General features: G+C 43.8%; 4 protein-coding genes across 7 annotated transcripts in view; 1 reads left to right on the top strand and 3 right to left on the bottom strand.

Annotated features, from left to right (window-relative positions):
* Positions 1 to 26,158: 26,158 nt before the first annotated feature.
* Positions 26,159 to 127,626, bottom strand: smarcc1a (SWI/SNF related BAF chromatin remodeling complex subunit C1a). 2 transcript variants are annotated; one of them, XM_084335690.1, is made up of 28 exons: positions 127,404 to 127,626; positions 126,178 to 126,297; positions 121,967 to 122,052; positions 117,407 to 117,488; positions 113,233 to 113,325; positions 112,240 to 112,309; positions 111,812 to 111,881; positions 102,642 to 102,717; positions 101,861 to 101,986; positions 101,411 to 101,529; positions 100,808 to 100,932; positions 98,547 to 98,597; positions 98,264 to 98,301; positions 97,747 to 97,868; positions 86,537 to 86,608; positions 83,565 to 83,678; positions 82,914 to 83,067; positions 81,887 to 81,997; positions 81,074 to 81,133; positions 80,659 to 80,917; positions 79,464 to 79,625; positions 68,554 to 68,609; positions 61,854 to 61,998; positions 61,112 to 61,320; positions 57,256 to 57,390; positions 43,596 to 43,896; positions 40,722 to 40,847; positions 26,159 to 27,832 (listed from the first exon to the last, which is right to left on the bottom strand). In XM_084335690.1, the coding sequence occupies exons 1-28, from the start codon at positions 127,587 to 127,589 to the stop codon at positions 27,741 to 27,743; spliced, it is 3,360 nt and encodes a 1,119-aa protein (XP_084191816.1). In that variant the 5' UTR covers positions 127,590 to 127,626; the 3' UTR covers positions 26,159 to 27,740. The 2 variants fall into 2 exon arrangements, with proteins under 2 accessions (XP_084191816.1, XP_084191817.1); XM_084335691.1 differs by lacking the exon at positions 40,722 to 40,847.
* Positions 127,627 to 153,167: 25,541 nt separating this feature from the next.
* Positions 153,168 to 166,682, bottom strand: gpatch4 (G patch domain containing 4). Of its 2 annotated transcripts, XM_084336253.1 has the most exons (9): positions 166,550 to 166,682; positions 165,841 to 165,919; positions 165,538 to 165,611; positions 161,519 to 161,611; positions 161,308 to 161,421; positions 160,988 to 161,100; positions 159,504 to 159,554; positions 158,985 to 159,391; positions 153,168 to 153,702 (listed from the first exon to the last, which is right to left on the bottom strand). In XM_084336253.1, the coding sequence occupies exons 2-9, from the start codon at positions 165,917 to 165,919 to the stop codon at positions 153,560 to 153,562; spliced, it is 1,074 nt and encodes a 357-aa protein (XP_084192379.1). In that variant the 5' UTR covers positions 166,550 to 166,682; the 3' UTR covers positions 153,168 to 153,559. The 2 variants fall into 2 exon arrangements, with proteins under 2 accessions (XP_084192379.1, XP_084192378.1); XM_084336252.1 differs by lacking the exon at positions 153,168 to 153,702 and having other exon boundaries at positions 157,757 to 159,391.
* A 16,914-nt stretch (positions 166,683 to 183,596) lies between these two features.
* Positions 183,597 to 285,542, top strand: pear1 (platelet endothelial aggregation receptor 1). 2 transcript variants are annotated; one of them, XM_084336022.1, is made up of 22 exons: positions 183,597 to 183,734; positions 228,923 to 229,033; positions 241,291 to 241,392; positions 241,774 to 241,874; positions 244,495 to 244,587; positions 254,327 to 254,573; positions 256,815 to 256,920; positions 257,061 to 257,197; positions 258,696 to 258,908; positions 259,281 to 259,455; positions 260,262 to 260,382; positions 260,867 to 261,030; positions 262,218 to 262,320; positions 268,969 to 269,121; positions 273,338 to 273,469; positions 273,636 to 273,761; positions 273,999 to 274,217; positions 276,484 to 276,593; positions 277,633 to 277,759; positions 278,209 to 278,277; positions 281,331 to 281,525; positions 284,282 to 285,542. In XM_084336022.1, exons 2-22 carry the CDS (start codon positions 228,927 to 228,929, stop codon positions 284,425 to 284,427), a joined length of 2,946 nt encoding a protein of 981 aa, XP_084192148.1. In that variant the 5' UTR covers positions 183,597 to 183,734; positions 228,923 to 228,926; the 3' UTR covers positions 284,428 to 285,542. The 2 variants fall into 2 exon arrangements, with proteins under 2 accessions (XP_084192148.1, XP_084192149.1); XM_084336023.1 differs by lacking the exon at positions 183,597 to 183,734 and adding an exon at positions 195,288 to 195,311.
* LOC311245982 (lamin-A-like) overlaps positions 285,265 to 288,358 on the bottom strand; it is a 99,720-nt gene continuing 96,626 nt past the window's right edge. The window contains exon 13 of the mRNA XM_084336024.1: positions 285,265 to 288,358. This exon is cut by the window's right edge and continues 1,655 nt beyond it. The gene's annotated coding sequence lies outside the window, so the exon portion shown is untranslated.

Genomic DNA, 288,358 nt, shown 5'->3' on the forward strand with positions numbered 1-288,358 from the left:
ATGAAGGTAAAGATGTTCTTCTAGAGCCTAACGGTACGCGATTTAACATAGAGGTGTACAAGAGAATGTATTATCTACAAACAGAGTGTAATGATAACGATATGTGTAATGTGACTGTCAGTCATGATATCCAGACATGGCATGAGATCATGGGTCATTGTAATTACGAGGATTTACTGAAACAGAAGGCATGCACATTAACGGTGAAAAGCATAGACCGAACAAAGAATGTGAAGTATAAAGGAGAAGTTCACTCAATCGAGGAACAGACGTCCCACGGAAAAATTAAAGGTACCACTTGAGCTAGTTAACACAGATCTAGCCGGTCCAGTAAGCAACGAGTCCATAGGTGGCTTTAAATATGTACAGTATTTTACAGATGTGTGTACAGGGGCAGTGTTTGTTTACTTTCTCAAAGCAAAGAGTGACACATTCCAGGCCACAGAGAAATTCCTTGCAGATGTAGCCCCTTATGGCAACATAAGATGCTTGAGGTCCGACAACGGAACCGAGTTCAAAAATAGATAGTTCCAATCACTGTTGAAAAGGAACAAGATAAGACACGAGATGTCATGTCCTTACTCCCCGCACCAGAACGGGGTAGCAGAGAGGGAAGGACGTACTCTTTTCGAAATGGCTAGGTGTAAGCTGATAGATGGTAACTTACCTAAGAGTCTATGGCATTATGCGGTACAAGAAGCCGCTTAAACCAGGAACAGGTGTTTTAATAAGCACACGGGCACCACCCCATATACAGCACTGACAGGAAAGAAGTGTAATCTAGCCAGAATGCAAAAAATTGTGTCAGTGTGTTATGCTTACCAGCAGGACAGAGGAAAGCTCTAGTCCAGATGTGAAAAAGGACTCTTTGTAGGGCACGACAAAGGAAGCCCTGCTTTTCTAGTCTATTATCCCGGTAAACGGAATGTGCAAAACCACAGGCTAGTCAAATTTGTCACAAAGACAACATGTGAGAACGAGGCACAGACAGAGAAGCCAGAGCTGGACTCCAGAGTAAGGTGTGACAGACACCTCAGCCTAGTGTACTGAGCACAGACATGCAGACAGACAGTCAACAACCCCCAGAGGACGATGACGAGGAGCACCCGAGGGTGACGTCACGTGCCTCATGCATAGGGTGGCCAAACATCCCGATTTGTGCGGGACAGTCCCACATTTCAGCCCTCTGTCCCGCATGCCGCAAGAGAAGATCAATGTCCCGCATTTCAATAAGTGTCCCTCATTTCAATAAACAATTATTATTATTATTATTAATAATTATTGTTTTTGTCCTCTCATTAATCCCCAAAACATGCACTAATGCACACACCGTAAGTACTACATACGTAACGTTATGTAACATAGCCTATAGTCTAACCAGCAGGAGCGCATTATATAGTACCTGGCAGAGCTGTTTATTTCCGGTCGCTCAAGTTGCGCGGCAATAAACAGCTTGCGCCAGGTACTATATGCAAGCTGCTATTGGTTATTGGTTATTGGGGGATGACGTGACTGTATGCGAGGTCTACCCCATCCTCTCTACCATGGCCGCCTAGTTATAGTTGAAAGTGGGGGTGGACATTTTTTTTTTTTTTTGACAGGCAAACTGGTTTGGAGGGCGTCCGGCACGACCCCCTCCATGGCAGACTTTTTTTTTTTTTTTAATGAACCTGTACGTGCAATTTCCTGCAATATAGAGCCTTCAATCTTGACCAATAAAGCTGCTCTTTTCACTATAAAACTCAGTTTATATTGCAGTATGATAGCCAATTACTATAATAATAATATATTATACTGTATATACACTGTATATTGATTTTTCGCTCATTCATTTTTATTAAATCAATCTCCTTTCAAATATGCCAAGTTTTTAATAAGAAAGAGAAAAAAGATATATTTCCATTACCTGTAAATCTTGTGTCTCTTTCTCTCCTTCTCTGCCTCCTCCCTGAGTCTGCAGTGCACAATCATGACATCGATCTCAAAAATTAAATTTTTTTTTAAAAAAAAGTAAAAAAAAAGAAAAAGAAAAAAAATGGAGGCCCCTCGTCACTATAGGCCCACGGGCCGCGGCCGTCATTAATCCAGCCCTGCTCGTCTGCCATATAGATAGCGTTAACGTTTGGAAATGAAGTCAACGTCATCCAGCTCACACCACATATCTAGATAACGTTAGCTAGCGGCTAGCACTAAAGCTAACGCCAACCAGAGAGGGAAACGTTATTATTATTTATTCGAGAAAACCGTATGACCAGATCGCAATTCGGGACCGTGAAACACTTTTATTGTATTGCGTGGTAGAACCGTAGAAGTTCTACTACCACTCAATAGTAACTTATGTCTAACATAATCCTTTTATTTGAACAACTTACTGGAAAAGCCTGCCTGCCTGCCACCAATATTATGACACACTCTGTGGGCTTTGATTTACACTCAGCCTACCTGCAGCCAGACTGCAGCAGCGCTGTGCTCCAAGGTTTACGCGCTGGAGATGGGAGGAACTGGATCAAACCATAATGGGGCAGGGGGGGGGGGGGGTTCGCAATCTTTGGAAACTTAAAAACGTGTTATTAAGTGTCATTGCGTATTATTAATTTGATTGAAATTACGTAGTTATGGTTAGATTTATATATTGGGGGGGGTATATCATATTTTTCATATGATCAAAAAGTGGTGGGGCAAGATCATACCCTTGCTCCCCCAAGTTCAATAGTGGGAGAGCAGCTGCTCCGCGTGCTCTTAAGGCCAGGCGCCTATGCTCTCTACCCTGCGTGGGAAACTCCAGCAAAGGCTCACGGATTCCTTCTTTGGAACAGAGGCCAGTGTCCTTCTCCGCCACTTCCCAGATGCGAGAGCGACAAAGACAAGAGCAGACTTCACATCGTTCTACAGGTCTGCCATCGTCTACCTCGAGAAGTGGTTTGATTTCTCAGATGATAATGATCTCAAGGCTCTTTCTGTCATGTCTCTAAAGAGAAAGGTCAGCTTCACTGACCTGCACGCTACAGCTGAAGCCCTTAAGATCAACGGCATGTTATACATGGATGCGCTCTATGAGGAGTTTTGTTTAATCGTTCCACGTCAGAAGGAAGTGGTGGAGATGGAGGCGACTGTTGGAGTGAAGTGGGGGCTGCTGTTGAAGGACATCCAGACCCCCCAACCTGACCCAGCTGGCTTCATTCTTCCTGAGCATCCCGGTCACGAATGCGTTCGTAGAGAGGTTGTTCTCCCTCATGACAGGCGCGCCGTGGACGGACCAAAGAAATAGATGCAGTGTGGAGCTCGTGAAGAGAGAAATACAAGTCAAAACTAATTTCTCTCTGACATGTGCAGCATTTTATAAATATGCTCTTGGTCAGAAGGCTCTACTGGAAGCTGCACGGTCCAGTCATAAATATAAATTCCTCAAGCACTAAGGCATTATGGTGCTTTCCATGGGGCTGAACATTTCAGAGGCACATTCTATGTTCGAGACGCAAATCGCGCAATGCGAAGGCCATAGTGTTTTTCAGCCATTTGCTTAGCCTATCCTACTGTTCCCCATAGGATATATTTTGTATAGTTGTTTCCTGTTGTTCACTGCTGTTTTCATTTGTATATTATTGTTAGGGTTTGAAACCGACCTCAACAGCACGGCACAGACAGGTAGTTCAGAGTTAGCCAAACACTAGGGCGTATTTATTACAGAATCAAAAAGAGCCAAATAACAAATCTGAATCAACAAAAAAGGAGAATGCCTTCGGCAGAGTTGTCTGCGGCTCTGCAGATCCTCCCGGTGTTAGAGGTGGGGAATCGGCGTAGGCGCCGCTGCGGCTCTGCAGATACTCCCAGATCCAACTCGGAGTGGAAACGGAGAGAGAGAGATAGATCAACAACAGTCCAACAGTACACAGAGGCAGTGCAGTTCAGTCCTCCCTTAGCTGAGTCCAGTATGAAATACAAGTGACTTGATCTTCGGTGTAAACTACACACAAGTTAGCTGAGTCCAGTACAAAACAAAACGGTACTTCTTCAGTGTTATCCAAACACACAGTTTAGCTGAGTCCAGTACAAAACAAAACGGTACTTCTTCAGTGTTATCCAAACACACAATTTAGCTGAGTCCAGTACAAAACAAAAACGGTACTTCTTCAGTGTTATCCAAACACACAAAAACAGATAATCCAAAAAGGTTTGTTTCCAAAACTCACCAAAGTGCAAACGCGTAAAGCGGGCAATGAGGCGCAGCTCCAAACGGATGATCAAGATATTCACCAGCGGCGATCCAAAGATGTCCTGGAGGGAAAGTAGACTAGGCACAACAACGGGGGGAAGACAGGCAGTAGCAGTAGTAATCAAAACGACCCGACAACGATTGAAAGAAGGTCCGAGTATATGAAGCCTCTGGAGCGCTAATCACAAACTACGACAGGTGCGTGATGGAATTGGTAATCGCTCCTGAAGCGTGTGGCGGGGAATGCACCAATCAACACAGTACCTTGAAGAAGCATGTGGCGGGGAACGAGCCAATCCTCACAGTACCCCCCCCTCCACGGGAGCCACCCGGCGACCAGCCCGACCCGGCTCGTCCGGATGGGAACGATGGAAGTCGGTGATCAGGCCGGGGTCCATGATGAGCTGGCGGGAGACCCAGCTCCGTTCCTCCGGGCCGTATCCCTCCCAGTCCACCAGGTACTGGAACCCCTGACCCCGCCGTCGGACGCCCATCAGCTGGCGGACTTGCCACTGGGGGTGTCCGTCCACCATCTCGGGAGGAGGCGGGTCCGGAGCAGGAGGCATCAGGGGACTGAGAGAGACAGGCTTAACCCGGGACACATGGAAAACGGGGTGAATGCGCATGGACGCAGGAAGCTTAAGACTCACCGCCGCCGGACTGAGTACCTTCAGAACCTCAAAAGGACCGACGAACCGGGGGTTAAGCTTCTTGGCCGAGGACCGAAGCGGAAGGTCCTTTGCGGACAGCCACACCCTCTGCCCAGGGTGGTACGTCGGCGCAGGGACCCAGCGCCGGTCAGCCCCACGACTGGCACGCTCCGATGACCGGAGCAGCGCAGTCCTGGTGATCTCCCAGACCCGACGGCACCGGTCGAGATGGTCCTGTACGGAGGGAACTGCCACCTCCGACTCCTGTACAGGGAAAAGAGGGGGTTGGTAGCCCAGGGATATCTCAAAAGGTGAGAGGCCGGTGGCGGAACTGACCATGGAGTTGATGGAGTACTCGACCCAGGGAAGGAACCGGCTCCAAGAAGCGGGTTTCTCGGCAGCCACACACCGAAGAGCAGACTCCACGCTCTGGTTCATCCTCTCCGTTTGTCCGTTAGTCTGGGGATGATAACCAGAGGAAAGACTGACCGTTGCCCCCAATCCCTTGCAAAAAGCCTGCCATACCTGGGAAGTGAACTGGGGCCCCCGGTCCGAGACAACGTCCTGGGGAAACCCATGGAGGCGGAACACGTGGCGTGTCAGGAGGTCCGCCGTCTCGGCCGCCGAGGGAAGCTTGGGAAGGGCCACGAGGTGAACCCCCTTGCTGAACCGATCCACCATGGTCAGTAGGCACGTGTTCCCCTGGGAAGAAGGAAGACCCGTGACGAAGTCCAACGCCACATGGGACCAAGGGCGGCTCGGAATGGGAAGCGGCTGCAATAGCCCGGAGGGTGCCTGGTGGGAGGCCTTGCTGCGGGCGCAGACCGCGCAGGCCAGTACAAACTCCTTGACGTCGTTCCTCATGGTGGGCCACCAGAATCGACGAGCCAGGAAGGAGAACGTGCGATGAATGCCTGGGTGGCAGGCGAACCGGCTGGTATGGCCCCACTGGAGGACCCGGGACCGGACTGAGTCGGGGACGAAGAGGCGATGAACAGGTACATTGCCGGGAGCATGATGGAAGCGTAGGGCACGCCTTACCACCCCCTCGATGCCCAAGGTGACCACTCCCACCACCCTGGCCTCTGGAAGGATGGGAGTCGGGTCCTCAGTGGTTGGAGCCCCCTTGGAGTGTAACCGGGACAGGGAGTCGGCCTTCGTGTTGCGGGAACCAGGGCGAAAAGTCAGCGAGAAGTCGAACCGACTGAGGAAGCTGGCCCATCTTGCCTGCCGGCCGTTGAGGCGCTTGGAAGCACGGATGTACATCAAGTTCTTGTGGTCCGTCCAAATGGTGAATGGTTCCTCGGCCCCCTCTAGCCAATGACGCCACTCCTCCAAGGCAGCCACAACCGCCAGCAGCTCCCGATTGCCGATGTCATAGTTCCTCTTGGCAGGGAGGAAACGACGTGAGTAGAAGGCGCACGGATGTACCTTCTGGTCCGTTGCCGACCGCTGAGACAAGATAGCCCCTAGTCCAGTATCCGAGGCGTCCACCTCTACAATGAACTGTCTCTTGGGGTCTGGGTGGAGCAAGACCGGGGCGGTGGTGAACCTCTTCTTGAGGGAACGGAACGCAGCACACGCCGCTGGGGACCAGTCGAACGGCAGGGCGGGAGAGGTTAGCCTGGTAAGTGGTTCCGCTACCTGGCTGTAGTTCCGGATGAATCTTCGGTAGAAGTTTGCGAACCCGAGGAAGCTCTGTAGCTCCTTCCGAGAGGTGGGTTCCGGCCACTCCTCCACGGCCCGGATCTTGCGAGGGTCAGCTCGGGTCAAGCCGCTCTCCACGATGAAGCCCAGGTAATCGACGGAGTCGGAGTGAAATCGGCACTTCTCTGCCTTGACGAAGAGACGATTGTGGAGGAGGCGCTCCAGCACACGGCGGACATGCTGGATGTGTTCCTCGAGGGTCTTGGAGAAAATGAGGATGTCGTCTAGGTATACCACCACAAACTCCTCCAGCATGTCACGAAGGACGTCGTTCATGAGCGCCTGGAATACCGCCGGAGCGTTGGTGAGGCCGAACGGCATTACCAGGTACTCGTAGTGGCCCCTGGGAGTCTTGAAGGCGGTCTTCCATTCATCGTCCTCTCGGATACGGACCAGATGGTAGGCACTCCGGAGGTCCAGCTTGGTAAAGATGGTAGCCTGGGTGAGAGGCTCGAAGGTGGAGTTCATGAGAGGAAGAGGGTACTTGTTCTTAATGGTGATCTCGTTGAGCTGGCGATAGTCGATGCAGGGTCGAAGGTCTCCGTCCTTCTTCCCAACAAAAAAGAAACCGGCCGCCACCGGGGAGGAGGAAGGTCGAATGAGGCCTGCTTCCAAGAACTCAGAGATATATCTATCCATCGCTGCCTTCTCAGGGACGGTCAGACTGTAGAGGCGGCTGCCGGGAAGGGGAGCCCCTGAGCGGAGGTCGATGGCACAGTCGTAAGGCCGGTGAGGCGGAAGGGCCTGAGCCCGGGACTTACTGAAAACCTCCTCGAGGTCGTGGTACTCGGGGGGTATAGTCGAGAGGTCCGGGGGCGGCTCACAAAGGGGGCTCCGGGGCGAGGGACAGGACGCCGCCTGAAGACACTGGGCATGACAGGCGGAGCTCCACCCCCTGATGGTACCGGAGGACCAGGCGATGTGGGGCTCATGCAGCGCGAGCCAGGGCCTGCCCAGGACTACTGGGACAAGAGGGGATCTGGTGATAAAAAACTGGAGTCTCTCAACGTGGTTACCAGCAATGGTGAGAAGGACTGGACAGGTGCGTTGAGTGATGTCAGCCAGGTGGTGCTGGTCCAACGCGAACACCTCCACGGGTCTCACGAGGTCCTCTAGCGGAATGTTGGCCTGGGTAGCAAACTAGAAATCCAGGAAACTCTCGTCAGCACCTGAGTCAATGAGTGCCTCCACCATCGCCCGTTGGTCCGCCCAGGCCAGGGTGACGCTCATCAGATGGCTAGGTGGTGCACGGTTCTGGGAACGAGAAAAACGGCTCACCAGGATCTCCCGGGGTCCCGGCGAGCCTGGTCTTTTGGCCGGGTGGGGCAGTTGGAGATACAGTGCCCATCCCGGCCGCAGTAGAGGCAAAGGCCGGACCTGAACCTGGCCTCCCGTTCAGCCGGGCTAAGGTGTGAGCGTCCCAGCTGCATGGGTTCCTCCTCGGACACCGAACGGGAGGGGAAGGAACCACCAGTTGTGGTGGGAGCAGGACGGACCGCAGTACCGTCACGAGTGCGGGGGGTCTGGGGAACTTCTGGGGGTCCCAGTCGGGCTCTCTCACGCCTTCTCTCCCGGAGGCGTCCGTCGATGCGAATGGCGAGGTTGAATAGGTCCTCGAGGGACTCAGGCTCCTCACGTGTCGCGAGCTGGTCCCTTACAGCGTTGTTGAGCCCCCTCATGAAAGTGAGACGAAGCGCTTGATCGTTCCAACCGCTCTCCGTTGCGGCCAGTCTGAACTCCAGCACGTAGTCGGTGACCCCGACACTGCCCTGCCGGAAGGTGCCCAACCGAGCTCCTGGGTCCTGGCCACGGGCTGGGTGGTGGAAAACCCTGCGGAGCTCTGCCACGAAGTCTGGGTAGGAAAAACAAAAATCAGCCCTCATTGCCCAGGAGGCAGTAACCCACTGTGCTGCCCGGCCTGAGAGCAGGTTAGTCATGTAAGCCACTCTGGCTCCCTCTGAAGTGAATCGGCTGGGTTGATGAAGAAAAACCAACTCACATTGCATGATGAATGTGGCACAATCCTCGAAGTTACCATTGAACAACCGTGGTTCGGAGAGACGGGGCTCCCGAGGTGCGGGATCGGGAGACGCGGGGCCCGCCACGGCTGCGGGTGGTGCTCTGGCCGAGACTCCTGAAGCAGGTGGGGTTACAAGCAGGGCGTTAAATGCTTCACTCAGAGTTTGTAATTGGTGAAGAATATCAGCCTGCTGATTACCCTGGGCTGTCTGCAGGGTAGCCAGAGAGCCAAGGGACTCCTGAATAGGCAGGACCTGGGCTCGGAGCTCCTGTACAGCAGCCGCAGCCGCACCTAACTGTAGGCTGTGGTCGTTGGTCAATTCAATCTGGACCACCAACGCTGTTCTGACTCTGTCTGTGTCGGCTGAGGTCGTCATGGTCGGGTTGTAATGTTAGGGTTTGAAACCGACCTCAACAGCACGGCACAGACAGGTAGTTCAGAGTTAGCCAAACACTAGGGCGTATTTATTACAGAATCAAAAAGAGCCAAATAACAAATCTGAATCAACAAAAAAGGAGAATGCCTTCGGCAGAGTTGTCTGCGGCTCTGCAGATCCTCCCGGTGTTAGAGGTGGGGAATCGGCGTAGGCGCCGCTGCGGCTCTGCAGATACTCCCAGATCCAACTCGGAGTGGAAACGGAGAGAGAGAGATAGATCAACAACAGTCCAACAGTACACAGAGGCAGTGCAGTTCAGTCCTCCCTTAGCTGAGTCCAGTATGAAATACAAGTGACTTGATCTTCGGTGTAAACTACACACAAGTTAGCTGAGTCCAGTACAAAACAAAACGGTACTTCTTCAGTGTTATCCAAACACACAATTTAGCTGAGTCCAGTACAAAACAAAAACGGTACTTCTTCAGTGTTATCCAAAAACCACAAAACGCCACAAAAACAGATAATCCAAAAAGGTTTGTTTCCAAAACTCACCAAAGCACAAACGCGTAAAGCGGGCAACGAGGCGCAGCTCCAAACGGATGATCAAGATATTCACCAGCGGCGATCCAAAGATGTCCTGGAGGGAAAGTAGACGAGGCACAACAACGGGGGGAAGACAGGCAGTAGCAGTAGTAATCAAAACGACCCGACAACGATTGAAAGAAGGGTATACGAGTATATGAAGCCTCTGGAGCGCTAATCACAAACTACGACAGGTGCGTGATGGAATTGGTAATCGCTCCTGAAGCGTGTGGCGGGGAATGCACCAATCAACACAGTACCTTGAAGAAGCGTGTGGCGGGGAACGAGCCAATCCTCACAATTATATGTATTTCACTTAGAGGATAACACTCTAGGTCATAACACAGGCCTACTAATGCTCATGTCAATTCATCCTGTATATACCCATTTACATTTAACCTGTTAATTAAAGTTTACAAAAATTAAATGTATATATGATAAAAAAAACTATTAAAAGTATTATCATTTTAATAATTGTACAATTTTGTCAGATTATCATTGAATGAAAAATGAAATGTTTGTAGTGTTCTGCACATGTTTAGAATCAAGGAAGCCACTACCAGTGTAGACAATGAATACATGTATGCACTTCAGTATCACATTACAAGAGAGATCACAGGGTTCATGTATCTTAACTCTATAGCCATATAACCGCTAGGAGTCGGTAGGTAATTTAACAGCATGTTGGATTGTGGTATTCTTCTATACAGTGATATAGAAGTTATAGTGATATAATAAGCAATTAAGACACAACACTATTGTGTTTTTAATACATTAAATGCTTATATTTGGATCAAAATTAATACATTATGTAAACATGATTATTGTATAAAAATTCATTACTGTCCCGCAATTTCAACAAATGTCCCGCAAAATCGACATGCTGTCCTGCATTTGGATCATATGGATTTGGTCACCCTACTCATGCAGTGGGAGGTATCCCTCACGGGAACACAAACCCCCAAAGTATCTGAAAGACTATGCCCAGAGAGAAAGTGACGAGGATGACAGTACACTTACCAGCATTGCTTACTGCTACAGAGTAGTGAGTGGAGTACCTCAGACCTTTAAAGATGCCATGGTGTCCCCTGAGTCAAGAAAATGGGAGAGAGCAATGGATGAGGAGATGAGGTCCCTAGAGGACAACCATACCTTTACTCTAACCAAGTTACCAGAGGGCAGACAGACCGTGGGAGGAAAATGGGTGTACTCAATCAAGGAGGGTATTGAAGGCCACGACAAGTACAAGGCCAGGTTTGTAGCTAAAGGTTACAGTCAGAGGGAAGGTATAGACTACGGTGAGACATTCTCACCCACAGCCAATCTGACCAGTGTACGGGTAGTGATGCAGAAAGCAGCTGAGGACAGTTTGATTTTACACCAGATGGATGTGAAGACAGCCTACCTGCACGCACCCATAGATAGGGAGATATATATGGAACAACCTGAAGGTTACGAGAAGAAAGGAGAGAAGCTAGTGTGTAAGCTAGAAAAATCCATTTACGGCCTGAAACAGTCTGGGAGAAATTGGAACGAGATGCTTCATACATGTCTCATTGAAGATCACTTCCTACAGAACCCAGTAGACCCCTGTGTTTACTCAAGGGAGTCAAAAGAGTCAGGAAAAGTGATAATTATGATTTGGGTGGATGATTTAATCATCGCAGCGGACAACACTAGAAACCTAGAGCAGGTGAAAAGTATGCTCTCCACCAGATTCAAAATGAAAGACGGCAGACGCCACAGACAGAAGAAGTACCACAGGGTATTGTGTGAGTTTGAACACAGACAGCTCACTGGTTTCATGGAAAACAAAGAAACAGCCCACAGTAGCACTGTCAACTTGTGAAGCCGAATACATGGCTCTATCTATGACAATACAGGAATGTATTTATCTAGAACAACTGCTCGAAGGAATGGATACCTATGTATATAAGAAAACTGTTGTTTATGAAGACAACCAGGGAACCATTGCAATTGCTAGAAACTCTGTGTGCCGACAGAGGTGTAAACATGTGGATATAAAATATCACTTCATCAGATCTGTCATCAGAGAAGAAAGGATGACACTTGTTTATTGTCCTACAGATGACATGGTAGCAGATGCTATGACAAAGCCTGTCTCCAAACTGAAATTGAGAAGATTTGCAGAGGTCATGTTTGGTGTGTAAATATTGCCTGTTATGTAATATTGACTGCCATATTCTTTTTGATGTTCTGAACTGTATTCTTTTCTTTGAAAGATGTTTTTGAAAAAGTTGTACAGTATACACGACAGCCATAAGTGGGAGTGTTGAGATTATGTGTTATGTATGATTGCATGTGTAGCAGGGTGGATTATCCCTGCTTTATGGGAGTGGATGTACACAGCCACCTGGTAGTGAGAACGCAGCAGAGCTGGGTCTAGCTGGGTCCCCGACTGTAGGCCAGGAATGTTGAAGTGGAGGTCGAGCAGCGGGAGTGGATGGGGCCTAGGATTCACTAACCTAGGAATGGTGCGCTGGTCCTTCTTGCCCTCCAGGGCGATCAACAGCAGCTCCCCACACACCCACACTTCCCCCAATACTTCCTGGGCCCTCCCACACCCGATGGCAGTAAAGATGGATGATATATTCACTCCCCAAAGCAGTACCCTTCCCGAATGATGAGTAGAGACCTTTCACAATGAACTATAGGCAGGGGGTGGGGAAAGGGTTAAATTGTAATGAACATTACCCGGAAAGGAAAGGGTTAGGTAAGATGCACATTAACAGACACGCACACAGTGGTCCCATTTACTTTGTCCTTTACTGGAAGTCTGATGCACGTTACAAATTATTACACCTTTATGAAAGTTATTTCCACACTGGGCACCTAGTGCTCTCGCTCTATACTACAGATTCAAGTTCTTCCCACACTGGGCTAGACACAGTAATAACACCTTCCCTTTAAGGGTCTATATACTGTTCCGCTTCTCCATAGGTGTGGAGAGAGGGGAGGAGAAGGATAAAGGGCTACTGAATGGGAATTTTATAAAAGAACACACGTTATTATCACACTCAAACCCAATGACAGCGGGCCCACGTTACAAATAAAAGTCCTATCTATAGCCGGCTTTTCCCCAAAATAATAAATGGTTGGGGCGCCCCTAGACATTGTCAGTTCAAAGCACTGTTTTCTCTTCGCCCTTAGAGAGCCCGCGCCGCTGTGAGAGAATGTCTACCGATAAAGTTTCAGCACTCGGAGCGCTTGCTGTACTTATCCAAATGGCGGGCCCGCTCCCACCACCAACCGTCCGTGTGGTGAGATGGCCGTCCAGAGGTCCCGTGATAGCAGGCAGCCGGGTTGGGCAGGTGACTGCTGGGGCAACGGCTCGGAGGGGCTGGAGGAGCGTGCAGTGTAGTGACGTCCGCTGCTGGGCTGAAGGGGTGGGGCGACACGCAGGGCTAAACTGTGGTGCTAGCCTAACTGAAGCTAATCTGTGGGTCGTGGTGAACCCCCTGTCATGACGCATATACTTCAGCTAAAACGCAATGTGGGCAATATCTACCACGCTCTTCGGCAGTCGCTTGTCTGCTGCTTCGCTCTCAATGTCTCTTCCGCATTAACTAAATGCTAAACTATCGCATACTCATTACTAGGGCTGACCCCTATTAATCGATTAGTCGACTAATCGGTCGAAAGGAGCCGTAGTCGACTGGACAACCTCTTAGTCGAATATAATAAAAAATATTAATTCTTTATTTATTAAATTTTTTTCATTCTTTCCAAAAGAAAAGAGGCCTAGAAGCGTGGCCAACGCTAATGGCACGCATACCAGAGGCTAACTGCCTACGAAAACAGGCACAGAGGCACTGAAAGAGGATTTCACCCATCTAATGAACACACTAGACTAGACAAATATCAAGATGTATCCATCAGTGGACCAATTGCATGCTTTTGCAGAGGACAAGAAGCCTTCAGTCGACTCCTTCAGACATTAAGCACCCCCCACAGCCCAAAAGGAATGATAAACAATTTTTTTTCTTTTTTTTTAAATATTATACTTATTTTATTATAATTTTTTTTATGTCGACCAATAGTCGACTAACGGCAAATTTTGGCCAATCCTAGTCGACCATCCAAATCCTTAGTCGGGGACAGCCCTACTCATTACTAACCCGCTTCGTAACTGGGTCTATATCTCGCGTGCTCGAGGTCCGGAGCTCCAGCTCCGTGCGTCCTCTTCCCTCTGTGGAAAACGATGAAGAGGAAGTGCCTCCGTCGGCGCCGCGCCCTGAGCCCATCCTTCTTCACCTGTATCTCCCTGCCCAACGTCGTCACCAGCTCCCCCTGGCGGCACCTGTATCCTGTCCCACTATGAAGTGTCAATGTTAGGATAGGGAGGATCAAGAGAGGTAGCAAGTTAAGTGTCAATGTTAGGATAGGGAGGATCAAGAGCGGTCAGCCGGTTACACAACTTCCTCGTGAACACAGGAATTAGCGTTAGACACATTGAATTATTGTCAGACATATTCAGGTGTCTGTAACTGCTTAACTGTTTCCACAAGAGGGCGCTGTAGGCGCAAGGAGACGTAGCCATTGATGCTGACGTCAGGTAAGAGGTATAAAAGGAGTTGTTACCTTCCCCTCGATCTCTTCCTCCGTCGCCTCTCACAAGAGAAGGTCTCATGTGCATAATGATGTGTGAATAATAAACCACGCCAAAGGCTAAAGAGAGGAACCTTGTCGTCATGGCCAAGTTATTATTGCTCCACAGGTGACTCTGTCAACACTATCTATCTATCTATCTATCTATCTATCTATCTATCTATCTATCTATCTATCTATCTATCTATCTATCTATCTATCTATCTATCTATCTATCTATCTATCTCTCTGTTCCCTGTCACAACCTACTCGGCACGGTGGTGTAGTGGTTAACACACTGTTGCCTCGCAGCTAGAAGGTCCAGGGTTCGATTTCCGCTTGGGGACCAGGTTTCCGCGTTGCCAGGTACCCAGGTGGGGTATCTCCCAGGCCTTTCTTTTTTTTCATATATCTTTTATTGGTGAAACATGTGGTACAGAGAACCAAAGGTTGTTTATCAATATTTAACATATCACCATGATTCTTTTTTTTGCTTTTATGGGACATGACGAGACATGGACAGGACTGAAATTGACCAGGAACAACAAAAAACAACAAAGACAAAAACCAAACAAAATCGAAAACAGGCAAAAAGAAAGTATTTTATTTTAATTAAAATAAAAAATGATTAATAATAATAATAATAATAATAATAATAATAATAATAATAATAATAATAATAATAATAATAATAATAATAATAATAATAATAATAATAATAATAATAATAATAATAATAATAATAGTAATAATTGTAATAATAATAATAATAAATAACCAAGATACAATGTACAGTGGGGCGGAATTTACAACAGAGTATCTGAGGTGCTCACCTCAGAGAAGGAGTATTTCTTTAGGATCAGGATCAGTCAGGGTCAAGGGATGTGAGTGTTTATGAATGTGATTAGAGGTTGCCATCTATCATAAAATTGCAATTGAGGCAATTGAGCCTCTTAGAGAGTACTTTACCTTTTCCGATGAAAGATATGACATCAAGTCCTTGAGCCAGGAGGTGGTGGACGGTGGGCTTGGGCTTTTCCAGTGCAGGAGGATACATCTACGGGCTATGAGTGAGGCGAAGGCTACAACGTCTAGTTCCTTCCTGGAGAAACCAGCAGGTGTGAGGGGCACCCCAAAGATGGCTACCAAGGGGCATGGCTCTAGTTGATGTTTAGGGCTTTGCCTAGCGTGTTGAAAAAACAAGACCAGAACTCAGCCAGCTCTCCCAGGCCTTTCTGTGTGAAGTTTGCATGTTCTCCCCGTGCTCGCAAGGGTTCCCCCCCGATAACAGAAACCCAATGGAAAAACATGCACAGATCGCTAACGCTGTCGCGTCCCTGACGAAGACGGACAGGAGCACTTGGATTGGTCGCGGCCCCACGCCGACGCCCTTATCTGCTCCCGGCTGCCCTTGGGGGGGAAGGACGATGGGATGGTTCAAGTGCAGAGACCAACTAATTGCATGTGTGTGTGTTCCTGTGTATGTGCCGCCCATCGCATGTGTGTCTGCCTGCATGCCGAATAAAGACTTCTCCAAAGTCCAGTTATTAATATTATACTTCCGTCACAACCTACTCTATCTCTATGTTCCCTGTCGCTACTACCTACTCGATCTCTCTGTTCCCTGTCACAACCTACTCTATCTCACTGTTCCCTGTCACAACCTACTCTATCTCTCTGTAGCAGTACTGTCTATCTGTATGTCATGTATGTCATATATGTTATGATGAATTGAAAATGGGGGACCCTGATGTAAACAAGACGAAAGTCTTTCTCTGGTCTGCATCCCCTTAACAATTGTATGTATTGAGCTGTACTGTACTGTACCCATTCTGCAATCTGTTAATAAACTTTTCAATCAATCAATCAATCAATGTTCCCTGTCGCTACTACCTACTCTATCTCTGTTCCCTGTCGCTACTACCTACTCGATCTCTCTGTTCCCTGTCACAACCTACTCTATCTCTCTGTTCCCTGTCACCACCGACTCTATATCTCTGTTCCCTGTCACAACCTACTCTATCTCTCTGTTCCCTGTCGCTACTACCTACTCTATCTCTGTTCCCTGTCGCTACTACCTACTCTATCTCTCTGTTCCCTGTCACAACCTACTCTATCTCTCTGTTCCCTGTCACAACCTACTCTATCTCTCTGTTCCCTGTCACAACCTACTCTATCTCTCTGTTCCCTGTCACAACCTACTCTATCTCTCTGGTCCCTGTCGCTACCTACTCTATCTCTCTGTTCCCTGTCGCTACTACCTACTCTATATCTCTGTTCCATGTCACAACCTACTGTAAGATTCTGATCAAACTGGCCAGTATCACGTCTTCGTCTGTTTGGCTCTCCATCCAATTCCTCTGCGTTGTGTACTTTTAATGGTCCTGACGTCTCCGATACTGGTAGATAAGATCCTTATCTCCCCCCCGTTAGTGCAATCCGTAAACCATAATACTTCCCCACCTCCGTAAGAATTTGACACTTCGACAACGTGAAATACCTTACAAGGAAAAGCATGGTTTTATTTCTCTAAACAGAAACCTCAGCTCAGATGTTAACAGATTGTATTGTCCTTGAAGAGTATATTTCTAATGATCTTTCGGTGTGTTCATATTATCGTCCTTTTGCTGTTCAGTCCAATAGTGTTCAGGCCTGTTCGTTAGCCTAAAACCATCCTCGTGGTAGCCGAAGCTACTGGTGATGTGCCATTCTCCCCCCCCCCCCCCCCTCTCTCTTGTCGAGAGGAGAGAGTCTCTTCTGGTTTCTTCCCTCTTAGTCTCAGTCAGATTTTAGTCTGCTCAACACCCGGAAACACCGTTCGACTTATAGATGTTCGTCGTCGCAACGACGGCCCCGCATTCTGGTTGTCATGTGACGTGTTGTCATGACAACTGCATAACCTTTAACACTAATAAACTCACGTTTCATTAAGATGAACCTCTCTCCCTCCTGTCCTGGGAGACAGTACACTCTAATCTCAGATGTTCTTCTAAGGAATTCATAACAAAACCCTCGCTGACGCGGCCTCTGCCTGTGAAACCACTGGTTCCACCACCGTTCTATCACCGTCTCCTGCTTCCATGCACATTTCGATCTACCATTTTAGCTGTGGTCATCTCTCCCCAATCTATACATCACATACATTGAAAAAGCACCGTTTTCTCTCAATCCCCCCTTGATTCTTATCACCCCTCAGAATCATAAGACTACTTGGTTTTTCAATTAATTATACACAAAAATAGACTCATAACAATTAGGGCCCCGCCGTCTGCTGTTTTCCTTTTGTTTTCCATTACCCGCATCACACCCAAACCAGAAAGGATAAACAACGGTCATGGAGGAGAGAGAGAGAGAGAGACAGAGAAAAACACAGATTGCAACTTTTCAGACGACACACCTAAACCCTTCGGCCCCCCTATTCGGTACCCCACGTCCAAATCAGAGCGCTCCCTTCCCTCTCTTACAGTACACCTCCCATCTCGGGCCGGTCCCATCTTCTAGGGCAAGGGCCCCTTTCAGTGACGGCTCCTTTCCTGAGCTGGTCCCCCTTCCAGGGCGCGGTCCCCTAGGCAAAAATGTCCCCCCTGGTCTGCTACTGCTCAGTGTCTCTGGCTGTCCTCTCCACATCTGCTCCTCCACCGCCGCCGTCTCCTCCCTCTCGTCGTGGATCATCTGTGTACCAGGCTGCGGTGCCTGGCCCCTGCGGCTTCCTCCTCCTCCAGTCTGTCTCCTGGTCATCTCCATCGCTGTCGGTGTCATTCCCCCCTTGAAAGCAGAAACACAACACCGGCAGTCGTCTGTACATCGATTTCCCTTGTTTTGCTATTAGTCTACCGTGGCTTTGGGCCTGCAGCTCGTTCTCTATATATTTTTTTCCTCTGCAAGCCCCTAGTTGTTCTCTATTAGTCCCCCACCTTCTCAACACCCATATCTAATCCTACAGGGCTGTTCCCTGTTTTGTTGTCTTCCGGCGTGACACCAGCAGCTAAACGATACCCACTCGGCGCTCTACGTTTGTCCCACGGTTGACCCCCAGCGCGCGCCAGTTCTTTCTGGTGACGTGTCCCCTCAAGACTCTGCCTATTTATTAGGTGTGAGAAGGCCCCACTGGAATTCAAACTCCCTCTTTATTCAATTATTAACCCATTCAAATAACTGCACCATCTTTCTGTGCAATTCTTATTTAATCTCATTAGATTCACTATTGAATCACTCCCCCACTCCGCCACTAGATGGTAGTACAGGCCTCTATCTAAATATTCCCCTATGGGTAATGAAAACTCCCCAGCACTACCCCCCCTCCGCCACTAGGTGGCGACCTACTCCTCCTCCATGGTGTTTTAGTTGACGTGTCACTTCCTGGTTCTTTATCTGTTGTTATCTCCTCGTGGTGCTCACGGCCATTTTGACTCGCTCATAATGGCTACTCTCTCACAAACAAAACGAACGCTGCCCCTCCTTCCAAGGCCTAAAAACACTGCTGTTTTCCTCTCTTTCCTATCCATTATCAGGGGACGCTTTCTCAGACTAATACTCTTGCCTGATCGGACATAATACACACTGGTACAATCTCCTTTCGACTTTCCTTCTGTTATGAAAACAGTCCCGCCATAACAATTTTTCGATCTGATTCAAGCGCCCCCCCCCCCCTTTCCTCATCTCGCATTTACCCTCCTTAAACCAAAACTGTGCAGCCTGCCTCATTTGCTTTTCATTCTCTGTAGATAACACCCTCGATTTTCACCATGGCTCTCTGCTCATATTATTACAGCTGGCATTCTCTCTCTGTGTCAAACTAGAAATGTTTACGTTTACGGATTCACTATCTGTTCGTTTTTATTTGGCTATAAAATCAAAACAACCGTGTGCACAGTGAACTCACATTTTTGATCGGAGCGCTGTTTCCCCTACAGCGCTGGTTCGCCTCCTGACCGCTCGACTCGCCGCTCTCTCCCAGGGCTGGCCGGCCTTGCTTCGATCATGATTCTCCCACACATTGATGACTGTTGTCCACTGTCGCCCCATTATTGAAAAAGTCTTTATCCGTTGTTCTTATCTCTTGCAAATCCGGCTGTCATCAACAACCAACTGTTCCCGTTGTTTTAATCTCTTGCAAATCCGGGTCCCAACGGCATCAACTGTAAGATTCTGATCAAACTGGCCAGTATCACGTCTTCGTCTGTTTGGCTCTCCATCCAATTCCTCTGCGTTGTGTACTTTTAATGGTCCTGACGTCTCCGATACTGGTAGATAAGATCCTTATCTCCCCCCCGTTAGTGCAATCCGTAAACCATAATACTTCCCCACCTCCGTAAGAATTCGACACTTCGACAACGTGAAATACCTTACAAGGAAAAGCATGGTTTTATTTCTCTAAACAGAAACCTCAGCTCAGATGTTAACAGATTGTATTGTCCTTGAAGAGTATATTTCTAATGATCTTTCGGTGTGTTCATATTATCGTCCTTTTGCTGTTCAGTCCAATAGTGTTCAGGCCTGTTCGTTAGCCTAAAACCATCCTCGTGGTAGCCGAAGCTACTGGTGATGTGCCATTCTTCCCCCCCCCCCCCCCTCTCTCTTGTCGAGAGGAGAGAGTCTCTTCTGGTTTCTTCCCTCTTAGTCTCAGTCAGATTTTAGTCTGCTCAACACCCGGAAACACCGTTCGACTTATAGATGTTCGTCGTCGCAACGACGGCCCCGCATTCTGGTTGTCATGTGACGTGTTGTCATGACAACTGCATAACCTTTAACACTAATAAACTCACGTTTCATTAAGATGAACCTCTCTCCCTCCTGTCCTGGGAGACAGTACACTCTAATCTCAGATGTTCTTCTAAGGAATTCATAACAAAACCCTCGCTGACGCGGCCTCTGCCTGTGAAACCACTGGTTCCACCACCGTTCTATCACCGTCTCCTGCTTCCATGCACATTTCGATCTACCATTTTAGCTGTGGTCATCTCTCCCCAATCTATACATCACATACATTGAAAAAGCACCGTTTTCTCTCACTACTCTATCTCTCTGTTCCATGTCACAACCTACTCTATCTCTCTGTTCCCTGTCACAACCTACTCTATCTCTCTGGTCCCTGTCGCTACCTACTCTATATCTCTGTTCCCTGTCGCTACTACCTACTCTATCTCTCTGTTCCCTGTCGCCACCACCGACTATATCTCTCTTTTCCCTGTCGCCACCTACTATATCTCTCCCTTCTCTCTTTCAGCTGAAGTAGAGGAGAGGAGTGAAGTGGGAGAGGAGGAATAGATGAATACAGGGCAAGTTTAGAGGGTGGTGATTTTCAAACATCATAACTAATTCAGAGCACCATCCACTTACAGTAGCCCTCCATCAGTGGCCTTCGCTCTGCATATTCTCAGTGTGTATGTGCAGTGCACCACTTACTCCCGAGGAGAGTAGCCTACTTATTCACACCGCAGCTCACATATTTTTAAAAGCATGTGGCTAGGTGTGAGTGCACTGGCTTTAATGCATGGACCGCAGTGGTGGCTACATTGAAGATTAGTAGGAGCTTCTTGTACACCAAATGACAGAACATCTGAGACACGGAACACTTAGCACAGCTGGTGCATAATGATCATAGATGGACTGAATGTAAAAACATTCAACATCAACATCCACTAAACCAACCTCAGGGTCGGGCCCCCAATAAGATCCTCTAATATAAAAGTGGGGTTGCTAGAAAGAAACGTTTGTGGTCAAACTAAAATGATTATTATAATATCTTTGACGGAAGGCTTTTAAACTATACCGATAGCGATAGCCATGCTAACTTACTGGCCTATGAACAGATAGTTCAACAGGCAGCTCAGAAGAACTGGTTACATTTCTATCTTCCTAAAGCTATGAAATGTTATAATAATAATAATAATAATAATAATAATAATAATAATAATAATAAAATAATAATAATAATAATAATAATAATAATAATAATAATAATAATAATAATACATTCGATTTATAATGCACTCTATATCTGGAAAACAAGTCTGAGAGTGCTACAGAGTAAAAACAGACTTTAAAAACATAGGCAATTAAAGAAACAAGACATAAAAGCATAAAAATTGATAAAACACACAAGGTATAGCACTGCAATGTATAAAAAGGTTAAAACTAAGGGAAGGCTTTCGTGAAGAGGTATGTTTTAAGTACTCTTTTAAAGGAAGCAGTGGTCTGTGGTGCTCTGAGGTAGTCAGGGAGGGTATTCCATAGGCAAGGAGCAGCCGAGCAGAAGGCCCGGTCGCCCATGGTGCGGAGCTTGGTCCTGGGGGGAAGGAAGCGGTTTGTGTTGGGCGGAGCGAAGGTTACAGGTGGAGGGTTCTGGGGTGAGGAGATCTTTGAGGTAGGGGGGAGCATTTCCGTGGATGCATTGATGGGGCGGCACGGTGGTGTAGTGGTGTCGCCTCACAGCAAGAAGGTCCAGGGTTCGATTCCCGCTTGGGGACCAGGTTTCCATGATGCCATGGTACCCAGGTGGGGTATCTCCCAGGCCTTTCTGTGTGGAGTGTGCATGTTCTCCCCGTGCTCGCAAGGGTTTCCCCCCCGATAAGATAAACCCAATGGAAAAACATGCACAACAACAGATCGCTAACGCTGTGGCGTCCTTGATGAAGATGGACAGGAGCACTTGGATTGGTCCCCTGGCGCGGCTCACGTTGACGCCTGTCTGCTCCCGGCTGCCCTTGGGAGGGAAGGACGACGGGATGGGTAATCGCAGAGACGAATCGCATCGGCGATTCTAAAGAGACAATGCATGCATGTGTGTTCCGGTGTGTGTGCTAAAAAAAACTAACCGCTGTGTGTGTACCGCTAAAACATTGAGTGTCGTTGCATGCCGAATAAAGACCTCTGCAACAGGTCCTGCATTATTATGGGTCAGAAGGGATATTTTGTATTCAGTCCGGGTGGTGATGGGGAGCCAGTGAAGTGAGTGGAGGATGGGTGTGATGTGGGGCGGCTTTGGCTCAGGGGTAGAGCGGGTCGTCCAATGATCGAAGGGTTGGTGGTTCGAATCCCGCTCAAGCCCATGTCCATCCCATTGCCGTTGTGTCCTTGGGCAAGACACTTAACCTACTTGCCTCGTATGAATGTGTATGCATGTGAATGAATGTTGGTGGTGGTCGGAGGGGCCGTAGGCGATGATTATTCGCCACGCTTCTGTGAGTCTGCCTCAAGGCAGCTCTGGCTGCAATTGTAGCTTACCACCACCGGTATGACTGTGTATGAACGAATAATGGACTCTGTGAAGTGCTCTGGGTGTCATGAAGAGCGATATATAAATCCAAGCCATTATTATTATTATTATGTGGTCGTACTTACGCACTCTCATCAGGATCTTAGCAGCGTTGTTCTGAATGTATTGGAGCCTCTGGAGACTCTTGCTAGGAATCCCGATGAGAAGTGCGTTACAGTAATCCAGCCTGGAGGAGACAAAGGCGTGGACCAGTTTTTCAGCATCTGGGAGGGTGAGTGTGGAACGGATTTTTGAAATGTTCCTGAGGTGGAAAAAGGAGGGTTTGAAATGTGTTTGATGTGGGTCTCGAAATTTAGGTGGGGGTCAATTTTTACACCAAGGTTGGTGACGGTGGATGAGAGGGGAAGGTCATGGCCTGAGAAGGAGATGCTGGTGATGGGGGAAGATTGGATCTGGTGGGGGGTACCAATGAGGATGGCTTCTGTTTTTGAGCTGTTTAACTGTAGGAAGTTTGATTTTATCCACGACTTTATCTCCTCCAGGCAGGAAGTGAGGGTGGATGATGTGGATGATGATGGCAGGGCTGCAGATGATGGGGGTGGTGATGGCAGGGCTGCAGAGGGGGGAGAGTCCGTTTTAATGTACAGTTGTGTGTCATCAGCGTAGCAATGGAAAGAGATTCCATGCTGGCTGATGACATGGCCGAGGGGGAGCAGGTAGAGGGTAAAGAGGACGGGGCCGAGGACGGAACCTTGGGGGACACCACAGGTGACAGGGAGGGTCCAGGATTTTTTTCCTCCCAGGGAGACGTAGGATTGGAACCAGTTGAGGGTCCAATGGAGAGTAGACGGTTTAGGAGGATTTGATGGTAAATGGTGTCGAAGGCTGCGGTTAAATCAAGCAGGATGAGGAGTGAAGGGGAGCCAGCATCAGCCACCATCATGGTGACCCTGACAAGTGCTGTTTCAGTGCTGTGGGCAGTGCGAAGCCAGACTGGAACTTCTCTGTGATATTATTGCGTTGGAGATGGTCATGGAGCTGTGCAGCTGCTGCTTTTTCCAGGACCTTGGAAAGGAAGGAGAGGTTTGAGATGGGTCTGTAGTTTGCTAGGACTGCCGGGTCCGAGGTGGGTTTTTTGAGGAGGGGTGTGATGATAGCAGTTTTTAGTGCGGAGGGAACATGGCCAGACTGGAGGGAAAGGTTTATGATTTTTGTGATCAGGAGACTTATGGCACAAATGTTTGATTTAACCAGGGCAGTGGGAAAGGGGTCCAGGGCACAGGTGGAGGGTTTCATCTTGTTGATGGTATCTTCAACCTCTCGCTGTGTGACGATGGAGAAAGAGCAGAGAGGCTGGGCGATTGCTGGCTGTGGGAAGGCAGTGGAGGTGGGTGGAGTGGAGGGGCTGGTGCGTAACAGTAAGAAGCATTTTGTATAAAAGTATTCTGTACTTCTGTATGACAACTATTAAAGAAACTTGAAACTTGGTGAGAAGGGACCATGTATTCAATATCATGTTGAATCCGTTAGCTGTAAACACACAATTCTTGGTAAATTTAATTGTTGAGGTGGTTATGGAATTGGTCCTATCTTAAATTAAGGTCACTTCCTGCTAACCAGCGCTGATCATGTCACCAGTGAGGAAACTTGAAACACAACACTCAAGCCTGCCAACTTCAAGTGGTCACTGGATCAGGTTTTGAATGCTCCCCAGCACTGGAATGCACAAACATCATATACAATTTATACAAATCCTTTATTGAAGCATGGATGAGTCTGACCAACACGGTTCGTCTCCTGAAGCGTCTTCATCAATAAAGGGTTTTTAATTTAGTGCCTCGGATTCTCTGCGAATCTATACTAATAGACTTCCTCAACAATTTGGACAATCACTATATTTAATCCTATGTTAATTGTCCTATCCTTGAAGAGCTCCTTCAACATTACCAGTATTGTATATTTTCTTTTACACAGTGCAGTACTCTTCCCGGCTATACTTTTATTTAAGTGTAATTTGGAGGGAACAGCAGTTTCTTCCCCCTCAAATGTATACTCTCTTTTTAGACTCTTAAACAGTACTGTATATTTGTAGATCTGGTGTGTCATAAATGTCTAGATGTAACAGTACTGTCTATCATTTGAGGGGGAAGAAACTGTACATTGGAGGAGGTTGGGTAGGTGCAGTGGGGTGGGGGGGGGTTGGGTAGGTGGGGAAAACTGTACATTGGAGGTGGTTGGGTAGGGGGACTACTTTGGGGGCAGGTGAGAGTATAAGAGTCTGTTTTTTTTAGCTCTGGTTTAATTAACCTATAGTATTACTTTAAGCATCCATTATTCTTCGTTGAAAAATAACCAAAGATGTCTTTTACTGAAAATGTAAGTACCTATTTTGCTATTTTGGACATTAGGTCCTATTTTCCGCAGGTTACTTTGTTTCTAGTGTCCTATATTATATGTTACTTTGTTTCTCGCATGTGCAGTAGTGCACTGCACAGTACAGGCCCCGGGCTGCGGCACTGCAGATTTACCCTACTCGATCCACCAGCCAAAATTCACTAGTGAATTCTGTCTGGGGCTGGTAAATCTCATGCACCCAACCTGTATTAAAATCATGTCTTTTCTTTCAAATCCACTCCTGAATTCTCCACTAGTGACTGTAGCCCATTGAGAAATAGTTCATGACCACCATAGAACCATTTGAGACGAGGATGCTCTAGGTTTATCTCGGGTCCCGCTCATTTGGCCCACATCCCCCCCATCCAATAAAGGAATAATCACCCCTCATCCCTCTCAATAACATCCTCATGGTCAATCTCCCCATGCAGGGAAATCCTCCCTCTCGCCAGATTACAGCACTGGCCGGCCTGGGATTATGGCTTAAGTGACAACAGGACCATGTTATTCTTATAATTTTCCCTTTCATATTCACATGCAGATGCTCCAGCCAGGGGGGCTGAGCAGCAAAAACAACCCCAACAAAGAACATCTTTTGCTGCCAGGTTCCATCCAAACACCCCCACATCCTTTTAGTGTTACATAAAGGTGACGTTTTACTGTCTTATTGTTGTCTCACTGTTCTGTCCTGTCTTGCACTTTACTTATAATTATTTATTTATTCACTGTTGTATATTCTTAATTGTGGGGGGGAAAAAACATCAAATCACGTTCCATTTGTACTGCAATATGGTGAATAAAGTAATCTGATATCATGAAATTATAATATTGAACTTAACATGAACCCATCAATTTAGACAGCACGTGGTGTAGTGGTTAACAGCTAGAAGGTCCTGGGTTTGATTCCCACTTGAGGACCTGGTTGCCGCGTTGCCAGGTACCCAGGTGGGGTATCTCCCGGGACTTTCTGTGTGTACTTTGCATGTTCTCCCCGTGCTCGCAAGGGTTTCCCCTCCCTATAACATAAACCCAATGGAAAAACATTGCAGAACAGATCGCTAACGCTGTTGCGTCACTGACGAAGACGGACAGGAACACTTGGATTGGTCCCCGGGCACGGCCCACACCGCAGCCAATGTCTGCTCCCGGCTGGCCTTGGGGGGGGGGAAGGACAGCGGGATGGGTCAAGTGCAGAGACATTTCATCAGTGACTAAAACGCATGCTCTAAACAACCCTTATTTCAACAACCACACTTATTTCACGTACATATCTACCCATTAAAGGATATTTTCAGGGTGAATTACACAGACAGTAATTAGAACTCTGAGGCTATCAATTGGTATTATTCTATGGAAACAAAGTAAGAAAAGAGCAAAAATGCAGACATCATCTTCGTACAAAAAGAAACAATTTTATTTAACAGTGTTCAGGTCCAAGTATCAACAGACCCGATACCCCAAAAAGAAAAGAAAAAGAAAAAAGGGAACAAAATTTGCTACAAACTTCCAAGGAACAAAGAGAAATCGATCTACACAAAAAGGTTTATTCTTAAAAATACATTACCATAAACACACAAAAAGAAGTAGCCATAAAAGATATATAAGTAAGGGAAAGGTTGGGGGGGGGGGGGGTCCCATCATTATCATATGATACAACAGCCTGGAAAGATCTCGAATGGGAGATGTGTGTGTGTGTGTGTGTGTGTGTGTGTGTAAGTGAAAGAGTAATGTACTGTATATAAATGGTATAGTCTTCCACCTGAGGGGGTGTGTGATTGAGATGCAGCAGTCACGTGGGCAGAGAGAAGAGAGGGGGGGGGTACTAGAGGTAGCAGGTGCAGCTAAAAAAGGAAGAGCTCTAGTAGAGGTAGCTATAGCAGACGAACCAGGAGGTAGCAGAGAGATAGTAACAGTGCTAGTGAAAAGAGGGCGGGTTGGGTAGTTTGGGGGGAAGGGGGGTGAGTGAAGCGAGGTAGGCAGCGCTATAGGCAGGGGGTTGGGGGGTACATTATCAGCACCTAAAAGACAGCTAAAAGCCCACACCACGCAGAGAAGAGAGCGTTGTTTAGGGGGTTTGTTTTTCAACTGGATCGCAGCTCCGGCATCTCTCTCACTCTAAAGGCTGTATGAAGGTCAGCAGGAGATTATGTCTGTGTTGTGTGTGTGTGTGTGTGCATGCGTACTCGTGCGCACGCGTAGTCTCCAGTGCATTGTGGCAGGGTCTAGCTAACGTTTATGTGTGTGTAAGCAGCCTCCAGTGTGTGAGCTGGCTTAAGAGTGTGAGTGTGTGTGTGTGTGCTAAGAGTGCCGTACGGCTGGCTGGCGGTGGCAAGGAGGCGTTATGGGGTTTCGGGGCGTCCGCCAGCTATCGGTGATCTGACCCATGAGACGGCAGGGGAAGGGGGGGGGGGTCAGGCAGGGCAGAGCAGCCGAGCAAACGGTCATCAAACACCGTCTCTCTCACTCACACACACGCGCACACACGCACGCTATCCTGACTACAGTGTATCGTTTCAAAGAGGAGGAGCGAGAGGTAGATTCTCAGCGAGACAAGAGAGTTTGAGGGCCGGCTAGATCCCCTCCGTGCGCATGTATGGGTCACGTGTATGCAGAAAACCATTCAGTAACACAAACACAACAACAACAACAACAACAACAACAACACACACATCCCTGATACTATCTAGCCCTCGGGTCTGACAAGCTCCCCATGGTGTTTTCATGTGGAAAGACATATTAAGAGGTTTGTGTTTGTGTGAACCAGTCACAACCCATGACTCACCGCTGTGCCCTGAGAGGACGTGTGTGTGTGTATGTGTGTCTTGGGTGACCCTTGCCATTGAGCCCAGAGTGTGTGTGTGTTACTATGTGTGTGTAGCCTGGGATAATTTTGGGAGTTGGGGAGGGAAATACAGCCAGTAGCGAAGGCCATCTGAGTGTGTTTGTGTGTGTGTTTGTGTTGTGTGTAGGTGTTAGTTGTCAGCCACTCGTCCAGCGGAGGCAGCTGCAGGTCCCACAGTGGGGGCAGGAACCCCTTCAGGCTGTGGGGCAGCTGGACCAGGGACTGGAGAAAAAGAGAGGACCATACTTAACAAGTTCAATTTCAATTATCACAGTCAGCACTGCCCTCAACACACTCACTCTCATGACTGACTTATACACTTAAAAGAACACAGAAACATTTGGGGAAATTAGCTTACAGTCTTCTCCAGAGAGAGACAAGAAGATAGATACCAGTTTCCTCTCTGTGCGTTCAGTAGAAAGCTATCTGGCTGCATGTTAGCCTAGCTTAGCACAATGAATGGAAGCGGACATGGTCGGTTAGCCTAGGCATTGTCCAACTAACACCTCTCCCGAAGGCTAACCGGCCATGTCCGCTTCCATTCATTGTGCTAAGCTAGGCTAACATGGAGCCAGATACAGGGATTAAAGCAAAATAAAAAAAATCTCCTGACGGCACTTTTTTTTCAGGCCAAGTCATATTCTTATTTTAACCTCCACTATATATATTTTCTTAATAGCGTTAGCGTTTTAAGGGAACTAGATTATTTTTAACATCTTTTCTATTGCCAGTTTGCTTTTACATAATATCAATGCCGTTTTCAATTCATTAAATAAAACTGATTTATTTGGCAAGGGTTGACTCTGACTTTGTCATACAAATAAATAAATCTACATACTGTAACTTTTCAGTGCATGTTTTTATTTACAGTACATTGTGACAACTGAACAAGCTTATGACTTGAACAAGGGACTAAACAAGGGAAACGGTGCTTTAATAATACATAATGCAATTTTACAACAAAAAAAGTGCAGCTTACATACAGAAAACTCCTAATTCTGGGTTTTATGCACACATAACATAAAATATAGATTTCAAATGTATGTGTCTTGTACTTAATCCACAAGTCTTCTGCATCCAGGGGTTCCTCTAGTCTTTGGACTATAGACCATTGTGTTGTAGCGTCTACTGTCCTGACTGTGACTACAGACCACTGTGTTGTAGCCTACTGTCCTGACTGTGACTACAGACCACTGTGTTGTAGAGCCTACTGTCCTGACTGTGACTATGGACCCTACTGTTGTGGTTGTCGCGCCAGGCAGGGAGGCTGTGTGCTGGAGAGCGCAAATGCAAGTCTTGTGGCTAGCTTCTGATTGATGGCGAGCTAGCACCCTTTTCCCATTACTGCCATACTGTAATTTCCTATGGCATACGTTGCAAAAACACACACCTGGCTCTTTTAGTTTTTTGCACCATGAACTAAAAGGCTTGTTATCATACCCCGTTTCGTAGAGCCAAGCCCATCTCCATTTATTTCTCACGCTTTTATCTACCTCCGACACATCGGAGCCTTCTTTTAGTATGCGCACGTCCATGCTTATAGCATTACTAGCTAAGCGGAAATCAAGTTTCCACGCTCATACGGGCTCCGATGAGTATCAGAGGTAGATCAACGCGTGAGAAATAAGTTTTGTTTGGGTTTTGTCAGCTAAAGTAGGCCTAATGCAGGATTTGTGCACATGTGTTTTCTGACACATGTGAATGCGTTTCTGCTACTGGATCTACCTGCCTGTTCATTGTCTATGTATGCTGAAGGTCGATCAGAAGTAGGGATGGGACTTTCTAGCAAAAGTGCTATTTGAAAATTCGTGTTTCATAAAAAAAATACGCATTTTATTAAAAAAAGAAAAAAAAGAAAAAAAAATGCAGAACGAATATTCGATTGGAAAAAATTTAAATTGATCTTAATAACAGAAACGACTATTCTAATATTCGGTCCCATCCCTAATCATAAGTTTAAAAGAATAAAAGTGATAAAATCTATTACCTTTGTCCTGTAACATGTACCGGTATATGTTTGAAGAGAATGTAGCGTATATAAGCCTATGATTTATGGTAAAGTCAATCCCGCGGGAATGGGTGGGTCATATAAAAAACATCTGACTTTTTTTTTTCAGGCAAAGTCATATTCTTATTTTAACCTCCACTGTATATTTTTTATTTAATAGCGTTAGCTAAAAGGAAAAGACAACCCGTATATCAGGGTCTGACAGCACTACAATTACATTTTCATATCATAATATCATAACAGGCTGAGTCTTACCGGTAGAGCCGTCATGCTAACCCTTCGATAAGCTTTGTAGTCCAGGCATAAATGTGTCCATAAATCCATTTAGTTAGATCCAACACTGTCTGAATGTATCTTGCAATTATTATACATTTCCGACGACGAACTATTAGCGTAATCCTGTCTCTTGAGTCGCTGCGTCCATTATTGTTCGTCAATATCAGTCCGTGCACCCCACACCAATGCTGCGGTAGAAAGAAATGCCCTTTTTCATCATATTTGAAGCCGCTGATTGGCTCAATTTAGTTGCAATCGGTATGCCATTTACAAATCATATTATACCAGGTAGCCAATTGGCAGAAAATCCGTCACGACTCCAAATAAAATTGACGGAAATCTATCTCATGACGGAGCACTTTAATCTCTGCAGATAGCTTTCTACTGAACGCACAAAGAGGAAACTGGTAACTTTCTTCTTGTCTCTCTCTGGAGAAGACGGTAAGCTAATTTCCCAAAATGTTGGCGTGTTACTTTAACTCATTGAGCGCCAATAACAAGATATCTCGTTTCTGAGAGCCAACGCTTGAGCACCAATAACGAGATATCTCGTTTCTGGTACCTTTTTTTCATTATTATTATTCTAAACACTCGCACTGGCCTTTGTGAGTGTGCCTGGGACCTGCAATGACGATTGAATCCCGACAGGTGGCAGTATCGCCTACCTTATGAACTGCATGGGCCAGTTTAGTGTGGGCCGCCCCACGCCACAGTGAGCTCCCAAAGCACTAGGGAGCGAGCAGCAGTGAGCAGTACAGCCAACTAGGGCTGGGCGATATGGCCCCTAAGGTCGCTTTCACACAGGGGCTGTTTGGTCCCGACTTTCGGACCAGAATTCGATAGTCCGGTTTTTCGGGTTTGTGTGAATGCGCGTCGAACTCGGTTCGCGGACCAAACAGGCGAACTCTGGTCCGCCTGAAAACGTAGGTCTCGGTTCGGCTTCAGCGGACCAAACGCGAACCAAATATAGGAAGTGATTATTATTACCACTGCTCGCAGCACTCACTGCAAAACAAGCACACTGCATCTAATCTCTCTATCTATCTATCTATCTATCTATCTGACTGTGCATCTTGGGAAGAAGGAAGAAAAAACGCGGCTTATTATTATTACCGAGGCGCACGGCAATGGATCAATGCCACGTCAATACTATTATTACCTTACCACTGCTCGCAGCATTCATTCACTGCAAAACAAGCACACTGCATCTATCTATCTATCTCTCTATCTATCTATCTATCTATCCATCTATCTATCTATCTATCTATCTATCTATCTATCTAGTATATATCTGTGCATCTTGGGAAGAAGGAAGAAAAAACGCGGCTTATTATATTATTAATAAAACAGCTAAAAACACCGTGGTCTACAAGTTGTTTAGCGAGAGGATGGTGGTAATGTGCTTCAATAGAACAATGGATCAATGCCATGTCAAAATTCGCCTCCGCTGATCTGGAGGGCTCGCAGACAGTCCACACACGGGCTCGCAGCCACACACACATTTCCACCGTCCAATAGACAAGCGCCCTTTTCGACCGCGTGACATTGTTCAGAAGGTCTCGGTCCGCCTCACAGATTTCCATGTGAATGCAGGCGAACCAAATGAAGAATGCAACAATGTTGCAACTTCACCCCCAGAACCGCACCGAGTCCTCCAAAACTATATGTGAAAGCGACCTAAATGATATTGCGATATGTTTTGGCCATATCAGGGTACACGATATATATCACGATATTTTGACATTTCCTCTAAAGCACTTAAAGGGGAACTATTTGACTATTTCTTTCACTATTTGGGCACTTTTACACAATTCCTGTAAGTTTATGGAACACCTCTGTAATTTTTTTTTTTTTTAATTCATTGTTTTGTATTTCTAATCAAGTCCTCAAAAACAGCATTTTTCTACCTGAAGATCTTAAGCTGTTTTGAGGCTGGGCTCCTAAACCACTGTGTGGCCTTCGAAGCATCTGGGACATTAAGGTCGCTTTCACATATAGTTTTGGAGGACTCGGTGCGGTTCTGGTAGTGAAGTTGCAACATTGTTGCATTCTTCATTTGGTTCACCTGCGTTCACACAGATATCTGTCAGGACCGAGACCTTCTGAACAATGTCACGCGGTCGAAAAGGGCGCTTGTCTATTGGACAGTGGAAATGTGTGTGTGGCTGCAAGCCTGTGTGTGCGCGCGCGCGCGTGCGTGCGTGTGTGTGTGTCTGTGTGTGGACTGCGGAGCCCTCCAGATCAGCGGAGCCGAGTTTTGACATGGCATTGATCCATTGTTCTATTGAAGCACATTACCACCATCCTCTCGCTAAACAACTTGTACACCTCGTTGTTTTTGTGAGTACCCACATTCCCCACAAGCAGCTGTTTTATTTGGTCTTCAGCCCCCCAAGTCTGTCCACGAGACATGTTTACACAGTGTGCTTGTTTTGCAGTGAATGCGCGCCGCGGTAATAATAATAATAACAGCTGTGTTTTTTTTCTTCCTTGTTCTACCCCAAGATGCACAGTAGATAGATAGATAGATAGATAGATAGATAGATAGATAGATAGATAGATAGATAGATAGATAGATAGATAGATAGATAGATAGATAGATAGATAGATAGATAGATAGATAGATAGAGATAGATAGATGCAGTGTGCTTGTTTTGCAGTGAATGCGCGCCGCGGTAATAATATACCCAAGATGGTTTATCAGGTGACTTCCTACGTTTGGTTCGATGAAGCCGAACCGAGACCGACGTTTTCAGGCGGACCAGAGTTCGACTGTTTGGTCCGCGAACCGAGTTCGACGCGCATTCACAGACCCGAAAAACTCGAATTCTCGAATTCTGGTCCGAAAGTCCAGACCAAACAGCCCCTGTGTGAAAGCGACCTTACATGCAGCGGTGTCTATCTGACATCACAAATCATCACATTTTCAGATGACTCAGTTCAGTGAGGGTGAATATTGTGAGAGGAGAATTGGAAGAATGCGCCAATATGAGAATTAGAGACATAGATCATATTAATATAAGTCCACATAGCTAGGAAACGATGCTAAACACTGAAAAAGGCCATTTATAAGATAGTTCCCCTTTAAAGGTCCTGTCTTATAAATGGCATTTTCCAGTGTTTAGCATTGTTTCCTAGCAATGGGGGATTATATCAATGTGGTATGTGTCTCTAATTATCATTTTGACTCATCAGTCTAGTCTCGAGTTCACGAGATCTTCCCTCACTCAACTAAGCCATTCTGATTTGACTGTTTTGCTGACGTGAATAAGGCAATGGTTGTAGTCACCGCCCACAATCAACAATTCGCTCAACAACAGAGCGAGTGGAATTACTTCCTCAAACAGAGGGTGCCGACAGACAGCCGAAAACGAGAGAGAGATAGAGAGGGAGAGAGAGATAGAGGGGGACACACACCTCCCGACCGCGCGGGAGTGTGTGTAAATGTGTGCGCTGGGATGGAGCTTCTCCCCCGCAGTCGGGAGCACTCTCATATCACTGTCAAAATATCGTTGCGCACGGCACGCCCATATTCCGATCCGTGCAATAATATTCGCAGGGGTATATATTGTCATTTGAAACAAGTTACCAATGCATTGTCCTGTTGGATTATGCCCCCTGCGGCGAAATTAATTAGTATCCCCCTCAATCTCTTTCTATCTCTCTCTCTGTCTGCCAGTCGCAGACTGTGGGTGACTGTCACTCAAAGCGCGTATGGGCGGAGCCCAGCACAAAACAGCTTGAAATCTTGAAGTGGAAAAATCTTGCTTTAGAGTACTTGATTAAAAATATAAAACAATGAATTTTAGGGGAAAAAATACTTTACAGATGTGTTCCATAGACTCACAGGAATTGTGTAAAGTTGCCCAAATAGTGAAAGGAATAGCAATGCATGTCCCCTTTAAAAATGCTTGATTTAACCCTTTGATGCATACAGTCACGCCAATATGATGATTATAATAGTGCCTGCAACATACGTTTGCATTATTAAACCATGAAGATACTTTAAAAAAATATTAAATGAAAATGTAATAAGAGTAGTCTACTGACACTAATTCAATTTTTTTATTTTTTTATTTACAAGATTTAAGCTACAAGATTTAAGCTACAAGATTTACTCAACGCTGAATTACAAAAAGTAGATACCTGGTTTAAGTGCAATAAATTATCACTAAATAAAATTGTATTTCGGGACGGTTCTGGGACGGTGGTGAAAAAAGTTAGTCTGGAGCCCTGGCGCGGGGCATGGGGGGCATGGCTGCTGCTTGGTGCTGCTCGGGCTGCTGCTCGAGACAGACAGACAGACAGACAGACAGACAGACAGCCCAGACAGGAGAGATACACGGTGCTGCGCGCGGGCTGCTCCTCGGCCGCTGCTCGGTGCTGCTCCCCGGGCTCGAGACAGACAGCCAGACAGGAGGGATATACACGGTGCTGCGCGCGGGCTGTAGGTTACACTGCAGTCCGACAGTCTACTGCGCATGGGCGGTGAGCAAAAACGGCTCCGCGCAGATTACACGGCCACGTTGTCGCAGAGTTTTGGCGAGTATCCAAAACGAAAACACCTTTTCAGCGTTCCCGCTAGGGCAACGCGTTTTCCTGCCAAAACGACATTTCTATGTAACAGGGACAGCAAACGTATTCATTTAGCAACAAAACGAAAACAAAAACGCCCAGTGTTAGGCCTGAAACTGTCAAAATCCATCACAACCTTCAAAAAATCACTGAAAGAGGAACTGCTTAAATCATATCTCATATTTAGGTATATGAATTGTCTGTATTTATGTATCTATGTTGTAGGTTTGTTAGTAGGTAGGTGTGTAAGCCTACCCACGTTGTATGTTTTTTTTGTTTATATTTGTAATCAGGCTCCCTCCAAAAGCTTTAAATAGCTTCTTGGGAGACCTGGCACAGGCACACAATCTCGACAATGATGTTTTCACATGAAGATATGTATATGTAATATATCGTGTGTGTGTGTGTGTGTGTGTGTGTGTGTGTGTGTGTGTGTGTGTGTGAATAAATTCATTCATTCAAAAAAATACATCCAAGACTATTTATATAAAAACTCTTGGGTGCCTAAGACTTTTGCACAGTACTTTGGTTTTCTATCCACTTTAGCCAAACACACACACTACTGTGAGAAAATAATAATCACACACAAAGGGATAATGGCTTATAGCAGACTTAATGATTTTAGAATATTTCAGATAATGAAATTAAATGTTTATATCAACTATCCAGTTAGTATTTATACTGTAACGTTTGGCTACTTTAAATCATTGAATGTAGAGAGAGAGCGAGAGCACGCGCAAGAGAGCCAGCCCCCCCCCCCCCCCCCCCCGGGTTTTGTTCTAGGTTTGCGCTTTGAGCGTCTAAGCTGCCGTAGGTGATGATGTCACACTCAACACGTGAACAGTTGAACACACGGAGATGGAAACTGGATGCCCGATATAAAGAAACGAATAACCAATAAATATGAAGTTATCTTTTAACCTCTGTTGTCAAGCCTCATCAATATAACCCCACCTCCTTTCCTCACGAATGGAACTGGTGTCGTGGAGTCCCCGCTTTGAGCGTTTCCAGGGTTAGCGGCTAACGCTAGTTAGCTTAGCCTAGTTATGGGATAACTTAGTTAGCAGCTAACGTTAGCCCATTGCTTGCGTCAATTAAATTGCATGTCATTGCTGGTCTGTGTCTAATGAAATTACAATTGCATGTCATTGAAGGTCCGCGCTGGTCTGTGTCTATAATGAAATGAGGAAAGCTCTGCGCTAAAGCAAGTCTCATCTCAGAGTATACTCGATATATCGCCCAGCCCTACAGCCAACTAACGTTCGACAATGGCGATCGCCTAGAGCGAACTATTGGATATTATGAAGAAGACACAACGGATTATATGGATGATGATTATGGATGATAAGGTGCTTTTTCACCAGACTGTTCAGCACTTCTGGTAAATCATAAAAATACTATAGTCAAACCGGCCGATGAGGAGACATATTCGGCTCCGTGGTATAGTCTGGCCCGAGCACACAAACGAAGAAGAAGAAAATGGATGAGGGCCACCTAACGTTATATGTATTGATCCTGTTCTGATTGAAGACACTTGGAGCGAGAGTGGAGTACCTGCTGACAAGGGTAACGTCTATTTTACCAAACCCATCATAAAACATGCTTTTGTAATGATCGCAGCGTCCAAACCCCCCCCCCCCCCCCGATGGCTTTGTGAAGAAACATATGGTTGTGTTGACCTTTGACCTGGCAATAATATAGGTTTCAGGCGAGCAGCCACGAGATTTGCACATATGCGCACAAAACACTATATCTCACAATCTAGAAAACCAGCCTGGATTATTGTGAAAATGGGGCGATTTTTTGCGTGGTATAGCGCACAAACAAAGGTACCGGTATGTAGAAACAGGGGAGGAAATTTACTTTTTGGCTTACCAGCCAACTGGCGAGTATCTGATTTTTTTTACCAGCCAAACAGATTTTTTACCAGCCAAAAAAAATCACTAATTGTGATAATTATTTGTATGTCTTCGTCTAAATTGATTTTCAATCATAGTAATAATCACACCGTGTCTCTACTCTTTAAAATATTTATTAGCAGGGCGGCTAGGTGGTGTAGTGGGCAAGGCACTCGCCACCAATGTGGAGACGCTGGGTTCGCGTGTTCGAATCCAGCTCTCCACATTGTTTTCAGTTTGGCTGGTCGTCCGTACTAATACAATTGGCAGTATTAGAGGGTGGGAAACTGATGGGTGGGGATCGGACGTTGTGGACAGCGACTCCTACAGGTCAGTTGGTGCGCCTGCGCAGTAGAATCAGGAAGTGTCGGGGGCAGCGTGAGCCTCCCACGCGTTACTCCTCGCCACTGAGAGATCGAGCTGCGCAGGTGAAAAGATGCGACTCCTGTTACCTCAAGTACCGGAGGGGACTTGTGCTATGTATGACTTAGTCCACATTGCAGCCGGCTTGTGGGAGGCAAGAAACAGCGTTCGTGACAGGGGAGGGTTGAATTGGATGATACGAAATTGGGATGGGAGAAAATATAGAAAACTAGAAGCTAACTACTGTATACAGTTCCAATAGACTAACATACACCTCTGTGATTTAAATGTGTCCTTGCCTTATACTCGGGGGTTGTACTAGGGTTGGATGCAGTTCCCCGTTGGTCAGTCTGTCTGTTTTCCATCTTCTGCTGTGTTTAACGTTATCTGTTTGCAAGTGCTCCCTTGACTGATTGTTAGTACCGTGGGACTTTTATTAAACATTCTATATGTCCGCGGCAGGGTTTCCGTTGTCCGGTAATTACCGTTTTTTTACAGGGGAAATCTGTTGAAGTCCGACATATTTAAATATCTCCGGTCATAATGTCCTGTGAAAATAATTCCCTCTAAGCACAATTTGAATTGTATTAAAATAGTTACATTTGTTTTATTGTTGCTTCACCAAGCATGTCTAATAATGACAACGATGTCTCAGCGGGAGCTTGTTGCTGGATTTGCGAGAAGCATGCAACTGCAGAGCCGCAGAGCTCACAGAGCTGTGTTCGCACAGTGCAATACTCCAATTCAGCCATTGGCAATTCAGCTGTTGGGTGGGTGGCGCTGCTGAGCGGTCCCCAGACCGGACCTGAAAGCACCGCTGGCTCTGCAGCTGCACACCACTGGGACTCGTCCATCGCCTCGCTGGGAGGCGGAGATCGGCATTGGTTTCAGCGATCACTAGGGATGGGTACCGAATTCGGTACTTTTGAGGTACCGAACCGAAACACACCGGTACTACCGAGTATCGAATCAAGTGAGATACCGAAAGAAAAAAAAGAAAAAATATTTAACCTTTTTCTTTTTTTTATATATTTTTTTTAACTTTTTTCTTTTTATGTCAACGTTCACACGCGCAATATATGCTTACCTAGGATTTGACTTGATTCAACAACAAAGCAGTCGGAGCAATGGCAAGCCGAAAACTGTCGAAATTGTAGTTATTTGACGTTTGGATAATTTTTTTTCACGACTCAGGTAGGCAAATAAAATTTCTTGAGACTAAAGTACAGAAAAAAGGTACCGTTGGGTACCGGTATCGATTCACAGGTACCGGTACCGGTATCGGTTCAAATGTGAAAGGTACCCATCCCTAGCGATCATGCAACGTTGAACCACACGATAATGTTGCCGGCTCTCTCTGCTTTCTCAGTTCTTCGCTTGATATAATTAATACAAATGTCCAATATAACGGAATTCGTTAGCTCATAAAAATGTGATTATAACAGACTGCCGTTTAGTGTCGGGCCGACTGCCCACAGACAGTCTATTTTATTTCAAGTCAGCAGCAGCACTAAGTCTCGAGGGACTTATTTTATTTGGAATATATTAATGACTGTATACGCAAAAGTAGCCTAGTTTAAGTTAAAATATTATAAATCTACATGCCTTGAGGATGTCATTCTTTATATAGCCTGCCTATCAATTGTTTTTAAGCTCAATAAACTCTGACCGGAATTGATCCCATTTGTCCGGTAGATTGAAATCTTGCAGGACACAGAGACCGGCAACAATTTTTTCTAACGGAAACCCTGGTCCGCGGGTTGGCCAGTACTGTGGGAACTTTTATTAAACATTATATATGTCCGCGGGTTGGCCAGTACTGCGGAAACTTTTATTAAACATTCTATGTTTACATTACATTTACATTTAGTCATTTAGCTGACGCTTTTATCCAAAGCGACTTACAAGTTCTGTACGACAAGACAGCAAGAAGGGTACAACTCTATCAGCTGAGTAACAATGTTCATCAAAGTGTTGCATGTTACAGTGTAGGTTAGTTTATTAGGACAAGTGCATGACAGTAAGGTTAGTCAGGGTTAGATTTTTTTTCTTTTTTATATCATTTCAGATAATGGTTGAAGAAGTGAGTCTTTAGTCGAGGGCGAAAGATTGGACGGGTTTCGGCTGTCCTAACTGGGATGGGTAGTTCATTCCACCATTGTGGGTCAAGGACTGAGAATAGGCAGCTTCTCTTTGATGACCCTCTGGGAGCTTGGATAGGAGTAGGTCTGAGGCGGCCAGAAGATGCAGAGCGTAGGGGTCTTGAGGGTGTGTAGTTAGAGACCATTGACCGGAGGTAGGCGGGAGCGGTTCCGCCGGTCTTGTGCAGTACTCGCCAGACTGGCGAGTGGTCTTCATGAATCACTCGCCAAACGTAAAAAATACTCGCATTTGGCGAGTAAAGTGGCCTAATTTCCTCCCGTGTAGAAATAAACTGTTTTGTCCCTGTTTGAGTATAAATAGTGCCTGTCGATACTAGCCATACTATTGTCTCCATAGCTATAATATAGAATATACGATGGGTCCGGAAACATCGTGAAAATGGTCAATAACGCTGGTGCCAGGGAGTAAAGATAGAAAAACAGTGTGGCAGTCAATGAGTTAAGGGCCCCAGAGTTTACACTGAATTAGGAATTTTTTTTTTTTTACAAAACTCCATACTTTAGTATCCACTGGTCAGTTTAAATCTATAATGGCCAACCATTAGTTGTTTTAATTCATTTAAATTACTATATTACTATATAACTATATTACTCATACTGAACAGCTCTGGGAGTTAGGGGACTATATTACATACTGAACAGCTCTGGGAGTTAGGAGATTATATTACATAATGAACAGCTCTGGGAGTTAGGGGACTACACTGAACAGCTCTGGGAATTAGGGGACTATATTACACACTGAACAGCTCTGGGAGTTAGGAGACTACACTGAAAAGCTCTGGGAGTTAGGGGACTATTACACACTGAACAGCTCTGGGAGTTACATTTACATTTACATTTAGTCATTTAGCTGACGCTTTTATCCAAAGCGACTTACAAGTTCTGTACGACAAGCCATCAGGAAGGGCACAACTCTATCAGCTGAGCAACAATGTTCATCAAAGTGTTGAGTGCTACAGTGTAGGTTAGTTTATTAGGACAAGTGCATGACAGTACGGTTAGTTAGGGTTAGATTTTTTTTTTTTTATTGTTTTTTTTTAATTCAGATAATGGTTGAAGAAGTGCGTCTTTAGTCGACGGCGAAAGATTGGACGTGATTCGGCTGTCCTAACTGGGGTGGGTAGTTCATTCCACCATTGTGGGGCAAGGACTGAGAATAGGCGACTTCTCTTTGATGACCCTCCCGGAGCTTGGATAGGAGTAGGTCTGAGGCGGCCAGAAGATGCAGAGCGTAGGGGTCTTGAGGGTGTGTAGTTAGAGACCATTGACCGGAGGTAGGCGGGAGCGGTTCCCTTTGCCGCACGGTATGCTAGGTCGAGGGCCTTGAAGCGGATTCGTGCAGCAATGGGGAGCCAGTGCAGGTCCCTAAGAAGTGGGGTGACATGGGCCGACTTCGGTAGGTTTGAGATCAGGCGGGCCGCTGCGTTCTGAATGAGTTGAAGAGGCTTAGTGGCAGTGGCCGGGGACTACACTGAAAAGCTCTGGGAGTTAGGAGACTATATTACACACTGAACAGCTCTGGGAGTTAGGAGACTACACTGAACAGCTCTGGGTGTTAGGAGATTATATTACATACTGAACAGCTCTGGGAGTTAGGGGACTATATTACATACTGAACAGCTCTGGGAGTTAGGGGACTATATTACACACTGAACAGCTCTTGGAGTTAGGGGACTAATATTACACACTGAACAGCTCTGGGAGTTAGGAGATTATATTACATACTGAACAGCTCTGGTAGTTCGGGGACTATATTACACACTGAACAGCTCTGGTAGTTAGGGGACTACACTGAACAGCTCTGGGAGTTAGGGGACTACACTACTCACACATGCCGTTGGGCGCTCCAGGGTGGCGGGGGCCCATCATGGGAGGCATGCTGCCGGGAGGGGGTCCTCCGGGAGGCGGGCCGGACATCATGCGCCCTGGAATGGGCTGGCCTGGTCCCATAGGTCCTGAGCACCAGAGGGAAGGGGCTTGTTTTTAATTCGTCTTTTTTTTTTATGTACCGATTGTTAACACATTGGGCGCCGGGGGTTGTGCCCATCAAAGTACCCAGTCTGCCACCGTTGAAAGCCTATGAAGATGTTTACCTTCTTTGCAGGGCTATAACTTTTTAAATTGTATTGCTATATTGACATTACTATGGCCCATTCAACATCGATTATCTATCGTTCAGGATGTGGGAATTCCAAAAACAGTAGTTATAGGCCCTGAAGCATATGATAGATTATCGATTGGCGTTTCTTTCCTATACACGCTATATTAAAAAATTCAAATGTATATGATCGGTATACATTATGCTTCATCATGCGTGAAGGAAAGGGGGGGGGTTCGTTTATAATTCCTTGATAGTCAGTAACGGCTTTATTTAGTATCACCCCCGTCCTCATTCAACTACACTGGCTCCCTGTGCACTCGGATTGATTTCAAAAACCTCTTACTCACCTTCAAAGCCCTCCACAATCTAGCCCCCACCTACATCACTGACCTACTCCAAGATTACACCCCCTCCTGCACCCTCCGCTCATCCTCTACTGGACTCTTATCCATCCCCAGCTCACACCTCAGTACCATGGGTGCCCGAGCGTTCAGCTGCTCGGCTCCCAGACTCTGGAACTCCCTGCCCACACACATCCAACAGTCAGACTCACTCTCATCATTCAGATCACAATTGAAAACCCATCTGTTCAAACTTGCATATTCACTATAACCTCCATCACTGCCCAATACCACCTGCTGTTTGTTTGTCTGTTATTTTAACTTCACTGTTTTTTATACTTCTTGTTGTTTATCTTATTCTTTTCTTAACCTCGTCTTTTAACTGCCTTGCTTACTGGGCATACTCAATATAACTGCACCCTGTGTGCCACTGTTTTATATTTCATACGTTTACATTGTTTGTCTTGTTTTTAACTCCACTGACACTTTTGCAAAGAGCATCGTTTTAATCATGATTGTTCTGTTCTTATGCCCTGTAAGGTGACCTTGGGTGTTTTGAAAGGAGCCTCCAAATAAAATGTATTATTATTATTATATATTGATCAGATGGTTTGCAGTGAAATGAATAAACAATCAGGCTGAAAATAACATTACTGTCCTCTTACCGTTCGCCGATGAGACTGGAGGAAAAAGATCCCAATTATTTGACACCGATCTCCTAGATCCATTTCCGGTTTGTGTGGCGCAATAAACGCCGAAATCACATCGATTATTAAGTTTAGAAAGCGATCCAAATGCACTATAGTGTTTGTCTGGATCCACGTAACAAGATATCACTGCCGGAGGGATTTCCTCGACGCACCGATCGGCACTTCCGGTTTTGGCGAGAGTGTAACTCGCCAGACAATCCACCAGGCGGCGGTATTGAGGCGTTGCAATCTCATACAGGGTCCCACTGCAGTCCGGAGGTTGGCTGGATGAATTATGAATGCCATGGCGAAAAATTTTTATATTGACCCCAAAAACGGCGTAAGTCGTTCTTGCCGTTCAACGCATGGCGGGCAAAAATGGCGTAACTCGTTCTTGGCGACCAAAGTGTTAATGCCATCCTCTTTGAGTGTGATTATGTACAGTGTCCTTGGGTGAATCGAAAGCTTTTACATGCTTCCCCCTCAGTCAGATTATACGTCACTACGGACTCAACTTTCATCGTTATGCTGATGATACTGAGCTCTATATCAGCACCTCACCATCCTCCCAGCTACCCCCACAGTCTGTAGTCAACTGCCTCCACGCCATAAAAACCTGGATGTCAACCAAATTACTGAAACTCAACAGCAAAAAGACAGAGCTTGGTTGTGGCCCCCAAGGCACTGCTCGGGAAGGTTGGAGATCTCCTCCTCCACGTTGGCGGCTGTTCCATCTCCCCGTCTCTCGAAGTCCGTAACCTGGGCGTCACCCTTGACTCCACACTTTCATTTTACTCCCACATCAAATCCGTCACCAAGTCTGCCTTCTACCACCTCAAAAATATCTCCCGTCTCCGACCCTCACTCTCAGACTCTGTGGCTGAGACCCTGATCCACTCATTCATCACCTCCCGGTTGGACTACTGTAACGGAGTCCTGTTCGGGGTACCCAGCAAAGCCCTGGACAGGCTCCAGTATGTTCAGAACTCAGCTGCCAGGGTTCTCACTCACACCAAGCCCTGGCAGCACATCACCCCCACCCATCTCCACTGGCTCCCAGTCAAGTTCCGCATCACCTTCAAACTCCTGCTCCTCACCTACAAGTCCCTCCATGCCCTCGCCCCCCGATACCGGTCTGATCTCCTCCACCAGCACAGTCGATCCCGGAACCTACGATCCTCTGATCTAGGTCTCCTCTCCATCCCTCGCACCAGGTTACGGACTTTTGGGGACAGAGCCTTCAGCGTGGCGTCCCCTACCCTCTGGAACTCTCTCCCCCCCGAAATCCGCAACGCCCCAACCCTGGACACCTTCAAATCTGCTCTAAAAACACACCTCTTCACCAAGGCTTTTCCCCATCAGTTACCGGTAGTTTAGATTAGATTAGGTCCATTATCCCTTACTTTCCCTCATCCCCTTTTCCCCCCCTATTTCCCTAGCCCTATTTTTTGTCCTGATTGTGAAGCGACCTTGGGTTCTATGAAAGGCGCTATATAAATTTGATCTATTATTATTATTATAAAGATGTATATGTACAGTATACATGCATGTAAACATGTCATGTTCCCTCACCTGTCGGGCCCGGGTGGTGGGGCCCCATCGTGTGGTGGCCCATTGCAGGGTAGCCGGCGTGCATGGAGCCAGGCGGGGGAGGGCCTCCGTGATGGGGAGAGGGTCCGCCGTGGTGCATGGCCGGGGGAGAGGGCCCATGGTGGGGACCGGGTCCAGAGCTGGGGGTCTGTCCCTGGGCTGCTGCAGCAGCGGCCGCGTGTTGCTGCTCCATCTGCTGGCGGGCCTTCATCTCAGCGTACTTCAGCTGCTCCATGTGGAACGCCTGGCGCTCCGTCAGCAACTGCTGCCTCTGAAGCTCCAACTGGACAGAGAGAGAGAGAGGAACAGAAATATAGGAGTTATCATTTAAAAGACGTTTAACTATTCTAAAAGTTGAAAAGTAAGCACTTCAGTAACAGTGAACTGTAGCGTCTTGGGGAAGACTCACTGGGGAGACAACCACCAGATCAAAAGACATAAAGACACCAAGTGAAGGAGCCTGAACCATTATTTAAGTGAAATTTAGTCTATTCTAATCTATTCACCCACTACTTTAGGGCTCAGGTATGCAGTAAGCCATAATACTGCTATTCTTAAAGTGTTGCAATACCTTAAAAAAGGACCATAGTGGTAGCGATAAACCTATAGCTTAAATCTATCACCAGGTCATGCTGACAAAGATGTAGCCTCTAATCAAAGAAATCCATGTAATACGAGTTTCCCTCTGTTTATCTTTTATCTGACCACAGTATAAAGCAGAGATCATATTCAAATAATTATAAAAAAAAAAAAAAAAAAAAAAGGACCACATCAGTGTTACTACTACATGTCACAAGTTACGTAATTGAATACCCTAGTTACAGTACAGCAAACAAATTCAACTGTATCAAGTCAACTGACAAAAAAGAAAGGATTTTTCAAAAAATAAGCTGTGACCTGTTTTGACCTGCACCTCAAAGAATCGGAATCGAGAATACGGTAGTTTAGAACAGGAATCGAAATGAAGAATCGGAATCGTTCAAATCCAAACGATGCCCAACCCTACTCATGGAGTCAGAGGGGGAGAGATGGGAAAAAGCGGGCGGACAGAGGGAGTCCATGTCTAACTTTGTTAGTGAGATTAAGTGAGGAAAGAGCTAAATAGTACAACAGCAGTGTGTGTGTGTGTGTGCATCTTTTCCTCTGCTTGTAAATGTGTTTCTGTTTGACAAAAACAAACCGTGTGCGCATGTGTATGTATGCGTTTTCTGTCTCTCTCTCCATCTATTTCTCTCTCGTCTTCCAGAGAGGAGGTTATGTAAAGCAGGAGTCTGTTTTCATGCACTTTACAGCTGCTAAACTGGGCTGTGCTCCTGTCGCTTCTGCCACAAACAGTTTTACACTCTTGCTTAGTGTCTCCGAGGACACACACACATGGACACACACAGAGCTGAGGGCTGTTCGTCTGGCAGGTAACAGTTTGACTTTCCCGTTTTCCTTGCTCTATAACAACTCTTACCTTTCAAGAAATAAATATATTCTAGTGTAGTAGTTCACTATAGAAGCGGGCCAGGTGGAGGCCTAGAGTCAAAACGTTGTATATGCTTCAGTAAAGATATGATAGGAGCATAAGCAACAACTAAATAGTTACACATGCACTAGGGTAGGTGTAAATCATAAAATGTCACAGAATTATACTTTTCTGCCACACAGAATAATTTGTCCATTAATTACCGATAAAGGCTCGGCCTTAGTGGTGCAGAATAAGAGTTCCTATGTTGCTGAAATAAATAGACAATTAGCAGACACAGATGTGTATATTCCTTTAAGCACAGATCAAACTGTTCGGTTCTCTTTTGAGATCAAAGAGGTTCTAAAGCGCCTTCTTAAGGAGGGTGAGATTTCTGAGAAGGAATTTAAGTTCATGGTGAATGATCAAGTCAAGTCAGTCAAGAGTTTTAATTGTCACGGCATACAAGTATACAATGAAATGCGGGTGGTCTTGCCCGCAACGATGTGCAATACACATGGTGTGACATCTCGGTATCTGTACATAGTTATTTACAGAGCATATAGGACATGCTAGGTAGCTTTGGTAGTGCAATACACTGTTCCTGTTATTCTAATTTAAAGTGGCCTTTCCTTTTTGCCATAAGTGTGCGGCATGAGTGTGTGCCCGCTCATGTTAAAGTGTTAAGTGGCTGCTAGTGTGTGAGCGTGCACAGCGTGCGTGTCGTGTGTGTGTTCATGTGTGCTTGTGTGTGGATAGTTCAGTGTTCTGTGGCACTCAATGTTCATTGTGTGGCCTGGGGGAAGAAGCTGAGCCTAAGCCGCTCTGTCCTAGTAGCTGGGGTTCGCAGGCGTCTGCCTGACCTCAGCAGCTGGAACAGGCTGTTATTGGGGTGGTGAGGGTCTTTCATTATCCTGCAGGCTCTGGATTTGCACCTCTTGTTGTATAGAACCTGCAGGGGAGGTAGTGCAATACCCGTGGTACGCTCGGCTGAGCACACCACTCTCTGTAGGGCCTTCTTGTCTTGTGTCGTGCTGTTTCCATACCAGGCAGTGATGTTTCCGGTCAAGATGCTCTCTACAGCTCCTGAGTAGAAGGACTGGAGTATCTTCCCCGATACTCTGAACTTCCTTAACTGTCTCAGGTGGTAAAGGCGCTGTTTCGCCTTCTTTACTACTGTGTCTATGTGTGTTGACCATGTCAGATCCTCTGAGATGTGGACCCCCAGGTACTTAAAGCTGCTCACCCTGTCCACGGTAGCCCCGTTAATCATCAGTGGTGTGTGTGTGATGATAACCCAGTAAGTCCTATTATTTACACGTTGCCCAAAATTCACAAGGATCTTCATAACCCACCAGGTCGACCTATTGTGGCTGGTATCGAGTCACTTACAGAACCTCTCTCAAAGTTTGTTGACTCACACCATAAATAACTGGCTGCAGTGCCACCAGGGGGCGCACGACTTAGTGCTTGAATGCCACCATCGGCGCCAATATTAACGTTAATATCGCCTAATCTATGTTTTAAATTATGGCTATGTGTCTAATCTGCCCGTCGCTTATCAAAGAATCATTTTCCAGTCAGTGTTGTCAAGGCAGATTGGTTTTTTATCGCTTCATTTCCGTTTGAGAGCATTTTGAAAAGAACTCGTTTTCAGGTGAAAAACAGCCCATTCTGTGATAATCGCCTTTTACTGGAATATTCCAGAACGTTGATATTTGTCGGCCTATTTATGAATCGTTTTCAAATAAACGCTAGATGATCAATAGTATACGTGCACGCACGCACATTCGAGGCGCGCGCTGATAATAGCTGCTTTCATTTCATTCTCATGGATTTTACAGTGAAACAGCTGGAGCACATATCACAAAAAAGCTTATATCTTCATGAAAACGAGTCTGATTATCCTAACACTGATAACATAGATTCCTTACCTGACATCAGATGGTATCCAACTGGTATATTCCAATTCCTGATAACCATTCGAAAAAATCGATAAGTGTATAGATCTAATGTGTATACAGTAGAACTCATGATCCGCGGGGCTCAGAGCCCCCTGAATGAACTCTGGTACTCCGGCTGCATGGGTGAGAAGTGAAATGTGGACTGGAATATTTTTTTTCCCCATCCATTTTCATTGAGTCCACTCCAAAAGGGTGATTTACCATCTGGGAGACGATAGGGGGCACTTTTTTCACATCTGATCGCCGGCGGCCCCTGGGTAGGCTAGGGTAGGCTCGCGTGATGCAATATGATTTCAGATTGGTTAAAAAAAAATAAAAAAAATACGAGAAATCTCGTGAGTGGCTTTCAACGTCACAATCGTAATCCCGAGATTAGCCGTGAGTGGCAGTCAAAGTGTTAATAAAAATTATTTTCGTTTTCAGGATCAATATTATTTACAGAAAAGAGGCCTAGCTATGGGCAGCCCGGTAGCGGTTAATATGGCCAACTGTTTTATGTCAAAGTTTGAGTCTGAATGTATTTTTTATAATAATCCACATGTTGGACCGATTAAAGCCTATATATATATTGATGATTTATTTTTTGTATGGTCAGGCACTAAAGAGGCTCTGGAAGAGTTCCACTTGTTCAACTCTCAGAGAGAGACTATTAAGTTTACTTTGAATTATGATTCACATTCCATAGCATTCTTTGATGTATTGGTGAAAAAGAGACTGATCGAAATTAGTTTCTCCATTATAGCAGTTATCACCCGCCAGAGCTCAAGAGGAGCCTTCCATTTAGTCAGATTTTGAGATATAAACGTATTTGTAATACAGATGAAATTTTTGATACAAGGCAAGGAGCTTTGTCAAAACTTTAGATCTAGAGAATATAGTGAGGCCCTTATTGAGAATTCTCTTAATAAAACTAAACAGATAAACAGACAATCCGTTTTTACACATAAAGACAAAGTAAAAAGCAACTCAGTAAAATTGGTGTCCACCTTCAGCCCTATTTCTAGAGATATGCGTGATATTGTGAACAAATACTGGTACATTTTAAAGTCAGATCCTAAGATTGGAGGTGTGTTCCAGGAACCACCCAAATACTTATAAAAAAAAAAACGGCAACCTAACTTAACACTTTGAATGCCACTCACGGCTTTTCTCGGGTTTACCCCCCGACCGTTGAATGCCCATCACGAGATGTCGCGTTTTTTTTTTTTTATTTATTTATTATTAGCGATCTGAAATCATATTGCATCAAGCGAGCCTACCGTTGGAGATCCAGGCACCGCCGGTGCTCAGATGTGAAAAAAGCACCCCCTATCGTCTCCCAGATGGTAAATCACCCTTTTGGATTGGACTCAATGAAAGTGAATGGGAGAAAGGATTTCTGACTCCACATTTTACTTCTCACTGATGTAACCGGGGTCTACCAGAGTTCATTCTGGAGCCTTGGTGCCGCGGCGAATATGTGTTTTACTGTATACGCAATGGATCAATCAAAGATTTTTTCGAATGTCGATCGGAAATTGGAATAAACCATTTGGATACCATCTGACCTCAGGTAAGGAATCTATGTTATCAATCTTAGGATAATCAGACTAGTTTTCACGGATATATAAGCGTTTCCTATAGCTGTTTTGACTGTAAAAGCCATCAGGAAATAAGAGCAGCGATTATCAGCGTGCGGCACGAGCGTGCGTGTGCACACATATACTATCGATCATCTAGCGTTTATTTGAAAACGATTCATAAATAGGCCGACAAATGACAACGTTCTGGAATATTCCAGTAAAAGACGATTATCATAGAATGGGTTGCTTTTTCCGCGAAAACGAGTGATTTTCAAAATGCTATCAAACGGAAATGAAGCGATAAAAAAACAATCTGCCTTGACAATGTTGACTGGAAAATGAGTATTTGATAAGCGACGGGCAGATTAGACACATAGCCATAATTTAAAACATAGATTAGGCGATATTAAGTTAACATTGGAGTGGGTTTGGGGATTCAAGGGGGTAAAAAGGAAAACACGGCTGGCTCCCAAAATGTTAAGGGACCAGTTAGTTAAAACAGATTTTCCCAAAAGATTTACCCATTTTATGGCTAATATTCCAAATGGCAATTTTCAAGGTTTTCTTGTACCCAATGTCATGGCATGATTAAAGAGACATTTTATTTACAACCAAGTACAGGTAGGAGTATCGCTGTTAGAGGCCGGATCACCTGTAATTCTGATTTTGTGGTTTACTTGCTTAAATGTCCTTGCAACCTTTACTATGTTGGAAAAACAAGACGTTTTAAAAAACGAATTTCTGAGCACAAATGTTCTATAAGAAGAAATTACGAGAAGTCTTCAGTTGCAAGGCACTTTAATAAGTTAGGCATGATATTTCTGGCTTAAAATACATAGGTTTAGAGCAAGTCTTGAGACCGCCAAGAGGGGGCGACAGAGACAGGCTCTTGCTACAAAGGGAAAGCTTTTATATTCACTTTCTGGATTGTTTAGAGCCTAGAGGCCTCAATGAGGAACATTTTTGACCGGTTTCATTTGATTATTTAATTTCATTAGATTGTTTATTACCGGTAATTATTTTTATTTATCATTCCTTATATTTATAATTAAAAGACGGCTACTATGGGGCATGAGTGTTTATATTTCAGTAGTTTAAGATGTAGGCCTACTCGGTATAATATATTTAGATATTTTTGATTTACATGCTTCTGAAAAGGTTGTGCTTGTAAGTGGTATTTTGTACTTTTTTGCAGATGTCTTGTTCCTATGCTTCCTATGCTGTCACTTCCTGTTTGACTTGTATAAACTTGGTCACTTACCCTTCATGCAAGCCATTCTGAAGAAGGTGTGTTCACACCGAAATGTCATATGATTTCAGGCTGCCAATAAATGTGAAAAACCTGGTGTGTGCCTGGACTTGTTTCCCTATTTGTTATCCATTAATTACATGCCATCCTGCAACACCGTAACCCAGTACAGACCTACCGTACTTTTCGCACTATAAGCCGCACCTGACTATAAGCCGCAGCAGCTAAATTGAATGATGTGTACATATATAAACCGCACTGGACTATAAGCCGCAGGTGTTTTAATGTTTAATTACCATATGTAATTAGCATTGGGACACAATACTGTCGGACAAATAACAAGCATTAACTCATTTACAAGTTGTATTAAGTTTAGCAAATAAGGGAACAGATAAATAACATTTCAATGCAGTCAAAAAAGCAATATTTAGATGTTTACATTTTCGAGTTTGGTCACGTTGAGTCACATATAAGCCGCACCGTTATATAAGCTCTTGTTGTATAGAACCTGCAGGGGAGGTAGTGCAATACCCGTGGTACGCTCGGCTGAGCACACCACTCTCTGTAGGGCCTTCTTGTCTTGTGTCGTGCTGTTTCCATACCAGGCAGTGATGTTTCCGGTCAAGATGCTCTCTACAGCTCCTGAGTAGAAGGACTGGAGTATCTTCCCCGATACTCTGAACTTCCTTAACTGTCTCAGGTGGTAAAGGCGCTGTTTCGCCTTCTTTACTACTGTGTCTATGTGTGTTGACCATGTCAGATCCTCTGAGATGTGGACCCCCAGGTACTTAAAGCTGCTCACCCTGTCCACGGTAGCCCCGTTAATCATCAGTGGTGTGTGTGTGATGATAACCCAGTAAGTCCTATTATTTACACGTTGCCCAAAATTCACAAGGATCTTCATAACCCACCAGGTCGACCTATTGTGGCTGGTATCGAGTCACTTACAGAACCTCTCTCAAAGTTTGTTGACTCACACCATAAATAACTGGCTGCAGTGCCACCAGGGGGCGCACGACTTAGTGCTTGAATGCCACCATCGGCGCCAATATTAACGTTAATATCGCCTAATCTATGTTTTAAATTATGGCTATGTGTCTAATCTGCCCGTCGCTTATCAAAGAATCATTTTCCAGTCAGTGTTGTCAAGGCAGATTGGTTTTTTATCGCTTCATTTCCGTTTGAGAGCATTTTGAAAAGAACTCGTTTTCAGGTGAAAAACAGCCCATTCTGTGATAATCGCCTTTTACTGGAATATTCCAGAACGTTGATATTTGTCGGCCTATTTATGAATCGTTTTCAAATAAACGCTAGATGATCAATAGTATACGTGCACGCACGCACATTCGAGGCGCGCGCTGATAATAGCTGCTTTCATTTCATTCTCATGGATTTTACAGTGAAACAGCTGGAGCACATATCACAAAAAAGCTTATATCTTCATGAAAACGAGTCTGATTATCCTAACACTGATAACATAGATTCCTTACCTGACATCAGATGGTATCCAACTGGTATATTCCAATTCCTGATAACCATTCGAAAAAATCGATAAGTGTATAGATCTAATGTGTATACAGTAGAACTCATGATCCGCGGGGCTCAGAGCCCCCTGAATGAACTCTGGTACTCCGGCTGCATGGGTGAGAAGTGAAATGTGGACTGGAATATTTTTTTTCCCCATCCATTTTCATTGAGTCCACTCCAAAAGGGTGATTTACCATCTGGGAGACGATAGGGGGCACTTTTTTCACATCTGATCGCCGGCGGCCCCTGGGTAGGCTAGGGTAGGCTCGCGTGATGCAATATGATTTCAGATTGGTTAAAAAAAAATAAAAAAAATACGAGAAATCTCGTGAGTGGCTTTCAACGTCACAATCGTAATCCCGAGATTAGCCGTGAGTGGCAGTCAAAGTGTTAATAAAAATTATTTTCGTTTTCAGGATCAATATTATTTACAGAAAAGAGGCCTAGCTATGGGCAGCCCGGTAGCGGTTAATATGGCCAACTGTTTTATGTCAAAGTTTGAGTCTGAATGTATTTTTTATAATAATCCACATGTTGGACCGATTAAAGCCTATATATATATTGATGATTTATTTTTTGTATGGTCAGGCACTAAAGAGGCTCTGGAAGAGTTCCACTTGTTCAACTCTCAGAGAGAGACTATTAAGTTTACTTTGAATTATGATTCACATTCCATAGCATTCTTTGATGTATTGGTGAAAAAGAGACTGATCGAAATTAGTTTCTCCATTATAGCAGTTATCACCCGCCAGAGCTCAAGAGGAGCCTTCCATTTAGTCAGATTTTGAGATATAAACGTATTTGTAATACAGATGAAATTTTTGATACAAGGCAAGGAGCTTTGTCAAAACTTTAGATCTAGAGAATATAGTGAGGCCCTTATTGAGAATTCTCTTAATAAAACTAAACAGATAAACAGACAATCCGTTTTTACACATAAAGACAAAGTAAAAAGCAACTCAGTAAAATTGGTGTCCACCTTCAGCCCTATTTCTAGAGATATGCGTGATATTGTGAACAAATACTGGTACATTTTAAAGTCAGATCCTAAGATTGGAGGTGTGTTCCAGGAACCACCCAAATACTTATAAAAAAAAAAACGGCAACCTAACTTAACACTTTGAATGCCACTCACGGCTTTTCTCGGGTTTACCCCCCGACCGTTGAATGCCCATCACGAGATGTCGCGTTTTTTTTTTTTTATTTATTTATTATTAGCGATCTGAAATCATATTGCATCAAGCGAGCCTACCGTTGGAGATCCAGGCACCGCCGGTGCTCAGATGTGAAAAAAGCACCCCCTATCGTCTCCCAGATGGTAAATCACCCTTTTGGATTGGACTCAATGAAAGTGAATGGGAGAAAGGATTTCTGACTCCACATTTTACTTCTCACTGATGTAACCGGGGTCTACCAGAGTTCATTCTGGAGCCTTGGTGCCGCGGCGAATATGTGTTTTACTGTATACGCAATGGATCAATCAAAGATTTTTTCGAATGTCGATCGGAAATTGGAATAAACCATTTGGATACCATCTGACCTCAGGTAAGGAATCTATGTTATCAATCTTAGGATAATCAGACTAGTTTTCACGGATATATAAGCGTTTCCTATAGCTGTTTTGACTGTAAAAGCCATCAGGAAATAAGAGCAGCGATTATCAGCGTGCGGCACGAGCGTGCGTGTGCACACATATACTATCGATCATCTAGCGTTTATTTGAAAACGATTCATAAATAGGCCGACAAATGACAACGTTCTGGAATATTCCAGTAAAAGACGATTATCATAGAATGGGTTGCTTTTTCCGCGAAAACGAGTGATTTTCAAAATGCTATCAAACGGAAATGAAGCGATAAAAAAACAATCTGCCTTGACAATGTTGACTGGAAAATGAGTATTTGATAAGCGACGGGCAGATTAGACACATAGCCATAATTTAAAACATAGATTAGGCGATATTAAGTTAACATTGGAGTGGGTTTGGGGATTCAAGGGGGTAAAAAGGAAAACACGGCTGGCTCCCAAAATGTTAAGGGACCAGTTAGTTAAAACAGATTTTCCCAAAAGATTTACCCATTTTATGGCTAATATTCCAAATGGCAATTTTCAAGGTTTTCTTGTACCCAATGTCATGGCATGATTAAAGAGACATTTTATTTACAACCAAGTACAGGTAGGAGTATCGCTGTTAGAGGCCGGATCACCTGTAATTCTGATTTTGTGGTTTACTTGCTTAAATGTCCTTGCAACCTTTACTATGTTGGAAAAACAAGACGTTTTAAAAAACGAATTTCTGAGCACAAATGTTCTATAAGAAGAAATTACGAGAAGTCTTCAGTTGCAAGGCACTTTAATAAGTTAGGCATGATATTTCTGGCTTAAAATACATAGGTTTAGAGCAAGTCTTGAGACCGCCAAGAGGGGGCGACAGAGACAGGCTCTTGCTACAAAGGGAAAGCTTTTATATTCACTTTCTGGATTGTTTAGAGCCTAGAGGCCTCAATGAGGAACATTTTTGACCGGTTTCATTTGATTATTTAATTTCATTAGATTGTTTATTACCGGTAATTATTTTTATTTATCATTCCTTATATTTATAATTAAAAGACGGCTACTATGGGGCATGAGTGTTTATATTTCAGTAGTTTAAGATGTAGGCCTACTCGGTATAATATATTTAGATATTTTTGATTTACATGCTTCTGAAAAGGTTGTGCTTGTAAGTGGTATTTTGTACTTTTTTGCAGATGTCTTGTTCCTATGCTTCCTATGCTGTCACTTCCTGTTTGACTTGTATAAACTTGGTCACTTACCCTTCATGCAAGCCATTCTGAAGAAGGTGTGTTCACACCGAAATGTCATATGATTTCAGGCTGCCAATAAATGTGAAAAACCTGGTGTGTGCCTGGACTTGTTTCCCTATTTGTTATCCATTAATTACATGCCATCCTGCAACACCGTAACCCAGTACAGACCTACCGTACTTTTCGCACTATAAGCCGCACCTGACTATAAGCCGCAGCAGCTAAATTGAATGATGTGTACATATATAAACCGCACTGGACTATAAGCCGCAGGTGTTTTAATGTTTAATTACCATATGTAATTAGCATTGGGACACAATACTGTCGGACAAATAACAAGCATTAACTCATTTACAAGTTGTATTAAGTTTAGCAAATAAGGGAACAGATAAATAACATTTCAATGCAGTCAAAAAAGCAATATTTAGATGTTTACATTTTCGAGTTTGGTCACGTTGAGTCACATATAAGCCGCACCGTTATATAAGCCGCAGGGTCGAAAAATGGGGAAAAAAGCCGCGGCTTATAGTCCGAAAAGTACGGTAATTTATTGATATATTTCAATATCGATCTAGCTCACTACGATGTGCTACCCGGCCAAGTGGCTCATGCCAGCCGAATGTGCACGGTAACCATGACAATGGAACTCTGTATCTTTGATCGTTGATTGGCCACTTGCGTTAGTTATGACTTTACGTCCAAACTAATTAGGTTATGCCCCAAGTAATCGTGGTGCAACCAATTTTAGTAGCCGATGTAGTTCCAAACTAACTAGTAGTTACTAGGGCTGACCTTGACTAGTCGACTAATTGATCGAAAGGAGCCGTAGTCGACTGCCAACCTCTTAGTCCAATTTTTATTTTATAATAAAAAAGAATCTTATAATATTTTATTTAAAAAAAAATGTGGGATCATTCTTTCCAAATGCAAAGAGGCGCTGAAAGAGGATTTCACCAGTCTAATGAACACACTAAGAGTAGACAAATATCAAGATTAGGGCTGTCAGTTTATCGCGTTAATTCGATTAATTAATTACACAGCAAATGATCGCGTTATGAAAATGTATTCAAAATTAATACAAATAAATTATATATTTTTTAAAATAATTTTTTTTAATATTTTTTGACTGAATAACACCATGCTAAAATTGACCACACCTGAAAAATCTAAGCAAATGAATAAAGGGAAGATGATTAAACAGAAGGTTTTGTAGATACAGTACATGCAATTTGAAATATGATTATAGAATATAAAATATCAGGCCTAAAATGGTTATGCGATTAAAATGCGATTAATTAATTACAAATCCTGTAATTAATTAGATACAAAAGAAATTATCGCCTGACAGCACTAAACTAGATGTATCCATTAGCGGACCAATTGCATGCTTTTGCAGAGGACAAGAAGCCTTCAGTAGGGGCGGCTGGGGTGGCGCATCGGAGATTGCGCTCGTCACCAATGCAAGAGACTCCGGTCTCGAATCCGGGTGTCAGCATTGCCTCCGGCTTGGGCCAGCCGTCATACTAACTCATTGGCAGAGTTAGAGGGTGGAAGTCGATGGGTGGGGATTGGACGTTGTGGACAGCGACTCCTACAGGTCGGTTGGGGGACGCCTGCACAGCAGAGACAGGAAGTAGCGGGGGTAGTGTGAGCCTCCCATGAGTTACACCTCACCACTGAGAGTCCGCGCTGGCAGGTGAAAAGATGTGACAGGCTGCCTCCTCGTGTACCTCCCCCTTCTATTTTTCTCCTCAACGTTCAAGACAGGGGAGGGGAGAATTGGAAATACGAAATTGGGATGGGAGAAAAAGTGGATTAAAAAAAAATAAGCCTTCAGTCGACTCCTTCAGACATTAACACTATGGTCGCCAAAAACGCCGTAGGACGTCTTTCCTCGCCATGCTCATTCTGCCAAAGACGCCGTACCACGTCTTTGATATCAATATTTCAAAAATCTGTGATCGAAATCATATTTCTCCCCCGGAGACTTGAGATGTACTGTTGATCCCCTCTCAACTCTCCAACGGTTCAAGAGCGCCATCTGGTGGCCGATCGGCGAATCGCCCAGAGCGGAAACAGGAAATGGAAGCTGGTGCTCATTTCAATTCGGTCCGATCACTCGGTAATAGTCCCAGGACTCGAGCTAGACACAACAGATAGCAATCCGTTACCAATAACTCGATAAACAACATGATTTGGACGTATATACTATTATACAACCTGGAAATGGATCGCATATTTCTACATCCCATAATAGGAATATTTCTGTTCCACACTCATCGCCCAACGCTATGAGGAAGCTACGGTAAGATTCAGCGTTTTTTTTTAACGTGTTCGATACTAACTGCTCTAATGATCATATCACCCACACTAGATGAATAATCTAACGTTGGCCACAGAATTATAAACGACCCCCCCCCCATCCGGTCAACATCAAATGATCAGTAGTAACTTCTAGAAGCACGTCCATTTGACATTTTTTATCTCGCGCAGATTCCTATCAAACTGTATTTCATCATCAATATAATGCATTTGGGGCTATAAATCACGTTCTGGAGAAAGCTGCAGAAAACGATAAAAACATACTTATACTTTAGACCGTATTTTAGTATGAATATGTGAATGAAAAAGTATAACGTTGCTACACCCTGAACAATAGATATAGGACGTTGAATGGGCCATAGTAATGTCAATTTAGCAATACAATTTAAGTTATAGCCCTGCAAAGAAGGGGAACTTCTCCATATTAAATAGGGCTGGCGGAGGATGGTAAATTATGAATTTAAGCCTGGCGATCAAAGTGTTAAGCACCCCCCACAGCCCCAATGGAATGATACAAAAAATTAATATATTTTTTTTTCTTCTTTTTTCGACTATCGGGAAAATTTGGGCCAATCAAAGTCGACTATGCAAGTCCTTAGTCGGGGACAGGCCTAGTAATAACCCTCTAGTGTCTGCTTTACACCCTAACTTAGGAGAGAACCTACACATAGCTGGTACGGCCCAGTGCTGACCACACAGCATGTTAAGCTAAAGAACAGAAGACGGTTCTAGAGTAACAGGTGTTTGAGTTAAAAACGTACAGCCTCCTTCTCTCGGTCCATGATGGTCTCCAGCTCCTCGAAGTGCCTGAGCTTGATCTCCAGCTTCTTCATCTGGGTCTCCACCAGCAGAGCCACGAGAGACTTGATCTTCCTCTCCTCCACCGCTGCCAGGTGCTGTCAGGAAGAAGAGAGGGGGGAGAGGGGAGAATGGGGTGAAGAGGACAATGAGATGTAAAGAATGAGTGAGAAAGACATTTATTACAGAGGTGTTGGTTCCCATTATGACGGAAAGCAACATCGCAAAACAAATTAATTTGTCAGGCCTCAGGCGGCCATATTAGTGTCAGTGGTACCGATTGGAAATAACAAAACTTAAAATCTGGCAACTCTGCCCCTGGTGGTGGCTCACAGGAAATGCACTTCACACCCATGATGCATGTCCCTGTATTGAGTGACTAGGGACTGTTGTGGATTGTCTTTGTCTAGTGTTTTTTTTTTTACATCCTTCCTGTACTGTAATTGTTTCGTCGTCATTCTGGAAAAATTATTAAAAAAATTTACACACACACACACACACACACACACACACACACACACACACACACACACACACACACACACACACACACACACACACACACACACACACACACACACACACACACACACACACACACACACACACACACACACACACACACACACACACACACACACACACACACACACACACACACACACACACACACACACACACAAATATACAGATCAATATTCATTTTGAAAACGGATCCAGCAATGCCACTTCCAGTCCGTACTACTACTGTATATTAGGGGTGGGGGGGAATCAATTAGGGCTTCAAGATAAAAAAAAATATATATATTATAATTTTTTCTTTTTTTATGTTGTGGGACTTGTACAGCACTTTGGTCAACGTTGTTATTTTTAAATGTGCTCTATAAATAAAGTGGATTGGATTGGATTAATTAATTAAATGAATAATGAGTCTGGAGCTGCGCTGCCTGGGCGGCTGCTCTCCGTTACACAGCCAATTACATTACATAATTATGTTGCAACCTTCGTCTATAAAGAAAACAATTATATAAATATTTATATGTAGTTAATGGAGACAAAGGCAGAATTCGACTAAATTTTTTATTAAGACATGTTTTTATATGGGTCGGGACACTATAAAAAATACTATAGAGAATTGTCAGTGCTGTAAAGTTTAAACCTTTTTTAATCTTAGACAAACGATACACTTTGCTTTCCTGAAATATTGTAAGCCGTCATTTGAGGCTTTATAAAAGCAGCACAATGAACACAAATCTGTCCGTGCCGAGTCCGACCTCATCTTAACTCTTTAATTGCCAACGGCGAGTTTACTCGTTATAGCCCGCCAATCGTTGGACGCCAACAACGAGTATACTCGTTATTATGATCGTTGTTTATTTTATTCGATATTTCCATTCATAAACATGCAGGCAGCTGTGTTTTATCACTGGGGATGGGTCTGAGATAGCAAAAGCCTAATACCGCCGCCTGCCACCTTGCAGCCGCTATTGCACTCCATTTGAAACGATGTGGCTTGGTGTCTGGGCCGATCTGCGGCCAGCGGGCGGGGTCTAACTACTCGGGCAGGGCAAGCGCTTGCATCGCATGCATTGACGAGGGTCGGACCCCCCGGGTTCATGTTCATTGCTGGATTACGTTGGAAACACGATCGCGATCAGTACTTGGAATGGCGATCAGATAATTGGAATATTCTTTTCGGGACAGATCCTGGTCAAGGTAAGGGCTAAATGGTATCAATATTGCGTTGATCCGGGCGGCTACGTGGTGCAGTGGGCAAGGCGCTCACCACAAATACTGGAGACGCTGGGTTCGCCTGTTCGAGCCCAGCGCTCCACATTGCTTTCAGTTTAGCTGGTCGTCCGTACTAATACACATTGGCAGTATTAGGGGGTGGGAAACTGATGGGTGGGGATCGGGCGTTGTGGACAGCGACTCCTACAGGTCGGTTGGTGCGCCTGCGCAGTAGAATCAGGAAGCGATGGGGGCGGCGCCCCTCCAAAGCGCAGACCCCCGACGCTGAAAGATCGCGCCGCGCAGGTGAAAAGATGCGACTGCTGTTACCTCGAGTATCGGAGGGGACTCGTGCTATGTATGACTTAGTCCACATTGCAGCCGGCTTGTGGGAGGCAAGAAACAGCGTTCGAGACAGGGGAGGGTTGAATTGGATGATACGAAATTGGGATGGGAGAAAAATAGAAAATGGGAGAAAAAATGGATCAAAAAAAATATTGCGTTGATCCAAAAATCCCTTCATGCAATCGGGAGCGTGTGTGTGTGGCGTGTTCCGTTGGTAGCGATCAAAGCACAGAGGGGCGGAAATTACACCAGACCGCCCTGAAACTACACTCATATTCACAACGGTATAAAACGGAAATGTATGGATAGAAAAATTATCTGTTTTTTGCATCTTGACCAGAAGAAACTCAATGACAATCGACTATATTATTAGATCCATAGCTATAATATAGCTTTAGGCCTGCAAACACAGCCACGTATCCCCATGTTAAAAGGCGATGGCATTTCAACGGAAGGTAAACAGCGACCCCTGGCGCTGAATGAGTTAAATAAAAAACGGCATTGCTTGTTGTAGTTAACAAAGAGAGGCAGAGTTAATGATGCGTATGACTGGGGGCGGCTAGGTGGTGTAGTGGGCAAGGCGCTCGCCATCAATGCTGGAGACGCTGGGTTCGAATCCAGCTCTCGGCGTTGCTATCAGCTTGGCTGGTCGTTCATACTAACACAATTGGCAGTGTTAGGGGTGGGGAAGCTGATGGGTGGGTCCTGGGCGTTGTGGACAGCGACCCCTACAGTTCGGTCGGGGCGCCTGCACAGCGAGGGTAGGATCTGGAGGGAGGTAGTGTGACCTTCCACACGTTACACTCTCCCGTGAGAATATGCGCTGCCAGGCTGGCTGCCGGCTGGCTGCACATGCGTCGGAGGAAAGCATGCGACAGTCTCCGGCCTCCCGGACCAACAGTAGGGGGGAGTGCGCAACAACCAGGAAAGGGGTTGGGAATTGGCATAACGACTAACAGTGGGATGGCAGAAAAATCGAAAAAAGGAGGGGGGAAAAAAGATTAAAAAAATAAATAAAAATTATGCGTATGACGTCCCTTGCATTGGAGGCACAAGATTTTGCAGGCAAATTATTATTTTTTTTTATATATTCAAATTTTATTTTCCCATTCGAATCCCATGCCCATCGAAGGAAGCGTTGAAGTATTTAAGACAGCCCTAGAATCAATACAGCAATATATCGCAATATTTTGCGAGCCGATATTATATCGATACACTGATGAAAAATATAGAATAATATAAGAAAATGTCCAGCTTGACAATCCCATTTAGCTGCAATAATAATGATTGGAGTGAGGTGAACAGACTGAAAACAGGGCAGTATTTATATTCTTATAAGTTTTCCGTTGGGACATAATTTGCAGTTGAAAAAAGGTAATAAATAGCAATATATCGCAAAAAGAAATACAGTACCGTGATAATATGGCATCACAGGGCCTCTGGTGATTCCCACCCCTACTGTACATGCCTTCCTCCTGAGACTCAACTGAGAACATGTGTGCTTCTTCACAATGTTGCCTTCCATTAATGTACTGCTATACTGGAACTGGAGCTATAGACATACGGTACATACTGGTCATTAATATTGTATAACATGTTATATGGGAGAGGGTGCATTATAAGATCTCCTGGGTTTCAACCTCATCACAATTACGAAACCTTTCTGGGTCATTAGAAGTGCGTTTCTCTCTTACTGAATAAGTCTACGTAACAGTGCGTCCCTGGCGGCGCGCGGCACCTCACCTTGGCCTTGGTGGCAGCAGAAGCCAGGGCGGCGGCGGCCGCTGTGGCGATGTTGCCCTCGCCGGCCTCGTGCTCCAGCTTCTTCCTCTTCTCCTCCGCCGCCTCCTCCTCCTTCTCCTCCTTCTCCTTCTCCTCTTTCTCCTTCTCCTCCTTCTCCTTCTGCTCCTGCTCCGACGGCGACGACTCCATCGCGTCCTCCTTGTCTGTGTCTGGCGAGACAGGAAGGACGGGGGAAGTAAAAGAAATGTAAAGAGTTTCAAAGAAATGTCTTGAAGCTACAACACGCATTGAATCCTGAAGAAACGTAAACCATCCTTAGATAATAAAGTGCTCAACCTCTACTGTCTTTAACTATGAATGAACACAACACTTTAACTTACCATCCTTAGATAATAAAGTGCTCAACCTCTACTGTCTTTAACTAGGAATGAATACAACACTAACTTACCATCTTTAGATAAGTGCTCAACCTCTACTGTCTTTAACTATGAATGAATACAACACTCTACCTTACAATATATTTGTTTACGATTTCTTTGCATTGTCCCTGACAAATACAATTTTAAAAAGCATAAGATTTTGATAAGATGGCTAATAATGACCTGAAGCTGGGCGCTGCTGGACTAGAAATATAGAATGAAAAAAAATAATAAACCCCAGGTAACTATAAATTTATGAAATATATAGGACTGGATTTTAAATCATTGGGTACATGAGAGGAGGAGGATCCATTGAAATATACCTGCCGTCTTATCTCCTCCCTTGTGGTCGCTCTCCTCGCGCTCCGATGGCTCCACGCTCTCACTCTTCACCTTCTCCCCTCCCTCCGCCTTCTCGCTCTTCTCAGCCGATTCGCTGGGCTTCTCCGCCTCGTCCTTGGACTCCGCCTGAAGGACCACACACACACGATGACTGGTGGGACCAAGCTTGTAAGGCTGACTTTGAAGCTTTTGGGCGGAGATTCGATTTTAATTCGAAGCTTCGAGATATAAAAAAATAATAATAATAATTTTTTATTTTATTTTATTTTGTATCTTATGTTGTGGGACTTGTACAGCACTTGTCAACTTTGTTGTTTTTAAATTTGCTCTACACAGCCAAAGACATTACATTACATAATTATGTTGCAACCTTCGTCTATAAAGCAAACAATTATATAAATATTTATATGTAGTTAACTCATTGGACGCAGACAACGTTTATATACGTGTTTGTCCGACAACCATTGAACGCCAACCACGTATATATATACGTTATTTGATAGTTTTTTTTCTTTTATTCGATATTTCCATTCATTATCCATTCATTTTATTAAGACATGTTTGTATATGGGTCGGGACACTGCTGCTGACTGGGTGTCTTATCAAACACAGGTCAAACTAAAAATACTATAGAGAATTGTCAGTGCTGTAAAACCTTTTTAAATCTTAGACAAAAACGAAACACTTTGCTTTTATGAAATATTGTAAGCCGTCATTTGAGGCTTTATAAAAGCAGCAAGTTGTATTCAACAGAGGAGTTAATGAGGAATATATGTGCTTGTTGTAGTTAACAAAGAGAGGCAGAGTTAATGAGGCGTATGACATCCGTTGCATTGGAGGCGCAAGAGTTTGCAAAGTTTTTTTAATATTAGATTGAAGCTTGATACCAAAAGAGGTTTTAACACATTGGGCGCCGGACCCGACTAAAGTAGGGTTAACTCGCCGAACGTTGAGCGCCAGGACCCCCGAAAACCTGAGTATACTCGGGTTTTCATCGTTATTTCTTTTATTCGATATTTCCATTCATAAACATGCAGGCAGCTGTGTTATCACTGGGGATGGGTCTGAGATCGCAAAAGTCCAATACCGCCGCCTGCCGCCATGCGGCTGATATTGCGCTCCATTTGAAACAATGTGGCTTGGTGTGTGGGCCGGCCTGCGAGGCGGGCGGAGTCTAACTAGCAAGGCAGGCGAAGTGCTTATAACGCATGCATCGACGAGGGTCGGGCCCCCCCGGATCATGTTCAGTGCTGGATTACGTTGGCAACACAATCGACAGTAATTGGAATGGCGATCAGATAATTGGAATATTCTTTTCGGGACAGATCCTGGTCAAGGTAAGGACTATATGGTATCAATATTGCGTTGATCCGATAATTCCTTCCCCGCGATCGGAGCGTGTGTCTGTAATGTACTGTGTAACGTATTCCGTTGGTGACGATCGAAGCATAGAACCCACCCCCCCCCCCCCACCCTTTCATGCATGCATGATGAAACATAATACCGATAATCTAGCGTTGATTTCAGATTGATTGTTGATCCAAGGAATGGCACGATTCCTAGTGAAATGCACTAAAACACTGTTTAGCGGCGTTTCCTGGGATTACACAGAATTACCGTAATTTTCGGACTATAAGGTCGCTTTCACACAGGGGCTGTTTGGTCCGGACTTTCGGACCAGAATTCGATAGTCCGGTTTTTCGGGTCTGTGTGAATGCGCGTCGAACTCGGTCCGCGGACCAAGCAGGCGAACTCTAGTCCGCCTGAAAACGTAGGTCTCGGTTCGGCTTCACTGCAAAACAAGCACACTGCATCTAATCTCTCTATCTATCTATCTATCTATCTATCTATCTATCTATCTATCTATCTATCTATCTATCTATCTATCTGTGCATCCTGGGAAGAAGGAAGAAAAAACGCGGCTTATTATTATTACCGAGGCGCTTGTGGGCACTCATAAAAACACTGTGGTCTACAAGTTGTTTAGCGAGAGGATGGTGGTAATGTGCTTCAATAGAACAATGCATCAATGCCATGTCAAAACTCGGCTCCGCTGATCTGGAGGGCTCCGCAGTCCACACACAGACACGCGCGCGCGCACACACAGGATCGCAGCCACACACACATTTCCACTGTCCAATAGACAAGCGCCCTTTTCGACCGCGTGACATTGTTCAGAAGGTCTCGGTCCGCCTCACAGATATGTGTGAACGCAGGCGAACCAAATGAAGAATGCAACAATGTTGCAACTTCACCCCCAGAACCGCACCGAGTCCACCAAAACTATATGTGAAAGCAACCTAAGCCACGCCTTTTCCCCCCATTTTTCGACCCTGCGGCTTATATAACGGTGCGGCTTATATGTGACTCAACGTGACCAAACCCGAACATTTTTTACATCGAAATATTGCTTTTTTGACAGCATTGAAATGTTATTTATCTGTTCCCTTATTTGCTAAACTTAATACAACTTGTAAATGAGTTAATTCTTGTTATTTGTCCAACAGTATTGTGTCCCAATGCTAATTACATATGGTAATTAAACATTAAAACACCTGCGGCTTATAGTCCAGTGTGGCTTATATACAGTGATGCCAGTAACGCGTTACTAAGTAACGCGTTATTGTAATCTGATTACTTTTCCCCGAAAATAGTAATCTAACGCGTTAATCTTTAAAAGCCAGTAATCTGATTGCAGTTACTTGTCCAAGTGGCTGTGCGTTACTATTTCGTTACTATCTCATCATAAATTCATAATGCAGGCGGAATGCAGTATTTTATTTCGTTTTCGACAGTCAAAAATACATTTTGAGCTGTTTTTCTTATTTGGGAGTGACGTCGTGTGGCAGTGAAAGGGTTAAATACACAATGTGTCCCGCGGCGTGACTGGACCCTCTGTCTGTGAGTGACTCTGCTTTGGTCCAATCACATTCCCCATCCACAGTCTGCGAATCAGAGGCAGAGTAGGGCGGGTCTTTACAGCACGTCATGTGACATATGCGCCAATCGTGTGACAGCAGGGCTCCGTCGTTACAGCCTCGTCTGCAGCACGGAGAATTCCACCCCAGAACGCTCGTCTAAACGTAGCCTCAGTCACTACTTCACGTTTGTGTCAGCTAAGCCGGGTGAAAAAAACATTCATATGCGGAGGAAACAAAATACTGTCTACCGCTAAAAACAGCACATCCAATTGCATTGAAAGCATCTGGAATCACAACACTAGCCGACGCTTCGACTAGGTACAGGAGGACTCAGAGGCCAGCCAAACAGCAAAAGAGAGAGATTGTTTCTTTCCCTTTTGATTAATGTATATTTGATGGTGGCAGAGCAAAAGCTCTTATTTGCCAGATTTACAGTTAATTTACATGTTAAAGAGAGACTGATTGTATGTTTATAGAGAGACATTTATAAAAACAATTTAATAGTTACAGTTGATATAATTGAATAGTTCAGCCTGCATTTGTTAGATGTGATACACTGGTTTTGTAAAACCACTGGCTGGCTGCTCTAATGCTGTGAGCATCATAGACTGTTGCTTTACCATACTTGATGGTACAGAAGCTGAAGCACTAGTTTAACAATTTACGTTATGTGCAGAGAAACAAGTTAAAAACAATTTATGCACTTTCAATAAAGCGTTTAAAAAAAACTGTTGGGGGAACGACGACGACTTCGTAACCTAGTTACTTTCAAAGTAACTAAGTTACTCTGATAATCAAGTAATCAGTAAAGTAACTTGGATTACTTTTTAAAGGAGTAATCAGTAATCAGATTACTTTTACAAGTAATCTGTGGCATCACTGCTTATATATGTACACATCATTAAATTTAGCTGCTGCGGCTTATATTCAGGTGCGGCTTATAGTGCGAAAATTACGGTACTCTAAAACTATACTCATATTCACCATAGGGCTGGGCGATATGGCAAAAAATCATATCGCGATAACGATATGATAATGTTATCATATTTCTCGAAATTGTTATAAGTAAAAGATTTTTTTTTTTTTTTTTTTTTTTTTAACAACAGATTTATGTTTATTTTGCAGCAATTCTTTGTCCTTGCCGCCATCTTTAGTGTTACATTCCCTCACACTCCAGTTCTCAGGCTGCAGCTGGTTTAAAAGCGAAAGTAAACCGGCTTCTCTGCTGGCTGTGGCTCCAGGGGAGTTGAACAGTTCTGGCTCTGCTAGTTTATTTTCGATCTTTTGGCGCTTTTTTGGTGGACAAACCACTGCACATGTGCACCGTGACTGGAGTCTAGCTCTGCTAGCACACATAGCCTACTGTGTACAGACGGTTTCAAACTGTATTTTAAATTAGAAAGCAAACAAAATAAATGGACAAGAGAAAAATAAATCTCAATTTGGTCAGTATTGTCATTTGGACAAGCAAAGATATATATTTTTTTCGATATTAGATATCGATTATTAAAATATATCGCGATATTTATCATTATCGTTATATCACCCAGCCCTAATTCACCATGGTATAAAACGGGAATGTATGAATGGAAAAAGTATCTGTTTTTTGCATCTTGACCGGAAGAAACTCAAGGACAATCTACTATATTATTAGATCCATAGCTATAATATATAATATAGCTTTAGGCCTGCAAACACAGCCACGTATCCCCATGTTAAAAGGCGATGGCATTTCAACTGTAAGGTAAACAGCAACCCCTGGCGCTGAAAGTGTTAATGATCTTCCTTCTGATTCCCTCTGATAACGCAACTTAATTATGGCAAGATCTGGACAGGGAGAGACAGAGAGAGGTGTAGATTTGGACAGGGAGAGACAAAGAGACAGAGGGGGTGTATATTTAGAGAGGGAGAGACAAGGAGAGACAGAGGAAAGTGTCGATTTAGAGAGGGAGAGACAAGGAGAGCCACAGAGGGAGGTGTAGATTTAGAGAGGGAGAGACAAAGAGACAGAGGGAGGTGTAGATCTGGACACAGAGAGACAAAGAGAGGTGTAGATCTGGACAGGGAGAGACAAAGAGAGACAGAGGGAGGTGTAGATTTAGAGAGGGAGAGACAAGGAGAGACAGAGGGAGGTGTAGGAAAGACTAATACAACAGATTAATAGCCAATATGCCAGTAAGGTGTAATATCTATTTGTATATCCTAAACGACATGGACGTACGTGCGAGAAAACTGAATATTGCAAGTGTCGCCATGGAAACGGAACTTAGACTAGAAAACCCTACTATATTGGCATTCCCCATATAGATAGCTTATTGAGGTTTCTCATTACCATCATACAGAGATAAAAGTGGGTAAAGGGGGGAAAATCTGAAATTTTTTGAAGAGTGTGTTGAAATTCATGAAAGGTTCAGATAAGTTTAGGCTCATCACTTAGGTCCTATAGTTATGTCAAGGTCAACTTTATTTATATAGCACATTTAAAACCAACCGAAGTTGCACCAAAGTGCTTTACAATATAAAAACAGAGAAATACAAGAAAATACTAAATACAGTATACACAAAATCAAAAGTTACAATACATTAAACAATCACGGCACGACCGGGGATGTATGGCTTAACAAGTCTCAAAAAACCAATGAAAAACAATTGAGTCTTCAGCTGTGCTCTAGGGTCTGGACAGACCTAATTTGCAGTGGAAGACTGTTCCACAACTTAGGGGCAGCCACCGCAAAAGCTCGGTCACCTTTTTGTTTTTAACCTAGACCTTAGGACATCTAAAATAAATGTATTGGATGACCTCAGTGCTCTAGCTGGGGTGCAAACATGGAGAAGTTCAGCTAGGTACTGAGGGGCCAGACCATTCAATGCCTTGAACACAAACATCCCAATTTTAAAATCAATCCTGAAGCGAACAGGGAGCCATGTCATAGCAACTCCAGACCAGAAATGTGTTCAGAAATTGTGATAAGAGAAAATGATGTTTCCCTGATATTCTCTATCGTCTTAACTGTGAATGTGTCTTGCATGAGGCTGTGACACGGCCTCATAGTGAATGGCAGAGAATGTTCAGCCAGTACACCAAAAATCACCCCCTGTAACAGCCTAATTATTTAATAAGCATAAACACAAGTAAACTAAATCAAAACAACATAGTCATAAGACTTGAGTAGACAAAATATAATGTAGGCGATCCCAGTTGAAAATGTGTTAATAATAATAGATTTTATTTGTAATGCGCTTTACAATTGCGGGGCAAATCTCAGAGCGCTACAGTTAGTGTTAGCCTACCATAGGTCTAGATTAGATCAGCTGAAACAGTAGCACACTGGCGCGTGTGACATCATTGAACCCTCCTGATCTATGGCCCTGCTGTAACAGATGGCTGCACTTATGCTTGCTGACGTCAGAAGCTGATGGATGTCTGTCCGATTGGAGACATCACATTGTGCTATAGACTGTACACAAGTGCATCTTCACGTTGATTGGCTGCTCAGAGGTGAATCGGGGGTCAACACAGCTGTCCGGATCAGACCAGGATCTTCTAAGAGGATCTCATTTGTCTATGGGTATGTCAGTGTGGTTTATCTACGCCCCCCCTAAGAAAACCTGCAGATTTACATTCATCTCATAAATGACCATTTCTGGAAAGAAATAAAAAACATGGAAAATTGCAGATCTGCAGAAGTGTAAAATAAATAATAATAAAAATAAAACGTAAACACTTGCATTACATTTACACACTTTTGGGCGGTCTCACCTTGTCTGGTTGCTGGGAATCTGAGTCCGTGTCCATCTTCTCTGGCTCTGTGATTTCTGGAAAGGGTGAGTGAGACACAGAGTGAGACACAGAGAGGACGTTAACACATCCGTAACACATCCATCGCCAAAACGGCGAAAGTAGTTATTGCCCGCCATGCGTTGAACGCCAACAACGTCGTACGCCGTTTTTTTAAATCAATATTTCATTTTTTCGCCATGGCAGTCATAATTCATCCAGCCAACCTCCGGAGCTGCAGCGGGACCCTGAATGAGATTGCAACGCCTCAATACCGCCGCCTGGTGGATGGTCGGGCGAGTTACACTCTCAAAACCGGAAGTTGTGATTGGTGCGTCGAGGAAATCCCTCCGGCAGTAATATCTTGCTACGGGACTACAGACAAACACTGGCGTGCATTTGGATCGCTTCCATAACACAATAATCAATATGATTTCGGCGTTTATTCCGCCATACAAACCGGAAATGGATCTAGGCGATCGGCGTCAAATAATTGGGATCTTTTTCTTCCAGTCTCATCGGCGAACGCTAAGAGGACAGTAACGTTAGTTTCAGCCCGATTGTGCGTTTCTTTGTTTGCAAACAGTCTGATCAATATATCAACCCATACTACATAAAGCCGTTACTGACGATAAAGGAATTATAGACTACCCCCGCCCCCCCTTTCCTCCACGCATGATGAAGCATAATGTATACCGATCATATACATTTTCATTTTTTAATATAGCGTGTATAGGAAAGAAACGGCAATCGATAATCTATCATATGCGTTTGGGCCTATAACTAGCGTTTTTGGAATTACAGCAGAAAAGCTTATAAACACTTATATTCAAGACGGTATTAACACAACAATGTATGAATGAAAAAATATAACGTTCCCACACCCGGAACGATAGATAATTGATGTTGAATGGGCCATAGTAATGTCAATATAGCAATACAATTTAAAAAAGTTATAGGCATGCAAAGAAGGTAAACATCTCCATAGGCTTTCAACGGTGGCAGACTGGCTATATTGATGGTTATAATGGCTGGCAGTCAATGTGTTAAGGTGGTCAATTTGCACATGTAAATCCAACCCAATCCTAAGTAAGAGTTAAAGTAGGGATGATGTAAGGATAACTAGTATCAAACACCAGGCAGAATAGCCTTATGAGTGTATTATACTATAAACGTTGCCGTTTCTTGCCTTGACCCGCTATTATTCTCAAATCAAATCTATATCATAGGTATTATGTTTCATCATGAATGCATGAAAGGGGGGGGGGGGTTGTTTTTTGATGCTTTGATCATCACCAACGGCATACGTTGTGGAGTAACGTTACACACACGTTCGGATCGATATGAGGACATGGTTGGATCAACGCAAGATTGATATCATATAGCCCTTACCTTTATAGGATGTACCCCGAAAAGAATATTCCAATTCAGTGTTTCCCCTAGGATTTTTTTCAGGGGGGGTGGTAGGCCCCCCAAAACTACTAGTGTTGTCGCGGGGCATGCGTGTCACGGATACGTGGTGTCAACAGTGTCGTCATAGTGGTGCAGTAAAGTTTAAATATCAACATTGTCTGGCCATCCTCAGTAAATATCAAACTTTCCAAAGACCAGAGTTGAGACAGGGACGCACATACACACACACACACACAGAAAGGGAGAATGGCTTATATCAACTATCCAGTTAGTTTGTATATAATTTAGCTAGCTCGCCAACGTTACTGTGATTAAAGCAATAATTGGCTTAACGTTGAAAATAGTTTTTTTTTTTTTTTTTTTTTTTAATCTTTTTTCCCCTCCTTTTTCCTCCGATGTTCTCCCATCCCAATGTTAGTCGTTATGCCAATTCCCAATCCCCTTCCTGGTCGCTGCGCACTTACCCCCCATAGTCGGTCTGGGAGAGTGGAGGCTATCACGTGCTTCCTCCGACACACGTCTAGCCAATCAACCGCTTCTTTTCACCTGGCAGCGCGGACTCTCACTGAGAGGGTGTAACGTGTGGAAGGATCACACTACCCCCCTTAGATCCTATCCGCGCTGAGCAGGCGCCCCGACCGAACTGTAGGAGTCGCTGTTTACAACGACCCCGACCCACCCCGCCAGCTTTCCCACCCTCTAATACTGCCAATTGTATTAGTGTGAACGGCCAGCCAAGCTGGTGACAACGCTGGGAGCTGGATTCGAACAGGCGAATCCAGCGTCTCCGGCGTTGGTGACAAACGCAATCTCCGCTACGCCACCTGACCGCCATAAAATAGATCGTCTTTTAATATACTTGTGCTGTTCAAGTTGGTCATGAGCAGTAAAACTCCTGTTTTTATACATAAGATTGTTTTTAGTAATACTGTGCACGAGCATTACACTAGACTAGAGGTTCCAGTAGTGGGCAGCTTGAATTGCCAGGTCCTAGAACCAGCGCTTTGGGGAGATCTTTTATTTTTAGAGCATTAACTCTTTGGAATGGCCTGCCTCGGAACCTCTGCTGCATTTACAGTAGATTCACTTTTTAAAATAATCTTAAATAGTTTTTAAATTGTTTTTAACACTGTAAAGTCATTTTTTGTTTTTGTTTTACACTAATGTAATTTTAGCTATCTTAATTGTTACAGTAGTTTCATTATGCATTGTGTGTACTGACTTTTAATAATTTTGTTTTTGCAATAGTGATTGTTTTTGTATGTTTTTTTGTGTGTGGACCCCAGGAAGACTAGCTGGTTGCTATCGCACCAGCTAATAGGGGTGTAACGGTACACAAAACCCACGGTTTGGTACGTACCTCGGTTTTGAAGTCACGGTTCGGTATTATTTTCGGTACAGTAAAAAAATATTGCTTTTCATTTATCTATTTATTTATTTAACTGTATTAAATCATATCAAACTAATTGGCCATAATTTACTGAGCAAACGAATGCTTACTGCTGTAACCTACTAATACCACTTAATGTAAATCTGAAGATTATTATATAGCAGATGCCTTGGACAACTGTAGCGTGTGCTTGTTTATATAGAGCCCCTTTCATGAGCAAGCCCTGCTTGAATACAGGGGCAGGGCTTGCTACAGTCACGAAAGAAGCTAGTTTATACAGAGCTGGTATGACTTGCTGGCTGAAATACGGAAGAGAGGGAACTAGGTAGCGGGGCTCTATTACTTTTAACATGTGCTTAAACCCTGTGTTCTCGACAACAGAGTATGGTCGCAGATCTGCTGCTATAAAAACACATATGGCGTTTGTTATTGCTTTGGCCCGGTCTGAATTAATAGCGAGAAGCTGCTTGAAGCTGGGTTTGCTTCTTCGGTGTACCAGTGATATTCACATTAGGGTGATGCCGTTTCAAATGCGTGATAAAGTTCGCAATAAAGTTGAACAATGCCGGCAACGTAGCCCCTTTCGTGACTGTGATGCAAGGCTTGCATCACAAGTGTGCATCAGTCACGAAAGGGGCTAGCCGGCACGTAGCTTTAGTGCGATCCACCAGTCTTTGTCCATTACTGTCGTTAACTGGGAATCCGAAATTATCCCAAACGGGAGACTTGAATGTTGTGGGAGCATCTTCTAGCTCTGGCTGGTCAGTTAGTATTGACTTGCCATACTTAAGGCTAATATGCTCTGCTGAATTACAGCTATCGTTCAGTGTAGCTGCGCGCTGCGTGTAATGAACAAACAACATCCGGTTAGTTGTGCACGTTATATTAGGGCCGGGGGGATTTAAGTTCTGCAAAAAAAGGTTCCATACCATTGCAATCGTTCGGTGCACAGCGCGTACTGTACCGGAGGACCACATTGAGGCGGTACAGTACGTATCCGCATACCGTTACACCCCTACCAGCTAATGGGGATCCCTAATCAAATCAAAGCAAACGTAAAAAATTTAATTATAATAAATAATGTTTATTTTTAATTTTCATAATATATATATTTTTATTATAATTTTTTCAGGGGGGGCGGGGGGTCCCTTTGGCCAAGGCAATGGTAGGGGAAACACTGCAATTATCTGATCGCGATTCCAAGTATTGATGTCCATCGTGTCGCCAACATAATCCACCACAAACATCAGGGTTTCCGTTGTCCGGTAATTACCGGTTTTTGACCAGCAAAATCTGTTGAAGTCCGACATTTAAATCTCTCCGGTCATAATGTCCGGTGAAAATAATTCCCTCTAAGCACAATTTGAATTGTATTAAAATAGTTACATTTGTTTCATTGTTGCTTCACCAAGCAGGTCTAATAATGACAACGATGTGTGTTCTATTATGATGTGTGTAGTGTTCTGATAACGACTATTAGTGAAGCGATGTCGAGATTCATTTGGTTTGGCAGCGGGAGCTAGATTTGCGAGAAGCATGCAACTGCAGAGCCGCAGAGCTAACAGTTGTGCGCGCACAGTGCAATACTCCAATTCAGCCATTGGCAATTCAGCTGTTGGGTGGGTGGCGCTGCTGAGCAGTCCCCAGACCGGACCTGAGAGCGCCGCTGGCTCTGCAGCTCTGCAGTTGCATACTATTGGTATGTTCTTCGTTGGGACTGGGAGGCGGAGATATAATAGTCATCACGCAACGTTTATATTTCACGATAATGTTGCCGTCTCTCTGCCAAATTTCTCAGTTATTCGCTTGATATAATTAATACAAATGTCCAATATAACGGAATTCGTTAGCTCATAAAAATGTGATTATAACACACTGCTGTATTTAATGTCGGGCCGACTGCCCAGAGACACCTATTTGATTTAAAGTCAGCAGCAGCACGGAGTCTCTGGACTCGGTGGTGTAGTGGTTAACACTGTAACCTCACAGCAAGAAGGTCCAGGGTTCGATTCCCACTTGGGGACCAGGTTTCCATGATGCCAGGTACCCAGGTGGGGTATCTCCCGGGCCTTTCTGTGTGGAGTTTGCATGTTCTCCCCGTGCTCGCAAGGGTTTCCCCCCCGATAAGATAAACCCAATGGAAAAAACATGCACAACAACAGATCGCTAACGCTGTGGCGTCCTTGACGAAGACGGGCAGGAGCACTTGGATTGGTCCCCGGGGCGCGGCTCACGTTGACGCCCTATCTGCTCCCGGCTGCCCATGGGGGGGGGAAGGACGACGGGATGGGTCAAGTGCAGAGACTCAATCGCATCGGCGACTGAGAAAAAGACAATGCATGTGTAGGGATGCACCGATATGAAAATGTGCCACCGATACCGATTGTTCAACTAACACAATCGGCCGATACCGATATTTGTGGCCACATTTTTTTTTTTAATATTACATTTTTTTGTAATTTTTTTTTTTTTTTTTATGAAACTACTGTATATTTGTTTTACAAATTGTGCTCACCGATATGAACATGGGCCTCTTTACTTACTTAAAAAAAGGAAACATCAAGAAATAGCACTATCTCTCTCCCAGTATGTTCTGCAGGGCTGCAGCTAGATACTAGTTCTCCCAGCATGGTCTACCTGCTGGGCTGCAGCGAGATACTATTGTCTCAACCAATGACATTTTGATTGACAGTCGATTCTGCCAATTACGTCACACACCGCTTGCACCCGCCTCTGCTGTTACCACCAATCGGCAAGCGTGTTGCATTTTTTACTCCTGCTTTTGTCCGCCATTGATTTTGACGAGAGGTTTTCTAGAACAACAACACGGCGCGGCCGACGTTTAGCTTTTAGCTCCGCAGGATAACTTAAATGAGGCATAATGATTTTACTGCAACTAATGTTATAATAAAACAAAGCCTTTCTATACATGTGTCCGATTGAAAACGTTATTAACAGATTGCAGAATGGGTAAAACTCAGGGCTCTGAGCAACGGAAGGAACTGAGCTAGTATGAACGCTTGCTACGTTCGGGTAAATAATATGCTGATGTTATTGAACGTGTAACACTAACTATATAATGTTAATGCCACAAAACGAATGCCTTGTTAATCATAAGTAGTGACTTTGATGCAGTAGCTTGTGTGTGTGTGGGCCGGGGGCGGCGTTGTGCAGGTAGGTCGCGAGTGAACTTTTTTTTGTCTCGACGCTACACAAATTGATGGATATTTATCGGCTACTGCCATCGGCACATTCAAGCTTATCGGCCGATAGGCCGATTGCAGTCAACAAGGCACTTATCGGCCGATACCGATACGTGACCGATACATCGGTGCACCCCTACATGTGTGTATCCCGGTGTGTGTGTGCCGCTCCAATTGCATGTCCAGTTCGTTGCATGCCGAATAAAGACCCCCTAAAGAGGTCCTGCATTATCATTATCATGACTTATTTTATTTGGAATATAATGACTATATACGCAAAAGTAGCCTAGTTTTAAGTTAAAATATTATAAATCTACATGCCTTGAGGATGTCATTCTTTATATAGCCTGCCTATCAATTGTTTTTAAGCTCAATAAACTCTGACCGGAATTGATCCCATTTGTCCGGTAGATTGAAATCTTGCAGGACACGGAGACCGGCAAAAATTTCAATCAAATAACGTATATATACGCACTAGCCGATATTGCGATTGATGACATTTTGATTATTTGTTGAGTCCTACTCTGGACCAGTTATTTATTGAGTCCTACTCTGGACCAGTTATTTGTTGAGTCGTACTCTGGACCAGTTATTTGTTGAGTCGTACTCTGGACCAGTTATTTGTTGAGTCCTACTCTGGACCAGTTATTTATTGAGTCCTACTCTGGACCAGTTATTTGTTGAGTCCTACTCTGGACACATTATTGTTGAGTCCTACTGTTGAGTCCTACTCTGGACACATTATTGTTGAGTCCTACTCTGGACACATTATTGTTGAGTCCTACTGTTGAGTCCTACTCTGGACACATTATTGTTGAGTCCTACTCTGGACACATTATTGTTGAGTCCTACTCTGGACCAGTTATTTGTTGAGTCCTACTCTGGACACATTATTGTTGAGTCCTACTCTGGACCAGTTATTTGTTGAGCCCTACTCTGGACACATTATTGTTGAGTCCTACTCTGGACACATTATTGTTGAGTCCTACTCTGGACACATTATTGTTGAGTCCTACTCTGGTCCAGTTATTTGTTGAGTCCTACTCTGGACCAGTTATTTGTTGAGTCCTACTCTGGACACATTATTGTTGAGTCCTACTCTGGACACATTATTGTTGAGTCCTACTCTGGACACATTATTGTTGAGTCCTACTCTGGTCCAGTTATTTGTTGAGTCCTACTCTGGACCAGTTATTTGTTGAGTCCTACTCTGGACACATTATTGTTGAGTCCTACTCTGGACCAGTTATTGTTGAGTCCTACTCTGGATTGGCCGATGCTTGAAGGGTTAGGCCTACATGGAGTGTTGTGTACGTCCACACGAGCATGACAGTCTACATAAATGAACACGCTGAGTGAGAAAGCATGTCATGCATGAACTAAATGCTTGATTATTGACTGTGTGATGTGTGTAGGGAGAGTGCTTTAGAGGGACACAGCACTGAACTCATTCAAAGCAGCTTATTGATTGTGATGGCATCAGTAGAATGTACAATGTATTCATTTAGGGAGAGAGAGAGGAGTGATATAGAGAGAGGAGTGATAGAGAGGAGAGCAGAGAGAAATAGAGGAGTGATGGAGCGAGAGGAGATAGAGATAAGAGAGTGAATAGAGAGAGGAGGAGAGGAGAGAGAATAGAGAGAGGAGAGCAAAAGAGAAGAGGCTGTGGCACATGGCAGAGTGCGCTGCCCCACTTTTTAGCCCTTCCCCATCTGCCACTACGGTTTTAATCCACACACACACACACACACACACACACACAGCTGTAGTGCCCTCCATTGGTGTGTGTGTGTGTTCTCTGTGAATGCCAAGATAGGATGTACAGTAGTCATCTTTGGGCTTGATATGCAGGTGAGAATAGACAGCAGGCTATATTCTATTATTTTTTATCCACGTCTGAGTGGAACTCAATCTTCAGATGATCTGGTTTATCTTAGTGGTAGTAGGATAAAACATGCCACAGAGGAGGCTTCACCCACCCACACACACAAAACACTACTGACTGCTGCCTGGTAGAGCACAGTGCCTCACCCTGCCGGTTAGCCAACACACTATTAATATTAGTATCTGCTGCCCTCCGGTGGCCAAAAACACAATAACACAAGAACTAAAAGCAGAATCTATGGAGCAACCTCTATTTCAGCGGTTCTCAAACTATGGGTCGCAACCCAAAGTGGGGTCGTGGGTAGGTGACCGTGGGGGCGCACATTTAATGTTCTGGCAACATATTTTGGCTAAATATGCCTTGTTTTATAAATGTGTATTGATAACATAGTGCTGTAATTAAATGGTTCTAATTAGGGATGCACCGAAAATTCGGCCACCGAAGATTATCGGCCGAAAATGGTTAAAAAGGCTCTTTCGGCGGTCAGGTGGCGTAGCGGAGATTGCGTTCGTCACCAACGCCGGAGACGCTGGATTCGCCTGTTCGAATCCAGCTCCCGGCATTGTCACCAGCTTGGCTGGCCGTTCACACTAATACAATTGGCAGTATTAGAGGGTGGGAAAGCTGGCGGGGTGGGTCCGGGTCGTTGTAAACAGCGACTCCTACAGTTCGGTCGGGGCGCCTGCTCAGCACGGATAGGATCTAAGGGGGGTAGTGTGATCCTTCCACACGTTACACCCTCTCAGTGAGAGTCCGCGCTGCCAGGTGAAAAGAAGCGGTTGATTGGCTAGACGTGTGTCGGAGGAAGCATGCGATAGCCTCCACTCTCCCAGACCAACTGTGGGGGGTAAGTGCGTATTGGCATAACGACTAACATTGAGATGGGAGAAAATCTGAGGAAAAAGGAGGGGGAAAAAAGATTTATATATATACAAAAAAAAAGCTCTTTCGGCTTTCAGGGTTTTAGCACCGAAAATATATCACTGAATGTCAAAGAACAGGGTTACGTAACGTTCGTAATCGTAACCTAAAGTGTTGTTGTGATGACGTAATCAAAACGTGCAACGTGAGCAGCTTGGCAGCTCTTCCTGCGTTCTGCAGCCTGTGATAACTAACTCCTCTTGGGAGTTGCGCTGTTTCTATAAACTCTGCGAGCAACGCATCCAATAAATGCGTCATTAACATGCTTTATATCCTCGCCATTACTATATGCCCGTCGCGGTTAAAACCTTTTGAACTAACGTTAGTGTTAAGATAGCTAACGCTTCCATTCCTCTTTGACCCGTCTCTCGTAAGCTACGTCATCCCCCGCTAAGAGTCATGGGAGATGTAGTAAATACAACAGTCCTGTGTGTGTGTCTTTATGCAGATCGTTATGCAGTTTTAAAGCACCTTGGCTTGGTTCTGAATGCACTTTGTTGTAGTTATCCTACAGAGAAAAGAAAATGCACTTGACTTTAATGCACATTTTGTTGTATGCAAAGAGAAAATGTTTAAATTGTACAATCTTTCAGCAGTCAGTCTGGAATTAATGTATGCATTCAAAAGTGCTGAATAAATGTTTTATGGGCCCATAATAGTGATTATTAATATTATTTAAGTTAAGTTTTGCCAAAATCATGTATTTTGCCATAATCAGGTAGCAAAAATAAAAATAAAAATACATTATATATATATTTATTTATATTAATCATTTTCGGCCTTTCGGCATTCGGTTTTCGGCCAACTGTTTCCTATTTTCGGTATCGGTTTCGGCCAAGAATTTCCCATTCGGTGCATCCCTAGTTCTAATAAATATGCATATGATCAAGTTCAACAACGTGTGGTTTTATTTTGATATTCCTTAATTCCATGTTGAAATTACGCGATGCATTAAGTGTGGTGTCGCCAAAACAATTCCTAAATAAAATGGGGTCGTGGTTAGAGCTGTGAATCTTCACTGGCCCCATGATTCGATTACGATTCAGCTGTCCACAATTCGATTCTACAATGCATCTCGATGCAGCTCAATAATATATTACATCCTCAATTTTATAATCTATATTACTGCACATGGCTAATTTTTCATCAATTAATACAAGGAGTCCGATAGATTTACTTTTATTTAGAAAGTTCTTAAATCAGAATGTCAAAATAAATGTCTTTACTAGTGTTGCATGATACAGATACTAGAAAGGTATCTCGATACCCAGCTGTTAAAAACGGTTCAATACTCATAAGCGCTACATTGTAAAAAAAACATAAAAGTTAGCTTATTTTAATAATCGATTATGTTCCGTCACTGCATCGATGCTGAATCGTCCACGTCCGTATCGCGATGCATCTTAGAATCGAGAAATTTCCACACCCCTAGTCGTGGTATAAAAAAGTTTGAGAATCCCTGCTCTATTTTAAAGGCTACTTGGGCCTGATAATGATCAGTATTGCTGCAAAGTATATAGAAATAACTTTTTACAATGTCACGTCACTTTCAGCCGCACTTACATGGTGGGGGAAAGGTTTCATAGACAGTTTCAGTCAAATGTTTTGACATGTCACGAAGAACCAGCCAAGACTACAGTTGATTTCCTGTTGCAATGTTTGTCAATACCAACAATTGTCAGTTTTACAATGCTGGCTTTATGTTTGCTTTTGTTGTCGAGCTGAAATCGTAGCACCATGTCATAAAAAATGTCTTCTCCCCAATGTCTGACATCATTCGTTCCTCCTACTCTACAGCCAAACGCTGCACGGTGTCTGGTTCACTTAGCTACAAACAAATATTATTGAGCGAGGAAATTACAGACATTTAGGAATATATATCATATTTGGTAGCTACCATTAGCTCTAACATTTGGTTGTTAATATTCAAGCTACCGTTTGCCAATGGTAGAATTGGAAGTCGTGTTCGCTGCTTTGCACTCTGCGGTAGACCAGGAGGACCAACACCGTTGTTAGCGCTCCACATGGAATTCTGATAGGTCACAGGTCACACAGCTACAGCGTTAGCCCGTTTACTGACCGGTCTTCTCTGGCTCCTCGGGGGCCGTGCCGGCGATGCCGCTGCTCTCCAGGCCGTAGGCGGGGTCCACCTTGCCGGTGCTGCGGGCCGCCTCCTGCACCTTCTTCACGTGGGCCTCCACCAGCTCCGCTGGCACCTCCTCACGCACACGGGAGAACTCCTCTGCAGGGGACCCAACACAGCAACGTTAGGCAGGACAAGGCTTTCCACAGGGTCTATATGAAGGACTGTACCATAGCTTACATCCATCACCTGGTTGTGCAAACCCAACCGATAGTGTCAAAGGAATCGCTATGCACATTGGATCAGAGAGGACCTACGGAAAGCGCTGAGTTTCTGAATGTAAACAAGGGAATACATGCACAGAAAGAGAAACAATTCATGTTTTCTAAGGAGCTTCATCTTCATTAGTATGACCAGGAGATCATGTTTGGGTTGGTTTCTTCTGTATAATTCTATTGGTTTATCACAAGAACATTATAATTTTTTAAACAAAGAAAATAAGAAAAAAATAAAGAATTTCTAAATTTCTAAAAGTAAGCGATGCTCAGGACTCAGGAGAATGTTCAGGGGTCATGTAGAACATTAGGGGTGAGAATAACCGAGGGCGGCTACGTGGCGTAGTGGGCAAGGCACTCGCCACAAATGACGGAGACGCTGGGCTTGCCTGTTCGAGCCCAGCGCTCCACATTGCTTTCAGTTTAGCTGGTCGTTCATACTAATACACATTGGCCGTATTAGGGGGTGGGAAACTGATGGGTGGGGATCGGGCGTTGTGGACAGCGACTCCTACAGGTCGGTTGGTGCGCCTGCGCAGTAGAATCAGGAAGTGTCGGGGGCAGCGTGAGCCTCCCACGCGTTACTCCTTGCCACTGAGAGATCGAGGCACAGGTGAAAAGATGCGACTGCTATTACCTCAAGTACCGGAGGGGACTTGTGCTATGTATGACTTAGTCCACATTGCAGCCGGCTTGTGGGAGGCAAGAAACAGCGTTCGTGACAGGGGAGGGTTGAATTGGATGATACGAAATTGGGATGGGAGAAAAATATAGAAAATGGGAGAAAAAAGTGGATAAAAAAAAAAAGGGTGAGAATAACCGGAGGCCTTGTGAATTCAAATCAAATCGTGGCCGTCTTCACAATACACATTTCACTTTTCTTTTCTCTTCATATAGTGATATTTCATCAGGCTCACCGAGGGCAGCCTTGGCGGCGGCAGAGGCCACCCGGGGGTCCACCACGGAGGCCAAGAAGGCCACGGTGCTCATGACGGGGTTGCCCGACTGGCTGAAAGGCACGGGCTGGTAGGCCAGTGGTCCCAGCGTGGCCTCGGTGCTCTCCAGGTAGGGGTCCTCGATGGGCAGCCGCAGGAAGTGCAGGATGCATTCGTCTTGGGTGCGCGAGCCCACGTGCTCCGACACCTTGTTCCAGTCATCCTTGTACATCTCCAAGGCCTGGTGGAGCGAATGAGTGGAGGGAGGGAGGGGTGAATGGTGGGAGATGGGTAGAGATGAAGGGATGACCAGCTGTGACAGCATTCTTAAAACTTTATTTATAATAATCACGGTCAGGTGCAGAGCTTCAAGTTTCAGTTTCAAAATGTACTTTACCTCCAACAGCAGTAGAGTCTCCTGCTCCGTCCATTCCCTGCCAGAGCCAGCGCCTTTACTCTGGAAACAAGTAAACATTACAAGATGTTTCACCCCCCTGTTCCACTTCATAAGACGATTCTACATTCACTGCCAGAGCCAGCGCCTTTACTCTGGAAACAAGTAAACATTACAAGATGTTTCACCCCCCTGTTCCACTTCATGATAAGACGATTCTACATTCCCTGCCAGAGCCAGCGCCTTTACTCTGGAAACAAGTCAAAATGACAAGACTATTCTTCATTCACCCTCCTGTTCATGATGAGACTATTATTCCTTCACTCTCCTGTTCATGATAAGACGATTCTACATTCACTCTCCTGTTCATAATGAGACTATTATTCCTTCACTCTCCTGTTCATAAGACTATTCTTCATTCACTCTCCTGTTCATAAGACTATTCTTCATTCACTCTCCTGTTCATAAGACTATTATTCCTTCACTCTCCTGTTCATAAGACTATTCTTCATTCACTCTCCTGTTCATAAGACTATTATTCCTTCACTCTCCTGTTCATAAGACTATTATTCCTTCACTCTCCTGTTCATGAGACTATTCTTCATTCACTCTCCTGTTCATAAGACTATTATTCCTTCACTCTCCTGTTCATGAGACTATTCTTCATTCACTCTCCTGTTCATACGACTATTATTCCTTCACTCTCCTGTTATACGACTATTATTCCTTCACTCTCCTGTTCATGATAAAGACTATTCTTAATTTCCTATTTCCTCTTAATTTACTACTTATCCAGCAGTGAAATAATTGGGGTACCTTGGAGTTTTTCTTTGAGTAGAGGTCCGGGCGAAGGCCAAAGTTCTGCAGGTCAGTGGGCTTGTCTTTGCCTTTCTCTGGGAAGTTGAGCATCTGCTGAGCTGGGGGGATCTGGAGGAGAACAACAATGTCAGTTAATCATGCAAAGGTACAATACGGCAAAGTGAGCAGTGGTCTACACATCATGATTTTATATAACACTCTGATGCCCTGCTCGTGATGGCCTCCAACGCAAGCTCACTGGGCATAAATACAATGAGACATCAGCTTCTGTACCAGGCAGGACCAAGAACTGATACAAAAGACAGGTGCCAAAAAGGTAGTAGGTAAAACGTTTGCTGCTTCCATACGTGAAGAATCCATGAGGTAACACATACATACACACTGTAAAACAGTGACATTTGTGTCCGATGAAGGTCCTAGTGACAAGACACATCACTGTTTTAACTAGGGGTGGGGAGAAAAATCAATACAGCACTATATCGCAATATTTTGCGCATGGATATTATATCGATACAGTAACACCAACAATTATTTTCCCTAGACAATCCGATTTTGCTGCAATAAAAAATTAACTGGAGTGAGGTGAACAGACTGACAACGTGATCTTATTAAATAAAACTGATATAGATATTTTCATTGCAGATGTTGACAAGGTTTTTCACTGAGGACATACTTTGCATTTCCCTCCTCCATCCATGTGTGGTGGGGGGGAACAAGAGCGTTGGAGCCCAGTGGAGCTTCCATGTGGTGTGTCAGGGTTCCCACAGACATTGCAAAATATAAGGACTTTCAAGTCCTTTTCCAAGCACTATTTTTCATTTTAAAAGGGCATTTAAAAGGATACAATTCACTTTTAAATGCTGTTTTTATAGAAAGAAAATCGGATCCAATATTTATGGGTTAAATCAATTTCCGACAATTACCGGTAGTTACACTTTAAATTAAAAATAATTACATTTCTTGATTCAGAACAATTTTATCATGGATGAACAAAACTTGTAATGCAAATGATTGATGTTATTACCTGTGGCGGTCGGTGGTGCAGGGGCATCAGGCCTGAGGGAGTGTCGGCCAGCACGTTGAAGTGGGGGGTGGGCGGGGGGCCCATGGGCAGCGGGCGGCTCTCCGAGTCCACCTGGTAGTTCACCAGACCCCACTGCTCCAGGAACGCATGGACCCTGAAAACCAGAGACGGACGAAAAAACACAATTGGAAGCGTTCGTCTCCCCTCCCCCATTTTATTTTTAATATTTTTCCGGGCTTCAGTTTTTAGACAATGTAGATTCATGGTTCATACCGTTTGTCCAACTTTGACTAATAGGCTGATGATATAGAATAGAAAAGAATAGAAATACTTTATTCATCTAGAGGCAAATTTGACACTACAGATCGCTCACAGTAAACAGTAAACATGTCACGAATAAGAATGAAAATACGGTCCGGGATATACATTTTCTATGTTATGTATATACATGCTATGGTATAAAATAAACAGTCAAAATATACAGAATTATTTTATAATAATTATTATTATTATATTACTATTATTGAACTTTGAAAAAAAGAAAACCTGTGAGAAACACCTGGATCCAGCCCCAAGGATCACTAGCTTGATTAAACTGATGTTATTTAGGTAGGTGACTAACCTCTGACCCCCCCCCCCCCCAGCCCTCACCTCATGACAGCGCAGACGTCTCCCGTCAGGTTCCTGCGACAGGAGGTAGAGGTCAGGTACTCCTGTGGGTTTAGCCGGTAGGTGTCGATCATGAAGTTACGGTAGGCCAGGTAGCTGATGGGAAATAAAGGCATCGTTATTAGGAGTGTAATGACTTTGACTTTAGATTTTAAGGTCAAGATTAAATGTTCCTCTCACTCCATGCTTTGATGGCTATGTTCAGGGTTCCTGCTGGTTTTAGCAAGTTACATTTAAGACTTTTTCAGACCTTTTAAGACCACTTTGAATATAATTGAATACATCATGGCAGAAATGTAAGAAGGAAAATGACTATGCAAGAAGTAATTCCATACAAATGTAAACATGACAGAAGTTATGGCAACAATGGTGTAACTTCCTAATCCCAGTGTTTCCCCTACCATTGCCTACTAATCAGATAAATCAGAAAACGGGAAAATTAAAAACAGAGAAATCCGAAAACAGGAAAATTCATATCCGAAAACAGGAAAAGATAAAAACGGATTTCATAGGGCCCTAGTTAAGGTGAGTTAATAAATTCACTCTGAAAATCTGCTCCGTTCTGATAAACTGACTCTTGGTCAGAGCATCCAGTGTGCACTCTGAGCCCTCAGAATTTCCGAACAACTTGAGTGCGCTCGCTCTGACACTGGTTGTAAATAGTTCAGAGTGTTGTATGTGCCTCCCTGTATTGTAAATAGTTCATATGTGTGTTGTCACTACTGTATGTATAATTGTAAATAAGTTAATTTATGTGTTGTAAATAAATATTGTTAATATTTATTTACCTAATTTATGTGCAATCGTTTCATTTCAGCTCAGTGTAGAGAAATGCACCGATACTAACAACCGCCTTACTGCATGCGTCTATGACGACACTGTTGACACCACGTATCCGTGACACGCGCGCCCCGCAAAAACACTAGTTGTTTTGGGGGCCTACCACCCCCCCTGAAAAAAATCCACATTCGGGGCCATTTGGGATGCGTCTAATAAATCTCTAGAGGACCGGCAAATGTAAACAGATGTGGGGCTGTTTGTAGAGCTAAATCTATACTTTATAGTATTGCTATCTGTCCATTCTCATTCAATTGGGACCATAAACCGTCCCTTCAAAATGGATTAAAGAAAAAAAAATCATCAATACGTTCTCATTTTATAGCGCCGTGAATATACGCGTTATACGGGATTTGGTCTAGTATATTTCCTGGAAGGCGAGATAAAGGGCTAATAGTTACTAACGTTATATCCAATGGCATTTCCGTTATACAGATGCTACAGTTAAAACTCAAACTGCATATGATCGGCACGATCCTCAAGCATGTATGCATGAAAGGGGGGGGGGGGCGGGGGACATCGTTTCTTATTATTGATTACCAATAACCGTGTTCGTCTAAGTAGCCACATAGGCCGATCGTATCGTATCATAACAAGGCTCGATCGGGCTGTAATTTACGTGAAAAAGATCTTACCATGAGCCGGTTGGATCCCCCCGAGCATTTCCCCGTTATAGATCGCCATCTGGTAGATCGCTATGTCCATTGGCTGATGATAAATCCCCTTATTGCATAGTGAAATCCACAATCCTAAACGTAATCCAAGCTACATGCTGCACATCCAGAATCCAGCTAACTGAAAACTCCATTGAAAGTAAAAAGAAGAATGCTCCGTTCAGCCACAGGGCACACTGCATTATCGCGATAGCGCCCCTAAGAGGATCTGGCCGGTATTGCACTCTCGAATTCAAAGAGTAGGGTACATCTGCAGTGCAGCTCGGCGACCTTGAATAGGTTATTAAAATGGAATAAAAGCCAAAACAACTTGCCACGGATATATCCGTGCTTCTGTCCACAACGGGTGGAATCGAAACAGAGATATCCGTTGTTCGTCCCCATTGTGTTAAGACCTATCAAATTCAAAATCATAAGACCTTTTAACTTATTCTGCGCCACGGATCAGGGCGCCAGAGGGCGCTAGAATTCCAGCGCTGTAAGTCAATGGGGCGCTTTGTTCACTTGCGAGTGCTTAAAATATATCTTATATTATAGCTATGGGTCTAATACACCCGTCGATTGTCAGCGAGTTGCTTCCAGTCAACATTCACAAAACAGATGATCGGTACATTTCCGTTTTATACCGTTTTGAATGAGAGTATAGTTTGTGATTCTTATTAATCCCAGGAAAAGACGCAATAATAGCCCTTTAGTGGAATACACTAAACACGTTGTCATTTTTCGCCCGATTATCGAATCTTCTTGAAATCAACGCTAAATTATCATTATTATCCTTCCTTATGCATACATGAAAGGGCCCTCGTAGAGCGACGCTCCCCCCACCACCTCCTGCACTCAACGGTAAACAGCCACACACACACACACAGCTTCGATCGGGGTAGAAAGAAATATCAGATCAATGCAAGATTTTATATATAGAGTCCTTACCTGGTATCTGATGCAATGCAAAAGATATAATCCAATTATCTGATCGCCATTCCAAATACTGCTCGTGGAGGTCCGTCCCACATTGCCCGGCATCGCAGATGTAACGTTGTAAACGCTAGTCCTGCCGCAGTATTTAAACCCCGCCCGCACAGCTCAGATCGTCCCAGAAAAGAAACTACACCATTTCGAATGGAGTGCAATACCAGCTGGAAGGCGTAGGCGGTGGTATTTGCCCTTTTGCGAGCTCAGACGCATTCCCAATGATAACATCAGGCTGGATGGATGAAAATGAATGGATATAGCTAATAAAAGAAATAACGATTAAAACCCGACTTTTCTCGTGACTGGCGCTGAATGAATTAAGGCCTAAAATTCTGATTATTACATTCAAGACTTTTTAAGACCCCGGGGGAACCCTGCATGTTGCTTACTGGTGTGTGTGTGTGTGTGTGTGTGTGTGTGTGTGTGTGTGTGTGTGTGTGTGTGTGTGTGTGTGTGTGTGTGTGGACTCACATCTCTGGAGACTTGGACTTATTCTTGCCGTTGAAGAACTCAGGCAGGGCTCGCCTCTCGATTTCATGGATGCTGGGAGAAAAGGAAAGCAGCAAAGCGTTGACATACACAAGCAGTAAACACAAGTAGGTATCATCATCATCATCCTTCCACAAACAAACATGAGAGCTAGAATTAAGACATTCAGCAACACCACTCTCTCACTGCTAATACTCAAGAGTATGTCACTTTTACTAGACAATACAGACTTAGACCAGTAGATTGGAATCCTTGGGGGAACAATACGTGGAGCTCACATCAAAAGGGGCCTGGTTCCGTTGATGTTGACAGTGCTGTTTGGGGGCTGTTACCATGTAACACATCTAGTGTGTAATTTCATAGTACAAGTGCTTACAGGCATGTCAGACTTCTTTTGGCAATGGGATTGGGTTTCTTCATTGAGCTCGGATCCTTGTCATTAGGGCACAAGTAAGTAAGTTGTGTTTTATTATAAATTAAACTGGACAATACAGACTTGGACCAGTATGGTTTGGAATCCTTGAGGATTTCTTTTTTCTCCATTAGGAGAGACCAAACATCTCCTATGCTTGAAAATGTCAGAAGAACCATGGGACTGCCGATATGGCTCTTGGTATTTAGTTTTAGCACTGGAGGAAATTCTACAATGATGATACCCCTTGACTACTAGGGATGGACCGATCTGACTTTTTCAGTCCCGATACAGACACTTGGGTTTGGGTATCGGCCGATACCAATCAGATACCCATTGTTCAAACTTTTGTTCTTCAAAAAAGTAAAAAAGAAAAGAAAAAAAAGTTTAAAAAAATTTTATATTAAAATATATTTAGTTTTAAAGAATTGTAAAGGATCACAAGTGTGTTTTTGATTTGTTGTAAACAAAGACAGAAAATAAACTTCATTCATTCAATTAATAAACTGTATGCCTCACAGCGCAAACACACCAGTCGCAGGCGAAGGCAGGCAGGCGAGCGACCAGCACTTCACTTTCGCTCGCATGTTAACGGACGTAGCTGTGCCCACCGGCCGCGCGACTCGCGGGGTGGAAGCGATCGTTTTCGCTTTGGTTGGATTCAGAGGCGTGCGCCACTCGCATTTTCACAGAAATACATTCCATATCTGCATTATTACCACACATATAGATGTTGTTCAACCAGCTAATGTGTCTATCTTTCCCAATACAAATAAACCATATTACTATACTTTTTCAGGAGTACAGTCACACTGATCATCATTCTAAAGTGAATTCTAACATTCTAATTAATTATATAATAACTGGTTATACATGCAAAATGGACAATAGAACACTGGAACTGTAAATCTTAAAAAAATCTTCAAACGGGGACTGACTTCGCAATAGACTAGGCATTTACAGCTGTTCCAATGTAAATCCGCTTGATAAATTTGGAAGACGAACAAAGTGTGGGATTTGTCAGAGCACATTCCACTGGGTGAAAGATTGCCCAAACAAGAAAAATATGTAAAGGTGACGGAAGAAAATGAAGAACCAGATGAGGAATCGGATACGGATATATTCATGGTTGAGGGAACGGCCGTCATTGATACGGCATGCGCGTGGACTGTATGTGGTGAGAAATGGCTGGATAACTATGTTGGGGGACAAGATGAGAGACAAGTCAAAGGATTGGTTAGCACAAAGAGTAGCAAACCTTTCAAGTTTGGGGATGGGCGAGTTGTACATTCTACAAAAGAGGTCAAGATACCAGCCAAGATAGGAGAAACAAAATGTTGTATTGAAACCGAAGTGGTCTCATCTGACATCCCTTTACTGCTTAGTAAAACGTCGCTAAAGAGAGCAGGAGCTGTGTTGAACCTGGAAAATGATACAGCTATAATGTTTCAGAAACCAGTAGCTCTGGAGTTGACTTCATCTGGACACTACTGTCTGAACATACTGGATAAAGAGTCCCCAAGTGAAGCATATGAGAATGTGGTCCTGGCCATCACAGATAATATGACCAGTGTGGAAAAACACAAAGCTTTACTTAAACTTCACAAGCAATTTGGACATGCATCAGTTGATAGACTAAAGAAGCTGCTGACAAATGCTGGAAACACAGATGATGAATGCACTGCTATTCTAGGGGAAATAGTAGGACAATGTGAGATATGTCTCAAGTACAGCAAGGCTAAGCCCAAGCCTGCTGTTGGTCTGCCCATGGCCTCCAGGTACAACGAGACTGTGGCAGTTGAGCTACATGAGCTAGAACCAAATGTGTGGTACCTACACATTATCGACCACTTCACTCGCTTTAGTGCGAGTAGCATCGTGACCTCAAAGAAGCCAAGTGTGATAGTGAAAAACGTTGTACATTCCTGGATCAGTGTCCATGGTCCACCTGAGCGTCTCTTCAGTGACAATGGCGGAGAGTTCAATAATGAGGAAATAAGAGACATGGCAGAGAACTTCAACATCGAGATCAAGACGACTGCTGGCTACAGTCCATGGAGCAATGGTTTGCTGGAACGCCACAACCAATCCCTTACAGAGATACTACTGAAGGTAAAACTTGACAAAGGACTTGACTGGAAAACGGCTCTTGATTGGGCACTCATGGCAAAGAACACAATGCAGAACGTGCATGGCTACAGTCCACATCAGCTGGTGTTTGGACAGAACCCGAACCTTCCCTCTGTGTTTGTTGATCAGCCACCTGCTTTGGAGGGAACTACAATGAGCGCATGGGTGGGAAAGCACATAACAGCATTACATGCAGCAAGGAAAGCTTTCACGGAGGCAGAATGCTCAGAGAGAATCAGACGAGCTCTTCGAAAGCAGTTTCGTCCAACAGATGAGAAGTATGAAACGGGAGACAAAGTGTTCTACAAAAGGACAGACTGTGTTGAATGGAAAGGGTTTTGATAGGGCAAGATGGGGTGGTGATTTTTGTACGTCATGGTGGGACATCGTCAGGGTTCATCAATCTAGGCTGCGAAAAGTGCACCCTGGGGAAAGTAATACTGTGGGCAATATCGATGTATCTGTTACTGATAGTGATGTGCCTGTTACTGACAATGATATGAATGTTGATATGAATAGTAACAGTGGGGACATGCCCGTTACTGATGGTGATATAAATGGTGACATGATAAAGGTAAAAACCGGTCAGACAATCAGCTTTGTGGATAATGTAACAGGTGTTCCTCACACAGCTAAAGTGATGGGACGAGCAGGAAAGGCTACAGGAAAACACAGCAACTGGTACAACCTACAGTACTTAGAACCGTTTGACTGTATCACCGGTACTATGGGGTCAGCTAATCTTACTAAAGTAGACAATCTTCAGGTTAAGCCACTAGATGGTGTAGAACTAAGCTCTGATATGCAGGAAAATTATGTATTAGTAACAGAGGGTGTATCATTTGATAAGGCTAAACAAGATAAAATCAGTAGCTGGAAGAAAAATGAGGTGTTTGAGGAGGTAAAAAATGTGGGTCAAAGACAGGTGTCAACGAGATGGGTGTGTACGCCTAAAGAAACCCCTGATGGTATCATACCCAAAGCGCGGCTAGTGGCTAGGGGTTTTGAAGAATTCAACACTCAAAATCTACAGAAGGACTCGCCTACATGCTCATCAGAGTCCCTTAGATTACTCATGTCAGTCCTGTGTCAAAAAACATGGACATTGAACTCTATGGACATAAAGTCAGCTTTTCTTCAAGGAATGGAGCTGTCTCGGGATATACACATCCGCCCTCCTCCTGAGGCTAAAAGTGATGGGACACTGTGGAAGCTGAAGAAATGCGTCTATGGACTCGCTGATGCCTCCCTCTACTGGTACAACAGAGTAAAAGCAACGATGATCGAAACAGGGGCCACTATGTCACAAGTTGATCCTGCTGTATTCTACTGGCTTGATGAAAACTGTAGTGTGACTGGTGTTCTTGCCTGTCATGTGGATGATTTAATCTGGGGTGGCTCACATGCATTTGCCGCGACGACCATCCCTCATCTCAAAACAGTTTTCCAGGTGGGACGTGAGGAACAAGACAACTTTCGCTACGTGGGGATGGAACTCTCCACAGTAGGTGGAGAAGTGCTTGTGCAACAGGAGATCTACATAAAGAACCTTCAGCCCATTCTCATAGACCCATCAAGAGCGTTGCACCGTGATGCTCTTCTCACAGAGTGTGAGACTGACAACCTAAGGTCAAAGATAGGACAACTCTTGTGGGTGGCTAGACAGAGTAGGCCAGATATCATGTTCGATACATGTGTCCTTGCAACCAATCTAAAACATGTTACTGTGCAAACCATGCATGAAGCAAATAAGGTAGTACGAAAACTGAAATCAGAACATGTCACCCTGAAGTTTCACAATTTAGGAAAAGAGGACTCTTTGAAGCTTGTTGTTTTCAGCTACTAGGGCTGCAACTAACGATTATTTTGGTAGTTTACTAATCTAACGATTATTTCTGTCACACCCTCCATCTCTGCTTCCTGTGGGTGCGGCTCCTTTTCCGGGCTCTTAGCAGACTTCTTAGTAAGTAAGTAAGTAAGTAAGTAAGTAAGTAAGTAAGTAAGTAAGTAAGTAAGTATTTATAAAGCACCTTTCATACATGTTATGTAGCTCAAAGTGCTGTACACAAACATAGGCATATATAACGATAAAAGTAATAAAGTCACAGTGATCAGTTAAGATCAATGTTTAGAATAAAATAAAAAATAAAGATAAAAGTAAAATAAAATAAAAGCATCACATTAGTAAGACAACAGTAATAAAAGTACGGCAATAGGCAAAGTACAGTAAAATAACGTTTCAGTAAAAGATCAGTACATAAAAAATAAAAACAATAATAAAAACATTTCAATAAGATACTCGCTTTCCCTAAGGCATGGTACACTATTTGTAAGCTAGACTGTATAGGTACGTTTTTAATTTTCCTTTAAAAATGTGTATGGAGCTGGCGTTTCTGATGTGTGTTGGTAATGTGTTCCATAGTTTTGGGGCATAGTTGGCAAATGCCATACTTCCTATCCTCTTTTGGTTTCTGGGTGTGTCTAGTTAACCTGTAGTGGATGACCGTAGCGTTCTTGAGGGCAGATAACTAACTAGGGAATTTGCTATGTATTTTGGGCCTTGCTCATTAAAGCCCAACGTGCAGGTTAAACCCTACTCTGCAATTATGGGTAGTTTACATCATTGGTATCTAATTTAATTATTTATTTATTTCCATTTGACACCGGAAATTTCACTCAGAAATGGTTAAAAAGGTCCACGCACGAATAACATGCACAAGCAAATCTAAAAGCTTATCAGACGCTAGCACGGCCGTGACGTCACTTCAGGAAACGTATGCCTTATGCCCGTCCGGGTCATAGTACTACTGTATATATGGCGCTGGCTAACGTTAGCATTATGTCTACTGTCGTGAACCATTTTAGATCGGGGCATGTAGAGGAGTTTGGGGAACGAGTAAAATCATGTGCAGGTCCTCTTCTCAGACCTGTGTGGCAAAGCACTGCACACGCATCATGCAAGCTACACGTCGCTGCATGTTGATCAATGGTGGCCCACTCGGTGCATCACAGTGGGCTACTATTGTGCTAACAACGTGCCGCGGCGTCCGGCTTGTCGGCCGGCATGAGTGCCCGATTTGGGGTGGTTCTCTCCTCTTTGTGTGCCCCCGTTCTCGCGGGTGTCGTGCCGGGGAGCTTGTGGACGCGACAACAGCGGCGGCCGTAGGGTGTTTGAGCCTGTAGCGTTAGTTAGCTCATAGCTATCGTGTACCACTAGCGTTACGGGCTCGAGCACCCTACGGCTGCCGCCGTTGTCGCGTCCATGGGCTCCCCGGCAGGGTACCCGTGGGGACGGGGGTGTACAGAGAGGAGAGAACCATTTTGGGTCGGGCGTTCATGCCGGCCAGCGAGCCGGACGTCGGGATATGTTGTTAGCACAATAGCTACCAAGCTAAGCTATGTTAGCTTCTAACGGTGTATACACAATATGTACAACGACACAATGATTTACATTATTACAAATATGGTAACGTGGTTGTGGCTTTTACAAATAGTGGTTAGCTTTAGAGATGGATGGCTATGATCACGGAGCAATAGTGTTGTTAGGTGAAACAGATACATTTTCATTCGGCTAGTAGTAGCAAGGCTCTCTGCCTGCAGTGCCTGCCACTAGCTGTGTGTGACTCTTAGAGCCCCCTAGGTGCCCTGCACCTGTTGTGACGACATAATTTCGATTACATGCGAACGTTATGAACCATTGATTAAAATATCCACGTGCGTGGTGATTGTGTTGGGCAGACAAAATGTTTGATAAAAACGCTAAAACTGGGTCAATTTCAATATTTTTTTTTTCCTTCTTCATGAAAGTCACCGTTGGCCTATTCCACATTGTTTATTGAACAAAAATACAACATGCAAGTTGGCCTTTAAGAGCTTTATATGTCAGGAAAAGGACCTTAAAATCAATTCTATGATTTATTGGAAGCCAGTGCAGAGTGGCTAGGACTGGAGTGATATGTTCTCTTCTCTTTGTATGAGTTCGTAATCGAGCTGCAGAGTTTTGGATAAGCTGAAGCTTCCCAATGGTTGCTTTGGGAAGACCAGTGAACAGTGCATTACAATAGTCAAGCTGGCTTGAGACAAAAGCATGAATCAGTGTCTCGGCATCCTTTTTATTTATGAAAGGTCTTACTTTCGCTATGTTTCTTAGGTAAAAGAATGATGTTTTCATGGCTTTATTAATATGAGACTTAAAGGTCAGGTCTGAGTCCAAGATGACACCTAGACTTGTAACCTCAGTCTTTACATAGGATGACAGACTCCCCAGGTTTTCACACAGCACTTCCCTTTTCGCTTTTGGGCCGATCAATAGGATTTCGGTCTTGCTTTCGTTTAATTTTAGGAAGTTATTGTTCATCCACTTGTTTATTGCTAAAAGACAGTTTGGAATGGACTGTATGGCTGTAGTGTAATTTGGTTCTGCGGAGATATATAGTTGTGTATCATCAGCATAACTATGGAAGCATACATTGTGGTCTCGAATGATGTCCCCGAGGAGCAGCATATATAGTGAGAAGAGTAATGGACCAAGGCAGCTTCCTTGTGCAGCTCCAAAGTTGCTGTCATGTTTCTCTGATACATTGTCTCCAAGCTTAACAGAACTTTCTCCCCTTAATGTATGTTATGAGCCAATTTAGTACATGATCGGAAAAGCCAACCAGTCTTTCAAGACGACTGATCAGGATATTATGGTCAATCGTGTCGAATGCTGCACTAAGGTCCAATAGGACAAGAATTGAGACTTTGCCAGCATCGGAGTTTAGCCTGAGGTCGCCAACTATTTTAGTAAGGGCAGTTTCAGTGCTGTGATTTGTTCTGAAACCTGATTGTAATTCCTCCATGATGTTATTATCTTTAAGAAAGGAGTTTATTTGTATTGAGACTATCTTTTCTAATATCTTGCTGATAAATGGAAGGTTCGATATTGGCCTATAGCTTTTTAGTTCATTTACATCCAAGTTTGTTTTCTTTAGTAGTGGTTTTACTACAGCCGTTTTAAATGCATCTGGAAAAGTGCCTGTTTGAAGCGACATATTTATGATTTCAAGGACATGATTTGAGACAATATCGAACACCCGCTTGAGAAATGCTGTTGGTATAGGATCAAGGCAGGAGGTGGCGGAATTACACTCGGAGACAATCTTACAGAGGTCAGGTAATGTAATACATGTGAATTCCCCCATAGTTATCTCAGGTGGGTTTCCACTCACAGCCAGATCTATATCAGAGGCAATGCTTGCTCTAATCAATGATATTTTTTCATTAAAGAAAACTGCGAACTCTTCACATTTTGTGGCTGATTGCTGCGGTATATGGGGGGGTGGCATGTTAATCAGCCGGTCGATGGTGGAAAAAAGTACCCTGGAGTTACCCATATTTTCTGAGATCATTTTGGAAAAATATTCCTTTCTCGCAAGTTGTATTGCCTTATTGTATGCGCCCATGGCATCTTTGTATAAATTAAAGTGAGCTGTGAGTTTGAGTTTCCTCCATTTTCGCTCGGCTATCCTACATTTTCTCTTGTTATCTTTAACATTGGTTTTATTTAGGGCGGCTACGTGGCGTAGTGAGCAAGGCGCTCGCCACGAATGCGGAGACGCTGGGATCGCCTGTTCAATCCCAGCGCTCCACATTGCTTTCAGTTTAGCTGGTCGTCCACAGTAATACACATTGGCCGTATTACGGGGAGGGAAACTGAAGGGTGGGGATCGGGCGTTGTGGACAGCGACTCCTACAGGTCGGTTGGTGCGCCTGCGCAGTAGAATCAGGAAGTGTCGGGGGCAGCGTGAGCCTCCCACGCGTTACTCCTCGCCACTGAGAGATCGAGCTGCGCAGGTGAAAAGATGCGACTGCTGTTACCTCAAGTACCGGAGGGGACTTGTGCTATGTATGACTTAGTCCACATTGCAGCCGGCTTGTGGGAGGCAAGAAACAGCGTTCGTGACAGGGGAGGGTTGAATTGGATGATACAAAATTGGGATGGGAGAAAAATATAAAAAAATGGGAGAAAAAGTGGATCAAATTAAAAAAAAATTATTTTTAAGTTTTATTTAACCATGGAGAGATTCTATCAGTTTTTACCCTTTTAACCTTCAGAGGGGCGACAGTATCTAACACTGTTGACAAGGTGCTGTGGAAGTTTTGCACTATCTAATTTAAGGAGGATTCACTGCATTGGTCATATGATTGCATCATACTAGAGAATTTTGGTTCAGCTCTAGCGTCCAGAAGCCTTCTGTGAACTAGGAATTCGCTTCTGGTCCTATGTAATATTAGGCTTGTACCATAGAACACACAATAATGGTCAGAAATTGGAATTTGTTTTACGGATACATTCTCAATGTTTAGCCCTGTTGTTATTAGTAGGTCCAGAGTGTTGCCATGTTGGTGGGTGGCCTCGTGAACATGTTGCATCAGTCCAAAACTGTCCAGTAGGTTCAGAAACTCGCAACCCCTGGGGTCATCCTTTTTGTTGATATGAATGTTTAGATCTCCATTAAGAATGATTCTATCATACCTGGTAATGCAGATCGATATGAGTTCTGAAAATTCCTGTATGAAGAGTGGCGAGTACCTTGGTGGTCGATACAATGTCACACATACTACTGGCAGTTCTGTTTTCAATACAATAGCAAGGTATTCAAATGATAAAAAAATTCCCAGGTCAATATCACTGCACACAAATTGAGTGGAGATGATGGCTGCTATTCCTCCTCCCCTCCCACTCTGTCTGTTTGATTGATAGAATTTAAAATTGGAAGGGCAGGTCTCAATTAGTGTTGCTACACCAGTGATGTTGTCTAGCCATGTCTCTACTAAAAACATACAATGTACACCATGTTTTACTATGAGTTCATTTATCAGAAATTATTTTTGTTTCAGCGCTCTAACGTTGAACAGTGCTGGTTTTAGCTGTACGGGTTCTGTAGTGGGGCGTGAGACAGTCTGTGGTTGAACACTGATATTGATGAGGTTCGATTTACATATGGGACGTGATAATGAGTAATTGATTAGTCTTCTGGTGGTCAGAACCGGGATGACACTCAACGTGTTTCTTTGTAGCTTAGGCTGCTTCTGTAGATGGTCTACAGAGCCAGATAGGCTTGGTTGTCAGGCCAGTGATGCTACACATTGTATGACGTTATGCTTTAGCACATTTACCCCCGATATGTTTGGATGGATGCCATCGGGTCTGTAATGGTCTTTCCTGGACCAGAGCAGATCAAAGTTATTTATATAGCAAAGTCCTGTAGCAGTACAATAGGTCTGTAGCCACTGGTGCAACCAGAACAGACGGCTAAATCGTTCAGATCCACGACCTATGGATGGAATGGGGCCGGACACAATGCATATTTTGCCCAGACTCTCTTAGCTTAACATAACAGACTGACAGTAAGTTTGGGGGAACTAATGGGATAACTGGGGTTGCAACAAAAGTGCAACTAGGGCTAAAAACACAATGAAATAAAATTATAATAATAATAATAATAAATAATATATCCTTCTTAGCAGACTTCTTAACTTAACATCCCAGGGAACTAATGGGATAACTGGGGATGTTGTTTGCTCCTGACAAGAGTCTCAAAGTCTGGGGTGATGGTAGACAAAGCAACTCTGAGGTCATGCTCAATGTCCAATCTGTTCCTCTGCATTGTCTTCAGCTGGACCAGAGCTGAGAAGACACTTTCACAAAGATAGGTAGTGCAAAAAAAAAATAAAAAAAAAATACATATATATATATATATATATAATATTTGAATACGACGCATCAACGAAAAAATTCAACGTCGACAAGTTTTTATGATCGACGTCGTCGATTATGTCGACTAATCGTTGCAGCCCCATCAGCGACGCATCCATGGGAAACCTCCCAGATGGGGGAACACAAGGAGGGCATCTCATCGTTCTGATGGGTGAGAAAGGACGATTCTCTCCAATCTGCTGGAAATCAAAAAGGATCAGAAGAGTGGTTCGGAGCACGCTGGCAGGAGAGACACTAGCCCTGGCTGATGGTATTGATAATGCCATATTTTTGTCCTCCCTCTACTCTGAACTTACCACAGGTATGGTCAAACAGCGCACCCTACCTGTGATGTGTGTTACAGAAAACGTCTCCCTTGTGGAGACTATCAAATCCACCAAGTCAGTGACTGAGAAACGACTGAGACTGGAAATAAGTGGAATCAAAGAACTTATCCAGAACAAAAGGATCCAACGGATTCTGTGGTCTACTACGAAGGACCAGCTGGCAAACTGTCTGACCAAAAAGGGAGCATCTTCCCTTGTACTGCTTAAAGCACTGAAGAATGGACAGTGGAAGCTAGATGACTGAATAACTGGTTATGACTGAGTTTATTATTTTTTTTAGTTTTCTTGAAATATCCTTGCAGTGTATTTTTGTTTAAAAAAAATAGAGTGACATTGTTAAGTTAACTTCTACTGCAGCCTTTACGGTAATCTGTGAAGAGGGGAATGGGCGCTGTTGTTGTGCGTCACTTGTTCTGGAATGTTCGGAGGCTGTGGCCACGACGCTGTGGAGCATGAAATAAACTTGAGTGCAAATAAAACTGTCGTCTTATTTGCAGGCTAACACCCACGCCAGCACCAGTATTGACGGGTGGTCCTTAGCCTAGCAGTGTCCTCTCCTCACCAGTTGTAGTCGAACCAGGCAGCGTAGCTGGGGATGATGATGTGGTGGGTCTGTTCAGTCACATTGTCTTCCCCGGAGTCTATCAGACGGTTGATCTCAGTCTTGCCCTGCTCCTCGTCCTCCTGCAGGGACACCGGTCAGAGACAGAACCAACAAGTCATAACCCCCTTCTTTGCTTATTATACAGTATTATTATTCATCATTATATATACACATACATACATACATACATATATAATATATATATTAGGGGTAGGGCATGATAAGCTTAGGCTTCTTCCTACTCCTTTTCGAACAGTGATATGTATATTTTTCGTTGTTTGTCTTTTTTGATTCTTTGTTTTTAAAATCATGTTCGAAATAAAAGATTAATTCACTCACTCGTATATATATATAAATATATAGTATATGTGTGTGTGTGTTTTGTTTGTACGTGTGTGTGCGTGTGTGTGTGTGTGTGTGTGTGTGTGTGTGTGTGTGTGTGTGTGTTCAAATAGCAGAGGGAAAAAGCTCTTGCCTTTCCACCAGACAGCACAGAGTCATCCTCCAGGTCATCTGACAAGAATAGAACACATTATATACATAAGACAAAGTATGACATAATGTAACACTACTTAAAACTAGAATACTAACAGTATTTTATACATGTAATCAAACATGCTCACAGTTAATGATAACACAGAATATGTATATTCCGTGATTGATCAATAACCATTATTAATTAAAACCAACACATAACCTCCCAAATAATTCCACATGGCAACAAGATCCAATCTACATCACATCATGAAGACACTTACCCAAATCCCCCCCCTTCACCGGAGTGCTCTCGCTGTCCTTCTTTGAATTCACTGCAGAAAGAAAAGGGAAGCAAATTAAAGGAAAGGATGGAGAGAGAGAGAGAGAGAGAGAGAGAGAGAGAGAGAGAGAGAGAGAGAGGGGGGGGGGGGGGAGAGAGAGACAAAACGCATTGACAATGTAGTTTAGCTGTATGCAGAGAGAGAGAGAGCAGTAATTTTTCAAAAGCAGACTCTTAAAATATAAATGGTGGGAAGAAGGAGAAGAGAGGAGAGAATAAGTAGGACATTGCAGCTGGGACTTGGTCCAATAATTTTTAGTCCTGTTTGGGTTGTAAGAGCTCCTCCAGGCAGATCAAACTAGAGCTCCATTCAACCCTGGTCGCTAAAAGAACATTCCTTCAGGGCTGTCTGCTGCTTCCTATGCTGGGACATGAAGGGGGGGGGGGGCGGGGGGTGTTTGTGTGTGTAAACTGAGTGGATTCCAAGTCGACGATCTCAGCGAGATAGAAAAAATCAAACGGATTAAAACGAGACAGATTCTAACAGCGGCGCAGTGAGCAGGCAATCAATGTAATGAAGTTGCTCAAATTAAATATGCTTGCTAGCCGCCATATCCTTCTGGCATCCAAACAAAAATTGGAAAAACTGTTCTTCAGTTAGCTGTCGTGATTTCATCTGAGGTGCCATGCTGATGATTCCCTGCATTGTATGGTTTGTTTAAAGACAACATGTAGCCTAAATACTGAGCAGCAAACATTCACGGATGTTAGCAGTGGTAATTGCACTTAGCGCAACTTCAAGGCTAACGTTTATCTACTTCTATTTTCAAAGAGGATATGGCAAAGCTCCTGTGTGGTGGTGAATATAGCCTGGTTTCTGCTATACATGATTGTCGAGACACATATTTATCCCATTTATTTCCACAAATGGAATGAATAGTCATCATGGCTTGATAGTTGATAGGCAGCTCAAGAGCTTGGTGGCTGGCAGGGCTAGCTGTTGTGGCGTCAATGAAATCATCAGCTTTTCAGCGTCAGTGAAATCCAGCTGTGATTGGTCTACTTTTGTGGGGACAGACATAATAGTCAATCATACACAGTTTTTTCTTCCAACTTTGATTTAGTGTGAGCACACAAGCATGAGGGGTGGAGACGCAGAGAATTATGGGGAAGCCAAAATTAAAGAGAAAAGGAAAATGAAAACAGCGATGAGAGAGGAAACCCAGAGATGGTGAAACTAAAATCTAAAACAGTATCCTATCGATACTAAAACAATACTTTTTTTGATACTCTATAGTATTGAAGCAAATTGATACCATAAAAGTATAAAATATCTGATTTCGATACCCAGCTGTACCCATGAGTTGTAGTCTGAGAAACCCAGAAGCTCTTGCTAGAAATGATTGTATTGTACAAGTGCTTCTGGGGACAGTATATTGGTGCACATGTTTTCAGAAGTGTAATAGTATGCTCATATACAACACAAAACTGAATTTAGAGGTGGCATGAATGCACACAAAGTAAATGGAAGGCGGCGAACGGAAGCAAACAAACAGCTTTCTTTGAAAAGGTGAGTGAGAAGTTGGCCAAGCGTGACAGAGAAAGTGTGGGTATATCTTCACAATCAATATGAAATAGACTATAAACGTTTGGTGGCCCATTGAAGGTTACATATTTTTGTATACGTCGTCAACAACAAAACTACTGTTGAGACTAAACAAGCTAGCATGTTGTGGTGGATTATGATTAATCAATTATATCGTAGATATTATATTATAATGTTTACTGTAACGTTGCAGTGAGTTGTCACCGATAAGAATGCATTAGCTCAGTGTTTAAACACTACTCTGCCGTTACCGGAGAGAACTTGGGCGGGTGACATCACAAACCACACAGATTTGGCACCTTTTCCTTTAATTTTGAGAGTTTCTGCATGGTTTGTCGTTTCTCGTACACGCAACCAGTCAACATCCGTGGGGTTCTCGAATGCTGCGATATTGAAACCTCCTCTATGCAGCTGTTAGATAAGCTCATCAGACTCTTAATGTTAATACAAGAGCATGAGTATAAGATGCCATGATCTGCAATTGTGGGGTTGAAGCGGACATTGGTGGTCAAATAAGATAAGATATTCCTTTATCATTCAGGAAAATGTACAAGGTTGTAGAGCCGTGTAGCCTACTGTACGTCTATCAAGTTTCCTGTTAGCTCATTTCAAACAATTAAATGACATGCGACAGGGAACTGTGGTTGAGACCATACCGTTCTTGCTGCCCTCCTCCATGCCCTGGTTGGACGAGGGGTCGTCTGTGTCCTTGCCCATGTCCTCCTCTGTGTCCTCCTCCTCCCCTCTGTGGCCACGCCGCTTCCAGTGTGACCCCGGGTTCCTGCGACGAGGGGAGGGGAGGCGAGACAGTGAGTCATACGAGATACGACAGTCTTTCCGTCATGCTAAAACCCTATACCACGTAGATGGAAAGCTATGGGATGTGCTACACAGCTACCAGGGCGTATGAACAATAATATATTGCTAGCTGAAAAGTGGGAGCTGTGCATTTACATCGGAGGCCACTTACAACACAGTCCAACAGTAGAACGGTCTCAAATCTTAGTCACCAAAACATCAAGTAGTCAAAATGAGGACTACTGAGTCGACCTGTAGTCTATAAGCCTGTAAGTTGCATAAATAGCTTAAATGGGTATTTCAAGTTTCAGCAGTCTTACCATAATCTACATAATGTGCATCTACTTAACTTATATAGTAAGGGGTAGTAAGAATGATGAAATTCGATTATGTTCTACTAAGGGAAATATCACATTTCAAGTAGCCAATAAATGGGTGTTGTTGCCCGGGGGCTGCCTTACCCCTTCTTGCCTCCCTTCTTGCGGGACTCGACAGGGGTGCTGGGTGGCGACGGGGAGCGCCTCCTTTTCTTCCCGGCAGAGTTGGCCTTGCGCTCCTTGCGATCGGGCGTACGGGAAGACTGATCAGACAAACCCAGAGCAGCGCATGGGGACGAGGGATGGAGGATGAGAGAAAGAGCCAGAGAATGAGAGGATGGAACGGTCACACACAAGGAAGGGAGCTGGGGGGGGCAGGGAGGAGGAAGAAGAGGAGGGTGGGGGGTGGGATGCGGTGGCGAGAGGAAGGCAGGAGGAGACGGAGAAAGAGCACGAGGAAGAGTTTGGAAAGGATGGGTGACAGACAGATAGACAGACAGGCAAGACAGACGGAGGAAGACCAAGCACATTCGACAAGACGTAGGAACGTGTTGCAAAAATACACACAACACACATAACACCACAAACACACACCTCCTCCTCTCTGGGGAAGATCCTCTGGCGAAAGCTGACAGGCTTCTTGTTCTCGTCCACCTCGTAATCCTCCTCATTCATCCACTCGTTGAAGGCGTCCGTGTCCAGCACCCACTTGGCGTGTACCTGAGAGGCAAGGCCACGATGAACCACAGGACTCGCTCATCCTCGTCACCATGCTAGCGTCTCCGCAAGCAAGTACAACTCTTTTAAGTTTAACACGTTTTTTTTTTTTTTTTTTCAGTACACTAGTTCTAAATCACATCACACAACGTTTAACTGGCCAAGAGGAATTCCAGGATTGTTGATGTATGATATAACATCACTGGAACATATACCTAAATGTTTCACTCCACTTTTGTTTACTTTCAGAGCTCATACTTAACACTGTATAACAGACTGGTGTAATGATCTTTGGCTCATTGGCAGCCTTGTGCCTCTAACATACAGTGCAGACACGCTAATACATATATATTATGAATGTGATATTGCATGTGTGGTCAACTCAGCTTATAGTACAATATTGGGGTTCCTGCGGGTTTCTACAAGTTAAATTTAAAACATTTTAAGACTACATTGAATATAATTGAATACCTATTTCACGGCCATACTGGCAAGAAAGTATGAAGGAAAATTACTATGAAAGAAGTAATTCCATGTGAACTGATGGGCTATTACTGCACTGCTTACTTTGCAGCACGGACATTTCCCTACGGCCTAACATTCTGATTATTAAATGTACGACTTTTTAAGACCCTGTGGGAAGCATTGTGGCCCTCACCTTCCATGGCTTCTCTGTGCTGGGCTGGTCCTCCACGTCCCCGTCCACCTCGCTGGCAGACACCCAGGTGTCATAGCTGGCCATGCAGAGAACAAGCACCAGTGGGTTAATGGCGAGTACGCTGTCGATGAATGGGATTCACTGTGGCCCACTCACTTTCTAACCCGCACCAAACCCTGGCAGCACATCACCCCCACCCTCATCCACCTCCACTGGCTCCCCATCAAATCCTGCATCACCTACAAAACCCTCCTGCTCACCTACAAATGCATCCACGCTCTGGCACCTCAGTACCTCACTGACCTCCTCCACCCCTACACTCAGTCACGGTCTCTGCGATCCACGGACACTGGTCAGCTCTACACCCCCCGAACCAGACTGCGGACCTTCGGGGACAGAGCTTTCAGTGTGGCAGCTCCCACCCTCTGGAACTGCCTCCCTGCAGAACTCCGCAACGTCCCAACTCTGGACTCATTCAAAAAACTCCTCAAAACCCACCTCTTCAACTTGGCCTTTAACCCCTAATTTCTCACTTTGTATGTTGTGTCTGTCCACTATGTTTGCTACTTTTGTTATTTCCCCTCCCCTATGTAAAGCGACCTTGGGTCTTCTGAAAGGCGCTATATAAGTTATTATTATTATTATTTTCACTACAAGAGAACTGCCTTAATACGGGCGGCTGGGTGGCGTAGCGGAGATTGCGCTCGTCACCAATGCAAGAGACTCCGGTCTCGAATCCGGGTGCCAGCATTGCCTCCGGCTTGGGCCAGCCATCATACTAACTCAATTGGCAGAGTTAAGAGGGTGGAAGTCGATGGGTGGGGATTGGACGTTGTGGACAACGACTCCTACAGGTCGGTTAGGGGACGCCTGCACAGCAGACAGGAAGTAGCGGGGGTAGTGTGAGCCTCCCATGCGTTACACCTCGCCACTGAGAGTCCGCACTGGCAGGTGAAAAGATGTGACACGCTGCCTCCTCGTGTACCGGAGGGGACACGTGATGCAAGGCTTCTATCCTCCCTATAGCCGACCAGTGGGGGGCATAGTCGAGCAACGTTCAAGACAGGGGAGGGGAGAATTGGATACACGAAATTGGGATGGGAGAAAATAAGGAGAAAAAGTGGATAAAAAAAAAAGAGAACTGCCGTAAAAGGAAGATGCCGTCAGGTGGCGTAGCGGAGATTGCGCTCGTCACCAACGCAGGAGATGCTGGGTTTGAGCCCAGCTCTCTGCGTTGCCACCAGCTTGGCTGGCCGTTCACACTAATACAATTGGCAGTATTAGGGGGTGGGGAAGCTGGCGGGTGTTGTGGACAGCGATGCCTACAGGTCAGGTCTCGGCGCTTGCTAAGCGGGGCAGGACTTGGTGGAGATAGCGTGCCCTCCCACGCGTTACACTTCACCAATGAGAGTCCTCGCTGCCAAGTGAAAAGACGTCACTGGCTGTCGGTGCACGTCTCGGAGGAAGCGTGCGATCGACTCGGGACGCCCTTGTACAGACTCGTAAGAGAACATGCATACAGCAGCCAGGTAGGGGAGGGGGGGAATTGGCACAACGACTAATTGGGACAGGGAGAAAATCAGAGAAATCAGAAACAGAAAAAAAAAAGATGCCAACGTTTTGGGAAATTAGCTTACTGTCTTCTCCAGAGAAAGACAAGAAGATAGATACCAGTTTCCTCTCAGTGCGTTCAGTAGAAAGCTATCTGGCTGCAGCCTAGCTTAGCACAATGAATGGAAGCGGACATGTACGGGTAGCCTACGCATTGTCCAAGTAACACCTCTTCCGAAGGCTACCCGTACATGTCCGCTTAAGATTTAGCTTTATTGCTAACCAGAAAAAAAAACAGGGTTATTATAATGGTAGAATTTGGAGACAGGCAATTTATGGATTTTGGCTTCCAATGATTATGAAAACAAGAAAATCTGCTTTTAGCCAAAGTGATGTTTTTGAGCCAGGTCAAACCGTTTCTGGTTTTCAGTTTACCGGTAATCATATTTAAAGTTCAAGGAAATCCACTGTTAAAAATAAATGTTTTTTTAAGTTAAATAAAATGCATGACGTTTCCAAAAGCAGTGAGTAATCGTGTTAAATACACATGATCTCAATATTGAAAAATAATCGTGATTATGATTTTTGCCATAATCGAGCAGCCCTAGTAGAATTAGTCGATATTAGGGGTGTAACGGTACACGTATCCGTACCGGTTCAGTATGCGCGGTGTACCGAACGAATGTACCACCAATGTGCAAAACTTTTTTTTTAGCGTGAAGAATTTTATTCAAACTCCAAATTCACCCCTTCCCAAAATATAATTTGCGCAAAGGGCCGGCTGTTGTTCGTTCAACCCACGCACAACACGGAGAGATTACCTATAATTTAGCATAGCTTCATAGTGTGGCGAACACACACACACCCTCTCTCTCTCAGTGCGTGAGGTGGAATAGACCTGTCGCTAAACCACGGCCCCAAATAGAATTTGTCCAATCATATCACAGCGAAAATCCTTGCTTGGAGAAAAGTCGGACAACAAGAGAAAACCCATTTGTGGGGCGCATCAAACCAGACGGCTGTGATCAAAACCACTGTGAAGAGTTCAGTTTATATGTTATTATCTACCTAATATCCGATGGTGAAACGCTGTGCGTGGAGTACCTGTAATTCAGATACCAGGTACCCTGAAAGACTGGATGGAGGAGTATATTTCATACCTTTTCCGAAGCCCAAACGAAAACTCGAGAAATGCAAGTGGTGGATTCTGTTGTGTCGTCGACCACATACACAACTTAATGTGAAGACCATAACCAAGGACACTTATGTTTGCTCAAAGGTAAGGTCAATTCATAAAGACATAATATTTGACTGCATGTATTAGAAACGTAGACCAAACTATTAGTTTGCTAACGTTTGACTTTGACTGCCAACTAGCTAGCGTATATCGGGGCTCTCGTGTCTGCTCCGAAAAGACACAGACCCTCACCCAAAAAAAGGTAACTTTACCGCAAGCCAGGTGCATAACAGTGGAAATGATGACCAACAAGGACAGTTATAGTTATAGATGTAATGTAGTGACCACCATTGATAGTATAAAGAACTGGCTAACAGACAACAGGTTGTCACTGCATCTAGGCAACAAGACAGAATCCATATTAATGGGTTCAAAAATAAGGCTAAGCAGGGAGGACAAACCACCGGAGGAACCTCTGGTGAACGATGAGTAATGTCTCTATGCACTTTGTTGATGAAAAGAATTGTTTTTAATGCACAAATTATGCTTTTTTTTATAATTAAAAAGAAAACTGAAACATGAATGAACATGAACATGAATGAACTGAAACATGAATACTACTACATGCACTAAGAATGCTCGATGCACTTCAGATGCCATAGTGCCACTTGAAACCAGTAACAACAGGGACAACGATGTAAATAAGTCCTGGACTTTTCGTTTTATCCCTGACAAGGCAAATACAAATGTTGATCTGTCAAAGTTGTTATGTTTGTTGTCAATAAAATCCACTTTGAGCTGCATTTTATGTATGAAAGATGCTCCATAAATGAACTATTATTATTATCCGTCTATGCTTAGCTAATACTCTGCTTTTTGTGTTTTTTTCACAGAATGAGGTGTGCTGGAGATGTTACTGCCCTCACAGAGACGACACAGGTCAACCCAAGACAGGACATGAGTGACAATGAATCTCTCCTCCCCTCTTACTCCAGATGAGGAGTGCCGGCCTGTGGAGCAGGCTCCCCCAATGGAAGGTGGACAAGAGGAGCGAGATGAACGATTGAGAAATCAACAAGCACAAATCGAATCACTGACGAGTAAAAATACTGTTCTGAGACATAATCAAGTACCAAATAGATTAACACCAGAGGTCTTGCAGCACAGCCGTGTACCAGCCTATTTCAAATATGCCACTGGATTCACTTATGATCAATTCAATAATCTATGTACTGTGTTTAGTATACCTAGCAGTGAAACAGCACAGCAAACTAATGTAGCTGGTACTGTAGCTACTACTGTAGATGGTACTGTAGCTACTACTTAAGTAAAAGTAGAGAACTATTTGATATTGAATGTACTGTATTAAGTTTCAAAAGTAAAAGTACAGTACATATTCTATAGGGTGTTCTTGTATTTCAGTGCATTCAACCCTCGATATATTGACCTGAAGGTTGTTAAAGTGGTCCAGTTAGGGCTCGCGTCCACCTGCCTCACATTTATGACCACACGCGTCTTTTTTCAATGTATTCCAATGGGGAGGGAGCGTAGGAAGTGCGCTGCGGTCTGCTTTTTTTTTCACCGCCTTTCAGATTTTCTATGCGGCCGCATACAGCCTAGAGAGTTGAAACGTTCTGAACTTTTTCTCACCGCATGCGCCCCGCCCCATTCTACCGGGCGCACTGCCAGCATGTTTCAGCTAGAAATATGCGCCAGGTGGACGCGGGCCCTTATGCTGCTCTGTGTCCCTCAGATTGCTGGTTTAAAATGTTAAAGTACTTAATCTTCATCAATTTATGCCATGTCTTGTATGCTAAATCTTTTTTGGGGGAGGCTCAGATAAATGTAGTTGAGTAAAATGTACAATATTTACTTTGAAATGTAGTGGAGTGAAAGTACAAAGTTCCCTATAATGAAAATACTCAAGTAAAGTACAAGAACATTTATTTAAGTGCAGCCCTGACAGGAGGCTGAAGTCCTTGCTATCATGGCCGACTTGTGTGGCTAATAGTGTTTGAAGAGTTTCATTCCAAAATAAGGCTTTAGTAATGCAGTCAGTAATTTTATTTTATTTTACTGGGTAGATGACGGAAACAACAGTTGCTGATGATACATGATATTGTTCGCTATTCCAGCACCGTTTGTATTTTATATCGTACATCAATTTGTGTAACTGTAAATCCATGTATATTTATTGTATATATTAAAAATAGTGGCTATTTATGTACACTTTAGTTGTGGGTTTTCTTTTCTAATCAGAGTGATCTATCTTGAGAATGTGTTGTCATGCATTTATTTATATGTATATTAAATATAGGAAAAGCTATGTCCTGTACCCATATACTGTGATTTACAGGTATTTTGGTAAATGGTAAATGGCTGTATTTATATAGCGCTTTTATCCAAAGCGCTTTACAATTTGTTTCTCACATCTTACCCATTCACTCACACACCGACGGTGGAGGCAACCATGCAAGGTGCCAACCTGCTCATCAGGAGCAATGGGGTTAAGTGTCTTGCTCAAGGACACTTCGACACGCTGCCCGGGAGGAGCGAGAATCAAACCGGGAACCTCCGGATTACCAGACGACTGCTCTACCTCCCAAGCCACTGTCGCCCCCTATTACTAGGTCTATTTTATTATTAGGTATTTCTACTTTGGTCTCTATCACTATACATTTATAGTTAGTGTAATCAATCATTTGACCTGATGTACACTAGAATGTGCAGCATACCATTCTCTGACATCTCACCCCTTTATGGAGGAGGATTGTTGGCATATTTACCTGGGTCACAAAATAACCAACATAGCATGTTTACAAAAGAGGTGGATTATTCTGGTTGCAGAATGACAGCTCTCACTTTTTTCCTCATTCGCTCCCCCATCTAGTGACACAACTGTCGGGTCTAGCTTGTATACTGCGTTGGACCACTAGCCTAAACTAAATGTATCAGCAATAGTAGTAATCATGGATTATCGTCATAGTTCTTGTAATCTTCAATCAAGTCAACTGTAAGTAATGCTTGAGATGTTATCTATAGCTAATGCTTGCATCACCATGGAGGTCTAAGGTAATAATGTGTTAGAAATTACTACCCCGCGGCCATCATCAACAGTCATTCACAATCGGCTTTGGTTGTCAGACTTTTCAAAGGGGCGGCTTAGCGACAGGTCTATTGGTGCTAGATTGAGAAGGGGTGGTCTCTCGGAGATCAAATTAATGATCGTTCGGACATTCTTATACAGAAACGCGTCAATAATGTTTTACCCTGAGGGATGATTTACAATAAAGTACAATAAACAGAAAAGTTGCCTACTTACATTCTTGACGCTAGAACTCCCAAAATAACGTTAGCATAAAAAAGAAGGTAGGCCAGCTGTAGTTTACATAGCTTGCATAAAACTGTCTCGAGGTTCCACAAGTTAATCAAAATCAAAAAGTATTTCCAACCAGGGCTTGAAATGCTCAGAGTGCAAATCACAGATGGTCGCGGTTGTTGTTGTTAATTTATTGGCACGTTCTTCAGCTCAATGACGTTGCGTGTCTCCTATCCGTCATGCAGCGCATTCAAGTCGATTATTAATTTGAATATAGAATATTCATTGACAGCCCTACTTAACAGTTACTGCACATTATACAACGGCATGCAAATTTCTCGATTCTGATTGGCTGAAACAGTCCATTTACACGTATGTATAGGGACCATTCTACGCTCCTGGTCCCAGGACCCGCCCACAACCGAATCACATCACTCCGCCAGGATCACTCCGTCGGCAAAAACAAGATGGCGGACAATAATCTTTAACAAATGGATATGTTGATAGAGTCATAACGACTAAATATAAAGCGATTCTGTCACGGCAAATGTCTTAGTCCTTTAAACAATGTTGGATGATGTAATTGATGGGTCATGAGTCATTTTAGAACAAAAGAAAAATTGCGGATTGATTGATTGATTATTTGCAATTTTATTTTAAATGTCTTGTTCCTTCCCCCTGACTGCAGCGCTCACTCTCACACTGTCCGACGCTGGCGTACCCACCCACCCACCCACCCACCCCCACACACACACCTGTCTGCAACGGCGGGGGAGAGTCTTGCTCCGACACACACCTGACTGTAGAAGCAGCTGAGTGCTGCGCTGTTCTAAGTGAGCATGGCCTATGGAGTTGATTGATTGATTGCTAATTGTATTACTGTACACTTGGTTTCCAACTGGTTAAGTTTAGGCCCTCTACAGTAGGTTTAAAAAAAAAAAAAAAAAAAAAAAGGGCGAAGAAAACTTTTTTTTCCTATAGGGCAAAGAAAACTTTTTAATTTGTTTTACCTACTTTCTATAGAAGCATCTAAGAATGAAGTTCTATAGAAAGTAGATCTGCATCCCCTTAACAATTGTGTGTATTGAGCCGTACTGTATTGTACCCATTCTGCATCTGGTAATAACATTTTCAATCAATCAATCAATCATTCCAATAACAACCACTAACTTCATAATTAAAAACTAAAGAAAAGTTGGATGTGTTATGTTGGTTGGATGACTTAGTTGAAAGGCAGTTGGATGTGTTAGTTGGTTGGATGTCTTAGTTGAAAGGCAGTTGGATGTGTTAGTTGGTTGGATGCACTTCCGAGCTGCTTCCACATGAGGCAATTTCTCTCAATCATTCCAATAACACACAGTTGGATGTGTTAGTTGGTTGGATGCACTTCCGAGCTGCTTCCACATGGAGGCAATTTCTCTTTTTTGTTGTTGTGGGAACTACTTTTTCTGGCGGATGGTTTTTCCAATAAATCTTCGATTAATGTGTGTTTATTGTATAGGAATAAGGTTGGCTGAATGTGGCAGTTGTATAAAAGCATTACACCACTTGCAGTCGTGATTTGTGAACAATAAACCATGCCTAGGGGGGTCTAACGACCACCCCTAGGCATGGTTTATTGTTCACAAACCACTCCTGCGCGTGATGTAATGCTTAACTACATCACCCGAGTGGAACATGGAAAGCCAAACTTTCCCCCACTGTACCGAAAACCCGTACCGAACCATGACTTCAAAACAGAGGTCATGGCAAGCACAGAGAGACTCAGAAGAAGCTTCTATCCCCAGGGCCCAGGAGTTCAAAACATTGAATCCCTATATTGAATCAATATCAGGATGCTCAATGACAATAACAATATGTAACAAACCATCAAATACACTCAACAGCACACACATCCACATGCACACACTCACTTTAAACAAACAACTCACTGCAGCACCCACTTTACCCACTTTAAGACACTTAACACACTTTATATTTATTGGTAAAGAGATTTGCACGTACAACTCATACCTCAGCCTTCATCATTTTCGGGCGGATGGCTGAAAACGTTTTGTGCGCTATAACAACTTGAAAATAAAAACAACGATATTCCGAGTGCGGTCCCTACCTCCTTTTTTGCAACTTAATTAATGTTGGACTACACACCTGTCTGAGCGCAGTGGTTACCCCCCTTGTTCTACTAAATGTACAATATGCCATTTTCTGCCTGATCATCTGATCATGCCCCCAAAGAGCCAATCGACCAATCACATTGCGATACCGGAGGCACAGCAGTTCGTCACGCTACAGGGTGGGTTAGGAAGGGGGTAAAGGGGATTTCTCACGGTTTGATCATTGTTGGAAACATTTGGGATAATGTAAGTACACAACTCAACTAAATACATAACATAGGTCTAGTTCAACATTTTAATGCAGAACTCATGTTCACTGCTTAATATCACCAGAGAGCAAACAATTACACCCTCTAAAATTTTACTTTGTTACATTATTATTTTACGCTCCAAGCAAATGTATTTAGGATAGTCGACAAATTCTCATTTAGAGTGCAACTGTTTTTTTTAAATCCACTTTTTCTCCCCATTTTAAATTTTTCTCCCATCCCAATTTCGTATATCCAATTCTTCCCTCCCCTGTCTTGATCGTTGCTAGACTATGCCTCCCACAGGTCGGTTGTAGTGAGGACAGAAGCCTTGCATCACGTGTCCCCTCCGGTACACGAGGAGGCAGCCTGTCGCATCTTTTCACCGCAGCAGCTCGAACTCTCACTGGCGAGGAGTAACGTGCGGGAGGTTCACGCTGCCCCCGTCACGTCCTGCTTCCGTCGCACCGGCGTCACCAAACCGCCGTCCACAACGTCAAATCCCCACCCACCGGCTTTCCCACCCTCTAACACTTGCCAATTGTGTTAGTATGAACGACCGGCCAGCCGGTAGCAACGCCAAGAGCTGGGCTCGAACCCAGCGTCTCCTGCGTTAGAGGCGAGCGCCTTGCCCACTGCGCCAATCAGCCGCCCGGAGTGCAACTGTTCAATTTATAGTGAGCTCTGAAATCCATTGAGGGTAGTGGCTCGAGTGTGCACTAAAAAGGGAATAAGGGTGGAGAATTCAGGTCAGTCCTCACCTGTCTGGGTAAGTGCCCCAGTGCACGAGCACCTGCTTGTCTTTCCTCATGACTGGACGAAGCCACTCCTCTGCAACACACACACACACAATTACAAAGCTAATACACACCGATTAGTAATTATCATGATATAACAAAACCAAGGTTCCCACTTGAGGAAATACTTTTCCAGATAATTCCCAGAATATTAGTGATCAAATTGTGTATGTTTTAACTGTTTTAATAACTTAGAATTGCCAATTCCTGGTGACTTGTAAGATAATTACCAGAAATATTCTAATTTCCTTCTTATTTACATATTCCATGCCAATTGATTCATGTTCTCAATTTCCATGAGAATTTCCAGACTGAAGCCTTGAAATTCCCTTTTTTTCCAGCATGGAAAATCAAAATATGTTGTGGAAGTAAAATGTTCCAGGCTTACGTACCATCGTCCTGCTGGGATGGAGAGGGGTAGATGTGGTGGGTGGCCTTCGACTTGTCCTCTGTGATGGAGCCCTGACAGAACACAACCACAGAGAGCAGGGGAAAAAACAAAAGAGTTTTTATGATGATTGACCAGCCTGTTCTGTTTGAATCCAAGTCCAGACCAATCCTGCCTGGTCTGTTCAAATCCCAGTCGAGACCCATCCTGCCTGGTCTGTTAGGGCTTATCCTGCCTGGTCCGTTAGGGCTCATCCTGCCTGGTCCGTTAGGGCTCATCCTGCCTGGTCCGTTAGGGCTCATCCTGCCTGGTCCGTTAGGGCTCATCCTGCCTGGTCCGTTAGGGCTCATCCTGCCTGGTCCGTTAGGGCTCATCCTGCCTGGTATGTTAGGGCTCATCCTGCCTGGTCTGTTAGGGCTCATCCTGCCTGGTCTGTTAGGGCTCATCCTGCCTGGTCTGTTAGGGCTCATCCTGCCTGGTCTGTTAGGGCTCATCCTGCCTGGTCCGTTAGGGTTCATCCTGCCTGGTCCGTTAGGGCTCATCCTGCCTGGTCCGTTAGGGCTCATCCTGCCTGGTCTGTTAGGGCTCATCCTGCCTGGTCTGTTAGGGCTCATCCTGCCTGGTCTGTTAGGGCTCATCCTGCCTGGTATGTTAGGGCTCATCCTGCCTGGTATGTTAGGGCTCATCCTGCCTGGTCTGTTAGGGCTCATCCTGCCTGGTCTGTTAGGGCTCATCCTGCCTGGTCTGTTAGGGCTCATCCTGCCTGGTATGTTAGGGCTCATCCTGCCTGGTCTGTTAGGGCTCATCCTGCCTGGTATGTTAGGGCTCATCCTGCCTGGTCTGTTAGGGCTCATCCTGCCTGGTCTGTTAGGGTTCATCCTGCCTGGTCCGTTAGGGTTCATCCTGCCTGGTATGTTAGGGCTCATCCTGCCTGGTCTGTTAGGGCTCATCCTGCCTGGTCTGTTAGGGTTCATCCTGCCTGGTGGGTGTGACTCACCTGGTGCCTCTTGATGATGTCTTTGAGCTTATTGGTCTGTTTCTGCTCTATGTCTGACGACAGGAAGACTGTGGGCCGCGTCAGACAGTTATTCTGGAAGCACACAAGGACTGGGTTAGAATGGGCTACGAGTAATATTAAGTGCATTTTTATTGATATAACAATCAATCATGAGGGTCAATTATAGGCCAAATGAAAAGATTTAAATAACCTTGAACATTTTGTCTGTTATGTATGGTTGTGGTTATGCCAGGTGAATGAGCTTCGCATTTTGAGAGACAATTCAATTGATTCCATTAATTTGTTCAATCAAAGAAATGCATGGGAAAGAACTTCAGATAGTATCCTGACAAAACAAAGCCTTGGTCCCAGTTTCCCAAAACCCTCTTAGCATTAAGATCAACTTAGTGTTGTTCCGAGTCAACGGGCTAAGATGTTCTTGGCATTAAGATCAACTTAGTGTCATTCTGAGTCAATGAGCTAAGTCGTTCTCAAACTATGGGTTGCGACCCAAATTGGGGTTGCGGGTAGGTGACAGCGCATTGAAAAAAAATATATATATATTTAATCTTTATTTTTTTATGTTCTGGCAACATATTTTGGTTAAATAGGCCTCATTTTATAAATGTGTATTGATAACATAGTGCTGTAATAAAATTTTCTAATAAATATGCATGATCAAGTTCAACAACGTATGATTTCTTTTGCTATTCCTTAATTCCACGTTGAAATTACGCGATGTGGTGTCCCCAAAAAAAATCCTAAATAAAATGGGGTCACGGTATGAAAAAGTTTGAGAACCCCTGAGCTAAGATATTCTTAGTGCTACAGTACTTTTGGGAAACTGGGCCCTGGTGTGGTTTGCTTCATCACATCATATTAACTTCAATAAACACCTGTTCACCACCCTTGCAGACAGTTTCTGGGTTTTAGTACATAACTTGCTAACCCAATTGCTAGAAATACAATTCAAAAGCATTACTAGAATGCACCAAAAGCTCCATGGGAGTGTTCGTGCACTGAAATTCAAATCATGGTGTATAACTTAGATGAGAAGTCTAAAGTGTTTAATATCTATTTCGGGAGCTATTGGGAGAGTCACTTTAAATAATAAAAAATAAAGGTCTGATAGAATGTTATTGTTATTGTTAGCTACAGGAATTTAAAAAAATGTATAAGGAGTAAAGTCAGTATTTCCCTTGAAAGTCAGTGTTTCCCCTAGAATTTTTTTTCAGGGGGGTTGGTAGGGCCGCCAAAACTACTAGTGTGTCACAGATACGTGGTGTCAACAGTGTCGTCAGGCGGTTGTTAGTATCGGTGCATTTCTCTACACTGAGCTGAAATGAAACGATTGCACATAAATTAGGTAAATAAATTAGGGATGTCCGATATTATCGGCCTACCGATATTATCGGCCGATATCGGTATATCGATATATTAAAATGTGATATCGGAAAATATCGGTATCAGTTTAAAAAAAAAATCAAGTTTGGCATTTGTTTTCGCAAGTGCTGGCTAGCGTTGGCTAACTAGCTATCGCTCGTGAACTAACGTTAGCTACCTAGCTAACGTTACTGTTTAAACAAAACTACACAGTCAACTATTCACTTTAGTTTAATACATGATGCATTGTCTAACTGGCTAGCTACTGATAGCTCCTGATATCAACAAATGCGCATTTCAGTTTAAGAATGATAGAGATGCCCCGTGCCGATCGATCGGCCAGCATGAGACCTCCGTTAGCTAGGTAGCTAACGTTAGCTCACTGTTTTAACTAAATGACCCAGTAAACTAAATAGTTCACTTTATTTTAATACATGATGCATTGTCTAACGCAGTGTTTCTCAAAGTGGGGGGCGCGCCCCCCAGGGGGGGCGCAGAGGCATGACAGGGGGGGCCTTGAGATTTATAAAAAAAATTAAAATAAAAATGAAGTTTTTTTTTTTTGGATTACAGAAAATTTTCACTAAAGTGCTATCTGTTGCAGCTGCACTGTTCTCCATGAAAATACCATTTCTCAAAATCTGAAAATCATTATTTAATAAAACACAGAAAAGGATCACCAAGTTACTCTGGATAAAAAAAAACTTTACAGACAACATTGAGACAAAGCTTCCTGACACATCTCCATCCAAACTCTTGGAAGAACTCTTTGAAATCTCATCTGATACCACCTGGAGAGCTAGTTTCAGAGTGTGGTGCTAAGTACCAAGTATCTCATGATGCAGCAGTTAAGGTGTTGATACCATTCAGCACCACATACAGTATCTGTGTGAAGCTGGCTTTTCATCCATGACAGCTCTGAAAACAAAATATAGGGCCAAGTTGAGCCTTGAGGATGACATGCGTGTTGCCTTAACAGCAATAAAGACTGTTTGCTTATTTCCTATGTTCGCTTTGTAAATTCCCAGTCACTGAGTGAAGATCTGCTGTTTTGCAAATATGTCAAAAACAGAGCGACAGCTGATGAGCTCTTCAAAATGATTGACAGTTACCTGACAGAACATGGACTGAAATGGGAGAGCTGTGTGGGCTTTTGCTCTGACGGTGCGCAGGCCATGGCAGGGAAAAGGAGGGGGCTACAGGCGCACATCAAAGGGGTCTCGCCAAACGCGCAATGGACGCTCAGACACTGAGTGAATTCTGGCTTGGTGTGGAGAGGGAGCATCCACTCATAGGGCAGAGGGCTGTGGGCATCCTTCTTCCCTTCGCCACATCCTATCTCTGTGAGATTGGATTTTCAGCTGTTGCTTCACTGAAGACAAAGCACAGGTCTAAGCTCAACATTGAGCATGACTTGAGAGTGGCAGTATCAAGCCTGCAACCTCGTTTTGAAAAGATGTGCAGTGCAAAACAGGCTCATTGCAGCCACTAATGCTGTGATGACTCACATAATTTTAATTTTAATAATTTTTTAAAGCAGTGTCCTTGAATTGTATTGCAATGTTACAAGATGTCTCTATTTTTGAAAAAGCAGTCTTGAGTGTCCATTGAATTGTATTGCAATGTTACAAGATGTCTCTATTTTTTTAAAAGCACAGTCTTTGAGTGTGTATTGGACTGTATTGTTATGTTGTTGCACAATTGCACAGTTGTAAAGTGGTTGCACAATTTGAAAGGTCACGATATTGGTGTTATTTCAATAAATTTAAACATGGCCCATTTCATGACTATTTTGTTGGGGCGAGGGGGGGGGGCCCAAAATATTTTGGTCCGCCAAAGGGGGGCCTGACAGAAAAAGTTTGAGAAGCACTGGTCTAACGTCATCTAGCCGGCTAGCAGTAGCTACAGATAGCTCCTGATATCAATGTCTTATAACTAACTTATAACTTTAATATTGGCATTAAAATGTGATATCGGAAAATATTAATAAAAAAAACGTTAATTTTATTTTTTTTAATTACATTCCTATAACCTTTATTTACCTAGGCAAGCAAGTAACAAGAGATATGGAATGTTAATTACCTGAAATTATTTTGTTTTTGGGGGGGGGGAAACCCTGCATATATCGGTATCGGTTGATATCGGTATCGGAAATTAAGAGTTGGACAATATCGGTATATCAGTATGGGTAAAAAAGCCAATATCGAGCGTCCCTACTTATAACATAATTGACATTATTCGTTTTTGCAGCTGAACATTGGCTAATTAGCTATCATGCTTCATAACAACACTGCGAAGATGGCAATGCTGAATGTGATTTGACCAAAGCAGAGTATACACACAGACAGTGGAGCCGTTTGCAGATAGCGAGCATTTTGACTTGTTGCGTGGTGGCGATGTCTCGCAGATAATACAACTACAAAACTGGCAAAAAACGTCATCGGGGCATCCCTACCAACAGCCAATAAATGTGAAATTATCTTAGAACCTCTGTTGTCATGCCTCGTCAATATACTGCCTCCCCCCCCTTCCCCACTAATGGAACTGGTGTCATGGAATCACTTCGCTGTGAGCGTTTCCACGGTTAGCTTGCGGCTAACGTTAGCTCCACGAGCTAACGTTAGGTAGCTTAGCTCGCGGCTAACTTAGTTACTGCCTCTGCATCCCAATAACCGAACAATACACACATGCACTGAACCGTGGAGGTCGTACCGAACCGTGTGCGGTTCGAATGCGTACCGTTCCACCCCTAATTAGCAGACAGTCTGTAGGTGAGGACCACAGCACATACCTGGACCAGGGTCTTCTCTACATTCAAGAACATTTCCACGTTTCGGTCCATCCGAGACGGGTTCTGGAGGTCAAACCGGCGCCTGGGTTGTGGAGGAGATACAGGAGAAAACAGGCAGAGATGAGGGAGAGAACTAACTGACGCCACAAGAAGGTCTGTTTGTTTACATATCAGAAGTCTGTGGGCGACGAGGCTTTGGCCTGGAGGGAAGGCTCTTGTTGAGGAAGATAATGCAGGGATGCTAACTGCTAGCATGCCACAGGGCTATCGTTCTAACTAAGGATGCACCATGTGGTTTTTTGAGGCCTATAGTAATATCAAAATGTTCCCTACCTACTAAAGATATTTGGACATTGACAAGATTTTCACAATTTTGGCTCTGTACACCACCACAATGGACTTAAAATGAAACAATCAAGATGTGCTTTAAGTGCAGACTTAATTTGAGGGTATCCAAATCGGGTGAACAGTGTAGGAATTATTGTCCATCTGCACTGTGAAGCGCCATTCAATGAGTTCTGAAGCATTTGGCTGAATATGAGCAGATAATATTGCCTGAAACACTTCAGAATTCATCCTGCTGCTTTAGTCAGCCGTCACATCATCAATAAATACAAGGGAGCCAGTTCCATTGGCAGCCATACATCAGGGATGTGATTGCGCCTTAAGAATAAAAAATGTAAATGTTCTAAACAATATTATTTTTTTTTTTTTTTTTTTTATATATTTAACTGTTCACAGGGAAGAAGAAGGTGGGAGAGGAAAGGGACAAAGAAAATGAATCAAATATATCAGTGTCCCCCTAAAGAATTTAAGTCATCCTGGCTCAAACACTAATAATTATAATAATAATAATAATTATAATAATGCAGGACCTGCTCAGAGGTCTTTAATTGGCATTGGCAATTATCCTCAACACACACACACACCGGAACACACACGCATGCATTGTCTGTAGGATCGCTGATGCGATTCGTCTCTGCGATTAACCCATCCCGTCGTCCTTCCCCCCCAAGGGCAGCCGGGAGCAGACAGGCGTCAACGTGAGCCGCGCCAGGGGACCAATCCAAGTGCTCCTGTCCGTCTTTGTCAAGGACGCCACAGCGTTAGCGATCTGTTGTTGTGCATGTTTTTCCATTGGGTTTATCTTATCGGGGGGGAAACCCTTGCGAGCACAGGGAGAACATGCAAACTCCACACAGAAAGGCCTGGGAGATACCCCACCTGGGTACCTGGCATCATGGAAACCTGGTCCCCAAGCGGGAATCGAACCCTGGACCTTCTTGCTGTGAGGCGACAGTGTTAACCACTACACCACCTTATCCTTTCTTCTTTGCAACCAAATTGTGCAACACCTGTAACCGCCTCCTCTCGATGTCTTGCCTACTGCGAAGGGCTGCAGTTGGACTAATGGACTCTTTTGCTTTTCTTTTGCTCTCAGGTAGATTTTGAGAATGAAGGTGGTGACATTTCTTCATCTCAGCTTCTTGGTTATGTCTAGGTTGGCTTCTGTACCTCATGCTTGAGAGTTTGATGTTTCTACAGAGCTTCGCATTAACTGGACAATGCTTGCTCTCCCTTGAGTAGTGTTGAGTGGCAGACTGCGGCACTGCTTGCAAGTAACCTTCCCTGGTTGGTAAGTTTTACAAAGGCAATCCAGTGTTAGTGTGTTTCCTAGTGTGTTGACGTCTTTACACTACACGACTAAGGTACCCATGTACATTAGGGCTGCACGATTTTGGGAAATAATCTAATGGCGATTTTTTTGGACAGATATTGCGATTGCGATTAAATTTGCGATTATAATAATAATTATTTTTAAGCAGCCCCACAGAGGTTTATTGTAAAATGTGGCTTGCATCTGGCCTACGCGGTGGGTCTGTTCGGGACGCGTGAATACTTTCGGCAGCCAACATGCCCTTCCGCGTTGCTCTGATTGGCCGAGCGCGCGCATGCGCGTGAGCCGCGACGCGCTCCTCAGGCAGGCAGCAATACTAAACTCTGCTTAACGCAATGTATATGCATGGAAGTATTGATTACGCCGTAACGAATCATTAAAAAAATATACCATTAACGGGAATATGTTGTTTCTTTACACATATGTTGGATTATGTAATTGGTTTGTCATGACAAACCAATAAAAAAATCGCGAATTAACCGGTGGCTACAACAACACACAGTAACTACATGCATCATTGTTTACAATGAACGGTGGGGCTAATCTCGAAAGGACTAACCTAAAGTTAGTTGTTCACCAACAATCTACAGACACAAACAAACACAGAACCGGACTGTTATATTAAATTAATTGATTGCCGTTTAACACGTCCGTCCGTGTCCAGTCCTTTCGAGATTAGCCCCACCGTTCATTGTAAACAATGATGCATGTAGTTACTGTGTGTTGTTGTAGCCACCGGTTAATTCGCGATGTTTTATTGGTTTGTCATGACAAACCAATTACATAATCCAACATATGTGTAAAGAAACAACATATTCCCATTAACGGTATATTTTTTTAATGATTCGTTACGGCGTAATGAATACTTCCATTTGTATAAATTGCGTTAGTGGTCCTGCCTGGCTGAGGAGCTTGTCGCGGCTCATGCGCATGCGCGCGCTCGGCCAATCAGAGCAACGCGGAAGGGCATGTTGGCTGCCGAAAGTATTCATGCGTTCGGGACACCTGAACGTTTTTCTTTTTACCTGGGTACAGTTACCCCCCCCCCCACCCCGCCCCCCCAACCCTGATGTAAACAAGATGAAAGTCTTTCTCTGGTCTGCATCCCCTTAACAATTGTGTATATTGAGCTGTACTGTATTGTACCCATTCTGCAATCTGTTAATACAATTTTCAATCAATCAATCAATCAATTTACAGCATCTCGCGCCACTCAACAAAACTGCTAACATTATCGATAGCCAATGAAAATCTGTTACGCAAGAATAGCAGGTCTGATAAATGATGCTTTCACGTTTCACTTAGACCAGGTGGACAAATAATCAAAACATAAAAAAAAATTTAATTTAAATTTATTTCTTTTTTTACCCTTTAAAATTTTTTATTTATGAATATTTTTTTATCGTGATTTTAGGTCAGAAAAACCGGAAATCCGGTTAAAAACTGAGAAATCACATCCCTGATACATGCCCACGCCATAACACTAGTATCACCGTGCTTTGAATCATGAGCAGATCTTTTCCTTCTCCATACTCTTCTCATAATTCTCGTACAAGCTGATCTTCGTCTCATCTGTCCATAGGATGTTGTTCCAGAACTGTCCAGAAATGTATTTTTGGCAATCTGGTCTTCCTGTTTTTGAGGCTCACCGGTGGTTTACATCTTGTGGTGAACCTAGGCCTGCCGTGGTAACCGCATAACCGCAATACCGGGTTGTGTCAAGGTACCCGCGGATGGAGAACATACCACCCGACAACTGCGGTTGTTAAAGAAATATATATATTTGTTTTCCATTTAATTATTAAATTAATCATATTCGATGTGTAGCCTATTTGGTATAATCATGACTAAACTCATAATGAAAACAACACTTTAGGGCTATAATGAGTGTTTTCACTTGGGATAAATTATCCTATTTTCGTGGTCCGTCCGTGACCGCATTTTCGCGCCTTCAGTAGTGGCGCGAAAGTATAGTCCATTAATGGACCATCCATAGGGGTGAATTATTTTTATTGGAATTAACTAGCCTATATATTCTTACTATGCGTGTTGTGTAGGCGTATAGCCTTACATAAACCAATTGTTCTAAATTGAAATAAGCGAATAAACTAGCCTAAATAAATACAGGCTTCCGTTGTCCAAGTACGATTTCAATAAGTTATTTTCGTTCACCCTTCGCTCACTCTAGAATGGTAATGTCGCTGTGAGATGAAGAAGAGAAACAAACAAGGATAAACATGGCTTTAGTTGCTAATCAAAATGTTACCTCGTCGATTTGGGCACATTTTGGCTTTCTGCCAGGCGAGGAGGGCGAGCCGGCTAATTTAGATGAGGCTGTATGCTGCATTTGTGGAAAGAAGATCAGTGTAAAACGCGCCAACACTTCTAATCTCCAAAGTAATCTTCGAGCAGTGCATCCAAATGCCTATGCTCAACTCGGAAAAAGCAGCTCGCAAACTTCAACAGCTGGCACTTCTACCGGGACGGCCGACAGTTGGGAGTGGCTGAGGCCTTTTCCCGAATGACAAAATACGGCCGCGACAGCAACAAGCATAAAATCCTCACAGGATCGTTTACCAAGTATCTGGTGGAAGATATGGTGCCATTTCACACGGTGGAGAAATCCGCATTTATCCGCAATGCATGTTCTACTTTTCTAATGCTACCAGAGTGGATGTGCATGTTCTACTTCTCTAATGCTACCAGAGTGGATGTGCATGTTCTACTTCTCTAATGCTACCAGAGTGGATGTGCATGTTCTACTTCTCTAATGATATCAGAGTGGATGTGCATGTTCTACTTTTCTAATGCATCACAAGTTCTAATACCGAGAGAAACAACCCGATGGCAACATTCAGGAAGGTGACAACAAGCCTACTCACCATCCCTGCTCGCTCTTGAACTTATAGGCCGAGCCCAGGATGTGACAGAGAGCGCCCCCTGCCTTGAAGTCCAGGAAACTCTTGGTCTGAAGAAGGAGAGGAGTGAAGACAAGATCAATGCCATGTCTGAAAACCCCTGTAGGCATTTTTTGGGTATCCCTTCAGCCATCTTAAAATTGTCGGATGTCTATCGTCTTCTGGGTTTCATGGTTAGCATGGTTACTTTCAGGAAGTGGATTTATACTTCACTCCCAAAAATGACAATAAAAGGTGCAACTTCACTGACATGTTCTACAATCAACAGGGTAGGTTTCAAGTTCAATTTAAGAGTTACGAGTTTTTTTAGAGCTAAATACCAATTTCACGACCATGCTACCAAAAGAAAAAACACATAGCAACACTGAACTGGCGGCTGTACTTCCACGCCAATTTAAAAATTCTCTCGCCTGAGGGATTTCAGACACAGCCAATATTTGAATGAATGAATGAATAAATGACTTATTTATATAGCACCCTTCACAGCCCGAATGCACAGGGTGCTTTAAAGTTTACACTACAGCTAGTATATAAAAAAATATCTGAAATAAATGACAACAACAGACAGCAGTTAAAAACAGTGAAACCAAATAAAATAGAATAAAAAAATTTAAATAAAATCATCAGTCACTAATTAAAAAAACAAAACTATAGGAACAGTGAGGACAAAAAAGGGTGCCTATATATGACCAAAGGCCTGTCTAAATATTGTGTTTTTAGTTTTTCTTTTTTTAAGAGTTTTCTGAGGGGGCAGTTCGCAGGTCCAGGGGGAGAGCGTTCCAGAGCCTTGGTGCAGTCACCTTGAAGGCTCGACCACCCCTTGTTTTGAGCCTGGACCTGGGGACGCTGATCGGATCTGAGTGAGCGGGTGTTGGTGTAGGGATGGATGAGTTCAGTGATGTAGATAGACCGTGGAGTGCTCTGAAAGTAAAAGTGAGGACTTTGAAGTGAATTCTATAGTGTACCGGGAACCAGTGCAGGGATGCCAGAATGGGAGTGATGTGACATGATTTTTTTGACCTTGTGAGTAGCCTGGCTGGAGCATTTTGGACCATTTGTAGTTTGTCTGTGGATGATTTGGTGAGACAGGTGAAAAGTGAGTTGCAGTAGTCAAGCCTAGAGGAAATAAAAGCATGCACGGACAGTTCTAATTCAGAGTGCGATATGATGGTGCGTAGTTTTGCAATATTTCTGAGGTGAAAAAAGCAGGTGCATGTGAGTGTTTTGACATGTTTGTCTAGGTTCATGGCCTGGTCGAAGACAACACCCAGGTTTCTCAGATGGGGGCATATGTTGTCTTTAAGGGACCCCAAGTGAGTGGCCACCTTAGCTGCAGTCTTCTCTGCTGCTACGATCAGCACCTCCGTTTTTGCAGCATTTAACTGGAGGAAGTTACTCCCCATCCAACTCTCAATGCTGAGCAGGCACTCCTGGAGAAGGCTGAGTTTCTCCAACTTATCTGTTTTTTTAGTTGACTCAAACACCTCAAAGTGAGATCTTAACTTATCCGTGTGTGAAAACAGTACGTTGTCTAACCGTGAGCAGAAATCTGCTGTTCATCACTGAGTGATTGTTGTATGAGCTAAAAATCACAAGCCCTGACATTTTAACTTCAGAATTTGGAATGAGGACCATGTACACTCAATCTTTTTTTATTGTTTTCAGGTACATAAAACAGTAAGGGGGAAGCAGCGATGCGGCCAACGTGGTAAGGCTGAACCCGAACGTTCGTTTGTTACGCTGGCGTTCGGATTTTAATTAATGGGTTCGAACCTTCGCAAAAAAAAAAAAAAACCTGAGTTGCGCGAGTCGAGTCGAGGTGAGGAGGTGTGTGTCACCGCTCGGCTCAATTATTCAGCAGCTGTAACGGCAAGAAGTGGGAAGAAGTCACCTGTGTGGAAACACTTTAAATAGGCTGGGCGATATGGAAAAAAATCATATCGCGATAACGATATGATAATGTTATCATATTTCTCGATATCGATAATTAAACTTTTTTTTTTTTTTTTTTTTTTTTTTTTTTTTTTTTTTTTTTTTTTTTTTTTTTTTTTAACAACAGCTGTATGTTTATTTTGCAGCAATTCTTTGTCGTTGCCGCCATCTTTAGTGTTACATCCCCTCACACTCCAGTTCTCAGGCTGCAGCTGGTTTAAAAGCGAAAGTAAACCGGCTTCTCTGCTGGCTGTGGCTCCAGGGGGAGTTGAACAGTTCTGGCTCTGCTAGTTTATTTTCTATCTTTTGGCGCTTTTTTGGTGGACAAACCACCGCACATGTGCACCGTGACTGGAGTCTAGTTCTGCTAGCACACATAGCCTACTGTGTACAGACGGTTTCAAACTGTATTTTAAATTAGAAAGCAAACAAAATAAATGGACAAGAGAAAAATAAATCTCAATTTGGTCAGTATTGTCATTTGGACAAGCAAAGCCTTAAATTACTTTAAGTTGCAGGCAAGAAAGACAAGTATGTCCACTGTCTCTGGTTTTAAAACTGCCCTGTTGCAGGTACATTTTTTTTTTAATTAATTTAAAAAAAAAACGATTTTTCGATTTTTTTTTAATTTCGATATTCGATATCGATTATTAAAATATATCGCGATATTTATCGTTATATCGCCCAGCCCCGCCGGAGGATAAAGGAAAGGCTGTGTGTCAAATGTGCGACAAGCACTTGGCATTCCACGGTGGCACATCAAATCTGGCTGCTCATTTAAAAAATTTAAGTAGGCCCTCTTGGGCGCTAATTAGAAGTATCTCCATTCGCCATGTGCAGGCTGCTGCGCGATGCCCTGTTGGCCTGGCCTCAAATAAATGTAATAAGAACAAAATGATATAGGCTAATAATAATAACAAATTCATTATTTTAGGTACATAAACTGGATCTGGACGGCGGGCCCACCTCCTCAACCTACTACTGCAATTTGATAATAAACCAATGAGCGAGAAGAGAAAGAAGGAGTTATTGGACTTCATTGCTTTGGACATCATCAGACAGTCACAGTACTGGATCTAACCAAATGGATTTATGGATTGGATACACATTTATGGAAAGTTCAAGCCCGCCAGACCAGAAAGCTTCTGGGAGACATGCGACGGCTATTCCAATTCATACGGCGATGTTCTACCGGGCCGGCGGCAAAAAGTGAGTCTGCGTTATATGATATTATGTCTGACTGCTGTCGGACCCCGATACGGGTCGTCTTTTCGCTTTATTTTCTTCTGAGTGCTTTGTTTACATGAACAGCCACCACTGTAAACAATTTTTTTTTCACCGATAGACTATGCAATGCCGCCCCCCGTAGGATCTATAACGATAAAATGAATTCATAAAAAAACGAACGTTCGAATGTCCGTTCGAAAAACCCTAGCGAACTCCGAACCCTAAAAACAGGGTTCGGGGACAGCCTTACAACGTGGCTGCATTTCGGAGGTCGTAGCGGGCTCAGTTTTAAAGATAGAACAATTTAACCCTTGCACTAAAGAACCATAAGTTTGATTTGAAATGTCTTTGGACAGCCCATGTATTTGCAGTTGTGAATGCAATATATCACAAGAAAGTACTTAACCTCTATTGTCTTAGCTATGAATGAACACAACACTCTAACTTACCATCTTTAGATAATGAAGTTTGAAAACATTGTTCCTTTGAAAACTTAAAAAACTAACGTATATGGTTCTTAGTCCATGGTACTCAATTATAGACATAAGACGACAACTTGGGAAAGGAGGAAGATGAACTGAGATTTATGATCATTTGAAATGAGGACAGCGTAGATTCGACCATGTATAATTACATGGAATAAGCATGTCATTGTGCATGGTTGGGTCTAACCGGTCCTCATTCCACCTGGCCGGGAATGAGTACCTTGTAGACTCAACCACTACATTCTTGGTTCCAATTGAGTCTAGACGGTCCTCGTTTCATATTATCTAAAACCGTTGTTGTGCATCTTTAAGGCTCATTATGGCTGGCCCTCAATTTGTAAAGGGTCTCTATTGTGTTTTCTGGTTAGGTTAAGGGTAAGGAGTTAGGTTAATGTTGGCGTTAAGGGTTAGTTTTAGACAGTTATCGGTATGGGTTCACTTGAGGGATAGAGAAGGTCCTCACAAACACTGTACATTGTAGAAATACACCTTGTCTGTGTATGTGTGTGTCTAGTGAGTCTGTGTCCTCACAGGTAGCTTGGTGAGGGCAGGGTTGTTGACCCTGCGTCCAAAGGCGTCTTCCTGGAACTGTAGCAGCTGCACCACCAGGCCAGCCAGGGACTTACTGGAGGGAGAGTCCGTCTGGACATACTGGAGCAAGACAGAGAGGGAACATAAAGACACACACACACCAACAGGTCAAACTTCAGACGTGTCTATTTCCAACAAGGAGACCTAGACTGGGCCTTGAAAACATACACAAACACACCTCAATAAAATACAATATTATTCACACAATAATCTGTCTTGTTTCCAGTCACATCCCCATTAAAAGTAGCCATGCTGCTTATGCAAACAGAATTCATTCATGAGCCAAAGCACAGTCCTTTCATTTTGCCTTATTCTAATAACATGAGAAATAATCTCTATTCTTCAAAATCGCCGCTAGAAACTAATGGGAAGTGGTCTGGAATAGTGTGTGCGGTCTGAGCATGAGAACACTTGTCAGTCGGGAGACATTCTTTGTTCAGCATGTTACACACTACCTTGCGCGCAGTGTGTGGTAAGCTGCTTTGTTGACAAATTACAAAACAAGCTAGTTCCACACAGCCAGAACAGACGTGCAACGTCCAAACAGGGCTTGTTTTCGTAGTACAGCCTCTTATAGATATTCTTACTGCGATGTCTAGGTTATGTTCAATATTGTGTGGCAAGACGTTCGTGTATCCCGTGACTAGCTCCGTGCTACGGTACCCTGAGTCTAGATGTCCATCAGTGGCAGTGCTCAGAGCTACATGGCTCAAATAACAGACAGTCAGGGGCGACTCCGTGGAACAACAACAATAGTGTGCAGCAAATACAGCATGTGTGAAGTTGAACAATCAGAACGGACCAATTCATTTGTAAACATTAGCTATTAATTTGTAAACATTAGCCTAACAGTAGTTTGCATTATACGGCGTTTAGGGCCTCTCGTTCAGACTAGCGTTTAGCTTAACCAAGTTATCTCCGAACCTCTCGACCTCATTGCACTTTTTTAGCTTGGTTGGATTGGAGACGTACTGGGTGTTATGACCCACAAAGACCTCGCTGGCCAGCTAACTATCTGTCTGAGCGGGCAACCAGGCGATCGAGCCCCTTGGTGACATGATTCTGGGTCGCTGATCACGTTAGCTTGGCTAAGCTAGCGCTCCATTGTGCCAGCAGCGACGCGGGCCTCGGTGGGAATCAATGGAGGAGCCGTGCAGCTAGCTTACCTTTTTGTAGTGCTTCCCGATCCACGAGCGTACGGTCTCGAGCTGAGATACGGTTTCTGAACTCTCCCAGTATTTCGAGGTCGGCCCACCGTCTTTCTTTCGTCCGACCGCGGTACCGCCGCCAACGGGACCGGCCGCCGGTCCCCCTGAGCCCGTTCCGCCCGCTGCAGTTGCCGCTGTCGCCATTGTTTTTTGTCCGCTTGGTTTTCTCTCTCTCCTCCACGGCGTCCCTCACCGTGCGAGTTTTCGAATGATATTGCGCAGCCGCAAAAGTTTCCGATATTATTCAAGTCTCGCGATAAATAACGGACTTGTGGGAAAGGTAGTCCTTTACCGGAGATCAGTCACTTTGGCCATTTACATCTAGTAATTTAGCTGAATGAAAACTTTATTGAACAGATTGCAGAATGGGTACAATACAGTACGGCTCAATACAATTGTTAATGGGATGCAGACCAGAGAAAGACGTTTGTCTTGTTTACATCAGGGTCCCCCATTTTCAATTCATAGTGTTGCTGACACTTTTAGCCAAAGCAACTTACAGATTTTGAACAACAAGTCACCAGGAGGGGTACATCTCTGGCAGCTAAGGGTCAGAGGACCGAGAATAGCCTGCTCCGCTTTGATGACCCCCAGGAGCTTGGATAGGAGTGCCTCTGCGGCAGCCACAGCTCACAGTGAGCTGTGGTGTTCCACAAGGAAGCATACTAGGACCGCTACTATTCCTAATTTATGCAAATGACATGTCGTCAGCTTGTGACTGCAACTTGTTCCTGTTTGCGGACGACTCAGCCCTGCTGGTCTCTGACAAGAACAAGTTACAGGTTGAAAAAGCCCTCAGCTCGGAACTAGGCAAAATCTGCATATGGCTCGCCGACAACAAACTATCATTACACATGGGCAAAACAGAGTCCATTCTCTTCGGTTCAAATAACAAACTCAGCAAGACTGACGACTTCTCGGTTACAGTGGGTGACAATATTGTCACAAGGAAAGATGAAATTACCTACCTGGGTTCCATCCTAGAGGCTAATCTTTCCTGTGACAAAATGGCATCCAATGTAATAAAAAAAGTCAACCAACGAACGCGATTCTTGTACCGGATCTCCTCTCTGGTAAACAAGAATACCCTGAAGACTCTAGCAGGAGCACTCATTCAAGGGTACTACGACTATGCTTGCACCTCATGGTACCAAAGCACCTCAAAGGCACTAAAAAACAAATTACAAACATCTCAAAACAAGCTAGTCAGACTACTACTTGACCTGACTCCTAGAACCCACCTCACCCCTGCCCACTTTGACAACCTAGGATGGCTTAGAGTAGACGACAGAGTACAGCAACTTGCAATGGGCCTGGTCTACAAGATACACTACGCGACCAAGGTACCCATGTACATGTCAAAATACTTCCCAAAGGTCAGTGAATACCACGATCACAACACCAGAGGGAGCTCCACAAATCATGTAAAACCCAGATTCGGCTCAAACAAGGGACTAAACACGTTTCGCAATTATGCCACATCAATGTGGAACGCCCTGCCTAAAGCTGTAAAGGAATGTGAATCACTACCCACCTTCAAAAACACTCTCAAAAAACACCTACGTGAGACTGCAATTCGAAACTGGCCCCTACAAATGTCCTAACCTAGTTGTACAGTAAATGACCAAGTAAGGCTTTGTCAACATTCCAATGTACAGTGTAAAATGTGTGTGTCCCCCCCCCCCAACCCCCCCCCCCCCCCCCCCCCCCCCCCCCCCCACCTCCAATGTACAGCCCTCACCCAACCACCCAACCCCACCCCACCAACCTCCTCCAATGTACAGTTTCTACGCCAAATGTATATACACTCCTTTTCTGGACACTTTTGTATCACAAACAGTACTGTATTTGCAAATCTGATATGTCATAAATGTATAGATGTAGCAGTACTGTCTATCTGTATGTCATGTATGTCATATATGTTATGATGAATTGAAAATGGGGACCCTGGTGGAAACAAGACGAAAGTCTTTCTCTGGTCTGCATCCCCTTAACAATTGTATGTATTGAGATGTACTGTACTGTACCCATTCTGCAATCTGTTAATAAATTTTTCAATCAATCAATCAATCAATGCAGAGCATAAGGGGCCTGTTGAAGGTGTGTAGATAGAAACCATTGACTGGATGTAGAAGGGAGCCGTTCCTTCGCTGCATGGTATGCAAGGTCAAGGATCTTGAAGCCGATTTGTGTGGCAATGGGAAGCCAGTGCAGCTCTCTAAGAAGTGGGCTGATTTTGGTAGATTAGATTGGAGATCAGGCATCAGGCTGCATTGACCTTACTGATCCGTTAACCCCACTGATCAAAAATAAACTTTTCTTTTCTTTAGATCAGTGCTTGACCCATCAACAAATTTGTTTGTTTTATTATAACTTATTATACCCCTGTAAATACACCCAAATCTGGCACAACCCTGACTTTCAACTCGGCAAATCACCCATATACATCCCACATCTTCACAGACAACAGCCTAATCACTTATCAAGATTTGACTGAAGGATACGGCATTGGGACAGACCAACACTTCCAATTTCTACAGCTGAAATAAATTTTGAAATCTAAAATTAACACTACACAGAATGATCTTGAACCACCTCCAATTATATTAGCAATGAATAAAATAACATCACAGAAGAAAATATTTTCAAAAATATACAAAATACTGGCAAGCGCAGACACATTCCATCTCCCCTTCACAAAATGGGAACAGGACTTGGCTTTCTCTCCCAATGCCGTATCCTGGGAACAAATTTGCACCAACACATTCACAATGACTAACAACACTAACCTTCAATTAATCCAATATAAGGTGTTACACAGAGTACATATCACACAGCACAGGATGTTTCAAATGGGATTTGCAAGCACAGATGTATGCTCCCACTGCACCCTCAACACCCCAGACAACTATTTCCATGCCACCTAGCTCTGCCCACCTGTTCAAGACTTCTGGAATTCCGTCATCAATACACTATCCCGGGTCAGGAGCTGCAGCATTCCTCTCTCCCCCTCCCTCTGCCTACTCAGGGATACTACTGCTATCAATTTATTAGTCCAGAACACCAAACCCCTGCTCGTTTCCCGTTGTTGCCAAGAAAACAATCCTCTTAAACTGGAAGACAAGAAAAAACGTGAATACTGGGCAATGGTTGGGCCTTCTCTCAAATTACATATCACAGGAAACAATCTCAACCATGGATCACATCGAAGTCTCACAATTTAATAACATCTGGGAATTGCTTGTGGATAATCTAGGCTCCTAATCACAGGAGGTTGACCTGTGAGCCATCCACTTCACAACCACCCTTCTCTCACTCCCCCTCCTCACCCCCTACTTTACTTACTCCCCTCTCTGCCCCCCCCCCTCCTCACCCCCTACTTTACTTACTCCCCTCTCTGCCCCCCCCTCCTCACCCCCTACTTTACTTACTCCCCTCTCTGCCCCCCCCCCTCCTCACCCCCTACTTTACTTACTCCCCTCTCTACCCCCCCCCCTTTCCCTTGTCATGTGTATTCGTTGTCGTCCTTCATTGTCCTTAGTTGTAATTTGTTTGTCAATGTCTAGTCTGAGTCCCCCCCCCTCCGAGAGGGCAATGAAATGTCACTATTTTTCTTATTTTACTACACTTTTTATTTTATTTTGCACTGTAAATAGTTAAAACGTATAATAAATAATAAAGTTGTCCCCCGAAGAGTTCAAGTTCAAGTTTCTTTATTAGTTGTCATACAGAAATACAGAATACTTTTGTATGAAATGCTTCTTTCTGTTTTGCTCCTGAGAGTGTGCTAGATAAAATATATAAATATGAAATAAGTATAAAATAGAAATTCAAGTACGTAAACAAGTGTAAACAAAACAAAAAATTTCAATATACATATATACAATGCAGAGTAGAGAAGGTAACTGAATACAATACAATATACAGTAGTACAATGCAGAAATGGATGCAGATGAGGTACAATTTAGCTTGTGGTGCCACCTTGTGGTGGTAAGGTGCAATGAGGTACAGTGAGGTACAGTGAGGTATGAGTTTTAGTGCAATCTCTTTGCCAATAAATATAAAGTGTGTTAAAGTGTCTAAAGTTTGTAAAGTGGGTGCTACAGTGAGTTGTTTATTTAAAGTGAGTGTGTACGTGTGGATGTGTGTGCACTGTGCTGTGAGTGTATTTGATGGTTTGTTACATAGTGTTATTGTCATTGAGCATCCTTCTGAGTCTCTCTGTGCTTGTCATGAGACTCCGGTATCACTTGCCTGACCGCAGCAGTTCAAAGAGTGGGAAGCCCACCTCCAATTGTGCGTTCGGCTGAACGGTCCACTCTCTGTAGTCTGCTACGGTCTTGTGCGGTGCTATTCCCAAACCAGGAGGTGATATTGCCAGTCAGGATGCTCTCTATTGTGCATGAGTAGAAGTTCTTAAGGATCTTCTGACTCACGTCTAACTTCCTTAGGCGCCTAAGGAAGTAGAGGCGTTGTCTTGCCTTCTTGACTACACTGCCAATGTGTGTGGTCCATGTCAAGTCCTCGTATATGTGGACTACGAGGTACTTAAAACTGTTCACACTCTCGACCGGAGCCCCGTCGATGCTGAGGGGGCTGTAGTCCCTGACCCCCGACCTCCTAAAGTCCAAATCTCTTTTGTTTTGCTGACGTTCAGGGAGAGGCTGTTCTCCTGACACCATCCCGCCAGAACCTCTACCTCTTCCAGGTAGGCCCTCTCATCGTTTGCAGAGATCAGGCCCACCACTACTGTGTCGTCAGCAAATTTGATGATTGTGTTGTTGTTCCGCTGTGCCACATAGTCGTGTGTGTACAGGGAGTAGAGGAGGGGAGTCAGAACACAGCCCTGGGGGGCCCCTATGTTGAGGGTGATGGGTGAGGAGGTGCAGTTGCCTGCTCTCACCACCTGGGGTCTGCCCGTCAGCGTTTATGCTTTTACCAACGAGTTCGTGTTTCCAGGTTCCCGTTTTGTGCTCTGATTGGCCACTGACCTACGCTAGTACGCCCCCCTCGCTATGGTAGCAGGACGGTGAAATGCAAATGCGTATCACAGTACTGCCTCCAGGAACAGCTGTGTCCATGTGACTTTATCCAAACGCGATTAAATATTGTTTCAAATAAAAAGCGAAATGCTATTATTTTGTGTGTCATGTTTCCAAATAAGATTGGCCACAACGAAATGCTTTCTACTTTAATTTGTTGGTTAGAATAGATTACCTCTGTTGAAACTTCACTGAGACTAAAAGTAAAAGACAGTCTTTATTTTTTTTGTGAGCTCCGCGCACAGACGTGATAATAATAATAATAACAATAATAATAATAGTGTAGCGACCCTGGGATTTGGGTCGGGTTGGTCTGTTGAGCTGTCACTCAACACTCCGCCATCCCGGCGCTGGCGGCGTCCCTATTGGACGCGCCAGCTGCGGGTTGACAGAGTCGAGAGTGCACGGGCTAACCTGGGGAGGTATAAGTGGGTGGGGCACCCAGCGTGCACTCTCTCTCTGGGCATGGGAAATGGTAGCAATGAGTATATACCGCAACCTGTAATGGAGAACTGTGAATAAAGACTTGCACTGAGAACTACCAACCTGCCTCGAGTCGTCTTATAACATTGGAAACCACGAACGTTACAATAGCTTCATTTTATATAGCGCCTTTCAAGAGACCCAAGGTCGCTTTGCATAGATAGGGGGGGGGAATAACAAAGTAACACACATAGTGGACAGACACAACATATAAATATGATGATGGGATTCAAGTTCGCGTTTCTATTGATCACATAGGCAGGCTATACGTTACATGGCACGCCGCACGGTCCATCGTGATATTGTAGATGGATCGAGCAATAGACTGTTACTACGCCACCCGCATCTTTTACTTTTAGTCTCAGTGAAGTTTCAACGGAGGTAATCTATTCTAACCAACAAATTGAAGTAGAAAGCATTTCGTTGTGGCCAATCTTATTTGGAAACATGACACACAAAATAATAGTATTTAGCTTTTTATTTGAAACAATATTTAATCGCGTTTGGAGGTGGGTGTTCTGCGTCTGCCCCCGGTGCCAAACAAGCAGGCCAACCTCTTGTTCGCACGTGAGCCCGTTATAATTACACTACTGTCGCTATTTTACAATGAACTATAATGAATTACCGGCATTTACCGGCATTTCTAAGCACTTTAAACTTGAACTTTAGCGCACATAAAGTCACGCGGAAACAGCTGTTCCTGAAGGCAGTACTGTGATACGCATAGGGATGGGTACCGAATTCGGTACTTTTGAGGTACCGAACCGAAACACGTCGGTACTACCGAGTATCGAATCAAGTGAGAAACCGATTTTTTTTTTTTTACTTTTTTTTTTTTTTTTTTCATGTCAACGTTCACACGCACAATATATGCTTACCTAGGATTTGACTTGATTCAACAACAAAGCAGTCGGAGCAATGACAAGCCGAAAACTGTCGAAATTGTAGTTATTTGAAGTTTGGATTTTATTTTTTACGACTGAGGTAGGTAAATAAAATTTCTTGAGACTAAAGTACCGAAAAAAGGTACCGTTGGGTACCGGTATCGATTCACAGGTACCGGTATCGGTTCAAATGTGAAAGGTACCCATCCCTAGATACGCATTTGCATTTCAGCGTCCTGCTACGCTCATAGCGAGGGGGGCGTACTAGCATAGGTCAGTGGCCAATCAGAGCGCAAAACGGGAACCCGGAAACACGAACGCGTTGGTAAAAGCATAGGCGCGTCCCCTGCATGTTTTCAGAATGCAGTTATTGTCCCCTGCACGATAATAAACGGTGACGCGAGTGATAGGACCACATGGAAAACGGCTGCTTGTCCGTCTCTGAGCCAAAGTCCAGTAGCCAGGTGAGCACCCGGCTAAGTACTACCGACCACAGCTGTCTTTGCACAACAACAGCGGACAGCCCAGTCTTCAGGTGTGCTCAAATAGGCTACATAGCACGCCTCCCCTCAAGTTTGGTGTGAAACTGTGAACGATAGTCTGTGTGACTGACATTGCCTGAGTCTAGGCTGTTGTTTTATACATTGTAGATAATAAATAGCGCGATCTCTCTCTCTCTCTCTCTCTCTCTCTCTCTCTCTCTCTCTCTCTCTCTCTCTCTCTCTCACACACACTACGCAGTACGCACATTCCGAGACTTGCGCAGCATTATGACTTGTCATAAGTGAATTTTATATAGAAACAACTCACCAAAATGGACTTGCACTTGCACAACTGATCTATGAAAAGGGGGGACCCCCCCACCCCCGCGACCATACAACTATACGTAGCACCCCTCCGCCACTGACCACGTCCCCAAATGTGTCCCCTCCACCACTGACAACAAAGTTACGCCCTTGCTTCGCGGGGCTCCGTGTGACATGCCTGTGCCATGCTGCGTTATGCGCAAATTACTGTTGCATAATGTAGGCTATGCATATTATATAATTTATATAGGCTATACCTAATACCGACATCAAAATAGATTGTATGCCTCTACAAATCATATTAAACCATGCAGGTAGAAAATTGATTTGGAATCAAATTGACGGAGATTGATTGATTGATTGAAAACTTTATTAACAGATTGCAGAATGGGTACAATACAGTACAGCTCAATACACACAATTGTTAAGGGGATGCAGACCAGAGAAAGACTTTCGTCTTGTTTACATCAGGGTCCCCCATTTTCAATTCATCACGGAGAACTTTAATCCCTGGACCCTGGGTAATCGAACTTTAAAAGAACGAAACGAAAAAGGGCATTCATATTCCAGCATGGTTATTATTAATGACACCAACGGCAAACAGTGGTTAGTGGTCTTTATTAGTGTTTGCGCTGCCCAGGCAGCAATGGTCTTTAAGTTAATAGATATCATATGTCAGCCTGTCGCGTATTTCTCCCACGCGTTCGCTCGGTTTAGTCCACTTTTCCACATTTCATGGGGGTGTTTCATTACCGTATATGGTTAATTATGGGCGGTTATATATGCAAATACTTAAAATCATGCACAAGCGCGGAGCGTAGAATAAATGGTATTTATCAACACAGAGTGTGCGTAGAACCTGTGTACGTACGTTTGATAAATCCCGATTTTTCTGTGCGTACACACATTCAAAATTCTGTGCTTAAGAACGAAAATAGAACACTTTCTAAGCATTGTTGATAAATGAGGGCCCACTGATTTACCTAATAGCCAGTGTGGCTATCCTAGCTCTCCGGCTAACTGTTCTGCAAATTCTCTGTTGTCTTCACGCGTTCGTCGGTTGACCGTCCTCTTCATTAGCACGTCGACTCGATACTATACTTGTTCTTATAACACTTACGGCACGTTGTGTTATATCTAAATACTGGGTCACATTATTAGCCTGTGGCTCATTGGGCCTCATTCAACAATACTCTCTTATTATTTTTCTTATATTCTAGCGTACCTGTCTGTTAAGAGAACAATAACAAAAGCCACCGCAACATTCATCAAGCCGTTCTTAAAGTCCAAATCTGTTCTTACCCAGGTTTTTTGAATGGTGAATCCCACTCATTCTAAACTGGATGCGCGTTCTCGCGCAAGTCATTTGCATACAGAGACACGCCTCGCGGGCTCATTATAATACGAGAGCCGTGGGTCTGCATTGTAATATACAATACAATCATATATGAGCGGATCCCCCGGCCGTATTCAAGCGCTGGAGCGCTTTGCGATGGATCAAAATTAGATAGGAATCAAATGTATTGTCATCATACAGCACCTATAGCTATATAGTGGAATAGACTGTATTAATATAGTAGTAATATAATAGTAGTTGGCTAGTTGCACGCTTCTGGCCACCTCCCGCAGTGCGCGCATACACACGTACTGTATACAGTACGTGCTAAATGAATCGTTCCAGCAAAGTACTGTAGGCTTTGTCAATACTGAACGACTGTGCGTTGTCAAGAGCCAATCGCACAGGTTGCCTCATCTCATCTGGCTCTGCAAATAGATCTAGAGTCTGAATATCTCCGCATAGCCTGCTGATGACTGACACATCTCTCTCAAATCCATTCTGAGAACGGAATGCAGGTCTTGATTGATTGATTGATTGATTGAAAATTGTATTAACAGATTGCAGAATGGGTACAATACAGTACAGCTCAATACACACAATTGTGGGCGGCTAAGTGGCGCAGTGGGCAAGGCGCTCGCCACTAATGCTGGAGGTGCTGGGTTCGAGCCCAGCTCTCGGCATTGCTACCAGCTTGGCTGGTCGTTCATACTAACACATTTGGCAGTGTTAGGGGTGAGAAGCTGGTGGGTGGGGATCGGACGTTGTGGACAGCGACTCCTACAGGTCGGTTGGTGCGCCTGCGCAGCAAAATCAGGAAGCAACGGAGGCGGCGTGTCCCTCCCACGCAGACCCTCGCCGCTGAGAGATCGCGCGCTGTGCAGGTGAAAAGATCTGACGGCTGCCTCCTTGTGTACCGGAGGGGACACGTGATGCAAGGCTTCGTCCACATTGCAGCCGGCCAGTGGGAGGCATGGCTTAACAGCGTTCGAGACAGGGGAGGGTAGAATTGGACAATACGAAATTGGGATGGGAGAAAAATAGAAAAATGGGAGAAAAAAAGTACATAAAAAAAAAATACACACAATTGTTAAGGGGATGCAGACCAGAGAAAGACTTTCGTCTTGTTTACATCAGGGTCCCCCATTTTCAATTCATCATAACATATATGACATACATGACATACATATAGACAGTACTGCTACATCTATACATTTATGACATACCAGATTTACAAATCCAGTACTGTTTGTGATACAAAAAGAGTAAAAAAAAAAAGTATATACATTTGACACAGAAACTGTACATTGGAGGAGGTGGGGGGGGGGGGGGGGGTTGGGTCGGTGGGGTGGGGTGTGGGGGGGGGGACTGTACATTGGAGGTGGTTGGGTAGGTGGGGTAGGCGGGGTGGGGGTAACTGTACATTGAATTATCGACGAAACCTTACTTGGTCCAAGAAGAGGGTCTTGTGTATTACTGGGTTTAAGTCAGTTGTTTATTTATTTATGTTTTACTGTTTGCATACGAGGTGGTCCGCAAATGTTCTTGATAACAATCTAGTGGTCTGCATAAAACAGAAGTTTGGGAACAACACGATCTCTAAATATGCGTTCTATGCTACGTATACAGTACTGCATATCTGTATGTCATGTCATAAATGTCATGATATATATCTGTATATCTGTATGTTGTGTATGTCATAAATGTCATTATGAATTGAAAATGGGGGACCCTGATGTAAACAAGACGAAAGTCTTTCTCTGGTCTGCATCTCCTTAACAATTGTGTGTATTGAGCTGTACTGTATTGTACCCATTATGCAATCTGTTAATAAAATCTTCAATCAATCAATGGCCTGGGCGGCCAGAGCATAACTGTTATTTTTTTTTATCTACTTTTTCTCCCCATTTTTTCTATTTTTCTCCCATCCCAATTTCGTATGATCAAATTATTCCCTCCCCTGACTCGAACGTTGCTAGACCATGCCTCCCACTGGTCGGCTGCAATGTGGACAAAGCCTTGCATCACGTGTCCCCTCCGGTACACGAGGAGGCAGCCGTTGCATCTTTTCACCTGTACAGCGCGATCTCTCAGTGGCGAGGAGTAACGCGTGGGAGGCTCACGCTGCCCCCGATACTTCCTGATTCTGCTGTACAGGTGCACCAACCGACCTGTAGGAGTCGCTGTCCACAACGTCCGATCCCCACCCACCTGGCTTTCCCACCCCCTAATACTGCCAATTGTATTAGTATGAACGACCAGCCAAGCCGGAAGCAACGCAGAGAGCTGGGCTCGAACCCAGCATCTCCTGCGTTAGTGGCGAGCGCCTTGCCCACTGCGCCACTTAGCCTCCCTAGAGCATAACTGTTCTAACAGTAATATATAATCCATTTCAGACAGAACGCACGCAATAAGTTATAATAATAATAATTATTATTATTATTGAAAAGTTCTGTATTTTTTAAGTCGTATTTGGGGGCAATTAACCAATGGTTGTTGTATTGGGGTGTTTAGGAGAAGTGTGTAGGATTCAATCGCAGGACAGAGAAGGGTGAGAGAGACGAGGCATGAGTCGACGTTCCAAAATAATAGGCTTTACTGAGCAAGTCACGAGGATACACGTTACAAGCACAGGACATAAAAGGTGCAGCCGGGCTGGCTCGGAGGAGAAAACATAAACAGGCTAGAAACGGACTGAGACTCGAAAAACAAGAACACTAAAATAAACAAGCGACAGGGAACATGGCAGGATAAACGGGGAGCACGACAGAGTAGCAAGACACTGGGAATACAGGGTAAACAGGACAGCACAGAAGGGTACTGGGGTGAACAGAAAACAATGGCGCAACACTGGTAACAGGGAGGGCGAGATCCTAAATGCTAAACAAGTGATTGCTAAACAGGAACAGCTGGGGAACAGGGGATACAGAATACTGACACAAGAATACAAGGGAACAAGACTAGACAAATTAATACAAGGACAGAATGAATACCACAAGACAAGGACACTAGACTAACAGGCAGGAACAATAGAAACACATAATAATAGGCAGCAAGGTCTTGAGCCAGGCAGGGATTAAACATTGTAAACATAACAACACAAGGACTGAGGCCACAGTAGACAGGAGGAGTTCATTCCCCGATAAACCACAAGGTGGTGCCAGAGGGTAATGTTTGGAATTGTTCAGAGAGTTCCCGAGTCCAAAGGGCAGATTATGACAATGGTATGCTTTTTTTATTTTATTTTGGGTAAGAGTTTCTTATTTCGGTAAGAGTGCTCTCGACCACTCTTATCATTTGTTCTTGCCTGAGAAAAAAGCAACAATAAGAAAACTTTGCTGAATCCCAGGTAAGAACAAAGTAAGAGGAAATGCTAGTTAAGAACGAAATCTGTTCTTATATCGCTTCATGCATGATGCCCATTGTTCTAGGCTGAGCTATCTTGCACGCGTCTTCTCCTTGGCGTTCTTGAACCTGTCGCCGTTCTTCTGACCACCAGCCTGACTCCCCCGCAGCTCCCCCTAGTGCAGGTCCATAAGGAAAACCTCAGAGAGTCTTATCAGACACATTCAAGTGTCTACACTAGGGTTTTAAATGGTAAATGGCTGCATTTATATAGCGCTTTTATTCAAAGCGCTTTACAATTTATTCCTCACATTTTACCCATTCACACAACGATGGCAGAGGCAACCATGCAAGGTGCCAACCTGCTCATCATAAGCAATTAGGGGTTAAGTGTCTTGCTCAAGGACACTTCGACACACTGCCCAGGGCCCTATTCCCCGTACCTGGTTCAACTAAGTCGATCAAGAGTCCCATTATCCAGATTCAATTAACCCGATGTTTGAATCCGGGATTTTCCTGTTCCTCGAAGGTGGATTCAGTCTCGTTCATTTGAACCAGACTTGAGACTCCGGATAATTGCGCGCGCCCGCCTCAGCTGAAAAGACAGCAAGTGTCGATAGCAGAAATCCTGATCTTCTAACGGCATTGATTGATTGATTGATTTAAAACTTTATTAACAGATTGCAGAATGGGCGTGCCTGCTGGCAGTATAGGCTTATGGAATGAATAATCAAATGAGATCTTGCTAGCGAAAATAATTAGTTCAGCTCTTTCAGAATAACGATACAAACAAGCCCAAATAGTATATCTAATTGATACGAATTATATCATGAGGATATCTGTATGTGCTTAGGTATTAATATTATGTACTATATAAATACATGGTTTCCAAAGAGAGGCTTGGAGGGAGGCTTGCAGTTACACTATTAATCAGGTTTTAATCTGTTTCGGACCTAATCCATACATGCATTGAATTGATTACCATTTGGTTTATACCAGTGACACCTCATGTTCATCATCAGATAACAGTGCTTGAAAAGATAAATGCATTTTCTCGAATTCATTCATCAAAAACGTCAAAGGTTCATTCAATTTATCAAGTCACGTCACGTCATCAAATCCATCAAACAGCGCATCTCCTCATATATTTTAATCCCAGTTACAATATCACAATAACGTGTGACACTATCACAGTGATACAACTATATACAATCATAATTCATATCCACAATCCGCGGATAGACGCTTCAGCTTGAATGAAACGCATCCGGGTGCTCCGTTAAGCAAATACACAGCGAAGAATATTAAACTAATCAGAGCCAAACACCCGATAGGTTTCATTCATTAAAAATATCCCAGCGGGATTCACATTTGCAATGATCCGTTTAGTGTGTCGCGACTCGCGAGCGCCGTATCCGTATAAATATGACGTGCATTATATTAGGACAAAGTAAATTCATAGGCTGAATATGATTTATTATCAGCGTTACTGCAGACATATTATTTTACATTTCAAACGAAGCACAAGAACATAATTCAGAATGGTATAATGCAGATCTAGACTGTGAGAATCATTTCAAGAAGCGAGCTGGCATTTCTTTGCGGGGGCGTGGCCATGGTTCATCCAGATAACTGAATTTAACCCTGCTCTCGACCAGGCTCAAACTTTTTGATCTGTTGTCATAGTGATTTAGACAATCGAGCGTCGGGGAATTGAAAGGTCTGGCTTAAGTCAGGCTATGCAGGATATTATCCGGCTAACTCAGTTAGCCAGGTACGGGGAACGGGGCCCTGGAGGAGCTGGAATCGAACCGGAAACCTCTGGATTACCAGACGACTGCTCTACCTCCTGAGCCACTGTCGCCCCCAATTTTTTATTTCCTCTTTTGAAAGCAGAAGTCCACAGAACGAGTCACAGGAACAGGAAATGCATTTGACAGCTGTGTAATGTAGGTGCAATCTTAGCCTCTGAAACCTTGTAGTCAACACTCGATACAACACTTATTGTATTCGGTATAAGGTTGCTTTTTTTACCGAGAGCAGGTGAATGCTGTCTGTGCCCATCTGAAGGATGGGGGAAGAAGTGAATTACTCAACAGTGATTTTCAAGTCGCATGGTATTTCTCCACAGGGTGAGTCATGCATATTCTTCTTCTATGAATCCTGTTTATGATGGTATATTATTTGGCATTTACCTCTAAGCCATTCCAAATCTTTTATTTGTATTATTTTTACAATATTTCATCGGTTTCATTAGCAGCATTCATTTGTATTTCAAATAATATTTAACAGCATTCATTCATAATTATATGAATATTAGGTATTATTTGGATTCTGTATCCATAGGGCTGAAAAACACTTTCTTCTCATCACAATGACTATGAAACTGTCAAAACATCTGCTTTTGACATTGTCATACAGCTTTTGTGCTTTGGCAGCCTTCAATCTCTATTGTTTCCATTAGGAATTAATCCCCAAATCACCACTAACACCTATTTACATTATTTTATATCAGCTCTGTACATTTTTCTTTATTTCTTTTAGAGAGAAAAGACCAGGAAACAATCTACGATGAAGTCAAACCTAAAGACCATGCATGTGATGCAATTCCTATAATATCAGGTTATGAAAATGTGTTAAATATACTGTATACGCACAATGTAACTTTCATGGCAAACGAGAAAAAAAATCCTCAAGCACGATAACTTGTGTCTTTCACATTTATGCTCTAGATTCTAGAAATTAAACTGCAGTGTATTTGGAAGAGAAGGTTTTGTGCCGGTCAGGCCCAACCAGAAGGTGCTCAACTGGGCAATTCCACTGGGTTTCATGCATCACCGATGGAAGGGTTTTTTCTTGTTCAGCCCAAGTCCATTACAGTGGACTAGACTAAAGAAGCGATATTTTTCCATGAAAAAGTTACATAGTGCAGGTTTAATTGTCTAAAGAAGAAAAACATTCATCTGATGTACATATTGATGCTGCCAAAAGTCTATTATAAATTAATTGTTTGTGATTTTTGGCGTAGAGAGTGGGAAGACACCTGCCTCCTCCGGTACTTTTCAACTGGGTTTGGGGACTCTCTGTGTCACATTGCTGTTAATCACCATAGCCCTCACTATCTACTGTGAGTAGCCTATTATGAATTCAAAATATTGGATGGATTTCAATGCAATAATATTTTTCGCGCCCACCAAAATGGCTTATGTTGTGTTATGTCACTTCTCCACAGTAAACACAGTCACAGCTAAGCACAATACATATTACAACAACCTGACGGCAGAAAACCAGGAGCTGAAGTCAGAGAGGACCAACTTACAGAGACAGATGGCAGAACTGATCAGAGAGAGAGACGGTCTCAACTGGACTCTCGGGGTCATCCTTGAATTTGATCACTTTCCAGTGAAAACGTTCTGCTCACAAAATGGTAAAACAAACAAAGAAAATAATAATCACTTTCTGTGTGACCAAACAAGCTTAAAATTACCTAAATATAGTTCTAACACATCGTCAATATTTGTCTGATATTTATTTTACAGTGTGTAATCCTTGCCCGGATGGCTGGGTACGATTTCAGTCCAGCTGCTACCTGTTCAGCCAGGGATCGTACACCTATACCTGGAGAACCTGGGACGAAAGCCGGAAAGTGTGCCGGAATTACAACAACAACGCAGATTTAGTGGTCATTGGAAGCCAACAGGAACAGGCAATATAGATTTATTTAATAAAAAATGTCACCACTAATGTTTAAGAGAGAACTATATTTAACATTATTGTTAGGCTTCACTAGACCTGTCTATTACAAATATGACAGAGATAACTAGATTTAACATTATTGTTAGGCTTCACTAGACCTGTCTATTAAAAATATGATAGAGAGACCTAGATTTAATATTATTGTTAGGCTTCATTAGACCTGTCTATTAAAAATATGATAGAGAGACCTAGATTTAACATTATTGTTAGGCTTCACTAGGCCTGTCTATTCGAAATATGACAGAGAGAGAACTAGATTGTTCTTGATTGTTAATATATGATTTATATTTAGGAATTCATCAATAACCACATTGAATACTACCATGATGCACAACATGGTTATTGGACTGGTCTTCTGACCGACAAAGCTACACCTGGACAATGGCTCTGGGTTGATGGAAGTAATCTCACTGTGAAGTAAGCATCACTCTATATTCAATTATACACACACAGCAAACGGTAGAGGAATTTTTTTTGCTCAGTCATGGGGTGATTTTCATGTCAGCTGTCATGTTTCCCTCCTAGGTACTGGACGACAGAACAACTTGGTTCCGGCCGTCACTGTATGCTGAGTCTCCCAAATGTGGATCGTTTGGCCAACTGGAATGCTGCAGGGTGTATGACAAAGACCAGATGGATTTGTGAGACTAAAGCCTTGATCAAATCAGATTAGGTAGCAAGTGTTGCTATTACTGTAAAACCTATATTTCTGACTGAAAGGAATGTTTTTCACTCTACTATTAACAGTATTAGTCATCTGTTGCGGTTACTTCTAATAAAAAGTCCTTGCATATCAAATGTGACCAGTTTTGCACTCTCGTTTGAGCCAGCCGACACTGAGAAGAAAGTAATTCATTCACTTACCCTGCCCTGACTATCTTGCCATTCCAGGGATTTAACTCTGATCAGAAGGCAACCTATCTAACCTCTCCACCTCTCCCCCATTGATCGACTGATGCCTCCATTGATTGGAATGTGCTAAAAGGAAGGAGAAACTAACCCCCCCCCCCATAATCACGAAAACTATTGTTTCTGTTCAGTACTAACATTATACGGTGTATGATTATCTAGTTATGTATGGTAACTCCCTTGTATGGGAAACATGACACAATAATTCACGTATCAGCGATAACCCCTTCTGTAGCAACAGAGACACTAACAAATTAAATAGAGGGTGTATCCCAATGTTTATCCTATTGTGTTACTGGATGGAGTCAGGCTTCACAGTCAACCCTCAAACCCATCACGTCACTATACAAACAAGCGCTGAAAATAATAGATCAGAAACAACACCACTATTATTTATAATTCTATTATGTATAATTCTATTATGTATAATTCTGAAATATTACAAGTTGCTCGGTTATGACAGCTTTATCAAGTTTTCTTTAATCAAATTGATTTGTAAATGTGTGAACAACCCCACACCCCAGCTCAAACATTTTCGCTCAGTCATCTTTTTCAGTAAAAGGGACACATCTTTGGAATGCCCTACCAACTGAAATAAAAACACATGCTGATCTGAAAACCTTTAATGAAAAGGTGAAACACTGGCTGAAACAACCAAACTTGCGATCATTGACCATCCCACCACCTTGACAGGCCCCACGGGGCGGGATCAGAGAGACATGGACAGGGGTTAGAGAGCTCCCGTGTTCTCAGTGGGCAGACATAGGAGCAATAGAATCAAAGTATATAAGAAAATTATTAAATTAAAGTAATAAATAGAACTAAGAACAAAGAGGCATAGGACTACAACACTAGTATACATGATGAGATACAAGAAGATGGCTTAGGGGCATAAGCAAACATGGGCGCAAATAAACAGACATCCTAACTGAACTAACTAATAATTATTGTATGATCATGTAAATAATGTCACTATGTACTATGTGTTCATTTTAACTAATGTACTTTTAGTAATGATGATATGTAATGACCATTGTTTTGTTTTTTTTATCCACTTTTTCTCCATATTTTTCTCCCATCCCAATTTCGCCTCGCCAATTCTCCCCTCCCCTGTCTTGAACGTTGCTAGACTATGCCTCCAGGGGTGTAAAGTACTTGAGTAATTGTACTTCGTTACAATACTTAAGTACTGTTTTGGGGGATTTGTACTTTACTCGAGTATTATTAGGTTTGTATACTTTGTACTTTTACTCCATTACATTTCAGAGGAAAAAAACATACTTTTTACTCCTTACATTTAAAATGCAGACCTACAAAGTACAAAGTACAAATCTCACAGGTCCAACCATTTTAATTAGTATATTTGAATTGTTTATCAGGCCGAACTAACATTAACGTTAGTTATATATTCTATTGTATATTTCTCTCCCACCCACCCCCTCCTAATATACAGTCTCCTTCCCACCGTATGTATATTCTCTCCCCACTGTATGTATACTTCTCTCCCACCCACCCCCTCCTAATGTACAGTCCCCACCACATCATATCTATATACTCTGGCAGGATCTATGGGTAACAGTACTGTATATTTGCATGTCGTATATGTCACAAATGTAACAGTACTAAATACCTGTATGTCATGTATGTCCCTATGCCATAAATGTCATGATGTCATGTATGTTGTGTATGTCATAAATGTCACTATGAATTGAAAATGGGGGACCCTGATGTAAACAAGACAAACGTCTTTCTCGGGTCTGCATCCCCTTAACAATTGTGTGTATTGAGCCGTACTGTATTGTACCCATTCTGCAATCTGTTAAATAGTTTTCATTCATGCATTCATTCATTCAACGTTATTAATCCTGTGACCGCAGGTAAACAGCCAATCAAATCCCCATCAATGGAAAATGAACCCGCCCATACCCATGCTGATTGGTCCTTGTGCAAAACTAGAAAGCGGGGATCTTTGATTAAACACCTGCTATCAGAAGAATAGACAGTCAGATCCGCATTATGCTGTGGTTAATATTGTGATATTATTCAGGGTACTCCAGTATTGTCTTTAATATTGTGATATTATTCAGGATACTCCAGTATTCTGTCTTTAATATTGTGATATTATTCAGGGTACTCCAGTATTCTGCCTTTAATATTGTGATATTATTACATGGCGTTTTCACATTCGCCGAAATGCTTGCTTGTGATTGGTCAACAGCCCCCCGACTGCGGTCATTATTTTTCAATAATGACCGCAGATTTTTCAATAATGACCGCAGAGCGCAGCTGTTCGCAATCAAGCCCACTGACACACTGTTTCAGTGCAATTAGACACTGCCGTGCCGGCGATGACAGGGGGCGGAGCGATGAGGAACACAGCGGAGCCAGAACACAGAGGCTGCCCGCGATAATAATAATCACTTTATTTGGGCTGACAGAGCCACAGAACAACTGCGATTTGTCAAATGAATTAGGTATATTGTTAGTAAGTTAGCCATGTAATAAGCGGGATAATGTATAGCCTACTCGGTCATTGTCGCAAAATAATTGACCTTCACTACGTTTAAAACACCTCGGCGCGCGGCGCCTCGGTATTTTAAACTCTGTGTCGGTCAATTATTTTGCGACAATGACCTCGTAGGCATACATTAACCCTTACTTATTCAGGATAATCCAGTATGCTGTGGTTAATATTGTGATATTATTCAGGATACACCATTCTGTTTTTAATATTGTGATATTATTCATGCTGTGATGTGAATGCCGTCCATGTTAGTTTACCTTCAATGGAGAAGTGCATTAAATAATTTTAATGCAAAAAAAGTGTCCTCTGTTCTTTCATTTCAGCATGGTCTATCACAGAACAAATTCCATTGTGGGCAGAGTGTATATACCACTACACTTCCGCGTTACATTGAAATCAAGGAGGAGATTGCGGGGGGTCAAATGAATGGATGTGGACGAGAGCCGTGATGGAAGTGGTTGCCGATACGGCTGTGGGGGTGCTAGAGACATGATCGAATAGACGTTTATGCGCCTCGCTCTCCTGAACACGGCGTGACCCATAACTAATCGATCAGAACTAAATCGGCAGAGAAAAAGCCCATTTTAAAGCACCTATTCCGCTTGGACATGCGCAGAGTGCCCATGGAGTCTGGACGACGCGGGATGACGCTCGAATGAATGTGGACCGTTCTATCAGAGGGGGGAGCTTCGGTGGCCAGCCGAACAGGATAATGAAAAAATGATCCCACTAAATGGCCAGACGTGTCTTATGGCGACATCTACAATTACCCCATTGAGTCTCCAGGTAGACTAATGTTTATATTTAAGTGCAGCGGTCTGTAGCCACTGTGGTAATATTGCCTTGGAATTTCATAATTAATATGTGTGAATAAATTGGAGAACCATAAATATAAAGCCAGATGTACCTTTCAATAGCAGAGTGGACTTAGTGGCTAAACAGTCTCAACTGTCAGTTGAGACAGCTGCATCAGATAACAGCTGCAACAGTTACTTCAACCCCCACTCAAGCAATGACTAAATTAGAGAACTAACGACACCTTCTCGAACTGACTGTATGTAAATGCTGATCAGAGAGAGCTGGGTTGACCACAAGGCAGACCAGTTTAGACTTGTTGAAGCATGGACACTAACTCACAGACAAAGTAATCTATTAATCAACTGTTTAGTATCAAAAGGTATCATATGATGTCTGGTATCAGTCTTAGAAAGCACTGACTGTACTTGGATGATATTAGACATCTATAGCCATATAGAAGGAATGTTAAAGTTATATATTATTCATTTAAGAGGAGATTTCTGTAGGGACAGACCCAATCAGGAAGACACTGACGGGGGCCACTAGCGTCCCCCTCTGGGTATTGAGTCAAGATCCACACGGGAGATCAAAGGGGGGGGGCAGCCAGCCTCCCCCCAGAGAAACCCAGAGGGAGGGGCTGCCAGCGCCCACCGGACACCCCCACAAGAAGACGCCGCTGGATTGGACCAGCCATATGTATTATTGGCTAGAAATGATAGAATATAAGGCCCTACATAGGGTTATTCAGGAGCTCTCAGGCCGGAACCACCGAAAAGGGGCCTGGGGGCTCCCCCACCGCTTCGAAACCACCCAGAAACAACTGTGAACTGATTGCATTCTACGTGAGTAAAATCATGGGAAACACCAAATGGTTGTTTATAGATTAGAGTAATGTTGTACAGATCCCTGATCTGTAAACCAGATTTACTCATGTATAATGTGTACAGTAAACCATGTATGTTCAAATTATGTTAACCAAGTGACTGTTTGATGTGCAGTATTTAGGTTTGGGATGCAAACCTGATTGTGATATTTCTGTACAACAGACAGCTGTTAAGGTTATCTGATCATCTTTTGTATGTAGAAGTCAACCTTCTATTCACCTTGGACTCCTGGCTCTGATCAAATAAATCAGCTGAGTTGAACTACAATTCTGGTTTGTCTGGCGTACACGTTTTATTCTTCATCTGCATTAAGCCAGATGAGGAGACCAACCATTCTATCAAGTATGAATCTTTCCTCCTCCGTCCAGATAATCAATCTCATTGTAATTGTGCTACAATAACCTCAAATTATTGTAGGAAGTCTGTGGGATTTTACTACACCACTTACATGACCATCGAAGCTCCCCCCTCTGATGGAACAGTCCACATTCATTCGAGCGTCATCTCGCGTCGTCCAGACTCCATGGGCACTCTGCGCATGTCCAAGCGGAATAGGTGCTTTAAAATTGGCTTTTTCTCTGCCGATTTAGTTCTGATCGATTAGTTATGGGTCACGCCGTGTTCAGGAGAGCGAGGCGCATAAACGCCTATTCGATCATGTCTCTAGCACCCCCACAGCCGTATCGGCAACCACTTACATCACGGCTCTCGTCCACATTCATTCATATGCACCCCCCGCAATCTCCTCCCTGATTTCAGAATCCCGGAAGTGTTACGGTGGTCTATGCTTGGTTTCATTCCAGCCTTGCCTAAACACCAGCTGATGATTTCACTAATTGGCTCACCTCTTCAACTAACTCACCTGGTGCAATGTGTAGTTAAAATGAAAACATGGCCCACGATGGAATGAGTTTGAGACCCCTGGTATTACCCTTTTAAAAAAATTTACTTTTACTTTTTAGTACTTAAGTACATTTAAAAGTAGGACTTTTTGACTTTTACTCAAGTGTGTTTTTAGCCAGATACTTTGACTTTTACTTGAGTCAGATTTTGAGACAGTACCCATACTTTCACTTAAGTATAATTTCTGGGTACTTTTTACACCCCTGCGGCCACTGGTCGGCTGCAGTGAGGACCAAGCCTTGCATCACGTGTCCCCTCCGGTACACGAGGAGGCAGCTGTCGCATCTTTTCACCTGCACAGCGCGATCTCTCAGTGGCGAGGAGTAATGCATGGGAGGCTCACGCTGCCCCCGTTACTTCCTGATTCTGCTGTACAGGCGCACCAACCGACCTGTAGGAGTCGCCGTCCACAACGTCCAATCCCCACCCACCAGCTTTCCCACCCCTAACACTGCCAATTGTGTTAGTATGAACGACCAGCCAAGCTGGTAGCAACGCCGAGAGCTGGGCTCAAACCCAGCATCTCCTGCGTTAGTGGCCCTTGTAATGACCATTGTTAAGTAGAAAAGTCAAACCAGGGACAGGGGTCGCAAATTAGCCATGGCTAGAAATCCTATACATCTGTATCTTGTTATTGTAACTTGTTACAATGTTTTCTTTTGCATTGTCCCTGACAAATACAAAATTAATGAATTAAATAAATAATCACAAAATGACCTCAAAGTAGATGGTGGTTTTTGATTTGTGGTGTGTGTAAGCACATCCTCTTCCCAATCAACCACATTTGCATTGGTTGAATACAGAATCCCGAAATATACAGTATATTATTTGCACCACAACTTGCTAAATTTCTGTTTCCGGTGTTGCACTACAAACAGGAAGAGAGAGAAGTCATCAGTCTCTGTTGTGCTAATATAGAGCAATAATATGGCTGACTATACAGTAGGGTTAAGGCCCATTCATTGGCGTGATTGCTGGTAGTTGAACTAAATTAAAAACACGTCAGTACTTATTAAAGGTAGAATCTGTAATACAGCGACCTCTAGGCAAAAGAGCCTTGCTTGGTATTGCACTTTGTTTACATATTTTGTTTTGCTCTGATGTGTGGGTTGGATTTGAGTGGGTGTAGGGGGATTGATTGATTGAAAACTTTATTAACAGATTGCAGAATGGGTACAATACAGTACGGCTCAATACACACAATTGTTAAGGGGATGCAGACCAGAGAAAGACTTTCGTCTTGTTTACATCAGGGTCCCCCATTTTCAATTCATAATTTATGACATACACAACATAGATATATATATACATGACATACCGTAATTCCTCTATAGTGACCGGTATTCAATTACAAACCGGGTCTCTATTAATGGCCGGGTGCGCTCTTGAGCTAAGCAATTATAAGCCGACCTCCTAATACAAGCCGGGTTACTAATATACTGAGCTGCTAAGGTAAAGTTACTTGATTTCACTTTGAAAACGTTGAAATGACCAGTGACCACCTGTAATTGCACTGTTTACTATTTCATACAGTACTTGGTTTCAATAAATGAACCCAGTACATTTTACTGGGTTCAAACTGACACAAAATGTTGATTTATTCATTATGATCTGTTTGAAAATTAAAAATATATGCCCCTCTCTTATACATGCCTCCTCCTAATAAAGGCCTGGTACCCGCTACAGTTTAAGCAAATACAAGCCCGGGTCACTATTAGAGGAATTACGGTACATGACATACAGGTATACAGTACTGTTACATTTGTGACATACAAGATATGCAAATATACAGTACTGTTAAACAGAGATCCTAACAGAAAATATATATATACTGTGACGAACCTGATAGGATACAGGTTCGCCACGGTTCAAATACAAACAAATGTGAATGTCCACACAAGAGCAATATCAATCAATACAGGTATTTATTGAATTTAGGGTGAATCCAGCGGGAAAAGCAATAGAATGGTTGTGATCCGGTCCAGGGGTCAATAACCCAAAGCAGGCTCGCCGACAGAAAAAGGGATTGTTCACAGTTCAGGGTCGTTGTCCAAAGGTCAGTTCACAAGGGGGTATCTCAGCCAGTCCAGTACACAAAGAACACCTATCTTGCTTTATCCTCTCCTTCTACTTCCTCTCACCGTCACAACTCTGAACACAAATCTCTCTCACTCTACACAACTACTCCAACACCTTACTCCGCTCAACTTACTCCTCTCAATCTCATTGTTAATGTAGTGGGTGGGACCATTGTGGGTGCACGTGAGGTGTGTGTCTACTAATTATGTGCAGGTGTACTATATCAGTACTAATCAGCTAGTGTGTGTGCATGTGAAGTGGATGTGCCTAAATGCTGTGCAGATGTGTTCTATCAGGGGGACCTGTAAACAAGACAAACGTCTTTCTCTGGTCTGCATCCCCTTAACAATTGTGTGTATTGAGCCATACTGTATTGTACCCATTCTGCAATCTGTTAAATAAAGTTTTTCATTCATTCATACTAATCAGCTACCTAAGTGGCGGATATATCTCCCACACTTCACGTATCCAAAGAAGGGGGGAGAGATCTGTCACAATACGATGGGAAGGAAACTGTATATTAGGAGGGGGTGGGTGGGCGGGAGGGGGGGTTTGGACATTTACGGTGGCCAGTTTCGAATTGCAGCCTCCTGTAGGTTCTCTTTGAGAGTGGTTTTGGTGGGTAGGGATTAAAAAAAAATTGTACGGCTGTGGGTAGTGCGTTCCACATTGTTGTGGCATAATTGCAAAACGTGTTTAGTCCCTTGTTTGTGCCGAATCTGGGTTGAACATGATTTGTGGAACTCCCTCTGGTGTTGTGGTCGTGGTATTCACTGACCTTTGGGAAGTATTTCGACATGTACATAGGTACCTTAGTGGTGTAGTGTATCTTGTAGACCAGGCCCATTGCAAGTTGCTGTACTCTGTCGTCTACTCTAAGCCATCCTAGGTTGTCAAAATGGGCAGGGGTGAGGAGGGTTTTAGGAGGAAGGTCAAGCAGTAGTCCGACCAGTTTGTTTTGTGATGTTTGTAATCTTGTTTTTAGTGCCTTTGAGGTGCTTTGGTACAATGAGGTGCAACCATAGTCGTAGTACCCTTGAATGAGTGCTCCTGTTAGAGTCTTCAGGGTATTCTTGTTTACCAGAGAGGAGATCCTGTACAGGAATCTAGTTCGTTGGTTGACTTTTTTGAATACATTGGATGCCATTTTGTCACAGGAAAGATTTGCCTCTAGGATGGAACCCAGGTATGTAATTTCATCTTTCCTTGTGACAGTAGAATCCACAATCGTAAAGTAGTTTTTTTGTAGTATTTTTGATAGAAATCTACCCCCATATGACTACGGTATTCTGTTTTGTGTTTTATGTGATGTATTGTATACATGTACTTTTATTGTGTTCTTGTGTGATGTATCGCACATTTTATTGCTGTGTGATGTATCGTAAATGTTATTGCCGTTATCTTGGCCAGGTCTCCCTTGCAAAAGAGATATTGTATCTCAATGGGACTTCCTGGTTAAATAAAAAGGTTTATATTAAATTTAAAGAAAATTATTAAAATAAAAAAGGATCAACATGCAGCATCTAACTTGGTTGGGCGTTACATCGTTTTTGAAGAACAGACAATAAGTAAGTTAAACTACGGATACTTGAAAGGCGCATTGTCGGCATAGGGGTTTAAATTGACCACTTCCGTGATTGTCCGATTTGGAAGTCGTGCCTTTTATTGTAACTTTTGGGAGTTTGGGAAATCTACTTCCTGAAAGTAACTAACTAAGGAGACTCAATAAAACCTGGAAGACGGTAGACATCCAGTGATTTTAAGATTACTGAAGGGGTACCCAAATAATTCCTACTCAAATCATCATGAAAATAAAGACTACCTCCGTACTGAACCGCCCATACTGCAGGGGTTTACAGACACGGCAACATGACTTCAAGCCCCCTTCAGGTGACTCATGATGTTAGCTTCCTGATCGCTTCTATACTTTAAGCAAGTGGCTTGTCCTTCCGCGTTCCCGTTTTGCGCTCTGATTGGCCACGCACGTTTCTGGTCATGTGACATGTGCGCCAATCGTGGGACGGCAAGTTTTTGGACGGTTAAGCTTAGGCGCTCTTTCGAAGTTGGTTAAGGTTAGAGTTTGTCTTAGAGCATGGTGATAGAACGCCTGCCCTGATTCCAAACTCTAACCTTAACCAACTGCAAAAGAGTCGCCTAAGCTTAACCAGTGATAAACTAGGCGTTAGGTAGTTTGCAGGCTGTTAGGCGCAGAACTTGCTGTCCCACGATTGGCGCACATGTCACATGACCAGAAACGTGCGTGGCCAATCAGAGCGCAAAACGGGAATGCGGAAGGACAAGCCACTTGCTTAAAGTATAGACGCTTCCTGATCAGCCAAAGCAGAACAACACTCGACTGTCCCTTTCAATCCTGCTCCATCTTCTGTTGTTTGGATTTCTTCTTCTTTGGTGAGAGTGCTTCTTTGTTTCCACTGTCCTCTACACAGCAGTGGTTCTCAAACTGTGGTACGCACTTGGGCCCCCTGCTGGTGATACTCGGAGGAGTCCCTGAAATAGCATGTTTTTCAAAAATGAAATAAAATCAATTGTAAAACATATGTTGTACAGTAATACTAGCAAAATACTACAACGAATGAGCTTGAGATAATTGAAATTGGGGTTTAAAATAAGTTCTACATTTATTTAGTTGTTTTTAGATTTAGGAACAAAATAAGTGTTTGTTTCCGACGGAGTCAGATGGACACTTCACCTGTGTCACGTGCATGATTAGCTAACGTTACATCAGATCAGGCTATTGGTGATGAGGGAGGGATGTTGCGAAATCAGATCAGGCTATTGGTGATGAGGGAGGGATGTTGCGAAAGTGGCTCAAGACGGGAGACACTCGAAAGAGGGCTGTGGAGGAGAATATTTCCAGTAGCAATGCAGTTCAAAAAGTGAACGAAGAGGATGACTGTGAACCGTTACCGAGCACAATCACAGGCTCCGCCAGCAGTGCAGGGGCAGCTGCGGTATCGACAGCGCCTTCCAGCGCTGAATGTGCTGCCAGTGCAGCTAGTGGCTCCGTCGGCACACGTGGGAAATCCACAAACGGTACAAAACAGTATGCAAATACAACTCCAGTTATATAAAATTTTGATTAAACTGCGGTGGGACGGAGGAAGAGCCCAGGCCACAGTGCGTTATTTGTGGTGAAGTGCTTAGCAATGAATCCATGAAACCATCGCACCTTCAACGGCACCTTACAACCAAACACGCTTTGCTGAAAGACCGATCCGAAGACTTCATAAGAAGCCGGGATGGCCTGAATAAGCGCAAGGCCACGATTATATCCTACTCTACACCCACAGCACAAGATGCCTCGTATCTTGCCAGTCTCCGCATAGCGAAAGCTGGTAAGCCACACTCTATTGGCGAACAATTGCGTCTACCATTAGCCAAAGAAATGACACAAATCATGTGTGGTGAGAAGGCTGCCAAACTGTTAAACTTGGTGCCGCTTTCAAACGACACGGTGTCACGGAGAATAGGAGCCATGGCAGATGACGTTAAACATACACTGATTGAGCGCATTAAAAGTAGTCGCTATTATTCCATCCAGTTGGACGAGAATACTGATGTTGCAGATTTTGCCAATATGATGGTTTACGTTCGATATGAACATGATGGTGCAGCTCAGGAGGACATTCTGTTCTGTCAACCACTGGAGACCAGAACTACAGCCAAGCACATATTCCAGCTCCTGGACGCGTTTGTGCAAGAGAATGGGCTTGAATGGAGAAGGTGTGTTGGAGTCTGCAAGGATGGCGCAAGGGCTATGACCGGCCCCCACAGCGGAGTAGCAGCTCGGATTCAACAGGTAGGCGTATGCCAGTTTAGCCAGGTTGGCACATTTTTCCAAAGTTGGTTGGTTATTATTCTATTATTAATGTTAATGTGTGTGTGTGTGTGTGAGAGAGAGGGGAGCGAGGGAGGGAGATAGTGTGTTTGGATGAAATACTGTACAGTTGTTAATTTTTCCATAATGTTCTTATTTGCTGTGAGACATTTTTTGTATTTATTGGTTTAAAATACAGAGACAGTGCATATTAAGGAACGTTTACTGTAAATATGCCAGTTTAGCCAGGTTGGCAAATTTTTCAAAAGTTGGTTGGTTATTAATGTTCTCACTGTGTGTTCAACAGGTGGCACCAGAGATGCAATGGAGTCACTGCAGCATCCACCGTGAGGCGCTGGCGGTGAAGAAGATGCCAGATGACTTGAAGTCTGTGCTGGACTCTGCTGTGAAGACTGTGAACTTCATAAAGTCCCAACCGATGCAGTCTCGCGTATTTCAAGTGCTCTGTGATGAGATGGGCAGCGCGCATGTCCAACTCTTGCTTCATACAGAAGTAAGATGGCTATCAAGAGGAAAAGTGCTTTCGAGGCTTTTTGATTCCACAAAGAGGTCCAAATCTTCTTACAGGACAAACACTTCCCCTTATCAGATGTGTTTGATGATACAGTGTGGCTCAGTCAGCTGGCATACTTGTCAGACATTTTCTCCCGTTTAAACGACCTGAATTTGGGACTACAGGGACTCTCCATCAATGTGTTTGATGTGCATGACAAAATCAACACAATGCTGAAAAAGTTCTTTGAATACAATGTCAAGGTATGTGATGTTTCAGCTTTCCCCGCTTTAGAGAGTTTTCTGTCTGACAACGAGCTGGCCCTTGATGATGGAGTGAGGTACAACATGGTTGCACACCTTGTCTCGCTCAGACAACAGTTCCGCCAGTATTTTCCAGTGATGACCAAAGCCAACAGCTGGATGAGAAGCCCATTCAGCATGGAAGCCTCTGAAATGCCAAAGGACTTAACTGTGGCTGAGCCAGCGTTTCCGTTAGCCGGTAATTACCGGTATTTGACCGGCAAAATCTGTTGAAGTCCGACATATTTAATCTCTCCGGTCTTAATGTCCGGTGAAAATAATTCCCTGAGTCTAAGCACAATTTGATTATTTGAATTGTATTAAAATAGGCTAAAATTAAATAGCCTATGCGATGAACGAAACAATCATTACATGATTTGTTTCATCGTTGCTTCTAATAATGTCAACGACGTTGTCAGCGAGAGCTTAGTGATGGGTGTGCGAACTTTTGTGAAGCTGCAGAGCCGGAGCAACAGCAGCACAATGCAGTACTCCAGCAGTACTCCAATTCAGCCATTTTCAATTCAATGTTGGGTGGGGGGGCGCTGTTGTGCGGTTCCCAGAAAAGAGCCAATAACAGCTGAATCTGCTGCTCTGCAGCGCCATACTCTCGCAAATAAGTCATTGGGAGGTGGAGAGAGAGTCGTCACGCAGACCCACGATAATGTTGCCGTCTCTCTCTGCCAAATTTCTCAGTTCTTCGCTTGATATAATTAATACAAATGTCAAATATAACGGAATTCGTTAGCTCATAAAAATGTGATTATAACAGACTGTTTATTAATGTCGGGCGACTGCCCACAGACACCTATTTGATTTAAAGTCGGCAGCAGCACGAGTCTCGGGACTTATTTTATTTGGAATATAATGACTTTATACGCAAAAGTAGCCTAGTTTTAAGTAAAAATATTATAAATCTACATGCCTTGATGATGTCATTCTTTTGTTTTGTTGTCATTCTTTTGCCTATCAATTGTTTTTAAGCTCAATAAACTCTGACCGGAATGTCTCTCATTTGACCGGTAGATTGAAATCTACCGGACACTGAGGCCGGCAACAATTTTTTCTAACGGAAACCCTGGGCTGAGCAGGAGAGTTTAACACATTAACTGCCATGGAGTTTGATCATCTTATACCATTCTCTGCCAGCACTGTAAGTCTATGGAGATGTTCACCTTCTTTGCAGGGCTATAACTTTTTAAATTGTATTGCTAAATTGACATTACTATGGCCCATTCAATATCGATTATCTATCGGGGGGGGGTCGTTTATAATTCTGTGATAGTCGTTGAATGCTTTATGTAGTATGGGTGATATATAGATCAGAGCAGTTTGCATGGATAATAATAAACAATCAGGCTGAAAGTAACGTCAGCCTCCTCTTACCGTTGGGCGATGACACTGGAGCAAAAAGATCCCAGTTATTTGATGGGGATCGAGTAGATCCATTTCCGGTTTGTATAATAACAATACACGCCCAAATCATGTCGATTATTGAGTTATGGCAGCGATCCATATCCACGGTGTGTGGCTAGAGTCCTGCAACGATATGCAAGTGGACGGACGTATTTAGGAGACGCACCGATATCCAAACGGGCATTGCCGGTTTGGCAACTCGCCGATCATCCACCAGGGGGCAGTATTGAAGCGTTGCAGAGTTGTGCCGGCTCACACAGCATCAGACCAGGCTCCGTAAGGGAAATATGAATACCATGGCGAAAATATGAAATATGATCTCAATAACATCGTACGCCGTGGATTGGCAGAATTCACATGAACTTGAAACACGTCGTACAACGTGATTGGCGGGGAAAGTGTTAAGAGTTGTCTTGTGATGAAACACTGAAGCCAATAGAGTTGTCTTGTGATGAAACACTGAAGCCTGCTTTCAGAAAGCAGTCTTTGTTGGGACTTTTGGATGAAACAACACAGAGAATACCCTGCCCTGTCTGACAAAGCTGTGCGCTTTCTCCTTCCTTTTGCGACCACATAACTTGTTGTCATCAAAACCAAATACAGAAGCAGGCTGAATGCTGAGCCAGACCTGAGACTGAAGCTGACCTCGATTTCCCCAGACATCAAAGGACTGTGTTCACAGACACACCCTTCCAATTAGGCGTATGTGAAAAGTTTGATAACCACTGCTCTACAGTCTGTTCATCCTCTTTACACTTTCTCCTCTTTCCTGTAGATTCTCCCTCCCCTGCTGCCTCACACTACGGATCCTCTGCACTTGCAACATCCCTCTTCTTGGGCTTTTTTGGAACAGGATCCCGAACCGGTTCTGACCGGCTGGATTCCGTATCATTACATTGTTCGTCCTCCTCGGGCACCGCGGGATCTTTGCACCGTTTGGAGGACGACTTCTTCTTCTTCTTCATCTGTTGCTTAGGGCAGGCCTTCTCCTCCGTCACTCCTGCACTCTCACTCTCTGGTGCGTGGGCCGCAGTCGTCTCCTGCACTTCTTTGTTCTCTTCCTTATTCTTTTTCTTCTTTTGCTTCCTCGTAGTTGTGAGAGAATGATCCGCCTTACCTTGCTCTGCAGGGTTTGATTCCTCCTCTGCGACAACTGTGGTAACAGTTATTGGTGCGTGGGCCGCAGTCGTCTCCTGCACTTCTTTGTTCTCTTCCTTATTCTTTTTCTTCTTTTGCTTCCTCGTAGTTGAGAGAGAATGCTCCGCCTCACCTTGCTCTGTAGGGTTTGATTCCTCCTCTGCGACAACTGTGGTAACAGTTATTGGTGCGTGGGCCGCAGTCTCCTGCACTTCTTTGTTCTCTTCCTTATTCTTTTTCTTCTTTTGCTTCCTCGTAGTTGAGAGAGAATGCTCCGCCTCACCTTGCTCTGTAGGGTTTGATTCCTCCTCTGCGACAACTGTGGTAACAGTTATTGGTGCGTGGGCCGCAGTCTCCTGCACTTCTTTGTTCTCTTCCTTATTCTTTTTCTTCTTTTGCTTCCTCGTAGTTGTGAGAGAATGCTCCGCCTCACCTTGCTCTGTAGGGTTTGATTCCTCCTCTGCGACAACTGTGGTAACAGTTATTGGTGCGTGGGCCGCAGTCCCCTGCACTTCTTTGTTCTCTTCCTTATTCTTTTTCTTCTTTTGCTTCCTCGTAGTTGTGAGAGAATGCTCTGCCTCACCTTGCTCTGCAGGGTTTGATTCCTCCTCTGCGACAACTGTGGTAACAGTTATATCCTCACTGGCCTCATCGGAATTGTCCTTTTTCCTTTTCTTCTTTTTGGGTTTAGTGTCCGTTTCGCCGCTTTCGGAGACCATGTGAGCGTTTCCCACAGTCACGTGTTCGTGGGAGTCCTTGACGGATTTTTTATTTTTGGCCTTTTTGGATTTCTTGCCCAGAGACTCTGGATCCATCACCGCCTCCTCCTCCCTCTCAGGACTCTGGGCAGCTGATTGGACGGTGGGTGTGGCACAGTTTGGTGAGGAGATCCCCAATTGGCTCTTCCTCACGTACTTAGCCATGAACTCGGCCTCCTGCTGCTCCAGCCTGGCTAACTTGGCGTTCATGGTAAGGCCGTGCCTGGCTCCTCTGGTGGAAGATAAAATAATAGCATAGGGCGGAGGGGGGGTTGTTAATATCGAGACACTCATCATCCTTTTTAGGTCACAAAAACATACTAGTATTTCACCAGACAACTTACTTGTGAGCGGTGCGTCCTCCGCAAGCCTTCATTAAATCAGCGTCTGTAAGCCTATTGAAAGATGGGATAAAAAGTGATTTATTAAAAAACATTGAGCATTCACATCCACACTGGTAATCAGATGTAGGCAGAGATACATGTAGGGTGAAAAAGAGAGCCATCTGTAGCAGTAGGGTCTGGTCACACACACAATCTTCGGTTGGTTGTTTCCATGTAAAATGTACATTCATGAAAATGACCACGATTTCAGGATAGTTTAGGTTTATCGGTCAGGTTTTACAGTTATATTCTTCATATTACATTTCTAGAACATATCAAAGGAGGCTCATTACGGCCATTAACACTTTGGTCGCCAGGCTTATATTCTTAATATACCATCCTCCGCCAGCTCTATTTGTCTATGGAGAAGTTCCCCTTCTTTGCAGGGCTATAAATTGTATTGCTAAATTGACATTACTATGGCCCATTCAACATCAAGTATCTATTGTTCAGGGTGTAGCAACGTTACTGTTTCATTCACATATTCATACTAAAATACGGTCTAAAGTATAAGTATGTTTTTATCGTTTTCTGCAGCTTTCTCCAGAACGTGATTTATAGCCCCAAATGCATTATATTGATGATCAAATACAGTTTGATAGCATTCTGCGCGAGATAAAAAATGTCAAATGGACGTGCTTCTAGAAGTTACTACTGATCATCTGATGTTGACCGGATGGGGGGGGGGGGGGGTCGTTTATAATTCCGTGGCCAACGTTAGATGATTCATCTAGTGTGGGTGATATGATCATCAGAGCAGTTTATATCGAACACGTTAAAAAATAACGCTGAATCGTACCGTAGCTTCCTCATAGCGTTGGGCGATGAGCGTGGAGCAGAAATATTCCTATTATGGGATGTAGAAATATGCGATCCATTTCCAGGTTGTATAATAGTATATACGTCCAAATCATGTTGTTTATCGAGTTATTGGTAACGGATTGCTATCCGTTGTGTCTAGCTCGAGTCCTGGGACTATTAGCGAGTGATCGGACCGAATTGGAATGAGCACCAGCTTCCATTTCCTGTTTCCGCTCTGGGCGATCCGCCACCAAATGGCGCTCTTGAACCATTGGAGAGTTGAGAGGGGATCAACAGTAGATCTCAAGTCTCCGGGGGAGAAATATGATTTCGATCACAGATTTTTGAAATATTGATATCAAAGACGTGGTACGGCGTCTTTGGCAGAATGAGCATGGCGGGGAATGACGTGGTACGGCGTTTTTGGCGACCAGTGTTAATATTGCTGTGGATAATGCATTTAGCTTACCTAGTACATATGGAGAAAACTGTTGCCAATTTCCCCCTTCATAGCTTAAGTGAAAGGAGTTTTTTTTTATGTTTTATTAGGGGGTATCAAAAAGCAACACGGCTGCACTTAGACAACAAGGCTGCTTATAAAATCAGTGGTTCTGTGAACATGTAGGATGTGATGAACTTCTTACTTGGTGGTGCTGGAAAGGTCCAGTTTCTGGTCCTCGTCATCGGAGCTGCTGCTGTCGCCTGAGCTAGAAGCCTTGGGCTCGGGCTGCTCCTGGCCAGACAGCAAGGTGGCTGACTGAAAGAGGAAGACATGAGATAATGAGTCCATCCAACTGTTTGAGCAAACTTGTGAACAGTCACTAAAATAATAAAATGTGGCTACATCATAATAAACAACATCCAAGGAAAATAGAGCAGGGAAAACCCAGCGGCTTTTACGAGTTGACTACCATCAGGCAGGTTCTTCTGCGCCAGCTCATATTGGCCATATATAATACTGTACCTTGACAAAGCATCCATACAGCTTGGCTCTATCCAGCGTGGCTTTCCTTGGTTTCTTATTAGAGATAATCCCCTCTTCCTCTTCCTCAACAGTCTTCTTAATTGAAACGCCATTCTGGACGAGACGAGACCCAACACAGTTGTCAATCTGAGTTTGTGCGCACGCAGGTGTAGGTGTGTGTGTATAGACACGGCATAAAGATGTTGTCTACCTGGTCCGATTCCACTTGCAGGCTGGCAGAAGCTTTATTGAAGACATGATCCCACCAATGGAAGGTGAACTGCTCCCCTTGCTTGTGTCCCACCTGTTACAGGGAAGCATATGTCCATCCTGTTATAGGAAGGCATCCTTTCAAAGCTGCAGACCCTCAAGTTCAAAATGAGAATATCTTATTTTTATCACATAAAGCCAAATGTATGATTTATTGATTGAAAACTTTATTAACACAATAAAGTACAATACAGTACGGCTTAATACACACAATTGTTAAGGGGAGACCAAAGAAAGACTTTCGTCTTGTTTACATCAGGGTCCCCCATTTTCAATTCATCATGACATTTATGACATACGACATTAGGGCTGCAACGATTAGTCGACATAATCGACGATGTCGATTATAAAAAAATCGTCGACGAGAAATTGTTGCGTCCATTAGTCATTAAAAAAAAATTTAATTTTTTTTTTTTTGTGCACTACCTAGCTTTGTGAGAGTGGCTTCTCAGGGTTCCAGACAACATCATAACATGATGATCCCATAGCAAACTTTGGACATTGAAAACATTGTTCACCTGCAGGAGATGATGATCAGACTAGACACACAATACATTACACACGCACTCCTCTCACTCACACACAGCCATCAGAGTAAGACACACACACATACACACTCCTCTCACTCACACACAGCGATCAGAGTAAGACACACACACATTCACACTCCTCTCTCTCACACACAGCAATCAGAGTAAGACACACACACATACACAAATTACACAGTACACACCTCTCACTCACACAGCGATCAGAGTAAGACACACACACAAATTACACAGTACACACACTCCTCTCACTCACACAGCGATCAGAGTAAGACACACACACATACACACACGGACTCCTCTCACACACAGCAAACAAAAGACCTAGAAGCCTGTCTGATCTGACTCATCCCCCTCTCCCCTTACAGCTGTTCCACGTCACCCTCCTGGTCCTGGACCAAGTTACAGCCCCATCAGCCGCGGTGCTGGGGGCAGATGCTGCTAGTTATTTTTCTTTTTTATTATTATTTTTTTAGTTATTTAAAGTACACTTCCACTTTAATTTGTATTATTTAATTTATTTATCTTGTTATGAGTGATTGTTGTATTGTTCTTCAAATACATTTTCATTTAAAGTGGCTTAAGATCCAAATTCAAATGTTTCATGAGTCTTTATTTTAATTTGCTATGGGATCATCATGTTATGATGTTGTTGTTTGGTCCTGACAAGAGTCTCAAAGTCTGGGGTGATGGTAGACAAGCAACTCTGAGGTCATGCTCAATGTCCAATCTGTTCCTCTGCTCTGTCTTCAGCTGGACCAGAGCTGAGAAGCCACTTTCACAAAGATAGGTAGTTATATCATTATTTTTTTTGTTTGTTTACATAATTGGTTTTCGATTAGTCGACTAATCGAAAAAATAATCGACAGATTAGTCGACTACCAAATTAGTCATTAGTTGCAGCCCTGCACGACATACAGTACTGTTACATCCAGACATTTATGACATACAAGATATACAAATATACAAGACAGAGATCCTAAAAGAAAATATATACATTAGAGAGGGAAGAAACTGTACATTGGAGGGAGTTGGGTGGTTGGGGTTGTTTGGACATTAACCGGGGCCAGTTTAGAATTGCAGCCTCCCGTAGGTGCTCTTTGAGGGCGGTTTTGAAGGTGGGTAGGGATTCACATAATTTTATGGCTGTGGGTAGGGCGTTCCACATTGTTGTAGCAAAATTGCTAAACATGTTTAGTCCCTTGTTTGAGCCAAATCTGGGTTGAACATGATTTGTGGAACTCCCTCTGGTGTTGTGGTCGTGGAATTCACTGACCTTTGGGAAGTATTTCGACATGTACATGGGTATCTTAGTGGTGTAGTGTATCTTGTAGACCAGGCCCATTGCAAGTTACTGTACTCTGTCGTCCACTCTAAGTCCTTCTCCTTCTTACATACAAAGCTCTAAATGGACAGGGACCTAGCTACATCGCCAACACTTTTAATAAATTACAGGCCAGCAAGAACACTGCGATCATCAGCTGCTGGACTACTAGAGGCTCCCAGAAACAGTCAAAAGAGGATCGGTAATGCAGCCTTTATCAACTATGCCCCAAAACTATGGAACAAACTACCCCCAAAACATCAGGGAAGCCAACTCGCTAGACATCTTCAAAAGACAACTTAAAACCTATCTCTTTGCTCAGGCATTTAAATGAAACATCAGGGATATCCTGACACAAATTGTACTTTACCTGCACTATTCTTACCCTACCTACACTTTCTATCAAATTCATGTGTCGGTTCTATGCACTGTAATTTTAAGAGCACTGCTCTGTTGTAATCCAAAATTGAACTATTTTGAACACACTTTTTACTTCTTACTGATGCACTGCTCTGTTGTATGTTAAATACCCTGTTGTATGTCCATTCTATTTTATATTTTTTTGCCTACTTTTAAACTGAATCCAACGCACTGTTTTTACTCTGTCTATTCTATTTTTATTATTTGTATTACTGAATGAAACTGTAAACAGAAAGGCCTATTGGGGTGCTAGATCCTAATGTGAAACACTGTGATTTACCTTACCTTGCTACCTCTCTTATCTTTTTCATGCTAGCTTATGCCTGTATTTTTTACTGTTGTGAAGCACTTTGAACTGCAACTTCTGTATGAAAAGTGCTATAGAAATAAAGTTTATTATATTATTATTATTATTATCCTAGGATGTCAAAATGGGCAGGGGTAAGGTAGGTTTTAGGAGTAAGGTCAAGCAGTAGTCTGACGAGTTTGTTTTGTGATTTTTTGTAGTCTTGTTTTTAGTGCCTTTGAGGTGCTTTGGTACCATGAGGTGCAAGCATAGTCGTAGTACCCTTGAATGAGTGCTCCTGTTAAGAGTCTATATAGAAAGAATACAGGGTATTCTTGTTTACCAGAGAGGAGATCCGGTCCAAGAATCTTGTTAGTTGGCTGACTTTTTTTATTACATTGGTTGCCATTTTGTCACAGGAAAGATTTGCCTCTAGGATGGAGCCCAGGTATGTAATTTCATCTTTCCTTGTGACAATATTGTCACCCACTGTAACAGAGAAGCTGTTGGCCTTGCTGAGTTTGTTATTTGATCCTTAGAGAATGGACTCTGTTTTACCGAGGCGTAATGATAGTTTGTTATCAGCGAGCCAGGTGCAGATTCTGCCGAGTTCAGAGCTGAGGGATTTTCAACCAGCAACTTGTCCCTGTCAGAGACCAGCAGGGCTGAGTCATCCGCGAACAGGAACAAGTTGTAGTCACAAGCTGATGACATTCCATGTGCATAAAGTAGGAACAGTAACAGTAGTGAATACAGTTGGGATGCACTGATAGTGACGCTGGTATTACATATCAGGCCGATAACATGCTACTAGGGGTGGGGGGAACAATCTCAATCTATTTCTGTTTGCCGATATTATATCGTTACAGTATTGGGATTTCTTTGGGGGGGGGGGGGGGGGTTGCTTGATAATACCATTTCATTTTACTACAATAAAAATGATTGGAATGTGGTGAACTGAATGAAAACTGTTTTATTGAGGTCTCCAAGTTTTCCATTGGGACATCATTTTAATCGCAATATTGTGACTATTATTGTGATAATATGGTATCGTGTGGCCTCTGGTGATTCCCACCCCTACACGTTACTACAGGTTATTTGCAGTACTGGAGAATTTCCTTTACAACTAAAAGTGTCAGAAATCAAAGCCAAGCGTCTGTAACGCCTTACATTTATTTGGCACATAGAAGCATGTTAGACCTGTCTGACGGAAAGAAACCTCAGTCACGTTACATCTAATTTAGAAGTGTAGCTGTTCAATGAAAGTAATGGGTCAGATCCATACTCTACCAAGATTAAACTTAAAGAGTTCAGGACTCAGAAATGGACATGGACAGTGAAAAAGGGACATCGATGCGTCCCTAGAACACAGATGTACTTACCCCTCCCTTATCACATTTCACTTTCACTTTGATGGCTTCCACAATCCCGTTCTCCGCTCGCCCAAGTCCTTTACCTGAGGGCAGAAAATACAGAATTGTACAGCTGTTGATGCCGTCACGGTTAAGTGTAGATTAGATTGTTGCATACGCAATCTGCTGCCTATTTGCTCTCTTGGTTATGACTTGCAAACAATACTTTTCCTCAGAAAGATTCATAATTCTAAGCCTCTGGGATGATACATTTTTATTTCCCATCTGGCAACACAACTCCCCCTGTTGATAATAAAGTTTCTCTTGACCTACCATGTTCCCAACCATGCCGCAGTAGCTGTCGCTCTGCGAATTTCTGACCATGACTCTTCTTTTGTTCAATTTCTGCCATCTGGGGGGGGGGGGGACAGTTAGACCAGTTGTTCTTTTCACACAATTATATGGTGGGGGGGGGGTTCTCAACTAGATGAAGATGATGAAAAGTAGTCCTGGGCATCTCCTCTACTGTAGCATTCATGGGGTCAACAATTCCATGTTATCCTAGGAAGGAACTTTTCGGAGTTCAGAGTCAGACCACACAGATCCAGTGGGCTCTCTAGTCCTAGTTTCAAGGATTGCTCAGAGCAATATTTTTTTACAAAATTGTGCAATTACAGCAATGATTAGCCGATTCACACCACAGAACTAATGCAATGGACCACGCTGCACGCTGTAGGCATTCATACTAGGGTTAGCTGCATGTCAGAATAGAATGTCCAATGGAAACAGTGTTTACCTCGTTGCTATGCAAAACCTAGCCTCGCAAGCCAGACGGATCTCGCATGATTTCACAGCGCAAAAGAGACGCAATCAGAAAACAACAGACTTTACGCAAAATGCTAGTTGAAACACCCTAAATAAACCAAGCTCAACTGAGCAAACCAGCCAAAGCCAGCGAGTTTTCTAACGTTCTAATTGTTATTATCTTAGCTAGAGACCATGATACAACGCTAACAGTAAAGCGATGGAAGACAAATTTTACCTTTTGCCGTATTTTACTGGAATGACATCCCTGTAGCAGCTGGGTGAGATGACCGCACAATAAAGTCACCAACAATCACGCTCACGTTCTCAGAGAGAGAGCTGACATGATGCCGGAAATACGTCTTCTTCTCCTCCTTCTTCGTTGGTTTTTAGAGGCGGTTGGGCGGTTGGCATCCAAAGTGGCGTTATTTTTTCCGTAGCTGCATTTTGCGGAGACGCTCTCTGATTGGCCACTGACATGTGCGCCCAATCGCTTGACGACGAGCTGCGTGATTACCAAAGGTAGCCGCATTTCTGGCAGACGTTTCTGGTCATGTGTGACATGTGCGCCCAATAGCGTGACGAGCTGTGTCTTTGCCCATTTCCACGTCAAACAGCCTGCAAACTACCTGGCGTTCTATCGCCATGCTCTAAGACAAACTCTAACCTTAACCAACTTCAAAAGAGTGCCTAAGCTTAACCGTCGAAAGAACTTGCCGTCACGCTCTAAGACAAACTCTAACCTTGTCCTTAACCAACTTCGAAGAGTGCCTAAGCTTAACCAGTGTAGAAACTGGCGTCGGTCAATCAGAGAGCGTCTGCCAGAAATGCGGCTACCTTTGGTAATCACGCTGACGAGCTGTGTCTTTGCCCATTTCCGCGTCGAACAGCAGCAAACTACCTAACGCCTAGTTTATCACTGGTTAAGCTTAGGCGACTCTTTCGAAGTTGGTTAAGGTTAGAGTTTGGAATCAAGGCTGGTGTTCTATTAGTTCGTTTGAAACCAAAATCGAAAAAACGGGGAAAAACTGAAATACGAAGCTGTTTTTCGTATTTTGGTGTCAGAATCAAATGAAAAAAGAGTAAATAATGGGCCGATTTTGGTCCGTGTACTTTCAAAAACACTCAAAAAACACCTACGGGAGACTGCAATTCGAAACTGGCCCCTGTAAATGTCCTAACACAACCCCCTCCAATGTACAGTAAATTACCAAACATGGTCTTGTCAATATTCCAATGTACAGTTTTGTTTGTACAGTTGTACAGACTGTCCCCCACCCACCCCTCCTACCCAACCTCCCCCCACTCCTACCCAACCCCCCCAACCACCTCCAATGTACAGTCCCCCCCCCACCTACCCAATCCAATGTACAGTTTCTACGTCAAATGTATATACTTTTTTTTCTGGACTCTTTTTGTATCACAAACAGTGTGTATTTGCAAATCTGGTATCATATGTCATAAATGTATAGATGTAGCAGTACTGTCTATCTGTATGTCATGTATGTCATATGTTACGATGAATTGAAAATGGGGGACCCTGATGTAAACAAGACGAAAGTCTTTCTCTGGTCTGCATCCCCTTAACAATTGTATGTATTGAGCTGTACTGTACTGTACCCATTCTGCAATCTGTTAATAAAGTTTTCAATCAATCAATCAATCACTTGCACAACCTGAAAGTAGGCACTTCCGGCTGACTTCCGGTTGCGAATGGTACTTCCTGTCCCATCCAAATACATTGGTTTTAGCTACTTTTCTCCCGTTATTTAAACAACTTTGTCGTCACAGAGAGGCAATGAAACGTTTGTATTATTATAGTATAGAATGTATTTAATAAGCAAACATTTGTCAGCAGGGTTTTTGGGCTGTATTTCATGTAAAAACGTTCACTGTTAGTTTACTTGCTCACGCTAATTAAGGCTAATGCTGGCTAACAGAAGCTAGCGCAAGAAACGACGCCGCAAAGTAGTTTCAAGTTTCAAGTTTCTTTAATAGTTGTCATACAGAAGTACAGAATACTTTTGTACAAAATGCTTCTTACTGTTGCGCTCCAGAGACTGTGCATGACAAGATAAGTATGAAATAAAAACATAGTAAAAATTAGAAGAAAAAAAAGAGGTCACAGTGTTCAGTTTAGACATATGTACAATGTTCGTAGACGTAGTTACCATACAATATACAATACTGTGCAGTGTACTAATATACAATACTATATAGTGCAAGGCATAAATGGACAAGGTGCAGTTTAGGTACAATTCACAGTAGGTGTACGAGTTGTAGTGCAAATCCTTTATCAATAAATATAAAGTGTAAGTGTGTTTGTGTGATCTAAAGTGTGGAGAGTGGGTGCTGCAGTGTGTTGTTTGTTTGAGTGAGTGTGTGTGTGCGTGTGGGTGTGTGTGCTGTGTGCATTTGATGGTTGTTGCATAGTGATTATTGTTCGTTTAGCGATTATTGTTCGTTTAGCAGCCTGATGGCCTGGGGATAGAAGCTCCTTCTGAGTCTTTCTGTGCTCGCCATAAGACTCCGGTATCGCTTGCCTGACGGCAGCAGTTCAAAGAGGCAGTTGTTCGGGTGGCTCGAGTATTGTTTATAGTGCATTTCTTGCCACCTTATAGCATTTGTACATTTGTATGACAGTCTATAATGCTCCCGTGAGGTTTTTCCGGACGTTTTGGTAATGATTTTCACTATAAAATCATATTTCTAAATGACAGGAAGTTGATGAAAACTGGCCGGGATAGCTTTGAGCTAACGATCTTTTCCATTCTAAACGTAACGTTAGTTGTTCAAAACATTACCTGTCTATATAATTTGTTCCTCAACGTTATATAGACAGGTAATGTTTTGTAAACTAACTGCAGCCTGCTACAGTTAGAAGCTAACGTTAGCCAGCAAGCTGCAGCCTGCTACAGTTAGAAGCTAATGTTAGCCAGCAAGCTGCAGCCTGCTACAGTTAGAAGCTAACGTTAGCCAGCAAGCTGCAGCCTGCTACAGTTAGAAGCTAACGTTAGCCAGCAAGCTTCTAAACGTAACGTTAGTTGTTCAAAACATTACCCGTCTATATAATTTGTTCCTCAACATTAGCTTCTAACTGTAGCAGGCTGCAGCTTGCTGGCTAACGTTAGCTTCTAACAGCACAGCCCGTACTGTACCGGAGGACCACATTGACGCGGTACAGTACGTATCCGCGTACCGTTACACCCCTACTGTCTATATAACGTTGAGGAACAAATTATATAGACAGGTAATGTTTTGAACAACTAACGTTACGTTTAGAATGGAAAAGATCGTTAGCTCAAAGCTATCCCGGCCAGTTTTCATCAACTTCCTGTCATTTAGAAATATGATTTTATAGTGAAAATCATTACCAAAATGTCCGGAAAAACCTCACGGGAGCATTATAGACTGTCATACAAATGTACAAATGCTATAAGGTGGCAAGAAATGCACTATAAACAATACTTTGCGGCGTCGTTTCTTGCGCTAGCTTCTGTTAGCCAGCATTAGCCTTAATTAGCGTGAGCAAGTAAACTAACAGTGAACGTTTTTACATGAAATACAGCCCAAAAACCCTGCTGACAAACGTTTGCTTATTAAATACATTCTATACTATAATAATACAAACGTTTCATTGCCTCTCTGTGACGACAAAGTTGTTTAAATAACGGGAGAAAAGTAGCTAAAACCAATGTATTTGGATGGGACAGGAAGTACCATTCGCAACCGGAAGTCAGCCGGAAGTGCCTACTTTCAGGTTGTGCAAGTGGAGTTCGTTTTTCGTTTTTGATGTGAAGAATGGAGAACGGAAACACGTGACAAGTACATTTTTCAATGTAAAAGCCATGCACGATCTAACGTTAACGAATATGTATAACGTTATGAATAAATACATCTATCTATCTATCTATCTATCTATCTATCTATCTATCTATCTATCTATCTATCTATCTATCTATCTACTCATATTTCAAAAAAGAAATTGCATCACATAGGCTTGAGAACAAGAGGCCTTACACTGTAGCCTACACGATCCTGGAAAACGTTATCAGGCATACCTTCAAATCAAAGTGTAACATCATAGACTTGGTCTCAGGTCTTTCATTGAGGAATTACATTACTGTAATACGGAAATACGTCACAGTTTCCTGTTTTTGCGAGTTTGCAGCAGACTATATGGATCTTGGGCTTTTTTTGCTTGACCTCAGGAAAGTTTAATCGAAAGATTATTATTATATGTATTGACCCACATGCAAAAGAAAGGAATTGCTCCTATATTTGGAGCAAATCACATAGCAGCTTCTAACCCTCCTCACTTACGTAGTAATAAGGCTCCCTGATCACTTGCCCTTTCTATTGTTCCCCTGGCTCTGTGGAGACTAGTCATAATCACAGGCCTGCTAATGCCTCTCATATTATGCTATCACACATGAACAAAAATGGACTATTTGGAACCACAAGTTTTTTCCAGTGATGCCCTACTTATGTAACTCCAAGACAATAATAGGACCCACCATATGTAGTTGGACTTTGTGTCTAACTGCATACTTTCTTTGTTTTAAACCTTACACTGCCCTTTTTTGTTAACATGCAGTATAGCCTCAAAACAACTAAACACCTTGAAATACGGGTAGGCTATAATAAGCCAAGTCATAACACTTTGGAATGTTGTTGTATGTCCGTTGGGAGGGGAGGGGGAGGGGTATACTGTTTTATAAGAGTCTATAATCATCCATAATCCTATAGAGGCCAAACAATTTTATTTTAGGCAACACATGTGTGGTTATATTCAAAGGTTTTAGATCATCACAAAGAATGTAATGAATGCTCTACCCTACTTGTGCAGCCCGAATTTCCCCAAGGGGATCAATAAGGGAATATCTTATCTTATACTGTCAATACTGAATTATGCCTATTATGGTTGGTCTCTACTGTATGAATACAATCACAGACACACAGTGATACTGTGGCAGAATAGTCCCCCCCTCAAACAATCCCCCAGCCATGTTTCAACCCCCCCCCCCCCCAACAATTACCATTCACCTTTTGTCTCTCACCTTCAACCCCCCCACCAGCCCCCCAAACCATGTCGTCGTCGTCGTCCCCCCTTCCTCCTAACTCCCCCCCCCCCCCATCCAATCCAATTGTCTCCCTCACCTGGACACCCCCATCTCTATGACCTATATAGACCATCGTTTCCCCTGTCTCGTGGAGCCCGTTACGAGACCCCCGCCCCGGCCAGGGACTCGCCGGGTCTCTCCAGCCTCCTGGGTTGTAAGCTTAATAAACCTTATCAACTGCGTCTACCTTTGTCTGAGTAAATCCTTACTCACATTACATTCACCTACAATACCCATAACCAATAGGCAAATCTGCATTCTGCCATAATAATATACTAGTAATAGTATTAATAGAAACCAATCTCTGTATAGGAGCACACCTCCTTATTTCTATTATGTCAAGAAAATGATTGTTAATAAGATTAGAAACACCCAGCACAGCTCACATCAACAGGTTGACTTCTGTCCAGTCCAGTCCCAGAATCTAGTAATAGTTTTCTGGTAAAAGTACTTGATATTAAATGTAGGCTACTCAAGTATCATAAGTCAAAGTAGCAGGCTATACAGTACGTGTCCAACACCATGTTCTCCTATGTTTGTATAATTATTACACATTCCGTAGCATTAATGTCTATAGGTTAAGCTTAAAGAGTTAGTGATCCATATGGTTGACCCTGACGGGTTCCTCTTTAAGTTGGGTGACTTAAAGTTGAAATAAGAAATACTTGAGATAAAATAAAGAGTTAATTATTCTTAAGAATTGCTATGCCTTCTGAGAAACAACATCACGAGAAACAATAATATTCACTTATTGATCATCATCATCAATAAAGGAATATCTTATCTTACCATTTCCTTAAAAGTAACTAGTAGCCTACTTGCAGTGTTACAAATACATGTAGTGTGGCAAAATGTTATTGCCTTTGCAATGTAGCCTAGAATAACAGCAACATGGAGAGTGATAGCCATGTTAGCCATCACTCCATTATTGAGCTCGTAGTTTTGTATTTTTGTTTACATAATTGAGTGCAGAAGGACAAAATATTGCCACTTTCCAGGAATCGAGAATTTGGAAGAAAATTCTATTTTAGTCCAAATGTTTTTGTCATTCGGTCCATCCAGTCACTAAGAATTTATGAGACAAAAAAGTTGTTTTTCACAGTTTCTTAGTAGGGTACCGAGTTACTTTCCACCCCTGTGTCTGGAACTGCAGGAAACCATTTTATTTTTCCGCTGCTCCCAGTTTCCTCCCAGTGACAAGGATGTGTGCTCCATTAGCCCCACCATGTCGACACTCGGCAGCAGGAGAAACACCGTCCTCACCGAGGCCACAGTCTACTGTCTGAAAGGAAGCCCTCCTGTCACTAATACACAGTCCCTGGAGGTCGATCAGGTACCAGCCACGCAGACCGACACTTCTCTCAGCAAGGAAGTTATTGCACTATTGTGAGCCAGAAATTCTCAGGGGCAATACAATTTATGTGTGTGGTACATTTTTACTTCGACCTTGAAATGTGGCAACACAAGGCTGAACAAAACAACTGATACAGATGCACGAGAGAGAGAGAGAGAGAGAGAGAGAGAGAGAGAGAGAGAGAGAGAGAGAGAGAGAGAGAGAGAGAGAGCGAGCAAGCTTTTGGGGTTTGTTTATATAGAAAATAAATGCTCTAAAATGATCACTCACATTTGTACATACCACACACAAGGCTAGTTTGAAATGTAGATCTAGTTTTAGACTATCAGTATCCAGTATGGAGGGCATCTGACCAAATTAGTTCTTATTGAAAATTACAATATATTGAATTACAACATACAGTGAAATATGTGCATACAGCAGTAAAATCATAGGTTCACATAACTAAATAAATGGGCGGCTACGTCTTTCCGGAAGGTTGATGCCTTAGTACAGGGGTCAGCAACCTTTACTATCAAAAGAGCCACTTTTCCCCCCTCCCACAAAATAAAATGCTCAGGGAGCCGCACAACCTATTTACCCTTAAAATGAAGATAACATTGATTGATTGATTGATTGATTGATTGATTGATTGATTGATTGATTGATTGAATGAAAACTTTATTAACAGATTGCAGAATGGGTACAATACAGTACAACTCAATACACACAATTGTTAAGGGGATGCAGACCAGAGAAAGACTTTCGTCTTGTTTACATCAGGGTCCCCCATATAACGTTTTATATATCCCCAAGCATACCCCACATTTAGCATAAAACGCCTGACAATTGCATACCCAAAGTAATTTGCGATTATACTTTATACTTATAGCACACAGTTTGTTGCATTAATGGAATTATAAAGCAACAAAAAGAAAAAATTTGACTTTTTATTGCTGTTTTTACCTGTTATAACAAAGGAAAACCTCAAACTCTTATGAAGAGGAGAAAAAATACTGGCTGTGTAGACCTATTTTTAAATAAAACACAGAAGAGGAGACAAAACACTGGTGTCTGTAGACCGACTTTGAAATAAAACCCTGAACTATTCAGGTATATTTGAGTCCTTCCCTTATTTGTGGAACATTTATAAAATAAAAAGTAGTCCACTTTGAAAAAAGACCACCATGTGTAGACCTACTTTGAAATAAAATACAGAAAAGGAGAAAAAACACTGGCATCTGTAGACCTACTTTGAAGTAAAACCCTGAACTATGCAGCTCTATTTGAGTCCTTCCCTTATTTGTGGAAAATCTATAAAATAAAAAGTTAGATTTTCGTTGTTCGCCAATTTCGCACCACATATCAGGCATACAGGTAAGCCTGCACCGTTAGTCGTGAAAGCAAATTAATCTGTCCACGCTGAATTAAACCCTCTATTTTCCTCAGACTTTTCTTTTTTTGGATTTATCCATGGTTAGCTTACTGGGGGGTCAGAAACTCAAGATTAGCCACTTGCAGACGGCAGGGAGAGGCGCGGCGTGTGACGTACTGTATATTTTAGTTGATGAAATATTTTTGTTGACTAAATATTTTAGTTGATGAAATATTTTTTAATTTCAGTGTCACAGTATGACATCGATCTCCAAAATAAGAAAACAAATATATATAAAAAAAACTTTAAAAAAAAGGGGAGCCGCAGCTGATTAGCTAAAGAGCCGCATGCGGTTGCCGACCCCTGCCTTGGTGTAATTATAAGAAAAAATAATACTGAAAGAACAGAAAGAACGTACATTCTAGTGGTAGGCTTTGTGAGGGGAAAAGTGGTTGTAGCACAATGATAGTAATGCTTGTTGATGGAACATTGATCATTTCAAGAGTATAGTTTTGAGGAGAATAATTACACATTCATAGAACATTTAGATTATGTAGGTGGGGATACAATTAAAACTTTGAAAGCATTGATGACATATTTAAAATCAAGATCCCCTGAAACTGATTTTTGTTTTTCCAAATAAAGTTAAAGAAGATCTTATTCACTTCATTACAAGTCAGGTCATTGACAAATAGTGAGAGCCTCCCAACAGCCAGACATGAAACACAGTTTAGTTCTCATATCTCTTCTGGTTGGGTACGAGATCCAAGAAAAGCTACGGTTTCATTTCGAGAGCATGAAATGTGAATGACACAAATGTAAAACAATGCCCAAAGTTTGCTCTAAGAAATGTATTTTATGTTGCAATTTCCTCTGTTTAAACACTGTGCAGTTACCTCTCATGGCCACAGGGTGCCAATATTAGCTTGAATTGAAGATTATATATATAAATATTTATTTTGTAATTTTTAGAGCATTTTTGCTTTAGGACAGTGAGTGAAACTGTACATTGGAGGTGGTTGGGTGGGGAGGGGGGGTTGGGTAGGCGGGGTGGGAATTGTACATTGGAGGGGGTTGGGTTTGGACATTTACAGGGGCCAGTTACGAATTGCAGTCTCCCGTAGGTGCTCTTTGAGAGTGGTTTTGAAGGTGGTTAGTGATTCACATTCCTTTACAGCTTTGGGTAGGGCGTTCCACATTGATGTGGCATAATTGGCGAAACGTGTTTAGTCCCTTGATTGAGCCGAATCTGGGTTTAACATGATTTGTGGAGCTCCCTCTGGTGTTGTGGTTGTGGTATTCACTGACCTTTGGGAAGTATTTTGACATGTACATGGGTACCTTAGTGGTGTAGTGTATCTTGTAGACCAGGCCCATTGCAAGATGCTGTAGTCTGTCGTCTACTCTAAGCCATCCTAGGTTGTCAAAGTGGGCAGGGGTGAGGTGGGTTCTTGGAGTAAGGTCAAGCAGTAGTCTGACCAGTTTGTTTTGAGATGTTTGTAATTTAGTTTTTAGCGCCTTTGAGGTGCTTTGGTACCATGAGGTGCAAGCATAATCGTAGTACCCTTGAATGAGTGCTCCTGCCAGAGTCTTCAGGGTATTCTTGTTTACCATAGAGGAGATCCGGTACAAGAATCTAGTTCTTTGGTTGACTTTTTTTATTACATCGGATGCCATTTTGTCACAGGAAAGAGTTGCCTCTAGGATGGAACCCAGGTATGTCATTTCATCTTTCCTTGTGACAATATTGTCACCCACTGTAACTGAGAAGCCGTCGGTCTTGCTGAGTTTGTTATTTGAACCGAAGAGAATGGACTCTGTTTTACCGAGGTGTAATGATAGTGTGTTATCAGCGAGCCAGGTGCAGATTCTGCCGAGTTCCTGTCAATCACAAGAGTAGTTTGGACACGTTACAACTTTGCCAAACCGAAAATGAAGGTTAACATTGATATTGTTAAGTATGTGATATTGTGATATTTATGTTTAGCTATAGTTTAGAAACATGTGTATTAACCTTATTAACATTAACACACTCTGTTGGATACCTATGTGCATCTGTGTATACGCATGTACACTGTGTGTGTGTGGGGGGGGGGGGGGGGGCTTGAAGTATCAGCAGGACTGCGGCTGAGAGCCTCCAAAACAAAACAGAATGTGGTAGTTTCTTGCATCACAGTCGGCTGCTCTCACCCAGGTTCTCAAGGTGGTAGCACATCCCACCTATTGAAGAGGTGGGAGTAGTTAACACTGTGTGTGTGTGTGACGGATCATACTGGGTCTGCGTTGTGTTTGATGTTAAATGAGAATGTCCGGAGGGGGAGTAGAACAGGGGGCTCCCGCGTCCACGGGCGACGACACAGGCCGCTGCACTAAGAAGTGAATTCACTCCTAACTACCGTACCTATGCGTCTGTTAACCCTGTTATGGGGAAGTGAGTTTAATTTACCAGCCCGCACTGCCACAGTCACTCGTCAACACACCTGTTTCCGTGACTGTGGACATACCCACGGGCTTCCCCGTTACATGTGCGTGTGTGTATATACCTTTACACAGTCAGGCATGATAGAATAGTGGTCTACGTTAATACTGTTCAGTAAAGGTAAAGAAGTGGATTGGTACTCATCGTTTTAATCTGTTGTTACATTGTTATAAAGGTAATAATATACCATAGTATGGTTTTCAGGTCATACCGCCCAGCCCTAACCAATGTCCCTAACCCTAACCCCAGCCCTAACCAATACCACTAACCCTAACCAATAGCATTACCCTGAACTCTAACCAATACCACTACCCTTAACCCTAACCAATACCCCTACCCTTAACCCTAACCAATAACACTAACCATAACCATAAACCAATACCACTAACCCCAGCCCTGACCAATACCACTAACTCTAACCCTAACCAATACCACTAAGGAGGAGGTGGTGGCGTCGGCCACGGGATATTACAGGCTGTGGGCCAGAATAGATGGTGGCAATGGGGACCCTCACTGCAATGATGGCCAGAGACGCCACCTCTGAAGTCACCACGGAGACCGCTGACTCTTCTCACGGATCTCTGGCAGCAGTGATCTGGGAATGCGAGGTTCCGACGTCCCTGCATCTTCTGACTGGACCTGCACTTTGGCAGATCTCTCCCAGTGTGGTCCTGAAAAGGACCATTGTTTTGCTGGAAGCTTGTCCATGTTGAGAATGGCACTTGAAGACAATCATTGTTGCTTGAAGGTGCTTATGAGCTTATCCTTACAGCATGAAAGAGCAGAAGGGGGATTGTAAGGCACACACCTATCCCTGGTCAGTGATAGCTTGACCTCACTGTAAATAATTACCTATTGTGACCTCTATGACAATGCCTTATGACATTTTCCAAATAAATAAATAAAAATAAATAAGTACGGTACAACAAAATTAAATTGGCATCTAACCAGAGTGCAAGGTAACATTGAAGTGCAAAATACAGGGTAACATGTGAGTATAGATAGAGTATATGACAAAGCTACGGAGTAAATATGCTAAACTAATGTATGTATAATACAGTGTGTAAGACAATTGTAGGCAGTAGACAAGTATGGATTGAATATTGGCATCAGAGTTACGAGTTCATGGAGCGGCTGGGTAGCGCAGTGGAGAATGCACTCGCCTACCACCGCAGAGACTCTGGGATCGAATCCAGCTGTCAGCGGTAGCTCCGGCTTGGTCAGTCGTCCCTACTAACACAATTGACAAGTGTTAGTGGGTGGGAAGCCGGCGGGGTATGTGTCCTGGTCATTGTAAACTGCGGTTCCTACTGGTCGGTCGGGGCGCATGTTCAGCAGGGAGGGGATCGGGGGGAAATAGCGTGAACCTACGCACGCGTTACATTCCCCCAGTGTGAGAGTCCTCACTGTCAGGTGAAAAGACCTATGGTATAGGTTGAGTATATGCAACAGAGTTCAGAGTTTGAGTTTGAGAGAGATTGTGTCAGGGCAGTGGGGGGACTCACCGTGGTGCAGAGTTCAGCGAGATGACAGCTGAGGGGACAAAGCTGTTCCTGTGCCTGCTGCAATGCTGCATGGTCCTTGAACTGAGATTCCTCAGTCTCAATTGCAGGGAGTGGTGTACAGATGATGCGTTGGGCGGTTTTCAACACCCTCCGCAATGCTTTCCGAGGCAGAACAGTTGTCATTCAGAGAAATGAGGGGGGTTTCTGAGCAATTTTCAGAACAGAAATGCTTGCCATCAAATCACTGATAAATACAAATCTCCAGTTGTCAAAGGTCTTTGGCAGCATAGATTTTTCTAAGGTTTTTCAGCAAGGTATTGGTGTCTTAACCCTTTCACTACCACACTACAGAAGGTTAACCTTTCACTACCACACTACAGATGGTTAACCTTCTGTAGTGTGGTTGTGAAAGGGTTAACCATTTGTCATGTGGCAGTGAAAGGGTTCTTATGTATTGTCACAGTGAAAGGGTTAACAGTTTGGTAGTGTGGTAGTGGAAGGGTTAAAAGAAGATAAAGAAATGCAATAGAATACAAGTTTATTCCTCATAGGTGTTAGGGATCGGTGTTGTGGAGGACCCAATAGCAGACAGGATGAGGAGAAAGCAGGCAGGATGAGACAGAGTGTACTTCAGAGGAGAGCTTTACTCAACACAAAACAGGAACTACAATCAACAAACAAACTGCAACACGGAAACAAAACCTAACATAAACTGAAAACTAGACTTACTGAAAACAAGGCCAAGGAACACGAATGGGAGCAAGAAACATGAGGGCAAGACGATAGCAATACATGTAACATCCAGTAACAAGAAACAATAAACCAACAAGGAAGGCAAGGCAGGCACAACATATATACACAGACTAATTGACACATGAGGGCTGATTGGAAACAAGACACACCTGGGATAGGAACAGACTGAACAAACTGGGGTACAAGACTAAATAATAAACACAAGACAAGACCAAACACACTGGGGACAAAATACTAAAGACAAGAATAATACCTAAAACAGACAAGGGAACACAAAGGGTAACAGGCAGACAGGGAGACTTAGCAATAGGGAAATGACAGAGGAACATAGAATATCTAATCATAAACAAGTGCACAAGGAATCCTAGTGAGGTGTGCTGTCCAGTAGGTGGGGGGAGAGGACCATGAATGAGAGGACGTGAGGGGACTTGTCCATGAGAAGGAGAGGGGAGGTGGGGTGCAGGGATAAGTCTCTGAATAGGAGGGGGTAAGTGAGCAGGTCCAGGTGGATCGTAACAGTACCCACCCCCCCCCCCCCCCCCCTCAAAGGACGGCTTCCAGACGGCCCATAACGGGAACGGGCAAGGTGGGGGGTGGTAACTGAAGCAACTCCCCTGAGAGGGGGGAACCAGGGAAAATCCGGGGAAAGAGGCCAAGATGGTGACAAAAACCCAGGAGGGGTATACATTTACATTTAGTCATTTAGCTGACGCTTTTATCCAAAGCGACTTACAAGTTCTGTATGACAAGTCATCAGGAAGGACACAACTCTATCAGCTGAGTAACAATGAAGTGTTGAGTGCTACAGTGTAGGTTAGTTTATTAGGACAAGTGCATGACAGTAAGGTTAGTTAGGGTTAGAATATATTTGTTTGTTTAAAAAAAATTATTAAATGAGAAGGGGGGCTGAGGAGAGGGGCCGGAGAGCGGGCTGGAGTAGGGAGGCTGGGGAAAAGGACCAGTGGGACTCGGGCCGGGGACAGGGGGGCAACGAGGGGAGCGAGGGGGACTGGAGCAGGGGGGGCGGAGACAATAGCCCAGGAGTAGGACCTGGGGCTGGGGACCTCCTCGGGAGTAGGAGCGGGACCAGGGACCTCTTCGGGAGTTGGAGACACCGACCAGGGCGGTGAAGATGACCTGTGGTGTCGGGAACCCCATCTCCCCCTGGGGCTGTGGCATCGGGAACCCCGTCTCCCCCTGGGGGCTCCACGGCGGGCCAGGTGACTTCCCTCCCATGGGTACGCCTGGACTTCAGGGGAAGCTCTCTGCTGCTCCGTGCCAGGAGCAGTAGCTGGGTTGGCACCCAAGGTTGTGCTAGCAGTTGGAGCCCACCTAGCCGAAGGAGCGACTCTGGTAGCATAGACCCTCCTAGCTGAAGGGGCAGTCCTAGCTGTGGGGAATATAGTACTAGCTGTAGGGAGCAAGCTAGCAACAGAAGCTAAGCTATTAGTCTTACTAGCTGCAGGAGCTACACTAGCAGTGGGGGCCTGGCTAGCTGCAGGAGCTATGCTAGCAGTGGAGGCCTGGCTAGCTGCAGGAGCTATGCTAGCAGTGGAGGCTTGCCTGGCTGCAGAAGCTACGCTAGCAGTGGGGACTGTACTAGCAGTAGAGGCCTTACTAGCAGTAGAGGCCTGGCTTGCTGCAGGAGCTACGCTAGAAGTAGAGGCTTGCCTGGAGACTGGTGGCTGGAAAATAGTCTTGATCCATCTTCTGCCATACTCCTCCACCAGTGGGGCCAGCTCAGGGCTCCATTCTCTGATGGAGTAGAGCAGTCGAAGGGCGGCCTTCCTCTCCTCCAAGGAGGAGGAAGGAAGGTCAATCCTGGAGAAGGCCTCCAAAGTCTGCAATGCCTCCCTTGTCCTGTTCGCTGGGTCCAAATCTGATCGGTTAATTCTGTTAGGAGAAAGCAAGCAGGACGAGACGGAGTGTACTTCAGATGAGAGCTTTACTCAACACAAAACAGGAACTACAAACAAAACACTATCAACAAACAAACTGCAACACGTAAACCACAACATAAACTGAAAACTAGACTTACTGAAAACAAGGCCAAGGAACATGAACGGGAGCAAGGAACACGAGGGCAAGACGATAGCAATACATGTAACACGAAACAATGGAGACAAGGAAGGCAGGGCAGGCACAACATATATACAGAGACTAATTGACACATGAGGGCTGATTGGAAACGAGACACACCTGGGATAGGAACAGACTGAACAAACTGGGGTACACAACTAAATAACAAACACAAGACAAGACCAAACACACTGGGGACAAAATACTAAAGACAAGAATAATACCTAAAACAGACAAGGGAACACAAAGGGTAACAGGCAGACTTAGCAATAGGGAAATGACACAGAGGAACATAGAATATCTAACCATAAACAAGTGCACAAGGAATCCAAGAAGTAGTGAGGTGTGCTGTCCAGTAGGTGGGGGGAGAGGACCATGAGGATGTGCAGGGACTTGTCCATGAGAAGGAGAGGGGAGGTGGGGTGCAGCCTAGGGATAAGTCTCTGAATAGGAGGGGGGGAGTGGGCAGGTCCAGGTGGATCGTAACAAAGGGGGTTTCACATTTTGGGCAGGATCAGATGGGATGGTAGGCTACTCCAGGGGTTCCCAAACTTTTCAGGCCGGGGCCCAGAAAATAAGGCGTCAGAGAGCCGCGGCCCAATGCACATCGTCTGGCTTTTTTTTGTCATGCGACCGATTTTTTAAGCCAAATATCACTTGATTGATTGATTGATTGATTGATTGATTGATTGATTGATTGATTGATTGATTGATTGAAAACTTTATTAACAGATTGCAGAATGGGTACAATACAGTACAGCTCAATACACACAATTGTTAAGGGGATGCAGACCAGAGAAAGACTTTCGTCTTGTTTACATCAGGGTCCCCCATTTTCAATTCATCAGGACATATATGACATACATGACATACAGATAGTCAGTACTGCTACATCTATACATTTATGACATACCAGATTTGCAAATACAGTACTGTTTGTGATACAGAAGGAGTCAGGAAAAGGGAGTATATACATTTGACGTAGAAACTGTACATTGGAGGAGGTTGGGTGGGGGGGGGGTTGGGTACACTGGGATATTGACAACCATACTGGGTAATCTACATTGGAGGTGTAGATTTATGAGAGGGCTAACTTGTTGCAAAATAATAATGATAATAATAATAGCCTCATTAAAATACTATTGTTGCTTCGGTTGTTTTCAGCGTTTTATGTGCATAATCTGTTATTTAGTTTGAAATGTTCGTTGAAATAAGTAGATTTTTCGTTTTTGTTTATTTATTAAGTTAATATAAAACCATATAGTCACATTTTAGAATACTATAGAATAGAATTTTAGAATACAACTAGAAACACTGTCCTGGCCTGCTTCTAAGTTCAGTGGCCTGACAAAAAAAATAAAATAAAAAAATAAAAAATAAATAAATAAAAATAAAATTTTTTTTTATTTTTTATTTTTTTTTGTTTTTTTTTTAAATCATCTCGCGGCCCATCCGTGGCTGCTCGCGGCCCACCTTTGGGTCGCGACCCCGACTTTGGGAACCACTGGCTACTCAACCATCATTATTGATGGTGGGTTAGGCTTTAGCTTCATTGGGAGGACATTACAGTGGTCATTAAATTATGTCCCACCTTTGCCCGTCTCACCTCCCAATTTTCATTGTCAAAATAAATTTAGATGTGCAAAATATATAATAAGCATATTAATTCCTCAATTTATGGAATTAAGCCAGCTTGATGACATCAGAACGTTCCATTTAATTGCATTCAGATGCTCGCCTAACAGAATCCCCATTGAGCCCAATACTTTTTGGATTAAATTAGATCTATAGGAATTTTCAAAATCTGACTGCAAAATAAAGCTGTGCAACGAGTGGACCTACCGGCAAAGAAACCACACCTGAATTACCTTTGTAAAAGAGTTTTTGTTGTGGACTTTCAATCTGAGCTGGTTTATGAAAAGCAAGTGATCCAAGTCTCCTCTCGAATAAGCCCCATGCATTCATGGTCCCACACTTGCTGCTCACACTGCAGGATAGAAATCTGTCCACCTGCACTCAATCAGGCATGCAATGGAGTTCCCCTGCTTTCCATCAGCTGTTATCCCACTGGACTCATCCTTTTTATACTCTGACCCACAATTATTTACCCCCCCCCCCCCCTCCCACACACGCACACAACTTCTTCAACATCTTCCCCACGCTACAAAGTTTAATCAACAGTGTATGCCACTTGAAGCCACCCCGGTACCAATATATTTCTGCTCACTGCCGAATATACAGCCATGCCATTCGAATTACTGTAGTTATAAACAATCTTTCTCTCTGTCTTGCCAAACAACCCTCCCCCTACCCTACCCATCCACCATCACTACCCCCCTCCCAAAAAAACGAGTCCCCTGTCGCAGTTTTTCCACTGGTTCTCGTGGCTCTCTTCTCTCTTCTCTCTCTCTCTCTCTCACTCTCTCTCGGCTCTCTCTCGTCTCTCTCTCTCTCTCTCTCTCTCTCTCTCTTCTCTCTCTCTCTCTCTCTCTCTCTCTATCTCTCTTCTCTCTCTCATCTCTCTCTCTCTCTCTCTCTCTCTCACTCATCTCTCTCTCTCTCTCTCTCTCGACCCTCCCTCTCCGACCTTGGAAGCGGCGACACAAGCCCGCGATGCTCTCTGAGCACTGTAACTGTTGACAGCGGTTGATGCTTTCTGAAGTGTAGACTATGTGTCTCTGAAGGAGGGGAGCGCTTTCCCCCCTCGATCTGCTGCTTTTCAAGTTGACGAATATTGGAACGAAATATAAACTGGGTGGGAATTCTCGGCCGCAAGGTGAGTAGAATAAATTTACTAAACACTATAGTCATAGAAAGAAGAACCATAGCCTTAACCAAACTATTCTGGGGGTTAAATTATGAAAGTTTGATGAAAGAAAAAAACACGTTATTGCATGAAGGCTGTTTGTTCGTTCTTTAGTATTTTTTCATACAATGAAAGCTAATATTTTTAGATACAGGAGGCTAGTTGTCAGCCTTTTATTTGCCCTTTCTAGCCATATACCAAAAATTGTTTGATTTGTGCAGCTGAAAAATTACAGAAATATTTTTTCTAGTTATGTAAGGAATTACCCTCGCTGTTGTTAAAATCAAGATTTCGTCGTAAAAAAATTACAACAATTTGTATGTGGATACTAGCCAGGCTACGTCAATGTACATTTTATGTTCTCGTTTTTCTGTGCTAGATGAATGATTTTATAAATGTAGCTAGTTGAGTTGAAGGTACAGCCTGGTGTGAGTTTTAAAGTAAAAGTAAAGTTCCGTAAAGAGTAAACACAAGTAGGCCTATAGGCTACAAGTTAGTGATAGACCGAATCGGTCCGGCTGATTAATCAAGCAGCTATCTGGCATTTTGATATAATGGGCATCACTTACTAAATGTTTTAGTGCTCCCCCTTGTGTCAGTTAATACAAAAATAAATAATAATAATAATAATAATAATAATAATAATAATAACAATAATAATAATAATAATAATAATAATAATAATAATAATAATAATAATAATAATGCATAAAGATATATTTTGTATCAATTTATTTTGTTTGATACATTTGTTGATTTAAAATAATATTAGAGTGCAGATCTACTAAAGAAAATGATATATTTTTGTCGAATCTATTTATTGACAAATGTTTTATTTGTTTATTATTAAATTGTAATTTTTATCAGATGCAGAATCATTATATCTGCATTATATTGGCCACCCCCTGCTCCCTAAATATCATATTGCATCTACTAAGTAGCCTACCTCAAATGTGTACAGAGCTGCTTACATGCCAGCATAAATACTTAGTTAGTTACTTTCCAGCATAATCACTTAGTTACTTTCCAGCATAAGCACTTGGTTACTTTCCAGCATAAGCACTTGGTTACTTTCCAGCATAATCACTTAGTTACTTTGCAGCATAAGCACTTAGTTACTTTCCAGCATAATCACTTAGTTACTTTCCAGCATAATCACTTAGTTACTTTCCAGCATAAGCACTTGGTTACTTTCCAGCATAAGCACTTAGTTACTTTGCAGCATAAGCACTTAGTTACTTTCCAGCATAATCACTTAGTTACTTTCCAGCATACATACTTAGTTACTTTCCAGCACTGTATTTATGTATGTGCATATAAGCCGCCTCCTACTGAAAAGTGGAGGAAAACAGGACTTGTGAAGTAGGTCACCTTACGTTTGTTTTTGTAGGACAGGAGCTGCACGTTGGCACACAAGGCTGTGGGAGGTTGTTGCTGGTAGTGACTGACTGGGCACTAAGCTATGGAACTGTTTGGATAAATTCAGTGGGTCCAACATGTGACGTATTCTCTCCCAAGAGTCTGTTGCTTTTTGCGTCTTTGCTTTTGTCTGCTTCTGAAGACAAAAGCGTCTTCCTTTTTTGTGTCCTATCAGATGTTTTATTGTGTATAAACGCATTGTCAATATGCTATTCCATCAACAGCGGTAACAGGTAACAGGGTATCCACAACTCACAATGAATTCTATGGCACAATTGATTACATGTCCAGGTATCTATTGGTTATTTATAGGCCTAAATCAATTGTTCCCATATTGGCGGTCAATTACCACAGTATGCAGGTGTTTTCGTTTTCCAATGAAGTCTTGGCATCTTTGTCTCTCCTATGTAAACTTATCAGACACTACAATTGACTTGTGTATCCGGTCAGTGGCTGTAAGTCAGTTGTGCCAGTTATTTCCTGGCAGTCAGTAATGAAGTTGCTCTACTTTCATTTCTGGCATCTTTTTGGCTTTCCTATGTAAACATATCAAGAACTATCTTTGAGTGTGACTCACAAAGGCTTAGCATCTCCATTGTAGAGTCATCTCAGAGGAAGTCAATGGGAGTAGGTCTCTGTGGTTGTTTCCTCACGCCAAAGGACACGCCCCCTCCTCGTCCACCCCTGTTGTGTTTGTGTTTCATCAAGCGCTTGGGGATTATTCCAAGATATTAATCGGCCTTGTGGCTGCGTTGTGGCCAAAGCAGATCTCTGACTCACGGCTGTGACATGTGGCAATGAGGTGGCTGTCAGTTGTACAACTTTGATTATATCTGTGTGACGTTATATGAGTCAGCGTCCATGTGTTGTCTGTCACGTTCATCTCTGACTGTGAGATGTACGAATGTCCCAACGCATCCCGATGTCTTTCATGCACAAATACTGTATCACGCACCAGAATACTATGACAGGAAAAAGCATGGTTGTTTTTGACATTCAGATAAACGGCTCCACTCATCATGGCGGAATATGAGTCAACACATGCTTATCCTTCCTTTCACTGATTATCTTGGAATAGTACACATTTCCGACACAGCCCTTGGCCCTGTAGTTCTAGTCTTCAGGGCAAAGTTTAAACCTAGTAGTCTTAGGCCCTGTTTAGACGGAAACGCTAGCAGGTGAATCCGCAAAAATATTTTTTCGGATGTGCCTTTTGTTTATACGGCAACGGCGTTTTTACGGGGAGAAACCGCAAAAAAGTGAGACCACCTTCCTGGGTGGAATTCCTAGAAACGATAAACCTTTGCGCTATCATCTAAACTGTCAAACCGCATAAAACTATGACGAAAGGGTTCTCAAGGCTCTCGTCGCGCGTACTGCTTACATCACAGGCATGCGCCAGTAGCCTAGAAGCGTAAACAAAGCATGTCTGATTCTATCCATGGCGATCACCTGAAGGCTACATTGGCAGTACTTTTAAATACACAAGAATCTGTCCCGCGGCTATCGCAACTATTAGTGACTGGAGCCACTGTCTGTGAGTGACTCTGCTTTGGTCCAATCACATTCCCCCACCCACAGTCTGCGAATCAGAGGCAGAGTAGGGCGGGTCTTCACAGCATGTCATGTGACATATGCGCCAATCGTGTGACAGCGGGGCTCCGTCGTCTCGAGTCTTTACAGCCTCGTCTGCACGCAGAATTCCATCCCAAAACACTAGTCTAAACGCAACATTAAAAGTGAGACCGCAAGTCGACTTTTGCGGTTTCTGTTCAGACTCTCTCCGTCTAAACATGGCCATAGACTATTTTCCTTTATTTTTCTTCAAAAAGGAGATTCTCCATTGCAACGTAATTTCAATAATTTTGTAAGTATAAGCTACAGAACTTTTAAGTTGTGAATGATGCAGTGTATAGAAAAGATGAAAAGTGCACACATACCTCAAAATGACTTTCTGACACTGTATTTGGATACACTATTAAGTACTCTAGTTTATGATTACAATTAGAGTACAATATTACAATACACAATATACAGTACAGAGTAGTATACCGTAGGCTTATACAGTAACTAAGAGCACTCTTTTGCTTTATTTCCACAAAAATACCCTATTTTCATATAACTTGCATTCAGTCTCATACTACTATTATAATCTGCACCATACATTCCAATCATGAAGATTAATTTCACTAAATTAAAGGGTAAGGCGCGTCTACAGTAGGTGGGTTCCTCCCCCGCCACGTCGGCCCTGTTGTGCTGAGGGGAACCAGGCACCATATACAGCATGTAAAAAGAAACCCAGAGGAAGGAGATACACCTCTGACACCTGGTTGACAGCTTCTCGCCTCCCCTCTGCTCTGCTGCTGCTGTTGGGCCAAAAACCTCCAGGAAGACAGAGGGCCTCTCTCTTTCTATAAAAGTTAGAGAAGTTGTAGAAAGTAGAAAGAAAGATTCAGTAGTTCTTTTTCATACCGGTTCACAAGATTTGCTTCTGTTGAAAAGAGAGCGTCCCACTCGACATCATTCTCTCGTACGCCTCCAGACTGTTTCAGCTATCAGTGGTTTGATGATGATCTCTTTTTTGTCTGGTCCAGCAACAGACTCACTCTTCCACATCAGACAGCTGAAGATTCTGCATTGCATTGTCTTTGTTTGCCTGACTTGCCATCTGTTTGTCCAGGAGAGTGCATGTGGCCTGATGAGCCTCTGCATATGCTTTGGTTGGTGGAGACATTGGCCAGAGGTACAGGAGCAGAGGTAGAAATAGAAGTGAGGTAAGAGCGCTGTTAGCATTAATCTGTTTACACGAAGTCACTGCAGCACCATATAGAGAAGCAGGAGTTTCTGCAGGTTCTCTTAGAAAAGGCCAGAGGCAGGCCACACAGCATTTATTGAAGTGAGATCATGGCTTCAGGTCCTCTGTTGTATTGTTCACTGAAGTCACTTATGGACCCGCACTTGAGAATTATGCCCAAAGGGACTTGATTGTAACCTGTGCTTCAAAGGAAATTCCAAACCTTCTCCTTTCCACACTGATGACTCATTTAACTTTTAACAGTCCATTGGATAAACAATTTGACCGTTGACCAGTTTCCAGACCTCTTATTTTTGGATTGCAATGAAAAACACAAAAGAACGGAGCGTGTTCAAAAGAAGACGACATGGATGGAATCTACCACAGGCTTATATAAGCCTTTCAACCCCATGTGCTCTGCAGCCATGCAAATAATTTGGAGCAGATTCGGCTGCAGCCATGCGACCGATGGTTTTGGGTCGGTTTCTCCACTCTGGCCCGTGGAACATGTACTGGTTTCAGTACGCTCCGGCTCAAAGAACCCACCGTAAAAAGAAAACAACAGAGGTTGACGGGTTTGGAGCCGAAACAGTAGGAGGAGCTGGAAGAGGGCGACGGAGTGACCGCAGAGGCGCAGACTGCTTGTTACCGTGGTGAGGGTCTTTCCTGAAGCTGCTTGTATTGTTGGTCGGTGGGCGGTGCTCGGAGAGGAGGGTGGAGCGCAGCGATGGAGACATACTTCATTATGATTTCGGGGGCCCGTTCTGGTGCCTCCAGCTCGTTGTGGTGTCTCTGTGCAGGGCGACCGAAACCGACTGAAACTCAATATCTGAAATGAGGGGATACGTAGCACCAAACCCACGCTCCAGAGGGACTCTCACTTTCCCCCTGTCTCCATGTTGTTGTTTCTCATCTAAATCCATTGTGCAGATGAAGCAGAGGTCATCTATTTAGCTAACTACGGGACAAAACGTTGTGCTTTTTTATCATACATAATGTGAATTCTGCATGTGAAAGACAAATGGCCATTATGTCATGTTTGGCAACAATGCTTGACGTGAACCGTTTGAATCCAAGTTTGGTGTTTTTCTTGATTCCGACCCCAGATCCAGTCCTGCAGCTGTTTTTAGCTGTTTTTAGCTATGACTCCTTGGACCGTCCATCATGCATTTCACGAGAGTCGTCTCCCACTTTCAATCATCTCCATCTTTGAGGTCACCATTGACAGAGGGAGTTGGGGAAATGCATTAGAAAAGGCAGAATAATTGGACGTCACGTGTCGACATCTTCATTATTCAAAACCGTACAGTTGTGTCTGGAAAAATCAACCCCGTCCCACCCCGTCCCATACTTTGCTGTTGGAAAATATGGGTAGGCCTATGGAAAATAGGGCTACTATAATGTAGGTTAAGGACCTTCCCTTTTATGTGCCCGTATTCCCATCACCTCACTCGTGTTTGTTTACATGTTAGAAGGAGAGAGAGGTTGGGATGCAGACCCGGCGCCGCAAGCAAGATGTTTCCTAGTGGCTTCCTATTATTTGTCCTCCTGCTTGGCGACAGCGAGAGGAAAGAGGAGGATGTGGACCTGAGGGACTCTGGGGGATTTTTTTTCTTTTGGTAGGCAGGGTTTTGTTTTCCGCACTGTCAGAGCAGCAGAACAGTTCAGTGTTCTTCTTTCGCGCCATAGCAGAGAAACTGCGCAGAGCAAATCCAGTATCTGGGTCAGGAAACGACTCGGCCCTGCAGCTCTGTTTAGACGTGAACTCATGAGGTGTGGAGGTTCTGGTTGCCGCTCTGTAGCAAAATCAAATAAATCCTGCTCACCTTGTTTTCAAGAATATCTCCAAGATGTTGAAAAGAGACGCCGCAGTAAAAATGTACTTTTACTGTGTGTTAACAACAAGAGAATTGCTGGGTCTTTAGTCGATAAAATAGTTGTATTTAAACCGATCCATACCTGCCATTTAAAATTAATGACTTCCACAGCTGTTATTGAAAACTTTCTGGGATTCTGGCAAGTCATAGTTCACATTCATCCAAACCCATACAGTAGACCCACTGTGCTTTCCCTGAGCCACGCAGTTCACCCACCGGGCTCAGAGAAACAGAGGAGTCTTACCCACAGTTTCCCCTTCACTTTGTTTTCTTGACTGGTAGACATCATACCCAAACAGGACGACATGACCCCCCACCCTCCCCCTCTCTTCCCTCCTATCCACGGCTACCCACTGAGCGGTTTTCCCAGGATGTCCTGTGTGGTGGCTTGTCTCTGGCCCTTGTCTCCCGTTGTCCCCTCTCTTCCTGTTGTGTTGGCCAGACGCACAGGTGTCATACCAGAGAAGCTCCCCCAGCGGCTGGTGCAGAGGTTGATGCAGAGATTCCACGTTGCTTAATTTACTTTTGCTCATCGTTAGTTTGCAAAGGCGTCCCGACTCCTAATAAGTAAATATTTTAAGAAGCCAGTCCAGCGCCACCGCTGTGAAAAGCACAGGGACTCAGGAAAAGTATAGGAACATTTCCAAGGGTTCAGCTTCAGGGTAGCACATGTGGCCCTACTTTCTGAGTGAAGAAAATAGGGCTTTAACTTCCAGATGCTTGCAGGACAAGACCCATCTGGAGAGGGAAGGAAAAAAGGAAAAAAAAGAAAGAAAAGAGAGAGAGAGAGAGAGAGAGAGAGAGAGAGAGAGACAGAGAGACAGAGAGACAGAGAGAGAGAGAGAGAGAGAGAGAGAGAGAGAGAGAGAGAGAGAGAGAGAGAGAGAGAGAGAGAGAGAGAGAGAGAGAGAGAGAGAGAGAGAGAGGAAAAAGCTGCAAAATGATCACATTAATAAGTTGCAGGTTTCCACCTTGTCCTCCAGAAAGGCAGCACACCATGTGCCAGAGGCAGGCCAGTAAATCAATGGGGTCTAACTTGGAGGAATTTACTGGCTCATACTGGACTTCCTGGAAATAGAGAGAGAGATAGATAGAGATAGAGAGAGAGAGAGAGAGAGAGATAGAGAGAGAGATACAGAGAAAGAGAGAGACACATTGATAACTTAAGCCTCTATACCTGTATCATGGCAGTATACTCCTGCAGTTGCTTGTGTCATAGTGCAGTTGAGCCTCTGTTGGCTTACTTACACACTCTGCATGTGTCTGCATGTGTGTAGCTCTCGGTTGGCTTACTTACAACTACACACTGCATGTGTCTGCATGTGTGTAGCTCTCGGTCTCTTAAAGGATTTTACTTAATGACCAAACCACACCGCAGGCAGAAACACTCAAACCTTAAGTGTCCAGGTGTGACACCATCATTATTCCTCAAACAGGAAATGGTGCAAGGTCCACCCTGTTAAAGAATAGTGGCGACAACAACAACAATAACGACAACAGAAAAAAATATATGCCAGCACCAACCCAAATGGGTTCCAGTAACAGCTCTCCCCACAAGCTGCAAAAAGATTGCCATCCCATCACATTAGAAGTGTTGTCTTAATGGAAACCAGATGCTGCATGGTCCTAGTCTGTTACCGTAAATTACACTGACTGTCATAGAAATATGACTTAAGATTATTGTAAAAAAGCACATTCTGTGATTGCAGTATGGCCATGTGTCCTCCCACTACCGGCTTAATTTACAATGAAGATAAAAAGACAAGTTATTAAGTCTGTAATGTATTGTCCGGGCCTTTGTATTAAATTAATCATGAGTTTTACACGATGTTCGACATGTTTGCATTTGGAATGTTTGTTAACATTGCAGTAAAAATAGACCTGTACTTTAGTTAGGAAGGTTTTAAAATCCTTAAGTCAAACTCTTTGAAACCTTTATTTATTCATTTTTTTTCTACTTTTTCTCCCCCTTTTTCCGTATTTTTCTCCCATCCCATCCCATTTAGTCAATGTCAATTCCCTTCCTGGTCGTTGCGCGCTTTCCCCCCCTACTATCGGCCTGGGGAGGGAGAAGACTACCACATGTCTTCCTCCGATACATATGGAGTCAGCCAGCCGCTTCTTTTCACCTGACAGCGAGGACTCTCACCGGGGGAGTGTAACGCGTGGGAGGATCACACTATCTCCCCCAGATCCCTTCCCTGCTGAACAGGCGCCCCGACCGACCAGTAGGAGTCGTTGTTTACAACGACCAGGATACATACCCCACCGGCTTCCCACCCGCTAACACTGCCAATTGTGTTAGTAGGGACGACTGACCAAGCCGGAGGTACCGCTGACAGCTGGATTCGATCCCAGAGTCTCCGCCCCAAACCTTTATTTATTCTTGAAAAGGAACATTGAGGTTTTACCCTCATTCGCAATGCCGTCGAGATTACAAACAAAGGGGGATTAAATACATTTGCATAAATAGGACAAAAACACAGGTGAAAAGAGAAGAAAAAAATAATATAAAAATATATATTAAATGAAAAAGGTAGGGAGGTTTGTGATCATGTTCTTAAATTGTCCATAGGATAGTGGGGTATTGATTTTGAGAGTGAGTTGAAGATCATTCCAGGAAGATGGTGCATTGAAACAAAAGGCAGCTTTACCATGTTCAGACTGAACCTGTGGGACCTTAAGTGTAAGCCAATCATTTGAGCGGGTCAGATAAGGTCCATTCTAGCATCCTTATGATATACGGTGGCAATTTTCCCAAACTATGCCCAAAATGTATGTGGGTTTTGTCCACACAGCATAATATGTTGTTCTCAAACCCTGTGTCCTAGTAAAGGAATGGATGTTTTTTCTCCTATTAGTGAGATTCAGCAGACAGATCAGTATGTTACAGTCAGAGCATCTCCACGCACACTCTGGGGACTTGGTATCTTCCCCAGCATCTCTCAGCATCACTCACCGTGAACAACTGAAGTTGATACACTAAATCTACTGAATCAAAACAGCATGCTTTTTAAGCAAGAGAGCATTCTTTCTAAGCAAAATACTACTACTACTGCTACTGCTACTGCTACTACTACTACTACTACTGCTACTGCTACTGCTACTGCTACTACTACTACAACTACTACTACTACTACTACTACTACTACTACTACTACTACTACTGCTACTGCTACTACTACTACTACTACTGCTGCTGATAATGATAATAATAATAATAATAATAATAATAATAATAATAATAATAATAATAATAATAATAATAATAATAATAATAATAATAATAATAATAATAATAATAATAATACAAATTCATTTTGTATTATTACCTAAAGCTGTAAAGGAATGTGAATCACTACCCACTTTCAGAACCATTCTCAAAGAACACCTACGGGAGACTGCAATTCGAAACTGGCCCCTGTAAATGTCCTAACCCAACCCCCTCCAATGTACAGTAATTTACCTAATATGGTTTTGTCAATATTCCAATGTACAGTTTTGCTTGTTTGTACAGTGTTCACCCCCCCCCCACAAACCCCCTCCAATGTACAGTAAATTACCTAGTATGGTTGTCAATATTCCAATGTACAGTCTTGCTTGCACAGTTGTACAGTGTCCCCCCCCCCCATCCCCTCCTACCCAACCCCCCCCACCCAACCCCACCCAACCTCCTCCAATGTACAGTTTTTACGTCAAATGTATATACTCCCTTTTCTGGACTCTTTTTGTATCACAAACAGTACTGTATTTGCAAATCTGGTATGTCATAAATGTATAGATGTAGCAGTACTGTCTATCTGTATGCCATGTATGTCATATATGTCCTGATGAATTGAAAATTGGGGACCCTGATGTAAACAAGACGAAAGTCTTTCTCTGGTCTGCATCCCCTTAACAATTGTGTGTATTGAGCTGTACTGTATTGTACCCATTCTGCAATCTGTTAATAAAGTTTTCAATCAATCAATCAATCAATCCACAATCACTAGATTGAAGTAAGCTCATATTTGGACTCTCTAGACACTGCGGCTCTGTTGGCGTTTGTGCTCCATGTTAGGCTTTAGCGCTCTTCAGTGGAGGGACTGCAGCACCCCTACGAACGGGGTCAAGCCCACAGGAGTAAGCAATCTGTACGGGCCTCAGCCAAGATCATAGCGGGATGGAAAAAAGGTGTACGTGTGTACGAGGATGTAGAGCACGCAATGTCCCCGTAAAGCCAGGTCTCTGTATGCACATCTGTGTTTATGGCGGTCGGCATCGGTTCAGCATTTTTCCCTCTGGTGACAACAATCTGCTCGCCTGTTTCCCTCTGCGAGAAACTACATGTCTGAGGAGCGAACGGAGTGCTGCTGCTTGCCACACTGCGGACAGTGATTGATTGGCTGAAGACTGTAAAATAGATTCAGAGTGTTTTTGCATCTGCCACCACAGTTGTACTAAATCCAGATGTGCGCAAGGCACGTGAAGTTCAGGTTACAGTACATTCACGACAGGCGTACCTCACCTATGGTTCTCAGGGTCCATTATAGCTAATGCATAGTTACTGGTTGTTGTTTGGGGGGGGGGGGGGGGGCAGTCTACTTGGCTGAGTAGCTATTTTATTCTGAGGCAGTAGAAAGGCTGAGAAGGAAACAGAGTAGGTAAGACACAGGAGAAAAGGTTTTCTGACCTGGGATTCGATGTATGTACATGTGATTCTAGAGGTTGGCGTCACAGTTGTTGCCTCACAGCAAGAAGATCCTGAGTTCAAACCCCAGCAGGGGGGGGGGGCTTTCTGTGTGGAGTTTGCATGTTCTTCCCGTGTTTGTGTGGGTTTCCTCCAGATACTAAGGTTTTCTCTCACACTGTTAAAAAGATGCATGCATGCTAGGTTTCCTGGCATTGCCAAGGTACTGGCATTACAACTGGAATTGGTCTCTGGGTGCTGCACTATGTGTGGCTGCCCTACTGCTCCTAAATAGTTAGGATGGGTCAAATACTAAAATCTTCTTAACCACCTCCACACCATGTCTGGGCGCTAGTGTGATTCTTGATTAAGTAAAGTATGATTATTACATCTATAACACCATAACTGCATACCCACAGACAATTCCAACTTCGTTTTAGCTTGCAGACTCTTAAGTACACTTTTCTTAATATTTTTATTTATTTTTATATCAAAGGGGCCTCTGTGCTCAGAGACAGTGCTGCTAAATCAATGCTTGGTTGCAAGAGTTGGGTTGGGGTTTGTTTTTGTTTCCCCAAGCCTCTCTGAAGATTTCAAACACTCTTGACCCTATAACCTTCCTTGTGTATGTTTGAACAACTCTGTCCACCAACTAAACAGGGACGAGCAGCAGCCTCGTCCGGTCCGTCACCAGAAGGTCATCTCGACTGCTTCACAAATCTTCCAATAGAGTTGGTGCGCTTTCCCACATCATTTTGACCCCGGAGAGGAGGACAGAGAAGATTTCTGTAAGCGGACGCTGAAGGGGAAGAGGAATACTTGCCAAGTTGAAAGTTGTGATTAAGGAAATGATGGTGCGGTGAAATGATGGTGTGGTGGGGCAGGGGGAAATGAAAGAGCACGGCGCTCTGAGAGAGGAGGCAGGAAAACACGTCAGAGGGGTATATGATGATATGATTACATGTTGGTAGAAATGATGAAAGACCGACTAGAGGGCGCCAGCAAAATGTTGTGCAGCGGTTTTCATACTTGGGCTTTCTTTCCTGTGAGAGGTGCGCCCGTGTATTGTTCACGTGACGCTCAGTGTTATTACATCCAGCCCGCTGTGTACATAACTGCTCCACCTTATTTACAGTGAAGTTGGCTTGTGTTTGGGCTGCGTGGCATGTATGCGGGGTGTGACAAAAAAAACGAAAACGTTTACTATTATGTACTTTGCCACTATCTATGTCTATACTACCTCCTTCAAAACCGCTCTCAAAGAGCACCTACGGGTGGCTGCAATTAGAAACTGGCCCCGGTAACTGGCCCCGGTAAATGTCAAAACCCCCCAATGTCATAAATGTCTTGATGAATTGAAAATGGAGGACCCTTATGTAAACAAGACGAAAGTATTTTTCTGGTCTTTATCCTCTTAGCAGTTGTTAGTATTGAGCTGTACTGTATTGTACCCATTCTGCAATCTGTTAATACAGTTTTCAATCAATCAATCAATCATACTGTCTACTATGTACTATGCTACTATACCTATACTACTACCTAGTACCAATATGCTAATATGTCTATACTATTACTATGGTACTATGCACTCCAGTGTTTCCCCTGAAAAAAATTCAACAGCGATGCTGTGCTGCGCGCACTCTGCCGGAATCCATATTTGTGCATGCACACGTGCCGCCGGAATCCATATTAGCGCACGCTGCCGGAGAAATAATTTTAAACTACCTTAGAATTGTTCGAGATAGGTTATTCATGTTCATGTTCATGGAGTCATGTGCGTGTGAATTTGCTAGGATGTTTTTGGTGTGTCCGCTGACACTAGAAGTTGTTACGACGGAGACAGGTAGGTTCCAGTTGTGGAGTAATAAGTAGAAGCAGAGAGGGTGTTTACTCGTTAACGGTGGTTCTCTTTATTTGTAGAACGGTACACCTAGAGTAATAGCAACAGATAGTACACTGACGCAGGGCGTTTCTGAGAGAAGATAATAATGATAACTATAAAGACAGCAACGTCCAGTGTCTGCGGTACCGCCATGTACTCTGCAGGAGAATGAGAAGATCCGACAACTGGAAGTAGAGAGACAGGGGTTTAAGTACCAGGGGCGTTTTTAGGGTTAGAAAACATTGGGGGCTTCAGCCCAGGGGGGTGGAGGGGGGTTTCCCCCCCCCCCCCCTTTTTTTTTTTTTTTTTTTTTAAACACAGTAATACGCAATTTTAGAGTAATTAGAGATGAATACTGAAGAACTAGAATCATTAGAGGTTCTCAAAGTGAGGTCCATGTCCATGAGAGGGATCTGGGCAGTCCCCATAGAAAATTCAAAGTTAACAGGACCAAATCATCAGTTTCTTATTTATTTATTTAACCTTTATTTAGCCAGATAAAACATTGATCTGGTCCAAGAGGCCCCAACAGGAGTACAAATATACATATATACACATATATATATATACATATACTGTACATACATACACACATATACACCAATAACAAAATAAAAACAGTTAAGAATCATACACATAAGCAAATAAACAAACAAACAAACATATGCACAGCCTATGTACAAAAGAAATAAACAGTTAATCTCTAGTCTTTACAGTTTTCTTCAATTGCATAAACACTCAAATCAAAAGTATTACACAATTATCAAAACATTACACTCAAGGAGCAAAACATAGGCCCAGATTTGCACCTCTATAAGCACAATGTCAGCCTCACACTTTTTGCAAAACAATACACAGAGCAAAAAAGTATCTTGCCAGATCCAGCTAGGCAAAGAGATAATGTCTAGTATTTTCTGTACTCTATTTAAATTTTTTCAAAATTGTTTTTGTTTTACTGTAATTTTAACCTGTAGGCCTACTGGATACAGTATTTTATGTTTGTCTGATATTTGCTGAGCTTACAGTGTTATGCACATAGTAGCATGAAAACTGGGACATGTTTTGTTGTGATTCTCCATGTTGAAATGTTGACTGATTTGGTTATATGGCGAGAAAATTTATATTTTCATCAGTCTGCATCATTGATTTGGGTATATGGAGAGAAAATGTTTTTTTTTCCAGCAGTCTGCATCATTGATTTGGGTATATGTAGATAAATAAATAATATTTTCATCAGTCTACAGCATTGGTCTTGTGTAGTGTTTGGTGAATTTATTGTATATTTGCACATTCTCTGCGTACTTCACTTACAGTACTCTAATCACTGAGAAGTAGAATAGCTAAATGTGTTTTAGGTTAAGCACAGCAGTGTGAGTAACTGGTTCAAACAGAATTAAGTCATATAAAACGTGTGTTTCATATAGTAACAAAATGTAGTTTTTTTAAATTAGTGTATGGTTTTGACAAGTGTTTAATTTAGCAAAGGATCTGAGGTGTTCTGATAATTGTGTGTGTGGTTGTGCTAATTGTGTGTTTTGAAACACCGGGCCCCGTTTTAAAAATCATGCTTAAGCAATCGAAAAAAAAAGTCTCATAAAAAAGATATTAGATTTTGGGGTATTTTCCTGCCTTTGGTCCGCTTTGCATTCACATCTCAAATGCAGGGTTCACTTGCAAGAGTGAATGAGCTTTCACACCACCCCAAACCAACCGGACTATCCGAGGAAATGAACCAGGGTTCGATTAAAGCTTATTATAGTTTATCACAGTATCATGAGCATGTCTTTGTCAGTGGACACTGGACATGGGTATGGAGGCTCCAGGTCAGTGGCGTCGTTAGCCCTGGGCTTCCGGGGCTTTAGCCCCGGATGTTTTTCTCCTAGCCCCGGATCTAAAAAAGAAAAAAAAAAAAAAAAAAAGTTTACACTTTTTTTTTTTTTTTTTTTACTTTTTTTAACTTTTTTTTTTTTATGTCAGCATCCCCATTGTCTTTGCTGAATGTTTGTTAGTGTTTGGTATTTTTTGTTGGTTTTTAGTACTTTTAAACATTTTTAGTAAGTAGTTTTCATTTGATCCTATAATTTTTCATTCACCGATTTGTGGACTTTTTTTTTAGTGTCCTGAAAGGCGCCTTATAAATCAAATGCATTATTATTATTATTATTATTATTATTATTATTATTATTATTATTATTATTATTATTATTATTATTATTATTATTATTATTATTATTATTATTATTATTATTATTATTATTATTATCATCATCATCCAGGAGGGAAAAGACACTTTGGATAGTAGGGACTGCATCTCTGCCTGTCCTGACCAGGAAACACTTTGCAACTGTGATCTCCTCTGGCAATAGTTGGATATTGTAATGTGTGGCGAGGGGTTGCAGCAATTCCACTGAGAGAAACTGGTCTGAGGCTGGATAACATGCCTGTATGCCTCTCATAAGTTGTTATCCAACTCATGAGAACCTGCTCTCAAGCTCTGGATAGAACAGTCTCTGTCTCAGCTGATCTCCTGAGCTGAGGTCTGAGCTTGTGCCACAAGATGCCATTACATATGGCCTTTGTCCTGTCATACATGTCCACTGCCATCTCTGAGGTGCGATAACCTTTGAGTGTGTCCTGCACTGTGCTTTTAAATAGTACAGATAGGTATTGAAGATGTGCACTTTAACGCAGCAGTAAGTACGACCACATTCCAGACATACCAAGCGCACCAACGTGACGACCAATCAGGAGACCCAAACAATAAGTGACAAGTGACAGGGAGACAAGTGACAGGGAAGCCGAGTGACAGGTGTCAGAATGGTGGGTGGTTCTCAGGCGGGGCCAGAAGTTACAGAAGTGCTCTGGAGGCCCAGGGAGCTGCATATTTGTACACTGCAAAAAAAGAAATCTTATCAAGTGAAAATATCTTGTATTTGGTACAATAAGTCCAATATTGAGTATAATTATCTTGAATTATCTTATTCCACAGATAATTTTGCTTATTTCTTTCTTGCTTTTGGTCAATTTAATCTTGTTTTAAGAAAATGTTAATCTTGTTTTCTTAAAACAAGATTAAATTGACCAAAATCAGAAAAAAGCTAAATTATCTGCCAGTGGGATAAGATAATTCAAGATAATTCTACTCAATATAGACTTATTGTACCAAATACAAGATATGTTCACTTGATAAGATAATTTTTTTTTGCAGTGTAGTTGTAATCAAAGTAAATGTCAAGATTAATGACATGCCTCAACACTATTTGTATTGAACATAGATATAGATGATTTAATCGATAATATAAATACTAACATACACAAATCATAACACTACAACAGCACTTTACACCTAAGAAGTCTCAGTGGCATAGGCTACATTCAGCCTTAGAGCATTTCATTTTCCTGGGCTTTTGAAAGAAAAGCTCCAGGGCTCTTTGGTCGGGCAATCCACTGGTAGGGGAATCCACTGGTAGGGGAATCCACTGGTAGGGGAATCCACTGGTAGGGGAATCCACTGGTAGGGGAATCCACTGGTAGGGCAATCCACTGGTAGGGGAATCCACTGGTAGGGGAATCCACTGGTAGGGGAATCCACTGGTAGGGGGCCCATTTATGCTGAGACGCATACAAGCGGCCAGATGGTCTCCCTGCAGCCTTTTGCTCAGGTCAGTCTTTTACATTAAGCACCCCCCACAGCCCAAATTAAATGATAAAAAAAATATATATATATATTATACATATATTTTTTTTTGTATTGGGAATAAGTACAGTAGGGGCGTTATGGCATCGTCATGGTGAAGTAATACAACAAGATTGCAATTTCAAGACCCAAAGATGATTACTGGGGAGTCAGAGTCTCTGCAGCACTTCCTAGGTGTCGGCTGCACCATGTCAATGACAGTGTAGCAATATGTCAGGAAGCGATTAGGAGGAAGTGCTTCTAAATAAACAAACTAATAATGATTCATACAAGAAACAAACTAATAATGATCCATACAAGAAACAAACGAATAATGATTCATACAAGAAGAACAATCCACATTCCAACACATCATTCAAGCATCATAGCCGTCGGAATATCTTGGTCAAACCATTCATTATTACGGAGATGATGTTTCAAATAGGTTGGCCGTGATGTGTCATTATTTGGTCAAATAGTTGTGTTGTGTGTCATTTTGTGTGTCATGAAAGAATTACAAGTGGCTTTGGAGAGAAAATCTGACTTATTTTATTGAGCTTTATTCCTTGAGGTGTATATGATTACCGGTAGTTAATATTCTACAAATATTTTCATACGTGATTACAGTATTAATGACTGATGAAGTCACGTTGAGCAAGGATGGTTTTGCGTGAAGTTCACGTAAAGTAAGTTATTTGTTATGGTTTATTATAAACTACTAAGCGATGGTCCTGCGATGATGTGTGGTGTGTGTGGTTTTTCCCCTATGTCCTTGTTGCAAGCGTTTACAATGCAAGGCTGTGTTTTCTGGTCATGGTTTTTGAAAAGGCTGTTTTTCTTTACAAGACTCCCATGTGTCCTGAGTACACATTATGATCCGCTACATATAATTACAGAGCTGTATGGTCATGTCCCTCTCAAACCTCAGCCAGGGCCTCCATTTTGGGTTTTCCACCATTTCACTCACTTAAGCCCATATAAAACATCGGGCTCGTTCAAAAGACCGATGGTGATTTTCAATTAGATGTCCGTGTCTGTGATTGTATCCACTTAACAGAACACATGGCAGGTTTGTGTTTGTCGCAGCGAGATGGCTTTTGAGTGTTGACTTTGTTTACGCCGACCCTTCCTTTCTCTGACCAGTGAAGCCACAGCCACCCTGCCTGTGGTCATGGTCTGGTCTGTGGGGGAGCGAGAGACAGCTTGCGCTGTGGGGCCTGAGCACAAGAGCGTGTGCGCTGGACCCGCCTTCCAGGACGATACAACAGGAGTGAAGAGGCCTCGCGCTGGCCAGAGGCCCAACACAACAAACACAAGAAGAATGTGTTTCCAGTGCGTCGGCTCTAAACACATTTGGATTGGCCAGGCAGTCCTATGTAGCCTAGCTTTATCATATGGATGTATTTGGTGGCCGGTGCGTCAGACAACTTTCAGTATACTATATTAACTATTAACGCCAGGCACGTATTCCACGGCTTATGGCTCTGCGTCGGGGAGAACTTGTGTTGATGTTCTCACATGGCCCAAAACAACAGTGTAACCATAGTGACCTTATCAATTTTCCCTGACCTTTGTTATTCATGGGCTCTGTTCTCTGTCGCCGAGGTGACACACTGGCTATGACCCAAGCTCTCTGTCCCAGTGCCCCATGAGCAGGATCATGACTCCAACACCTCCAGCTCTCGGCTTATCTCGCTCCTATAGCTGCCGTGCAAGAGGAATAGGTGTGACCATAAGGCGTTCCTGACCCCCCTGTCATTTTTAACATTCTTCTTTATCTCTTTTCTCTCTTGTTCCCTTTGATGTTTCAACATGCCGGTGACCTCAGATCTGTCAGCCAGCGAATCTGTTGGAGCTAGCGAATGTTGGTTCCCCCGTGGAACCTAACGTGGTTGGCTGCATAGCACGGGGAGTTTCAAGGGGGGTACACACATCCTGTTTTTCTCAGCAGAGCAGTGGGTCCAGGGCACGAGGCCGTCGTATGGATGACATAGAGTTGACACAGGGTGATTTTATTCGTTTTTCCATCGCAACTCTCCTAATTAACGACGCGTTTCAAGTGACTCAAACTCTTGAGATGGATTGGCAGACAGACTCCAGTGGGCATCTGTCAATGTAATTAAGAAGCTGTTGCTGAGAACTGTTCTTCATCCAAGGCATCCAGAATTATGTCTGTGCTTTTACTGGAAACATGCACAACGATACAGGGACAGACTTTCTAATATAGTTATTGAGGCATGAAGGGTTTCATTCCAAAATAGGATACATTTTGGGGGAGAGACATCTCAACATTATCATATTTTTTATTTTTGATCTTTTCCCCCCTCCTTTTTCCTCCCCTTCCTGGTCGCTGCGCACCTACCCCCTACAGTCGGTCTGGGAGAGTGGAGGCTATCACATGCTTCCTCCGACACATGTGTAGCCAATCAACCGCTTCTTTTCACCTGGCAGCGCGGACTCTCACTGAGAGGGTGTAACATGTGGAAGAATCACACTACCCCCCTTAGATCCTTTCCTCGCTGAGCAGGCGCCCCGACCGAACTGTAGGAGTCGCTGTTTACTACGACCAGGACCCACTCACCGGCTTTCCCACCCTCTAACACTGCCAATTGTGTTAGCACGACGGCCGGCCAAGCCGGAAGCAACGCAGAGAGCTGGGCTCGATACCAGTATCTCCTGCGTTGGTGGCAAGCGCCTTGCCCACTGCGTCACCCAGCCGCCCTAACATTATCATATTTTAAGCTAACTTTAATGTACAGTAGATCATAACTTTTAGATAATAACTTTAATATACGGTAGATAATAACTATACGGTAGAAGATAAGTACAAATAATAATAGTATTTCATCATCTGCTTTACTGCGTTTTCATGCTAATCATTTTATGAAAGTAGACGTCACTTCTTATTTTTCTTTTCAGAACAGTAGATAGCCATCTCATTGTGGAATGAAACAAACTACTGTAAAATAGTGAACTGGTCTGCAAAACTAGACAAAAGAAATGGTCATCAAAAAGGTTCAACGGTGTCTGGCTGCGTTTTCCCCCCAAAAGCTCAAAGGTCAAAAGTTCAAGATGCTGCCATCCTCTCGCATCAGTCTTGCGAGGTAGCGAGCCCTGCATACAGCTCACTCAGCAAAGTACAGTAGACCACCAACACCCCCCCCCCCCCCAGATCATCCCCCTGTCACACTACTCCCACGGAGCCGTCAGCGAGCATATGAGCTTAACACTTTCCACTCAGGACTTTTTTCCAGTGTGAGGGGGAGTTAGCTCTGCGGTTCGCTACCACCTTTTTCCCGTATACGTTTGCCTCACTGTAAACACCATTAAACGTGTTATGATTGGGGGAGTTATAATCCATTGCCGGGTTACACTTGGTAAATCAACAGTTGGTGTGTGCCACGTCTCAGATATTGGAAGGAACAACGACGGCGTTTCTTGAGTTTAACGCCATGTTTTTTTTTGTGCAAACGAGCTTGACGTATTGGGTGTGGCGTACGATTGTTCCTCAAAGTCCCCCCCTCCCAGTAAGTCATTATGGGTCTCTGCTTGGCTCTACCCCCTTCTCCCTCTTGGGACATGTGGCCCCACAGCTCGGGGAGCGTGTACCAACCTAGTGTGGTGGAAGGAGCCAAAGCACTGTTACTCTGTACCAAGACGAAAACCCAGATGCAAAGGCTTATGGGTTTTATATTGAGTTTACAGTAACTCGGCTTTAATGGGTGTGGGGGTGGGTTGGGGAGAGAGGTAAAGGGGCGGGATGGGGGACTAGGGGGGAGGGTAACTGTAGCTGCGGTCGATGTGTCACATGGAGCACTGCATCTAATTCATTCCAACTGGTTGTTTCTGTCAGTTTCAGCCTTCTATAGGTTTTATGAATTTGTTATTCTAGCAGTTGAACTGTAAATTGATGACACAAGCCTAAGCCTGACGACGATCACATTCTCCCTACGGGGCGTTTTGGGTAACGTTATTGCCGGTAACGATCACAATCAGTCAGAGGTCTGTCAGCGGTTTAAAATGACATTAGTGCTGCACCAATAGTATCTGTGGTGTGGGGTATCGGCGCCGATCCGGCTCCTAAGTAATCGGATTGGTGAATGAAACGACCCCGATACTGATACTTTAATTATATGTACATTAAGCACAATACAAATGTTCTTTTTTGGTGGGGAGAAAGAGTTGCCAGTGCTGGGATTCTGTAGAGATTGATGAAGCTTATACCAAAAACTGTCAGCTGTGCCAAGGCTGGGGTCGGGTCAAAATCTAAATAAATTAATAAATAATAATAATAATAATTAACTCACTTGTTCCAATTTTTTTTTATTACTGGCCAATACTATTGGGCCTGAATGATGATAGCTATACTCAGATTGCTATTCAGGTCGGCCAATCAACTTAAAGGGGAACTTACTTTTGCACATAATCTCACCCAACAACTCTAAATAGTTTTGCACACATTCATTTAGTTTGACTGTTATTGAGATTAAATGAGTTAAATGAGTTTGAATATGGCCACCAGTGATGTCATCGGGGACATTGAATCCTTGTGTTATTTACAGCTCCATGAAATTATAAGGTAACAGTCCCTATAAAACAAGGTATTGCTATTTTTTCAACAACATAATTTCACTGTGCTGTAATTAAACACAACACAAGGATTCAATGTCCCTGATGACATTGGATGTGTGTGAGAGTTTTTGGATGTGTGTGAGATTATGTGCAAAATGAATGAACCAGCATTGTTTTAGGTGAAGTGCCCCTTTAAAGCACTCATAAGTGTGATAAAGCAAATTACTCACACTTATAGGCGTCGACATTGAGATTTAATTACCGTTACATTTTGATAGCATGAAACAAAACAGAATGGAACAGGAGGTCTTGACTCAGACAGCTACGCCAAACCACTGTGTTGCACCCTTTGTGTAGCCCACTCAATTGTAATTCAGAAATGCTACAGTAGATTTTATTTGACCTTATACATGCAAATTTCTCGATTCTGATTGGCCATTCACACGTCTTTATTGGCAACAATCCACGGTCCTGGGCTCAGGACCCGCCCACAACCAAATCACATAACCCTCCCCGGCTCACTCCGGGAGAAAACAAGATCGCGGACAATAAATGGTTATGTTGAAAGCACCATAACGACTAAATATGAAGCGATTCTGTCAAGGGGAATGTGTTAGTCCTTTAAACAATGTTGGATGATGTAATTGATGGGTCTTGACTCAATCTAGAACAAAAGAAAAATCGCGGATTGATTGATAGATTAATTGATTGATTTAAATTTCTTCCTTCCTACTTTCTACTGACTGCAGCGTTCTCTCTCACACTGTCGCTGGCGTACCCACAAACACACACACACACACATACACACACACACACACACACACACACACACACACATACACACACACGCACACACACACTGTGACACACACACACACACACACACACGCACACACACACACACACACACTCCTGTCTGCAACAGCGGGGGAGTCAGACTGAGAGAGAAGCAGCGCTGTTTTAAGTGAGCATGGTCTATTGAATTGATTGATTGGTTGATTGCTAATTTTATTACTGTACCCCTGGTTTCCAACTGGTTAAGTTTAGGCTAAAATAAATAAATAAAAAAATAGGGCGAAGAAAACGTTTTTTTCCTATAGGGCAAAGAAAACGTTTTAATTTGTTTTACCTACTTTATATTCTGCATCTGGTAATAAAATTTTCAATCAATCATTCCAATAATACACAGTTGGATGTGTTAGTTGGTTGGATGCACTTCAAGCTGCTTCCACATGAGGCAACTTCTCTCAATCATTCCAATAATACACAGTTGGATGTGTTAGTTTGGTTGGATGCACTTCAAGCTGCTTCCACATGGAGTTGTGGGAACTACTTTTTCTGGCGGATGGTTTTTTCAATAAATCTTCGATTAATGTGTGTTTATTGTATAGAAATAAGGTTGGATGAATCTGGCAGTTGTATAAAAGCTTTACACCACGTGCAGTCGTGATTTGTGACCAATAAACCATGCCTAGGGGGGTCTAACAACCACCCCTAGGCATGGTTTATTGGTCACAAACCACTCCTGCGTGTGATGTAATCGCTTAAATATTTTCTCTCTCCGGTTACCTTCAGTAGCCGTTTTAGGTGGGAGCCTTCCAATAGTAAAAAAAAAAAGAGAAAATGCTCGGTAAGTTGTATGCACAATTATTGGATCCTGTAAGAATGATGCTGGATTCTTTGAGGCCAAGAGAATCTCAGGAGAGGCTTTGAGAAATAGCTGCAAAATTGTGACTTTGTATTTTCTCTGTAGTTTCTTTGTCTCACGCTGCCATTAGCTCCCCTCAGCTCCCTTCAGCATGAAACCTAGTTGTACTGGGCATCACTCTCTCTCTCTCTCTCTCTCTCTCTCTCTCTCTCTCTATCTCCTTTCTCTCGCTCTCTCTATCTCTCTCTCTCTCTCTCTCCTCTCTCTCTCTCTCTCTCTCTCTCTCTCCTCCTCTCTCTCTCTCTCTCTCTCTCTCTCTCTCTCTCTCTCTCTCTCTCTCTCTCTCCTCTCTCTCTCTCTCTCTCTCTCTCTCTCTCTCTCTCTCTCTCTCTCTCTCTCTCTCTCTCTCATTCTCTCTCTCTCTCTCTCTATCTCTCTCTCTCTCTCTCTCTCTCTCTCTCTCTCTCTCTATCTCTCTCTCTCTCTACCACTGCCCAGCCAGCCAATGTGTTGTTCCCTCTATTTTATTTTCCTTTCCTCTGTGGACCCTCTCCTCCAAAGAGTGACTAATATTTTCTGAGAGAGAAAAAAGAGAGGGTTAAGGGGAGAGAGAGAAAGAGAGGGTAAGGGGGGGGGGGGGGAAGAAACAATTTGATTAGTGCCATGTGCAGTGCCTGGAATGTCCTGATGAACCTCAGTGAGAAAATTCTCTGTTATCCAACTTAACAACTCTTTATGCCAGGATCTATCTATCTATCTATCTATCTATCTATCTATCTATCTATCTATCTATCTCTATCTCTATCTCTATCTCTATCTCTATCTCTATCTCTATCTCTAGTTTCAAGTTTCTTTAGTTTCAAGTTTCTTTAATAGTTGTCATACAGAAGTACAGAATACTTTCATACAAAATGCTTCTTACTGTTACGCTCCAGAGACCTGTGCTAGACAAGATAGTATCAAACATAGTATACATGTAATTTAGAAGAAGAAAAAGAGGTCACAGTGTTCGGTATAGACATATGTACAGTGTTCTGAGTTACCATATAATATACAATACTATGCAGTGTACTAATGTACAGTACTATCTAGTGCAAAGCAGAAATGGGATGAGGTACAATTTAGGTACAATTTACAGTAAGGTGTACGAGTTGTAGTGCAATCCTTCATCAATAAATATAAAGTGTGGGGAGTGGGTGCTACAGTGTGTTTGTTTAAAGTGGGTGTGTGCTATAAAGTGTGTGGAGTGGGTGCTACAGTGTGTTTGTTTAAGTGAGTGTGTGCGTGTGGATGTGTGTGCTATGTGCGTTTGGTGGTTGTTGTTGTGTAGTGTTCATTCATTGTTCGTTTAGCAGCCTGATGGCCTGGGGATAGAAGCTTCTTCTGAGTCTTTCTGTGCTCGCCTTGAGACTCCGGTATCGCTTGCCTGACCGCAGCAGTTCAAAGAGGCAGTTGTTCGGGTGACTGGAGTCTTTAATGATTCTCTTAGCCTTGCCCTTGCAACGCTTGTTGTAAATGTTCTGGAGGGTGGGGAGCCCCCCTCCAATTGTGCGTTCGGCTGAACGTGTCACTCTTTGTAGTCTGCTTCGGTCTTGTGCAGTGCTATTCCCAAACCAGGAGGTGATGTTGCCGGTCAAGATGCTCTCTATTGTACATGAGTAGAAGTTCTTAAGGATCTTCTGACTGACTTGGAACTTCCTTAGGCGCCTGAGGAAGTAGAGGCGTTGTCGTGCCTTCTTCACAACACTGTCAATGTGTGTGGTCCATGTCAAGTCCTCGGATATGTAGGCTCCGAGGTACTTAAAGCTGTTGACTCTCTCAACCGGTGCCCCGTCGATGCTGAGGGGGCTGTAGTCCTTGACCCCCGACCTCCTGAAGTCCACAATCATCTCCTTTGTTTTGCTGACGTTCAGGGAGAGGCTGTTTTCCTGGCACCATCCCGCCAGGACCTTGACCTCTTCCAGGTAGGCCCTCTCGTCGTTGGCAGAGATCAGGCCCACCACCACTGTGTCGTCAGCAAATTTGATGATTGTATTGCTACTCCGCTGAGCCACACAGTCGTGTGTGTACAGGGAGTAGAGGAGGGGACTCAGAACACAGCCCTGGGGGGCCCCTATGTTGAGGGTGATGGATGAGGAGGTGCAGTTGCCTGCTCTCACCACCTGGGGTCTGCCAGTCAGGAAGTCCAAGACCCACTGGCAGAGGTCATAGTTCAAGCCCAGGTCCCTGAGCTTGGCTATGAGTATGGAGGGGACTATGGTATTGAATGCCGAGCTGTAGTCGATGAATAGCATTCTCACATAGTTCCCCTGCCTCTTGTCCAGGTGTGATGCTGCTGTGTGCAGCACATGGGCTATGGCGTCCTCCGTGGATCTGTTGGGGCGGTATGCAAATTGCAGGGGGTCCATGTTGATGGGGAGGGAGGAGCAGATGTAGCCCTTTACTAGCTTCTCTATATCTACACTCTATCTTATCTATCTCTATCTCTATCTCTATCTTATCTATCTTATCTATCTTATCTATCTTATCTATCTTATCTATCTCATCTATCTCATCTATCTATCTATACAAATGAATGTATTTTATAATCATACCAGTCTCAGGTTAGGGTTATGATAGCGAGTCGTGTGTCAGTGCGGAGGAAAGGTTTATGTGGCAAAAAGATATCCTATGCATGATAATGAAATGAAAATATTGTTTTCTAGTTGTCAGCGCTTATGTGTTTTCCAAAGACACTGTGATTAAGTCTGAATACGGTAATAACATGGATACGAGTGTCTTGTGAGATTAATATAAAACCAGAGAACATCTGTTTTCATTTGGGCCATGTTTTCATTGAAGGCCCTGTGTGGTTCTGGAAGGAGCGTTGCGGGGCCCGCTTGAAAAGCACAGCATTCTTCAGTCGGTACGAGCCGCATACGCGTGGGCCCCTGCTTTGGGTCTGGATATTCGTGAGAGCCAAGAGGAGCCCAGTGAATTAGCGCCATGTCCTCAGATTCTATAAATAGTCTCTCTCTGTACTCGTTTCAACGTATGGGACAAATTTTGTGTGCGCGTGGAGTGTCTCAGGAACATGGAACAAACTATTGGTCCCTGAAAGAATTAGAGAAAGAGAGAAAGAAGAAGAGTGTGTGTTTTGCATCATATATATGTGTGTATTTGTGTCTGCCTGTGTGCTTGCATGTTTTGTGTGTGTGTGTGTGTGTGTGTGTGTGTGTGTGTGTGTGTGTGTGTGTGTGTGTGTGTGTGTGTGTGTGTGTGTGTGTGTGTGAATGTGTGTGTGTGTGACTGTGTGTGACTGTGTGTGTGTGTGTGTGTGTGTGTGTGTGTGTGTGTGTGTGTGTGTGTGTGTGTGTGTGTGTGTGTGTGTGAGTGTGAGTGTGAGTGTGTGTGTGTGTGTGTGAATGTGTGCTTGCGTGTGCTACTATGCCTATCCTCTATTGTTTTATTGGGCCACATGAAAGTTTCACTGAGCTGGATGAGATTTTCTGCTTTTCTCATTCAGCCCCAGAGTGTAAGAACTGTAGCACAGAGGGTTCACTGCTCCTGGTCCAGACACTAGCTCCTTTATCCAGACACTACCTCCTTTAGTTAAGTCTACTAGCTTTAGCTCCTTTATCCAGACACTACCTCCTTTAGTCTACTAGCTCTAGCTCCACATCCAGACACTACCTCCTTTAGTCTACTAGCTCTAGCTCCTTTATCCAGACACTACCTCCTTTAGTGTACTAGCTCTAGCTCCACATCCATACAGTCATTCCATCCAGACACTAGGTCCATCCAGACAGTTCCTCCATCCAGACACTAGCTCCATCCAGACACTAGCTCCATCCAGACACTAGCTCCATCCAGACAGTTACTCCATCCAGACACTAGGTCCATCCTGACAGTTACTCCATCCAGACACTAGGTCCATCCAGACACTAGGTCCATCCTGACAGTTACTCCATCCAGACACTAGGTCCATCCAGACACTAGGTCCATCCAGACAGTTACTCCATCCAGACACTAGGTCCATCCAGACACTAGCTCCATCCAGACACTAGGTCCATCCTGACAGTTACTCCATCCAGACACTAGGTCCATCCAGACACTAGCTCCATCCAGACAGTTACTCCATCCAGACACTAGGTCCATCCTGACAGTTACTCCATCCAGACACTAGGTCCATAGACACTAGGTCCATCCAGACACTAGGACCATCCAGACACTACCTCCATCTAGACACTAGGTCCATCCAGACACTACCTCCATCCAGACACTAGGTCCATCTAGACACTACCTCCATCTAGACACTAGATCCATCTACCTCCATCCAGACACTACCTCCATCTAGACACTAGATCCATCTAGCTCCATCTACCTCCATCTAGACACTAGCTCCATCTACCTCCATCCAGATACTACCTCCATCCAGACACTACCTCCATCTAGACACTAGATCCATCTAGCTCCATCTACCTCCATCTACCTCCATCCAGATACTACCTCCATCTAGACACTACCTCCATCTACCTCCATCTAGACACTACCTCCATCTAGACACTACCTCCATCTACCTCCATCTAGACACTACCTCCATCTAGACACTACCTCCATCTACCTCCATCTAGACACTAGATCCATCTAGCTCCATCTACCTCCATCTAGACACTAGCTCCATCTACCTCCATCCAGACACTACCTCCATCAGACACTACCTCCATCTACCTCCATCTAGATCAGACCTGGGCATTGTATCCGGCCCGCGGGATGATTCTGACCGGCCCGCGAAAGATTACATGATAATTTTTTTTTTTTTTTTTTTTTTTTTATATTTTTTAATATTATTATTATTTTTTTTGCTTGTTTTTTTCATGTCAACGTTCACACGCACAATATACGCTTACCTAGGATTTGACTTGATTCAACAACAAAGCAGTCGGGGCAAGCCGAAAACGGTCGAAAGTGTGGTTATTTGAAGTTTGGATTTCTTTTTTCACAACTGAGGTAGGTAGATACAATTTTTAGAGACTAAAATACAGAAAAAAGGTATCGATTCACAGGTACCGGTACCGTATCGGTTCAAATGTGAACGGTACCCATCCCTACTGAACACACAACTGCAGGGCAAGGGCATTTTTGCTCATGAAATGCATAGCCATGTGAAAGCCTTCATGACAAAGTTGCAATTAATTTCAAGGCAACTAGGCAGCAACAATCTCAAACACATGAAAACCCTGAAAGAAGTCAAACCATCAGCTGATCACCGGCACAGGTACTCATCCATGTTGGGAGCACTGCATGATGAATTTTCAAGGCGTTTTCAAGATTTCAAAAAGGTTGAGGATGAAATGCAGCTGGTTTCCTCTCCCTTTACCTGCAGTGTTGATAGTGCACCCACTGATGTTCAGCTTGAACTCATTGACCTGCAGTCTGATTCACTACTGAAAGAGCACTTTAAGTCAGCATCACTGCTAGAGTTCTACTCTGCTCTCAAGGAGGAGAACTTTCCAAACATGAGGAGACATGCTCAGAAGATGTTGGTTCTCTTTGGATCCACCTATATGTGAACAGACATTCTCAGTCATGACGTTTACCAAGTCCAGGTACAGATCCTCTCTCACTGATGAACATCTGGCAGCTGTGCTTCGCATCTCCACCTCAGACATGCAACCTGACTTTGATGGACTTGTTAAAGCTCAACAGAGACTGGATTTATCACACTGAATGAAAGAAAAAGAGCTGAAGAACACAAAAATGTGGAAATATAACAAGTGAAATGATACACTTGATATTTATTTATCTTTTTTTTGCACAGTTCTGAAAACATAAAATGTTTAATATAGGCATGTAAAGTAAAAAAGGCTACTGGGACACTTTTCTTTACACAGTTCAGTGACAGTCTTGTTTATTTTGGCTATAAGATGATGTGATGTCTTTAGAAAGCTAAGAAAATCCTTGTTTCAATAGTATATGAAACTCAAAATAATAACTTTATTTGTATAGCACTTTTTCATACATGCCCTTTGTTATTAATGTTTCACATTTTGTTTATCATTTTGGAAATAAATTCTATTTGAATAAATGATATTTTTGAAAGCTAACCTCACCTTTTAATTGCCAAATAATAACATACACTCTTACCAGGGGTCAAAACAATGCCATTTACTGCTTTTTATATAGAAATAAAATGTATATTATGCATAATTTTGTTTGGAATTTTGGCCCGGCCCTCCAACATATTTTCAGTTGCTCATTCGGCCCCCCGGGGAAAATAATTGCCCACCCCTGATCTAGATTCTAGACACTACCTCCATCTACATCCATCCAGACACTAACTCCATAGCCGGTGGTAGTGAGCTGTGGAGGTGTGCACACATTACGGTTCAGTTAGCTGTTATAAAACAAATACAGTCATCTCTGGCTATTGACGTGGTGGTGTTGCATGATACTGGTGCTCGTAGCTGAGGTTGTTTGAGTGGAAAATAACTGAACAGATGCCAGGAAAACAAAATAGATATTTTAAAAAAGACTAGAGGGAAAAAATAATGATAAGTTAGGGCTGAATGTGACAAGGTTTGAAGCCTATATATATAAAACAGAGTAGAGGGCAGGAATCAATCGATCACAGTGGTGGCGGAGCTTCATTGAAACACTCTCTGCACCTCAAGGGGTTTGTCACCTTGTACCTACAGTAAGCCGGCTTTGCCAGGCGATGACCTCTGAGCGCCAGACGTCTACCTAACAGTAATACCGCGCAAAGTGAAGGTAACCGAAACATGTAATGTGAACTACCACTGAGCTCGACTTCAAAACAACTCCTTGCGTCTGTCTTTGCGCTCATTAACCAGGCATAGCTGCACCCTCTCTTTCTCAGCGCTTAAGAATTCCCATGCGGTTTGAAGGCTTTCTCTAATGAAGCACAATTAAAAAAATAAAAAGAAAAGAAAAAAGTAATGAAAAATATTTACCGCCACCAGTCCAAGTAGCTGGTAAAGTCGATTGCTCTTCATAATAAAAACCATACGCCTTGCTCTTATAAAATACTGTTTTTGTGGTGCGAGCTTCTTAGGCGTTAGCGTCGCTGCCAGAAAGTGAATTAACTCCCGACGGTGGATAGGAGGAGGGCAGTGACCAGGCGATACATCGCAACATGCCAGTGAGCGCACTGTGATGTATGTAGCAGGCCTCGCCGTGCCAGAACTCTCATATTGTCATAGCTTGCAGTCGGTCAGCTGGAGGTAGGACTGATTCATGCGGTAGTTTGTTAGGGGGCAAGACTTGCAAAAGCCCAAGAGAAATTCTTAAAGTGACTTATGGAAAAGTAGAAAAATAATATTAAAATGTTTAGTTTAAGGGGAAACGGTCCCCCTTTGTTAAATTGAAATGGTTCAGTGCACTTGCATTGCAAATTATTGGGAAAAAAAGTGACAAGGTGTTTTTTCTCATGACACCTAGTGGCACACATGCTTGACCCAATGATAAAACACTTGGGGCAGGATCCACTAAGAATGTATTGCGCGTGGTAATTGCACCCTTAACTGCAAGCTCTCCACAAAGGACATTGTGCGGATGAGATACCAGCGCAGACACGGCCATTATGTGTGGAGTTTTTCCCTGATCTGCTCCAGCGCAGTTGGCTCGCGGAGCACTCTGCACCTGACAGCACTGATAGGCCTTTCACACCGGCCAGGCTCTGTGCTGGAGCCGGTTCCCGAATGTAATCTTGCACCGGCCAGCGCGTTCACACCGGGATTAATTGGTTCAGAACGTGACAAATCGGTGCTCAGCTGGCACCGAAAAATGTGTGGTTTTTCCTCGCGAACCGTGACATCATCAGTGGGCGTGTCATATTCTAGGCTATGAAGACGAGAACGGGGGAAGGTAGAGAGTTGGCAATCGGCATTGCACTGCATCGATCCATTCGACAGGAAAACGTGAGTCAGAAGATCCTTAAGAACTTCTACTCATGCACAATAGAGAGCATCCTGACAATATCACCTCCTGGTTTGGGAATAGCACCGCACAAGACCGTAGCAGACTACAGAGAGTGGCCTGTTCAGCCGAACGCACAATTGGAGGGGGGCTTCCTAGGGCTGGGTGATAAAACGATAACGATAACTATCGCGATAAATTATTTCCTCGGAATAAACATGAAACGTGGTCGCAAAGTTTCGATATATCGATTTTCCAAGCTTGGATATGAGCACACGCACTAACAACTAGGGATGCACCGAAATTTCGGCCACCGAAAGTTTTCGGCCAAAAATGGCCAAAAATGCCCTTTCGGCTTTTGGCCGAAATAGTTTTTTCACCGAAAATATATCACCGAAACAGAAACAACCTGTAACCTAACGCGTATTGTTGTGATGATGTCATCAAAACGCGGCTTCAGTCATTACATGCTTAACGTGAGCTCTTCAGTCCTGCGTTCTGCAGCCTGTGAAAACTCCTCTTGGGACTCGGGGGAGTCGTGCTGTTTCTATGTAAACTCTGCGCACAATGCTTTATATCCTTTTTTACTATATGCCCGTCGCGGTTAATCACTGAGTGATCTAATATGCATATTCTTCAGAGCGAGAGGGGGGGGGGTTGTGTTTCTCACATTGATGCTGTCTGTCGTTGATAATATAATCTGAAGAGCATTATTATTATTATCATTCTCGAGCATACACGTTGCGCGTCTACTGTGCCAAAGTCAAGAGAGCACATTCATCTGGGGACTAGAAAGGTGCGCTCAGTAGAGCACAGATGTCCACATGTCTTCTCTCTCTCTATCTATCTATCTAGCTACCTCTCTCCAGTGGCGGCCCGTGGATGCTTCGCCACTAGGGGCGCTATACCAAACATTTTGCAAACATGTACAGTACCACGCAACCGACTCATGGCAAGACGTGAGCGATTCGACTCACGCTCACGGCAATGAATCGGCTCTTATGAACGAGTCGCTCAGCTGTTACTACAACAACACACAACCAGTCAAATAAAGTATAGTCTAATTCACAACTTGAAACACAATATATAAATAGAAAAGTTAGAAACAAAACTCGCTCCGTCTCCAAACACACGCAGATCTCTCCCTCTCTCCTTCTCTCTCTCACACACAGCGCGACGTGGAATCGATTCGTTACACAATCAGACCTATTATATACCAAGAATAACTTCAGTATGAGTACAGGGCTGTACACATATTTTGCATATTGTTAAACGAGCCAAGGCTAGCTATTAAACTATCGATATGAATCGAAAATCTGGGACCCTGATGTAAACAAGACAAACGTCTTTCTCTGGTCTGCATCCCCTTAACAATTGTGTGTATTGAGCCGTACTGTATTGTACCCATTCTGCAATCTGTTAATAAAGTTCTCATTCATTCATTCATTCAAACATAGACGATATTGAACAAGCCATAATCCACGTATTTTCAATCCAAAAGCGAGAGAGAGAGACTCACTGTTTAGTTGACACGTCCAGGGCAGGAGGGCTTGCCTTGATAAAGTAGTGTATAATCCACTGTTGATGTATTCCAGACCACTGTCCACTGTGTCCAGACTGCATCCGCCATATAGCTTGTTAGCCAAGTGTTAGCTTGTTACTACACAACACAAGTACTTCATTCCTTTGTCCATTTCCGCTCGAACAGACTGCAAACTACCTGGTGTTCTATCGCCATGCTCTAAGACAAACTCTAACCTTAACCAACTTTGAAAGAGTGCCTAAGCTTAACAGTCTAAAGAACTTGCAGTCACGGCACGCTCTGCTGCCTGCATCTCACAACAACACAACAACACAACAACACAACTATCTCTCACCAACGGACCAACCTAGGAATAAGCTAGAATTGGAACATTAGAAATTGGATTCGGCCAATCAGAGATCGTCTCTGTGAAATTCTGCTACGGAAAAAAATACTGGCGTCGGCCAATCAGAGAGCGTCTCCGCGAAATGCGGCTACAGAAATTCTTGACGCTACTGGCTAGACCGCTTCAAATCGCGCCCGGATTCCAACATAATAGTCATATTTCAACGCACAACGCGTTATGCACTGATTGGCTGTGACGGATACAGCGATCAAACTGTGACGCGCACTCAGAGCGCTATCGCGTCTAGCCCGGGCCGAGAAATACGAGAAAAAAAAAATAAATAAAAAAAACGTCACTTCCTGCTCAGGAAAACGAGTGTTTTTTTATTTTAGATAATAACGTTATATTGTGCATTGGAAATACAAACATACTTAAAATGAGTAAATATTATTCATTTTAAACATGTTTATATTATTTATAGGGCTATAAAACAAAAAACTAAAAAGTTTTATTTTCTTCTTCTCTGATTTAACAGCAGGTGGGGCGGCGCCCGTGCGCCCCTAGTGGCAGAGCCGCCACTGCCTCTCTCTCTCTCTCTCTCTCTCTCTCTCTCTCTCTCTCTCTCTCTCTCTCTCTCTCTCTCTCTCTCTCTCTCTCTCTCTCTCTCTCTCTCTCTCTCTCTCTCTCTCTCTCTCTCTCTCTATCTCTTTCTTTCTCTCTCTCTCTCTCTCTGATTGATTGATTGATTGAAAACTTTATTAACAGATTGCAGAATGGGTACAATACTGTACAGCTCAATACACACAATTGTTAAGGGGATGCAGACCAGAGAAAGACTTTCGTCTTGTTTACATCAGGGTCCCCCATTTTCAATTCATCAGGACATAATATGACATACATGACATACAGATAGACAGTACTGCTACATCTATACATTTATGACATACCAGATTTGTAAATACAGTACTGTTTGTGATACAAAAATACCCATAATAGTGATTATTTATTATTTAAGTTAAGTTTAGCCATAATCATATATTTTTCCATAATCAGGTAGCTGAACAACATTGGTAAAAAAAATTCTATTCTATGAATCATTTTCGGCCTTTCGGCATTCGGTTTTCGGCCAACTGTTTTCTATTTTCGGTATCGGTTTCGGCCAAGAATTTCCCATTCGGTGCATCCCTACTAACAACCAATCAGTGAAGGAGATGGCCGACAGCGGAAGGAGACCTCTGGGTAGAGAGGTAGGACTCAAGTAGTAAACAAGGCTGGCTAGGATAATTAGCTTGCACGGCGCTATTTTATAGTTTACGTGCAGAGTGGATATGTGGCGTGAATTCTGAGGCCACGGTTATAGTAGTGTGGGGTATACGGTGGATGTCGTTGCAATGTATTGGGGCTGTTCTGAAGGTCCAGATTAACACATAAAGTCCACGTTTATTATTTTGTATACCTTATATATTGTTTATGTATATAAGTTATATATTTTCACGTCAACAGTATGTATCATTCGCCTCTTTGCATATGTTCCATTCTTAACGCCGTAGGCACGCGCGCATGCACCTGTAGACAGCGTGAGCGCATGCGCGGGTTTTAGGACATGCCCGGGCATAGTGTGTGAGAGCTAACGTTTGGCGCAGTTGTAAACAGACCACAACGTATCTTGATAGAGAGCTGGGCCCTATTCCCCGTACCTGGTTCAACTAAGTCGATCAAGAGTCCCATTATCCAGATTCAATTAACCCGATGTTTGAAGCCGGGATTTTCCTGTTCCTCGAAGGTGGATTCAGTCTTGTTAACTCGAACCAGACTTGAGACCCAGGATAAGTGCGTGCAGCCGCTTCAGTTGAAAAGCCAGCAAGTATCGATAGCAGAAATCCTGATTTTCTAACGGCATTGATTGATTAATTGATTTAAAACTTTATTAACAGATTGCAGTACGGCTCAATAGCCTCGCCGACAAGTTAAATGCATAATCTATAGGCTAATTTTAAGTCCCTCATTACCCCAATCAATCAGATTATATTTCTTTAAACTTGCCTGCTGGCAGTAGGTTTATGGAATGGATAATCAAATGAGATCTTGCTAGCGAAAATAATTAGTTCAACTGTTATACAGAATAAGGATATGGCTCTCTTACCCATTGATTGATGTATGGTGGATGTTTTACTTATCTGCACTGTGGTGTGACGGTTTGTCGTTTTGACTTTCACGCAGACGACCCGCGTTCGAATCCCACTTCTTCTAGTCTTTTTCTTCTTTTTGCAATGTAGGAATAATTCAATTTGGTGCATGTTGAGAGCTATATAAAGAATGACATCCTCAATGCATGTAGATTTATAATATTTTAACTTAAAACTAGGCTACTTTTGCATATAATCATTAATATTATATTCCAAAAAAATTATATTGGAAACGCGGGGTCTCGAACTCGGGTCGCCCGCTTGCCAGGAGCAAACACTGGCCGTTGCACCACTGTGCCAGACGGGATATATCCATTGTGTATATATATATATACAAGAGACCCGTGTTTCGAATATTTTTCTTTTGAATGAAGTTTTATCTCTTTATTCTCAAATGCATTAATGTGACGTCAACGGCTCATTCAATTTCTCAAATCCGTCAAACAGCGCATCTCATCAGACATTTTAATCCCAGTTACAATATCACAATAACGTGTGAGTGATGATACAATTCAACAATCCTCAGAGTCCTCGTAATTCATAATCCACAAAAACCACAATCCACGCATAGACACTTCAATTTTATGCTTGAATGAAACACAATCCGGGCGCTCCGTTAAGCAAATCTACAGCGGAGAATATATGAAACTAATCAGAGCCAAACGGCCGATAGGTTTCATTCATTAATAATATCCCTGCGGGATTCACATTTGCAATGCGCCGTTATTAAAATAACCACATGCAGCGTGTATCGCACTCCGAGCGCCGTATATGAAGTGCATTATTTTATTTAGGACAAAGTAAATCTATAGGCTGAATATGATTTATTATCAGCATTTAGTTCTATTATTATACATTTCAAAAGCCCCCTCTAGGAAAACGAAGCACAGAAACATAATTCAGAATGGTATAATGCAGATCTAGACTGTGAGAATCATTTCAGTAAGCGAGCTGGCATTTCTTTGCGGGGGCGTGGCCATGGTTCACCCAGCTAACTGAACTAAACCCTGCTCTCGACCAGGCTCAAACTTTTTGATCTGTTGTCATGGTGATTTAGATTTAGACAATCGAGCGTCGGGGAACAGAAAGGTCCGGCTTAAGTCAGGCTATGCTGGAAATTATCCGGCTAACTCAGTTTGCCAGGTACGGGGAACGGGGCCCTGGACGGCTAGTTAGATACAACAACAATATTGTCGAGCCACCATTGGCAGAGCAGAGTGACTTGGTTTGAGCGAAGTGAAGTAAATAATAATCTCTATAGATTTGCAGACGGGCAAATAAGAAAGTAACGTTGAGAGACTTTGGGCTGAACCCAGCGGCGTTCTGGATTCAACTAACTATTACTGACTACATGCGGGTTAGCCTCAGCATAAAAGGGCTAACTAGCTAGTGACCATGCCATCGGGCGTTTGGAATATTAGCTATTAAACCTGCCATCGGGCGTTTGGAATACAGAAACAGATCCGTACGAGACCCCCTATCCAGCCCACGTTGGTCTGCAGCTCTCTGGAGTAGGAACTCCAGAGAATATCGTCTCCATCCGCCATCTTGCTCCCCCCGTGCTGTTCACTCCGTCTCACTCCTTTCAGAGCTCCAACGGTCGGGTACCAGTAGTTTAGGAACTATACTTACCTCGGACATTGTTGCATTGACATTATATTAGTAACAGGAGATCTGTGATATATAATATGTATGTTTGGCTTTAACATTAAAGTGATTATTCAACTTTGTATCACTGTCCCCTCACAGTTAATAGAGTGTCCGCCATTTTGTGTACATTTAATGTCTGGCTAATTAATATTTAGTAGTGGTCGAACCTATCCTTTAAATACAGTCAGGGTCGTGTAGCCCCTTAGCTACAGGGGCGGAACAGAGTATTTTAGGGTGATATTTAGTACATTGGAACAAGGCTGGCTAGGATAATTAGCTTGCACGGCGCTATTTTATAGTTTACGTGCCGAGTGGGTGTGTGGCGTGAATTCTGAGGCCACGGTTATAGTAGTGTGGGGTATACAGTGGACGTCGTTGGAATGTATTGGGGCAGAACAGAGTATTTTAGGGTGATATTTAGTACATTGGAACAAGGCTGGCTAGGATAATTAGCTTGCACGGCGCTATTTTATAGTTTACGTGCCGAGTGGGTGTGTGGCGTGAATTCTGAGGCCACGGTTATAGTAGTGTGGGGTATACGGTGGACGTCGTTGGAATGTATTGGGGCGGAACGGAGTATTTTAGGGTCATATTTAGTACATTGTCATGGGATACACCGCTTGCTCTGGCTAACTGCTAACGTGCGCGGACTGATGACGACATCAACTCGAGACATTCGCAGCAGCAAAACAAGTCTATTAATAGCCCGTCCATCGGCGCCGGGCATAAGAAGTTAATTAAACTTGACAGACATTATATCGACGATAATTATCGATATCGAGTTATATGAAAATAATTTTATAATTTTATCGCGATAACGTTTTTGGCCATATCGCCCAGCCCTAGGGCTTCCCACTCTCCAAGGCATTTACAACAAGCGGTGCATGGGCAAGGCTAAGAGAATAATCAAAGACTCCAGCCATCCAAACAACTGCCTCTTTGAACTGCTGCGGTCAGGCAAGCGATACCGGAGTCTCATGGCAAGCACAGAGAGACTCAGAAGGAGCTTCTATCCCCAGGCCATCAGGATGCTCAATGAACAATGATTGCTCAATGAACAATGATTGAACAATGAACAATAACAGGCCAGCAACACACCCACAGCACACACACACTCACTTTAAATAAACAACACTCTGTAGCACCCACTTTATCACACTTTACACTTTACACTTTATATTTATATTATTGGTAAGGGAATTGCACATCTCTCATTCCTTATTCCTTATTGCACCTCACCACCACAACGGTGGCACCACAAGCTAAGCTATACCTCACAATTTTTGTACCAGATGTACATACTGTATATAGAGGTATACTGAACAATTGTTGTTTACACTTGTGTTTACTTGACTTCTTGACTTCTATTTCTTACTTATTATACTTATTTATACTATCTTATTATTATCTAGCACACTCTCAGGAGCGAAACAGAAAGAAACATTTCATGCAAAGTATTCTGTATTTCTGTATGACAAATAATAAAGAAACTTGAAACTTGAACTTGAAACTTGAACTTGAGGAAGCGATTTGCGACTGATCTCAAAACGAGATCAGATTCAAATGTATTGTTATGATACAGCACAAGTACAATACACCATCCAACCAGAGTGGATAAAGAAATGCTCCAGAAATGAATATGCGTAGGGAAAGGCTTAGCGAGTCAGCGCGCGAGCGCACACACAAAAGAATACACGAACACACACGCTGTATACGTTTGAAATGAATCGTTCCAGCAAAGTAGGCTTCTATTATTCGAATTACTTGTTTTAATTGGTATCATAGTAGTAAGGCCTACTGTAGAACATGACATATTAGCATGACATCTGATTTATTAATGCCAATACTGGACGACAAGCGCAATTGGCACTTGACAAGTGTAAATGATGGATTAGTCAATAACAGTTCACGTCGGACCGTTTAGCAGGGTTAGTGCGCCTGCATGTCAATCCTGTCATCCTAGGTTCAAATCTCTCGGTTGTATTTTATTTCTTTTGTAACGTTAATTCATTTATCCACTCTGGTTGGATGGTGTATTGTGCTGTATAATGACAATACATTTAGGCAATTTCATTTAGAAATTGCTACCTGTTGAGTGGATCACAACCATATGAACACGACAGTGGCGAAATGATTATGTGCCATATATAAAACAGCTTCGGAGGTACGCATTGCACGGCTTGCACCATGCTGATCCACTTAACAGGTAGCGATCTCAAGACGAGATCGGCTAGGGCTGGGCGATATAACGATAACGATAAATATTGCGATATATTTTAATAATTGATATCGAATATCGAAAAAAAAAATATTGTTTTTGTGTGACCTGCAACAGGGCAGTTTTAAAACCATGGGGCAGTGGACAGACTTGTCTTTCTTGCCTGCAACTTAAAGTAATGGCTTTGCTTGTCCAAATGACAATACTGACCAAATTAAGATTTATTTTTCTCTTCTCCATTTATTTTGTTTGCTTTCTAATTTAAAATACAGTTTGAAACCGTCGTACACAGTAGGCTATGTGTGCTAGCAGAGCTAGACTCCAGTCACGAGTCACGGTGCACATGTGCGGTGGTTTGTCCACCAAAAAAGCGCCAAAAGATCGAAAATAAACTAGCAGAGCCAGAACTGTTCAACTCCCCTGGAGCCACAGCCAGCAGAGAAGCCGGTTTAGTTTTGCTTTTAAACCAGCTGCAGCCTGAGAACTGGAGTGTGAGGGGATGTAACACTAAAGATGGCGGCAACGACAAAGAATTGCTGCAAAATAAACATACATCTGTTGTTTAAAAAAAAAATATATATATAAATGATATATTATAACAATTTCGATAATTATCGATATCGAGAAATATGATAACATTATCATATCGTTATCGCGATATGATTTTTTGCCATATCACCCAGCCCTACGAGATCCAATTCAAATGTATTGTCATTATAGAGCACAAGTACAATACACCATCCAACCAGAGTGGATAAATGAATTAACGTTACCAAAAAAAAAATGTAACCAAGAGATTTTTACCTGGGACGACAGGATAGCCAGCTAGATATAATAATAATAATAATGGATTGGATTTATATAGCGCTCTTCGTGACACCCCAGTGACCCCAGAGCGCTTACAGCATAGGTGTCAAACTCACGGCCCGCGGGCCAAATCCGGCCCGCCACGTCATTTGATGTGGCCCCCCAAGAGCTCAGGTAAAAAAAAAAAAAAAAAAAAAAATTTTACATTAATATTGGGTTAAAAAATAGCAGTGTTAAAATAATTGTGGGTTAATGCGTTAATAAAGCTTTAACTTTGACAGCCTTAGTTATTACACATTCTTACACATACATGTATGTTGAACATCTGAGGTAACAAAGGAAAAAAGCCAAAAGCACTTACTCCTCAGACATTCTTTGACAATTTTTCAGCCCAAAATACAAAAAAGGTCCAGGCGGAATAGGTAACAAAGGGTTGAAGAAATATTGTCTGAACTGTCAGATGCAAACTGGTTGTGTGACATAACCGAGCATCTCGCTCAATTGAATAAGAAGCTGTAGGGACGCAAACAAGTCCCACCCAAAACTTGAGCAATATAGTTGTGAACTGAGACAACCCTTATTTTGTTATTTTTGAGTACAGTTACAGTTGTGTGTTCATGCAGACACATAATAGCAATTTCATTACGAATTGAAAATGGGGGACCCTGATGTAAACAAGTCGAAAGTCTTTCTCTGGTCTGCATCCCCTTAACAATTGTGTGTATTGAGCTGTACTGTATTGTACCCATTCTGCAATCTGTTAATTAAAGTTAATTAAACTATCTGCCATTAGTTGGATGTATGGCCTCTGCAAGGTTGTGTGCAGCCATTTGTTTTTGTAACATCTGCTACATCTGTCCCACGTGTTCTTTGCAGCTCAGTTGTTAGTTCTGCCCCTCTTGACTGTGACAAAAAGGTTTTGAACAAACTTAATGTCATAGCTTGTATTTGATGATATTCTTCTTTGTTATTTACTTGAATGGTTTGATCATTGATTGGTAGAGTAATATGGGGTTCTGATAAACTAAAACTATTTGTTAAAATAACATAAGTTAACATATATTTTTACATTTATGCAAATGAATATGCAATATGTATAACTTGAATAAGTAATAAATACAGAAACACCATGTTTAACAATATGTAAATGTGTAGCTACATTTACATATGGTCTTTGGCCCTTTGAGGGCAACCATAATGCTGATGTGGCCCTCTGTGAAAATGAGTTTGACACCCCTGGCTTACAGAGTCCATTATTCGTTCATACACAGTCATACCGGTGGTGGTAAGCTACAATTGCAGCCAGAGCTGCCCTGAGGCAGACTCACGGAAGCGTGGCGAATAATCATTGCCTACGGCCCCTCCGACCACCACCAACATTCATTCACATGCATACACATTCATACGAGGCAAGTAGGTTAAGTGTCTTGCCCAAGGACACAACGGCAGTGGGATGGACATGGGCTTGAGCGGGATTCGAACCACCAACCCTTCGATCATTGGATGACCCGCTCTACCCCTGAGCCACGCCGCCCCACAACGTTAGATAACGTTAGACAATGCCTCATTAATTAAACTAAAATGAATAGTTTACTGGGCCATTTTGTTTAAACAGTAACGTTAGCCAACGGAACAACGATAGCTAGTTAGCCAACGCTAGCCAACAGCTGCGAAAACTAATGCCAATGATTATATCAGATGTTGATATCAGGAGCTATCAGTAGCACTAGCTAGCCAGCTAGATAACGTTAGACAATGCCTCATGTATTAAACTAAAGTTAATAGTTTACTGGGCCATTTTGTTTAAACAGTAACGTTAGCTAGGTAGCTAATGTTAGCCAACCGAACAACGATAGCTAGTTAGTTAGCCAACGCTAGCCAACAGTTGCGAAAACGAATGCCAATGATGATATCAGACATTGATATCAGGAGCTATCAGTAGCTAGCCAGCTAGATAACATTAGACAACGCCTCATGTATTAAACTAAAGTGAATAGTTTACTGGGCCATTTTGTTTAATGCTTCAGTTATGTTGAAAGAGGAGCTGCACTCGATTCTTGCCAGAGGGTTTGTTGACAAGACGGGTCTGTGAGGGGGAGGGGCAAGGCGTGCACTGCAGCAGCAGCGTGTTTGTGCCTGAGAGAAGACAGCGAGCGAGAACTCGCAATCGGGGCCTAGAAAGCATTATCGGAATTCCCCAATCTCATATTTATACTGCTATCTGCCGATACCGATCGCTGGCAGATCGATCGGGGCATCCCTACCCTTGGTATCCAACTGCATTGACCTAAAGCATGCTTTCACAAACTTACTTTTATAAGGTGACTGGACAGTTATTTTCTTTATTGAGACAGTAGGAAAGATGAGAGGGAGACAGAGTAGAGGAGACACAGGAGAGAAGGTTCTTTATTGAGACAGTAGGGGGGCTGAGGGGGAGACAGAGTAGAGAAGGTTCTTTATTGAGACAATAAGAAGTCTGAGAGGGAGACAGAGCATGTATTTTATTGACACAGTAGGAATGTTGAGGGGGAGACAGTAGGAGAGACACAGGAGAGAAGGTTCTGAGGGGGAGACAGAGTAGAGAAGGTTCTTTATTGAGACAATAAGAAGGCTGAGAGGGAGACAGAGCATGTATTTTATTGAGACAGTAGGAAGGCTGAAGGGGAGACAGAGTGGGGGAGATATAGGCGAGAATGTTCTTTATTGAGACAGTAGGAAGGCTGAGAGGGAGACAGTAGGAGAGACACAGGAGAGAAGGTTCTTTATTGAGACAGTAGGAAGGCTGAGAGGGAGACAGAGCAGGGGAGACACAGGAAAGAAGGTTCTTTATTGAGACAGTAGGAAGGCTGAGAGGGAGACAGAGTAGAGGAGACACAGGAGAGAAGGTTCTTTATTGAGACAGTAGGAAGGCTGAGGTGGAGACAGAGTAGAGAAGGCTCTTTATTGAGACAAGAAGGCTGAGAGGGAGACAGAGCATGCATTTTATTGAGACAGTAGGAATGTTGAGGGGGAGACGGTAGGAGAGACACAGGAGAGACGATTATTTATTGAGACAGTAGGAAGGCTGAGAGGGAGACAGAGTAGAGGAGACACAGGAGAGAAGGTTCTTTATTGAGACAGTAGGAAGGCTGAGAGGGAGACAGAGTAGAGGAGACACAGGAGAGAAGGTTCTTTATTGAGACAGTAGGAAGGCTGAGAGGGAGACAGAGTAGAGGAGACACAGGAGAGAAGGTTCTTTATTGAGACAGTAGGAAGGCTGAGAGGGAGACAGAGTAGAGGAGACACAGGAGAGAAGGTTCTTTATTGAGACAGTAGGAAGGCTGAGAGGGAGACAGAGCAGGGGAGACACAGGAGAGAAAGTTATGGTGGGATTCGATCCCAGGCCAGCAGGGGTACTTGTGGTTTTAGAGGCAGGGGTCTTAACCACTACACTGTCTCTGGGCACAGTTTCATTAAATGTTCAAGTCGTGGGATCCAGGCTCATTGAAACATCAAAAACACATTACGACTGTCATGTGGGGACCCACCAGAGGAAGACATGTGTCCCATTTTTGGTCCCGACCCATAGTTTACGAAACCAGGCCCTATAAGTATCTCAACCCCCTTGGGGGGGGGGGTCGTCTTGAGAAGCCGCTGTCCGCTAACTCTGTCAGGACGGACTTGTTGAGAAAACAAAAGGGAACTGACCAATCCCTATATCAACATGATGTTCCGCCTCGCTCGAAAATACTGTCCCATTCCCACGATGGGAGGAATGACCCCACGCCACGCCACTGGGCTCTTGAACTCGACTCCATTTCCATGGGAGTTTTTAAGGAGAGAAAAAAAAGTGCCTTTAGGGAATAGCCTCCCTGCTGCTCCCTGAGAGCCTAAACTGGTCCCCATTGTGAGGCCGTCTCTTGGGCCCTGTGTTCTGATTGGATCCAGATGGCGTGAGCGCGGAAGGGGACCAGCGCGAAGGGGTTTCTGGAGCGCTTCACTCCAGCTCTGATTGATAGCTGCTAGGATGGAGTTGGAGTCACGTTTCCTTACTTCGACTCTCCTCTCCCCTGTCTTTCTCTCTCTTATTTATTTACTCCCTACCTCTCTGAATATACTCCATCTATCTCAGCGTGTATAGTCTGTGTATCTGTCTGTCTCAGGTCTGTGTTTTGTGGCCTGTATTGAGATAATGTGGAGCGCCACAGGGAGCACTGCTCTGGCTCACTGCCTCACCTCTTCTAGTGTTTAATGAACTCTTTTACAGGCTAATGCTCACCACACTTTATTATGAGAATATCATATCTTCTAGTGTTTAATGAACTCTTTTACAGGCTAATGCTCACTACACTTTATTATGAGAATATCACCTATTCTAGTGTTTAATGAACTATTTTACAGGCTAATGCTCACCACACTTTATTATGAGAATATCATATCTTCTAGTGTTTAATGAACTCTTTTACAGGCTAATGCTCACCACACTTTATTATGAGAATATCACCTATTCTAGTGTTTAATGAACTATTTTACAGGCTAATGCTCACCACACTTTATTATGAGAATATCATATCTTCTAGTGTTTAATGAACTATTTTACAGGCTAATGCTCACCACACTTTATTATGAGAATATCATATCTTCTAGTGTTTAATGAACTCTTTTACAGGCTAATGCTCACTACACTTTATTATGAGAATATCATCTCTTCTATTGTTTAATGAACTCTTTTACAAGCTAATGCTCACCACACTTTATTATGATAATAATATCATCTCTTCTAGACTAGTGTTTAATGAACTCTTTTACAGGCTAATGCTCACCACACTTTATTATGATAATAATATCATCTCTTCTAGACTAGTGTTTAATGAACTCTTTTACAGGCTAATGCTCACCACACTTTATTATGATAATAATATCATCTCTTCTAGACTAGTGTTTAATGAACTCTTTTACAGGCTAATGCTCACCACACTTTATTATGATAATAATATCATCTCTTCTAGACTAGTGTTTAATGAACTCTTTTACAGGCTAATGCTCACCACACTTTATTATGATAATAATATCATCTCTTCTAGACTAGTGTTTAATGAACTCTTTTACAGGCTAATGCTCACCACACTTTATTAGCTACTGAGAATATAATCTCATCTAGTGTTTAATTAATGAACTCTTTTGCAGGCTAATGCTCACCACACTTTATTAGCTACTGAGAATATCATCTTGTCTAGTGTTTAATGAACTCTTTTACAGGCTAATGATCACCACACTTTATTATGAGAATATCATGAGAACCAGAGCTGGGAGATGTTAATTAATCTCTCTTGTTCGTTACATTGTGTTACATACAAGGGTTGTGTCTGGGGCTGGATATCAGCACAGATTACCTGATTCGATTCGATTTCACAAGGTTTAGATTTAATTGAATGAATTAAGCTTGGTGGTGGTTTCAGGGGTCCAGCACCTGTGATTGTGGTCAGAAGATGTAATTTGGTCATCTTGAGTTTCCATAGTAGTTCAGAAGAAACAGGCAAACTAGAGACGTCTGCAGGACGGGAGGTGCGCTAGAAATAATGTTTGGTGCAAATATTCACACATTCATTGAGGTTACAAGATTGATCTTTTGATTTTAGAAGCAATTTCATTCAAATGAAACAATTCGATATACTTTTTTTCCTGGCCCTACATGTACAGTACTTGCGTCATGACGATTCAATGAGACAAATTTTGAGAATAGAAATCATAACATCTAGTGCTATTTCAGAATGGGAAATATTCTGCAAGGGTCAACATGATACTCTCTGTTACCAGTCGATGTTCTGCAGTTGTGGAAGGCTTCTTCCCAGCACTACAGCCTCGTAATAAATAGCATTTTGTCTGAGAAAAGTGTTATATTTTAAAGGCTCAATCCATAATCCACACCAGCACCACCAGAAATGAAAAGTACACATATTCGTTCTATTAACATTTTATCTTCTTTGTCTCCTCAGGACCATGCCAATTCTGCAGAGCTGGGCGCTCCTGCTGGTACTCAGCTTCCTGATTGGTTTATCATGGTCTCTGAATCCAAGAGACCCCAATGTGTGCAGCCTGTGGGAGAGGTGAGTTCTGTAAACAGCCCAGCCCCGTTCTCGCTTAGAATATATAAATAAAGTACTAATCAACCACATACATAATGTACATTATGTTATAGCCATAAGTATATTCATGTATTACGCATTATATAAATAAGTACATATATGACATATTCAAACAATGTAAACGTTTTACGTTTTCTGAAAATGTAAGTTCACCTGCCAGGGATTGAACCCGGGGTGCTACCTTAACCCTAAACATAACCATAGCATGGGTGTGTGTGAGTAGTGTAGTGTAGTGGTGAAAGCACTTGCCTACTACTGCACTAGTCTCGTATAGCCAGACCTCTCTCCACACTATGTTAGCGCTGTGCCATCGCCAAAGAGGGGTCTGGCTGAACCTGTTATCATTCCGCTATAGGGGAGAACATTTTTGTATTTCTTTAAACAATTTTTTTTAAACCAATCACAATGACGGTGCCCTTACAAAATAGTTTTGCAGTCTATATATCCTGTGATTCAGACTACTACTGTAGTGATTGCTGGTTCGACCCCTGGTCGTGAAGTTTATTTGTTTGTTTTGTCGAGACAATACGTAAATAATAACTTTTCCATACGTAAATATATTACTTATGGGTATTACATAACATACATTGTGTAAACCTTTTCCTGTGGTCAATTAGTACTTTAATTACGTTTTCAACCAAGAAACGGAAATACCATGTTTTTTTCGTATTTCCGTTTTAAACCAAAATCGAACGGGGGGAAACAGAAATATGGAGCTGTTTTTCGTATTTTGTTGTCAGAATCAAAAGAAGAAAAGGAGTAAATAATGGGCCAATTTAGATTTTTGCCCATTCCTTATTTCATTATTCCTTTTTGATGTGAAGAATGAAGAACGGACCCACGTGACAAGTACATATATCAAAGTAAAAGAGAGGATAGTGTAACATTATGCAAGCACATACCGTTATAAATAAATACATAAATAAATGCATACATACTGTAAGCCTACATAGGCTACGTAGATAAAGATATATTTTAGTTGTTCTTTTCATTTAGACATGATCTTTTATGGGAAGTAATAGCCTAATATATGGAAATAGCCTGTGTGGTCGGTCCCAAATAGTGTTGTCTAAACGCACGTTACCCATTCCTTATTTCATTATTCCTTTTTGATGTGAAGAATGAAGAACGGACCCACGTGACAAGTACATATATCAAAGTAAAAGAGAGGATAGTGTAACATTATGCAAGCACATACCGTTATAAATAAATACATAAATAAATGCATACATACTGTAAGCCTACATAGGCTACGTAGATAAAGATATATTTTAGTTGTTCTTTTCATTTAGACATGATCTTTTATGGGAAGTAATAGCCTAATATATGGAAATAGCCTGTGTGGTCGGTCCCAAATAGTGTTGTCTAAACGCACGTTACCCAACAGATATCCTAGTTCTGTGGTCGGCAATAGGCGGCCCGCAGGCCGAAATTGGTCTGCCGGCAATTATATCTGTCCGATTATTTTGAGAATATGATTTATTTATTTTTTAATACGTATATCAGACTGACTATAGGCTAGGCTATATATTTAAGCTATAATGTGCAAACAGAGACCACCACCTAAAGAATGCTTATTATACTTTGTTTTATCCATGTTAAGAGTGAATAACAGGCAGGCAGCGAGGTGCAATGTATAGCGCTTGCTCAACAATAAAGTCGGTGGACAGCGGCTGGTGCTGAAATCAGCATGATATCAAATTAAAACACCAGTTCAGTAAGTCATTCAAACTTTATCTTTACTTATATATGACTGTGATGGCAGCACACATGTGATCAGTAACAATGCGATTAAACTAACGTAAAATCGGAGCAAAATAAGGTGAATCCGCTTCAAGAAGACGAGCTATAGGTATATAAGAATTACAACAAGACATTTATTAACTAAATAAAAAATACAATTTGGCTTTTAATAAAATGTATAGCCTAGCCTATAGTCTGTCTGATATACATATTACAAAAAATAAATAATTCATATTCTCAAAATAATCTGACGGTCAGATATTATTGCTGGCGGACCAATTTCGGCCTGTGGGCTGCCTATTGCCGACCACTGAACGAAGGTTATCCTATAACCCTAGTTATATGAATACTGGCTGAGCGTTTCGCTCTGCCTTTGGGAAGAATTCGTTGCTCATAGCACCTAATGTACCTCGCTGAAAAACGTTCACTTGCACCTTTACATCTAACACTGCCATGCCCACCTCCGTCCTCCGGTCCCATAAATCCCGGGGCGGGGGCCCATACTTCCTCCTTCCGAGTCTGAATTTCACATGAGAAAACAGCCCAGGGTCCTCAGGGCATGAAAGCAAAACGCTCAGCCAGTATACAACCAGGGCTAATTGGAGGTCCTGGTTAGGGGACAAATCTTGTTTTAACAGGCTTGACCAGAGGAATATCCGCTGTATATAAACAGGTACTATGGTCGCCCCGAACGAGCGTATGACCCACCCGCTCGCCTAGCTGAGGTAATGGTCAGGAGACATGCAGTCTTTGGAACACAGCTGCTCCAATAGCTTAAGCTCGAGAGGTTTAAAAGACACCCAATAGCCTAACCAGGGCTAATTGGAGGTCCCGGTTAGGGGACAAATTACGTTTTAACAGACTTGAGACGCTGTGCACCCAGAAAAAAACTTTTTCCCAGAGGGCGGCGGAATAGAGGCTGCGCCCTCGAAGCTTATGACATGGGGACATAGCAACAGCATATGCCCCCAGTATCGGAGCCGAGGGCCTATCCAAGATAGACTGTTTCCTTACAGAGGGACAGAACCGAGTCTAGAGGACATGACCTCAGGTCCAAATCCTCAGCCCGCCACCACTCTTGAAAATATGCATCACGGCCTGCTTGAACCGTGGCCATGGGCGGAGCGCGCGCGCCCCGCTAATGGTATCAGCATCAATACCTATTTGTCCCATATTCAACCTCACAGCGACCAGGCCACTTATCATGCCGTGCGCCGAGAGAGGGCTCCTGAGCCCATGGGTATAGACCCTGGCGGAGCCCTTAGGCGTTGGATTGGAACGGGGAACCAATGGGCCGGACCGGCGCCACCAGGATAAAACCTGTGTCCCCTAATGAAACCGCCCGCTTTAAAACTGCGACAAGCAAGATATGGTAATATCCGCTCTGACGCTGAACATGACGTCAGGTCAACCTGGCCGGGCGGGGACCCACACGTACTCTTCTTACACGTCATCATGTTAAGGCGTACGGGGATACTCTCCGCGTGACGAGCAGCCTTGGAGAGGCTTCTTGTCATCATATCCAACGTCAGGTTTTGTCTTAACACTTTGAGTGCCAACGACGAGATTTCTCGTTAGTTCATGCCAACCGTTCAGTGCCAACGACGAGAGATCTCTCTTTTTTTTTTTTGTATTAGCGATTTCCATTCATATTTCATCAATCTAGCCTCACGTTACCACTGGAACTCTCTCTGAGCTACATTGGGAAAATACCGCCCCCTATCGTCTCTCCCTATGGTACTGCACCCCTTTGGATTGTATTGAATGAAACGCATGAAACTCGAGCCGATCGGATTCATTGTGGACCATCAGAACAGCGTGGAATCTGTGTTTCGACCACCCAGCGTTGGATCAATAAACGCGATCGATATTTGGAATGGCGATCAGGAATTGGAATAATCTTTTTGGAGAACATCTGATCTGAGGTAAGGAATCTATTTTACCAGTCTTGGGATAATCAGAGCTTTTTTCACAGAGATATCAACGTGGGCCCTATGTGTGTGTGTGTGCTGATCAGGAAATGGATAATCGATTTTTCAGCCCGCTTCTATAGCGTGCATAAGTACACATATACTATCGATAATCTAGAAGGGCGATTATCACAGAATCTTTATATTTTCCTGAAACTTTCAAAAAACAAGAGTTTTTCAAAATGGTATAAAACAGAAATGAACGGATTTAAAAAAAACAATCCGTTTCGACAATGTTGACTGCAAACAAGTCATTGATAAGCGACGGCCATATTATACACATAGCCATAATTTAAGATATAGTTTATGCGTTTGCAAATATGAGAGCTCTATCATTGAAGTGGTCGTTGGCACGCAACAGGGTTCCGGGGCACCGGACCTGTGGCACTGAAAGTGTTAATATAGGAAAAAAACCTTTTAGAGTTTTTTTTCCCCTTCAGACAGCCTCATTTAACCACACACATATGAGGCGTAAATGTGGCCCTTTTGGCTTTCCATACGTAGACACAGCAGAATGACGGGGCGATCCTCATACAAACACACACCTGGGGCTGTCGGGCACACTCAATTTAAGCATAAGAATAACTAAAGTATTCTTATTTTAACGAATGCGTAATGCCGTTCGCCGAACGGAACTATATTGCCAAATAATATTTCATATTTAATCAAAAAAGGAAACATTACCTACGTGTTGCCCTTCTGATTGCCCCGGTGTGTAGAGTGGCTGCTGGTCATATCAAGCTTCAGTACTGATTCATCCGTATGTCATGTATGCCACAAATGCCAACATGAATTGAAAACGGGGGGCCCCCGATGCAAACAAGACGAAAGTCCCCTTCCGGTCTCCGCATCAATTGTGTGTACCGAGCCATACTGCATTGATAATAACATTTTCAATCAATCAATCCATCAATACTGGGGAAGATAAGCAGTATTGTTTACTGCTGTCTGAGCTCCTCCATGTACACGTCCCGCGGGGGCAGGGCGTTCAGCCCGAGCGCGCCAAGTGGGGCATACAATACAGGCTGTCCGGTGCTCATGCCTAGCAGTTGAACGGTGCGATGGGCAGCAGTGGACAGCCTCAATGCTACGTGTCACCGCGTCCGGCCTTACCTGAGCGTGCCGCGGTTCGACTACCGACCGCCCGCCGCACATTGACACTCTCCAGCCATCTACCGGAACAGCGACGTGATCTGAAGAAGGTCCGTGAAGCTCGTCGGGCACCCAGCGATTCTCCATCTGGACACGCTGGGGGAGTCCCGGAAAGGACTTCGGTAGTTCAATATTATTTTCTTTACTCCTAGTATCCAAGTTCTTCACTGTTAGCAGATGCGTGTGAGCAGTCTTCTCGCGTGAAAAAACGAAGGAAGGAGGCTGTATGGGCACCGCCCCGGGATTTATGGGACCGGAGGTGGGCGTGGCAGTGGTAGATGTAAAGGTGCAAGTGAACGTTTTTTCAGATGTACATTAGGTGAATGCTTCCCAAAGGCAGAGCGAAACGCGAATGCCAGTAATGAAATATAACTAGGATATCTGTTGCGTAACGTGCGTTTAGACAACACTATTTGGGACGGACCACACAGGCCATATATTAGGTTATACTTCACATAAAAGATCATGTCTAAATTAAACGAACAAAACTAAAAAATATCTTTATCTACGCTTATGTAGGCTTATGCATGCATTTATTTAAATGTATGTATTTATTTATAACGGTATGTGCTTGCATAATGTTACACTATCCTCTCTTGGCTTTTACTTTGATATATGTACTTGTCACGTGGGTCCGTTCTTCATTCTTCACATCAAAAAGGAATAATGAAATAAGGATGTTCATGAACTCTGTTCATCCTGTTACAATATTTAGCCTTATTAGGCCAACATTATGCTTTTCAAATAGACAGTTGCACTACAGTGCACATCTACTAGCCTACTGCATGCACAAATTACGTAATTACTTTAATATTCATTTTATGAAAGATAATGGTGAAAACAACCTTTCAGTACATACTGTAGCACACTATGATGAGAATGTTTATGTCTTTTCATCTATGTCTAATACCATCTAACTACAAAGGAAGGAATCTCTGTCTGCGTGTCTGCATGTCTGCCTGTCCTATCTCAAGAACCATTCATCCAATTGACTAGTCATAATGATAATAAAGTTTTATTTAGGCTACTATCTTAAGAAACATTTATGGGCTATTATTCCCTCTGCTGGCCACTGTTTGCACGCTGTCATACCTGTCCCCTTCTCTTCCTAACTCCCTTTAGGTGAGCCCTATAGTATTATGATAAGGCCTTCTGTTCCTCTTAGCAATGGCGAGTGATTGAGGGAAAGAAAACAGTGAAAATGTAACACACCTCGTCATGTCTGTTGCTGGAGTGGATAATATTTGTCACCACGTTATGTTTTCTGGGCAGACTAGGCTATCAAACACTTTGGCAGTATTTTATTTAATACCCTCTTTGCACTACTGACCCAGGTTAAAATGCTGTGGCATATATCAAGATACATTTCCACAGACGCACGTTTTCCTTTCATCTACGATCATGCTCTTTATTACGTTTTTTGTAGTCTAATATTTATTTATTGAAACTATCACAAGGTCTCGTCTTGACTTATCTTTAGTAGGTATAGTTTCCTCTTAAGCATCCATTATATTATATATAATATTAGATTGATGTAAAATTATTATGACACCTGACCTGATATATTAAGACTTCATTCATAAGCCTATACAAGTGAAATAATCGATTTGTGTAGCATGGCTTTTGATTTGATTTGATTTGAAGTCTTTATTTCGAACATGCAATGAATACAACAAACAATAACAAAAAAGAAAAACAACTCAATCTGCATGTTCGAAAAGGAGTAGGAAGAAGTATACACTTATTTAATCCTACCCCTTTTCCACTACTCAAATGAGTGTACTATTTTAAACATAAAAAAGAAAAGAAAAGAAAAGAAAAAAAAAAAATATATATATATATATATATATATGCAAAACAAAAACAAAAACTATATATGTATAAAATAAAATAGAAACAAAATAAAAATGTAAACACCTGTGAATATCAAGTCCCTTCTTCATCCCTGTACCTTGTGAACATAATTTCCTTATACATCAGTTTGAATTGTCTCATGTTTGGACATTGCTTTAACACCACATTAAGACTGTTCCACAGTTTCACTCCACATATTGAGATGCAGTGTTTTCTCATGGTAGTGCGTACGTTTAGCACCTTTAAATTGTGTTCTCCCCTCAGATTATAACCCCCCTCCCTATCAAAGAACAATTCTTGAATGTTTCTTGGAAGTGCATGACTTTTTGCTTTATACATTAATTGTATGGCTTGATCCACTTTTCAGCACCACTGTGAAGGACAGCTCCTCCTTACGATGTAACCTTGCTGCTCTCCCTTAGGGAACAGTTATATTATCGTATAGCTTATGCTCTGCTCTGTTGGAACTATCCCTTTATTCAGTCTAATATTGAATAATTTTCTCCACATGCACACACCCATCCGCCTGGCCACACCCACATCCGCTCCTCTACATAAGCGGGGTTGTGGCCACACCATCAGCTTCTTCCCTATTTTGACCACCGTAAAGTGCCTGTATACACCACTTTAGTTTAGTGCCGAAATAGTTATTGGAGAAGAGGAGCTGCGTTGACATTATATCTTTGTTTTCTCTCTCACTATTTTTAGAGGAAATACAGCGATAATGTCTTCGCCACCGGAGTGTCTAGATGATGATGATCATTCTGACCTCCACCGGCACTTCGCATTAGGGGCGCGCATCGCTGAGCAATCCCCGCCGGCATTGTCTCCGGCTCTGCAGCTGGACACTATGCTTGGGAGGCGGTCGGCTGTGTGCGGGCTTCTTCTTCTTTCGTGTAACGTCAGAGGCTTCTGCGTTAGCTAGTGGCTAGCGATAGCCGGTATGAGCTAACTGTTAGCCAGTTAGCTGTTTAGCTACGACGTTAGCTGGTGGCTGCGCTCGGCTGGAGACGTTAGCTTGATGCTATCAGTTAGCCTAGAGTTAGCTGTTTAGCTTGTGCTACAACCATTGGCGCTAGCCGTGATAATAGCGGGCCCTGGCACTCTGACTACGACGTCATCTTTGGCAGAAGATGTCGTCGGGCCTGCGCCATGACCAGCTGCAGGAGGGGGGCGTCACGCCGGAGCGAGGCTCCGGCCATTGCCTCTTCTGGCCTTGCCAGCGAGAGGCCTTTGTCAACGTGGTGGACCAACCAACCTGTGTTACGGCCTTTCGTCCTGCGTTCGTTGGTGCAGGTAAGGTGTCCATTGGACATTACCCCACTCTTCCTTCCTCCCCCTCCCGAATGTTTTTGGTTAATAACGATGTCTTTGTTTAACAAAACATATGTTACTTCACTACATTTGGAGATACGACGTGTGGTGTGAAAATTGTCTTGGTCGCTTTGTATAGCTTAGGTTAGCGTTGGCCAAGGCTTATGTCTTCTCTCTACCTAAGAACAGCGTTTTTTTTTTTTTTTTTTTAACTTTCTTTTTTAGCGTTTATCGCTTTTTCTGGTCAAGCATGACCGACAGAAACAGGTTGAAAATGGGATGTAGAGCAGGGGAAGACATTCTGAGAAATGACGGCGGGTCCGGGAATCGAACTCGTGTCCCCCAGATCCGTGACGAGCACGGTTTTCCCCGACGCAGAAATAGCGCCGAGATATGCGGTGAGCTACGGGAGCTCCCCTACAGCAGCGTTGTTTTTTACGTGAGTATGATGAGAAGTTGTGTGTGTTCATGTAACGTTTAGACAACGTGGCTGAGCCCACAACTGGCTGGGTGTTACCCTACAATGCTGTGCATAGTGGCATATGATCGAGGGCCTGAGTCCCTCTCTTAGCTTGTTTTTCTTTACTTGAGGGTAATGATGAAAATAACAAGTGGCAAGTTTTTTTTCACACATAAGCAGAGCTGTGGGAAACCTGTTTTCAAACAAGGTTTTCGGATGTGGCTGGCGTGCATGATGTAAAGCTTTTACTCTACACATTTGGCGTCGTATCAGGGGTGAGGTGGTGAGGGGGTGGGTGAAATTATTCCCCGGTTTGCCCCTGCCCCCCCCCCCCCCCCTCCCCTCAAATATGATTTTGTTTACAAAATGTGTGTTGATTCACTATATTTTTGGGGATACGGTGTAAATCCCTCAGCTTCTGCTGGGGTTGTGCTCTTGCTTAGAAAGAGGCAATTTATCTGAAAATTGTTTGGTCGCTGTTATGTAGACTTAGCAAGGCCTGTGACCAGCACTTGATCGAGGACTTATGTCTTCTCTCATCATAAAAAACGGCGTTCCTCTTGCAGTAGTGAGAGTGAACTTTTGCCCTTTTTTATTGTGATAGAGGGTTGTGTGTATCGTGTTCATGTTTAAGTAAACATGGCATTGAATCCACCACAACTGGGTTATGTGTTGGCCTACAGAAGTTTACATGTGTAGCTCTTGTACCAAGGTCCTTGGCCCCTCTCTTGGTCTGTGTTTTTCTTACTTTAGGGTAAAGGTGTAAAAATTCAGGTGGCAAGTTCGCACATGAGCCTGAAGCCATGTATAAAGCCAGTTTTTGCACAGACGATGTTATCGTCTGTGGCTGGCGTGCAGAATGTGAAGCTGTTACCCTAACAGGTATAATGCGCTTTCATGTAGCACGCTATGACTGGTGTCATGGCTCTGCTTTATTGTTGCATCATATCAGGGGTGAGGGGTCATAAGGGGTGGGCTAATAAATCCTTCCCCCCCCCCCCTTTACTGATTGGCCGGGAGGTGGGACCTCCTGCCTGTCAGTTTCCCTGTCGGCTGAGGGGCAGCGTGTCACAGGGAGGGGGAAGGGGGGGGGTTCCCTGGTTCCACTCCATGTTAGGATGGGTGGGTCACAGGATTTCCCCCCGGCCATGGGATACGTCACTGGGCACGTTTTCCTATTGGCCAGGAGACATCCGTGAGGTTACAGGCTCTGTGCTGCAGACCGCTGTCTTTGTCAAAGTTGGATGATGCGATGCATTCGAAAACTGTTCTGCTCTTCTCTCTATTACAGTGTGTATTGGGCCGTTGGTCACTTGGCCCAATTATTATTGCATGTATCTTTTTCAATTGTACTCACGTAGAGGTCTCTCTGGGGGAACTTCTGTTTTCCCCTCTTATGTGAGGAGCAGAATTGACGGGGTTGCCCTCAGACGCGTCATATAAGGCCTGTGTCTGTGTCTTATTGACCGGCTTCCTGCTGCTCGTCCCAGACAGCATGGATGGAACGTTGTCTGGTGTTTCTTATTAGAATTCACCATTGATGTGTTTCGGGTTCTTGACGTGCATATAGCGCTGGTCCTGGGTGCTTCCAATGTGGAACCACGTTATGGGCCGGCGCGCCTTGGTTGCCCAATTCATAGAAACAGCGTTTTTTATGCGGGCGACTAGGAAGGACATTTTTTATCTCTACCGAGCGCCAGTGCACTAGGTTAGACTCGATGACTCATGTGCATCTCCGGGGGGAGATGACGGAGTAGATCATTACATTGGCGGAGGGGTCTCACGCCCATGAGGTGGGCCGCCAGGAGCAGCGCATTCACGTTCTGTCCATCTTGGTGCCGCCCTTTGTGATGTTTTTAGATCGACACGCGTACCTACCCCCCTCTTATGACTGGGGATGGCGGCGTGACTAGGACGCAGGACTGGTTCTGGTCGCGCCGGACCAGGTCAGTTAACCCGTTGTCCACCGGGGCGCAGATCTGCTGTTCTGGTACCCCGAAGGACTTGTGCTTTTCCGGGGGGGAAATGCCGGGTCGGTCCGGGCTTCGCGGGGATTGATATCGTGGATGTGTGTGTCATATGTATGCCACTGCGACTTGCCCATAACAGTGACGTGCTTGGTCCATACTGTGTTGTACCTTGCGCTGTGTTAGGGGGCCTGGTCCTTCTCCATTTGTTTCACTTTTCCCTCCCCCTGCTGGGCAGGGATGGGAGGGGGCTGTCGAGGTGGTTGCTGATGCTACGACATCGTTGACTTCACCGGGCCCCCTTTTTCTGGGGGTCCTGGCCCTCAGGTTGTTCCTAGGGCTGGGTCCTCCTCCGTGCTCCGCTGCTACGCCCTTGCCACGGGGTTGGGTTCTTGACCTTCGACCCTGTGATGTTGGGGACTGTGACAGGGGTGTTTTGCTTCCCGTCCGTTCCCTGGTGGCATGTGGGATGCGCGCCTGAGTGGTTGCGGGTCCTTCTGTGTGAAGGTAAGTCCCACGGTCTGCTCACCCTGTGCGTTTGAGGTGCTAAACCCTCTTCGCACAGTCGGATTTGATTCCCTCCCGTCCTCCTCTAGGGGGGTCCTGGGGGCTCGGGTCCTCCCCGGTTCTGATGGTTGTGGGGGGCCTCAGCGGGTACATTTGTCGAGCTTCCGCTCTGCTCAGCTCCTGTGTTCCAACAGAGCAGAGCGTAAGCTATACGATAATATAACGTAAGGTTATTCTATAACCCTAGTTATATGAGTATAGCGAGCGCTCTGCTCTGACTCACTGAGGACCTTCGCCTTCGGTGGTGAAAGACTTGGGAAGGAGCTGATGGTGTGGCCATGACCCCGCTTATGTAGAGGAGCGGATGTGGGTGTGGCCAGGCGGATGGGTGTGTGCATGTGGAGAAAATTATTCAATATTAGACTGGATAAAGGGATAGTTCCAACAGAGCAGAGCGCTCGCTATACTCATATAACTAGGGTTATAGAATAAGCTTACGTTATGGTATACTGTACTCTGGGAAACACTTGCAGAGAAGCTAGCTTCTTTTGAAAGGTAGAAACCTTCGTAGAACGTTAAGGTACATCAAAACTGTGAAACGCAGCCCTGTATTTTAATGTACAGTGGGTTATTTTTCCATGAGTGAGTCAACAAAGCGATGTGCTGGGAAATGGCCTATGGATAATGTCAAATGCAGATGTGGGAAATGAGCCAGAAAGTGAGCCAGTATTTTCCTTTAAAGAGTGCAGAAGGATAACTCATCATGTTTCTATTTGTTCTCAACATGTATATTATGTATATTGTGGTGGAAAATCAAATTATAACAGTTATGAAATGTGCTCATGAATAATAGAGATACATGAACACTGGTTTAACTGATAATAATACATGTTTATGTATCATCTGTAGGCCTGATAACGTGTTTATCTGTAGACGTGTCTGTCCAAAGGTTTATGTACGACCAGATGTAGGACTAAAATGACCAGATGTACAGTAGGACTAGAATGACCAGATGTCAGGGTGGTAACCAAGAGTATGACAGCCTGGCTTCCTGGTTAATTCATGCTGTGTACACAGTCATGGTAACTAGGATGATGGGAGCCACCAACCAATGGTAGAGAGGGAGGTACCAGCCTGTGTCACAGATGATACAGTATGTGTATAAAAGGTGTAATAATTCATAAGACAGGACTCTGTTTCTTTCTACTTCAATATATTAGTGTGTTTGTGTGCATTGTTTCTTCTTTTCAGCTTCACAACCTCAGTGAAGGAGTCGTACTCGCACCCTTACGACCAGATGACAGAGGAGCCTTGCTCTGATCCCCGCACCTCCTACCGCTGCACCCGCCACAGGTAGCAACATTTAGCTCAAAACACTATCATTGTGTTGACTTCTTGCTCCATTTCCTATTTGTCATGTGCACAAGGATACGTCCCGGTAGGCTGCAGAGCTATGAAGCGCTTACTCGTAAAGGTTCCTCCTCGACACAGCAGTGGAACAAACTGTGAGCAGAAAATGGTAGTCGCAAATATATTATGCAACTTTGGAAAAGAGTATAGACTAAATAATGTCAAATGTTGTAAGAGAAAAAAAGGAAAAACTAAAGTTGGTATTTAAAACATAATGGTAGCTTGTACAGTGTGCAATGAAGGTGCAAAATCCAGTACGGGGTGCAAATATCTCCTACCGTAAGGGTCACAGGAAATTACCTGTTTGATTATTCATTCTTTTAGAATCACCTACAAGACGGCCTACAGGCAGGCTGTGAAAATAGACTACCGTAGGAGGTACCAGTGCTGCCCAGGATACTACGAGAGCCGAGACAAATGTAAATGTAAGTATCACCGCTTGTCCTTGAAACATTATAGTGCAACAGAGTTGACAAGGTCGACTCATTTCATTGTTCTGGTGGAATTACTATCCTTCAGACCGTAGTAAATTTTTGTATTAGCTTGACGAGTTACGCGACTATGTGTCAGGCTGACAAGCCGAGAGCGGCTCACCCTTTCTAGTTTAAATGGCACTTTTAACGTTGGTGCCATGACCATGTGGTCGAGCCCTGTCTCTCCTGCCGCTGTGTTAAGTGGTGTGAGTTTAGAAGGTTGAGTGTCGTGGAGTTGGAAGAGAAACTCACCCCCTTTTGTTGAAAGTTTGTTTAATTTAAAAGATGGGCGTTTGAATTGGCTTGATCATTGTCATCATCATCTAAAATATCTATATTTTTTATATATTTTGTAATGTTCTGGCAACATATTTTGGCTAAATATGCCTCGTTTTATTAATGTGTATTGATAACATAGTGCTGTAATTACATTTTCTAATAAATATGCATGATCAAGGGCGGCTAAGTGGCGCAGTGGGCAAAGCGCTCGCCACTAACGCAGGAGATGCTGGGTTCGAGCCCAGCTCTCGGCGTTGCTTCCGGCTTGGCTGGTCGTTCATACTAATACAATTGGCAGTATTAGGGGGTTGGAAAGCCGGTGGGTGGGGATCGGACGTTGTGGACAGCGACTCCTACAGGTCGGTTGGTGCGCCTGTACAGCAGAATCAGGAAGTATCGGGGGCAGCGTGAGCCTCCCACGCGTTACTCTTCCCCGCTGAGAGATCGCGCTGTGCAGGTGAAAAAATGCGACGGCTGCCTCCTCGTGTATCGGAGGGGACGCGTGAATATTAAAGGCAACCAACTTGTGTTCAGCTTTTCGTTCAGCGTTTCTCTGATTGGCCGCACGGCCAATCAATCAATCCACTAGCACACGCCCTCGCGCAAAGAGAGACGCGGCAAAAGCGCTGATCGAACCAGCGGTGTTCTGTTGTGTGACTGTACTACAGCGGTGTTCTGTTGTGTGACTGTACTAAACACTTCCACCACATGACCGACATTTGACATACAGTACACCTCCTATCTATGTTGGGATTATGTTTGGTCATGACAAAACAATAAAAATCGCTACTGTTAGTAAGCTGCCACCACCCACTTCAATGACAGAGCTCTCATATTTGCGAATGCATAAACTATATCTTAAATTATGGCGATGTGTCTAATATGGCTGTCGCGAAGTCATTGATAAGCGACAGCCATATTAGACACATAGCCACAATTTAAGATATAGTTTATGCATTCGCAAAATATGAGAGCTCTGTCATTGAAGGGCTTCGTTCTACAACGGAGCACGGTCGCTGCTGCTGGAGCTGGACCGAGTAGAGCCGGCGGCGGTGCACGGAAGCGGGGACTAACCACCGCATCGCCCCGCTGACGTTAAAAACGCGAAATAACGTTACTGATGTACAGTGACACCCAGAGTTTCTAGTTACAGTAGTGACGCGTGAATCGAGATAGTCCTAACACTAGTCTGTAACAGTGTTTATTATTAAGAGTCAGATAGTCCTAACAGTGTTTATAGTCCTAACACAGTGTTTATTGGTAAGAGTCAGATAGTCAGTGTTTATTATTTCATAACTGTATGGGCTTTGTTTATACATGTACAGTGACGAGTGAATCTAACTTTGGTTGTTAAAAACGCGAAACATAATAATCAGTCAGCAGCGCTCCACTGCTACCGCAGCCCAACACAAGTGCGTTGGAACAGCAGCCCAAGCTGCCGGCGCTGCCGCGCTTGCTCTTTGGATTTCATTTGGGACGGCTGCGCTTGCCTGCGCGTGGGGGCGGGGGGGGGGGGCGCGGCCAATCAGAGAAAAGCCGAACACAAGTTGGTTGCCTTTAATATTCACGCGGAGGGGACACGTGATGCAAGGCTTCGTCCACATTGCAGCCGACCAGTGGGAGGCATGGTCTAACAACTTTCGAGACAGGGGAGGGTAGAATTGGATAATATGAAATTGGGATGGGAGAAAAATAGAAAATGGGGAGAAAAAGTAGATAAAAAAAAAAAAAAAACATGCATGATCAAGTTCAACAACGTGTGCTTTTATTTTGATATTCCTTAATTCCACGTTGAAATTATGCAATACATTGTGGGGTTGCCAAAATAAATCCTAAATAAAATGGGGTTGTGGTATAAAAAAGTTTGAGAACCCCTGATCTAGGAGAGATTCATTCTTAAAGGGACTTTAGACCTTTCCAGTGTCAATGAAGCCTGGAACGCGGTGGTTCACCGTCTCCTCACAGCATGACGGTCCTGGGTTCAAACCCCCTCTCTGTGTGGAGTCTGCATGTTCTCCCCGTGTTTGTGTGGGGTTACTCCGGTCTTCCCCACACCATAAAGAAGACAGGCATGCTTGACCAAGGTCCTGGCATTACAAGCGGAGCTGGTCCCCAGGGGCCAAACAGCTAGGACGGGTCAAACGCAGAGGACGGATTTCCCCAAGGGTTCCATCAAAAACCACTTGTTCTGACTCCTTCTTCTTTATGGAATGTCTAATTCTCTTTGAATGTCAGCTTGTCATTCTTTGTAATCTCCACATAGTGAAACACACATGTGTTTTTCCATCACCAGCTCGCTGCACCAGGGAGTGTGTCCACGGGCGCTGTGTTGCCCCCGACCGCTGCCAGTGTGAGGGGGGCTGGAGAGGGGAGGACTGTTCCAGTGGTGTGTAACAACTCTCTCTCTCTTGCACGCACACACAATCGCATTCACGCCGGCACACACACACACACGCACACACACACACACACACACACACACACACACACACACACACAGACGTCAGGCATGCACACACACTCACACACACACACACACACACGCATACACATACACACACATGCACACATGTCAGGCACGCACGCACACTCACATACAGACACACACACACACACACACACACACACAAGTCAGGCATGCACACACACTCACATACACACACACACACACAAGTCAGGCACGCACACACACACACGCACACAAGTCAGGCATGCATACACACTCACATACACACACACGCACACACACAAGTCAGGCACGCACACACACTCACATACACACACACACACACACACGCATTCACGCAAGCACACACATACTCGCAGGCCCCCCCCCCACACACACACACACACACACACACACACACAAACATTACTAAATCTCACAACGGGAAATTACAATAAAATGGCTGTTAGTCAAAAGCTGATGCTCATACCACAGCAGTCCAACACAAGTAGGCCGTTCCAACGGAAACAGCGAGGGAGCATTACGTCAGCCCCAGTCCAGGAAACAGCTTCAATACACCAGGAGGACACTGTGTCCCACCTCACCATCAACCTCCATTCCACATTACACCCACCGTATCGCCTCTGTGCCCCCCAATAACTAACCCCCCACAAGTCCCAAACGGCCGCTAATGCAAAGTGACCCGCTGTTGGGACTCGAGCCCACGACCTGAACGCCGAGCGCAAAATGTGCTTGTCTTGCATTAATATACTTTCAATATAATCAGATGAATCAAAAGTGCGAAACTAAAACCAGACGTTTACGACGTTTACGACGTTTCTTCGTCGTAATTACGTTTTCCACTGCTTATCGTTAAGATCATTCCAGTTCATCGCGCCCCAGCCGGGTCGAGAGAAGAGCCCTCCTCCGTTTCCCTGTGTCTAGGAGAGAGGGATTTAACTTAAAGTGGTTGATGTCTTGACAGGGGATAATGGTAAGGGGAAATGGAAAATGTTACCCTACTCTCCCTCTTCCATACCCCCCTCCTCCTCTCCTCCTCTCCTCCACTCCTCCACTCTGTCTCTCTCTCTCACTCTGGGCAGAGGAGCTTAAGCCTCTGCCCCACTGCACAGGCCTGTAATACAGCCTTACTGGCACTTCCTGGATGCCTGGCTGTTGAGCTCTCTCTCTGGCTGTGGGAAAGGAGAGAGGGGCTGAGGTTTGTGAAATGCAGAATTCGCTCAGCATTGTGTGCAAAAGAGAGAGAGAGAAGAGAGAAGAGAGGGGAGAACGGTAGGTAGAAAGAGGGCATGCGAGATAGAAGTGAAAGAAGAGGGGAGAAGCTAAATATGAGATGGTGAGTGAGTCTGCAAAAGAAATCCCCACCTTAACCAACAATTAAATCTTGTATTGAGTCTTAAAATCGAATTTTCTTGAAACAAGTGGAACAATCTACCGTGTGAATATGGCCAATGGTGTGATATAAATTCAGCTACTTTCAAGGACTTTCTCAAGTCAAGCTACATTTTCCTGAAACTAAATAAGTGCCTTATGTTGGTGTAATTTCAAGAAAGTAAATTTTTTTTTATTATTCACTTTTTCTCCCTTATTTTTCTATTTTTCTCCCATCCCAATTTCGTATTTCCAATTCTTCCCTCCCCTGTCTTGAACGTTGCTAGACTATGCCTCCCACTGGTCGGCTGTAGTGAGGATAGAAGCCTTGCATCACGTGTCCCCTATGGTACACGAGGAGGCAGCCTGTCGCATCGTTTCACCGCAGCAGCTCGAACTCTCAGTGGCGAGGAGTAACGTGTGGGAGGCTCACGCTGCCCCCGATACTTTCTGTTTCCGCCGTACCGGCATCACCCAACCGACCTGTAGGAGTCGCTGTCCACAACGTCCAATCCCCACCCACCGGCTTTCCCACCCTCTAACACTGCCAAATGTGTTAGTATGACGGCCGGCCAAGCCGGTAGCAACGGCGAGAGCTGGGCTCGATACCAGCATATCCTGCGTTAGTGGCGAGCGCCTTGCCCACTGCGCCACTCAGCCGCCCTTCATTTCAAGAAATTTCTTGAGTCAAGTTCAGTTGTATTAAAATATAAAGCAAAATTGTCTCCCCCGATGAAAGTCCACTTACTTCAAGACATTTTACGTTTTTAAGATTTAATACCAGATTGCTGGTTAAAGCAGCATTCAGCTACTTTGTAAACTGCACTAGCAAGCAAAACAATCGCCCCAATCGAAAATGTCCAAGGACAGTACAGAGAAGCAACATATCCGTGACAAATGAGGGAGGGGCAGCACCCCCCACCAGAGCAAATCACCACTATGTTCCCATTTTAAAAGACCATATCGATATAATGGTGATGAACCCACCTTAACGTTTTCTTGCTGTGCTAACAGAAATGTTGTCACAGAAGCAGCTTTTTTATAATAATAATAATAATAATAATAATAATAATAATAATAATAATAATAATAATAATAATAATAATAATAATAATAATAATAATAATAATAATAATAATAGATTGAATTTGTAATGCACTTTTTGTTCGCTGGGATCCCAAAGTGCTACACTACAGGGTTAAAACATAGTTAAAAAAATATAATTGAATACAAATAAATACAAATACAGAATAAAAATAAGATAAAAATAGAACATAGTTAATTAAAAACATAGTATAAACAGAAAATTTAAAAACAACAGCACAAGAAAATAAAAATAAAAAGCTAACAGTCAAAGGCCTTTTTGAACAGTCCAGGCTCTGTGGTGCCCTCAGCTGGATATGACGTTATATCCACACTGTGCTCGATGAGTTTGGCTAACACTGGACCTCATCATAATTTCTTCCTAAAAAGTTGTTCAGAAACCTAAACTTTACTATTAACCCAAATGGAAACCTTAGTGGAGACCCCACGCCACACCCTAACCTCAAATATATTAAAAAAGATATATATATTTTTGTGATCATCGATTTTCCGCAACCAAGGTGTGGAAAACAATTACTTAATAAAATGACGTCAGCGATGTTTTGGAACAGTTTGATAGGGATAATAAGACAGCTGGAATCCAAACTAGAGCCCAGGTCCAGTTAGATCACTTGGAGATTATGTGTTTTGATTTTGATGGTGTTGGATGCAGGCGGGGGACCCAGACCCACTGGGGCAATACACTTGGGGAAAGGAAGGAATGTTCCCACCATAATATTCAAGCATTCTACAAAATACCACGAAGGGTCCGTTGTTTCTAAAGTGTGCGTCAACAATCAGAAGAAATAGTGTATTTTCTAGTCCCCCGTTCAGATGTGGATAAACAGATGGACAGACGGACCACTTCGTGAGAACAGGTCTGGGAAGAGTTATTGCCTTGGCTCAGTGGAGGGATTTGGTACGGCCAGCTGGTCTTAGTACATCCTCTCAAAGATCACACGTCCCAAATCCAGTCATTTTCACTCTTTCACTGCATATCTGTATCGACTTCGTCAGCCCTTTTGTCGAGGACCCGACGAGATCTTTCTGTAAATCGCCATGGCCGTCCTGAAGAATGCCTGTGTAAACACTACCACTGCTTCGGCTGCGTGTCTTGTAACTCGGTGGGATGCACACTCCCCGACAGAAACACCCCAGGGTCTCTCGCATGCCAACGCAGTAGACAAGTGAACTGATGATTCGTTTAAACAAAAGGGCAGAAAGGGTCCTGCTCTGAGCTAAGAGCAATAAACAGTACACTCCGTGGCAGCGCTTTCGTCCAAGCCAAATTTGGCTGTACTTTGCCCCTCCATGTAGTTGTCAAAGAAGTCCTTGTACTTTTCGTAAGCTGTGACAGGGCGTGCGTGTGTGTGTGTGTGTGTGTGTGTGTGTGTGTGTGTGTGTGTGTGTGTGTGTGTGTGTGTGGAGAGAAAGGTGGGTGGAGGATCACGGTGCAGAACGTGAGGCGGTGGCTTCACACAATACATTAAAAACACTGAGTAAAGATGATTCACACATCGTTTGTCAAGACCACAACATGGACACGGTCCGGCATGGAATGGTTATCATCATTTCTAACTTGTGAGAACATGTTAGGTCATCCATATTGGATATCCCACTTCCCCTTCGGCCGGGTCTCATACCCCCAGACAGTTGGAATTATTGATGAGAAATCTGAGGAATGCATCCATGACCAATTTCGCGTCTCACACCGGAGTCCATTGTCCTGAAATCTAAACCCTGTGTGAATAGCCACTCAGGGTAACCCCCCTGAGCCGTTCCAAGAAGCTGCTGTAAAATTAACCATTTCAACCTCGTCCGTCTTGTTGGCTCCATGCAAATCGCCCTGTCAATTGTAAATCACATATCGGTAACTGAACACTCCACAGCAAAGGGTGGAGTTGGACATGGAAGGGACCTTTCAGTTAGCTTAAAGACCCATGGCAATACACGGAGAGGATATATCACCCCTTAGGAATGATCACTTGCATCATCTCCCTCTCTTGTTGCAGCTCTGTTGTTGTCATCTTGATATGAGAGTCCCCGTGGTGCAAATGGAATTGGATTTAACACTTTGAGCGCCACGCCGGGTTTTCCTTTTTACCCGCTGAATGCCACCATCGGCGCCAATGTTAACGTTAATATCGCCTAATCTATGTTTTAAATTATGGCTATGTGTCTAATCTGCCCATCGCATTATCAAAGACTATTTTCCAGTCAGTGCTGTCAAGGCAGATTGTTTTTTTTATCGCGTCATTTCCGTTTCAGAGCATTTAGAAAAGCACCCGTTTTCAGATAAAAAACAGCCCATTCTGGAGCATTCTATGAAAATCGTCTTTTACTGGAATATTCCACAACGTTGATATTCGTCGGCCTTTTTATGAATCGTTTTCAAATAAACGCTAGATGATCAATATTATACGTGCACGCAAGCACATTCGGGCCGCGCACGGATAATCGCCCCGTTGATTTCCTCTCGGACTTTTACAGTGAAACCGAAAGAGGACATTTCACAAAACAGCTTATAACTTCATCAAAATTAGTCTGATTATCCTAACACTGATAACATAGAGTCCTTACCTGACATCAGATGGTATCCAACTGGTATATTCCAATTCCTGATCACCATTCGAAAAAATCGATAAGTGTATGGATCCAACGCGATACAGTAGAACTCCATGATCCGCGGGGCTCAGAGGATCCAGAATGAACTCTGATAACCCCGGCTGCATCAGTGGACTGGAAAATGTGGAGTACCGGATTTTTTCCCCCATTCATTTTCATTGAGTGTTAGGGTTTGAAACCGACCTCAAACGCACGGCACAGACAGGTAGTTCAGAGTTAGCCAAATACTAGGGCGTATTTATTTTCAGAGTCAAAAAGGAGCAAGTAACAATCTTGAAACAAAGGGAGACTGCCTTCAGCAGAGTTATCTGCGGCTCTGCAGATCCTCTTGGTGTTCGAGGTGGGGAAACGGTATTGACGCTGAAGCGGCTCTGCAGATACTCCCAGCTTCAACTCGAGATGGAAAAGAGAGAGAGAGAGAGAGGTAAATAACAGTCCACATCACACAGAGGCAGTGCGGTCTCCTCCTCTCTTAGCTGAGTCCAGAACAAACAAAACGATATCTTCAGTGTTCACCACAACACACAATTTAGCTGAGGGTCAGTGCAAAACAAAAACGATAAACTTCTGTGTCTCTTCTAAACACACACCCCAGCTGAGTCCAGTGCAAGCAAATGATAATCTTCAGTGTCTCCTTTAACACACAACTTAGCTGAGTCAAGTGTAAGCAAAAATAGAACTCTTCAGTGTTCTTCAAAACACACAAAACAGAATCGTCCAAAAAAGGGTTTGGTTCAAACTCACCAAAGCGCAAGAGTAAAGCGGGTAAACGAGGCGCAGCTCAAAACGGGGGACAAGGTCTTCACCAGCGGCAATCCACAGATGTCCTGGAGGGAGAGTAGACGAGGCACAGCAACGGGGAACAACAGGCAGAAACAGAAGTATTCAAAACGACCCGACCTCGATTGAAGGGAAGTCCCAGTATAAAAAGCCTCTGGGGCGCTAATAAAAAACGATGACAGGTGCGCGCTGGAATTGAACTTGCTCCAAAAGCGTGTGGCGGGGAATGCACCAATCAACACAGCACCTTAAAGGAGCGGAGCGTGTGGCGGGGAATGCACCAATCAACACAGTACCTTAAGAGGGAATGGACCAATCATCACAGTACTTTAAGAAGCGTGTGGCGGGGAATGAACCAATCCTCACATTGAGTCCATTCCAAAATCCCTTATGTCATCTGGGAGACAACAGGGGGCGCTTTTTTCCACAATGATCGCCGGCGCCGCTCGGCTATACTCGGGTAGGCTCGGGTGATGCAATATGATTTCAGATCGATAAAAAAAAAATCTGAGAAATCTCGTGAGTGGCTTTCAACCACCTATTAATAAACCCGAGTATTCTCGTGTGTGGCACGGAAAGTGTTAAAGGTCCACGATCTTATAAATGGCCTTTTCCAGTGGTTTGCATTGTTTTCTAGCAATGTGGGTTTGAACACTGACTAGATGTGAAATATCTAGCCAGTCCAGTTTCTTCAGTTCAGCTCAGACAAGAACCTCCCCCACGGAACCAAGCCATTCAGAATTGACTCGCTATCCTACTGTACGTAGCAAGGCGCTGATCTGCCGCCGCCCGCCCACAATCAACTGTGATATGTTGAAATTATGATCAAAACGGAGCGAGTGGAAATAATGCGGAAGCGGTTTCCCTGTCAGTCGGCACTTCCTCAAAAGATAGAAAAAGAGAGGGAGAGAGAGAGAGAGAGAGAGAGGGAGAGACAGATAGAGAGAGGGAGAGAGAGGTTCATACGGTGCGAGTCTCGGAGCGCACTGCATTGAGAGAGAGGGGACTTATGTCTCTCTCTCTCTCTCTGTCAAGAGAGCACTCGCTGTATCACTGTCAACCTGTTGCAAAATATCATAGCGCACGCTCCCACGCACGCGCCCGTATTCCGATCCGTGCAATAATATTCACAGAGGTATATCTTGTCATGCGAGTTGCCAATGCATTGTCCCGTGGGATTATGCCCCCCCACGGCGAAATTAATTAGTCCCATAGAACCATGCGTCAGCACTAGGGGTGGGAATCACCAGTTTCATCATGATACGATACAATATCGATTCTTTGGACAACGATACGATATTTGCCGATATCACAAAGTTTCTCACGATACAATACGATACGATTAGATTCAGGTGCCTGCGATCGATATGAGATGATATCATATGCCCATTTAACACAATCAGTAACATTTAGATCAACAAAAAAAAGGAAATGAAAATTTCATTTGACATTTGTATTTTTGAGCTCTTCCAGACATTTAAAGGAAAATCAATCTATTGTTTTTAATACAAATAGACCTCCTGTTCACTGTAAAGTGCCACGTTTTTATATATTGAGCTTTAAACTTTAAGCTACATTTTTTGGAACTCAAAACTCACAACCTCCCTCTCCCAAACCGTTCCTACAACAATTTGTTGATGTTGCATGATCATGTATAGGCCTACATTTATTATGTATTATATTGTTTATGTTTAAATAACATTTAAACATCAAACTCCTCTGACCTCATCTGGTCTTTCCAAAGACGCGTGCACACACACAGAAAGGGAGAATGCTATGCTGTAACATCTACACACACGGAGCTACTGCTGTTGTTCTTGGGCGGATATGAGACTCGCCACAGGATTTTCAAAATAAGAGTATCGATATGAATCGATCTTATTACATCGCATCGATCCGATTGTTGATAATTACATCGATGTATCGTCCCACCCCTAGTCAGCACACACACACATGAAAACACACAGAGACACGCAAATTGGTCAGGCTGCTGACGTCTCTCTCTCTCTCTCTCTCTCCTCTCTCTCTCTCTCTCTCTCTCTCTCTCTCTCTCTCCTCTCTCTCTCTCTCTCTCTCTCTCTCTCTCTCTCTCTCTCCTCTCTCTCTCTCTCTCTCTCTCTCTCTCTCTCTCTCTCTCTCTCTCTCTCTCTCTCTCCTCTCTCTCTCTCCTCTCTCTCTCTCTCTCCTCCTCCTCTCTCTCTCTCTCTCTCTCTCTCTCTCTCTCTCTCTCTCTCTCTCTCTCTCTCTCTCTCTCTCTCTCTCTCTCTCTCTCTCTCTCTCTAGCTTGGACTTTGCAAGGGCAGAAAGTGGTGCACCAAAGTACTTGATTAAAAATACATAACAATGAATTTTATTGAAAAGAAAACCTTACAGATGTGTTCCATAGACTCACAGGAATTGTGTAAAATTGCCCAAATAGGGAAACATCGGTATTGGCTATAAGACAGAACTGGGAGTCCGATCTAAATCATCAATTTACAGACAAAGAATGGGAAAAGGCTCTTGCCCGAATTCACTCGAATTTTTGCCAGAGAGAAGATTCTTCCTGAACCAGAAAGGAGAAAGGTCTCCATAGCTCTAATTCAGAAATGGGTGCTCCAATCAGAACAATCCCTTATTGGCTACGTTAACCAGACCCTTTCTGTTGGCTTCATCAGAGAAACTAACCTTTTTCCTGTGAAGGTTATTGTCTGGTCAGGGTCAGGCTAGACATCAAACCCCTCTGTATGCTTTGTCTGTGTGTCTGAGATTGTTGTTCAAACTGTCTTCCTTTAAAGCTGCAGTAGGCAACTTCGGGGAAATGAGCAAGAGTGAGTTTACCTGCCCAGCAGAAATAGAGCACGCTCTGCATCGCTTTCCAAGCCTGTGCAACAAACATAGACTCCCAGAGGCACCAGAAGCTTTACATAGTGGTTTTGCACATTGTGTGTACTGTCCGACGACGAATGCGATGGTGGTGTTAGTTTTCCCATGCGCCCCCGGGAACGGTGTTTTTGGCGTGCCACTGGTGTTCCTGGCGTTGCATCGGAAAACTAACACCACAACCAACCAGAGGCTGGTGATTTATTATTCAGCTTAAATATACACTTTAAGAAAAACAATGTTTGCTATGGTTTTTCCACCAAGAAGGTTCAATAAACGAATGGCTTAGCAGCATCCCTACATTGTTGCCCTTATTGAGAATGCAAAAAGGACTATGAATGCCCCACACCAAACACGCCACTTCTTAGCATACACAATCGTTATAACCAAGAGATTAGCTGAAAACCATAATTGTTTTTGTGCACAGATCACTAAATGATCAACTTATAATACGAGCTTCATGTTAGTGTTTCACATTAGCAGTTGGCGACAGTGTGGCCAGCAAGGCAATAGCGAAGAGGATAAGTTCACAGGATTAGTTGCTTCCTGTAGGCAGCTCAGATTTGGGGGAAGTACAAAGAAGCCCCCCCCCCCCCCCCCCCTCCTCCTTCAGTGGAAGAATGTGAAAAGGGTGTTCTGGTGACAAGTTCTGCACAAATAACAATTTAAAGTCATGCCTCCAAGAGGAGTTAACTGTAGAAAAAACACATGTTTTTGAGCAGAAGGGACCGTTAAAGCTGCTGGTGGCTCTGGGAGTCTGTGGGAAACCTTTGTTGCGTGTGCATGGGCTTGGAAAGTAAGGCAGAGCGTGCTCTGTTTCTGCTGGGCAGGTAAACTCACTCTCGCTCATTTCTTCGAAGTTGCCTACTGCAGCTTTAAGTACCTATGTCACGTTAGTGGCTGTTGTTTGATGTGCTCCTGTGCCATCGTCTTTCAGCCTGTGATGACAAACACTGGGGGTCAAGCTGTGGTCAGCAGTGTAGGTGTGAGAACGGAGCCTTCTGCGATCCCGTCAAAGGTACCTGCCAGTGTCCCCCAGGATACATCGGCCGCTACTGTGAGGACCCCTGTCCTGCGGGCAACTTCGGCAAGGGCTGCTTACAAAGGTGCAAGTGTGGAACCGGGGGGTCGTGTGACAAAGGGACCGGAGAGTGTCTCTGCCGAGAGGGATTCACCGGCACATTGTGAGTACTCTGTGGATTACAAGTTCCTTTTTACAAACCAGGGTTTGGCTCAGTTTACTTATAAAAGCAATAGCTCACTTCAGGCCGTGGTATATGGTTATTATATCACAGCTAAGGTGCTGTGATATAATACTGTAGCTGTATACTATGGCCCGTCGTGAACTATTGCTTTTATAAAATGGTCACAAAGTATGGCAACATGAAGACCTGGCAGTTTCATAAAATAAACACACAGTGACAAAAAATGCAATAATTTATTGATAACAAAATCATTCTTCTGACAATCAATGTCGTTCAATGTAGACATTTAGCATAACGGTTGCCAAGCAACACACAGACACAGTGGATATCACCATTAATTGTGCAATTGTTGAAATAGTGTTCAGTTATGTTTTGCTGGTACAGGGGTGTTTGACTCTGGACAGGTGTGTTTTAATTGTGCAGTGCCAGAAGCAAGGATATTTTCTCATTGTAGCTGGCTGACTGGCAATAGATATATAATTTATACAAATATGTAAACCTGGTGTTCTACTAAGAACGCAGTTTGAACCAAATATAATGCCATTTGTCTTTGAAACATTCAGGACCAATTTATTATCCCTTATCCATTCAATCCATTGCAACTCTACATTTAAAACCGTATTTAACTCATTGTCTGTGAAAGCCGACATATATATATTGTTGAATCATCCGCATACATAGAAATATTGGCCTTATTTAAAACAATTGGTAAGTAATTTGTGAAAATGGTGTACAGCAATGGCTCAAGAGAGCTTCCTTGAGGCACTCCACACTTTACAGTTTCAACTTCCGAATAGCTACCATTAAAAAAGACGGTTTGTTTCCTATTAGTTAAATAACTTTATCCAAGATAATGCAGACTGATCAACCATAACAATAAAAAAAAGAATTGTAATAACTCATGATCAATAATATCAAATGCAACTGAGAAATCAAGTAGGACAGCACCCACTATTTTCCTTTCTTCAATTCTCATCCAGTCATCTGTCATTTGAGTTAGAGCAGTAGCTGTTGAATGCCCTTCTCTGTATGCATGCTGATAATCAGTGGTCAAGTTATTCAAAGAAAAATAGCATTTAATCTGTTCACACACACTACTAAGTGATACATTGTATGTATACAATGGCCTGTCCTCAACCACTAGGAATAACATGTACCGTATGAATCCTTAAATATCATGGCGCTCCCATTTAATCTGTGGAGTTAATTGAACCCAACCCGGTCCCAAACGACAACAAAATGACAAAACAATTTTTTATTTTTTTACAAAAGACCTATTTTGACCACAGGCTGCGGCATAACTCAGCCACAACATCTAGAGAGGGGGGGAAGACCCTGTTGAAATACATAGTATGAGTCATTAGTTACACCCTGCGTTTTAGACGCCCCTGAGGATGAGTAGAGGAGGAACACTCAGCCACGAGGTATTACTGGAAACGCTTTTATAGCAGACTGCTGCCAATGTGAAAATGCACGACGGCATTCTGAGCATGATAAAAAAATCTGTTTGGTCAATACGACTAACCATATAATTTAGAGAGATCCTTGTTGGATAGTGTGTATCTGAAGTCCAGCTGTAAGGTTAGGTTAGGGTCCAGGTAAGGTTTGGAATCTTTGGATGGATATATACTGTATATATTTTCCGATTGCTCACTGAGAACATTCTCTCCCATTATTAAACCATGTGTATTTTAAACAGGACAGTTCCAGCCTCCCTTGTACTCCCTACTACTGTTTTCTTTAATTGGGTAAGATCAATAAGTGCTCCAACCTGACATTCAGGTTGAGATTCCACAGAGGAAATTACTGAATCACTTTTGAGTCGTGAGTTACACTAAGTTGTGGAATCTACGAATGGCATCTTTAATGTTTCAAAACATTAGCATAGCCACCAAAGAGGCTAACACCAGGTTGGTGTCGTGTAAACCACAGCTGACACGAAAAACAACATCCTCTGTGTCAACAGAACACGCCAACATTATGGGAACCCTGAGAGCACAAATTAATGGAAGTGGATACGGACCACTAGCCTAACCAAAAACACTTTTTTTTGCAATTTTAAGCTAAGCTAGTGGTCCGTATCCGCTTCCATTAATTTGTGCTAAGCTAGGCTAGCTTGCAGTTTATACTGTTGGCGTGTTTCTTTAAGTGAGAGAAAACGCCCCACAAACATGGAACCTACAAGCCGTAACACAGTGTTGTGTCCCCTCTGCTCCTCAGCTGTGAGAAGGCGTGCCCCACGAACCGATGCCCTCGTCGGTGCCCCTGCCAGAACGGTGGTATCTGCCAGGGTGTCGGGGTGTGTGCCTGCCCCCCTGGCTGGACGGTAGGCTGCACACAATCCTTTCACACACACTATATCAATTTTTCATTCTTGATCTCATGTTCCTGCTGTGATCCTTCAACTTACATTGTAAAAGATATAATTACCATTCTGTGGCGTTTGCTCTTGTTCTGCTCTCTCAGGGTGCAGTGTGTACAGAGAGCTGTCCGGAGGGCAGGTTCGGCCCTAACTGTGCCCAGGAGTGTGTTTGCCATAACAGTGGCCACTGTGACCCTGAGACAGGACAGTGCCAGTGTGCTGAAGGTTTCACTGGAAACAGGTGTGTGTGTGTGTGTGTGTGTGTGTGTGTGTGTGTGTGTGTGTGTGTGTGTGTGTGTGTGTGTGTAGGTGTGTTTGTGTAGGTGTGTTTGTGTAGGTGTGTGTGTGTGTGTGTGTGTGTGTGTGTGTGTGTGTGTGTGTGTGTGTGTGTGTGTGTGTGTGTGTGTGTGTGTGTGTGTGTGTGTGTGTGTGTGTGTGTGTGTGTGTGTGTGTGTGTGTGTGTGTGTGTGTGTGTGTGTGTGTGTGTGTGTGTGTGTGTGTGTGTGTGTGTGTGTGTGTGTGTGTGTGTGTGTGTGTGTGTGTGTGTGTGTGTGTGTGTGTGTGTGTGTCTTGACATGCCACTATAAGAATACAACATTTTGAAGCTTTTTGATGCCTTACAATCAATATCAATACCAGATATTGTCCAATGGGGCTGAAGTGCTTGGTCTTGGGTCTAAACTCGAGACCACTAGTCTGTCATCTTGGTCTTGGGTCTAAACTCGAGACCACTAGTCTGTCATCTTGGTCTTGGGTCTAAACTCGAGACCACTAGTCTGTCATCTTGGTCTTGGGTCTAAACTCGAGACCACTAGTCTGTCATCTTGGTCTTGGGTCTAAACTCGAGACCACTAGTCTGTCATCTTGGTCTTGGGTCTAAACTCGAGACCACTAGTCTGTCATCTTGGTCTAAGGTCTAAACTCGAGACCACTAGTCTGTCATCTTGGTCTTGGGTCTAAACTCGAGACCACTAGTCTGTCATCTTGGTCTTGGGTCTAAACTCGAGACCACTAGTCTGTCATCTTGGTCTTGGGTCTAAACTCGAGACCACTAGTCTGTCATCTTGGTCTTGTTTTGACTTGGATCGTCTTGGTTTCCCTCCGCCTGTCTTCAATATGACGTGTATATACACTGCTTATTTTGGTCTTAGTCACGATCAATTTGCTCGGGCGGCCCTGAGTACCGTTTTGCTCTGATGTCATGCTCACGGTGGGATTATTTTCCACTCTGTTCCATTTTGCTCTGATGTCATGCTCAGGTTGGGATTCCTTTCCCTTTCCACCCTGTTCCCTCAGACTACAGCAAAATGGAACAGGGTGGAAAGGAATCCCAACCTGAGCATGACATAAGAGCAAAAAGAGAAGGGGGGCGACAGTGGCTTAGGAGGTAGAGCAGTCGTCTGGTTCCCAGTTCGATTCCTGCTCCTCCCGGGCAGCGTGTCGAAGTGTCCTTGAGCAAGACACTTAACTCCTAACTGCTCCAGATGAGCAGGTTGGTATGGCATGGCATGGTTGCCTCCGCCGTCGGTGTGTGAATGTGTGAGTCGATGGGTAAAATGTGAGGAACAAATTGTAAAGCGCTTTGGATAAAATCGCTTTATAAATCCATTTACCATTTACATAAGAACAAAATGGCCACCGTGTGAATATGGTCAAATATGGTAAATTAGGCTTTATTTCTGCCCTACTGTGCCTGTGGCTGCTACCCATATCCAACATCCCACCCATATCACCTTCAGGTGCGGCGAAGAGTGTTCGGTGGGAACCTACGGTCGCGACTGCAAAGGCACGTGTGACTGTGCCAACGGCGCGCGCTGCTACAACATCGACGGCGGCTGTCTGTGTGAGCCTGGCTTCAGAGGACCCCACTGCAGAGAGAGGATGTGTCCACATGGAACCTACGGCCTGCACTGTGAACGGACCTGCCTCTGTCAGGACAAACACACTCTCAGGTGGGAGCCATGTCTCAGGGTCAGAGAGCATGGAGCACATGAAGCACAAAGAACACATGCAGGCTGGAGAAACACACACACACACACACACACACACACACACACACACACACACACACACACACACACACACACACACACACACACACACACACACACACACACACACACACACACACACACACACACACACACACACACACACACACACACACACACACACACACACACACACACACACACACACACACACACACACACACACACACACAGTTTCTGTTTTTTAATGATCGTTTCCTCTCTCTATCGCCTCCCTCTATTTCACTTGCTTGGCCAAATCTGACCACATTTGGCTTTTGTTTTCATTGTCAGCTGTCATCCAATGAAAGGCGAGTGCACGTGCCAGCCGGGATGGGCGGGGCTGTACTGCAACGAGACCTGTGCTCGCGGCTACTACGGTCACGGTTGCCTGGAGCCCTGCTTGTGTGTGAATGGAGGAGTGTGCGACAGTGCCAGTGGGCGTTGCCAGTGTGCCCCTGGGTACACGGTGAGTGATGGGGAAGATTTGGTGCTACTGACCATAATCACACAGCGACCATTTTGCTCTGATGTCATGCTCAGACAAGCTGAGCACTGGACAACCTGAGCATGACATAAGAGCAAAATAGCCACCGTGTGATTATGGTCAATGGAGACAGAGCACCGTTTTTTGCATGGAATCACACTGATTTAGCAGCGTCGAGTTCACTCACATTCTCTACTCTCTATGTATATTTGAACTCACTAATCAACCTACTTAAAGGTGCTATAGATAAAATTGTATGTAGACTAATCATTAAAAATATATAATAATGGGGCGCTCCAGTAGCACACCATATAGCGCGCTGAGTTGCGAAGCGGTCGTCCCGGGTTCGCTTCCCACACCCGGTGACCATTTGCCGCATGTCTTCCCTACTTCTCCTCCCGTTCTCCCTCTCCTCTGTCGGTCCTGCGTGACCAGAAAAATAAATGCTGTAAAAATGCTAAAATAAATCTTTAAAAAAATATATATATATAATAATAATAATACAACCACAGAGCTTTTAGAAAGGTGCAGAATACAAGCATTGCTTTTCCCCCAAAGAAATTATTGATTTATGAATTCATAATTTAAAGAAATGTTGGCAGGTCCAAAATGAATGTTGTTATTTACATGTTGCATGCATGTATCCCCTCCATACTTCCCATTTCCCTATGTGGAATGCACCTGATTGGATAAACGTGCTGCTAGTTTAGATATGCTAACATCTAGTTCTAGCTCTCTAGCTCAATGTTATTTATAGCACCTTTAATCAATACCTATCTCCATTCTAGGGGCTTCACTGTGAGAGTCCTTGTAAGAGTGGCACCTATGGTAAGAACTGCTCCCTGGAGTGCTCCTGTACCAACGCTGTCGACTGCTCGCCCATCGACGGGGCCTGCTTCTGTAAAGAAGGTAAGGTTCAGGTAGAGACCTGCTTCTGTAAAGAAGGTAAGGTTGAGGTAGAGACCTGCTTCTGTAAAGAAGGTAAGGTTCAGGTAGAGACCTGCTTCTGTAAAGAAGGTAAGGTTCAGGTAGAGACCTGCTTCTGTAAAGATGTTAAGGTTCAGTAGAGACCTGCTTCTGTAAAGAAGGTAAGGTTCAGGTAGAGACCTGCTTCTGTAAAGATGTTAAGGTTCAGGTAGAGACCATCAACACACAGCCTCGTATCAGCTAAAAGCTTGATGAATAAACAAGAAGAGCAATTACAATTATTTTCAGACTTGTTTTATTGGTTTATCTGTTACCATGTCCGGGAAAAATATAAAGTGTGTTTGCACATCCAATAATTATCTAAAGCAGATAAAGCAGAAGTGCATATTTAGTAATGACAACAGTTTGGCAACCCTTTCCTTACAAAATAGCCAACGTGTCTGCCTTCCTTGTGTGTCCCCCTCAGGCTGGCGAGGGCGTGCCTGCTCTCTGCCCTGCTTGGAGGGCACCTGGGGCCCAGGCTGCAACGCCACGTGCCAGTGTGCCAACGGGGCAAAATGTAACCCTGCAGATGGATCCTGCACCTGCACTGCAGGCTGGCAGGGGCCGCTGTGTGACCAGCCATGCCTGGTGAGTGCCAACATTTACACCCTGAAAAGGGGTATTGTAATCGCTTGTGTCTGTCGGGTGTGTGTGTGTGTGTGTCTGCCTGACCGTAACCGCGATGACTCACACATTTGTTATCTGATTTGGCTTGATCTTGGTGGATAACAGTCAGCCAAGGTCCTTTGAATCTTTTTTAAATCGGTCAAGGTAAATTTCCTTTTTTTGCCATCAATGTATATACGATTTCTAACTGAGGGACGCCAGGTAGAGATTTGAGGTTGACGTGAGGTCTACTCGGACAACACAATATGCATAATGAGTGTCTTCAGTCTACGTGGTCTTCTCCTGGAGGGTGGCGTCATGGGTTCATGTGTGCTGCATCGCAGTTGTAGCATCTCTCTCCAGTGCCGTTCTAGTCAGTCAAATGCTGAAAGTTTGATCATATTAATACGGCATAGATAAACATGATGTATCTTATGTACATAAGAGTAGGGGGACACTACATTCACCTTTACCCTTTATCTTAGGTTAAGTTAAAATGAACACGGCAACATTATTGGAACTGTGCTTACTGTCTTCTTCAGAGTCGGACAAGAAGAATGATACCAATTTCCTCTGTGCGTTCAGTAGAAAGCTAGCCTAGCTTAGCACAAATTTATGGAAGCGGATGCAGACCACTAGCCTAGCCAAAAACACCTCGCACAGAGTTTTAAGCTAGGCTAGTATCCGCTACCGTTCATTTGTCCTAAGCTAGGCTAGCTTGTAGCCGGATAGCTTTCTACTGAAAGCAGAGAGGAAATTGGTATCTATCTTGTTGTCTGGAGAAGACGGCAAGCACATTTCCCATAATGTTGGCACGTTCTTTTAAATGAAATAAAAAAGCCACATCTTTGATAACAGCAACAGATGTGCTGTATCCACGGTGGTGCATGTACCTGGCATATTCTGACACAGTACAGTGTGAATCACTAGTGTTGTCCAACGTTTCATCCTTTACCACACTCTGTGTTTGCCTAGGCACGTGTATCCCCACTCATCTTTGCCATGTCAACCAACCATGCTGAATATATATTTATATATATATTATATATATGGTGATACACTGCCAAAGTCGTATTTTGTTTGACTCTGACTGTGTTACTGTTGACCAAATGGTGGAGAGATTCCCATGACAAATGCTTTGGCCATTTGGCATGCGTTCCCATGTGCAGATGGGCACGTTCGGGCCAGGCTGCCTCAAGAGGTGTGATTGTGTGAATGCTGACGGGTGCCAGGGTGCCAGCGGGGAGTGCCAGTGTCTGCCAGGGTGGTGGGGTAAGTGTGGACGTCCTCCCTGAGCCCCTGCCAGCTTGACTTTGGAACCAGAGATAAGTCTGGTCCAATAGTGCTGCATGAGCTACAGATTTGAACCTCTCTCCCTCTATCTATCTATCTATCTATCTATCTATCTATCTATCTATCTATCTATCTATCTATCTATCTATCTATCTATCTATCTCTCTCTCTCTGTGTTTCTCTCTCTCTCCCTGTTCATGTCTTACTGTCTTAGTTACTGAACTGTTTGACTCTTAACGTCTGAACCCCACAGACTCCTTGCACAAGGACTCACACATCACTCATTCATTTATTAGCACCATGGATCTTACTTGTATACACACATTCATATTTATTGATAATCCACTTACGGTAATATGTTTATTTATACCAGGGTAGACTAGGACTCAGTATGGAGTTGCACATAGTACAAAGTAGACTTAGGTTAGCTATATATATTTGTACATGGGGTTGACTTAAGATATCATCTGTATATTATACCAGGGGGGGTTGTACATATGCACATTGTGTTATTATTGATTATTATTATTATTATATGTCTCGCCCTTATCTTTATTTTTATTGCATATTTTAGTTCTTGCAGCCGGTGTTCGTTAGCTAGGTTCTAATTTAAAAAATAAACCAATATACATAACTAACCTCCTGATCTTCCCCTACAAAGCCCTTCGCCAACTGGCCCCTCATATCTCACTGACCTCCTCTCCCCCTACCAACCCTCTGTCCCTCAGATCCACCTCAGCCTTCTCTCCACCCCCAAGTCCAACTTTCGCAGTTTTGGGGACAGAGTCAACTCCCAGGCTCTGGAACTCTCTCCACTGTCTTCTCTTAACCCTGTCCATCTCTTCTCCACTGTCTTCTCTTAACCCCCGTCCATCTCTTCTCCACTGCCTTCTCTTAACCCCCGTCCATCTCTTCTCCACTGTCTTCTCTTAACCCCCGTCCATCTCTTCTCCACTGCCTTCTCTTAACCCCCGTCCATCTCTTCTCCACTGCCTTCTCTTAACCCTGTCCATCTCTTCTCCACTGTCTCACTGTCTCACTCCGCACACACGCACACTTATGGCCAAGAGGAAAGGCCACTTTAAATTAGTATAACAACAGGAACAGTGTATTGCACTACTAAAGCTACCTAGCATGTCCTATATGCTCTGTAAATACTATGTACAGATACCGAGATGTCACACCATGTTACCTGTTACCTGTTTATTGCACAATGTTTTTTTTTTTATTGGATTCTATTATATGTTGTACCACTGTTTTTTTATTGGATTCTATTATATGTTGTACCACTGTATTGCACATCGTCGCGGGCAAGACCACCCGCATTTCATTGTATACTTGTATGCCGTGACAATTAAAACTCTTGACTTGACTTGACTTAACCCCCATCCATCTCTTCTCCACTGCCTTCTCTTAACCCCCATCCATCTCTTCTCCACTGCCTTCTCTTAACCCCCCATCCATCTCTTCTCCACTGTCTTCTCTTAACCCCCATCCATCTCTTCTCCACTGCCTTTTCTTAACCCCCCATCCATCTCTTCTCCACTGCCTTCTCTTAACCCCCCATCCATCTCTTCTCCACTGCCTTCTCTTAACCCCCCATCCATCTCTTCTCCACTGTCTTCTCTTAACCCCCCATCCATCTCTTCTCCACTGCCTTCTCTTAACCCCCCATCCATCTCTTCTCCACTGCCTTCTCTTAACCCCCCATCCATCTCTTTTCCACTGCCTTCTCTTAACCCCCCATCCATCTCTTCTCCACTGCCTTCTCTTAACACCCATCCATCTCTTCTCCACTGCCTTCTCTTAACCCCCCGTCCATCTCTTCTCCACTGCCTTCTCTTAACCCCCCGTCCATCTCTTCTCCACTGCCTTCTCTTAACCCCCCGTCCATCTCTTCTCCACTGCCTTCTTGGAGAAGGCAGTATAGAAAAGCGCTATATAAATCACATTTATTATTATTAAGATGATGGCGCGGTCAAGGCTAGTCGCCGTCTGGTCAGCTCCGCAACGATTGTGCGTACTTTATGTTATTGTGTTTATTTTTAGTACTTTTTTTATAGAAACTATGCTGGCATGGACGAAATACGATCGCCAGTCACTGATGAACTTAAACTCCGGCCTGAAAGACGGGTTTAACAAATTTGTTTGCCAAAACTGGCCACCGGAGATTCGACGAGACGACAACAACAACAGAGACAATGGCGGTGCGATCAAACGGAAAGATAGAGGATGCAGAAGTGGAATTAGGAAGAGACTGAAAAGTTCTCCTTACCGGCCGGCGATCCCCTAAATTCTGCTGGCAAACGTCCGTTCGCTGGAGAATAAGATGGACGATCTCCGTGCGAGGGTCTGCTTCGATTGAGACGTGAGAGATTGCAACATTATGTGTTTCACGGAGACATGGCTGAAGGCAACAACTCCAGATCACATCATCTCTCCGTCGGATTCCTTCTCCGTCTTCCGAGTGGACCGTACAAAAGAATCCGGTAAGAGCGTTGGCGGGGGGGGGTCTGTCTCCTGACCAACAACAACTGGGTCAACCCCAAGGAGATAAAGATACTTTCCATATACTTTTGCTTGCCGGACCTGGAACATCTGTCCATTCAATGTCGCCCGTTTTACCTCCCCCGAGAATTCACCGCCATTATCATGACAGCGGTGTACATTCCACCACAAGCAGATACCGCCAGGGCCCTGGCGGATCTACAGGGACATTTAATCAAGCAACAGATCAAGCACCCAGACGCAGCCATGATCATAGCCGGCGACTTCAACCAGGCGAATCTGAAGAAGGTGATGCCAAACTTCTTTCAGCACATCGCTTGCACCACCAGGGGAGGAAATACGCTTTATCATTGTTACACCCCATTTAGAACCGGTTACAAGGCAGTACCAGCCCCTCCATTAGCTGGTTCAACAAGCACATTGGATCACAACGCCATCTTGCTTATCCCTGCCTACCGGCAGAGATCACGTGACGCTGTCATGTCACATGAGGTAAAGAAGTGGTCCGACCAATCAGAGGCCACGCTACAGGACGCACTCGATTACGTCGACTGGGGGATGCTTCAGGCGAGCTCCAGTGACGTCACTGAGTTTGCTGATGTTGTTGTCAGTTTCATAACAACACTAGCCGGTAGCATTGTACCCACGAAGATGGTTAGAGTCTTCCCGAACCAGAAACCGTGGGTCGACAATACTATCCGAGTGGCCCTGAATGCTTGCACCACTACTTATAACCTGGGCAGAGCGTCAGGAAATATGGATGAGTATAAGGCTACAGTCTATACTCTGCGCAAGGCCGTAAAGCTTGCTAAGAGGACATACGCTGGCAAGATGGAGGCACAAATGGCCCAGAACGACAAGAGGTTTATGGCGAGGACTACGGGCGATAACTGACTACAAAGTCAGCGCCCCCTCAATCGGGAGTGCCGACGCCTCTCTCGCGGATCAACTCAACTCCTTTTACGCACGGTTCGGTGCAAATAGTGGCGACGCTAGCTCACCGGCTAACGACGTCACTGACGCACCGGCCGTCATGGAGGGGGGGGGGGGCATCCACGGGGGGGGGGCATTCTCTCATTGATGGAACACAGTGTGAGAAGAGCATTTATGCGGGTGAACACCAGAAAAGCAACAGGACGGATACTTAAGTCCTGTGCTAACCAGCTAGCCCCAGTGTTCACCACCATATTCAATCTATCCCTGGCTCAGTCCGTGGTCCCTGCCTGCTTCAAGGTGTCCACTACAATCCCGGTACCAAAAAAATCCTCCCCAGCAGGTCTTAATGACTACAGACCGGTGGCACTCACCTCTGTGGTCATGAAATGTTTTGAGAGGCTGGTTAAGGATTACATTTGTGCCTCCCTCCCCAGTGATATGGACCTTTTGCAATTTGCATACAGGTCAAACAGGTCCACTGACGATGCGGTCTCTCAGGTACTACACAACACCCTCTCTCACCTAGACAGCCAGAAGGGGGGCTATGTGAGACTGTTGTTCATTGACTATAGCTCAGCGTTCAACACCATAGTCCCCACCAGACTGGTGGACAAGCTGATTGAGCTGGGTCTGAGCTCCGTTCTGAGCGCCTGGATACTGGACTTTCTGAGTGAAAGGCCTCAGGTGGTCAGGGTGGGGGGTCAGACCTCCAACACCATCACCCTGAGTATCGGGTCCCCCCAGGGCTGTGTTCTGAGCCCCCTGCTGTATTCACTCTACACACATGACTGTGTGGCCAAGTTCAGCTCCAACTCCATAGTGAAGTTTGCGGACGACACAGTGGTGGTGGGGCTGATCTCTGACAACGACGAGAAGGCCTACCGGGAGGAGGTTGATGTACTGGCACGCTGGTGTCAGGACAACAGCCTACTCCTGAACATTGGTAAAACCAAGGAGTTGATCGTGGATTTTAGGAGAACACAGCAGGGGACACACACACCACTGTGGATAAACGGGGCTACCCTCGACAGGGTGAGCAGCTTTAAGTACCTGGGGGTACACATCTCAGAGGACCTGACATGGACAACACACATAGACTCAGTCATAAAGAAGGCGAAGCAGCGCCTCTACCATCTGAGACAGTTAAGGAAGTTCAGAGTATCGGGGAAGATACTCCAGTCCTTCTACTCCGGAGCTGTAGAGAGCATCTTGACTGGAAACATCACTGCCTGGTATGGAAACAGCAAGGCACAGGACAAGAAGGCCCTACAGAGAGTGATGCGCTCAGCTGAGCGTACTATGGGTATTGCACTACCACCCCTGCAGGTCTTATATAACAAGAGGTGCAAATCCAGAGCCTGCAGAATAATGAAAGACCCTCACCACCCCAACAACAGCCTGTTCAAGCTGCTGCGGTCAGGCAAACGCCTGCGTACACCAGTAACTAGGACAGAGAGACTTCGGCTCAGCTTCTTCCCCCAGGCCATCAGAGTCTTGAACCCTGAACTCTCCACACACAAGCACACATGAGCACACACACAAACTGTATACGCTCACACACTAACAGTCACTTTAGCACGAACACACACACACACACACACACATGCTGCACACGCTCACACTCAACGGTCACTTTACACAATGAAAAGGTCACTTTAAAAAAAAAAGAACGGGAGTGGTTCTTGTATAGTATATAGATGGATATAGCAAGATAGCATAAGGATATATAATATAACTGTAGATTGTATAGTATAGTATTGTATAGTAGTGTACATAAGACCCAGTGCCTCATCCGTAGCTAACATTGTATTGCACTATCGCAGGACCTTAGCATGCCTTTTACCATGCTCTTTGTAAACTTTATGTACATTATACCTGTTATATCTTATTCTTATTACTTGTATTATTGCACAATCACTGCGGGCATGACCACCCGCATTTCACTGTATGCTTGTATGCCGTGACAAATAAAACTCTTGACGCTTGACTGACTATTAATTAGGGGTGGGAATCACCAGTTTCATCATGATACGATACGATATCGATTCTTTGGACAACGATACGATATTTGCCGATATCACAAAGTTTCTCACGATACAATACGATACGATTATATTCAGGTGCCTGCGATCGATATGAGATGATATCATATGCCCATTTAACACAATCAGTAACATTTAGATCAACAAAAAAAAGGTAATGAAAATATCATTTGACATTTGTATTTTTGAGCTCTTCCAGACATTTAAAGGAAAATCAATCTATTGTTTTTAATACAAATAGACCTCCTGTTCACTGTAAAGTGCCACGTTTTTATATATTGAGCTTTAAACTTTAAGCTACATTTTTTGGAACTCAAAACTCACAACCTCCCTCTCCCAAACCGTTCCTACAACAATTTGTTGATGTTGCATGATCATGTATAGGCCTACATTTATTATGTATTATATTGTTTATGTTTAAATAACATTTAAACATCAAACTCCTCTGACCTCATCTGGTCTTTCCAAAGACGCGCGCACACACACACACACAGAAAGGGAGAATGCTATGCTGTAACATCTACACACACGGAGCTACTGCTGTTGTTCTTGGGCGGATATGAGACTCGCCACAGGATTTTCAAAATAAGAGTATCGATATGAATCGATCTTATTACATCGCATCGATCCGATTCGATTGTTGATAATTACATCGATGTATCGATCTGGATCGATGTATCGTCCCACCCCTACTATTAATAGACTGCAATCCCTTTCATCTATGTTCTCTTGGTTTTGTGATGGGTCAGTGTAGCCACTCCCTCATGTGAACATATGATGTCAGTATGATGAATTGGAAATAGCTACGCTATTCGCCGATTCCAAATTCTGGATTTCAACGATTCAATATGTGAAAATGATGTTATCAACACCTACGGCTTCCTTGACTTATATCTGGACAGCGCTGCCATTTCCACTCACCAACACTGACACGTTGGCCCCAAGGCGCTACTGAATTAGATGTTGTTTCGTGGTGTCGTCCCTCTTTATTAACTCTCCTCTCTCTAACCTTCATTCTTCATTTTGGGGCAGCGGGTGGCCTAATGGTTAGAGAAGCGGGTTTGTGACCGGAAGGTCGCTGGTTCGATCCAAAATATCTGGGCTGGGGAAGTGAATTAATAACTTCATATGTCTTTCCCAGGTGGCCACTGTGGCGAGCCGTGCCCAGAGGGCCGCTGGGGGCGCCACTGTAATCAGACCTGTTTCAAGCGCTGCCCCAACAGTGACATGTGTCTGCCAGACACTGGGGCCTGCGTGTGTCGTCCCGGTTACTGGGGAGTCACCTGTCAGAACAGTGAGTATTAGGCCAATCAAAATGCTGCACCAGTCAGATGCAATCAGATCACACCCTGGGGTATACCTGTGTTTGTCATGCATGTGGCATTTTCACTTCTAAGTCCAGGAGTAGCTCAGTCTCTCTCCGTGTGTGTGTGTGTGTGTGTGTGTGTGTGTGTGTGTGTGTGTGTGTGTGTGTGTGTGTGTGTGTGTGTGTGTGTGTGTGTGTGTGTGTGTCTCTCTCTCTCTCTCTCTCTCTCTCTTCTCTACTCCAATCTGTATTTTATTTGATATAAATCTTGGCTGTATGCACATAGATTTTTGAACTTAAGAACTATTAGAACTGTTTGACTCTTAACTACTGAACCCTTCCCACACAGACTCTGGTGCACCTTGCACAAGGACTCACACATCACTCATTAATTTATTATCACCTTGGATCTTCCTTGTATACGCACATTAATATTTATTGATAATCCGCTTAATATGTTTATTTATACCAGGAGGTTACATTTACATTTATATTTTGTCATTTAGCTGACACTTTTATCCAAAGCGACTTACAAGTTCTGTACGACAAGTCATCGGGAAGGGCACAACTCTTATCAGCTGAGTAACAATGTTCATCAAAGTGTTGAGTGCTACAGTGTAGGTTAGTATATTAGGACAAGTAAAGACAGTAAGGTTAGTTAGGGTTAGACAAAAAAAAATTTATTGAAGAAGTGTGTCTTTAGTCGACGGCGAAAGATTGGACGGGATTCGGCTGTCCTAACTGTGGTGGGAATTTCGTTCCACCATTGTGGGGCAAGGACTGAGAATAGGTGGCTTCTCCTTGATGACCCTCCCGGAGCTCGGATAGGAGTGGGTCTGAGGCGGCCAAAAGATGCAGAGCGTAGGGGTCTTGAGGGTGTGTAGTTAGAGACCATTGACCGGAGGTAGGCGGGAGTGGTTCCCTTTGCCGCACGGTATGCCCGGTCGAGGGCCTTGAAGCGGATTCGTGCGGCAATGGGGAGCCAGTGCAGGTACCTAAGAAGTGGGGTGACATGGGCTGACTTCGGTAGGTTTGAGATTAGGCGGGCCGCTGCTTTCTGAATGAGTTGAAGAGGCTTGGTGGTTTGCAGTGCATTGCAGTAGTCGAGGCGGGAGATGACTGTTGATTGGACGAGGAGTTGGGTGGCTTCTTTTGTCAGGAAGGGGCGGATCCTTCTGACGTTGCTCAGGAGGAATCTGCAGGTTCTGGTTGTCACTGTGATGTGAGCGGAGAAGTTCAACTGGTCGTCGAGGACAACACCAAGGTTCTTGGCGGTCGGGGACGCGGTCACAGCTGCATTCTCGACTGTGATGGAAAGGTCGATCAGGGGGGAGGATTTGGCCGGCAGGTGAAGCAATTCGGTTTTGCTTAGGTTCAGTTTGAGGTGGTTGGTCGTCATCCAGGTGGAGATGTCGGACAGACAGGGCAAGATCCGCTCAGAGACGTGGCTATCCGAGTGAGGAAAGGAGAGGAAGAGTTGAGTATCATCGGCATAGCAATGATACGAGAAGGCATGAGACGTGATAATGTTACCCAGAGATTTAGTGTAGAGGGAGAAGAGAAGGGGTCCAAGGACCGAGCCCTGGAGGACACCCATCCGCATGCGGCGGGGGGGGGCCGACAGGGTCCCTCTCCATGACACTTGGTAGGAGCGATCCTTGAGGTATGATGTCAGCCATGTCAGTGCAGAGCCAGCCACTCCCATTCCTGTGAGGGACGCGAGGAGGATCTGATGGTTGACTGTGTCGAAGGCTGCAGACAGGTCTAGGAGAATCAGGACGGAGGAAAAGCCTTTCGCTTTTGCTAAGTGAAGTGCCTCTGTGACCACAATGAGGGCCATCTCTGTGGAGTGACCAGTCCTGAAGCCTGACTGATTAGGGTCTAGGAGGTCATTCTGTAAGAGATAATCAGTAAGTTGTTTGGATACAGCATGTTCAAGTGTTTTAGACAGGAATGAGAGAAGAGAGACCGGACGATAAGTTATCTATGACGGTGGTTTTCATGGTTGCTTGTTTTAGGGAGGTGGGGACTACCCCCGAGTTGAGGGAGGAGTTGATGGTTGCAGTTAGGAATGGGAGGATGTCTGGTGCTATGGTCTGGAGGAGTGGGGAGGGTAATTGGTCTAGCTGGCATGTAGTGGGACGGTTCGACGTTACCAGTGTCAGGGTCTCAGCGTCTGTAATGGGAGAGAAAGATGACAGAATGAAGGATGAGGTTCTCGATTCAGTATTTGGAATGGGTGGGGGTTGAGAGAAGGAGGTGCGGATGTTCTCCACTTTTTCTTCAAAGAAGATTGCAAAGTCTTCGGCAGAGAGAGATGAGGGGGGAGGGGGTGGGGGGGAGTGAGGAGGGAGGATATGGTAGCATGCAGTTTGCAAAGGTTCTTGGCAGAGGCCTCAATCCTATGGTGAAAGAAAGAAGCTTTGACAGTAGTAATGGTTTTGGAGAAGGCTAACAAGAGGTTGTGATATGTGGTGATGTCAGCAGTGAGGCGTGACTTTCTATACTTTCTCTCTGCCACTCTCAGGATCTGTCTTTCTTCTCTCACTACGTCCGTCAGCCATGGACTGGGTTGGGAACGGCGGGCAGGTTTCTCAGCGAGGGGACAGAGCTTGTCGAAGGAGGTTGAGATGGCTGAAAGAAGGGTGCCGTCTCTGGGGGGAGAGCAGAGAAGGTGTAGAGGTAGAGCGGATAGTATGTCAGAGGAGAGGGTGGAGGGGGATAGGAGCGCAGGTTGCGTCTGACTGAGACGGTTTGAGTTGGAGTGGATGGTTTGGGGTTAAGCATGAGAGTTAGTGAGAAGGATATGGTCAGACACATGCAGGGGAGTTACCGTGGTGTTAATGATGCTGGAGTTACGGGAGAATATGAGATCCAAGGAGTTGCCTGCTTTGTGAGTGGGAGGCATGACAGTGGGAGTCAGGTCAAAGGATTGTAGGAGGAAGACCGCTGTGTCTGACTGAGATGAGTCAGGCAGGTTGAAATCGCCCATTAGAAGGAGGGGGGTGCCGTCTTCGGGTAAAGAGCTGAGAAGCATGTCCAGCTCATCTGGGAAATGATTGAGCGGACCTGGGGGGCGATAGAGAGTAACAATGGTGAGTTTGAATGGATTAGAGACAGATACTGCATGATATTCGAGAGAGGAGAGTGACAGAGTTGGAAGTGATATTGCGTTTGTCGACCATGAGGGAGAGGTCAGAAGACCGGTGCCTCCCCCACGTCTGGAGGGTTGTGGTGTGTGAGAGATGTTATAGTGAGTAGATAAGGCTGCCGGTGTTGTTGAATTAGCTAGTGTGATCCAGGTCTGTTAGAGCTAGAAGCTGGAGGTTTTGACTGGGCATATGCAGTAATGAAGTCTGCTTTCCTGACAGCTGATTACATGGGGTTGACTTAAGATATCATCTGTATATTATACCAGGGGGCCTGTGCATTGTGTTATTATTATTATTATTATTATTATTATTATTATTATTATTATTATTATTATTATTATTATTATTATTATTATTATTATTATTATTATTATTGATTATTATCAGTTCAATATACATATATCTCACCCTTATCTTTATTTTTATTGCAGATATTTTTTTATCTATCTTTATTATCTACAGCACCTTTTATTCTCTTATATTTATATATTATATCTCTCTCTCTCTTTCTTGTCTGTATGCAGATAGATTCTATATGCAGAGTAGAGTATAACTTGTAGAAGGAAAATTAACTCCTCACAACTCAAACTACTGATTAGTGTTTGATAGTGTAGGTAGTGGTACTGATAGTGATTTTCGGTCAATGTCTATATGTAAATGTGCCATTAACACCATTAAAAAGCATTAAAAACTCAGGCACCTAGAATCATGTATCGAGAGCTCACTCAGTCAACGTGAGTGAAAATGCAAGAAATCACTCTGACCCAGGGTTTGGCTCTCAGTGGTGGGCTGACCCATTTGTTTACATTTGGATTACAGATTGCACCTTTAATGGCTACTACATGACATGCAAATTGCCGGTCGAGCTCCCGTTAGATCTGTTTTAACCCTTTCACTATCGCACTACAGACGGTTAACCATACTACAGTGAAAGGGTTAACCTTCTGTAGTGTGGTAGTGAAAGGTTATCCTTCTGTAGTGTGGTAGTGAAAGGTTATCCTTCTGTAGTGTGGTAGTGAAAGGGTTAACCGTTGAATCGTTGTGACTTCCAGTTTGTCCAGCCGGCTACTATGGCAGGCAGTGTTCTGAGGTTTGCCTAAACTGTGCTAACAACTCCACCTGCGACCGCCGGGATGGCCACTGTGAATGTCTCCCCGGCTGGACCGCAGCCGACTGCTCCATACGTAAGTCACAACATTCACAGAAGTGGTTATCAATCCTTATTATAGCTATTTTGTCTCTATTTTGACTATGTTACATTTGAATTCACACAACCTGCGCCCAAGGTCAGTTATTATCAGTCTTGACTACCCGATCCTCAACTGTATGTTTGTTTATTGTGTTCCACAGCATGTAGCCCTGGCAGGTTTGGTCCTCACTGTTCCCAGACCTGCTCCTGTCCCCCTAACTCCCACTGTGACCGTCATACAGGGGACTGTGTGTGTGACAATGAAGATGGGGAGGACTGCAAACAAGGTATGGGCAGTTGCATCACAGAAGTTATGCAACATATTGTTGTGTTCCCCGGCGGCAAGCACAAGACTGCAAATGTGTTAATACTTTATCTATCTATCTATCTATCTATCTATCTATCTATCTATCTATCTATCTATCTATCTATCTAGTTTTTTTACTGTATCTTTCTCTCTATCCAATATCCATCCATCCAATGCCACTCACTGACAATGGTGTGTACTTTGTCCTGTTGGACAGACACTCCGGACGTGTCGGGGAGTGTGATGGTGCCCCTACCCCCCAGCGAGAGGGAGTCATGGGGGGCCATCGCGGGCATCGTGGTGCTGGTGATCCTGGTGGTCTTGCTGCTGGCGCTCCTGCTGCTCTACCGCCGCAAGCAGAAAGAGAAGCAGAGCAACACGCCCGCCGTCTCCTTCTCCACCACCCGCACCGCCAACTCGGAGTACACTGCACCAGGTGAGGACGCACAAGACATTACAGTATTGCTGCTGTTGGACCATGACATTGTATCCCCAGGAAGTATGTTTTGTTCTGGAATTAAAGTCCAGCTGAAATAAAAACAGTGCGAATGCTCTTATTCATTGATTGATTGATTGATTGAAAACTTTATTAACAGATTGCAGAATGGGTACAGTACAGTACAGCTCAATACATACAATTGTTAAGGGGATGCAGATCATTTGCCAGTCAACAGTTATGGTGAAAATGGATGTGCACAGAATTTCAAGTTTCATACCTGATTCATCTGTGAGATACTGCTGCTCTAAAAGTAAGGGAGAATGAGGTGCGCCCCCTGTCTCTCCTGTGGGTATTGCAGGTGAAGGAATGTTACTCCAGTGATGTCACTGGTTGCGGCATTATTCAAATGCAGCCAATAACCTGTCGAGAGTGAAAGTTAACAGCAAAAGGAATTGCTCCTTGATGTGGATATATTCCTGTCTGAACTGAACACCCCCCATTGAAACTAAGGGGCTGTAAGAAGTACAAAATATAACCAAAATGCCTGGTATTCTTTTGGGGCAAAATAAATACATTTGTGAATTTTTGCGGGGGCTTTCTGTATTTTTACAGAAATGTAGTCGTTATGCCAATTCCCTTCCTGGTTGTTGCGCGCATTGCCCCACTGTCGGCCTGGGGAGGGTGTAGAGTAGACCAGTGGTTCTCAACCTTTTTACACCAAGTACCACCTGAAAACGTAGCTGGCTCTCCAAGTACCACCATATGACCGACGTTAAAATACAGTCTATTCAGCTATGCACAGTTCACGCAGGAGGCAAATGTATTCCTAATAGCATTATTTATTGTTAACTTTTGTCAGACACAGCCACAATGTACAAAGGGGTAGCACTAGAACTAGCAAACTCTTCCACACAACTCATACAATGCAAGGGGCATTGAGAACATAATAACTAACATTCTCACATAGCAAGTGAGAAAATGAAGAACAACTGTATTTCAGCAAATGTACTTCATTCTCTCTCTCACACACACACACACACACACACACACACACACACACACACACACACACACACACACACACACACACACACACACACACACACACACACACACACACACACACACACACACACACACACACACACACACACACACACACACACACACACACACACACACACACACACACACACACACACACACACACACACACACACACACACACACACACACACACACACACAGGGGACATAATTCAGGCTGGGAAATATAGTGTGAAATATAGCCCCAGTCAGGCCACTAGGAATTATTTTGTTACAAAGACTTAATTTCCTGCATTCTGGTGCAGGATTTTTTTTTAAATGTACAGTACCCTTTAAATGCCAGTGTTTGTGATGGGCATCACAAATTATATAAAAAAAAACACATATTCAATAAATGTTTTAATTGTAACCCTTTAAATGCCAGTTTGTGTGATGGCATATTGTTAAAAAAACACACAAAAAGTAAAATATTTTCAATATATCAAATGCAAAGTAATTCTTTTTGGGGGGGGGGTTATTACAGGCTAGGCATGTGTCAATGATTAGCAACAACACATATTTTGATGGATTTTTTTTTGTAATGTCAGATTTAACAACAACTCTTTTCAGAATAGTAGTAGAGTATTTCATTTTTTATCTGACATTACAAAAAATCTAAAAATAAAAATGGTTATGATCAGGGCTGAAGTTGAATAAAAGATTTATGACTGTTTAGACTGCAATACTCTGTCACAGTGATCTCCTGGTTGTTCCCCACATAGGTTATCTAACTATCGCGCCACCGCAACTAGAAACACTGGCCTGGCCTGCTTCTAAGTTCAGTGGCCTGACTGCACAAAAAGAAATTTATTTAATTTTTTTTTTATAAATCTTTTCAAGTACCACCAGCAGTACCACCAAGTACCACAGGTTGAGGACCACTGGAGTAGACTATCACATGCCTCATCCGATACATCGCCAGCCGCTTCTTTTCACCGGACAGCGAGGAGTTTCACTGGGGGATAGCGCGTGCTGAGGTTCACGCTATTTCCCCCAGATCCCCTCCCTGCTGAACAGGCGCCCCGACTGACCAGAAGGAGTCGCTGTTTGAAACGACCACAACACATCCCCCACCGGCTTCCCACCTGCTAACACTGCCAATTGTGTTAGTAGGGATGACATTTGTGAATTTTATGAATGCATTGTTATTTCATATAGTGTATCTGCTTGGTTTTCAGAGGTACCTCACAGTTACCACCACTACTACTCCAACCCCAGCTACCACACCCTGTCTCAGAACAGACCTCCTCTGCCACACCTCCCCAACAACCATGACCGCACCATCAAGGCAAGTGGGGGAATAGGAGGAATAATAACAATTTAAGATCTATGTTATGCCTCATGGTCTGGGACAGTCCAGTCAGTATCTGTTTCAGTATGAAGTTCATTCCAGTTTCAACCAGCTCTTATATTAAGATCATTCCAGTTTCACCCGGCTCTTATAGTAAGCTCATTCCAGTTTCACCCGGCTCTTATAGTAAGCTCATTCCAGTTTCAACCGGCTCTTATAGTAAGCTCATTCCAGTTTCAACTGGCTCTTATAGTAAGCTCATTCCAGTTTCAACCGGCTCTTATAGTAAGCTCATTCCAGTTTCAACCGGCTCTTATAGTAAGCTCATTCCAGTTTCAACCGGCTCTTATTGTAAGCTCATTCCAGTTTCACCTGGCTCTTATAGTAAGCTCATTCCAGTTTCAACCGGCTCTTATTGTAAGCTCATTCCAGTTTCACCTGGCTCTTATAGTAAGCTCATTCCAGTTTCAACCGGCTCTTATAGTAAGCTCATTCCAGTTTCACCTGGCTCTTATAGTAAGCTCATTCCAGTTTCACCTGGCTCAGCTCCACAATTTAAATCTGGCTTCACATTCAGGTTAGCTGAATACTTACTTGGCAGCGACTGTCACTGTAATAAATAAACAGACAAAATAAGATAATTAAATAGGTAACTGTAATAATACGGCGATGAGGGAGTACTATTGAGATGCTGAAAGGACTGAGTCATTTGTATCTTCTTTGCTTATTCAGTGCAGAATAGGTGATTTCTTCATCCTAATCTGTGTCGTAAGTGTCTTACTCCACAGCTCCCTCCATCAGATTGATGATAACACGGTCTTGAGTATTCACTCTTTGGAAGAGAATTGTTCCATGTTCCAAAAATATATAGTTTGGACTGTCCTAGACCATAAGAATAACTAGAAATTCTTAAACTGAGTGCTCTATTCCTCCTTCAAAATCATCTCCAATAACATGCCATTGCCATTGATAGGTTTGTTTTTTCCCTTCCATGCACTGATTAATTCCGACTGGTTTGTTTATGTCTGTTAAACAGAATACCAATAACCAGCTGTTCTGCAGTGTTAAGAACATGGAGAGGGAGAGGCGGGGGCTGTTTGGGGTTGAGAGCAACGCCACTCTCCCTGCAAGCTGGAAACACCACGAGGCTCGCAAAGACCCAGGTCTGTCTATTTGAACAGTTCACCCAGACCAGGTCTCTCTGTTTTAACAGTTCACCCAGACCAGGTCTGTCTAATTGAACAGTTCACCCAGACCAGGTCTGTCTATTTGAACAGTTCACCCAGAACAGGTCTGTCTATTTTAACTGTCCACCCAGACCCAGGTCTCTCTGTTTTAACTGTCCACCCAGACCAGGTCTCTCTGTTTTAACTGTCCACTGCTTGCCATAAGTCTAGCAAAGACCCAGGTCTCTCTGTTTTAACTGTCCACTGCTTGCCATAAGTCTAGCAAAGACCCAGGTCTGTCTGTTTTAACTGTCCACTGCTTGCCAGCACTCACTCACTACTATGTCATCACCTGGTGCTGGTTTTCCATGTCTCCACAGACAGCCTGTCTGCTTTTTATTTGTATGCCATAAAATGAACAGGATTTTGTCTTTGAATGTTTACAGGAGCTTTTGGAATCGATCGCAGCTACAGCTACAGCTACAGCGCCAGCCTCGGGAAATACTATAACAAAGGTAGTTTTATTGTGCTGCTTTCCCCTCTGCTATTCTGCGTAGTTTCTCATGGGTTAGATGAGACACAGAACACGTTGATTCAGTTGTATGTCCAATTATCAGATGTTTTCCTCATAACAGAATGATAGGATTAATGTTGTGGCCCTTTAACTTTTTATTTAATTGTATTAAAAGGTTTGTCATGGTACCTGACAGCTCACATTGTTTCCCACATGCAGAAAACGTTTCATGGCCTTGGGTCCAAGCCAAACCATTATTAATGCATTGTGATATTTTTTTTTTTAAGAAAATACATTTAAAAACCATGGGTGTCAATGGGAAAAAATGTATATTTGACGAGATATCTAACCCCTCAGGCCCACCACTTTTAAACTTCAGTGCTGACCTTCATTGTTTGTCCTTTTTTGTATCGCTTTTTTTTTTTTTAATTATTTTCTGTCAACTGCACTGAGCTACTGGATACCTGAATTTTCCCAATGGGATGCATAAAGTATCTATCTATCTATTAACCCCTCAGGCCCACCACCATAACCCCTCAGGCCCACCACCATAACCCCATCAGGCCCACCACCATAGTAACCCCTCAGGCCCACCACCATAGTAACCCCTCAGGCCCACCACCAGTGATGCGTTGCTCATGGGACGGAGTTGCACGCCGTGCAACCAAAGTTGTGAGCAGAAGCACGTGCACACGTGTGCACACAGGAATGCGCTGCACTCGACTGATGCGCCAACTCGCAGTACCCACCTGGCTACTTTGCATATCAATAGCGCCGGTCGTCAGGTATTACATTCCATTCGTAGAGGCAATTAGGCACTGTCTTTAGTCTGTCCTTATGCGAGGGAACATGCACGTGGTGTCATTAGCGTGCGTGCAACCAGTGTTGATACGAGCAACGCAACACTGCCCACCACCACAGTAACCCCTCAGGCCCACCACCATAGTAACCCCTCAGGCCCCCCACCACCACCATAGTAACCCCTCAGGCCCCCCACCATAGTAACCCCTCAGGCCCACCACCACAGTAACCCCTCAGGCCCACCACCATAGTAACCCCTCAGGCCCACCACCACAGTAACCCCTCAGGCCCACCACCATAGTAACCCCTCAGGCCCCCCACCACCACCATAGTAACCCCTCAGGCCCCCCACCACCACCATAGTAACCCCTCAGGCCCACCACCACCACCATAGTAACCCCTCAGGCCCACCACCACCATAGTAACCCCTCAGGCCCACCACCACCATAGTAACCCCTCAGGCCCACCACCACCATAGTAACCCCTCAGGCCCACCACCACCATAGTAACCCCTCAGGCCCACCACCACCACAGTAACCCCTCAGGCCCACCACCATAGTAACCCCTCAGGCCCCCCACCACCACCATAGTAACCCCTCAGGCCCCCCACCACCACCATAGTAACCCCTCAGGCCCACCACCACCACCATAGTAACCCCTCAGGCCCACCACCACCATAGTAACCCCTCAGGCCCACCACCACCATAGTAACCCCTCAGGCCCACCACCACCACCATAGTAACCCCTCAGGCCCACCACCACCACCATAGTAACCCCTCAGGCCCACCACCACCATAGTAACCCCTCAGGCCCACCACCACCACCATAGTAACCCCTCAGGCCCACCACCACCACAGTAACCCCTCAGGCCCACCACCACCACAGTAACCCCTCAGGCCCACCACCATAGTAACCCCTCAGGCCCACCACCACCATAGTAACCCCTCAGGCCCACCACCATAGTAACCCCTCAGGCCCACCACCACCACCACAGTAACCCCTCAGGCCCACCACCACCACCATAGTAACCCCTCAGGCCCACCACCACCACCACAGTAACCCCTCAGGCCCACCACCACCACCATAGTAACCCCTCAGGCCCACCACCACCACCACAGTAACCCCTCAGGCCCACCACCACCACCACAGTAACCCCTCAGGCCCACCACCACCACCATAGTAACCCCTCAGGCCCACCACCACCACCACAGTAACCCCTCAGGCCCACCACCACCACCATAGTAACCCCTCAGGCCCACCACCACCACCACAGTAACCCCTCAGGCCCACCACCACCACCACAGTAACCCCTCAGGCCCACCACCACCATAGTAACCCCTCAGGCCCACCACCACCACCACCATAGTAACCCCTCAGGCCCACCACCACCATAGTAACCCCTCAGGCCCACCACCATAGTAACCCCTCAGGCCCACCACCACCACCACAGTAACCCCTCAGGCCCACCACCACCACCACCATAGTAACCCCTCAGGCCCACCACCACCATAGTAACCCCTCAGGCCCACCACCATAGTAACCCCTCAGGCCCACCACCACCACCACAGTAACTCCTCAGGCCCACCACCACCACCATAGTAACCCCTCAGGCCCACCACCACCACCACCATAGTAACCCCTCAGGCCCACCACCACCATAGTAACCCCTCAGGCCCACCACCATAGTAACCCCTCAGGCCCACCACCACCACCACAGTAACCCCTCAGGCCCACCACCACCACCATAGTAACCCCTCAGGCCCACCACCACCACCACAGTAACCCCTCAGGCCCACCACCACCACCATAGTAACCCCTCAGGCCCACCACCACCACCACAGTAACCCCTCAGGCCCACCACCACCATAGTAACCCCTCAGGCCCACCACCACCACCACAGTAACTCCTCAGGCCCACCACCACCACCATAGTAACCCCTCAGGCCCACCACCACCACCACCATAGTAACCCCTCAGGCCCACCACCACCACCATAGTAACCCCTCAGGCCCACCACCACCACCACAGTAACCCCTCAGGCCCACCACCACCACCACCACCATAGTAACCCCTCAGGCCCACCACCACCATAGTAACCCCTCAGGCCCACCACCACCACCATAGTAACCCCTCAGGCCCACCACCACCACCATAGTAACCCCTCAGGCCCACCACTATATTGTGTCCTGTCCCAGCAGTCCAGTACTAGTAGTCAAACTGTATATTGACCTCTGGTCCCGTCTTTTGGCAACAGAGCTGAAGGACACAGCGACGGCTAGCAGCAGCTCTCTGAACAGCGAGAACCCTTACGCCACCATCAAAGACTTGCCTGGCCTGCCCTTCTGCCCACCAGAGTGCAGCTACGTGGAGATGAAGTCGGCCATGCCCAGAGAGAGGGCTTACACCGAGATCAGCCCTCCGCCCTTCAACACTGCCACTTTACGCAGAGGTGAAGAGAACTTTTAAAGGTCCTTTAGGTCCATTGTAATGTTAAAGGACCATTCCTGTTTCATTTCATTTGATGTTCAGATGTTTTAAATGCTTGTAATAAGGGTATAAGAACCAGATGATACTGGCATGCATGGTTTGCCTCCCACAACTTTAGCCACCACTAACGCTAAATGAATAGAGGCAAGAATGACATCTTTCAACGTTTTGGTCAAATCATATTTATTTAGTATAAAACAGAGTTGATTTTAATTGACTTAGGCAAGAATTATTCACATGTTATGCTTCCCCATATGCCATTCATTTAGCATTAGCGATAGTTTAGTCGTGCTGATGTTTGTGTAGTGATCAACTGAGAACCAACCGAAGCATCATTCCAGTTTCACCCGGCTCTTATAGTAAGTTCATTCCAGTTTCACCCGGCTCTTATAGTAAGTTCATTCCAGTTTCATCCGGCTCTTATAGTAAGTTCATTCCAGTTTCACCCGGCTCTTATAGTAAGTTCATTCCAGTTTCACCCGACTCTTATAGTAAGTTCATTCCAGTTTCACCCGGCTCTTATAGTAAATTCATTCTAGTTTCACCCGGCTCTTATAGTAAGTTCATTCCAGTTTCACCCGGCTCTTATAGTAAGTTCATTCCAGTTTCATCCGGCTCTTATAGTAAGTTCATTCCAGTTTCACCCGGCTCTTATAGTAAGTTCATTCCAGTTTCACCCGACTCTTATAGTAAGTTCATTCCAGTTTCACCCGGCTCTTATAGTAAATTCATTCTAGTTTCACCCGGCTCTTATAGTAAGTTCATTCCAGTTTCACCCGGCTCTTATAGTAAGTTCATTCCAGTTTCACCCGGCTCTTATAGTAAGCTCATTCCAGTTTCACCCGGCTCTTATAGTAAGTTCATTCTAGTTTCACCCGACTCGTATAGTAAGCTCATTCCAGTTTCACCCGGCTCTTATAGTAAGTTCATTCTAGTTTCACCCGGCTCTTATAGTAAGCTTATGTCTTTTGGAACGCCATACTCTTATTGAAATCATGTGTTTGACTCTGAACATTACGGAATGGGAATGATACATTTGTGTTCAGATGTGTTTCAAACGGACATAGGAGTTGGACTTTTGCTTGTGGGCAAAGGATGGGCTTCCTCAAGGCATGGCTGAGTGAATGGACAGCCCTGTTTACATGGAAATTAAGAAAGGTCATATGAAGGGGAAGGGATGAGGACAGGAAGCCAGGGAGTCACTTTGGAAGGAGGAACACCATAGCAAGCTATCAATACATTGGTCAATATATCAATATCAGAGACTGCTGCTACTCTAACAAAAATGAATCCTGGTATGGAAGTAAAATTGCCTGTTGAATAGTATTGGTACTGTTGAAGCTATAGTTCAGTTGAATTTTTTTAAGTCCTCTTTGACGGCCACAAGCTTTCCCCATCTGCACTGGCTAGCGCCAGCTTTTCTTGACCATTTTCACGATATTTCACGATCTTTGCGGAGCTATTGTATATTCTATATTATAGCTTATTGGCCACCAATGAGTTAAAAAACCATTGTTTAGGAGGGGCGGTCAGGTGGCGTAGCGGAGGTTGCGCTCGTCACCAACGCAGGAGATGCTGGGTTCGAGCCCAGCTCTCGGCGTTGCCACCAGCTTGGCTGGCCGTTCACACAAATACAATTGGCAGTATTAGGGGGTGGGGAAGCTGGCGGGTGGGAATCTGGCATTGTGGACAGCGACGCCTACAGGTCAGGTCTCGGCGCTTGCTAAGCGGGGCAGGACTTGGTGGAGATAGCGTGCCCTCCCACGTGTTATACTTCACCAATGAGAGTCCTCGCTGCCAAGTGAAAAGACGTCACTGGCTGTCGGCGCACGTCTCGGAGGAAGCATGCGATCGACTCGGGACGCCCTTGTACCGACTCGTAGGAGAACATGCATACAGCAGCCAGGTAGGGGAGGGGGGGAATTGGCACAACGACTAATTGGGACGGGGAGAAAATCAAAAAAAAAAAAAAAAAAAAAAAAAAAGTCTATAAAAAATAGTTAAATTTTTGAGAATGCAACTGAACAAACACGAGTTAAGTCTTCCAAAATTAGTATTGTTCTGGCATGAATTATTTCACTTATAGGTCAATGAAGACTGGATTGTGGTATTGTCCTGTCAAGACTATGCTTGACTTCATGGTTTTATGATTAACTGCCTGATATTGCTGACATCATCCTCTGCGGGCCTCATGAGGTCACATACTCAACGTCTTCTGTGCACGTGCACAAACAAGAGCATCATCACACACAACTAGAAACTGCATGTGTTGTACAACATGTCACCACGCCTCTAGAATCACATACATGACCCTTGGGACCCCAGGAAAAAGCCTGTACTCATGTAGCAATGTTCTTATGTAATTGTACTCTGGCCCAAGTTAAGTCTCCCATTTAAAACTCTGTGAAAATATTGATGTACTTGTTCAAAACCCCTTGTGTCTTAGTGTCATAAAGTAATCACATCTTCGAAGCGTGAACCCTTTTAAGCTAGCAAGCAGGAAGGGAGGTCCAATTATGTTTACTGTGATTACTTCCTGTTACAGTTGGTTGTATGTTGAGCCCCACCCACCTCCCTTCCCAAATACATAATTCCCTAGTTCTGTAAGAACTGCAATGGAGAAAATAAGCAAGATACTGGCTGTGTAGTGTAAAAAATGCAGTACATGACTTAAAAAAAAGAAACATTACATTGTCTTTATCTTTGCCTGTCTTCCAGAGCGCCAGAGTTCCCTTGGTCATGCACCAGAGCAGGAGAGCCAGAACCACTACGACCTCCCTGTCAACAGCCACATCCCTGGACACTATGACCTGCCGCCAGTACGCCGCCCACCCTCCCCCACGCGCAGGCGAATGCCTCATTGACAGGCCATACCTGGGTGGTGACATTACGCTTGTACCAAATACAAGCTGGATTCAGCTCTTTAGTTTCCTGACAATCAGGACTCACCCAAAGACATCGAGGGAGGGATTGGTCGAACCCGGTCCAACCGAGGCACGCTTTAAGGAGACGCCTCCGTGTGTAGTGTTTAAACACTGCCCCCCTGTGGATCAAAGTGGTACTTACCTCACCACGGCAGACTTGTGATCCAGACTGGAGGGCCAGCTGGCTGTGCTGGGGCCTGGGGGTGGACGGACTGTGGAGACGCCAGGGCTTTGTGGACACCAGGAAACATGAGTCTCCTTTGTACCAAATGTGGCTTACTTTATTAATGTCATCGCACAGCGTCATTCAACACTTGAAGGTTCCGTGGCTTTCGGATCTGCATGTAATTCAACTGGCACATAAGATGTTTTGCCAACGGCTGCATTTAAGCAATATCAGAATCGTTAGTGTCAATTGTGATTTTGTCCATGTAACTTCCGTTTGTCCCTCCATGTTAGTCCATAGACGCAGAAACCCCATGTAAAACAGAAACTGCTTTCAGTGTTTTTACAATTTAGCGCACATTGTGTACAGTAAAGCTCCTGTGTAGTGTCCATATATTTTTTAATGTAACCATACAACATTTTGTATATAATGTAAATAAAAATGGCTGCACTTTTTCCAATGACTGACTAAAGTCATTCAAATGAAAGAGTACTATAATGTACCCATGTCAAGGAGTAATCAAAGATATATAGTTACTAAGACAACACTAGTAATCAAAGATAAGTTACCAAGACAACACTAGTACTTAAAGATAGTTACCAAGACAACACTCATTGGGAAAATGATTTTACTAGGCAATATCTTGAAAGATAAGGTAAAATAACATTCATTACATCGACTCGATGGTATGGCTTTTCCATATTGGCAATGGCATTATTATGTGTTCCACACAAGTCCCACTTTAAACAAACCAACTTTGGCATCAATAGCTTATAGCTTCCATCCATTTCAGGTACATTGTAAGGCCTATTGTACTTCAAATGATTTATAAAGGCTGCATAATAAACAAAGGATTTTAAGAAGACTCCTTTCAGAAGATCCTAGGTCATATGTGTTTTTTGTGTGAAATTGGCACTTGGAAACAGTCCCTTGAAGCATTTGCTAGCGGTGTGATTAGAAGATAAAAGGGTAACCAAACCACTTCTCTATAATTGACATACCGTAATTCCATATTACAGCACATATTTGACTAGTTTATAGACCTATAGCAGATGGAATGGTTTCAATGTGCTTTGGCCTGGTTCCTCATTTACTTGCATTGGCACTGCTAACAAAAGGACTGCCTTCATTTTCTAGAAAAACTAAAACTAGCTTAAACACTATGCCGTGAGAGGAGTTGCCGATTGGCTTCTTAAAATCCTGAACCCACCCTTTAGGTTATACTCAGTTTAAAGTGGGACCATTTGGTGGCCATCAGTGCACATAATAAGCTCTTTAAATTTAATTGAGAACCATGTAGATTTAGACAATACAAAATATGCAAATATATATATATACTGTTCAATTATAAATCGCATTGTCTCAAAAGGCCAAATACTAAACAGCTTTGGAATTGGCAGTCTTTGAATATTATCTCAAATAAGCAACAATAACAGGAATCTCAAAGGCACTTTGGGGCCCACAGTATCAAAATTAGACTTAATCTAGACCCCCCTCCCCCACAATAGAGTAAAACATAATCTATTTGGCAATAATATCTTGCAATAAGTACAATACAAAATAAAAACATTGCATAAAGCTTATCAAGTATTCTCACAGAATGTTTTGATGGGCTTTACTCTGCAGTAACGATTTCAAGCTGCCAAACTACAGTACAAGTTGTTTACCTACTGTGCATAAGAGGTGAGGCCATCAATAAATGCACCACATTAAGCCATAAAGAATATATGCCCCCATTACCTCTACACATACCCCTAGAACATATGCCTGAAGATTTGCAAAGCCAGTAAGCTTAAAAAAAAAGAAAAAAAAGCCCTATCACCAGTTTTCGGGAGAGGCCAACCAGAAGACCAGGCGGTCACAAGGTCACAATACAGAGCATGTGAGCAGAAAATACATTTAAGTGCCATTACTCTCACGCGTGTTCTGTAAAGGCACGTTAGAGCCATCATTACAAATTGCTTCCTGAACTAGGTTCTTAAAAGGGATAGTTCATATTTTTGGACATCAAAGTTGTATGAAATACTTGCCAGTAGTATTAGTTGAAGCAAAGCTATTAGCTCACTTCCAGAGTCCCGTGGTTCTGGAATTCTCGTTTTGAACGAGCTGAAAAGCTTTAGATGGCAGGAATAACATCACAAAACCAAACCAGTTTTAATCCACACCACAACATGCAGGCAAAGGGTTTACCCCACCTCCAAAACAAAAGCACGGTCCTCCAGCATTTTGAAACAGCAGATAGGCTGCGTTACCTGTGAAATGGCTCTATTTCAATTGGCTGGCTTTTTTTTCAAGGAATAAAATAGTGCCAACTAAGTGATAGCAGAATCCAAAGTGCTGGAGGACAATGATTTGGTTAGAAATAAGTCACCCTTTTGCCTGCATGTTGTGGTGTGTGGATTCAAACATTTTAGTTTCAAGACCCTGTTTGCTCGGAAACCGGCCAGAACTCCAATCACGGGACTCGTAAATCAATAGCTTTGCATCCATTACTGGTAAGTATACCATACAACTTAATGTCTAAAAATCCAAACTATCCCTTTAGTGTCACTGAAAACTAATATTGCATAAATTGATGCAGGTTGATCATAACAACAATATTAACGATTGAATAAGCTGATAAATCCAAAAATATATATATATATGCCACCAACTATTGATGTCAAGAGAAATTTGCTCCATCCCAGAGTAATGTCAGATATCATCGTAGTTGCACATTCCCAGGTAGAAAATGAATTGCACTCTCATTTATCGAGACAAAACATATTTGGTATTGCGCCAAAAGACAACTTATACGACCGACATGCATCTAGACTTTGATTTAACTTCTTTCAGAGCCCAATTCGATTCTAACCACCAATATCACACCAAAATATTCTGCACGCAGCTACAATCCCTCATTTCCATACACTTTCAAAAACATAGTTGAGTTGTCCTACAATATGACTTAAAAAACACAACAAAAGTTGAGTTGTCCTACAATGACTTGAATCCAGATAGAAAACGGCACGTTTCTTTAAGCTAAATGTGAAAAAAAGAGACATGATTTCCACTAAAGGTCCAGGTCTTACTTACTAGTGAGATTAATTTGAAGAATCCACTTCACATCAGCACAGCAAAAATAAAAGCATGTAAAAGCTGTGCCAGACAGGAACAGAGGCAATTAATCATATATATATAAACTGTAAACTAGAATAAAAAAACATGATTTGATTGACATACTTAATTTGACAAAGCTGAAGTGTTAAACTTTCCTATAAACAAGTATTTTTTTTATGACTCATGACACATAAGAGCCCACTAATCCTTCAGGTCAGAGATGGGGTTAAACCCTACTCATAGCCCTTTTACACCGGCCAGGCTCCGTGCTGGAGCCGGTTCCCGAACGTAATCTCGCACCGGCCACCGCGTTCACACCGGGATTAATTGGTTCAGAACGTGACAAATCGGTGCTCAGCTGGCACCGGAAAATAGTTGGTTTTTCCTCGCGAACCGTGACATCATCAGTGGGCGTGTCATATTCTAGGCTGTGAAGACGAGTAAACAGGGGAAAGTAGCGAGTCGGCATTGCACTCAACCGATCCATTCAACAGGAAGCGATTTGCGACTGATCTCAAAATGAGATTAGATTCAAATGTATTGTTATGATACAGCACAAGTACAATACACCATCCAACCATAGTGGATAAAGAAATGCTCCAGAAA

The sequence above is a fragment of the Notolepis coatsorum genome, assembly GCF_963971535.1.
Source record: "Notolepis coatsorum genome assembly, chromosome: 19".
Classification (NCBI taxonomy): Eukaryota; Metazoa; Chordata; class Actinopteri; order Aulopiformes; family Paralepididae; genus Notolepis; species Notolepis coatsorum.

Bases quoted from the DNA above. Each gene is read 5' to 3' on its own strand.
- smarcc1a (XM_084335690.1), bottom strand. From the start codon at position 127,589: ATGGCGACAGCGGCAACTGCAGCGGGCGGAACGGGCTCAGGGGGACCG. The intron at 98,302-98,546 runs GTAAGTGTCTTC...TATTCTTGTCAG, and splicing joins GGTGAAGGGGGGGGATTTGG to ATGACCTGGAGGATGACTCT. The intron at 83,679-86,536 runs GTGAGTCCACAC...ATTTCCCATCAG, and splicing joins AAGTCCAAGTCTCCAGAGAT to CTACCTGGCCTACCGTAACT.
- gpatch4 (XM_084336252.1), bottom strand. From the start codon at position 165,919: ATGGCAGAAATTGAACAAAAGAAGAGTCATGGTCAGAAATTCGCAGAG. The intron at 165,612-165,840 runs GTAGGTCAAGAG...TTCTGCCCTCAG, and splicing joins GCGGCATGGTTGGGAACATG to GTAAAGGACTTGGGCGAGCG. The intron at 161,101-161,307 runs GTACAGTATTAT...TTCCTCTTTCAG, and splicing joins TGTATGGATGCTTTGTCAAG to TCAGCCACCTTGCTGTCTGG.
- pear1 (XM_084336022.1), top strand. From the start codon at position 228,927: ATGCCAATTCTGCAGAGCTGGGCGCTCCTGCTGGTACTCAGCTTCCTG. The intron at 259,456-260,261 runs GTGAGTGATGGG...TCTCCATTCTAG, and splicing joins AGTGTGCCCCTGGGTACACG to GGGCTTCACTGTGAGAGTCC. The intron at 261,031-262,217 runs GTGAGTGCCAAC...TCCCATGTGCAG, and splicing joins TGTGTGACCAGCCATGCCTG to ATGGGCACGTTCGGGCCAGG.